Genomic DNA, 288,358 nt, shown 5'->3' on the forward strand with positions numbered 1-288,358 from the left:
TCAGGGAAGACCTTACATTTTCCAACATGACAATGCCAGATCACACCCTGCATAAATTACAACATCATGGCTGTGTAGAAGAAGGATCCGGGTACTGAAATGGCCGGCCTGCAGTCCAAATCTTTCACCCATAGAAAACATTTGGTGCATCATAAAGAGGAAGATGCGACAAAGAAGACCTAAGACAGTTGAGCAACTGAAAGCCTGTATTAGACAAGATGGGACAACATTCCTATTCCTAAACTTTAGCAACTTGTCTCCTCAGTCCCCAGACATTTGCAGACTGTTATAAAAAGAAGAGGGGATGCCACACAGTGGTAAACATGGGGTTGTCCCAACTTTTTTGAGATGTGTTGATGCCATTAAATTTAAAATCAACTTATTTTTCCCTTAAAATGCTACATTTTCCCAGTTTAAACATTTGATATGTCATCAGTGTTGTATTCTGAATAAAATATTGAAATTTGAAACTTCCACATGATTGCATTCTTTTTTATTCACAATTTGTACAGTGTCCCAACTTTTTTGGAATTGGGCTTGTATATTTTGTTGAAGTTATTGATTAGTTCACTGGATATATGAACTTTTGAGTCCAGTATTTTTGTTTTGTTTTGTGTTGCTCTTCGTTTTATAGCAAGTAATACACTGTCTCACCCTGCTCCGCACATGCTCATTGCTCTCCATTTTAAGGCACTGAAAAAATTGTAGAAGCTGATCTGCTGGCAGCTTTAAAGTGGAATTAAACCCTTTCTATCCTTTACAGCCAAGAAAGTGGCTTCTGTTTCACTTGCAACTGCCATGGTGCTGCACATAGTATCTGTTATGACACCAGCCATTTGATGGTTTGACAGTTTGGTTGAGGAAACAAATTTGACAGTTAACAATCCCAGCTTTCAAGGAATGTAACTTTTTTGAAACTGTTAAATCAATGGGTTTAGTTCTGCTTTATAATTTACTTTTGCTCAGGGGCTCTGGGCTTCAGCAAAATGGCAGCCTCCAGCAAGAAGAAGCAGGAACAATGCTGGAGGTGTTCTATCAGAATGCCACTACCCATCAGATTATGCAACAGAAGTGAAGTTCGGACAAAAAAACTCTTACTTTGCATGTGCCAGCCATTCCACAGCCCTATGCAATCCAAACACTTCATGATCGGATGGGTAGCGGTAATCTGATAGAACACCCATGCGGACATCTTACTACACCCAGCTAGGTCTTGAACTTCGGAGTATTTTTAGCAATAAAGTGAGCGTATATAAATAAATATAGTATATTAACATCTGTGCTTTGAGGTTACATTTCTAAAGAAGCTGGATGCCAACAGTAGGAAGGTGGCAGAGGCCGTGTTGGTTCACCGCCGCATTGCTCAGCACTAACACTTCATGTGTTCAAAATGAAATATCCAAACAGTATCACAAATATCAATATACTATATTTATTTATATATGCTCACTTTATTGCAAAAATTACTCTAAAATAAAAGACGTAGCTGAGTGTAGTAAAATGTCCACATGGGTGTTCTATCATATTACCGCTACCCATCATCGCGCATGCGCAGTAAGTGTTTTTTGGTCCAAACGTCACTTCCTTTGCACAATCTGATGGGTAGTTGAATTCTGATAGAACATTGACAATTTACAGCACACACTGAGGGGTTGTTTTACTAAAGGCAAACAGACTGCGCACTTTGCAAAGCACAGTTGCCTTCTGCAAGTGCAGTTGGTACAGAGTTTAATAAATGAGATAAAGCTTCACTTTGCAAAGAATACACAATCACATGCAAGGAAAATAAAAAAACAGTATTTTTGCTTGCACATGATTGGAGGATGGAAGTCAGCAGAGCTTCTGCTCATTTACTAAGCTCTGGAGCAACTGCACTTTGCAAAGTGCACAGTCTATTTGCTTTTAGTAAATTGACCCCTGAGTTTGGTAGCACAATTAATAATTTTAAATGTATGTTCCCTGCTAAAGAACTTTTTTTTATCAAGTTGTTATGGGTAAAGTTCCTCTTTTAAGTGGAACTTTAGTTAGAAATTCAAGTACTGCCAGATCACTTCAGGCTGGCCTCTTTTGCAGGTATAGCTATGTAAAACATTAAAGATAATTGCCTTTACTGTGTAAAATCCAGTAATACACTGTCTCACCCTGCTCTGCACATACTCAGTTGCTCGCCCTTTTTAGGCATTTTAGGCTGAATTTGTAGAGGCACAGCCTTAAAGTGGAATTAAACCCTTCTATCATGTACAGCCAAGGAAGCTTCTTCTGTTTGATCGGCAACTGCCATGGTGCTATGCATGGGATCAGTTATGACACTTGTCATATGATGGTTTGACAGTTCGGTTGAGGACACAAGCAAATGTGACAGTTAGCTATCCCAGCATTCCAGGAATGTAACTGTTTTCTGAAACTGGTAAAGCAGAAAGCTTTATGATTTACTGCTGTTCAGGGGTTCTGGGATTCAGTAAAATGGCAGCCTCCAACAAGGAGCAATGCTGGAGGCAATTTACAACACACAATAATGTTGGTAGCATAAATATTAATGTGAACATTAATAGTTTAATTCTAAAGAACAAAATTTTTATCAAGTTAATATGAGTGAAGTTCTGCTTTAAGTAGAACTGAGGACGGGTTCAGCATTACAAGTAAACCAGCCACTTGGTCTCCTTTCAGCATGCACATTGTAATCTTCACACACCAATATTGTAATGCCACAACGACACATTAAACCAGGGTCGGCATAAATCAACAACTTCACAGTAAATGAGAAGCATAATGTTACAGATTGTTTGGTAAATTACTCTGATTTCTCTGAAAGAATATTTAATGAGCAAAAAAAAAAAAATAACTAGTAGCAAAGTATGTAGACAACCTAAAAACACATATTATTAACCTGTGTTTTATGTGAAATGTGTTGGTTTTCAAGCTCAGTTAAGGGAAAAGAAAAAGAAGAAAAAAAAAACAAAGGAATTGTTACAGCAGGGTCAACCAAACGAGTCATAAGTTGTGATTTTATGGGAACACCAAGGCTTTAACAATCCTTTTGTGCCTTTGTTCTCTAAACAGAACAAGATTTAGAGGAGAGGGACATTGTAACTGTTCTAATCACTCAAGACAGTTCTGGTGCGTACAGAAAGTAATAAAAATAACCCTTGGCCGTACCACTAAATGTAAAAATAGACACTTTCAACGCACACACAGTTCGAATACTGATCAGATATACTGCCGCATTCTGTAAATGTATCATTTAAATGTATCTGTCAGCTGCATGCACCAAATAAAAAATATTTCTGAAAAACAAACGCAAGGGGGTTGATTTACTAAAACTGGAGAGTGCAAAATCTGGTGCAGCTGTGCATGGTAGCCAATAAGTTTTTAAATTCAGCTTGTTCAATTAAGCTTTGGCAATAAAACCTGGAAGCTGATTGGCTTCTATCCAGAGCTGCACCAGATTTTGCACTCTGCAGTTTTAGTAAATCAAACCCACGGTAATTAAACCTATTTTAGAAGTTTCCTAAATGTATATATGTTTTTATATTTCTGTTTGATTTTGCATTCCCCTCACTGGGCACCTTCTTAGTGTTGCCCATCATTGCTTCCAGCAGCACCCCTGAGGGACATATCAGTATGGATGTCTCACCACATCCTCAAACTCAATCTTTCTAAAACTGAGCTTGTAATATTTCCTAATCCCTGATCCCCTCCCCATGACTTTACCATTGAGATCAACAGCAAAACCATTGGTCCCTCCACACATGCCAGAGTGCTGGGTGTAGTCTTAGACTCTGACCTCTCCTTCAGCTCCCACATCCAATCACTGGCTAAATTATGCCGCCTAATCTCCGCAACATCTCCAGAATTTGCCTCTTTCTAATGACACCACAAAACAGTTTATTCACTCCTTGGCTATTTCCCGCCTCGACTACTGCAACTCTCTCCTCACTGACCCACCTTTACACAGGCTATCCTCCTTCAGTTTATCATTAATGCTGCTACCAGACTAATACACCTTACTAACCAATCCATGACTACTGCCCCTCTCTGCCAATCTCTCCAATGGCTTCCCCTACCCCATCTTATAAAATTCAAAATACTAACCACAACATACAAGCCCATCCACAACATCACCCTTAGCTACATCACCAGCCTCATCTGCAGATATCGCTCACATTGTCCTCTCCACTCCTCCCAGGACCTCCTGCTCTCTAGCTCCCCTGTTATCTTCTCGCATACTTGCCTACAGGACTTCTCCAGAGCCTCTCCCATCCTCTCGAACTCCTGTCCCCAGTATTTCTGGTCAGCTCCTACCCTGTCTGCCTTTAGGCGATCCTTGAAAACTCATTTATTTAGGGAAGCCTACCTCACCTCAACCTAAGAACTGTACTTAATTCCTCTCCATCAGATCATCCCCTGCAGCCATTACCCTTTGTACCATCTCCCCCTCCCTTTAGATTGTAAGCTCCACAAGCATAGTCCTTCTTTTCCTTCTGTATTGAACTGTATTGTAGTCGTACTGTCCCCCTTTTTATTGTAAAGTGCTGTATAAACTGTTGGCGCTATATAAATCCTGTATAAAAATATAACTAACTGCTCCTTCTAGGAAGGGTGCTGCATGGTATATCACTTGCTTTCTGCATGCACTCACTCTAGTGTCATGTTCCAAATCAGGTTCCTAATAGAAAACAGTAGGCCATGACTGGGCTTTCTGAGTTACCATGGCCATTTGCAGTCTCCAGTAGGGATGATCGAACTTTTCAAAAGTTCGGTTCGGCCAGAACATCCGAACTACCCGAAAGTTCGGCCCTGATTTCAGAACCCTATTGAAATCAATGGGACCCGAACTTCGGTAATCAAAAAACACCATTTTGAAGCCCTAAAACCCAATAAATGCCCCTAAAAAAGTGCCTAGGGTTCTGGGTCATACCCCAGGGACTATTAATCACACAAAAAAAGTTCTTAAAAATTGTCATTTTTGATAGAGAGCCAATTATTGGAAAAATTAAAAAAAAAAAAAAAATTCTTTGGATTTAGTATCTGGGGGGTCTAACAAGTGTACCTGTGAAGTTTCAGCTCTGTAGCATGTCCAGAACCAGAAAAAAAAGATAATTTTTCAGTAGAGCAGGGATGGTGGGACCCTCCTTTTTGCTGGATATGGGTCCCCCTGGGTTACCGCTACCAACAACAGCAAATTTAAGCATGTTCTCCAAGTGTGAGCACTGAGACAATGACCAGTTCAGTATCTGGGTTTTTTTGTATTTATTTGGATCCCTCTGACCTTCTGTAGTGGTCCCCTCTCTCAGACAGACCCCTGGGCAGTTTCCAGTACTCACAACACTGTTTTTCCAGGAAAATTATGCCCAGCACTCTGGATCCCTCCTGTAGCCCAGCTCAGCCTCCAGTCCTCTAGGCCGACCGCCCAGGACACCCTTACTTGCTCTGATAGGAGGAGAGACAGCCGCCAGCCTCCTCCTGGGACTCTGCTTCCCGCCAAAGACGCTCTGTCACGTGCTCCCCTCGGGCTTCTACCCAGTCCCAGGATGCACTCCGGCAAACTCTGCCCACTGAGACAGACATAAGCCCTGGTGTAATATTGTCCAGGTTTCATCCACTGTCCAACAAGAGCCCTCATTGGATACAGTGGGGAGACTCCCCAGACTCAAAAGACCACACCTGGGAACACATGACAGCCTAACTGACTGATCAGGCCCCCCTGATAAGCAGACAGGGCCACACATATGCTTTTCCTAGCACCTAACTAGGAGGGTGCTACATCTAAAATTGCGTCCACTCATGGAATGGCGACAAACTAGGGTATGTAAAAATCTCAATTGGCAACACTTTAAAAAATGTTACCAGTTACCAGTTTAGAGTTACAGAGGAGGTCTTTTTCTAGCATTATTTCTCTTGCTCTGACAATCGCGGCGATACCTCACATGTGTGATTTGAACACCGTTTACATTTGTGGGCACGGCTTACGCATGCATTTTCTTTGGTGTGCGAGCAAACGGGAAGGGGGGCGCTTTAAAAAAATGTTCCCTATTTATTTTATTTTATTTTTTGTTTTTTTCACTGTTTCTTTAAAAAATTAAAAACATCCTTGTGATAGTAATAGCCAGTGACAGGTAATCTTTATGGAGGGATCTAAAAGACCCCAAATCCCTCCTTAGCACTTAAATTATTAAAAACGATAAAATTGGTGTATTTTAATACTGTCATTTTTAAAAAAAAAATCAGCACCATTGGCAGCCGAGTAAACCGGAAGTGACGTTGTGACGTCGCTTTAGGGTCACTTCGTCGGGGACCCGATCGAAGCCGAAGCTTCATTCGGGAATCTGACCAGCTGGGGGATGTCGGTTTGCAAGAAGTGGTTAGATTTGACATTCTTTTTGACAACCATGCCCAGGGCAAATTAAAAACCAACTGCGCTCTACCTCTCTATCCAATGCAGAAATGAGGGATGCCTGTGCTCAGATTAGTGTTCCTGTTGACCATCCACTGACAAGTGAAAATTTGCAACACGGCAAGATTTTCAATACATAAGGCAATTTACTGGCACGTCTGATTAATCAGATCCAGCAAAACAGACATGCTAATGCGTATTTGCCATATGCGTGGCAATGGTAAGTGTATACATTTTGTGTTTTTGTAGTTACAAATAGCTATGAGTGTCTGAAACACATTAGCGTTTTGTTGGATCTTAATCAGATGTGCCAATAAATTGCCTTATGCGCTGAAGATCTTGCTGTGTTGCTGATTTTCTTGATGAGCTTACATTTAAATAGGCTTCCTTGACGTATATGTAAAGGCAAACCCTTTTTTTTTTGTTTAGGATTTAGTGGGGAAGAGTTAGGCTCTCTGTCTCTGTGTTTTCTCTAGGGAGATGAACCCCTCTATTTGTAAGGAGGGAGAATTCAGCATTTTGACAACATAGAGTTGTCACCAAAGCTAATAGTGTAATTCTTCTAATGGGGGCATATGTTCCAGTGACAACTGCCTATAATTGGAAATTCCCTCACCTTGGGAGGATTTCTTTTCATTTCTGGTTGGCCTTCAAGGTAGAAAATAAAGAAAAATCACCTTGACAGGATAAAGATAGCAAAAATTTATAATAATAAAAACTTAATTGGGCTTTACCCCTTCCCTACTCTATCCAAAACTGAAACACAAAAAATGGGCTATGCATACTTTGTAATGCAATGCATGTCAAATCATTAGAAAAGAGCACATTAACATGCATAGAGAGGTAGAAATGTTCCCTGTTTGACACAAAGGGGTTGACTGTGCACTTTGCAAAGTGCAGTTGCTCCAAAGCTGGGTAAATTAGGTAAAGCTTCACTTTGTAAAGAATACCCAATCATGTGCAAGGAAAATTAAAAAAAAAAACAGCAGTTTTGCTTGCACATGATTGGATGATGGAAGTCAGAAGCTCTTTTGCTCATTTAGGGCCCTTTCACACAGGCGCTCCGTATGTCCGCAAATCATCCTATTTTTTTGCGGATGATTTACGGACATAATGTAAGTCAGTGGCATTGAGGATGTCAGCGGAATACCATCCGCTGACATCCGATTTTCTTCCGGAAAGGAAGCAAAATCGGATGTCAGCAGTGTCATCCGCTGACATCCGCAATGCCCATAGACTTACATTATGTCCGTATATCATCCGCAAACGGATGGGATGATATGCGGACATACGGAGCGGATGACACGTGAAAAAAAAAAAAAAAAGTGCCGGAGCGGATTGCAATGCGGTCCGCTCCGTGTGAAAGAGCCCTTACTAAGCTCTGGGGCAACTGCTCTTGTAGAGTGCAACTGAACTTTGCAAAGTGCACAGTCTATTTCTCTTTAGTAAATCAACTCCAAAGGGTGCACACATGTTTTAATGGCAAAAATGGAACTCGGGAGATCCTTCTTTGAAGTCAGCTGTCTCAATAAAATTTGAAATCACTTTCCATAGCCCATATTCAGTATGGTTGTAGGTTACAAGTGTGTGTAGGTTACAAGTGTATGTTCTGGAAGAGCAAAAAAAAAAAAAATTTGCAGATTAGAATATTGTCCAGAATATGAGTATGATTAAATGTGATTTAACATCGGAGGTCATTAGCTACTATGATACAGTGTAATTGTGCCACAAAATGCAAACACACCCTAGTGATGACAACCATGGCTTACAACTTGAATGTGATTGGGTGGGTACAGTCTTAAAGTCTTACTTTACCAGTAAGTTAGGATGCTGTGCAGCTATCATCTTTCTCATTCTAAAATCACGCAATATGGCAATGCTAGCAGGCAATCAGGGCTGTAAGGTGACAAAAGCAGTTCATTCTCAATGTGGTAGAGAAGAAAATGTTAAACGTATAACTGCATGGAACTCAACATAAACATCACAGATCAGCATTTCCTATTTTACAGAAGCCAGCGCCTGTGAGACAATCTCAGGCTGTTATCAAAGCAAATTATCCATAATTATATAGCACGCTGAACATTCTTTCTGTTCCATGTAGGATCTCAGTCCCTGCTTGTTAAAGGGGGAAATGGCATGTGAAAAGTAAAGAATATTCTTCTGTGTTTCCATATAAATAGGCGATACACAAAGCTTTACTCATCTTTGAAGAATTTTAGGTCATCCAGCTAAACAGAAATGAATATCACCTTTGTCCAGCACTAGGGGGTTCATTCCTGTGTTTACCTGCACACTTAACAACAGCTTCAGAATTTCTATACAAGGAATGGAAAGGAAAAAAAATTCAGCAAAGGTGCACTGAAATCCTGAAAGAGAAGGGCTACAGTAAACAACACAATGGTAAGTGCTGGGTTTCATCATTATTGATCAAAAATAAAGACTACTGCAGAGCGCTGGGCAAGGGAGGTACCTGCGAGTGCAGACAGTTTAACTCATTGTCTTGTAGACAGTAATTAGGGAAAGCAGAACCTGCAATCTTTGCATAAAGGGGTAATAACTCTAGTTTTGTTGAGGAAAAAACAATCTTCTCTAAATGAGCCATGCAAGAATTGTACAAAACTTTTCTGCAATTTCATTGCTTTTTCTATTATGAATACATTGCTGTTTCTTTCTCCTTTTCCTTTTTCAAACAATTTTTTCTCTTACGTCCTCCGACAGTCGCCGCCTCTTCATATTCGTCACATATGGGGTATTAGACTTTGCTCCGAAGGAGTAGCTAGGCAACAGAATATGTTAACAATAAAGCTTTAACATATCCCACCCTCAAGGGGTGGTCCCCTCAGTCAATACCCTCCTACTTCCTGCAACCATATCTCAGTTTTAATGTCTAGCTTGTCAGGAGTGGCTGGCTCTCTCTGTGCTGGGACTTTTTGTCCCAGACTCTTTCTTCTTTTTGATATTTTGTTTGAGTTTTCTCTCTACCTTTACTTAGCTGTTATTTTTGTCAGCATTAGTTAGTTCTTCGGACGAAGAGGATCATGCGGACTGGGTCTCGGGCTGATCCCCCTGGTCGCAGGTCGTGGGTCAGTGGCTTCCCAGTCTGCCATCGAGCGTTCAGCCAGGTAACGCTCCTGGCACGGTGAACGACCCATCCCTGTTCGGTGCAGGGATGATTGGTGAGGTGGCTACCTCACCGGACGCTGTGCGGTTTCTGAACCGCCATTGTGTGCGTCTTGAATTGCGACTCTCCCTGCCTCATGTGCAGCGGCTTGTTCGCCTGTGCGGGTTCCCCACGCCATGTGAGGTAAGTGTATCTATGTGGGGACCTGTCTGTCTGGGGGGGGTCTCAGTCTGGGACTGTGTAACCTGCCTTTAATCACACTGCTTGTCTCCCTATCTCTCGGCTGCATGCTGTGGGCTGCAAGGGGGGGGGAGCTGTATGACACTGAGTATGTCAGGCTGGGCAGTGTGAGGAGCTGTGTGCTGTGGGGCATGTTTTTAATGGCATGTTGGGGCATATACAGCGATCGCTGCGGCGATCTAACATGTATCCATATAATGGGATAATATTGTGTGTGATTTTATGCACTGTGGAGCGGCGATTTCGGCGCCAAACGACGCCATTTTACCGGCGCCCGCTCCGGCCGCATGGTTTACATGCACGGCGGCCATTTTCTTGTAGCCTCCATAGGCTTACATAGAGCGCCCTGGCAGCATCATTTCCTCTCTCCTGGAAGCACCGATCGAGGCAGCAGCAGCAGCGGAGTCTCCTCAGGTTTTATCCTTCTATTCCTGTGTTCCATTGCCTGTATTCAGTCTGTATATTCCCTGTGGGGGTCTCATTGTGCCTGAGTGTGGTGCGGTGGGCTGCGCTTGCCGCGCTTGCTGTAAGGGGGCAGTTAACCCTTGGTTGTCTGGCATACAGGGGCAATGGATTCTCAGGAGGGCAAGTTTCCCACAGTATTGGTGGAAAGCCAGGGGACCGCTGTTTCCCCCCCAGGGGGGGATTTAGCCACTATTGTGGCTGGCCTTGCTGCACAGGTGCAAATGCTGGTGGCTGCTCAATCTACTAAACGGCCCAGAGTTGCTCTGTCCTCTGATTCTGAGGGTGAAGGTGATGGGGCTGTTCTGGCGGGGACCCCCCTATAGGGGTCCCGCTCCTCTCTTGATCTAGTGGGGTCTGAGGTAGAGGCTGAAGTTGAGGGGGTTGATAATTCTCCCCCTGGCTCGCCTGAAGAGCTTGCAATCATGGATGAGTTGATTGCTTCCATTAAGCAGACGCTACGTTTGCAGGACGAGGTGTGTCCCCCAGCTGCCTTGGCGGCTTATGGGACGCAGAGAAAACGCAGGACGCCGCAGGTTTTTCCCTGCAATGCTGATTTTCAGCGCGCTGTTAAGGACCAATGGCGCGATTTGCGCAAGCCTTTTGCGGTACCAAGTAAATTTAAGCTGCGTTATCCTTTCTCGCCTGCCACTGATGAACGGTGGTGTGTGCCTCCGCCAGTGGATCATGCTATTGCGGTTTTGAACAAAGCCACTGCGATCCCTGCAGAGGGATCCCCTGTTTTCCGTGATGCCACGGATAGGAGACTGGAGTCTCTTGCCCGTCATACTTATTCTGTTACGGGTTCTATGCTTAAGGCTCTGTTTGCTTCTCTCATGGCGGCCCAGGCGATCGCAAGTTGGACGCAGATGCTTAGGCGCGTCCTAGTGGCCGATTCGGCCTCGGCGGCGACCCTGGATATGGTGGATCAGATCCACCAGGGTGTCATGTATCTGTGTGATGCGGACCTGGACCTGATTCCGTTGGCCGCGCGTGTGCACAGCGTGGCGGTGTTGTCTCGCCGCCTGGTTTGGTTAAAATGTTGGTCGGTGGACCAATCTTCACGTAAAACCTTAGCCAATCTGCCTTATGATGGGTCTCGCCTTTTTGGGGAGTCCCTGGATGTGTTGATTAAGGGGATTACCGGGGGTAAGAGCACTCTCTTGCCCCATTTCCCCAAGGCTAAGGGGGCTTCTGGGAAGAAGCATGCTCATTTTCGGCCCCCTCAGGGGTCCTTTAGTGCCTTTCGGCCGCACTACAAGGGCAAACCGTTCAAGGGCCAGGGCTCTCAGAAGAAACCCTGGTCTGGGAAACAGAAGTCCGGCCAATCCGGACCTGCGGCCCATAACAGTTCGGCCTGAAGGGGCGCCCTCACCCAGTTTTGGGGTGGGGGGACGCTTGCTCGGTTTTCTTCAGCCCTGGTTGGCCCGTGTGCGGGACAGATGGGTTCTGGAAATCGTTCGATCTGGTTACAAGATCGAGTTTCTCTCTCGGCCAGAGAGCAGATTTTTTCCCTCAAATCTACAACTGTCTCCAGAGCGACTGCGGGATCTGCACCTGGCGGTGCGGGACCTGAGGGCTCAGGGAGTGGTGGTTCCGGTGCCTCATCGGGACAGATTTCGGGGGTTTTATTCCAATCTGTTCACCGTGCCCAGAAAGGAGGGCAAGGTTCGTCCAATTCTGGACTTGAAAGCTCTGAACCGCTCTGTGCGGGTTCGCAAGTTCCGCATGGAATCCCTGCGCTCGGTGGTGGCTTTGGGCCTCGCCTCGGCTCCGCGGGTCTTCACCAAGGTGCTTGCACCGGTTCTGGCATTATTGAGAGCCCAGGGCATTTCTGTCCTGGGGTATCTGGACGACATTCTGATTCGGTCTGCGACCAGTCAGGGTCTGGAGAAGGACCTGTCTGTCACGATGCAAACTCTGCAGGAGTTCGGTTGGACGATAAATGTTCCAAAGTCGACACTGAGTCCGTCGGTTCGTCTTCCCTATCTGGGAATGATTCTGGACTCGGTGCAGGCGAAGGTCTTCCTGCCGGAAGACAAACTCAGGACTCTTCAGGAGGAAGTCAGGTCCCTCAGGGACGTTCCGAACTCGTCTCTGCGGACGTGTATGAGATGTCTGGGATTGATGGTCTCGGCTTTCGAGGCGATTCCTTTCGCGCAGTTTCACACGCGGGGTCTCCAGGCGGAGATCTTGTCCAAGTGGGACGGGCGACCTCAATCTCTGGATCTTCAGATCTCGTTGAGTCATCGCACCAGGGAAAACCTTCTGTGGTGGCTCCAGTCCCCGTTGGTGTCCGGGGGCAAGTCGTTTCGTCCGATCTCGTGGACGATAATCACCACGGATGCCAGCCTGTCGGGCTGGGGTGGTGTTCTGGGCGTTCTGTCCGCCCAGGGGACCTGGTCGGAGGGGGAGTCTTCCCTCCCGATCAACATTCTGGAATTGCGTGCGATAAGGCTCTGTCTTCATCGCTGGACGGACCGGCTGCAGGGCTGCCCGGTTCGGGTGCAGACGGACAATGCCACGGCGGTGGCCTACATCAACCACCAAGGGGGCACCAGGAGTGCCCGAGCGGCTCGAGAAGTGGCCGACATTCTGTCTTGGGCCGAGACTCATGTCCCGGCGATAACGGCGGTTCACATTCCGGGAGTGGAGAACTGGCAGGCGGACTATCTGAGTCGCCAGACCCTGGATCAGGGGGAATGGTCTCTCCACCCGGCTGTCTTCCAGATGTTGTGCGCGAAGTGGGGTCTTCCAGATGTGGACCTGTTCGCGTCTCGCCTCAACTACAAGGTGAAGAGGTTCGTGGCAAGGACGCGCGACCCTCGGGCAGACGCGTCGGACGCGTTAGTGGCCCCGTGGCATCAGTACAGGCTGATGTACGCGTTTCCACCGATTCAGTTGCTGTCCCGGTTCCTTCGCAGGTTACACTCGGAACGCAGCACGGTGATTCTTGTGGCACCGGACTGGCCTCGCCGGTCCTGGTACGCAGACCTCGTGAATCTGGCGGTCGACGCCCCCTGGCGTCTGCCTCTTCGGGACGATCTACTGTCTCAAGGACCGATTTACCATCCTGCTTTACAGTCGCTGGCTTTGACGGCCTGGCTGTTGAGACCGAGGTCCTGAAGGAGAAGGGTCTCTCTCCAGAGGTTGTTCATACCTTGATCAACGCGAGGAAGTCTTCCTCGGGAAAGGTTTATTACCGTACTTGGAAGGCCTATTTTGCCTGGTGTGAGTCCAGGGGGTTTTCACCCCGCACGTACTCGGTTTCCCGTGTGCTGTCTTTCCTTCAGACGGGTGTCGATCAGCGTTTGGCGCTGGCTACGATAAAGGGTCAGGTGTCTGCGCTGGCCGTTCTGTTTCAACGTCCCGTGGCTTCCAACTCCTTGGTTGGCACTTTTATTCAGGGTGTGCGGCATCTGGTTCCTCCTAGGAGGGATCCTTTGCCCCCTTGGGACTTGAATCTAGTCCTGTCTGTGTTACAACGTGCTCCTTTTGAACAGATCAGGGAGATCTCGTTGTCTATGTTGTCCAAAAAGGTCGCCTTTTTGGTGGCGATCACTTCGGCTCGCAGAGTGTCGGAACTGGCGGCTTTGTCCTGCAAGTCTCCGTACCTGGTTGTTCATTTGGATAAGGTGGTCTTGCGACCTAATCCTTCTTTTCTGCCGAAACGAGTTTCGGAATTCCATCTTAACGAGGATATTGTTTTGCCTTCGTTGTGCACGAAGCCGAAACATCCAAAGGAGGTGAGATTGCATTCTCTGGATGTTGTTCGGGCGATTAGGGTTTACCTTAAATCGACTGAGTCTTTTCGAAAGACGGACTCCTTGTTTGTTCTTCCAGAGGGTCCTCGGAAGGGCATGGCGGCTTCCGCCTCTACCATTGCCAAATGGATCAGGCAGACCATTGAACAGGCCTATGCCTTGCAGGGGAAGGTTCCCCCTGTGCCTGTGAAGGCGCACTCTACTAGATCTCTGAGTACGTCTTGGGCCTGTCGTCATGGGGCTTCTGTAGCTCAGGTGTGCAAGGCGGCGACTTGGTCGACCGTACACACTTTCACAAAATTCTACAAAGTAGATGTTCAGGCATCGGCGGATGCTTCCTTTGGCCGCAAGGTTCTTAGTGCGGCTGTTCCCTAGGGTCCCTTGTTGGGGACTCCTGGCTGTTGGGGTAAGTTTTGTATCCCCTGGTTTTTTGTCTTTTCCTGGGTTGTTGCTCCTGTTGAGCACTTATTTTTGCTGTTGCCCAGCTGGTTTCCTTCCTTTGGTAAGGTTCCTTTCTTTGATGTGGAGACTGCGTTGCCTTTCGGCGCGGATGCGTTTCCCACCCCTCATGTTTGCACTGCTTTGGGACGTCCCCATATGTGACGAATATGAAGAGGCGGCGACTGTCGGAGGACGTAAGAGAAAACGGAATTTTTGTAAAATCTTACCTGTAAAATTCCTTTCTCTGAGTCCTCCGACAGTCGCCGCCCCCGCCCCTCTTTTGGGGTTTGAATGTATACTCTACTGCTATTCCACTAAAACTGAGATATGGTTGCAGGAAGTAGGAGGGTATTGACTGAGGGGACCACCCCTTGAGGGTGGGATATGTTAAAGCTTTATTGTTAACATATTCTGTTGCCTAGCTACTCCTTCGGAGCAAAGTCTAATACCCCATATGTGACGAATATGAAGAGGCGGCGACTGTCGGAGGACTCAGAGAAAGGAATTTTACAGGTAAGATTTTACAAAAATTCCGTTTTTCATGGGAGGTCTGCCCTCATTATAGACCCCAGTACAATCTCAGTGCTGTAATGAGACTGTAAAAAAAGACAAGCTATATTTAGGAGGACTTAAAAGGTAACTCCACTTTTGTGGGGAAAAGAATACGCTATTAAAGAAAAAAAACAATATAGCGTATACAATTGCTATACTAATCATATTGTAATTGAATGTTATTAAAAGTGACCTTTCCTTTTCAATCTGCAGCTGTTGTAATTTTCTGTAAATGCAATGCAATATGGCAACCTGGAGGTGTTCTGTACACAGAATGTACTGACCACACCCCAGAAACACAATTTCCTGCTTGTATGATTGGCTCACTAATTTTCCCAGAAGTCTGCCTAAGGCTGGCCATACATAATCCATTTTTTGTACAATTTTCTGTTTGATTTACCAAAAACCATATAATATGAGGTCAAAACTAAACAACACTTTCAATTGTATCCAGTTAGGCAGGCCTTTGTACTACATAGTTAAAGGTAAATCTAAAGAAAATTGTACAGAAAATTGTAAGAAAATGGTATAATGTATGGCCAGCCTTAGATACAAGTCAGATATCTGGCATACCCTGCAACAAAAATGCCATTTTTGGTGAGATACTCCCAATAGGAACATGTCTTAAGGGATGCAGGCCCAGCAGCTTTCCTCATGAGAGCCCTGCAGCTGCCACAGCTGATAGATATGTAGCAATATTTCCAGACATTGGGCCTGATGTGGGTCTGCCATGGTCACCGGTAACACCAACAGCACATTTAAACTGATTTCCCTAGTGTGAGATCTGAATCAAAGAACAGTCCGGCATATTTGGTTTGTTTTGTTTATTTTATATAGGGGATGGAAGGGAATGAATGGGATACTCCTCTGGCTCAACTAAGTACAAATTGGGACACTTAAGAGAAAAATGCCTTTCAGCGTTGACTTGACGCCGGCTGGATGCCGACCAACGCTTTCTGGCGCTTGAAATAACTGACTTGCTTGTACTGTACTGAAGACTGACTTCTGACACTCTGGTTAACTCAAAAGTCCTTGACACTGCTCCCTCCAGTCCCTCCTGACGGAGTTAGCCCTTTGTATCACTGCTGCAACTCTAAACACTGTAGACTGCACACTGCACACTTCCACTGTACACTGAATACTTCAGGGCCCAACCACTGGCACCCCCTTTACTCCTCAGGGTCAACACTGGCACCCCCTTTTACTCTTCCTGCACCGGCTAGCTAGCTCCCGGATCCCTCTGACCTTCTCCGGAGTGGTCCCCTCTCACTGGGCATACACCCAGGGGCAGTTTGCAGTACTCAGGACTGGGAATGCTTTCCTGAAACTCGACCCCTCTCAGCTCCGCTGGTCCTCAGCACACCAGATCCTCTCTGCAGCTCAGCTCACTCCGTCCCCTCAGGCAAGCCACCTGGGACACCCGATTTCTCTTGACAGGAGGAGAGACAGCCGTACTCTCCCTCCTGGGACTCTGCTTCCCACCAAAGACGCTGCGTCATGTGCTCCCCTCAAACATATACCCTCTCCCAGAATGCTGTGTGGCAAAATCTGTCTTTCTGGGGTAGATACAAGCCTGGGTGTGCCATTGGCCGGGGTTCCTCCACTGCCCAATGAGAGCCCTCATTGAGCACAGTGGGGAGACTCCCCAGTCTCAACAGGCACACCTGGGAACCATGGCAACCTAGCTGAAAATCATGGCCCTGCTGATAAGCAGACAAGGCCTACTACACTTTACCTAGCCCCTACCTTGTAGGGTACTACAGATAATTATGAAACCACTCCCATTTGACCCACTCAGCACAGAGGAACAAACAATGATTTTTTCAGAATAACAAAAGGTAGGAATTTGCAACAAAGTATGTTAAAACCCTTGTACTGTACAGAGATCACCCAGAAGGGAATGTTTTTTCTCAACAAAAGTGGAGTTACGCTTTAAATGAATCAAAAATCACTTCTTAAAACGAGTGTAAAGTATAATAGAAGGTTTATGAAACAAAAAGCCTCTGCATGTCTACCTTCATCACAATTCCAAAAAATAAAGTGTTTATTCTTTATTTTAAGATAGCGAGGGCAGTTGTGCAAACTCTCTGTTGTAGAGTCACACTGCATTCAGCTTCAAGCTAATTGGCCAATATCAGTGTATTGTACTGAAAACATGTTTCCAATGAAATAGGAGAAAGAAAAGTATAACCAGGCAGATTATGATGAGGATGAATACCAGAAGCCAAAAAGCCATCTACTGAAACTGTAGAGCCTCCTTGAAAAAGAAAATATTTTATTTATATTAAATTGATAAAAGCTGCAACGTCTGCAGCTGAGCAGCTCACAAAAAAACAAAAAAAAAAAAACTTCTATTGCAGGAGGTGCTATTTGACGCATTCTAACGGCGGCCATCAAGAAGCAACTACATTTTTAGAGGAAGAAACTTGAAAAGAGTTTCAACTCTAGTGCAGGTATGATAATTTGCCTTTTTTAGAGTCATGGGTTGACCCTTAGGAACATATAAATTACAGAATGATAATTGACCAGAACACAACAGAAAGCCTATTGATCTCATTTTTTGTACACAAAGGATCTTTAGTGAAGAAAGGATATTTTTCTTCTTTCTTTCTCTCTTTTTTTTTTTTGGGGGGGGGGGGGGGTTATTTTTGCACACCAAGTTTGCACCTGTAAATCTTTTCCTTCATCTTCTTTGTGTTAGTAGATGTGTATATTATTCCATTACAGACCAGTGTTGCAAATGGTTTGTTGTAATAGTACACTCTAGTCAAAAAAACTGAAAATGAAGCCTTGATATATCTACAGGAAGCACAGCCTTTATTCCCCAGTGTAGGATAATGGGTGCAGTTGTGCAATCTTTATGTTATAGAACCACATTGCATAAAGCTTCAGGCTAATTGACCAACTTTAGTGTAATGTATTGTAAACATGGATTGCAGGAGGTGCAATATGACACATACTACAGTGCAGATGTATGACAAAAGTAGTGAGCTAATTACACAAATAGGGAATTAAGTTTTCTCTACTCTAGGCTGCCATATTTCAAAGTATTTGTTGACATTTCTAAGAAAATGTCTGTTTATGCAAATTAAAATAAAATACTTTTATGTATGGCAAATATGTATATATATATATATATATATATATATATATATATATATATATATATATATATATATATATATATGTATATATATGTACAGTATCTCACAAAAGTGATTACACCCCTCACATTTTTTAAAAAAAAATGTTAAATATCTTTTCTTGTGACAACACTGAAGAAATGACACTTTGCTACAATGTAAAGTAGTGAATGTACAGTTTGTTTTAGAGTCGGTTCACACTAAGGTGACACGACTCTGCATGACTTCGGGGGCGACTTGTGCATTACCATGCACCACGACTTCGGAACGACTTGCATGGACTTCACATAATGGAAGTCTATGAAAGTCGCTCCGAGGTCGCCCCGAAGTAGTACAGGACCCTTTTTCTAAGTTGGAGCGACTTGTGTCGCTCCTATTAGAACGGGTCCTAAAGCGGTCAATGGACCGCGAGGGAGCGCGACTTGTCAGGCTGACAAGTCGCCTGACAAGTCGCGGCAGTGTGGACCGGCTCTTACGGTGTAAATTTGCTGTCACCTCAAAATAACTCAACACACAGCCATTAATGTCTAAACCGCTGGCAACAAAAGTGAGTACACCCCTAAGTTAAAATGTCCAAATTGGGCCCAAAGTGTCAATATATTTTGTGGTCACCATTCTTTTCCAGCACTGCCTTAACCATCTTGGGCACAGAGTTCACCAGAGCTTCTCAGGTTGCCACTGGAGTCCTCTTCCACTCCTTCCACTCCTCCATGAGGACATCAAGGAGCTGGTGGATGTTAAAGACTTTGTGCTCCTCCACTCTCCATTTGAGGATGCGCATGCGCAGAGATTTTCCAAACGCAATTTTTTGGGGAAAAAAACACTTTTTTTAAATTTAATGCACAAATACACTATATGCCCAATTATTTGGTACAATATAAAATATGATCTTATTCCGAGTACATAGATACCAAATATGACATTTTTTAAAAGTGAGCACGCCCGTGCAGCAGCAACAAACTACGTACATTTTTAAAAGCCTTTAAAAGCCTTTACAGGTTACCAATTTAGATTTACAGAGGAGGTCTACTGCAAGAATTACTGCCTTTGATCTGACGTTCGCAGCGATACCTCACATGCATTCTGCAATTGCTGTTTACATATGACACCAGACCAATTATTGTGTACGCCACAGGGGGACAGAAGTGCTTGAATTTTTTTTTTAAATATTATTATTATTTATTTTGCTTTTTTATTTTATTTTTACACCTTACCTTTCAGTTTTTTTTTATCATTTTTATTATTTATCACTGGGAATTTAAATATAACCTATATAGCAATAAGTAGTGACGGGTACTCTTTTTTATAAAAAATTGGGGTCTATTAGACGCTAGATCTCTCCTCTTCTCTTAAAGAATCTGACCACATCAAGATCGGTGTGATAAGATGCTTTCCCAATTTCCCAATGGTGCTATTTATATCCGGTGAAACTGAAGTCATGTAAGCTTCCGGTATCTAGGCCATAGAGATGAATGGAGCCATTCTGGTCTCCAATCAGCTCTATGGTCAGCTAACAGAACTACCGGCTGCAGTCTTGGGTTATCCGGTGGGGCAGGAGAGCCCCAGAAACCCGTGGAAGGCGGCAGGAGGGGGAGGGGGAGTGCACTCCCACTGCTTGTAAAAGCAATCTAGCGGCTAATTATCCACTAGGATTGCTTTTACATGAAATCTGACTGTAAAAATCAATACCAAGATAATGCTTAAATCTGAAGGCATCATTCTGGTATGACCACTCAAAGTCCAGCGACATACCAGTACGTTGCTGATCCTTGTTGGGCATATATTTTAAGGTTCTTTTTTTTTCATGCAGCCTGTGGGCTGAACGAAAAAAGAGAACCTAACAGATTCCTCCATTCACGTTGATTGATGTGGATGAAGAAATCACTGTCAGAAAGTGTGTTGTATGCCCACCATTAGACCTCCCAGCATCCACCCACTTCTAATGATTTGATTCAGCCCAATCTAGCAGATTCCTCCATTTGCATCGATCGACGTGGGTGAAGATATCTCTGCCAAGAAAAGTGTTAAAAAATATATGGCAAAGCATAGGGGAGAGCCGCCCTCTGTGCCCACCCCATCCCCTATGCTTCGCCATATATGCTCTTTTTTTTTTAACTGCGGTGGTGAAATCACCTTCTACAGCGCTGCAATCATTGATTTATGTATATGCTGAGAGCAAATCCTGTTGCTGTCAGAATAAACAAATCAGTGCTGCAGCTGATGGGCATACCTGCAAAGCAAATAATGGTTAACAATAAAACACAGCAACAATAAAACATTATATTATAATAGCATACAGTACAGTAGAATGGTCCTATCTGCAAAGCAAACTATGGTTAACAATGAAAACCAGTAACAATAAAACATTACAGTATAGCAGTATATTATAAAGTACAGTAAAAGAGTAAGAACAGAAAATTAACTCAATAAAACGACAACTGTTTTTGGCTTTTTATTTTTTTTTTTAATTCTTTTAATTCTTTTTTTCTTTTGTAACTTTTTTTGTAACTGTTAAAAAAACTTTAAACATTTCAGGCTAGGGTCTCTCAAAATGCGATAGCCATCTAACATCTTTCGAGACCCTGTGTGAAAGTGTGCCCTAGACTGTGCCGTGCTGTACCCTATATTAATACTCTACTAGTGTGTGGTAGAGGCGGAAACAGTCACTGATGCAGAGACCAGGTTGGCCAGGATAGGAGGGACAAAAATAGCGGGTGTCACGCCTAAATCCGCGTTTTCTACAGACACAACATCTTCTTTGGGTGCTCTTTGGGTAGGGGTACTAGAGAGGACATCCAGAAAATGCCTCTCATGCAGCTGGCTCACTGCATCTGGATTGTGAATTTGGGCCACAGCACCTTCTGGATACAGGAAGGCTGTGATGATCTCTTGCTGGAATTTTAGGAAGGATCTACTTCTTCTGATGCTTTGTATAGCACATAAGCGTTCTGCAGAGCCAATTTGAATAAGTATACAGACACTTTCTTGTACCAGCATCTGGCCATATGGGCAATTAAGTACGGCACCATCATCTGGTCATTGAAGTCCACCCATCCCATGTTAAGGTTGTACTCATGGACACAGAGGGGCATCTTAACAACACCTGTCGCTGTTGCAATTTGGACTGTCGTATATGCGTGAATAGAGGACAGAATGAAGACATTCCGGGTGTCCCTCCACTTCACTGCAAGCAATTTATTAAACTTCAAGCAGGCTCTCTCCCCCGTCTAAGTTGGGAATCTATAACCTGTTTGGGAAAGCCCCGGCGATTAGGTCGCACGATGCCACATGCGCCAATTCCAGAATCAAAAAGGTGACAAAAAAAGGACATGCTTGTGTAATAATTGTCCACATATAAATGGTACCCCTTTCCGAATAAGGGTGACACCAAGTCCCAAACAATCTCTCCTCTGCTCCCCATGTAGTTTGGGCAGTTGGGTCCACATTGCTCACTTTTCCCTCATAAATCCGGAAACTACATGTATAGCCTGTTGCCCTGTGTCAGGGTGCCAGGAAACCAGACCAAATGGGGATGCAAGTAAAAGAAAGCAATTTATTGGAGAAAACTGCAATAAACGCACAGCAAGAGTGGGTAAGTGAGAGCAGGACAAGCCTGGGTCAAGTCAAGAAGCAAGTAGTCATCCAACCAGGGTCAAGTCCAGAAGTGGGTAATTTACCGATGCGGGGTCGTCTGCCGATGTGGGGTCGTCTGCCGATGAAGGGTCGAGAGGCAGGAGAGCTGTCAGCAAAGCGAGGTCATACACGAAGAACAGAAGACTGCTAGCAGAGATGCACCTTGGAGCACAAACGCAAGGGCAAGAACTCCAACCCATCAGGTGATAGATATAGTCAGGTGTACAGCATCATCACTGTGCAACACCCAAGCAGCAGGCAAGTGATGATGCAATCAGAGTTTATAAGAGACAGCAGTCTGCACATGTCCAAAATGGCTGCCAACAGGAGGGCACGGTAAGACCTTGACACCCTGTCATAGAGCTTATACATCTTGACCGCTTGCTGGAAAGAAACTGTTTGAAAGCAAGGCGGACAGAAAATTTAATCAGGGACTCATCAACGCAAACAGCTTGTTGAGGTGTTTACAAGACTGCAAACTTTTTTGGTTGAAGTGATTTACGAGGGGGCCGAATTTTGTGGAAATATGCCGAATATCAAGGGTCACCCCGAGGATGACAGAGTTAATTGAAAGTGAAGTGCATGAACCACAAGATTTGCTCAAATCTTGTTCTGGCCATGGCAGCAGAGAACATGGGCAATGGCATATGATTAACTGGGTCAATGGACCAATATGACTGCAACTCAATCTTTTTAGTAATGTCTATGAGGAGGGATAAGCCCAGAAAGGTTTTAAATTCAGAAACAGTGACACAGTTCCATGCAAATTCTCTGGCAGGCGTCAAATTTGGATTAGCGGTGATGAATTGATCACCATATAAATTGCTTTGGTCCACAATAGATCTGTGCAGATCTTCCGTGAAAAATAGCTCAAAAAACCAAGGGGAGTAAAACCTGTTTTCACCTGAATTCCAGGTTGGCCAGTGAATGGGGGAAGCACGGCACTGCAGAAGTGGTGGGGTCCCAATCAGGATATGCAAGTGCATCAGGAAGGACACTATGGGTTCTACAGGCCTGTCTTCAAATTATTGGTGACTGCAGGACATTACTTGTGCTAACCCCAGCTTGAACTGCACTTATGGGACTCGCCACATCACCAAGTGATACTGCAGTGCTGGTTTGACTATGACTAGGATGTACTAGGCCGCTGGTGCTTGCCAGTTCACCAGAAGGTTGAGCAGCACTAGTACCAACACTCTGCTGCATACGAGAACCCTGCGACTGTTGCACCTCAGCAACAGAAGAACGGGGTCGGGTATGCCTGACCTTAGCAGGGACCACTACTCTGTCATCAGAGCTATCTGTCAGGGTGCTGCTGCTCTCTAAAGGTTCGAATACTGAGCCTGATTCTGACAGTGAGGCTTCCCTGTCGCTCTCTTCTGTCCTGCTCAGCATCATGTAGGCCTCTTCATTAGTGTACCTCTGTTTGGACATTTTGGCCAATACATTTTTAGGTACCTAGTGTGACTCACAGATAAAAAAGCACCTGGTTAGCAACAACTGTTTGAAACGTTCCAAAAAAATTTAACTGCTAGTGCTAGCAGAGTTTAGGCCTGACTCTGCTGACGCTGCGGTTTAGTGTGCTGTGTATTGGAAGTGACAGTTATTTGCTGATACTGCACTTATTGGGGGATGGGCAGAGGGGCTAAAGGCAGGTGCTGGCAGGTTTCAGGGTTGATCCTGCTAACGCTGCATTTTGGGAACACTATACTAAACTATTGATGACGCTAGTATAGTTCTGATCTGATCAAAGATATTTATCCGTTCAAACACTGTACTAGTAATGGAGGTGTTTAGTTTGTGTGTCACTGACAATCAAAGGGTTAAAATGTATTACTAAATATGCGGCGGGCAATCTGACGCTGTCCTGGATTGACACTAATGTTAATGCTAACTGATGTCACCTGTGACACTCATACAGTGATTAGAAAAAAGATCTGTACACTATAATAGTGACACTGAAAGTAAATAGTGACACTAAAGTAAATTATCTGTATACTGTATATAGTGACACTGTGATAGGGAGGGAAAGAGTTAACGGGGGGGAGGGTGATCAGGGGGTTAAATATGTGCCTATGTGTACTTGTGTCAGTGTAGTGCTTGTGTACTCACTTTCTGATGCTTTCTTCTCTCACGCTGGAACCAAAAAGGGCTCCAGAAGAGGAGATTGCATCATTTCCTGTGCCTGTGTTTACATTACACAGGTACAGGACACTATGCAATTGGTCAGAACTGATCACCAGGTCCAGGCCAAAAATAATTGGCCTGAACCTGTAGACCGATCGGTTCTGAACCAAATCAGCACATTGCAGAAACGGTGCGTGTGCGCGTGCACCCCCGCTTGACCGACATACAGTTACATTTTTCGTGCAGCCGAGCCACCTTGCCACAGTAAAACTTCAGAGGGTGGTCGGCAACTGGTTAAGTTTGTTTTTTTATCTAATTGGGGGCACTCTGATATTGGTTTGCCTACTTCAAACCACATTTTTATTTTAGCTTATACTCCGATGCTGTGTACTTTAAGTTGGAAGAAGGGGAAGCCCAAAATTGTTATCTTTACATAAAAAAACTTAAATTAAAAAAATGTAAGATCTTGTCTCTGGCAGAAAAATACCAGGATTAACAAGATCGCTAAAAAGACTACTCCTATGGCTTTTCTACTTTGCTGGCCAAAATTCAACAGAATCTTGCTCACTAGTGAGTTTCTGTCAGCGAAAGGATCACTAATGGGACATGGGTTTGCAACGCAATTCCAGACAAGAATAAAACGAATCAGCTAACTATTATTGCATTGCAGCATACTTCTGTTGGGCTAAAATAAGACGGTTTACTCAATTAACCTAAGGGTAAAACTGAAACCAATACAATTTTATTTTTATTAAAATTAGTGGGGAATGTGTGAAATCCCAGTCAATATTTTCGGCATTTCTTACTGACTCTAAAGATTTCTCTTTATGTTCTAACTGGTAGACCCAAAAATGGGTGAGAGGAAATCTCTCCAAAGTGAGTAAAATCCTATCACCAGAAACTTTTTGAAGATTTTTTATTCTTTCCCTGTTATGGTGCCAGTTTACCAGCACAAATAGAATGAGTGAGTCTCCCCAATGAGGACACAAAGAGCAGTCAAATCCTTACAATGTATCCAGTCCGTAATTACTCTATCTGTATCTAAAAGATTGCCTTCAGAAATTAAGTACTGAGCAGGTAGGCTGTGCCTACCTTAGGTTTATCAAGGCTTCATTTTACATTTTTGCTAGAGTACCTTTACAACAGCCTTCTGCGGCACTGTTTCTGTAATGGAATGGGATACCCATCTCATGACCCAAAGATAAAGGAAAGTCATTACAGGTTCATACCACAAACTTGGTGGGCGAAAAATACCCATCCAAAAAAAAAGGTAGAGAATAAAATATATCTTCATCACTGAAGATCCTTTGTACAGAAAATGAGACCAATAGGCTATTTGTTGTATCCTGGTCAATTATCGTTCTGTAATTTCTATGTTTCTAAGGGTCAGCAAGCACTAAATGCAGCCCATGACTTGAAATCTCAATAAAGTCATATTATTAAACCTGCATGATGATTAAAACCCTTTTCAAGTGTCTTTCTCTAAATACTTAGCTTTCTCTATATTTCTGCTGTTACATGAACCCTCCTTGTGTCAGCTACAGCCAGATTGTTTTGGTGTAAAGCAGTATTTCAAGGTATACGAGGTCATGCCCATATCAAGGCTCTGTAAACCTGTCTGTGTAAATCTCAGTAGTTTAGGGTAGATTGTAAGCCTCAAGGTCAAGCAGTCAAAGCATGGTGTGGATATTTACACAATGAGAGTACTGTCCCTGTGCTGTGTAAGTGAACACATTGATAAGGACATCTTATAGATATCAGGATGATCTAGTACAATTCACCCACATGCAGCTCTGACATGATATAGAATACCATACAGAAAAGAATTGTATTATTGTTGGCTGGACAGAAAAACGAAGGATTACAATTCCAACAACTTATTCCTGTTATCACCAGTCTCTGGAATGAGTTCTGTGTGGGGCTACACTATACTGCATAATTCATTACAAGATAGCGCTAATCCCTTTCCTTCTGCATTCCACTAGGAAAAATAATGCCCCCTCTATAAATCATTATATAACATCATATTAAACCTTATCGGGTAATATAAGAAATTCCATTATCATTGCTACCCTGCTGCTATTAAGCATTTGATTTATCAGAGCACACAGGACTGTGTTTACCAGCATGCCAACAGAAAGTGATAGTTACAGGCAGCTACAGCCCTACTAACAGATTATTTTATACAGTCTATTAAATCAAGATTAACTATGATATATATATATATATATATATATATATATATATATATATATATATATATATATATATATATATGTGTGTATGAAGCATACTAAAAGGAATAGAGTATTTGTTTATTTGTTATCAGTTCTGCGGAATTTTTGTGCTTAACCACTTGCCGACCGCCGCACGACTATTTACTGCGGCGGTCAGCCCCTCACAGGCAAAGCGACGTAGTACTACGTCACTCGCGATCATCGGGTGGAGAGGGAGAAAAGCAGGCTAATGTAAACAAGCCGCCTGTCATTCTCCCCTGTGTAGAAACAATGATCATACGGTTCTACTATGTAGGACCATTGATCACTGTTCCTACACCTCAAGCCACAGCCAATCACAGTTAGAATCACGCCCCTAGGGACACACATAACCCCTCCCTCTCAAAAAAGTTAACCCCTTCACTGCCAGTGTAATTTTACAGTAACAGTGCATATTTATAGCACTGATTACTGTAGTAATGTCACTGGTAACCCCAAAAGTATCAAAAATGTCAGTCAAGGGTCCGCAATGTCGCAGTACCGCAAAAATAATCGCAGATCGTCGCCATTACGCGTTAAAAAAAAACAACAAAAATGACAAAAATCTTTCCCTTTGTTAGTAAACGCGATAACTTTTGCGCAAACCAATCAAAATACGCTTTTTGCAATTTTTTTTACCAAACAGCATAGCGTAGCATAAAACAAATTGGCCGAAAATGTTAAAAAATTTAGATTTTTACATTTTTTTGGGGGGAATTTCATATAAAAAAATGTGAAAAATATTGTTATTTTTGAAAAATTGACACTCTTTTTTTGTTTATAGTGCATGATCAAAAAATCGGACAGGTGATCAAATACCACCAAAAGAAAGCTCTGTTTGTGGGAAAAAAAGGACGTCAAATTCGTTTAGGTACAGCGTCGCATGACCGCACAATTGCCCGTTAAAATCATGCAGTGCCGAATTGCAAAATAGGCCCTGGTCAGGAAGGGGGTAAAATCTTCCGGGGCTTAAGTGGTTAAAATCTTTAGTTGCATCTTATTGATTGAACAGCGACTTAGGGAACTGAGTGAGGCGAGTCTTCAGTTTTAAAACGTTGATAAAAACATTTGACAATGGACAGTATTCAGTCTCTGTGCTGACAAATATAACTGTGTCCAAATCATATGTAAGACACGTTTTAATAAGACCTGGATTTCCCATCCAATGAGGATTGTGTGTATGGTGACAAATGTGTGAGCAAATGTGGGTGGCGAATGTGTTTAACAGTATAAATGTGAGGTGAATGATGCAACACACATTTAATAGCAAAAAATCAGGTTTATACTGTATCTCTAGGACTTTTTTTCTACTTTTCTTCTTTTTTTTTTTTTATTTGGATACAGTAGAGCATTACTAAGACACCTGCGATCTGAGTTCCATTAGAGAGATCTCCCTTCACTTCCTATCCTGAAGAAACAACAGGAAGTGGGAGGAAATCTCTCCAAACTGAGGGGAATCCTGTTTTTGGCAGTTGTCACCAGGGCATTTTTACCCTTGGATGATTTATAATTTATTTTTTTATTCTGGTACTAACCAATGAATCTCAATGGGGTTTTAACCCTTTAACCTTTTCCTTTAACATTGATTTTATGAAAAAGTGAAACAATCATTCTGACATTTCCTTTGGTGATAAGTTTCTTCTCACCATTTGCAGGGCCAATTTAGATAACATGTTAGTAGAGCATATAGTAATGCATCAAGCACATTCAAGCCTCAGCGCTCATTTTGATGGTTAAGGTATTCCTAGCGATGCTGCTCTTCTTTAGCGGGGAAGCTCCAAAACACTATAAAGAAAAAAGAAGGGCACAAACGCCTTCAACACCAATGAAAATGTATTGAAATCGCCAAACTCATACTCACAAACATGAAAAGATAAAATGCACATTGAACACAAATCTCCAGTGACAGGGATATCACAGCTCTACGGTTGGAAAGCTGACACGTTTCAGTATACACGCTCCCTTCCTCAGAGCTGATCCAACAAATGGCACTTTTCCACTGCAAGTAACGTCTCGGCTCCACTCGGCCCTGCTTGGCCCTGCTTGGCTCTGTTTGGCTTTCCACTGCGTGGTACTGCATGGTACGGTGTTGGAACGGTTCGGTACGGTTTGGTACGGTTTGCTTTTCCACTAAAGTAAAGTGGGTGGGATAACAACGATTCTCTGACCAATCAGTGGCTAGTAGTGACAAACAGTCAAGGCTGCATGCAAAGGATTGTGGGATATGGTACTGGTACGGCCCTCTTGGAACCACAACTGAGGTGGTACTGTTTAAGGGAGCCTTACCGTTTCATGTAGTGGAAAAGTGCCGCCGTACCGAACTGTTCCAACACCGTACCATGCGGTACCATGCAGTGGAAAAGCGCAAAAGCGAGCCAAACCGTTTGGTTCCATGCAGTGGAAAAGCGCCTTAAGTGAGGCCACAAATTAAATAAGTTACAAATCCTGGATCCCTCCCCTCCAACAGCTGCACTGGGTGGGACCATACAAATTCAAAATCATGGGAGACTGATTAGCAACCACCCACAGATAGAGCTCTGTCCATCATACCACCTGATAATAGATCTAAAATAACACGCGCATTATCCACAAGAAATGTTCTGTGTATTAGCACTTGGGTATACTATAGCATACCTTGAGACTTCTTTTAGGTATTTTGTTTTTTTCATGTGCTGCTCACTTCCTCAATCCATGAGATGTAATGAATATCTATTAGGTTGTGGTAATGCATGATCCATTGTATGTTGCATTGCCATGCATTTAGCAAGGAGCCCTGATACACAGCTACAGTGGAAAGAAAAACATGCTTCAGTCGACCACAGAACAAATGTCACGCGTTGTGGTGTTCAACATTAAAAAGGGGTCAGGATCTTTTTGTGCATTAAGGTGTCAGACAATTTAAAATGCAGCATGCCAAGGAAATGATAAAGTGCTGTGTTCATGCACGTGAATTAATGCAATGCACAGTTTGAATGGGCCTACAGTGAATCAGCCTTTTTGAGTTATTGACACTGAAGTAGTATGCCCCACATCCAATCATTGTCAAAAACTTGCTGCTGTCAGACTTATCCACCTTACCAACCTCCCAATGCCCACTGTTTATCCATCCACCAGCTTCTGCTCACCCAACAAATAAATCCACAACTCTGCCCCAAGCAACATCACAAACCTCATCTCAAAATATCACCCAAACCATCCTCTCTGCTCCTCCCAAGACCTCCTTCTCTCCATCATCACCTCTTCCCTCTGAAGGAGTCCCGTATAGGATGTAGCACATATGGTAGAGCTACGCCAATGTCGTCATCATGCTACTAGGATGGCGTGCACTGTGAGTTACCATTGCAGAGTGATTTACACTCACAGTACTATGTAGAATATTTTTTTTTTCTCTTTGGAATATCGGTGGATCAATGTTTTATTTATTACGCTTTATGTGAGTACTTTTTATCTGTGGGGAGGCTGGTAATCAATATTACAGTGAACACTATGGCATTCTCTCTGTCTTTTTGAGCTGGTCTATGCATGTGAAGGAGCTGAAGTCCTTAGACAGACTGTAAAGGTAACATTTAAAAAAAAAAAGAGCAGTTGCGACCCTCCTCTTCTCCGGTCCTCTGCTGGCTCTCCTGGCCCCTTCTCTCTGTCCAGTGCCCCCACAGGAAGCCGCTTCCCATGGGGGCACTTGTGCATGCTTGCTCCTGAGCCCCTCTGCTGTGTCCATTGACACAGAGAACGTGATTCGGGCCTGCCTCTGCTTCCTCATCGTTTGATTGATAGTGGCTTCTGGTGCCCCAGAAAAGACAGTGAGAGAAGAGCTGAAGATGTGCACAGCACTGGATCCATTGAGGGCTCAAGTAAGTAGAAAGGGGGGTTGAGGGGGGATACTGATGCCTAAACATTTTTTACCTTAATACAAGGAATGCATTAAGGTAAAAATTGTTTGGGCTTTAGAGTAACTTTAACTGTTGTGTACCCATCTAGCACCTATGAGCTCCTTATAAGTGACGGGATCTATAGAAAAAGGTGAGCATATTCAGAGCACTGGGTGGAGAATAGATGTGGTCATTTTCTGTGGCTACAGTGAACACTTAGATTTTTTTCCTAATTTTTTCTGAGTTACACATATGAATCAGAGCTGTAAATTCCAATTTCTGTTGCCATCTTGTTAAGCACTGTCAGAGTTCCTATAATGTAAGAGGTCTTTTGTTAGGGTGAGCAGGATTGGAGCACGGGGTGTAAGAGTCCACACAGTGGAAGATTGTTATATTGAGAGTGGCTTTTCCTTTTTTATTAACATGGATTATATCTATCGTGTGTAGTCCTGTTATTCTTCTACTTTCTTTCAAAGTTTTATGGTCATTTTGGGACTGTTCACGGACACTGAATGTCATTTTAAATTATTAGCTTTATATTTGTGTTACCTTTATTATCATATCACTGTTTATGCGTGGTTTAATTAATTTATATTTTATTAGTATTAGTGGTTACACATACATAGTTATTTATGGTTCTTGAATTTTGATTAGTACTGAACTTTTTGTTAATTTTATACCTCTTCCCATGGTCACCTTCAGGACTCCTCCAGAGCCATTTCCCATCCCTTGGAATTCCCTACTCCAATTCTATCTTCAGCTCTGTCCACCTTTAACCACCTAAGGACTGGAAGGTTTTATTCCGTTAATGACCAGACCATTTTTTGCGATATGGCACTGCCTTACTTTAACTGAAAATTACTAGGTCGTGCAACGCTGTACCCAAAATAATTGATGTCCTTTTTTGTGCTATAAACAAAAAAAGAGTGACAATTCTGGGAAAAAAAACAACAAAAAAACAATATTTTTTACCTTCTGCTATAAAACATTCCCAATGAAAAAAGTTAAAAATCAAATTTTTTCATCATTTTAGGCCAATATGTATTCTGCTACATATTTTTGGTAAAAAAAATCCCAATAAGTGTATTTTGATTGGTTTGCGCAAAAGTTATTGCGTCTACAAACTAGGGAAAAGATTTATATCATTTTTATTTTCTTATTAGTAAGCGGCGATCAGCGATTTTTATCGGGACTGCGAAATTGCGGCAGACAGATCAGACGCCTAACTGACATTTTTGACAATTTTGGGGGGACCAGTGACATTACTACAGTAATCAGAGCTAAAAATAGGTACTGTTACTGTACTAATAACACTGGCAGGGAAGGGCTTAACACCAGGGGCGATCAAAGGGTTAAATGTTTGCCTAAGGGGTGCTTTCTAACTGTGTGGGGGATGGGCTCACTGGATGAACACAGAGACCTGTGTTCCTAAATAGGAGGAACACAGGATCCCTGTGTTCAGCCCTCACAGAACAGCGGTCTGCCGGGTTTACATCACCATTCTGTCTCCATGGGGAGCAATCGCGGGTGCCCGGCAGACATCACAGCCACCGGACCCGCTCATTTGGCTCCCCCTCTAGCCAATCGGCACACTAACTGCTAGTGCTGGGACAAGGCTTTCTAGTGCCCAGGGCGAAGATGCCAAACAGCGCCCCCCCCCCCCCCCCCAAAAGGTATGAGCTTTATGTGTCAGCAAAAATCCCCTCCAAAACAATTAGAGCACTGATCTTCACACCCTCTAAGCATCAATTTCCTTTGCAAGCCAAATCTCCCTCTTTCAGTACAAATCCCCCCCCCACTCCGGTTCAAATACTCTCCTTCCCCAAATCCCCCCTCCTAGCACAAATCCTCTACCTCTAAAAATTTCCCTCTGAACATAAATCCAAACCGATTTCTCCTCTCCCAGCACAAATCTTCCCCAAATCCCCTTTCCTAGAACTAACCCCCCCCCCAATTGGCTCTATTCCAAACACAAATCCTACAATCATCCCTACTAGCACAAATCTGCCCCCCCCCCCCATGTTCTCCTCCAAACACAAATCCCCCAATCCACCTTCCTAATACAAATCCCCCTCTCCAAATCACCCCTTCTAGCAAAATCCCCCAAATCTGCACTGCGCCCAGGGCATTCGTCCCTCCTGCCCACCCCTTTTCCCGTCCCTGCTAATTGCTACACGAAGTGACGTACATGTACGTCATTTCACATAACACAGCTGACCTGCCGCTGTAAAACTACGGAGGCTTGTCGGCAAGTGGGTAATTGATCCTGGAAAACAAATTTCTTTAGGAAAGCCTATCCGCCTAAAAATTAGACTTCTACTTCCTTCACATTTATTACCTTTTGTTTCACTTCCCTTGTAATGTCACAAGCAGGTTCTCCCAAACCCTCTTCTATTGGAGTGGGTTGTAACTGTACTGAAATGTCTCCCTTTATGTTTTAATTAAACCGTTTTCCTTTATTTTGTAAAGCACTGTGCATACTGTTGGTGTAAATCCTGCATAATAATATTTAGAAATGTCAAAAATCATGATCTGCATCCTTGTTTTGGGTCAGCAATTTAAAGTATTGAAGTCAGAAGGACTATACTGTAGTTTTCAAGTGGTCTTTTTTGTGAAAGATAAAATGGTTTTAATGTGCAATGATCTGACTTGCAGAGATGTCAGACGTGTGCCCATTAAAGTCATGCAGCCATATTATCTGTGGGGAAATAATGTAATGTGATTTGGCTGGTGCTATGAGGCATTAATTATAACACTGGGTCCCTGTTGCGGCTACTTGGCATATATGCAGCTCCTCTTTCCAAAGAGCAGATATTAAACTTCTATCTCCACATCCCCCCAGGTGCTGTGCACCATCCCTTCTCTTGGTGCAATGGTCAAAGGAAGCTCAGCTAAGCGTGCAGGGCTCTGAAACAGTCCGTAGCATTTTAATTAATCAACCTTGTCCTCAGTAGGTTAGGCTCAAAGGTCTCTTTGTAACAGAGGCAATTATTGCTCTTATCAGAAAACAATGGGATGTCACTCTGTTATTACAGGTATCCCTTTCAACTGGCCTATATAGTGATAGAGAATCGCTGATCCCTGGTGCCACCGTGAAGTGATATATAGAATGGAAAGTTCACCTGTTAAAGGGAACAGAAGGGGAGCTGATCAGGTTTACATCAGCCAGAAGCAGGGGGCTGGGGGAGGACACTTTGCCTTTGTAAGGTTTCCTTGTCTAAAGTCAGCCAATTAGAGCAGATTATGACGGAATGAAGTAAATTGCACTCTTAGATCTACGGAGGTTTTATTAAGCAGGATAACTATGTATTACCCCGCGCTATGAATATACTCTTTGCTTTGTTGGAAAACATGGCTATCTAAACTGTGAATACCGAGGTCCAATGAGATTAGTCATCTCATGTTTCTTTACCTGGCAGAGATCAACTGCACGGCTGAAAAACTCCATATACATATATACAAGGTGAACTTTTTTAATCCCCTGCAGAGAGTAGTAAAGGAACTGTTTACATAGGGTTACCCAGGCAGCTTTGTACACCTAGGAGAAATAAATCAGGTGACTTGTTTTAAGCCAATGTAAAACTCTAGACATGGGCAAATGCCAGCTGGTATATTTAATGTGACACTAGGTCCAACTGAAAAAATAAGTGAAGCATATAGGAAATTATTGCAATGCCAATTCTACTCTATAAGCATGTTTATGAATTCTTGACTTACGTTAAAAAAGTTTTTTTTTGTCCTTCTAATTCCTATCCTGTACACACATCTGGAAGTGAGAGGGAATTTGTCCAAAGTTAGGTAAATCCCCTCTTACATAGCTGCCATGGAACAAGTCAATTGGACTATTTTCCATCTATTGTACCTGTACATGTTATGTATGCTGGGTTTAATTATTATTATTATTATATAGGATTTATATAGCGCCAACAGATTACGCATCACTTTACAACTTGAGGGAAGACAGTACAAATACAATACACTTTAATACACAGTATTTAACCTCCCTGGCGGTTTTCCCGAGTGTGACTCGAGGTGGAATTTCAGTGCCATTAGCGGTAACCCCGAACCACCAGGGAGCATTGCTGGATCCTGGAAGAGAGGTTACTTACCTTGTCCCCGGGATCCTGCGATGTATTCCTGCAGAATACGGCGGCCGAATCTTCCACCTGATGCTCTGTGCCCCGGTATAACGTGAGAAAAGCATACCTCGTGAAAATTGCATACCCACGTCATTTCCTGTCAGAAACGTAATGGAACAGCTGAGCAGCGTAGCAGTGCGCTTGCTTGGAGGGTATGAAATTTTCACGGTAGTGTGTGTAACGTTACACCGACTCAGCGGTTACATTAAAACAGCTCGGCTGCACCATGAATCATCTCCGCTCCTACCCCTGTCACTTCCCTGATCTTGGCTAGTAAATGTAAAAGCGGCGGCGGGTGTATGGAATGTGAATGACGGAGATCTTGGTTCCTTGATCCGCTTTTACATTTAGTAGCCGACATCAGGGAAGTGACAGGGTTAGGAGCGGAGATGATTGATGTTGCAGCCGAGCTGTTTTAATGTAAGCGGCGCAACAGCAGATGGTGTGTAACGTTATAACACACATTCCATACATTCCATACCCTCCGAGCATGTGCACTAGTAAGCTCCTCAGCTGTTCGCTGACCGGAAGTGACGAGGGTATGAAATATTCATGGGAAGGTTTTTTTCACGGAACACCGGCTTCCGTCTCCTGCGCGCGTCACGTCGCAGGGGGGTGGAACTGGCGGCAAATTTGAAAAGTAAAACACATAAACACACTGATATATTGTAATCCTATTGGATTACATTACTAAATAAAATAAACTGACATTAGTTTGCTCCCAGTGCCCTTGTCTGCAGTTTTACTGTACTTGTATATATATATATATATATATATATATATATATATATACGTGCGTGTGTGTGTGCATATATATAATATATATATATATATATATATATACGTATACACATGTGTATGCATATATATGTTTATAAGTATATATATATATATATATATATATATATATATATATATATATACACATACACATGCGTGTATATATATATATATATATATATATATATATATATATATTATGTCGGCTACTAAATGTAAAAGCGGATCACGGAACCGAGATCTCCGTCATTCACATTCCATACACCCGCCGCCGCTTTTACATTTACTAGCCAAGATCAGGGAAGTGACAGGGGTAGGAGCGGAGATGATTCATGTTGCAGCCGAGCTGTTTTATATATATATATATATATATATATATATATATATACTTTAACTTTTTTATAGTTATTTATTATATTATAATTTATGATTTTGTGTTTCAAACTTTATCATACCTGAGATGTTATAAAGAAGAACGCACAGTAAAAAAAATCATATGTAAATAGTTGGTTTGGGCTGCTCGTCCTTAAGAATTACATGCAAAATAATGGTACCGCTTTCAGCACCTAAAATCGGAAACAATCATACCGCCAGGGAGGTTAATACACAGTAGGAATCAGAGGGCCCTGCTCGTTAAAGCTTACAAAGCTCCTAGTTCACCCCCTGGTCATCTCACGCCTCAACTACTGCAATTCCCTTCTCATTGGTTTACTTCTACATAGGCTACCCCCTCTTCAATCCATCATGAATGCTGCTGTCAGACTCATCCACCTTACCAATCGCTCAGTGTTCGCTACCTCTCTCTGTCAATCCCTCCACTGGCTTCTGCTCACCCAACAAATTAAATTCAAAATACTAACAACAACTTACAAGGCCATCTACAATTTAGCCCCCAGCTAAATCACTAGCCTAGTCTCAAAATACTAACCTAATCACTCTCTTCGTTCCTCTCAAAACCTCCTGCTCTCTAGCTCCCTCGTCACCTCCTCCCATACTCGCCTCCAGGACTTTTCCAGAGCCTCTCCAATCCTATGGAACTCCTTACCTCAATCTGTCCGATTATCTCCTACTCTATTAGCTAATTCTCAGTATCTCCTCTTATTTCTTCTATATGGATACTGCACAGTAAAGGTTCTCTTGCTTTATTTGCTGGGGGGAATTATTAGTATATGCGGTACTATCATGCTCAGCAGCTGCAACTAAAGGGGAGGGAGAGTGTACTGTACTTGCATGGATTTTGAATGAGGGAATGTGCTCAAATATGTGATGCTGCCTGTGAAAGCTCAACTGTATAGTGCCTCCTTCCTAAATGCAGGATGGGTCTGGTCATTTACAATTGAAGTTTTTCAGTCAGGCTTTGTAGGTGTCTCTCAAGGCCTAGATGTATGGCATTTATATAAAACAAACACTTTCTAAGCCGCACAGTGTTTTATTTAACCTACTGGAATCCCTTGACTGCATAGTCAGTTTTATTGAAAAGGTGAATTTTTACAAGCTATGGACAACTTTAAATGCACTATCCATATTCTATCATGCCCACTCTTTATCAGCTGTCTAAATATAGCCTATACTTTATATGAATCTGCATGCCCGAGGGAAAAGGCTTAGTCCTTTGGGATTTTCGGTACTGCTTTGCAAAAGCCATATACTGTATATTGGGAGACATAGTAGAATAAAGCTTACCTCCCAAACATGTGAGCTCACCTGGAAACATAGTTGAGTGTTGTGGTCAATGGTAAATTTTGCTGCATATGTGAATTGCAGAGCACCACTGGGAACAACTAAGGGCCTGAATCCCTTTCCAGACTGTTGACAGGCCTAATAGTATAAACTGCAGATTATCGGAATTTTAGGTAATTTGTTATAGTTAGAAAGCTGATGCAACTGGAGGAATCTAGTTAGTTGTAAATATTTAAAATGCACCTGTTCTTTAAGCTACGTGACACAATGTCACCTGCCAAGTGCCAACCAAAATAGCCTAATGTTTCCACAAATATTAAGGATGGGTTCACACATATATATATATATATATATATATATAGATATAGATCTATATCTATATATATATATATATCTATATATATAGATATATATATATATATAGATATATATATATATATATATAGATATAGATATACATATATGTATATAGATATATATATATATATATATATATATATATATGTTCAGTCTGGAGTCCGGTGTGTTTCCGTCCACCGGTTAAGTTGTGATTCAGGTGCAAGCTTTTGCCTGAATTCGCACCTGAACCAGACCCAAAAATGCACAGGACCCTCTTCAAAACCGTACCATGGCCCCCTGTGCATGTGCGAACCAGCTTCATTGAAAGCCGGTCACATTTACATGTCATGCGAATTGGATGCAGTTAAAAATGCATCCAATTCCCATATATATGAACCCAGCCTCAAAGCACAAGGTGAAACGATTGTTTTATTTTCTGTGAAAAAAAAGGAAACAATTAACTATTGTCAAAGAATTTTTCAAAAATGGCTGGAAAATCTGTGTGTGATATTCAATGTCCTGTGCTTGCCATGATGCCAGAACCAGACTGTATTAGAGTATTTAGTAATTATCACAATTTAGGACCTAAAATTGGAAATGTTTTCTTTACCAGTTTGATTACTAATGGTTCTTTAATGATATTTTACTCTTTTTATACTGATATAGGACAATTGTGTAAAGCTTTTTTCACTGAAATCAAATGTAAATTTCACTCCAAGAACTCATGCTGTCCAATCATCACCTAATGAAGCCTCACAGAAGGGAATAGTTATGACACCTGGTAGTTTTTTATTTTTTTAACTTTCTTTTTCCACCTGAAAACTACCCATTTTCTTCCTATCCCACAGTAGGAAGTTAAAAGATATAGCTCCAAAAATTAGAAAATATTGCTTCTTAGACAGTTGTCACCAAAGTAGGTATGCCCAATGGAAGATATTCCCTCACCTTCTGTTCCTGTGACATCTCAAAAATATTGGGTTTCTCATCGTAAAGAATATGGCTCTCTTCAGCAAGGTCACTGACAGCATTTAAAACATGAATTCTCCACATTCAACCCAAAAACGTAAAAAATATTTTTTGCTTTACACATCTTAGTATTTAACCCCTGACCCTTACATGCCCCAATTGATCCTTAAGTCTCTCTCTCTCTCACAATAGATATATATATATATATATATATATATATATATATATATATATATATATATACATACATACATATCACACTCACTCTGTATTTATTTTAATTAAATGGGAATATCCTATCATGTGCCCTAGTACTTCTTTGTATTTGATATTCAGCTCTCTATAATCCATTTGTCATCCAGTAAAATAATACTGTACATATTGTACAACTTTGCTTAAAAGGAACACATCACGTTTATAATTGGTTTGTCTTGCAGCGGAGTGAAGATAAGGAATGCCCATGAAAGCTGCCCTTGCATGGAATTAATTCTTTACACTCCATTCATATTAGTGTATTCCAGTGTCTATATCAAACAACCGTAATAAGTTTGTGAGGAAAAGCCTGATAGAGGACTGAATTATAGCACTTAATCCAAGAAAAAAAACCTCACACATTAATAACATGCAGCATTAGTAGTTGGCAGGTCGGGGTGATTAAGTTATTTAAAGCTAAATAATTAGATTGTTAAGTTGCTCTTATCATTATCTTGCCAGAATTATTGCTGCTTATTATACAAAGCGCATTACATATTTAATCTTATGGTAAAAGCCTTATATCATAATGGAATAAAAAAAATGGAAAAAGTGAAGTGCAATAGCATTTGGTGAGAAAGAGAAGGCTCAATAACATAGTATAAAGAGCAATGAAGATGTCCAATAGGCTTAACCTTAGGTAGAATGACTTGCATACGGCAAGTGGTATCATCCTTTCCTTTCTATGTAGAAAAGGGTACAGTCACTACCCTCACTCAGATCATTTAGTCCTAAACCATATGTGTATATGCTGTGGCATTAGTGCATTCATGGAGTAGGTGGAACAGCTCATAGTATTTATTTTTCACCCAAAATGCATGTGCAAATCTATTATAATCTACATACTGTTAGGCAAATTCACAATGACATATAATTTACTAAGCAGTATACACTCTAGTCTGGAAATGTACACAATGCTAATTGGCAGTTGGATGTTCTGTGGGGGTACAAAATGCTTACAATTAAAACTGCCATAGTCCATGCTGTACACAGAGTGCCACATGGAACATGCAAAAAAGTGAAAACATACACATTTTTTATTTCAACTGTCATTATTTGCTATCCAGAGTTCCTTGTGATAGATACTTGTACAGATATTGACTTAATTGCTTTGGTAACAAAGCATATGGGTCTTTGAAAGCTTACCTGCGCATTCCTTAGCATAGCTATTCGAATTATAAGGTACAAAGGCAGCATTATTGTGAAATGTTATACATACTACAGTCTCAGAGTGTAATGTATGCATTGAACACAAAGGTACATTTTAACAGATCAGGAAGGGGATCACAATTGCTAGGTACTCTTGCATTCATGTACTTCTGCAAACCTACACTGCAAGCATACTGTTTACCTTCATGTTGATTTTTTCCTGTTCTTGTTCTTTTCCATTTAGAAAATTAGACCTCATGAGCACATCTGATCTTCATAGGTGCTTTTTATATCGCTCTAGGAACTCCTTACATAGTCCTACATCTCTTGAATCTGTCATATCACTTTGGTAAAGTGATTATTTGGATTTGAAGACAGGGGGCGATCTAGAGCTAGTCCTGAAAAATTAAATGCTAGGACAAATGAAAAAAAAAAGTATCAAGTGTGAGAAAGGTGCAGCAAAGTGTGGTGGGCAGTGAACACAGAAAGTCCAATTTAGGCACAAGAGTTATATTGTAGAACGTTTCAACACAACTTATTCAGGCCCAGTGGGTAAGCACACCCATCCGCAGCCACTTGTGAGCTGTGACAGCGGTCTGAAGACTTGTAATGTCCTACAGCATCTCCAATGCTGAGCGGAATGCGTGCTGGCTAGTCCATACCCAAAGTGGAGGCTTCCTTTAAAGAGATGGACTTAGTCCCTGCATTGTCCCTACTCCTCAGGAGCCTTTCCCTACCACCAAGTACTGTCCCTGCTAGATGGGGAAACCTGTCCCTAAGCTAGCCACTAGCATAATGTGCACTAAACCCAGGAGCCGGAGTCTTAAAAAGACTCTGCCTGACCCAAGATGGCCGCTGGAGTCAAATGGGGCACCAGCGTCCAATCAGACAGCTGTCTCCTTGTGAATGCAAAAAGTCACAGAGGAACCAGTTCCTCTTTACTTCCTTCCTGTTCTGCATTGTTGCTTTAGTCGAGCACCACCTGCAATGGGGAGCACAGACTGCACCTGCCTACACACGTTCAGTACTTGAATGTATTGCATCACTTGCAAATTTTGGATAGTGTATGGCTTCCCTAGTCCGTGACAACCAGATACATCTTTAGTTTACTGTAGTTAGATCAAATAAACAGGACTTCAACTTAACAATAAATCAGATTTCAGTTTGTTTCCAGCAATGAAAAATTTTTCAGCAATGAAAAATAAATTATGATCTATTTGGCAAAGGCATGGGTTACTATACTTGTTGCATTACTTTAAAGGGGTTGTAAAGGCAATGCTTACAATCACTGCCATCTCTCTGCTAGGAAAAAATGTACTATACAGTGTTTGTGCTTTTTTAACCACTTTACCTCTAGAGCATTTTGCTGTCTTACGTCTGGGCCACTTTTTGCGATTCGGCGCTGTACAACTTTAACTGACAATTGCGCGGTCATGCGACGCCGTACCCAAACGAAATTTACGTCCTTTTTTTCCCACAAACAGAGCTTTCTTTTGGTGGTATTTGATCACCTGTGCGATTTTTACTTTTCGTGCTATAAACAAAAAAAGAGCGTTTATTTTGAAAAAATAACAATATTTTTAACATTTTTTTATATGAAATTCCCCCCCAAAAAATGTAAAAAACAATTTTTTTTTAAATTTTTGGCCAATTTGTTTTCTGCTACCCATGTTTGGTAAAAAAAAATCACAATAAGCGTATTTTGATTGGTTTGCGCAAAAGTTATTGCGTTTACTAACAAAGGGAAAGATTTTTGTCATTTTTGGTGATTTTTTTTTTAACGAGTAATGGCGACGATCTGCGATTTTTTTTGCGGGACTGCGACATTGCGGCGGACAGATCGGACCCTTGACTGACATTTTTGACACTTTTGGGGGTACCAAAGACATTATTGCAGTAATCAGTGCTATAAATATGCACTGTTACTGTAAAAATGACACTGGCAGGGAAGGGGTTAATTTTATTGGAGAGGGAGGGGTTAATGTATGCCTGGTGCTTACTGACGTGTGGGGGGGGGAGGTGACTGTGTGATACAGGGACAGATCGGATGTCCAGCTATGCTGAACAGTCCGATCTGTCACTCCCTGTCACTGAGGAGATCCGCCCGCTCTGTTTACACAGGCGGGCGGATCTCCAAACTGGATTCCCCGACGATCGGGACAGAGCAGCGGCTATCGCCGCTGCTCCTCCCCTGGCCCGACTCCCGCTGTGAATGAAAACAGTGGGAGCGTGCCTCCGGCGGCGCGCGAGCGCCGCCTACAGGGGAGGAGTCTGGCGACGTAGGTCTACGTCGTCAGACGGGATCGTGCCACTTTGCCGCAGTAGTACTACGGTACTCAGCGGTAAAGTGGTTAAAATTCTTCTTCTAAGTACCTTATTTCACCTCACCAATCAGCGTTCATATGACCACCAGTCGCTCTCTTCCTCCCGTGTATGCACTACAGAGGGAGGGGCTGAGATCTCCCTCTGACATCTGCCGGGCGGTCACATGACTGCTGGTGAAAAAAGATACTTTGAAGAAGAATTTTAAAAAAGCACATACATTGTATAGCACATTTTGTGCTAACAGAGGGGCTGGAAGTAATTGTGAGCAATGACTTTAATGTCACTCGAAATTATATATAGATGGGAAGGGGAGGGGAAGGGCGGCTCACAGGCAGGAGCTGACAGGGAGAGAGGGGAGATAGGAGTGCTGCAGACACATAGACACATAGACACATAAACTGACCATAGTAATCAGGGGTCAGCAGCCATGATTATCATGGACTAGGGATAGACCGATTATCGGCAAGGCCGATATGCATTTTCCCTGATATATATCAGTATCAGCCCCGGAACTGGCCAATATTTCCGATATTTTTGTGATGTCCTTCTGCCTTCTTAGGCCGCCTCCCTCACCTTGTACAGCCTTGTCTGGAGTCAGGACTAGTCTCGCGGGAGTGTATCACAGCCATACAGCCACCCACAGCAGCCCGTTGCCAGCCAGCCACCCACATCCACAGGCCCTGTACCAGCCAGCCAAAGGCACTGTACCAGCGAGCCAGCCAGCCACCCACAGGCCCTGTACCAGCCAGCCAGCCACCCACAGGCCCTGTACCTTCCAGCCACAGGCACTGTACCAGCCAGCCACCCACAGCCCCTGTGCCAGCCACAAACCCACCACAGGGTGCCAGTCAGCCAGCCACCCACCACAGGGTGCCAGACAGCCAGCCACCCATCACAGGGTGCCAGACAGCCAGCCACCCATCACAGGGTGCCAGACAGACAGCCACCCACATACAGGGTGCCTGCCAGCCAGCCAGCCACCCACAGGTGTTGTACCAGCCAGCCACAGGCACTGTACCAGCCAGCCGCCCACAGGCACTGTACCAGCCAGCCACCCACAGCCCCTGTGCCAGCCAGCCACCTACCACAGGGTGCCAGCCAGCCACCCACCACAGGGTGCCAGCCAGCCACCCACCACAGGGTGCCAGCCAGCCACCCACCACAGGGTGCCAGCCTGCCAGCCACCCACCACAGGGTGTCAGCCTGCCAGCCACCCACCACATGGTGCCAGCCAGCCAGCCACCAGCCCACCACAGGGTGCCAACAAGCCAACCATTAAGCATTAAACCAAAATTAACATGTTCAGTACCAGATTTGTTTCAAAAGTTGTCTTTATTTTTCAAAACTTTAAATGTACAAAATATCAGCCCATGTTGGCCGATACCGATACGTTGTGACCAAAATATCGTTATCAGTATCGGCCCTGAAAAAAAAACATATCGGTCTATCCCTACCGTGGACACACAGGACACAGGAACTGACATGATCAACCAGGTTTTTAACAGCTTAGAGAAGGAAAAATGACACCGCAGAAGAAATATGCAGTTTAACATGCTTTAAAGGAACATGATTTTTTTTTGGGGGGGGGGGGGGGGGGGGTTTATTGTAGCTTACCGATTTCTAGATGTGATTAGTGCATTTTTTTCTTTTTTTTAGCCTTTCTTTCCTTTATTTTTCTATGGATTGCCCACAGTTCACAACCATCAAATGCAAATAAAGAATTTCTATCATCTATATATATATCAGAGATTGTAAGTGATATACTTAAAGAAAACTGTGTTACCATCAACAAATCACAAACTGCCCAGTCCTGTAAAACAACGTTCCTTTACTAACAAGGAATAAAGCCACCAGAAAGTCTTTGCTGTGTCAGAGTAGATTGTAGATCCTTGTGCAATTTGAACTAATCACATCCATGTAAGCTACTGCGAGCCTTAATTGCAGAGAGCAGACCATTGCTGAAGGCAAAGGGCAATCACAGAGGTCAAAAGATATTATATTGTTGGAATTCTTCTGGTAATATTTTGAAAAAGAAGGAGGAAACTGTAATAAAATAGGAAATGTCTTGTCTTTGCAAGGTTTTGCTTGGGGTCATCGTAAGTAAGAATTGTCATTCCTATACAAGAATCAAAAATTCCTAAAATGGTTTCATAAAGGTAGTTCTGCCTGGTAGGCACACTCACCAATTTATATGCTAACAACTGCTGTTTAATGATATTAGTATGTTTCTACATGAGATGCACATGTTAAAACGCTAACAGCAGTTAAATAGACACAAATGCATTAGAGAAAAAAACCACAGTAAAACGAAGGGCAAAACATATATTTTTCTTATTTTGGATAGAGTGAGAGATGGTTATAACCTTTTTTAGTTTCTTTTTTTGCCACCCAGAGATGGCAAAATCTGGAGATTTCCATCTGGAGCATTCCCTTCACTTCCTGTTTCATAGCCAAAACAGGAAGTGAGAGTCAATCCCTACTAAGTGAGGGAATCCCTGGTTGTCACCAGAATTAGTGCATCCATTGGAAGATTTCCCCCTATATTCCTGTTTTGGTGACTACCAAAAATTTGGAATTTTCTTTCACTCTTGGTGATCAGGACGAATATTGGGGTACAGGGAGCAATAAAAATCCAGCAGTTGTTACAAACCCTCTCTTCTCTATGCAAAACTAAAATTAAGATTTGCCTTTAGTTATACATTAACTGGTATATATTTGGAATCTGTCAAGTATTTCCAATGTTACCTAAATTAAGCTTATCCACGCAATTCACAAGTTAATAGTAAATATTGTTTACGATAGGATTTAATTATTTGCTCACAATCAATATGCAGATGCGTATGCTTAAGTTTTAAAGTGTGTGTCTTGGTGAATTTATATAATAAAAAACACAATCATTATGTCTCTGCAACACATATACATTTTCCCCAAGTTATATTGCTACAAAGATACATGTTGATTTTTTTAAAGACAGGTGATCTCTTAAATTCCTGGTTTAGCTAAAACACAGTGCCTCTGATCCAATCAATTTCCAAGCATTATTTCAGCTCTGCTCAGTTTTCCTCTGACGGACTTAAGAACACCTCTCCTTCCTCTCATCTCCATAAAATAACAGGGAGAAGTTCTGATTTAGGTAGGGCAAACGACATTGCTTGGGATTTCAGTGCAGCAGAAGCAGTTAGTCAGCTTACTACAGAAAGTTAGAAGCTTGCTAGATTTCTGTCAGGATCAGGGCCACAGCATGCACGCAGCAAAATTAGAAAATATATATAACTGAATGTTTCAAATTTACTGGGAGGAGTGGTCACATAGGGCATTTGAGCAGATGTTTTTCATGGGACTCCCTGTCTTGATCATAGAAATGATCCTCTCCCTGGCTGATTTACAGCTCCACACCTCTAAGACTGGCTTCCTCACAGCCACAGGATCTCTCCCCTACAGCACCTTTTATTTCGCCTGCATAATGGCCAAAAAATTCAAGAAAGAAATGGCAGCCCATGAATCCCAACATGGTGCTGCCGCGGCACTCCCTCGGTGTGCACCCCCTGGTTGGGACAGCCTAAGGACACAACCTCTAGGCCCAGGGAAGGTCTCCCACCTGCCAGGTAAGGACTGTACTTGTGATATTCTTTAGTATAGGCAGAAAGTATCAGACTCACAGGGGCATGCTTTACCAAAGGAGAGGGACGATTCATGTGATATGCTCACAGACCATACACCTACTAAGTGCCCAGACTTAACAGGCAGATCCTGCAGATATGACAGAGGGGGAAGGTCCGCCCACACTGGGAGAGATCTTGTGGGCAGTGAATAGATGCAACAACGGTCAGTTAAAGACAAACTAGGGGGGTTATAGGGGTTTCATTATTGCTTCAAGATCAAAAACAGATAATAGAATGCAGCACAACAGTGGAAAGCCCCATTAGTCACCTGAAGGACAAGCTACTTCCACTGATCTTGGAATCCCGCTCCAGTGCCTGGCTAACTCTCACCACCAGTGAGAAGGCTGATGGCTATGGAGGAACAATGTCCCTATAGTTGGCCTACCAGAATTCCCTGAGGGTAAAGACCCCACTGAATATGTGGAGAAATGATTCCTGGAAATATTTGGTTTGGAGGCCTTTACCCCTCCCTTTGCCGTAGAATGTGCCCTCCATACACCTTCCCCCCGAGCAACCCACCCAGACCTATTCTAGCTCATCTCTTAAATTACAAGGACAGGGTAATCATTTTACATCTGGCTAGAGATCATCCTAACACCCAATATAATGGGGCCAATGTGTGTTTCCCACAGAAGTGCAACGTAGGTGAGCCAAGTTTATGGATGTTAAAAAGCGTTTGCAGAGGCTACGACTTCAGTATACAATACTCTACCCTGCCCGAATGAGAGTCACAGTTCAAGGCCAAATGCACATCTTTAATATAGCCAGGGAAGCGACGGATTGGCTGGATGTTAATGAGGCTTTCCTACTGGCTCTTCAGCATGATGAGGTGTATTCTTGAAGCTACTCCTCTATCTACTTGCAGTGGTGAGCTCAGGATATAGACTCTCCCATATGTTGCTATCCTGGCTAGGGAACTTTACTGAAGTTACTGGCAGATTTTATTTATATATTATAAATCTACTACACAAGCGGATTATCTCTAAAGATAATCAGTTACAATGTAAGCAAAGATGGAGCTATGCAAAATGCCTGCATAGAGGGCTACAGTTTGGCTAGTATACAGCTGGAATACCTGTTATTCTGGCTTGATTAGCATGACTGTGGCACCATTGGGCATTTCCGGCTTTTTTGTTCTTCTAAACTATCTGTTTTTCCAGAGTTGCATGCTCCAGAATGGTCTCAAGCTTTTTGATTCTTGGAGATGCTCTGTTCTGCTCCAAATGGATGGTGGACTAGTACATCTTTGAGCCAGTACTGAGGTGGATGATCTCACAAAGACCCCTCTCCCGGGGGACTTCTGTACTTCAATATGACTATTATTCCAAAAATATCCTGGAATGGCAGGGGCCTACATAGCCCTTTTAAATGGTCCATGGTCAACATGCCATTATTGGGCTCTAAGAGACACACCTTACCACAGAGACCCTGGAATGTATCAGATATTCATGGGTTGAACATTTCTGCCATTAAACCCACACTTCCTACTCTAGGAATGTAAGTATTTTGTCTTCGTAGACATTGGAGGCAAATATGTGTTCCTTTATTGAAGACTGCATTTGATTATACAGTCAGGTCCATAAATATTGGGACATCAACACAATTCTAATCTTTTTGGCTCTATCCACCACCACAATGGATTTGAAATGAAATGAACAAGATGTGCTTTAACTGCAGACTTTCAGCTTTAATTTGAGGGTATTTACTTCCAAATCAGGTGAAAGGTGTAGGAATTACAACAATTTGTATATGTGTCTCCCACTTTTTAAGGGACCAAAAGTAATTGGGACAATTGGCTGCTCAGCTGTTCCATGGCCAGGTGCGGTTTATTCCCTGATTATACCATTTACAAGGAGCAGATAAAAGGTCCAGAGTTCATTTCAAGTGTGTTATTTGCATTTGGAATCTGCTGCTGTCAACTCTTAATATGAGATCCAAAGAGCTGTCACTATCAGTGAAGCAAGCCATCATTAGGCTGAAAAAACAAAACAAACCCATCAGAGAGATAGCAAAAACATTAGGTGTGGCCAAATCAACTATTTGTAACATCCTTAAAAAGAAAGATTGCACCGGTGAGCTCAGCAACACCAAAAGACCCGGAAGACCATGGAAAACAACTGTGGTGGATGACCGAAGAATTCTTTCCCTGGTGAAGAAAACACCCTTCACAACAGTTGGCCAGATCAAGAACACTCTGCAGGAGGTAGGTGTATGTGTGTCAAAGCCAACAATCAAGAGAAGACTTCACCAGAGTGAATACAGAGGGTTCACCACAAAATGTAAACCATTGGTGAGCCTCAAAAACAGAAAGGCCAGATTAGAGTTTGCCAAGCAACATCTAAAAAAGCCTTCACAGTTCTGGAACAACATCTTATGGACAGATGAGATCAAGATCAACTTGTACCAGAGTGATGGGAAGAGAAGAGTATGGAGAAGGAAAGGAACTGCTCATGATCAAAGCATACCACCTCATCAGTGAAGCATGGTGGTGGTAGTGTTATGGCGTGGGCATGTATGGCTGCCAATGGAACTGGTTCTCTTGTATTTATTGATGATGTGACTGCTGACAAAAGCAGCAGGATGAATTCTGAATGCTTCAGAACTCATTGGATGGCGCTTCACAGTGCAGATGGAAAATGACCCGAAGCATACTGCGAAAGCAACCAAAGAGTTTTTTAAGGGAAAGAAGTGGAATGTTATGCAATGGCCAAGTCAATCACTTGACCTGAATCCGATTGAGCATGCATTTCACTTGCTGAAGACAAAACTGAAGGGAAAATGCCCCAAGAACAAGCAGGAACGGAAGACAGTTGCAGTAGAGGCCTGGCAGAGCATCAACAGGGATGAAACCCAGCGTCTGGTGATGTCTATGCATTCCAGACTTCAGACTGTAATTGACTGCAAAGGATTTGCAACCAAGTATTAAAAAGTGAAAGTTTGATTTATGATTGTTAATCTGTCCCATTACTTTTGGTCCCTTAAAAAGTGGGAAGCATATATACAAACTGTTGTAATTCCTATGGCGTGGGCATGTATAGCTGCCAATGGAACTGGTTCTCTTGTAGTTATTGATGATGTAACTGCTGACAAAAGCAGCAGGATGAATTCTGAATCACCTGATTTGGATGTAAATACCCTAAAATTAAAGCTGAAAGTCTGCCGTTAAAGAACATATTGTTTGTTTCATTTCAAATCCATTGTGGTGGTGTGTAGAGCCAAAAAGATTAGAATTGTGTTGATGTCCCAATATTTATGGACCTGACTGTATGTGTTTGGCTCTCTCCATGACCTTTTCATCGCTAACTCATTTAATCTACTCGCCATCACCGAAACCTGGCTGCACGAATCCGACACTGCGTCTTCTGCTGCCCTATCCCAAGGTGGTCTTCTATGGACTCACTCCCCTAGACCCAACGGACGCAAGGGAGGGGGTGTTGGGATCCTTCTAGCCCCACATAGCTCCTTTCAGGTACTTCAGCTGCCTCCCTCTCTGTCACTCTCCTCATTTGAGGTACACTGCATTCGTCTTTTCTCCCCTGTCTCTCTAAGGATAGCTGTGATCTGCCGCCCCCCTGGACCAGTATCAACCTTTCTTGATGACTTCTCCGCCTGGCTACCCTACTTTCTCTCTTCTGAAATCCCCACAATCATTCTCGGCGACTTCAACATCCCTGTTAATACTAACACTCCTACCACTTCCAAACTTCTCAATCTAACCTCCTCCTTTGACCTGAAGCAATGGATACACGCTTCTACTCACTCTGAAGGCAATATCCTTGACCTTGTTTTCTCCCACCTATGCACCCCGCACAACCTTTCCAACAATCCTTTCCCTCTCTCTGATCACTACCTTATTAGTTTCACTCTCTCCCTCTACTCCACCTCCTCTCCCTCCAGCTACCGTACAGTTACCCGCAGAAACCTACGCCATCTCAACCCTTCTCTTCTCTACTCTGCTACCGGCCACCTCTATGACAATATTGCACCCCTGTCCTGCACCAACCTAGCCACTTCTGTCTACAACACTTCACTCTTAGCCTCCCTGGACACATTGGCCCCCCTCACCACACACCGAATCAGGCCCCGACCCCTTCAACCTTGGCAAACCGATAACACTAGAAGTCTGAAAAAGCATAGCCGTGCTCTTGAGCGCCTATGGCGTAAGACTCGGTTTCAGAAGGATTTCAACCAATATAAATCCGCCCTCTAAAAATACAATTCCAGTCTCCACACTGCCAAACAGACCTATTTTATCACTCTCATTAACAGCCTGTCATCACGCCCCCGGCAACTCTTCGCTACCTTTAACTCTCTACTCCGTCCTCCACTACCCCCTCCCACTGACTCACTCACCGCCCAGGAGATTGCCAACCACTTCAAACAGAAGATTGACACAATTCGTAAGGAGATTGTTGCTGTTCAGATACCTTCCTCCATGCCTTATGCTTCACGCCCACAAGTGCGATCATTACTTCCCTCATTCAACCCCGCCACTACAGACGAGGTTGCTAAACTACTTGCTAACGTCCACTTAACAACCTGCCCTCTGAATCCTGTTCCCTCGCAAATGCTACGTTCACCTTCTGGCCCTATTCTACACTCTCTAACCCACATCTTCAATCTCTCCCTCTCTTCTGGCATCTTCCCCAACTCTCTAAAACATGCACTAGTCAGCCCCATACTTAAAAAGCCCTCACTGTACCCAACCGATCTGAACAACCTACGCCCTATTTCCTTGCTCCCCTTTTCATCCAAACTCCTCGAACGTCTAGTCTACAACCGACTGTGCGACCACCTTGCCGAGAATAGCCTCCTTGATCCTCTTCAGTCTGGATTTCGGCCTCAACACTCCACTGAAACTGCACTCCTAAAGCTGACAAACGATCTGCTAACGGCCAAAACCAATGGACACTATTCTGTACTCCTACTTCTGGACCTTTCTGCTGCCTTTGATACGGTTGACCATCCCCTCCTCCTCAAAAAACTCCATGCCTTTGGTCTCCGAGACTGTACTCTTCACTGGTTATCTTCTTACTTATCTAACCGCACCTTCAGCGTTACCTACAATTCTACTTCCTCCTCTCCTCTTCCCTTCTCTGTTGGAGTCCCCCAAGGCACTGTTCTTGGACCCCTCTTATTTTCAATCTACACCTCCTCTCTAGGTCAGTTGATAGCCTCCCACGGCTTCCAATACCACCTCTACGCTGACGATACCCAAATCTACCTATCCACTCCTCAGCTCTCTCCCTCAGTCTCCTCACGCATCACTAATTTACTATCAGATATATCGGTCTGGATGTCTCACCACTTCCTCAAACTAAATCCATCCAAAACCGAACTTATAATTTTTCCTCCACCGCGTGCCCCTTCCCCTGATTTCTCCGTCAATATCAATGGCATTACCATCAGCCCATCCCCACATGCCAAGGTCTTAGGTGTTGTCCTGGACTCTGAACTCTCCTTCAAACCCCACATCCAATCACTCTCCAAATCTTGCCGCCTCAGCCTCCGCAACATCTCCAAAATACGCCCCTTTCTAACCAAAGACACAACAAAACTCCTAGTCCACTCCCTGGTCATCTCGCGCCTCGACTACTGCAATTCCCTTCTCATTGGCTTACCTCTACACAGGCTATCCCCCCTTCAATCCATCATGAATGCTGCCGCCAGACTCATCCACCTCACCAATCGCTCAGTGTCCGCCGCTCCTCTCTGTCAAGCCCTCCACTGGCTTCCGCTCACCCAACGAATTAAATTCAAAATACTTACAACATCTTACAAAGCAATCCACAGCCTAGCCCCCAGCTACATCACCAGCCTCATCTCAAAATACCAACCTAATCGCTCTCTTCGATCTTCTCAAAACCTCCTGCTCTCTAGCTCACTCATCACCTCCTCCCATGCTCGCCTCCAGGACTTTTCCAGAGCCTCTCCAATCCTATGGAACTCCTTACCCTTATCTGTCCGATTATCCCCCACTCTATTAGCTTTTAGGCGATCTCTGAAAACCCTCCTCTTCAGAGAAGCCTATCCTACCAACCCCTAACAAATGTACCTCCTTTTCTCCATCAACCCATCCCCCACAGTTATTGCCTTTTGTTTCACTTGACCCTCCCTTCTAGATTGTAAGCTCTAACGAGCAGGGCCCTCTAGTTCCTCCTGTTTTGAACTGTATTGTAACTGTATTGTCTTCCTTCACATTGTAAAGCGCTGCGCAAACTGTTGGCGCTATATAAATCCTGTATAATAATAATATAATAATAATATATATTCCTCATACCTTCTCCACAGCAAGACAAAGACAGTTAAACAGTCTTTTTTGCTAAACAAATCCGATCTGTTTATACTGGGGGATTTTAATAGCAAATTGACTCCAGGCTTGACAAGCACCCTCCAACATCACTGGAAACTTTGCAAAGAGGTACTATACTACATGGTTCATTAAAGAACTAGGCTAGACGGATATGTGTAGAACTAAAAACCCTAAGGAGCTTTAGTTCTCATGTTACACTAAAACACACACTCTAGAATCAACCTTTGTTTGGGATCACCCATCCCTGCTCCACATATCAGTAACTGCAATATACCCCAAAGGGAATATCTGACCACTCCCCTCTGGTGCTATGGATAATTTCTAGGACACACACCATTGCATCCAGACTTCCCTGGCAGTTGAATGCATTTAGGCTCAACCTTCTCCATTCTCTTCTATAGAAAGCCAAATTGCACATTTTTCTTTACAGACTATTATTATTATTATATAGTATTTATATAGCGCCAACAGTTTACGCAGCGCTTTACAACTTGAGGGTAGACAGCACAAATACAATACACTTCAATACAGTAATAATCAGAGGACCCTGCTCGTTAGAGCTTACAATCTAAGAGACTATGCCCAACCCCAGGACTGCTTAGTGAGATGGGAGGCTTTCAAGTGTTTTCTTTGTGGCATATTTATTTCTGAGATAATAACAATCAAAAATGCAACTAGGGAGCATAAAAAACAAGTGTTTCAGAATGTGCATAAACTTAAGCATGAATATATATCTACCAATCTGACTCTACAAGGGTGGCTTGGCTTTCTGCACAGGATGTCCTTGTTCATTTGGCCATCTCTTCAGCAGAGAAGAAGCAGTTCTTTTCCAAGCTTGCTTTTTATGAAGAGGGAGTACAGACTGGTCGTCTCCTGGCCAAAATAGTCAATCTCCAACCAGTGGGAACCACAATATTGGGGTGTTGACCTCACCTGATGGCAAATTGATTAATTCTCCTGGCTTCAACCTAGGAGTTCCCCTTTCTAAAGTAGAATTGTTGAAAAGTATTTACTTTCTTCTTTTAGACAGAGACAATTGAGTACTGTCCGTGATACTTTTTTTATTTGCACTAACATACAATTTTTCAGGACAAGCTTTCGGGGTATGTCCCCTTCATCAAGATCCAAGCAGTACTGATACCGCTACAATGACCACAAGCTTTCTTCTTTTCAAAGAGAGCTTTAAAAGGAAAGCTCAGGTCCCCTAATTCAAGGAACAAAGGGGTTGATTTACTAAAATTGGAGACTGCAAAATCTGGTACAGCTGTGCATGGTACCCAGTCAGTCTCTAACTTCAGCTTGTTCAATTAAGCCTTGACAACAAAACTTGGAAGCTGATTTGTTTCTTTGCAGAGCTGCACTAGATTTTGCATGCTCCATTTTTAGGAAATCAATCCCATGTTGATAACCCAGTGGTGACATAGAAGCACATGAAAAGCTGCATAAAACAGAGTGTCGGACCACTTTTTGTTTGGTGTAGTCGATGGCATCAGCAATATACTAAGGATTGGGTTGCCTTTACCCATGATTTTTTTTGCATTGCTTTCACCTGGCCCATAGGCTTTGTATCTATGGATTCCTGAATTATATTCAAGTAGAAAACTGCTATATATGAAGCAATTTCTCTTGTAGATTTGTTTTGGTTAAAACATGGTTTTATTTATTAATAACCTAGATAATAAAGCCACATAAGCAAGGTATTTTCAGAGTTTGTATTTATAAAAAAAGATGTATCAGGTAATCAAACAGGAAATACTTGTTATCTAATTCAATAAAAGTAAAGTCTTCATAACCAGATCTCATCTAAGGTCACTTCAATTAGAAGAGATTACTGGGGAATATGGCGAGCGTCTCTCTCATCTTCTAAAGTATTATAGCCCTGTTATATTAGGTTACAGTTTAGGTTAAACCCAGATAAGCTGAGCAGAGTTCACAGTGAAAGTACCTCTTGGATATTTTACTTGCATTATCTTTAAAAGCACAGACTCTCTGGCATTATTAAAAAGGAAGGACATATTGTGCTGTGCTTAACAAGCTCTAGATACCTAAAGAAAACCTGCAGTGAGAATTGGTTTATCCAGATTACACAATCTTATGGTAACTGAACCCTAATGCAGCGGGTGCTAACGTGGAATCATGTGTGTGGCTATCCCTACAGAATATAAATAGATTATGTTACTAACACAACTTCATTCTTCCCTAGGAGTATTGTATTGAAGAGGTCAACATATATTGAGAGAATGTGTTTTAGGCTTACAGCTGGTTCCTTTCATAAAGTCCAACAATGACATGTGTCTTCAGTAAAGAAGAATAAATGTGTGCTGGTGATATGTTGATAGCCAAATCAGTGCAGCGCTATCACTTCTTAACCATATAATGAAAACTAATTTTGTGTAACCATAAACCAATTATCATATAGAATGCATGATTTGTGATAATAATTTACATGGAATTGTGCTAAAACCATACATAGTGTATAAATAAGCATTATCAAATTAATCAAAAATGTCATAAATCCCAAAAAAACTTAAAAGCTTGTACAATGTGCAAAGAAAAAGAAACATGATATAAATCACACAAGGGAAGAGTTCATAAGTGTTCAGATTTAATTCCCTAAGTGTGTAAAAGAAGTGTTCTAACTATGCAGTCTTTACTCCCGTGCAGTGCTACCTTCTTCCACCTTGTGACACACACAGCTGCTCTCCTTACACAATATAACCCCTAAGTACATATGATGTTGGGTAATTAAATAATTACACTAGCCAAAATATTGTCTCTTAATAAATGAATTTCTTTAATAAAAATTATATCTGTGCTTTTACTCTTTAGTACTTTTTGATATTTGTGAGCAAATAAAATAACTGGCTCACCATTTGACACTGATCATTGTTGCTTTACATATGCATATGTTATCTGGAGGCACCAAGCAAGATAATGCTATGAACTCACCAGAAACCTTCTGAATGAGGCTCAAGTATACAAGAAGGTGAATCCTTGCAGTTACATGGCTAAAAAGAAAGATCCTTATCCTTGTGTAAAGCTTCATGCCTTTAACCTTATATATTTTTCCAGTTTTTTGTGTATTTGCTTGTTATTTGTGTAAAGTAACTTTAAAGTTTTTATTTTACTTTTTTTCACAGTTTTTTCTTTCGTTGGAAAGAAAAAAAATAATAATGAGGGTAATAAGTGTCATTAGCACAAGAACAGGTGCAGATAATTGAAAGGGGGTTCTGTAACCCTTAAGCCTGGAACACGCTAACATTTTTTTCATTCAACCCAGCGGCTTAAACAAGAAAAAACTGACCGCTTCGGTCGGTACCACTGTACTAATAATTCAATGTTAGTACAGCGATCTCCCCCGCTGAGCTTTGAATGTGCAAAAGGGCAACTACTTATTGGGTAAAATCAAAAGTATTATATTATTAGTTTGTAAAATGAAAGTAATATATTATTAAATAGTAAATATTAAATGAATAAATGCATTAATAATACATGATAAGTAATTGTAACTGATAATACATACATTTTGTACACAGTGTATGATAAATAGTATATTGTTACAGTTAATTATTTTTTATTAATGTCTAGAATATTAAACATTCTAAGTAAGACTTTTTATTAGTTAAATAATTTGTCCTTTTTATATATTATATAGCCACAAAAACAAATTAATTAAAACTGTAAATTTAAATCCTGATTTCCCATTCCAGCAAATGTTTTCATTGTATTTGCATACAAAAAGGTCATATTCTCTGAATAGGGAAAGGTTAGTATATCCATGAGTAAATGTCCTCAGGAATTCCCTAAAGGAGGTGCGATTTTGCTCTTTATACATGCAAAATAAAATCCTACTGCAGAATAAAATCATACTTAATAAAAAAAATAAAAAAATAATGAGCTTTATAAAAACCACTAAATGGAGAAATAGTAAATAAATGGTGAACATGTGAAAACTTGTCAAAAATGATTCAACCCTTGATACATTTTTTTATACAAGATAATATCTTAATATGTTCTTTGTTACTTTCAACATTTCATTAGTTACTACTCTCATATTCATTCTAAATGCTAAATTATTTATATCACTAACACTAGCAGCATCACTACCAATGGGCCCAATCCCATCCCACTGTGATTTGCTTGAAAAGCACCTGTATTTAGTTCTCCTCCCTCTACAGAAGTTAAATGATAATTTGCAGACTGGATCATTCTTGTATTATTGCTATGCAATACAAACAATGCAGTGCGCCAGTGATGGGAAGAAAAACTAAAAAATATCCATAAAATCAAGAAATGAAGGAAACTATTACTTTCCCCAAGCGTGTAAATATAGTTGTACCTTCATAATCCATTCCTTCAGCAGTTTCAAATGCATACCCAATTCCCCTAAGACATGCAGCGAAGTAGGCTACAAAGAGCTGTTAATGATAAGAAAATGTTGACTTTATGTAAAAAACCAAGAGCTAAACCCTCATCTTCATCACTAACCACTGTTTAACAAAATACCAATTTAAACAAATGAATATTGAGAAGAAGCTAAAACAATTTTCATTAATTTATCCACAGAAAAAATAATAATAGCATAAATTTTAACTGCACAGCTTGTTGCGGTATAAGCATATTATGTTGACTTTCATTTGCTGGTGCTTTTGACTCTCTTGACATGAACTGTGACATCATTATCCAGCCAATAAGTGGAAAGCTCTTCCACTAGGTCTAATCCCGTGTTGTACACCAGAAAAAGAATAGAGTAATCTCATTTAATTTTCAGCAAGTCATTACGGATGAGATTGCATTAAAGTTTTATGCTAGATTTCTGAAAGGCAGCCAAATTCTCTATCAACATTGCCAATGCAAAAATGTTTGTGAACAGCAAGTGTATTTAATGAACTAGAGAAAAACATGTTGATACATTCTAGCCTGGAAACAACTGAGGCGTTTGTTACGAACACATCAGCTGTATAATGAACTGTTCAGGTGAATTTGGAAAGGGGCACATGTTCCATTGCAAGAATTGTATTTTAATGACAACATATTGACTTTCTAAAGCTTTCTTTGACAAAATTTAAATTATTATAATCCTACCATGAAAATTGTTTTAAAATAATTCTCCATGTGTATTTATAGATATAGATACAGATATATAAATAAATAAATAAATATATATATATATATATATATATACAGTATCCCACAAAAGTGAGTACACCCATACTATAGTTTATTATATCTTTTCATGTGACAACACTGAAGAAATGACACGTTGCTACAATCAATGTAAAGTAGTAAGTGTACAGCTTGTATAATAGTGTAAATTTGCTATCCCCTCAAAATAACTCAACACACAGCCATTAATGTTTAAACCGCTGGCAACAAAAGTGAGTACACCCCTAAGTGAAAATGTCCAAATTGGGCCCAATTAGCCATTTTCCCTCCCCGGTGTCATGTGACTCATTAGTCTTACAAGGTCTCAGGTGTGAATGGGGAGCAGGTGCGTTAAATTTGGTGTTATTGCTCTCACTCTCTCATACTGGTCACTGGAAGTTCAACATGGCACCTCTCTGAGGATCTGAAAAAAAGAATTGTTGCACTACATAAAGATGGCCTAGGCTAAAAGGAGAATACAGAGAGTCCCGAGACCCTAAAACTGAGCTTCAGCATGGTGGCCAAGACCATACAGCTGTTTAACAGGACAGGTTTCACTCAAAACAGACTTCCCCATTGTCAACCAAAGATGTAGATACAGAGACTGGTTTAGGCGCTCAGAGGTCAAAGGCCAAAGAGTTCATATAGATATAAGCTGAAACAATGGCAGATAAAAGTGTTGATGTACACAGGTGGGGCAAAAACAGTTTGCACAGGGGGGGATTAATAGTCCATGTGCAAATTTCTGACAGTTCTTAGAAGCAATCCAAGGGTGGTCTGCAGCTCAGGATAAGCTCATTCAAACAGAGTGAAGTCAACTCTAAACGGATAAAGGAGGAGGGAAGAGCGTCACTTGAGTGCAAGATTATGATTTATTATGACATAAATACGTAGTAACTTACATTAAAGTAAGGATAAAAGCATCTGTCAGGTCCAAATGGTTCCGCGATGGTGAGAGGGGTCCGCACAATCCAGGGTGCCTCAGGTACAGAGCGCCAGACCAGCTGGCTGTGTGCATCCGGGCAATCAGGCAGATCAGAAAGATGCGGCCGTGGAGGGAACCGGAAGGCGTCTGACGTCAGCGGCAGGAAACTGGCAGGATGGCTGAGGGAGCTTCAAGACGCGTTTCGGAGTCTGAGTGAGAGCCCGGGCAGGGCATGCGCACTCCTTCTTCAGTTGAAGTCTTCACCTGACTTCAACTGAAGTCAGAATTACAGTATATCTACAGTATATCTATATCAACCTCATAGTTGAGATCAATTGTACCTTACTTAACATACAACCTATGAAAGGAGTCATAAGTAAGATAATTTAGGGGAAATGGTATTCTGACTACTTGTTTTGAGTGACAAATCCTCTTGCTAACAGCTACCTAAATAGACACACACGGGTTTCAAATGAAGTAACTGCAACAAGTGGTTAAAATGCTTAATAACAAGAGAATTACATTTTCGTTTTTTTTATCTCTAAGCTAGGCTGAGGGAATATGTTGGTCAAAATGAAGTTAAATGTGTTGGTCAAAACTTTAGTCAGTAGCTTTTCAGGACACAAAAAACTAAATGTTTGGCTCCTTAATTTTAGTAGCTTTAGAGGGGTTAGTAGCTGGTTATCTTAGCAGAGTAGCTGGTGCTCCATGGGCTGGGGGGGGGGGGGCACACCATCCCCCATTCCCCCCGGACCACAGTGAGACAAGAGAGGAGAGGACAGGACAGGCAGGACCTCCCCTGCTCACTCACCCTGCCTGGATGCAGCAGCAGGAGGCAGCTTTGGCTTCTTCCCCGTCTTCTGCGTCTCCTCCCTCCTCCTCCATGCCCAATGGCATGGCTTCTCCTATCGGCCAATTGGGAAACGGGTCTCAAAACCAGCTTCCTGATTGGCCAGGAGGAGGATCCATGTGACAATAGCGAATTTTCACAAAAAAAGGCTGCTATGCTAATTTTTTTTAGCCTGTGAGAGCTTCACATGCTTAAAAAAAAAAAAAAGTCCCATAGAACTTCATGCGTCCAGCGCCCTGCATGTAGATTAGGGGGCCGCATGCATGGATAGGGGGGGTGGCGCCCCTGCTCCCCATATGAACAGCCACCACTGGTGGGAACCAGGGACACCTATTAGCAAAAGTATATAGGCATAGGACACACCCCCTGCCACATCCTCTAATGGAAAGTTATACAGAAAAAATGATTAGTTAAACCCACAAGTGCTTTTTTTTAACCACTAATATTCCTTTATACTAGCTCTTGAAATGTACAAATGCAGCAATGTAGAAATTGGATGAAAGGTTTAGTACTGGGAAAAACCTTTTGAAAGCTAAAAAAATTAATTTTATATATAACTATGTTGATCAGACCAAAATGAGGGACAAATGAGGAGGAAAGAGGGACAGAGGGACTTTGTTCCAAATCAGGAACAGTCCCTCGATATTAGGGACAGTTGGGAGCTCCACAGTACTGGTGTCTATTATACAAGCAGGACTTAAAGCGGAGTTCCAGCCATTTGACTCACCTGTCCAACGGTCCAGCGATGCGGCCGCCCGAAGCCTCGATCCTCTCCCTCGGCGCCGGCATCACTGCTGTGGGCACCCGGCTGGTACAGTTTGCGGTTTCACAGCCGGGTACCCACTGCGCATGCGCGAGTCGCGCTGCGCGCCGTGATTGGCCGGCAATCTTCTGGGACCTCTGACGTGTCCCAGAAGATTGCAGGAGGGGGAGAGGAGAACTTCCGCTCAGGGCGCCGCGGCGCTCCGAGCGGAAGTGGGAGCGGGTACCTGTCAAAACTAGGTACCTGCTCCCCCACCCAAAAAAATGACATGCCAAATGTGGCATGTCAGGGGGGTAGGAACACCTAAAGCGGAAGTTCCACTTTTGGGTGGAACTCCACTTTAAGTCAGGGGGCTGGAAGGATGTACAGCCCAGTTTTAATTTGTATATACTGTAGATAACAAACATTGAATTGCTACACGGCAGAGATAACCAACTACTTACCTCTCAAATGCTAGTACTATGAAGGTGCCTGGGGTTTATCTTTAAGAAAACCTATAGACATGAGATAGCTATCACCCAATCTGGCCATTGGGCGAAGATCTCATGTCTATAGTAGTAGGCAGAAGTCTGCTGTCAGGTTGTGCTAATAGGGAATACTGCTTTTGCTCCCTGCCAGGCTTCTCCTATCGCCCCCCCCCCCCCCCCCCAGGTTTCAAGCCTTTTCTCTTATTTTGCTTACAGGAGACCCTTCTTTGGGCATTTAGGTGTCACTGCCTGTGTAACCTGGACACCTTCTATTGGCTGTGCAGTGGCAGGGTCAAGAAAAAGTATCTCAGTAGTAATGTCAACATGTTGTTATTGTTGGGGACCAGCTAGCATGGGCACATCTGCAGCAGTGGATTAGCAGCTCAGAGATTGGCTTTAAAATAGCCTGTGTAGCTTAGAGATAAGCCAGGTTTAGCCAGCTTTGAAGTTTATAGGTGATTTACAGAATGATTTGCTGTCCTCAAGACAGTCCCATTGTGTCTGTATGCCTGCTCACCCTTCAAAGTGTATTGGCAGCATAACCTGCTGAGCCCAAATGATCACCTCTATTCATATATTCATATATTCTGCATATAAAAAAACAAATCGGATCAGAGTGTATAATTATGTATTACATGGTACTGTATATTACTTGGATTTCCATTTTATTTATTTATTTTATTTTATGTAATGAAAGTGGTAGTAAACTCCTTTAATGTTGACCTACAGATAAGCCTTTTTAAAATTTTACCTGTGCTATACATATCTCCTACACTTGCGCAGTTTAGAAGTGTGCTGTAATGGCAGAGAGCGCCCGCCATGCCACAATTGTGCTCCCATGCGCATGCATGGGAATGACATCATTATTGCCCGGCTGTTCAAACAGCCAGAGAGGGAGAACCTGGAAGGAAGACTGGGTGTAAATGAATGTACTGTCAGTGGTGACAACTCAGCACTGGAGGGCTGAGTTTTTTTTAAGAGTTTACTATATTTATATAACAGGTCATAGAGCACAACAGGTGTGCAAATCATCAAGGCATACTGGTATGTTTTGTTTCGTGGACCCATATAAGCTTAGCTAGGCTTGTACATGACCCCTACTCATCTCTAACTGCTCTGTGTAACTGATACTAGTCCACACCTTGAAAGAAAACACACAGAAAAATAATCCATGCAAGAAGTATTTAAAACAGTGTGCCCTATGTCCATTACTCACAACAACAAGTGATGTTCTTTTAAAGCATTTGCTGCCCATGTTGGGTACTGGTGATTTGAGACACATTTATTTTAACTGTCATAATAAACTGTATGCTTATCTACAAACAAGATGTATTGTAGATCAACAGAATGCTAGAATTGTACCCATTATAGTCTAATCATAAGGGGAATGTTGGGCAGTTCTAAACAGTGGCTCTGGAGAAAATGTATGGCATTTTTCATGTTTTTTTTTTTTTTTTTTTTGCTATTGCTAGTAAATGAGGTCTTAAGCAACCCTTGAAACCTGATGGAGTCTCTAGACAGACGGCTTTATACAAATATCGGAAACAGAGATGCGGTATGTTGTGGGTTTGACACACCAACATAATTCTGATGGATATTGTAGAGTTAATGAAACTGTGCCAAGGGAAAGTTGTGGTCAGGCAGGGTCATTGATGGTGGTAGACACGCACAAAGTTTATTTGTTTCCATTCACATAGAAGGAAAATGAAGAAGCAAAATATCACGTATTCTCCACTTCAGGCCCCTTTCTTTGTAGTTTTTAGTTCAACGTTCCAACCAAGTTTCCCTCAGGGAGTTTAAACATAGAATTCCCCCTAATCTGGAAATGTTGTTTTTCTAATTTTAGTTGGGATAAAGTCAGCCTGAAAATGTCTTTCCTCAATTTGTATCTCTCTCACTTGGGAAAAGCGTACAAAGTGTGAATACAGATTAAAGAAAAAAAAAAAGGAAGAATTCCAAGATATGGAAAATCAGCTACAGAAGTGGCTGGCCGAAATACAAGAACATAAAAGTAGAATCATTTTTGAAGATTTTATGTTATACATAATTATATTCATGCAGTTTTATTAAAATTAATATTTTATATAACGTATGTATGTAAAATGATAATTGGATATTATAAAAGCGAATACTGATTCTACTAGTTCTAGGGCAACACACTTTTGGCAGTGAAGCCACATAGGTTTCAGTGAACATCATTAGAAACTGGATAATAGAAAATGGCTGCTTCCATCATAGGTTTCTTATGGTCCAGCAAATTAGATTTCATTCAAGCTGTTGATATGAATTTTATTGTTTTCAAAAATGTTGTTTTTAGAAAATGGTGGTCCCCTAATGCAGTGATCTTTTTATAGAATATCATACAGACACCCAGTATGTAAATGTGACGCATGTATTTTTTTCTCTGTTGTTTAATCTTCTCGCATATAAAAGAAGTTTATGGAATCTGCCAAAAAAATCCAACACAATGCTACTTTTAGTGCATTGTTGATTTTGATGCCAAATGCATTCTGGATTTCAGCAAAGCTGAATGATGACACATCTGAGCTGTGGGGATATAGGTTATGACAGCAATTCATAAACCTGTATTGACATTACATAATGATACATATTATTTGAATTGATTCAATTAATTAAGGAATTATAAAAGTTTGAATAATTAAAAAAGCAATTCTACTTTTACGTGGTTTCATACCAATAGCCATAATATGTCAATATAAAGTAAGCCAATAGTATACACATATACACTAGTTAGCTATCTAGCAACACCAGAGGGATAAAGGAGCTCCCCAAATAACTCAAAGATAGAAAAAAAAATAGATGAAAATAGAATCCTCTCACATAGGCTGTAGTAGGTGCTTTGCCTATTTGTAGGGGAAAAAAAAACAGATTTTCATATGTAAGTGTACCACCCTCCTAGGTAGGTGCTAGGAAAAGTATATGTGTGGCCCTGTCTGCTTATCAGGGGGGCCCAATCAGTTAGTTATGCTGTCATGTGTTTCCAGGTGTGGTCTGTTGAGTCTGGGGAGTCTCCCCACTGTATCCAATGAGGGCTATTGTTGGGCAATGGAGGAAACCTGGCCAATAGCGCACCAGGGTTTATAGCTGTCCCAGTGAGCGGAGTTCGCCGCAATGCACCCTGGGATTGGGTATAAACCTGGCGGGAGCATATGACAGAGCATCTTTGGTGGGAAGCAGAGTCCCAGGAGGAGGCTGATGGCTGTCTCTCCTCCTGTCAGGGTGACTGAAAGTATCCTGGGCAGTTGGCCTGAAGGACCGGAGGTTGAGCTGGGCTGCATAAAGGGATCCAGAGTGTTGCTGACCAAGTGGAGCTTCTGGGCAGAAGTTTCCAGGAAAAACAATGTTTTGAGTACCCAAAATCAGGGGTCTGCCTAGGAGAGGGGGCCACTCCAGAAGGTCAAAGGGATCCAGGAGCCAGCTAACTGGTAGTTGTTGCATAGAAAGGGGGTGCCAAGTGTTACGCCCTGAAGATAAGGGAGTGAAAAGGGGGCGCCAGTGTGGGCCCTGAAGCGTTCAGCAGCGCAGCAAAAGTGTACAAGTAGCTACCTCAGGAAGGAGTACCTAAGGCAGCTAAGAGAGGATTTCTTTAGTTGAAGCTCAGTTACAAGAGTAGTTCAGCGTTAACTGGCATCCGGCCAGTGTTAACCAGCATCAAGTGAGTGTTGGCAGGCATTCAGCCAGCGTCAAGCCGGCATCAAACAGTACTTCTTAAGTGTCTCCACCAAATTGTGCATAGTTGAGTTAAAGGAGTATCCCACTCATCCTTTCTCCCATCCAAGTTCCTAAATAAATCAAAAAAACAAAAGATACTGGACTGGTCATTGTCTCAGTGCTCACACTTGGAGAAATATGCCTAAATGTGCTGTTGTTGTTAGCTGTAACCCAGGGGGACCCATATCCAGCAAAACGGCTGGGAATTTTGCTACATAAGTATTTGCATATAAACTCCAGCAAGCTCCAGCAGCAGCAGTCTAAGGAGCCCAGCTGCCACAATACAGATACACATGGTAGTTTACTCTTGAATTCCTCCAGATTGTTTGAATGTATAATATACTTATTGAAATACCACCTTTTTTAATTAAAGCCGAACTTCGGGCAAGAAAAACCTTTATTTAAAGATACTCCCCAATAGAGTTGAGCTTTGGATTTTGGTTGAACCAAACCCAAAGTGTTCGCAGTTTGCAAAAATAATAATAATAATAAACTTTATTTTATATAGCGCCTTTAAAGGTAGCTTCTCAAATCACTTAACAAGGAAAACACAAGAAATACACAGGATAACATAAAGGAAAAAGGGACAATAAAGTGAAAGCTTGTCTAAAGAAACAAGCTTTTAGATTTGATTTGAATGTCGCCATGTGCTGTTATAATACCAGTTACCAATAATGAATTTCCCATTCTCTGAGTTGTAGTCAGGTTGCTTAGATGAGTAAATAATAGGGGGTTCCTTATGCACCAGCCCTCTACCTATAAATGTTAGGGTTTCCAAGTAGCATTTTATCAATGTGTGTTAGAGAGATCTGGAATAGATAGGGGGATCGGACAAAGGTGTTTGGAAGGAGAGATAGTTGCTGCTATTCGATAAGTGATGCTGGAAAGTACTGTATACAGTGTATCCATCTCCAAGGTCCCTCATTGCTGCTCCTGGCCCTTCTCTCCTGTCAAGTGCCCCCACAGCAAGCAGCTTGCTATGTGGGGCACCCGAACCGAGCTGAAGCTCCATGTGTCCATTCAGACACAGAGCTGTAATTTTGCCCCGCCCCCTCTCTCTCCTGATTGGCTAACTGAGTTTTATTGAGAGCTGCGGGAGCCAATGGCGCCGTGACTGTGCCAATCAGGAGTCAGAGTCCCGGATGACAGAGGGACTCATGGACCTCACTAGACAGAGATGGAGCTCGGGTAAGTATTAGGGGGGCTGGGGAAGCTGCTACACACAGAAGGCATTTTATCTTAACCTCCCTGGCGGTATGATTCTTTTGGATTTTAGGTGCTGAAAGCGGTACCATTATTTTAGGTGCTGAAAGCATGTAATTCTTGTGAATGAGCAGCCCAAACCAACTGTACACATTTATTATACATATTATATATATAATGTATACAGTTGGTTTGGGCTGCTCATTCAAAAGAATTACGTGTATATATATATATATATATACGTGTATATATATATATATATATATATATATATATATATATACATATATATGTGTATATATATATATATATATATATATATATATAATATGTGTGTGTGTGTGTGTATATATATATATATATATATATATATGTATATGTGTATATATATACGTATATACGTATATATATATATATATATATATATACTGTATATATATGTATATATATATATACATATATTTACATAAAAAGTACAGTAAAACTGCAGGAAAGGGCACTGGGGGGTAATGTAATGTGATTTTATTTTATTTTGAACGATATCAGTGTGTTTGGTGCATTTTACATTCGAATTTGCCGCCGGTTCCACCCCCCGGCGGACGTCACGTCGCCGGAGACGGAAGCCGGGGCTCGCAGACGATCGGGAGAGAGCTCCGCCGCCGCACACTGCTTGCAGTCTTCGCTGGATCCCGGAGAAAAGGTAAGTAAAACCTCCTCCAGCATCCAGCGATCTTCCTAGCGCTACCCCGAGTGTGACTCGGGGTTACCGCTTTTGGCACTAAAATCTTACCCCGAGTCACACTCGGGAATACCGCTAGGAAGGTTAATGCATAGATTGCATTAAGATTTAAAACCTTCTGACTTTACAACTGCTTTAAGGGCCAGTTGATGTAAACACCTTGTATTTAATTTAGTAAATAAAAGGTGTTCTCTGATTGGAGATCATGATGTCACCACCCAATTGATCAATGTAAGTAGGCAATACAGATTATAATTGGGTTTCAGCTTTTAGTTCTTAAGGTTGCATATTTGTATACATGTTATTTTTAATATTTGTGTTCTGTCCCTTATTTTCAGTACAGCCATGATTTTGGGCACCAAATGGGTGGGATTTAGCATTCAGTGTGCCTTATTTTTTAAACTAGATCTTGCTAGGATAGCCGAGGATCAGGTATTGAAGTGACATCTTTTGTTGTAAGATCTTGGGAGGTATGTCTAAACACACTGACTGCTGGTCTTCACGCACAGCAGAAATGATTTAGGCTTTATTGCATGCATTAAAGTAGACAGATTTCTCCGAACATCTGGGCTGTCAGTGAACTTTGAGAAACTGAAAAGATTACATATTGATGTTTTCTCTCTATGAACTTAAAAATACACACTACATTTGACTTTTGCATAAAAGGTTAACTAGATTGTACAGTACTGTGAATGTTAGTGGAACTGCATAAAGAAGTAAGACATAACACCACTCATTTTTCAAACAACTGAAGACATTCTTGCTTAAGTTCATACATCTGCAAGCAGTTCAGGCCATTTCACATTGTTGATGAATTATCCCCTGTTTCCTTGGCCTAATCCTTTTCATTTATTTATATTTTATGAAGAGAACATGAAAGGCAGCTCGTAAAAACCCAACTGCTTTTGATAAATCCTGTCATGGGCGCTTAATGGAACCTTGCAGGGGCCCGGTTGAAAAAGAATACTTTGTCAGATTGAAGACGGCGATTCCAATAGCAAACAACTCGTTACCCTACTATTGTTTTTCAAACTCTGTAGAAATCAACTCGATTAACACATGAAGCTGAGTTGTTTTATAGTCAGGTGAACTCTAGAGTGTCTTTCAGCGTAGAAACAAACTCCTCCTCCTTATAATACAAAATAAAGTAGCAACAAACACTGGCAAATAAACAGAACAGTTGACCTGAGCTGCTTTATTACAGGTGATCCCATGACTGTCTTTTTCAGACCACATAAGACAGTTTTGTAGGCACTCTGTGTGGCCAAGGCCAAATTAAGGACAAAAGGTCATTTTAAGAGGGCATACCATAGCAGTGACACCTCCTTAAGACTTGCTAGTACTACAGCATTGAAGTACAGTTTGTCCCAAACTGATCATTAGGCAGCAGGCAAATGTTAGCTATTCACAAAACCACTAAAGTATATCTTAACCCAAAAACAAAAAGGTAATATCTTGTAGCTTACCAGTCCTTAGATATATAAAGATCAATTATAGACTATGGGCAAACTAGAGGGGGATTTTCGTGGTACTGTTCCTAGACAGATAATCAGACCATAAGACATATAAATATATATATATATATATATATATATATATATATATATATATATATATATATATATCAAAATTGTATTACATACAAGAGTAAAAATAAATTTCTACAAAAAACAAGACTTATGACAGGCACATCGTGAGAGTATAAAACTGCATGTACACAACCAGGAGGGAAATTGTATCCTCTAAAAAGGGGGTCCTTCCGATGTAAATAGATTATATATTCTCAAACTCCTTAAATATATTCTCAAGTCCTTGGATATAGTAGTGAATTGTTTCTTTTATCTAGGCTAAGTACAGTTTCTGCAAATACAGAAAAATAACTGTTGATGCTGTAAATCTGTGTATACACTGCAAGTATTTTTTTTCTTTTTTCAACCAGCAGGCTTTAAAAAAAATAACAAATTCCTGCATCCACACTCAAGAGATGTGGATGCAGGGATCTCCCCAGCTGTGCTATTGTTCTGAGAGCAGGGACTCCCCCATGTCAGAATACAATGATCAGAGCTGCAGCCATTGGCTGTAGTTGCTCATTGTATGCTGGTTTTTCAGCAGGACTGGTCTAATGATTAGCTTCATGTTGAACATAAATGGTTATACACAGTTGGAAATTCAGTTGGTTCCTGCTGAACTGACCAACTTTCAATACATGTGTACCCAGCTTTTGAATTCAAGTGTCCTTGTCACTTTTTGCACTGAATTGATATCCCAACCAATGGTATCAGCAATCTTCTGTGAAGAAACAATGGAGATGATTAAGGGAGTAGGTTTTTGTAGTCTCCATCAAGGGAGCAGCCAAGAATAAAAAGGCTGCAGTGCAGTTATGGAACTGACTGACTGTATAGGCAATCCCCCGGTTACAAACAAAAAAGGTTTTGTAGGTTTGTTCTTAACCACTTACCTACAGTGCACTTTCACCCCCTTCCTGCCCAGACCGATTTTCAGCTTTCAGCGCTCTCACACTTTGAATGACAATTACTCAGTCATGCTACACTGTACCCATAAAAAATGTGTGTCCTTTTCTTCACACAAATAGAGCTTTCTTTTGATGGTATTTAATCACTGCTGGGTTTTTTATTTTTTGTGCTATAAATAAAAAAAGACTGAAAATATTGTGAAAAAACACATTTTTCTTTGTTTCTGTCATAAAATTTTGCAAATTAGTAATTTTTCTTTACAAATTTTGGCCAAAATTTATATTGCTACTTATCTTTGGTAAAAATAACCCAAATAAGTGTATATTATTTGGTCTTTGTGAAAGTTATAGAGTCAACAAGTTATGGTGCTAATCATTGAAAATTGATCACACTTGACCACACCTGATGTACTGAAGGCCTATCTCATTTCTTGAGACACTAAAAAGTCAGGAAAATTCAAATACCCCCCAAATGACCCATTTTTGGAAAGTAGACATTCCAAGGTATTTAATAAGGGGCATGGTGAGTTTTTTGAAGTTGTAATTTTTTCAAAAAAATTCTTTGCAAAATGAAGATTTATTTATTTATTTTTTTACAAATTGACGTATTAACAGGTTATTTCTCTCACACAGCATATATATACTTGCAACTACACCGCAAAACACATTCTACTACTCCTCCTGAGTATAGCGATACCCCAAGTGTGAGACTTTTTCACAGCCTAGCCACATACAGAGGCCTAACATCCAAGTAGCACCGTCCGGCATTCTAGGAGCATACATTTCACATATAATTTCCTGACAACCTATCGCACTTTTGAAGGCCCTGGAGCACCAGGACAATGGAAACCCCCATAAAATGACCCCATTTTGGAAAGCAAACAGTCCAACGTATAATTTTTGAGGCATAATGAGTCTTTTGAATGTGTCTTTTTTTCCAACAAGTTTTTGGAAAATGTGGAAAGAAAATTAAAACACATTTTTTTTTACACAAAGCTGTCCATTTATGCAATATTTCTAACACATAGCATGTACATAGCAAAAATTGCACCCCAAAATACATTCTGCTATTACTCCTGAGTATGGCGATACCACATGTGTAACACTTTTACACAGCTTAGCCACATACAGAGGCCTAACATCCAAGTAGCACTTTACACAAAGTTGTCCATTTATCCACTTTAAGACTGGGCCTATTTTTGACACTTGGTGTTTACAAGCTAAAATAATTTTTTTTTGCTAGAAAACTACTTAGAACCCCCCAACATTATATATATATTTTTTTTAGCAGAGACCCTAGAGAATAAAATGGAGATCGTTGCAATATTTTTTATCACACCATATTTGCGCAGCAGTCTTCCAAATGCAATTTTTTAAAAAAAAATTCACATTTTTTAATTAAAAAATAAGAAAAGGGTAAATTTAGCCCAATTTTTTTTCCATAATGTGAAAGATAATGTTACGCCGAGTAAGTAGATACCCAACATGTCATGCTTCAAAATTGCGCACGCTCACGGAATGGCGCCAAACATTGGTACTTAAAAATCCCCATAGGCAACATTTTAAAAATTTCTACAGGTTACCAGCTTAGAGTTACAGAGAAGGTCTAGCACTAAAATTATTGCTCTCGCTCTAACGATCGCGGCGATACCTCACATGTGTGGTTTGAACACCGTTTACATATGTGGGCGGGACTTGCGTATGCGTTCGCTTCTGCGCGCGAGCTAACGGGGACAGGGCGCTTTCATTTTTTATTTTTTTCCTATTTATTTTATTTATAATTTTTTTATTTTTACACAGTTTTTTAAAAAAAAATGTTTTGATAATTTTTATTCCTATTACAAGAAATGTAAACATCCCTTGTAATAGAAATAGGCATGACAGGTCCTCTTTGTTGTGAGATCTGGGGTCAAAAAGACCTCACACCTCACAACTACACTAAAAAAGAAAGAAGAAAAAAAAATTCTTGAAAAAAAAAAAGAAAAAAAAAAAAGCGGCCATTAAAACCGGTTGCTAGGCAACGAATTTGACGTAGCTCTGGTCCTCCAAGACCATAGAGTCGAGTGAGGGCCATCTTGCCCTCACTCGACTTCCTGTCTCTGAGGATCCGGGACCGGATAGTTTTCCCCGCTGCCGGCGGGTCCGGTAAGCTGGGAAAACGTCTGGGACGCGGCGGGAGGGGGGGGGGGCACCTCTTCCCCTGCACCGTAAGGGTAATTCCGCGGTGAATCCGCCACTGGGACCACCCTTATCTGAAAGCCGACCGCCCGCCGTTTAAAAAAATACCGGGGTTATGGGGGCTATCTGCTGCCATAACCCCAGTATTTAGCTTTAAATGGCCGACGTATATAGTCGTTAGGCGGTCGGTAAGTGGTTGCATGTACTGTATATAGCAAAAATTGCACCCCAAAATACATTCTATAAAGGAAAGTGTACAGGAATAGTCCGAGTCCATCTCCGATCTGCTACTATTAGCCATTTCAAATTCCGAATTGGATTCGGATACTGATGAGAGCTCCCCGGTGCTCTCATCAGTCATGGAGAGGACCTGAAGGGCCTCCTCACTGCTGTACATCCTTTTTGACATGCTGGCTGTGATGGGCTGTGCGACGGGTGACGGTTGACTGCGGATGATCACTGATGGGTGGCAGGTGACTGATAGGTGGCAGGTGACTGATAGGTGGCAGGTGACGGTCACTGATGGGGTGACAGGTGACGATGACTGATGGGGTGACAGGTGACGGTCACTGATGTGATGACAGATGACGATGACTGATGGGGTGACAGATGACGATCACTGATGGGGTGACAGATGACGATGACTGATGGGGTGACAGGTGACGATGACTGATGGGTTGACAGGTGACGATGACTGATGGGTTGACAGGTGACGAGGACTGATGGGGTGACAGGTGACGATGACTGATGGGGTGACAGAGGACGATGACTGATGGGGTGACAGAGGATGATGACTGATAGGGTGACAAGTGACGATGATTGATGGGGTGACAGATGACGATCACTGATGGGGTGACAAGTGACGATGATTGATGGGGTGACAGATGATGACCACTGATGGGGTGACAAGTGACGATGATTGATGGGGTGACAGATGACGATCACTGATGGGGTGACAAGTGACGATGATTGATAGGGTGACAGGTGACGATGACTGATGGGGTGACAGGTGACGTTGATTGATGGGGTGACAGGTGACGGGCGATGGTCACTGATGGGTGACAGGTGACGGGCGATGGTGCACGGTGGTACTGATGGCAGTCTCTGGTGACCGGTGAACTTTAGGCTATGTTCACATGTGAGCGTAGCGATCGCGGGCAGAATCACTGCGATTCTGCCCGCGATCCGGAAATCATTGCAAATGGCGGGACGCCTGTGCGTTGCCCGTGATTTGCAATAGCACCCCAAACGCTGTGCGATTTTGCAGCGATTTCCGCCTGCCAAATTGCGGTAACATCGCGCAAACAACGCATGATGCCCCAAAGAAGCTCTTGTACCTTTTTTGGGCGTCATGCGATGTTTGCGCGATGTTACCGCGATTCGGCAGGCGGAAATGGCGGCAACATCGCACAGCTTTTGGGGTGCTATTGCAAATCACGGGCAACGCACAAGCGCCCCGCGATTTGCAATGATTTCCGGATCGCGGGCAGAATCGCAGTGATTCTGCCTGCGATCGCTACGCTCACATGTGAACGTTATGGTTGTCAATTTCTGGGCACTGATGAGGTGACTGTTGGGTGACAGGTGACATTGGGGGGGGGGCTGAGGACTGTGTGGGGACCTTTATCAGTGTGCTTTTACATTGACAGGTACACAGAGCAGTAACTCACTGTTTCTGGCTCTGCTCTCCTCACACTGGAAACTGTGTGAGGGGAGAAGAGCTAGTAACAGTGAGTTACTGCTCTGTGTTTACATTTTGTGATCGGCTGTGAATGGATTCACAGCCGATCACATAGTAAACAGTCACTGTCAGTGACTTTTTACTACTGCCGGTGACTAGCTGTGTTCCTAAGGAACACAGAGCCACCGACATGACCGTGCTGCGCGCTCCCGATCGCGCATGCGCGGTCTTCTCCTGTATTCCTCTATTGTGATCGGCTGTGTCATTGGAACACAGCCGATCACGTGGGAAACAGCCATGCCCATTGGCTGTTTCCCCCCTGCCGGTGACGGGCTGTGTCCCGGGGACACGCCGACACCGGCAGTGCAGGGCAGCGCGCACACGATCTCGCGCCTGCCCTGCCTGAATGGCCCGCCGTCATATGACGGCGGCCCAGAACAATGGTCGCACCGCTCCGCCGTAATATGACGGCGGGCGGGCGGCAAGTGGTTAAATTCAATTTGTATGTAAGTTGCAACAGGTACCTTTTTTAACCACTTAAGCCCCGGAAGATTTTACCCCCTTCCTGACCAGGGGGTATTTTGCGATTCGGCACTGCGTGACTTTAACGGACAATTGCGCAGTCGTGCGTCGCTGTACCTAAATGAATTTGACGTCCTACTTTTCCCACAAACAGAGCTTTCTTTTGGTGCTATTTGATCACCTGTGCGATTTTTTGATCAAACAAAAAAAGAGCGTCAATTTTGCAAAAATAACAATATTTTTCACATTTTTTTATATGAAATTCCCCCCCAAAAAAAAGTAAAAATCAAAATTTTTTAACATTTTCGGCCAATTTGTTTTATGCTACATATGTTTGGTAAAAAAAAATCGCAAAAAGCGTATTTTGATTGGTTTGCGCTAAAGTTATCGCGTTTACTAACAAAGGGAAAGATTTTTGTCATTTTTGTTGTTTTTTTTTTAACGCGTAATGGCGGCGATCTGCGATTTTTTTTGCGGTACTGCGACATTGCGGCGGACAGATCGGACCCTTGACTGATATTTTTGACACTTTTGGGGTTACCAGTGACATTTCTACAGTAATCAGTGCTATATATATGCACTGTTACTGTAAAAATACACTGGCAGTGAAGGGGTTAACATTATTTGAGAGGGAGGGGCTGTGTGTGTCCCTAGGGGCGTGATTCTAACTGTGATTGGCTGTGGCTTGAGGTGTAGTTACACTGATCTACGGTTCTACATAGTAGAACCGTATGATCAGTGTCTCTACACAGGGAGAACTGACAGGCAGCTTGTTTACACAAGCTGCCTGCCTTTCCCCCTCTCCCCCGACGATCGCAGAGTGACCGGCGGACATCGGGTCCGCTGGTCACACGCACAGAGGGGTGCGTGACCACGCGGGAGTGGGATCGCGCCGCCGGCGGCGCGCGCTCGCTCCCCAGACCCTCCCAGGCTAGTGACGTACCGATACGTCACTCTGCCTGTGAGGGGCTGACCGCCGCAGTATATAGTCGTGCGGCGTTCGGCAAGTGGTTAAGTTTAACTCCAGCCAACAAAATTATTTTTAAGTTTTTTGGATAGCATAGGGAAGGGTTAACATCCCTGCAATGTTTGTTTTGCTGTCTGTGCCCCTGTTCAGAAGATTTCATCTCACTTTCTGTCCCTTTGACAACTGGATTTTGAAAATTTTGGGTTGCCATGGAAACAAAGATTGGAGATACCTTTTTACTATAATGACTCTTACAGGAGTGAATTTCCTGTCCTAGAGGTAGATTTCCTCTCACTTCCTGTTGTCTCCCTCAATTGGTAAGTTTAAGTCATATGTAAGTTAGGTGTATATAGCTCAGGGACTGCCTGTATATGGTTTACACTTTTTTGCCCTGACACTAAATACTGCTCACTGCCTGTGCTGCCGCTACATATTGCTCACTGACTGCCCTGCAACTGCATACTGCTCACTGTCCACCCTGTGCTACATATTGCTCACTGACCACTCTGCCACTACATACTGCTCACTGTCCACCCTGTGCTACATATTGCTCACTGACCACTCTGCCACTGCATACTGCTCACTGTCCACCCTGTGCTACATATTGCTCACTTACTGCCGTACCACTGCATACTCCTCACTGATTGCCCTGCATTTTTCTACTGCTCTATACCTGTTCTGGAAATGTTATAGATATGCAACTCCTACCCTCATATTAATTAGTGGTTCCAAATTAATAATAACTACTGCAGTAGGGAACAGACACAAAAAGATACACTCAGCATCTTTCCAAAATAACTGTTCCTCTAGCTGGTAATCTCCATGATTCTTAGTCCCAGTGGACTTTGGTAACCCTGTTACCCATTGTGGATCCCTGACCAGTATAGGCAGAACCAGAATGGCAAAGGAGGGGGCTCTGTCAGGTGGGCTGCATGGGGCCCCATGAACTGTAAGGATGGCCCCTCTCTATATGACCTGCATGCACTGTATCTTGTGAACCATTACCACACTCCATATTTTACTATCTAAATAAAAGCATGCTCTAGGGAGCGAGCGAGCACCGCCGGAGGCGCGCTGACACTCGCTCACGGACCCCCCCGCACGTAAAATCTTCCGGGGCTTAAGTGGTTAAAGCACTCTGAAAACCAATCAAAGCAGTTATCACTAAATAAAATTGTCAGCTTACTCATTTGTACATGCAGGTGAATTTTCACTGCTTTGCTGTGCTTCAAAATGTATACCCCACATTGCTTTCATTATGCTTTGTCAGATCTCAGAGCTCCTATAGAAGTCTATGGCCTTGTTTAGTCATGTTTTGCAGTCTGAAGCCTGATCCACCTTTGGATCACTTTTCAGACAGCTGGGGAACTGCTGAAAGGTAGATCTAATGGTCTGGAGAGCTGCTGGGCAGCGGTACTAATAAGACAGGAAACTGATGAGCAAGGATACAACTGAACCATCAAAAACACCAAAATAAAAAAAAGGGAAAAAAAAAACCTACTAGATACCACACTAACCCCTAACCATGCCACATATCCAGCAGTTTCTTTATTAGCCCTTCATGTTTATACATTTTTAACAAATAGAACATTAACACACAGGGCATTTGCAAAGCTTCATTAATGCTTCAAAAAAAATACACAAAAGTGTAGCGCCCTACAGGTAGGTGCTAGGTAAAAGTTTAGTGGGAATTGGCTGCCTAATAGCAGGGCCATGATTTCAGCTGGCTGTCATGTCTCCCAGGTGTGTTTGCTGAGAGGGGAGTCTCCCCATGAGAGGGTTATCATTGGGCAGTGGAGGAAACACAATCAGAGACACACTCAGGCCTGTATCTACCCCAGAAGGCAGATTCTGCCGCAGAGGATTCTGGGAGGGACGCAGCATCTTTGGCAGGAAGCAGAGTCCCAAGAGGGAGAGTACTCCTCCTGTCAGAAGGATCGGGTGTTCCAGATGGCTGCCCGGGAATCCAGAGAATGCTGAGTTGAGCTGCAGAGGGGATCCGGTGTGTCAAGGACCAGTGGAGGAAGAGGGGTTCAGTTCCAGGAAAGTCTGCCAAGGTCGTGAGTACTGTGAACTGCCCTTAGGGGTCTGCCAAGTGTAGAGGGGACCACTCCAGAGAAGGTTCCAGGGATCCAGGAGTCAGCTAGCTGTAAAAGGGGTTCCTTGTTAGAGGACCCTGAAGTGTTAGAGGGAGTACCTAGTCAGAGGACCCTGAAGTGTTAGAGGGGATACCTAGTCAGAGGACCCTGAAGTGTAAAAGGGGGCACCAGTGGTTGGGCCCTGAAGAGTCAGTGTACAGTGTGCAGTGTACCGAGTTAAGAGTTGCAGCAGCACCAGCAGTGACAAGGAGCTACCTCAGTCAGTGAAGGGCTGGAGGGAGCTGCTCAGTGACTTTTGAGCTAAATCGAGTGTCAGGAGTCAAGTGTTCTACAGTCCTGAGTCTTCTGAGTTAACAAACAAGTTAAAGTCGAAGTTCTAGCACTATTCAGCAAGTCAGTATCCTTAATCGCCAGGAAGCTTTGGCCAGCCTTCAGCTGGCATTAAAACAGCGCTAACGGGCGCTAATTTTTCTGTACAGTGTCCCAGTTAAGCCTAGAAGAGCCAGAGGAGTATCCCACTCATTTCCTTCTCCCATCCCCAATATACAATAAACAAAACCAACCAAAGATGCCAGAATGGTCATTGTCTCAGTTCCCACATCTGGGTTCACAACTTAAATGTGTTGAAAGTGTTACCGGTACTGATGGCAGACCCACCTAAGGCCCAAGGCCTGGAAACATTGCTACAAAAGCATAATAAAACACATCCAGAATGCATATTTAATTGGTAGGAGCCTTTAAGTGAATTACTAAACAAGGCAAGTGTGAACGAACCCTATCTAGCTTAAAAAAATATATAAAATCTAGTTCCTCCAGTTTTGAATTGTATTGTAACTGTATTGTCTTCCCTCTCATTGTAAAGCGCTGTGCTATATAAATCCTGTATAATAATAAATAATAATAAAATTTATTTGGATACAGTGTTGAATGACAGAGTAATCAGTTAATAAAAACGCACTGGAAACTGAAAAATGGCCTGCAAATGAAGGGGTAATACAGGCTTTTATTCAAGTGGTTAAGGATGGGGAACACTTATTTATGTGTTTTGAAAAACAATAAAAAAAAAAGTTAAAACAAAGATAAGAGTAAGTAAATCATCAGATGCAGACCTGACAGCATACAGTACATCAGAAACACAAATACATGTGTATCTGAAAAATTGTAAGATTTAGGATCCTATCTGCTTCTTTAAGTACTTATACCACAACCCGATTTATTGTTCAGAGCAATTTATCATAAATATCATGCCCTGACATTGGAATCTTGGCTTCATAGACATGGGTGACAGAAAGGAGCACTAAGAGCACATTCTCAATTCTCTATGGGGTTTATTGCAGAACATTTGAACGGCCCTATGTACAAAAAAATGTGCAACACGTTGGCTGTATATAAACACAGACAATAAATATGTTTGTAATAGAAATACAATAGAATATAATGTAATAGAATAATAGAATGTAATAGAATAGAATGCAATAGAAATCCCTCTTAGATTGTAAGCTCTAACGAGCAGGTCCCTCTGATTCCTACTGTATTAAAGTGTACTGTATTTGTACTGTCTACCCCCAAGTTGTAAAGCGCTGCGTAAACAGTTGGCACTACATAAATCCTATATAATAATAATAATAAAATGCATGTCCAGTATGGAATTTGTTTCACATTTTCCCCCAGACCCTTACTCCTTCATAAGATGAGGTTTGCAGGATAGAATGAGTAGAAGGATAGAATACTTTCTATAAGTGAGAATGAAAAATACCTCCGCCCAAGAAGAGATCTGTCTGCAAACACTCCACTGAAAGCTCATTGATGAATCCTGAAGTCTTGGATTGACTGATAGCTGTGTGTATACTTCTCTGTGTAACTTTCCACTGACCTCTGGCTTGAAGTAGGCAATTAGAAAAAATTAAAGTCCAATATAATCAGTGGATGTAGTTGATTCTCCAATTAGGAGTTCGATTCTATTAGTGTAATAAGCGTAAATGAGACATTTATGATGGAAGCTAAGTGGACACACACTTAATGTTTGGATAGATTCCTGACAAATAATGCAATTTACTGAATTAACCCTTTCACCCCTGACATTCATAACAACAAGGGAAAAGCTAATTAAACTTATTTTACATCTAAGAATTAAACGGGAGTCATCCGATTGCAGGTCAACATACCAAAATAGTTTTGTCTTCAAAGTGTCACTTTTGTGACTGCCACTGTGGGATTGATTTGCTAAAAGGATATAGACTGTTCACTTAGCAATGGGAATGTTCACTTTCCAAAGTATATGTTCACTTAGTTCAGCTTAGTGAATACAGTGACGCTTTAATTATTCAATAGAGTACAAACAAAAATCTGTTTTTTAATTATTTTTCTTGCATATGATTGGGTATTTAAAAGTTAATTCACCTTTAGAACACAATATATGTTACCCCTGTATTTAGGGTGTAAAATGTAATATATTCCAGCAGCCCCATCTTCATTTCCTGAGCCCCAACCTGCTCCGACAGGTAAAGGGGGCCTCTTCCTCACAGCTGCTGTCACATTTAAAATTGGCTCAGCTGTGCTGGGCTCCATCCACACAGCAGCATCATTCATTCATTCGCAAGGATCTGTGAATAAATAAACTACAAGCCCTATCTTCCACTGTGACAGACAGACTGGTGGTTCTCAATGGACTATGAGCGCATTAATCAGCGCACTCCTTGTCCATTGACACTTCCTCCAACTTTCTAGCAGAAAGCCTGTACGGAGGTATTGGCAGAAAACTGGAGGATGTGTCTGCACTATTGTGACATTGCACCTGTGATCCACTCATCACAAATGCAATGCTTAACAGGCTCATGCAAGAAAAAATAATACAAATACAATAACAGTGTATGACGCCCTAAAATTTAGCGAAAAATGTGAATAAATATGTGGCTACCCCTTTGTAGGTGAGCTAAACCCCTCTAAATTTACAAATAACAATGTAAAGATAATTCTTACATGCATAAATAAATTATTAAAAACAACACTTAACTATAAACAAATAAAGAATGGTGCTCACATACAGTGGGGAAAATAATTATTTGATCCCCTGCAGATTTTGTAAGTTTGCCCACTTACAAAGAAATGAAGAGTCTTGCCTACAGTCAGGCATGGTGGTGGGAGTGTCATGGTCTGGGGCTGCATGATCGCTGCCGGCACTGGGGAGCTACAGTTCATTGAGGGAACCATAAGTGCCAACATGTACTGTGACATACTGCAGCAGAGCATGATTCCCCCTCCCTTCGGAGACTGGGCCGCAGTCCAGGGTGAACACTGCCTTGCTAAAGAAGCTGAGGGTAAAGGTGATGGACTGGCCAAGCATGTCTTCAGACCTAAACCCTATTGAGCATCTGTGAGGCATCCTCAAACAGAAGGTGGAGGAGCGCATGGTCTCTAACATACACCAGTTCCATGATGTCGTTATGGAGGAGTGGAAGAGGACTCCAGTGGCAACAGATGAAGCTCTGGTGAACTCCATGTACAAGAGGGTTAAGGCAGTGCTGGAAAATAATGGTGGGCAAACAAAATATTGACACTTTGGGCCCAATTTGGACATTTTAACTTAGGGTTGTACTCACTTTTGTTGCCAGCGGTTTACACATTAATGGCTGTGTGTTAAGTTTTTTTTTAAAGGGGAAAGCAAATGTACACTGTTACACAAGCTGTACACTCATTACTTTACATTGTAGCAAAGTGTCATTTCTTCAGTGTGATATAATAAAATATTTACAAAAATGTGAGGGGTGTACTCACTTTTGTGAGATACTGTAAGTATTTGATCCCCAAGTAAGTATTTGACCCAACATGACTTGGTACTTGGCGAAGAAACCCTTCCTAGAGGTAGGAAGTTTCTTGTAGTTGGTGAGCAGGTTTGCACACATCTCAGAAGAGATTTTGGTCCAATGTTCTTTACAGATCTTCTCCAAATCCTTAAGATTTTTGGGCTGTCTCTTGGCAACTCAAAGTTTCAGCTCCCTCCATCAATTTTCTCTAGGATCAAGCTCTGGAGACTGTCTAGGCCACTCCATTAAAGTTTAATGTGCTTCTTCTTGAGCCACTCCTCTGTTGCCTTGGTGGTATGTTTTGGGTCATTGTGATGCTGGAAGACCCATCCATGACCCATCTTCAGTGTTCTGGCTGAGAGCAGGTTCTCATCCAAAATGATAAAATATGTGGCCCTGTCCATTGGCCCCTAAATGCGGCAAAGTCGGCCTGCACCTTTAGCAGAGAAATAGCCCCAAAGCATAATGTTTCCAACTCCTTGCTTGATTGTAGGGATGGTGTTCTCAGGGTCATAGGTAGCATTTTTCTTCCTCCAAACATGGCAAGTCGAGTTAATGCCAAAGAGCTCATGTTTGCTCTCATCGGACCACAGCACTTTCTCCCAATCTTTCTCTGAATCATGTAGATGTTCCTTGGCATGACTGTACATGTGCCTTCTTGAGGAGGGGGACTCGCCCTGTTGGAGGAAGAACAATGCTGACTATGACCCTAAGAACACCATCCCTACAGCCAAGCACGGAGTTAGAAGGTTTATGCTTTGGGCTATTTCTCTGCTAAAGCGGCCAATGGATGAGGCCATGTACTGTAAAATCTTTGACGAGAAGCTTCTTTCATCGACAAGAACACTGAAGATGGGTCATGGATGGGTCTTAAGTATGACAATATCCCAAAAAACACCACCAAGGCAACAAAGGAGTGGTTCAAGAAAAAGCACGTAATGAAAATGAAGTGGCCTAACCAGTCTCCAGACCTTAATCCTATAAAAAAATGTATGAAGGGGGCTAAAACTTCGAGTTTTAAAGTGACAGCCAAGAAACTTTAATGTGATTGTAAAGCCTTTTTTTTTTGTAAATAACAAACATGTTATACTTACCTGCTCTATGCTCAGTTGGTTTTGCACAGAATGGCCCAGATCCTCCTCTTCTGGGGTCCCTCTTCAGCTCACCTGGCCCCTCCCTCCAATATGGTGCCCCCAAAGCAAGTAGCTTGCTATGGGGGCACCCAAGCTAAGTCCCAGCTCCATGTGTCCATTCAGGCATGGACCCTCTTTCTCTCTTGATTGGCAGAATGATTTTGATTGACAGCAGCGGGAGCCAATTCCAGTCTCAGTCAATGAGGAGGGGAGTCCCAGGCAGCTTAGACACTCCTGCACCATTTCTGGATAAAGACGGGCTTAAGTAAGCATTAGTGGGGCTGAAGGAGGCTGCTACATACAGAAGGGTTTTTCTTTCCTAATGCATTCTATGCATTAAGATGAAAAAAAAAACCTTCTGCCTGTACAATCCCTTGAAGGTTTTAGAGAAGATCTGTAAAAAAGAGTGGACTAACATCCCTCCTGAGATGTGTGCAAACCTGGTCACTAACTACAAGAAACATCTTACTTCTCTGCTTACCAACAAGGGTTTCTCCACCGAGTACTAAGTAATGTTTTGCTTTTGTTTTCAAATACTTATTTTACTCACTGAACTACAACTCAATTTTTAACATTTGTATAATGTGTTTTTACTGGATTTTTTTGTGATATTCAGTCTATATCATTTAAAATACACCTGAGACTCCCCTCCCCATTGGCTAAGACAGCAGCGGGGTGCAATTGGCCAATCGGTTAGCCAATCAGGAGAGAGAGGGGCGGGGCCAGGTTGTGGCTCAGTATCTGAATGGACACAGGGAGCTGTGACTTGGGGCTTGGGTGCCACCATAGCAAGCTGCTTGCTGTGGAGGAACTCAACAGGAGGGAGGGGCCAGGAGCACAGAAGAGGGACCCGAGAAGAGGAGGCTGCTCTTTGAAAAACCAACTGCACAGAGCAGTAAACCATGTTTGTTATTTATTTATTTATTTATTTTTTAAATGAGACTTTACAATCACTTTAACCAGTTCTGGACCGGAAGGATTTGCCCCCTTACTGACCAGGCCATTTCTTGCGATTCAGCACTGCGTTACTTTAACGGAAAATTGCGCGGTCGTGCAACGCTGTGTCAAAATAAAATTGATGTCCTTTTTTCCCCACAAATAGAGCTTTCTTTTGGTGGTATTTGATCACTTCTGCGATTTTTATTTTTTTTTTGTGCTATAAACAAAAAAAGAGCAACAATGCTGAAAAAAAAATATATGTATTTTTCACATTCTGCTATATAACATTCCCAAAAAAATAAAAAAATAAAAAAATAAAAATTTAAATTTTTCATCCTTTGAGGTCAAAGGTAAAAAAAAATCGTATTGAACACATTTTAATTGGTTTGCGCAAAAGTTATTGCGTCTACAAACTAGGGGAAAGATTTATGCCATTTTTATTTATTTATATATTTTTACTAGTAATGGCGGCGATCTGCAATTTTTAGTGGGACTGCGACATTGCGGCGGACAGATCGGACCCCTAACTGACATTTTTCTCACTTTTGGGGGGACCAGTGACATTACTACAGTAATCAGTGCTAAATATGTGCACTGTTACTGTAATAATGACACTGGCAGGGAAGGGTTAACCTATTGGGTGATCAAAGGGTTAAATGTGAGCCTAGGGGCGTGCTTACTAACTGTGGGGGCAGGGGCTTGTGAAATGACCATAGAGACTTGTAATCCTATATAGAAGGATCACAGGCGTTCTGTGATAATTTCAGAGAGAAGAACAGTCAGCTGTGTTTACAACAGCTGACCGTTCTTCTCTCTCAGCGAGGAGCGATCGTGGGTGGCCAGCGCCAATCGCGGCCACCGGCCCTGTGCATCGGCATCCCTGCACCCCAGCACCATGCGAGCGTTTGCGCAGCCGAGCCAGCCTGCCGCATTAAAACTGCGGGGGGGGCGGTAGGCAAGTGGTTAAAGTAAGGGACTAAATGTCATTATAGAACCTCTTCTTTTGGCAGGTATTGCTATTTGTTGTTTTGACCAAGTAGTGACAGGGTCACTATGACGCATATAAGGTTAAAAGTATGTACATTTTAGTAAAAAATGTTTATTCATTATTTCATGACATTTCTTTCTTATGGGCCCTTTCACACGGGCGCTCCGTATGTCCGCAAATCATCCTATTTTTTTGCAGATGATTTGCGGACATAATGTAAGTCTATGGCATTGCGGATGTCAGCGGAATACCATCCGCTGACATCCGATTTTCTTTCTGTCAGTTCTGTTCCGTTTTTTGGAACGGAACAGAACCCTATTTTTGTTCCGTTCAAAAAACGGAAAGGAAGGAAAATCGGATGTCAGCGGTGTCATCCGCTGACATCCGCAAACCCCCATAGACTTACATTATGTCCGCATATCATCCGCAAACGGATGGGATGATATGCGGGCATACGGAGCGGATGACAGAAATGTCATCCGCTCCGTGGAAAAAAAAAAGGACCGCAGCGGAGCTCTCACACGGAACGGCCGTGTGAAAGAGCCCTATGTCAGTATTTAAGTAAAAACAAGGAAATGTTTGTAGAATTATTTTATTTATATTTAATAAAGTGTTTAGTAGTTCGCTGCTGCCCTACATGTTGTTACATGCAGAACTTGATTTCAAATTTTGTACATCCCTTAGAAAGTAAGGGACTCCACTTAACCTCCCTGGCGGTATGATTCTGTCAGGAATTTTGTACCAAAAGCGGTACAATTTTTTTCATGGAAATTTGGCGTTATGTATTATAGGCCTACAATTCTTAGTAATTACTGACTTAAACCTGACCAAAACAAGAGTCTAGTAGACATCCCAGATGTGATAAATTTGAAACACAAACGCATGAATTATAATCGAATCAATAATATAATTTTATTATAGAATATATAATATATATAATAAAATTATATTATTGATTAGATTATAATTCATGCGTTATATATTATATATATATCTATGTGTGTATATATATATATATATGTGTGTGTGTGTGTGTATATACATATATATTATATATATATATATATAACGCATGAATTATAATCAAATCAATAATATAATTTTATATATATATATATATATATATATATGCATATATAAATATATATATATATTAATATATATATATATATATATGCATATATATGTATATATATATATATATATATATATATATATATATATATATATATATGCATATATATATATATATGCATATATATATATGCATATATATATATATATGCATATATATATATGCATATATATAATATAAAATGTGTTTGTGTTTTGTGCAACGTTTTTTTTTTTTTTAATTTCCCTCCCTAGTTCCGCTCCCATGCAGCATTGCTGCTGCAGGGAACGGAACTAGGAAGTCCTCCTACCGACAGACGAGCGGCGGAGATCTCGGCTGGCGGTCACAGCAATGAGAGCTCATCCCTGGATCGCCAGGATAAGGTAAGACACTCCGCTGCGCTGTCTGCACATCCACCCCGAGCGTGACTCGGGGATAACGATAATAGCAGGAAATTCCTACCCCGAGTCACGCTCGGGTTTACCGCTAGCCTGGTTAATACATAATATGGTACATTTTATTAGGAAACTGGTTGTGAGAGAAATATGTAGGATGCCATTGCTCAGCCTACCATCCGAAAACACAGAATAAGGCCCGCTTCACACCTATGCATTGTTTAGTGCGTTAACATCCATTAACATGGTTTCCTATGTATCATGTTAACATCTCTGCATTTTATGGAGAGGGTCAGGGACCAGCAGGTTGTGTTTTTGGTTCCATAGACTTCAATGTATCAAAAACGTGTACCAATGGTGGCTGGTGCTCAAAATTTTTGGGGGGGGGGCGCAAACAGAAAAATGTAATAGGCATTGCCTTGCGGCAAAAAACGCTGTAAAAAATTGCGTGACTTTGAGGTAACAAAAGTGTGAAAGGGGCCTTCAGTAATTAAGGCATAGCGTGCCCCCTTTCAATGCACAGAGACCAGCGTGCCCCCTTTCAATGCACAGGGACCAGCATGCCCCCTTTGAATGCACAGGGACCAGCGTGCCCCCTTTCAATGCACAGGGACCTGCGTGCCCCCTTTCAATGCACAGGGACCTGCGTGCCCCCTTTCAATGCACAGGGACCGCGTGCCCCCTTTCAATGCACCGGGACCTGCGTGCCCCCTTTCAATGCACAGGGACCAGCGTGCCCCGTTTCAATGCACAGGGACCAGCGTGCCCCCTTTCAATGCACAGAGACCAGCATGCCCCCTTTCAATGCACAGAGATCAGCGTGCCCCCTTTCAATGCAGTGACCAGCGTGTCCCCTTTCAATGCACAGAGATCAGCGTGCCCCCTTTAATGCAGAGATCACCGTGCCCCCTTTCAATGCAGAGATGCCAGCGTGCCCCCTTTCAATGCAGAGATCACCGTGCCCCCTTTCAATGCAGAGATGCCAGTGTGTCCCCTTTCAATGCAGAGATACCAGCGTGCCCTCTTCAATGCAGAGATCATCATGCCCCCTTCAATGCAGAGATGCCAGCGTGAAATGCCAACAGAAAAATGTAATAGGCATTGCCTTGCGGCAAAAAACGCTGTAAAAAATTGCGTGACTTTGAGGTAACAAAAGTGTGAAAGGGGCCTTCAGTAATTAAGGCATAGCGTGCCCCCTTTCAATGCACAGAGACCAGCGTGCCCCCTTTCAATGCACAGGGACCAGCATGCCCCCTTTGAATGCACAGGGACCAGCGTGCCCCCTTTCAATGCACAGGGACCTGCGTGCCCCCTTTCAATGCACAGGGACCTGCGTGCCCCCTTTCAATGCACAGGGACCGCGTGCCCCCTTTCAATGCACCGGGACCTGCGTGCCCCCTTTCAATGCACAGGGACCAGCGTGCCCCGTTTCAATGCACAGGGACCAGCGTGCCCCCTTTCAATGCACAGAGACCAGCATGCCCCCTTTCAATGCACAGAGATCAGCGTGCCCCCTTTCAATGCAGTGACCAGCGTGTCCCCTTTCAATGCACAGAGATCAGCGTGCCCCCTTTAATGCAGAGATCACCGTGCCCCCTTTCAATGCAGAGATGCCAGCGTGCCCCCTTTCAATGCAGAGATCACCGTGCCCCCTTTCAATGCAGAGATGCCAGTGTGTCCCCTTTCAATGCAGAGATACCAGCGTGCCCTCTTCAATGCAGAGATCATCATGCCCCCTTCAATGCAGAGATGCCAGCGTGCCCCCTTTCAATGCAGAGATACCAGCGTGCCCCCTTTCAATGCAGAGATACCAGCATGCCCCCTTTCAATGCAGAGATGCCAGCGTGCCCCCTTTCAATGCAGAGATCACCGTGCCCCCTTTCAATGCAGAGATGCCAGCGTGCCCCCTTTCAATGCAGAGATACCAGCGTGCCCCCTTTCAATGCAGAGATACCAGCATGCCCCCTTTCAATGCAGAGATGCCAGCGTGCCCCCTTTCAATGCAGAGATCACCGTGCCCCCTTTCAATGCAGAGATGCCAGCGTGCCCCATTTCAATGCAGAGATGCCAGCATGCCCCCTTTCAATGCAGAGATGCCATAGTGCCCCCTTTCAATGCAGAGATGCCAATGTGCCCCCTTTCAATGCAGAGATTCCATCGTGCCCCCTTTCAATGCAGAGATGCCATTGTGCCCCCTTTCAATGCAGAGATGCCAGCGTGCCCCCTTTCAATGCAGAGTGAACAGCATGCCAAGCTCCCTCCCCAGACCAGTGCAATTACCTTTAGCGGCGGCTTCTCTTCAGTCCCCAGGCGTCTCCTTGAGTCCTCCCGCCTCCTCCTCGGCCAATGACATGTTGTTTGCCTTTCGGCCAATCAGGAAGCGCTTATCGGATCCGCTGCCTGATTGGCCAGGAGGAGGATCCATGTGACAATAGCGTATTTATATTCGCTATTGTCACACAATGGGTGGGCTCGGGGCGCACTGCTCTGCGCCCCGGGTCCACTGTTTGCTGAAGCCTATTAGAGCCTCTGGCTCTAATCAGGTGACAAAAAAGAAAAGCCCCATTGAACTCCATGCGACCGGCGCCCCGCATGTATATTAGGGGGCCGGACGCATGGATAGGGGGGGCGGCACCCCTGCGCCCCAACGCACCGGCCACCACTGACGTGTACTGAAAAACTCAAATTGTACCTGGAATACGCATGAACTGCAACCTTCATAGGTGCGAACCAGGCCTACCTGATTGGCTACTTATCTTATGACTTCGTATTTTTTAAGTCACTGATTTGGAAGAAACATAGAGATAAGGAATTTCATTTACTGCACGCTTGTTTCTGAGTCAGTAACTCAGGAGTCCTGAGGCCAGACATAGCCAGATGGTACTGTTTTGAGAATATGAAGAAAAGGAAGAAGTGGTGACTCTTATCCTTTTTTATAGCCTGCTGTTGGCTGCACTTTAAATAAGGATTGTGAGCCATACGGTTTTTGTCCTCATTCTAGCAATCCTGTCGCTGGTGGGTTGTCATGTCAATAAGCATCACATAAGACAGTCTGCTGGACAGGCAGGATTTCTAGCTGCAGTCATGGCACAGTACACAGAGAATAGCAGGAATTTGAAGTTTCTACTATGACAGCAAACAGTTGCTGATAAAAAAAAAAACTACCCACAGAGCGATCAGCACCCAGTATTTCTTCCATGTTATAGTTGGACTCCAGGCAAACATCTAAATATACAGTTAAAATACATATGTTTAGGCTGGCCTCACACTGCAGACGGATGTGGCTGACAACAGGGGTCCAGTGCATCCCTGTTCTACGTTTTAGGGACATATCAGGCCCGAATGTTTGGCTGGATTCTGACCTGAAACTGAGCCAAAGACACACAGGACCCCGGTGAAATTCGCTCCGCAGCTGCTCCGGAGATGTGTGAACTTGCTCCATAGAGAGCCGGGCACATTTTCCTGTCATGCGGATTGGATGCGGGGAAACCTGCATCCAATTTGCACTAGTGTGAACCCAGCCTTACTGTTTTATACTGTGATTTATAATGATTTATAATTCTGTACAAATCTATGCCATACTGCACTGCCAGCTATATGACACCGCTATTTTCTTGTTTAACAGTTTGGTTTCCTATTTCCCCTCGCTACCTACAGTCTGCTTAATGAGTTAGTTCAATGCCTATGCTGATAAGGGGCACCTGAATATATAAACAAACTGTGCAGCTTTCACCAAAGTCGAATAATGCCCTTGCTATAGGTGTTGTTCATTTACTTTCCTCATTTAGGCACCTTTCACACGAGCTTTCTGATCAGGTCCACCTGTCAGTTTTGTCAGACAGACCTGATCGGATGCTCCATGCACCTCTGCTACAAATCATATAGTGAATATAAATTGTGCCAAAATCAATTGTGCAATATTGTGAAACTTCACTAAATAAGTGACCCGGCAGCACACACTGCCCACAGATATGCCCCCGATCAATGCAGAGTGCCCACAACATTGCCCCCAATCAATGCAGATTGCCCACAGCATTGCCCCTAATCAATGCAGAGTGCCAACAGCATTGACCCCAATCAATGCAGAGTGCCCACAGCATTGCCCCCAATCAATGCAGAGGGCCCACAGCATTTCCCCCAATCAATGCAGAGTGCCCACAGCATTGCCCCCAATCAATGCAGAGTGCCAGCGTTCCCCCCGCGAGACCCCCCCCCCCCCGCGAGACCAGTGCACTTACCTCACGGTCACGGCAGCTTGTCTTCAGTCCTCGGCTCCCCGCGTCTCCTCAGTCCTCCCGCCTCCTCCTCGGCCAATGGCATGGGGTCTGCCTTTCGTCCAATCAGGAAGTGCCTAATCAAAATTAAAATCCTTTGGTAGCTAAACCAGTATACATATACATATTCAGTGTTAAATTAGCTGTTTAAAGTGTTTGTTACCCCAACAGTTCATATTCCGGATATGTATCTGCTGTACCATGTGCTTGTACAAAAAAAATATCCTATTCACTTTGTATTACTTTCTTTGTGTGAAATCCCTGGTGTTCCTGCCAGTTCCTCTGTTTTCCTATTAAAAACCGACTACACTAAGCAGCAGAACACGCTGTGGTCAGTTCCCATCTCTAGCTATGCTGGGAAGTCAGACTATCCTCCAAGCTCAGTGTCATTTTGCCTCTCCTCCCCCAGCTCTAATGCAACTGAGAACAGAGGGAATATGATAATTTATAAAAAAAGGGGAAAATGGTATTTATATTGTTTTTTTTATATCTTTACCCAAATGTTTTGCCTTTCACTTCTATTTTAAACTTAATGGGTTGTTTTACAATGTGATCATTTACAATCATATTAACTGCAGTTGCAATAGAAATCTAAGCCATGCCCAAGTACAGTTTTCACTGCAACATGCTATGCCCACTGAAATGTTCTTCCTAGTACCCACCCATTAAAGTAGTACTCCAGGAATTCAACCACATTGTAAAATGGGCTGGCATACTCTGAGATAAGTCCAACAAGATGCATTCTACCTTGTGGACTTATCTCTTTAATTTACATCTGGCAGTTTTGTGGAGCTACGGGAGGATAGCTATCCCCACATTTCTTAAACTCTAATGCTTGACCTTCTGGTCTCAGTTCTTTCAGCTGCAGAGTCCCATGCAGCTGCTGTCCCCACCCCTCCCCATCTCCTACTCAATCACAGAGCACTTTGTAATATGTGAACTCATTCACAAAATAAAAAGTCGTCTGTGAATGGACAGCAGAGGGAAGGGGTAGGCAGGGCATCAGTCATCTCAGAGCCCCAGAGTGTAGCGATAGCTATCCTGCCACAGCTCCATAAAACTGTCAGATGTAAATAAAAGAGATAAGTCCGCGAGGTGGCAAGCACCTTATTGGACTTAACTGATGGTGTGCCAGCACATTTTACAAAGTGGCTGAATTCCTAGAGTTCAGCTTTAAGATTTTAATAACCTTCAGTCAGTGTCTAAGCCAGCATTGTCAATGGGTCAATGGATAATAAATCGATATACTTACCCACTGTTTCGCTATGAATCTGATGTGAAATAAATCTAGCATAGAGTTTTGCAAAAAAGGACAATAAGGTGAGTTCTTGAAACAAACAGCTCTCCCCTTTAGGGGACAGAGCAATTGACATAACAAAGAGACAGGTGCATCAACTGGCATATTAAAAAGCTAACTAGATCAGGTGACACAAAAGGCACGCATAGTGACTGATACATTCCTAGAATCCATGGTGGTCGCTTCTCCTAAACGTCTTAATGTACTATTTAAGGTTTGACCCTCTCAACCCAAAACAGACACTTTTAGGAGGAACTACTTTTGAATTACCTCAATGCTTAAAAGAGAAGTATGGTCTTTATTTTTATTTTAGATTCATGTAGACCTAGGTAGATGAAGCATTGGTCCGATGCTGCATCTGTACCCCGCCGGCTTTGACACTGAGAACCGGACGATCTAATACCGCAGATCGCTCGGTTCTCACAGCTCCCTGAGCAGAGAGATGCTGATCTGCTCTGCCCCCTCCTCACTCTCTGGAGCGCTGGGCTGTGGAGGGGACGGGATCGGCCAGCTCAAGCTCTCAGCGGCTTGCTAGCTTAGCCAGGTGCCGGTCCAAGCATGTGGGTGGATCCCGACTCCATGATCGCAATCTTGCTAGAGCCTGGACCGGCTCTGTGACATCAGCAGACAGCAGACTTCAGCACGCCTGTGTTTTAAAAATGGGTCACAGGAGTGTAAAACGAACTGCACTCCTGTAATCCACAGGAGAAGTACAGCCAAACGAGCTTTAGCTGTACTCCTTTAAAAAGAATCTCTGGAAGCATATCAAATTCAGCAGCAGTTTTGGGTGAAAACCTGTTTTTTTCATACAGATTAAGGACATTTGTCAGGCTAATTGTTGAATATAATAACTTCAAGTAAATTTGCAAGTCCACAACCCAGTAGTTAGTATGCAATATCTATAAAATAAATTGTTTTGGTTCTAGATTTTTATTTTTCTAAGAACATGCAAATTTCTATGAAAACAACTGGAATAATAGCCATATGGTTGGGTGCAAAAGTCTTTTTTTTTAAATAATGGAACATTTAAACATGAAAATAAACATTTTAAGTTTGTTCAAGATGCAGAGAATAAATCTGACACATTCCCTGACTGGCAAATGAAGTTGATGTGTTGCATGGCCACGAACGGCGGTATTAGTCGGAGTGACTGAAGACAGTGACTAGAGTCAAGACAAACCTCATTTTATACAGATTGGGAGAAAAGTCTGGTTCCTGGTTGTGTATTGAGAAAACAGCTGGGGCAGCAGTGTTTTAGCTCAGGAAGCCTAGGTCAAGCCCTAACGTGGAGCTTGTGTGGATTCATTTTAGTGCTCTTGTCCTCTGCCTGAAAAGAAAACAGGAGCAGGCAAAGTCAGGGCAATCCTGGCAGGTTGTGTTTTAACAGCTCAAATCAGGATGAGGAGTAACTCTTCATAATTTCTTGCCTAATGCTGTGTGCTATGAATACTTCTTTCATACATAAATTTCCATATCTACAGCTGGTCATATACTCCGGGGCGTTGCTAGATCCTGACAACCAGGGCATGTCACCTTGGTCTTCCATTGAGCACCCAGGTCTCTTTTGCAGTAATTGTTGCTGTCACCCCAAGAATGGTCCTCAATGCAACACATCAGTCTTTCAATAAGACTAAAAATAAGAAGAAGAATAGAAGAAGAATAAGACTTGGTCACAATAGAGGAAATTCCTACATTGTCCACAAAAACAGAAGTTAAAAAGAAAATCAATGGCCTAAGCAGAGCATGCAATGTTGTTTTCTGTTTAAAAAAATATATATTTTTAGTTAAGTGGCAAATGGTCATGTGGACGTTTAGTACAGGTGAGTCCTAACGCATATGCACCACAGCTCATCGAATAAGCCAATGATGAATGATAATAAATGAAATATATAATATAGCTAAGATAAAAAGGCAATTGCAAGCGTAATCCAAAAAAAAACAGTAAGAAGGGGTAGCCAATGAGCAAATTATAAAATAATATAATGTTTATGACTTATAAAATAAAAAAGTAAAATACATCTTATAAAAGTTACTTAAACGCCTACAAAATTTAGCACCTTCCATGTGGAAACAAATATAAAACTGAATGGTAAGCATGGCATATTTATGAAAGCATGATTCCTTGTGAATTTGGGGATTGGGGATTCCAAATTCTTTCTTTCTTTTTCTCTGGCAAGCTGCAAGCTGCACCACTGCCATGTGGCTAATTGCTTTGTAGTAAATAAGTAGTGCTTTACCGTTGAGTTTTTAATTTTGGTTTGCATTGGTGTTGTCATTAAGTGCTGGGTTTGAGGCACTTATGTAGGCATTCAATTAACTAGGATGCATATTACTTTTGCAATATAAATGATAAACATTATATTATTCTTCATATGCTGTGAGAGGGGGTGGGGAGAGTGGCGCTGTCTAATAATGAAGCATATGTAAAAACCTATATGCTAAAAGTGGCAATAAATAGTTAAAAATGATAATAAATGCCAAGAAGAAGGAGAGAGATATAAAAGGTGAAAATGTAGAAATATGAATGGTGTAACAATAAGAAGCGCAAATCAAAATAAAAATATAAATATAAAGTGCCTGGTGCATAAACAATTAATGTATATATATATAATCATCAACTATAATTGTGATAATAAAAAAGGTGCATAAGTGGTCACAAGTGATATATGATATGGATAACAATACAAGTATTCATAAATCAAAGTGACACGTGCATATAAACCAATGGGCAAAAAAACCCAATAAGCTCAAAGTGCCAATTTCCGTGAAAATGCAAGGTTGGAATAGGTGTATGCCAACTTATACTGGTGCCGTATGTAAATAAATATATAAATAGTGATAGAAAAAGAAGTCCAGTGTAAAATATATAAAGTGGCTAGAAACGTCCAGGTGATGAGAGATGAATAAATAAGTGACAATCTTTGTGTGGATAAAACACAATAAGTGACCCCATGGTGGGTAGTGAGGTGCTTGGTGACCCCTCTGATAAATGGCACACTCACCAGAAATACCCACACCACACAGGGGTATAGAGCGGGTATGTGTAGTAATCAGATGGATGGATCTTATTCTTCTTTACAGGTCCTGAATTGGACGTCTGTGGGAATATCCAGATGAAAGGATTCCTGGGGGAAGTTGGGGTCTGGTGGTGTCCCAGGGCTAAGTGCTATGTGCTCCAGATGTCCGTGGGGTATCGGTGAAACAGGTGTTCAAAGTACAGAGAAAAGGCACATAGTGTAATATTGCTAAATAGGGGTTTTTTATTATGCACAAAATAAGATCAAGGGTACTCACATGGATAAAGTACAATACGAGCGGTGAAAATCAGCGCGTGGAACATTATATTATTCTTCATATGCTCATTATTCTTCATGTGCTAGCCCATTCCCAATTTCTTTTACTGTTTTTTGGATTTTTGCATGCAAAGGTTATCATCCTAGGTGAGTCAGCACACGTACAATTCATTACAATTGAATAAACTTACAATTGTTTGTTGTATTTTATTAGAATTGCATGTGCAGTCTCTTTTTTTTTGACCAGCCTGAATATTGTGGTGACTTTTTTTGGTTATATTTTGATACAGAAAACCACAATTGCTCATTTCCAGGCCAATCCTTTTCACAAGCCTAAACCTATAATCCCTTGAATTTAAACACACACAGACTCTGGTGGTGAGTATTCCTGAAAAACCGCAGATAGCTGTTATGGTGGAAGTCAGAGAGCTTTTTGGCTAGTATTACTTGGCTGTTTGTATTTGCTGTAATATACTAAAATTACAAAAGATTGACCAGTGTTTGTTAAAATTCATTTTCACTTTTAGGCTCCATGCACACTAGCTTAACAGCAGCTTTTGAGCATTTTTATTCTGTTAAAAAAATAGTGTTATCCTATGTGTCATGCACACTATTTTAGTCTAGAAGTGTTTTTGAAGCTTCAGCTTCTAGGAGCAGAAAAAAAATCTTTTTTTTTTCCATTTTTGGGAGCAATTTGCTAGCAAAAAAAAAATTGATGAACGCTCCTTACTACTGCTAACTGCTGGTTTCGGTTATTTTTTTCTGAGAAGGAACTGCACAGAAAAAAAGGGGAGGGGTCACATTACAGGAGATGCCAATAAATGCTAAGGCTCCTAAACACTGCTGAAATGCTGCTACAGGCCAGCACAAAAACACTAATTATGAGCATTTTTCATCCAGGGTTGGTTTTTCTGTCATTTTTTTTTTTTTTTTAGCTTATACTGTGCATGAAGCCTCAACAGTCAGATAACTATACTTTTTTTTGTTAAGTAAACTCTTAACCCTTCAAGGTTAGGGGTCTTTAACCCCCCAATCACATGTTAGCGATGACAGACAGATGTGATTCGAAGCGCACTGCTCTGCAAATCACATGCGATGTCTGTGCAATGCAAATTCAGCCATACAGATTGTATGACAGTGATTCGCATCGGATTCCAACACATCATGCACAGGACCCTTTTTTGGGTCCGCAGCAGAATCAGATCGCATTGTGGTTTACACCTATGCAATCCGATTCATGTCCGAACTGACCGTTCGCACTGTGATATGGGAACTGATCTGGGGGTGTCGTTAAATTTGAATTAAATTAAATTAAAATAAATGAAATGAATTTAATTTGCCAGCCGGCGCGAGGATGAAAGGACTCCGCTGTAGTTCCGTAGCGGTGACATCAGCCGGACAGGCGCCACTTGCGGGGAAATACCAGGAACCAGGGTGGAACACAAGCTATATGGCTGCCATGACTGTCATCCTCGCGCCGGCTGGTTTCCGGCTTTGTGCACACACTGCTCAGCAGTCCTGGGAGACTGACTTCCTCGCACTCGTGTTGCTTACTGCCAGGTGCCCTTGTCCACTCCAGCCCAGGGGGATGTAAGCATTTTATGTACTTTGTTTTTCGGTTATCAATACCAATAAGCTGTTAACCCTTTCTATACTGGATGTTCACCTGACTTCCCTATCCATTGCATCCCGGTGTGGTTCATGCGCTGCCTTCCTCATGTACTTTTGTCCATATCAGCAACCTTCCTATGCTTGTTGGCTAGCAGCAGAAAAACCGCTGGGGAGCCTCACAGGCTTATTTCTATCCCTCCACCCTAAAGGCACCCCAGGAGCGCCAGATTTGTGATTATTGCTTTGACTTCTGGACTGGATTTTTTCCTATGGCTGCCCTGGGTGCGAATCTCTTTACTGAGCCATTGGTTGGCTAACAGCAGAACAACCGCTGGGGAGCCTCACAGGCTTACATCTATCCCTCCACCCTACAGGCATCCCAGGAGCGCCCTGGTTTGTGATTATTGCTTTAATAATTCAATCAACTACAATGTAATGGAGTAGAAGAGAGGTAGTCATGTTTGAAGTCCAGCCTGTGGGGCTGATTTACTAAAACTGGAGAGTGCAAAATCTAGTTCAGCTCTACATAAAAACCAATCAGCTTCTAGGTTTTATTGTCAAAACCTAAAGTTGAGTTCCAACCAAAAGTGGAAGCTCCACTTATCTGCTTCCTCCACCCCTCTGGTGCCACATATGGCACCTTTTAGGGGAAGGGGGGAGGGGGGAACGGGTACCTGTTTTTGACAGGTACCCGTCCCCAGTTTTGTGAGACTCCACGACGGCGAAGTCCCTCGAAAGTTTGTCCCCCATCTCATTCGTCCGCCGCTGCACCAGTTATAAAGCGCAGCGCGCTTTGTGCATGCACAGTAGGGAACTGACTGGGAAGCCTGGCAGCACCTGAGTCGATCCAAAAATCTTTAAAAAGAAAGGGGGCACTGGCTAGTGTTTGAAGAAGCAAAGTCCACTAGTTTCCTTCTGCAACAAAGAGACTTGCTTAACCACTTCTGGACGGGAAAGAATTTGCCCCCTTAATGACCAGGCCATATTTTGCAATTCGGCACTGCGTTACTTTAACGGACAATTGCGTGGTCATTTAACAATGTACCTAAATAAAATTGATGTCCTTTTTTCCCACAAATAGAGCTTTCTTTTGGTGGTATTTGATCAAATCTGCGATTTTTATTTTTTGCGCTATAAACAAAAAATAGCAACAATTCTGAAAAAAAAAAATAGTTTTCACATTCTGCTATATAACATTGCCAAAAAAAAAAAACATTTAAAAATCAAAATGTTTTAACATTGTAGGCCAATTTGATTTCTGCTACATATTTTTGGTAAAAAAAAAAAATCGCAATAAGCGTATTTTGATTGATTTGCGCAAAAGTTATCTCGTCTACTAACTACGGGAAAGATTTATGTAATTTTCATTGTTTTGTTTTTTTTAACTAGTAATGGCGGCAATCTGCAATTTTTTTGCGGGACTGCGACATTGTGGCGGACAGATCGGACCCCTGACTGACATTTTTGACACTTCTGGGGGGACCAGTGACATTACTACAGTAATCAGTGCTAAAATATATGCACTGTTACTGTAATAATGACACTGGCAGGGAAGGGGGTTACCATTGTGGGTGATCAAGGGGTTAAATGTGAGCCTAGGGGAGTGATTCTAACTGTGGGGGGGGGGGGGGCGTGGCTTGTGAAAAGATCATAGAGACCTGTGTTCCTATATGGAAGGATCACAGGGGCTCTGTGATCATTGGAGGGAGAAGAACGGTCAGCTGTGTTTACAGCGGGGAACTACTGCGGGTGTCAGGCGGCAATCGGAGCCTCCTGCCCCATGCATCGGCTTCCCTGCTGACGAAGAGCGCCCCCTAGCTCCCTGCGACCGACCTATACCTATGGTGGTTTGCGCAGTATATCTGCGGCGGGCGGTCATAAAGTGGTTAATTCTGTACAACCTGCTGCATGGTGCTACTCAAAGTCTGCTACATAGTTCTATTGAAGAAGTTGTCCTCACTTGTGAATAGTTAACTTAAAGTATCCTACTAATCCCTTCTCCTAATAAAACCAAAAAACACATCCCCTAGACTGGTTATTTGAGACAACGAGCAGAAGAGTGTGTGCGCCTGGCTGTGCAAAAATACCCTGTGACTGGCTGTGGAGTATTCAGTGAAAGACCAAAAGAACAATTATCCAAGTGGCTCCTGCGGGGGTAGCGCTACAGGCAATTTTTTTGAAAAGGTGAATTTAGCCTTTACTGTTTTACTGTAAAGCAAACTTCAAGTATGGGCCTAGAATATTACTTCAAGAAAAGATTATCAAACTTTTTTATACCATATGAAAATGTCTGCGTCTCTTACAACAACCAATCATATTCTCAAACTGAGTTTTCTAGTGCAAGTTAAAAGATGCCAGGTCATGACTGCAGCTAAAGTCAGAGCACACAGGAGACCAGGGCATGGCCAGAGGAAGACTGAGGCCACTGTTGTAAATAAAGAAGAAAAAAAGTTGAGTTTTTTTTTTTTTACAAGCAAATTTTGTTTAAGCAGCTCAATGAGCAAAACTGAACGTTTAACTTTTGTAATTATGCTGCAAAACGAATTTGCTGTAATCCATCTGCTTGTCTCTAATAATGTACGTAAAGAAATAAAGTACCAAAATGACACCTGTACCACACCTCTGTCTTCAAAACATATTTTGCAATAATAACGGTACAAGCAGGGTTGCAATTAAAATGTATCACAACAGTGAAATGTACTCTCAATAAACACCGAAGTGGTGGATATTACTTTCATATGAGACCCATTAAAGTAGCATAAACACATTTCTTGATAGTGTCCTATTCTTTTCCGTTCCCTGGCTTTTAGCTGCCTCTCTAATTGCTTTAAGGACAGCTAGGAATGTAAAACACCACTTCTCTCTAGCCCCGTATAAATACAATTAAAATATACATCGGCATATCAGACACATTTGAGAATCCGTTTTCCCTGATTACTTGCAAAGTGTTAAATAAGCAGGGAAATGGTTGATACAACCTAGACCGCTATTTATACAACACATTTCAAATGGTGTTATGACAAAAGAGTTACATCAAGCATTTTCCTGTTTACACAGCATGCTGTCATTAAAGAGGTCTTGGAGAGTATGGAATGGCTGTGTTTTATTCTAAAATGCGAGACTTCACATGTAACAAAGGGAGGTGAGGTTTGATCTAGCGTGTGATCTGTCGGGAGTCAGGCACTACAATAATAGGAAGGAAGATGTCACATTTCCCTGGAGATATTTAAACGGAAAGTATAATATACATTACATTGTTTATCCTTAAGTATGTTTTTTATGTATCCTCAATGTTTATATTTGCTCTTCCATGTTTTTGTTATTTTAATAATAAGAGAAATTTGTAGATGTCTACACTAGAGGGAGCTCTGTATTTTATTGTTATTACTCATATTATTTTCGTACTACATGGGCAGTGCATTGTTTTTAATGGATAAGCAGCCATAAGACCTGGTTCACACTACTGAGACTTGGGACGCAACTTGTGCGATCTCAAGTCGCCCCAAGTCACTTGTCATTACAAATTCAATGTAAATGAATGAGAGCCGTCTTAATATGCACTACTGAAGTCGCTCCGACTTCAGAAAAGGTTCCTGTACTACTTCAAGGCGACCTCTATCCGACTTGTGCACATAGACTTCAATGGGAGTCACCTCTAAGTCGGATCCTTATCTATTTTCAAGCGACTGTGATCAGACTTTCCAGGAAGAAGAAAAAGATTATCCAGGCATTCCCCACAGACAAAGTCGCCTATCATTTAAGTCTCTTCAAAGTCTCTTCAAAGTCTTTTTAAAGTCGCGCTAAAAAGTCGCTCCTTCATGGGGCGACTTTCTGGTCGCGGTAGTGTGAACCGGCTCTTAACCACTTAAGCCCCGGAAGATTTTACCCCCATTCCGACCAGGGGTTTTTTTGCGATTTTTTACTGCGTGACTTTAATGGACAATTGCGCGGTCATGCGACGCTGTACTTAAACGAATTTCACGTCCTTTTTTTCCCACAAACAGAGCTTTCTTTTGGTGGTATTTGATCACCTGTGCGATTTTTTGATCATGCGCTATAAACAAAAAAAGAGCGTCAATTTTGCAAAAATAACAATATTTTTCACATTTTTTATATGAAATTCCCTCCAAAAAAATGTAAAAATCTAAATTTTTTAACATTTTCGGCCAATTTGTTTTATGCTACATATGTTTGGTAAAAAAAAATCGCAAAAAGCGTATTTTGATTGGTTTGCGCAAAAGTTATCGCATTTACTAACAAAGGGAAAGATTTTTGTCATTTTTGGTGGGTTTTTTTTTAACGAGTAATGGCGGCGATCTGCGATTTTTTTTGCGGGACTGCGACATTGCGGCGGACAGATTGGACCCTTGACTGACATTTTTGACACTTTTGGGGTTACCAGTGACATTACTGCAGTAATCAGTGCTAAAAATATGCACTGTTACTGTAAAAATGACACTGGCAGGGAAGGGGTTAACTGTATTGGAGAGGGAGGGGTTAAGTGTGTCCTAGGGGCGTGTTTCTAACTGTGATTGGACATGTCTCCTATTGTAAAAACAGAGATCAACAGTTCTACATAGTAGAACCGTCTGATCTCCATTTTTACACAGGGGAGAATGACAGGCGGCTTGTTTACATAAGCCGCCCGCCTTTCTCCCGTTCTACCGACGATCGTAGTGTGACCGGCGGACATCGGGTACGCCGGTCACACGCGCGGACTCCTCCGTGAATGGGCCGCGGCGGGCGCGCGCCTCAGCGGGCGCGCGCTCGCCGCTATTGGCTCACAAACCGGTCACAGGCTAGTGACGTATATATACGTCACTTTGCCTGGCCGGGGCTGACCGCCGCAGTATATCTACTTGCGGCGGTCGGCAAGCGGTTAAGGGGCCTGTTTGTAAAGAGGTATTATGACCTTGCCATGGTCAAGAAAAATACCCCAGCACATTTATAAGTTACAATTTTGTGCTTAAAATTTTTGCTTTCTGCTTGACTTGCATTGGTACTCTACAGCAGTATTTCTCATTCTCATCTCCAGTCCTCAGGGCACACTAACAGGCCAGATTTTAAGTATTACCTTAGGTAGATGCAGACTCTAGAATACTGCAATCACATAGCAACAAATGATATCACCTGTGATGTATTTCAGTTTTCTTGCAAACCTGGCCTGTTAGTGCTTCCTGAGGATCAGAGTTGAGAAACACTGCACAGCAAGCAAAACCCTCTTCATTTAAATAAAGGGAATAAAAAATTGTTGCGAGAACTAGAGCTCAGTTAAATGACCTGTCAAAGGGAATACTTGGAGGACAGACACTGCAGACGCTAAGGGTTTCCCTTAGTTAAGATGCCAGTGTCTGGACCCTAAGCTGATTCTGCTCGAGTGAGGACAGCGCTGGATCCCTAGACAGGTAAGTGTCCTATTAAAGGTCAGCAGCTACTGTATTTGTAGCTGCTGTCTTAATTTTTTTCAGGGAGAGACTGATGCTCTTTTTTAAAGTGTATCCAAAACCAAGAAGAAAAATTAAATATAAAGTACAGTTTACCAGTTTTTAGATGTGGTTTCTGCATGACTAATTTTTAGGCTTTTTTCCTTTTATTTCAACCTTGTAATCCTGTGAGTAATACACCCGTGTCCTAGGTTGACCACACTCACTCTATCTACAGAAGAACAATTTTGTCACCATAAGACATGAAGTATGTTAGGGCTATAGAACACCTTCCCCTTTCCCTTTTGCCATATTGTATATGTGGGGTATTATGTAGTCCAAAGTGCTGAACTAGGTGGGGTAATAGCATTGTTTGAGATAGAACTGCACAGTGCTTGAGACACCGGACATCCCTGGATTTCTGGCAATATCAATGCTTTCAAATAGTACATTCAACAGAATGAAAGGGGCGAAATTAGAGACATTTTATTTTTAGGGTTTACGTAAACTTTGCTGGGAAGAACATAAAGAGTGTCTGTGACACCTTTCAGAATTCCTTTGTTTCTCCGCTCGGCAAATGTCAGTGCGGGTGACAAATTCATGTATCTGTTGGGGCAGGCAACACATGTGGAGGTGCACTGAGGACAGGTGGGTCCACTCTGCCGGATGGGTGGAGCCTGATGGGGATTCAGAGGCACTGTAATTGGCTAAACAATCTGTCCATTGCCTGTTTTAAATTACAAGAAGAGAGTGGACCTGATGGGAATCTAGTTCCTTAGATTTCCCATCAGGCTCTGCCCCCTGTTAACTTTACTGGTTGCTAGAAGTCTGTTGTTTGTGAAGTCATCAGCTTCCTTGAAAATCAGTGACAGGTGGACAGGAAGCAGTGGTTGCAAACATGCCACTCTGATACAAAGTAGTGTACAGAGACAGGTACCAGTGTTGCCATCCTCCTGCAGCATTTTTTTTACAGACAAAACATAGGAAATTAACTGATGGAGCACATTTTTTACTAACAACCTTATAAAATGCAGAATTCCTATTAAAAACTAAGACAATGGAAAAGTAAACACTAACAATACCCCTAACAAGTAAGGCCCCTTGCAGAAGGAGCAGACTCCGCAAAGTGGATCCACCTGCTCAGCGAGGAATCTGTCCGCTGATCCCCGTTGAGCAGGCAGATGACAGATCCGCGCCTGCTCGCTATGCAGAGCGGACATGGACACAGCCTTCTCTTCTCTATAGGGCAGTCGGAAGGAAATAGACTGCCTGCCTGTTTCCATCCAACTGTCATCACATCCTGGTGGAACAGATCCCCATCTGTCTGTTTTTAGGGGACCAGATCAGATCGGATGATGGTGGGTGTCAGCAGACACATGTCCACTGACATCCGCTGCTCCATAGAGAGCTACAGATGGTCTGATCGGGTCTGCCTGAAAAACTGACAGGCAGACCCGATAGGTTCGTCAGTGTAAAAGGGGCCTAATTTGCCTGGTTTATACTTAAAAGGTCAACCCAGCGTGACAAATGATCAGACCCTGAAATTTACAAACAGTACATTTTCTGACAGTTGGCAACTCTGACAGGTACTCCGCCTGTCTCTATACACCAAGTTTGAGCTGTTTCTAATTACATCCAGTTTTGTTATCTATAAACTTGTTCTTTTTACATTTAGTGCAGTCATAGCACCACTTTGTGAACGTGACACTATGAAAATAACTACCTGAATCTGCTGGATGTATTAGTTATTCTACTAGGGATTTTTTTGATCTGGCACAGGCCATTTTATATCAAACAGTCAGAAAAGTGTTGGTAGTGCTTTATTGAATTCCCCCTTTATGTCTTCCTATACAGCTTCTTTTTGGAAAAAAAAAGTCTTGAAAACATATAGCTACACTACATTAATCATGTTGAATTAGGTGAGGTAAGAAATAAGAGGGGATTCATAAGCAGATGTAATAATACGCCTTGTGATCTTTGAAAGCATGCAGTTTTATCCGTAGGTCATGTGGCTAAATGACTCAGACATACAATATTTATTAAAGGTAGATTGGTAATATGTTCTGCTTAAAGAGTTCTGATTTTGCATTCCATAAAAATTGCTACTATTTATTACAACTTGAAAGAAGTCATTGTTTTATCTAAGAATCAAATTGGGAATATCTCAGAGCCAGAAAAATCTGGTTGTTTAAATCACGACTTTATGGGCCGCTGTTAGTAGAAGATCATAAAGCACTGTTGTGTGGTTGTTTCTGTAAGCGCAGGTTCTTTGATATTCATTCAAAATAGCTTCCTTATCTTTTTTATAGATTAGAACACACTGGAATCTTGTATGTGTACAAAGGAAAACAGAACACATTTGTGATTTCATGAAGACTCCTTCACATGTGGACGAAGGTTAGACATACCAGCACCATCATTCATAGGATGCACAACTGACACTCCCACCATGGAATGTTTACAACAAGCTATAAATTACCCTCTCGCTTATCTGGATAAACCGTAAGACATCTAGTTTCCTGACAATACGCCTGTAAGGGAGGATAAGAATAGCTTGCAAAGCACCTCATAAAGCCATCCTTCAATAAAAAAAAGAATAAAATTGAAAAAGAATTCTCATCAGTATAGATATGACCATTACTTTAATCTGAGTTTCTCCATGTGTTTCAACCCAACTTTTTTTTCCTTTGCTTGTTAAAGCTCTCACTGTTTTCATATTTTCTGACATCATTGGACATTCATTTTAAAGTCATGAGGTTAAAAGAAAAACATAGGCCTGCATTTCTAAACCTAATACGCTGATGCAGTATGAATAGCCTTTAACCACATGCCGACCGCCGCAAGTACACAGCCCCGGCCAGGCAAAGTGACGTACCGGTACGTCACTAGCCTGTCACTGGCTTGTGAGCCAATACCCCGGCTCGTTCCCTAACAAGTCAGTGCGTGTGACCGGCGGACCTGATTTCCGCCGGTCACTCGCGATCGTTCGCCGGGAAGGGAGAAAGGCAGGCGGCTAATGTAAACAAGCCGCCTGTCATTCTCCCCTGTGTAAAAATGGAGATCAGACGGTTCCACTATGTAGGACCGTTGATCTCTGTTTTTACACTAGTAGCCATGTCCCATCACAGTTAGAAACACGCCCCTAGGACACACTTAACCCCTCCCTCTCCAATACAGTTAACCCTTTCCCTGCCAGTGTAATTTTTACAGTAACAGTGCATATGTATAGCAGTGTTTCTCAACTCCAGTCCTCAGGGCACACTAACAGGCCAGATTTTAAGTATTACCTTGGGGAGATGCAGACTAGAATACTGCAATCACTGAGCAGCAAACGATATCACCTATGATGTATTTCAGTTTTCTTGCAAACCTGGCCTGTTAGTGTGCCCTGAGGACCGGAGTTGAGAAACACTGATGTATAGCACTGATTACTGCAGTAATGTCACTGGTAACCCCAAAAGTGTCAAAAATGTCAAGGGTCCGATCTGTCCGCCGCAATGTCGCAGTCCCGCAAAAAAAATCGCAGATCGCCGCCATTACTCGTTAAAAGAAAAACACAAAAAATGACAAAAATCTTTCCCTTTGTTAGTAAACGCGATAACTTTTGTGCGAACCAATCAAAATACGCTTTTTGCTATTTTTTTTACCAAACATATGTAGCATAAAACAAATTGGCCGAAAATGTTAAAAAATTTTGATTTTTACATTTTTTTTTTTTGAATTTCATATAAAAAAATGTGAAAAATATTGTTATTTTTGCAAAATTTACGCTCTTTTTTGTTTATAGCGCATGATCAAAAAATCGCACAGGTGATAAAATACCACCAAAAGAAAGCTCTGTTTGTGGGAAAAAAAGAACGTCAAATTCGTTTAGGTACAGCGTCGCACGACCGCGCAATTGTCCGTTAAAGTCACGCAGTAAAAAATCACAAAAAAACCCTTGGTCAGGAAGGGGGTAAAATCTTCCGGGGCTTAAGTGGTTAAAGGACTTCATTTAAAGAGGTTCTCAAACTTCAGCAAGAAGTTTGGAATTCCATTCACTGGGAGAGTCCTCGTCACTCCCCAAACAGTCACCGATCATGTGATTGATGCTTACTGCAGTAGCGGGGAAACAGAGGTTTGTTAAGGCTCGTACACACTTGATGAAAATCGGACGAAATATCCTCCGATTTTTCTCTCTCATGCTCATCGTACGATTTTACCTCGGATGGGAATTTTCGGCAGATTTTCTACTAGTGTGTACCCCAGTTTATTTTCTTTTACATAAACTACTCTTGTAGGTTTCTCAGAACAAAGCTGAAAAAGGATAGAAAGTTATAAGGCACACATTTGTGTCACAGCACAGCAATGCCTAGTAAAGCATTTTAGGCACATAGATATGATACAGTGCCATTATTTTAAAAATCACATCAATGCACCTGGTTTATGAAAACAAGTGTCATGTGGCATTTTAACATGAATTTTGTTAAGGCAGACCATTTAAGGCAGATTAATTTTGAGTGCACTAAAGTCAAAAAACAAACAAAAGGGGCTCACTGGTCTAGCACATTATCCTCAATAATAGGCATTAATAATTGAAAGTGTATGTACTCGCAAACAAAGGTATAAAAAAGCACGTCCAATCTGAACATCTGGATCAATCTGTATCTGTGACCAATGTTATCAATAGATGATGACTGAGGCGTTTCGAGGCTTAGCGCTTCTTCAGAGCCGCTCTGAGTGGTTCTGAAGAAGAGGCTAAGCCTTGAAATGCGTTAGCCATCACCTATTGAGGACATTGATCACAGATACAGATTGTTCAAGATGTTCGGATTGGATGTGCTTTTTTATACCTTTGTTTGTGCGTATATACACTTTTAATTAACAAAGCCTATTATTGAGGCTAATGTGCTAGGTCGGTGCACCCCTTTTGTTTGTTTTTTGACTTTAGTGCCTTCAGACATCCCAGTCTTAAAGGGAAGCAAGGCCGTAGCCATTTGGGAAGCCAAGGATAAGTTCCCTTTATATATCTTTAAATAAGTCGGACAGGGGGCCCCGTCTCTGAGCGCAGAAGAAAGGTGCTACAGCATCGCATTTTCATCTTTGAGCATTCATTTTGAGTGGGCTGCCACTGCATCAGCATAGATAATAAACCTAAACTAATAGACAATAACAATAATAACAAACAGGCAATAAAATAAACTGCACTATTTTCCCAACACAGAGCACCACAATCCACATTAGGTGCATTGTTTTAGTTAGCTGTGGGCCCTTCACAATAAAAGGCCCTTCAATGTACTAATATGGGCATGGTGTGGTACTGTGCATTACTACAACACAATGCTTTGAGGCCAGACTAAAATGCAACTGTGACCAAGCTCTGGACATTCTAATATTTACATATTCTGAACAGTAAAATCAAGCAGTAGTGCTAAATGTGTGTAAGCCTCTACTGACCTGTGTAGCTGCAGGTCCTGTGAAGCAATTCATCCAAAGCAAGAGAAAAAGTGAAAAAAAAATGTAAACAATGTGCTCTGTCACTTGTTTGAAAACACTGGCAAAACATTTTTTTCTTTTTTAGATTGAATAAGGGAGGGCTAAACAATATCTCACAAAAGTGAGTACACCCCTCACATTTTGGTAAATACTTTATTATATCTTTTCATGTGAGAACACTGAAGAAATTACACTTTGCTACAATGTAAAGTAGTGAGTGTACAGCTTGTATAACAGTGCAAATTTGCTGTCCACTCAAAATAGCTCAGCCGTTAATGTTTAAACCACTGGCTATGAAAGTAAATACACCCCTAAGTGAAAATGTCCAAATTGGGCCCATGTAGCCATTTTCCGTCCCTGGGGTCATGTGACTCTTTAGTGTTACAAGGTCTCAAGTGTGAATGGGAAGCAGGTGTGTTAAATTTGGTGTTATCGCTCTCATTCTCTCATACTGGTCACTGGAAGTTCAACATGGCACCTCATGGCAAAGTAATAAGGATTATAGGCTAGCGCTGAGGATTACAATTACTCTGATAACACAGTATAGTAGGCTGCTGCTGGTATAAAAAGGTAGTGTACCTTTAAGAATTGTATAGTGAAAAAGTATACCTGCGTTGCTTACAAAGCAAACTAATAAATAAATCTCAATAAATATTGTGTATAAATAATATACAGTAAAACCTTGGTTTGAGAGTAACTTGGTTTGAGAGCGCTTTGCAAGACAAGCAAAATTTTCAAATAAATTTTGACTTGGTTTACAAGCGATGTCTTGATATACAAGTAGCCTCAAGTCACAGCTGAGTATAAAAGAGAAGAGAGGCGCCTCTAAGTGTAGCAATATGGTTACATTTAATGAAGGTACAACATTTAGCAACTCACATAGTTGATGATTGGAACAGGCACATCTAAGGATGCAGGCATCAGGGGTAAAGCTGTCCACATAGGACCATCCTCCGCATCGCCATCTACGTCATCCCTTCCATGTTGCCCCTCGCTTTCAGATCGCTTTACTGCAGGGTGGTCTTCCCGGTCAGGATTACAGACTGGCAGCCGGCGGTGCAGAAGATAGTCTATGTGGACAGCTTTACCCCGGATGCCTGCATACTTAGATGTGCCTGTTTTATTCATCAACCTTGTGAGTTGCTAAATATTGCACCTTCATTAAATGGAACCATATTGCTACACTTAGAGGTGCCACTCTTCTCTTTGATACTCTGTAGCTCCTGCTGGATTTTGCTTCTAATCCCGTTGTGGAAGCGGCTATTTGTGGATGGACATTTTATGGTTATATAACCTATCGCAATGCTATAATCTTTTTATATGGACTATAAATTGAAGGATTTATGAATGAATGGTTGTGGAACGAATCATCTGAGTTTCCATTATTTCTTATGGGGAAATTCGCTTTGATATAAGAGTGCTTTGGATTACAAGCATGCTTCCAGAACGAATTATGCTTGCAATCCAAGGTTTAACTGTATATAAAGTGCTAGTGCTCAACTTAAAATACACAATTCCTATGTCATAAATACCAATCAATATACATAAATATACTTAAATACATATATTATACACGTGAAGATAATAAATGTGAATAAAATCCTTCAATTAAACACGTGCTCAAATTGTGACAGTCTTTGTGCAAAACATAAGTCCAAAGTGCTGCGTGCTCGTATAACAAGTGTCAGTGCTCTCTGTACACGAGTAGGTGCTCCCCTCCTGGACCCCTACTCACCAGAAGCCAAATAATACACCGCTTTCAGAATATCCTTAGATAGGACAAGCCTTATTGGACCATCAACTCAACAGCTTTACACCATCCAGGTATTGCTCAAAAAAGAAAGAGATGCTGGCATCGTGAAGTATGTAACCACTTTATTCGATGCACACAATACAAGATACACTTACAATATGGCAAAGGTTCAAACGCCTAAAAACCATCCCACGGGTTGCCAATCAAAAGGGCTGTACTCACTCCCCGTATCCCCGTATGTCGGAAGGTGGATGCAGTCGGGCGTAGTACGTACTCGGACGACCGGTTTGACACGTTTCGCTCCGCACACAGAGCGTTATCAAAAGCAAAACTTGCTTTTGATTTTTGCTTTGTAAGTGTATCTTGTATTGTGTGCATCGAATAAAGTGGTTACATACTTCAAGATGCCAGCATCTCTTTCTTTTTTGAGCAATACCTGGATGGTGTGATCTACAGTAAAGCTGTTGCGTTGATGGTCCAATAAGGCTTGTCCTATCTAAGGATATTCTGAAAGCGGTGTATTATTTGGCTTCTGGTGAGTAGGGGTCCAGGAGGGGAGCACCTACTCGTGTACAGAGAGCACTGACACTTGTTATACGAGCACGCAGCACTTTGGACTTATGTTTTGCACAAAGACTGTCACAATTTGAGCACGTGTTTAATTGAAGGATTTTATTCACATTTATTATCTTCACGTGTATAATATATGTATTTAAGTATATTTATGTATATTGATTGGTATTTATGACATAGGAATTGTGTATTTTAAGTTGAGCACTAGCACTTTATATATATTATTTATACACAATATTTATTGAGATTTATTTATTAGTTTGCTTTGTAAGCAGCGCAGGTATACTTTTTCGCTATACACCTCATGTCAAAGAACTCTCTGAGGATCTGAAAAAATAATTGTTGTTTTACATAAAGACGGCCTATGCTATAAGAAGATTACCAAGACCCTGAAACTAAGCTGCAGCATGGTGGCCAAGACCATACAGTGGTTTAACAGGACAAGTTCCACGCAAAACAGACCTCGCATTGGTCGACCAAAGAAGTTGTGTGCACGTGCTCAGCGTCAAATCCAGAGTTTGTCTTTGGGAAATAGACGCATGAGTGCTGCAAGCATTTCTGCAGAGGTTGTCTTTGGGAAATAGACGTATGAGTGCTGCAGAGGTTGAATGGGTGGGGGGTCAGCCTGTCAGGGCTCAGACCATATGCCGCACACTGCAACAAATTGGTCTGTATGGCTGTCAACCCAGAAAGAAGCCTCTTCTAAAGATGATGCACCAGAAAGCCCACAAACAGTTTGCTAAAGACAAGCAGACGAAGGACATAGATTACTGGAACCATGTCCTGTGGTTTGATGAGACCAAGATAAACTTATGTGGTTCAGATGTGTCAAGTGTGTGTGGCGGCAACCAGGTGAGAAATACAAAGACAAGTGTGTCTTGCCTACAGTCTAGCATGGTGGTATGAGTGTCATGGTGTGGGGCTGCATGAGTGCTGCCAGCACTGGGGAGCTATAGTTCATTGAGAGAACCATGAATGCCAACATGTACTGTGACATACTGAAGCAGAGCATGATCCCCTTCCTTTGGAGACTGGGCCGCAGGGCAGTATTCCAACATGATAATGACCCCAAACAAACCTCCAAGAGGACCACTGCCTTGACCAGTCATGACCCTTGAGAACGACGGCCTGTATGCTGACGAAACCGGTCGGGAGCATTGGAATGCAATCACGCTGTTATTTCTGCCATTTCCGGGATCGACTGATACGGATCATACAACGCGGAAGCGGTGCCATCCTGTGTCAAATCCGGATCCTGAGTTGAATGCCCGTTTATCTGTCTTTGATGTAAGTGTGTCCACTTTATTTTTAATAAACTGCTTGAACGTACTTCACCATTCTGGCCATTCCTTTATTCACATATCGCTGAGGAGCGTGAGGTGGCGGAGGAGTGTGAAGTTTTTGATATACAGGCGTTTGTGGAGTGGATACTCTTGGAGGGCCCGGTCTTTCACTTCGGAGTCTGGTCATATTGAACCATTCTGCTTGCATTGACCCCCTGTAATTAAGGGGTCGGTGCTTTCTGGTAAGCATTCCCACACACTGGGTGCCTATGTGATGAAGGGAGTGAAGATCTGTTTTATGAGGAAGATTTATCCCTTGGAGATTGCACTATTTTTATCCATTTATTTATTTGCCGGTGCTTGCGACTATACCTATGAATCATTTATTCACTGATTTTTGATGCACTTTTTACTATATGCACTTTCAAAGGAACATTTGTTGTGATTTATATTTTTATCTGTTTTTAAGTTTGTGTACTATTTTTCACAAACATTGGCCTTGCCAATAGTTGATGAGTAATTATTCATGCACTTTATATGCAATTTGTTACTATTTATTGCACACCTGCACTTTTAGGTGAGCGCAGCTTAGTACACCTTAGGTGTATCATCTACCATATATCTCCCCTGACCTTCTTCTAGGAGTCCTGTAGTGGGGTGCATAAGGACTTGGAGACCTGGACAGAGTCCTCATATATGAGAAATAGTGGAACCCTAGGAACAACTGTGTCATCTGGGAGCGTGCCCAGCTGGGCAGAGCTATGGAAGGGACATTAGGAAGAGACTGAAAAACTAAAGGAAGCACCTTTTTATCCCTAATCCTAAACTGTGACTTGGTGATGAAAATGTATAGTTGTGGACTTAGTATACCTATTAAAGTGGTCCCAATTCAGTGGTGCTCCCAAGAAGAGGAATGGAGGTGTGAAGAGAAGATGGCTTAAAATATGTGTACTTGCGCTCTAACTGAAATGACTGCTACAGAATGCATAATCTCCTATGTGATGTCTTTTCATAGACACAAAAAAGGCCAATGAAGAAGATACAGGGCAGGTACAGATACAGATATATAGATATTTTAGAGCTTCCACATGTAAAGCCATAATGGAAATTGAAGACATTTAGAAGGTAGTTTGTGTACTCTGCATGGCCAAAGCACAGTTTTTCATCAACACCCCCCTTCCAAGAAGTTAATTTTAATCATTCCTTCCCTCCTCTGCTTTTGTAATTTTCAGCCCCTGTTAACAAGGAAAGGAAGCCCTGTGTATGCTGTGAGTCACTGTAGTTGGAGTCTACACAGGTTTGAGAACTCTCCTACCTACATTTTGTAGTGCTGGGTCAGGTCCATGTGCCATCAGTTATGGGAATGCTCGTCTTTAAGCCCCAGTTCACACCAAATGCAGCTTTGAAATTTCAAAGCCACCAGGTCAGTTCAATTTCATGTGCAGCTTGCTGACATCTGTGCAATTTCATGCACAGATGTCAATGCAAGTTGCTCATGAAATTACCAAAACTAGTGCAGGAAACTTTTTCAAATTTTGTGCAAGTTGGAGTTGCACCGATTTAAATGGTTTCCTAGGCACAAATAGGGTACTACTTGACATCCGATTTTGAACTGTCAAATTGCATGACAAGCCGCACTGGTGTGAACGGGGGCTAAAACATATACATGTAAAAAAATGTACTGCCCAAATTAAAGCAGGACTAAACAGTGTCTAAGCACCACAAACTAAAAATGCTATTTAACCACTTTACCACCGGAGGATTTTGCTGTCTTACGTCTGGGCCACTTTTTGCGATTCGGCACTGTGCGAATTTAACTGACAATTGCGCGGTTATGCAATGCCGTACCCAAACAAAATTTAGGTTCTTTTTTTTCCTACAAACAGAGCTTTCTTTTGGTGGTATTTGATCACCTGTGCGATTTTTACTTTTTGCGCTATAAACAAAAAAAAGAGCAACAATTTTGAAAAAATAACAATATTTTTCACATTTTTTTATATGAAATTCCCCCCCAAAAATTTTTAAAAATCAATATTTTTTTATCATTTTAGGCCAATTTGTTTTCTGCTACATATTTTTGGTAAAAAAAATCGCAATAAGCGTATTTTGATTGGTTTGCGCAAAAGTTATTGCGTTTACTAACTAAGGGAAAGATTGCTGTCATTTTTGGTGTTTTTTTTTAACTAGTAATGGCGGCGATCTGCGATTTTTTTTGCAGGACTGCGACATTGTGGCAGACAGATCGGACCCTTGACTGACATTTTTGACACTTTTGGGGGTACCAGTGACATTACTACAGTAATCAGTGCTATACATATGCACTTTTACTGTAAAAATGACACTGGCAGGGAAGGGGTTAATTTTTATTGGTGATCAAGGGGTTAATGTATGCCTGGTGCTTACTAACGTGTGTGGGGGGAGGTGACTGAGTGACACAAGGACAGATCGCAGGTTCAGCTATGCTAAATCCTGCAATCTGTCCCTGCTTGTCACTTAGGAGATCCGCCCGCTTTGTTTACACAAGCGGGCGGATCTCCACAGTCGAGCCCCCGACGATCGGGGAAGAATAAAAAAAGAAAAAATAACCGCGCTAAAGTGAATAATGTAAAGAGCAGCGACTTCAAGTGCGACCACACCCTCAAATAATGTATAGAAAAATAAGCCGCGCTGCGTGAAGTGGGTAAACAAAAATTAATGTCCAAACAAAAATCAATGTCCCATATAACAACTTGATTGACGCTGAAGGCATAGATCACACTCCACAGTCTCTGTAGGAAATGTGCTTACCGGATAGCCACTAAAAGTCTGCAAAATTCATATGCCGAGATATAGTCACAGATCCGGGAGATGGAGGTTGTCAGAGTCCTCAGCGAATATTGTGAATGATATGCAAAAGAAAAAAAACTTACATAGTGTGATACCGTAATATATAGTATCCACCACCAATAGGGAATCCCTATCAATCGTGCAGCAGCTCACCAAATGAATAATGAGTATAGCGTGAATAGCCCAGTGTAAAGAGAGAAATGTGGAACAAACCACCACCAATTGTGAAGCCTCTTACCAAAAATAGAGTCAAATGAGCAAAATAAGTAAATCCAGATCGCCAAGAAACCAGAAACGTCACTCAAAAGCCCTATTGGCCTCTTACCAGATGACAAATATTCCAAGCAGTAGATCTAATAACGCTTTCCCATCATACGTGAAGCTCCGGGACCAACAGCATCAATGGTGTTAACTATGAACTCAGTACCAAGATATAGCCCGAGTGAAAGAAAAACGCCAATAGTGTAATAAAATAATGACTGGTTTAATAATTAAAAGAAGAACACTCACAAGCATAGTAGATAAAATCGCAATCGCAATGGATGGGAGCCGCCGGCCCGACGGCAAGGCACATCCGCTCCTAGGATAACTTCCGGGATGACGTCAGCACGCTGCGACCTGACGGCGTTTCGTCCAAGAAGACGTTATCAAAGGTGATCACCGCCGCTCCTCCCCTGGCCCGACTCCCGCTGTGACTGAATACAGCGGGAGCGAGCCTCCGGCGGCGCGCATGCACCGCCGAGAGAGGGGAATGTCTGGCGACGTAGGTCTATGTCGTCAGACGTTATCAAGCCACTTTGCCGCAGTAGCAGCTCAGTGAGCAGCGGTAAAGTGGTTAATTCATTTTCAATAGTTTTTATTGATTTCAGTAACAACAAACAAGCAATAACAGCAGCAAAAACAATAGTTGAGTAATTCACATAAAGGTATACAATCAATAATAGGTGCGGTGACCAAGAGGAACAGACCAACATAAACATATGACTGCAATATAAGCATAGTTCCCTACTTAGGGTCGGGGGGGGACCGACCCGCCCCAGGCACCCCAGAGGGATCAAACTGTGCCCAGGGGGGAAGGCACCCCCACAGCATGAAAAAAACTTTAAGTAATCAATCAGTGTATGGTCTGCCCCTGGGGGCATAGCCCCAGATATTAAATCAGGTGAGAGAAGGGTGAAACACACACGAGGGTAGGGGACGACGACACATAGAGTGGGAGGAAAACAGAGGATATAGCAATTTTGGTAGCCCAACAAGTATATCCACCGTTAAGATCATTTAAGCAAATATTAATCAACATCAGGTGGTAACAGTGCAATTTGCGGTGCAGGAGCCAAGCGCCCCTTTAATTCATTTTTAATATTCAAAGCAAACTCACTCATCCACCCATCTCTCCATGCTTCATTTTGCCTAAAAGTCACTTTACTAACCTTTTGAGCTGCAGCCACCTTAAATGGTTCATGCAGCATTTACCTCCTGGAATCCATCTGTCCTTAGTTTAGGCTAGCAGGCAGGAGGGTGTGCTTAGCTTAGAAAGCCCCTGCTGCCCTCGTCCAGATGAAAGAAAAGATGCCCATGAAGACTCTTAGCAAGTATGATAGCATTTGGGCCTAGGCCAGAAACCAGGAAGCAACTGAAGAAATGTAAATAAAAAGTTTAAAAAAGTAAACATTGTATACCTTCTAATTTATTCACTAATGCTAGCATCATAAGAATTTAAAATAGGTATTGAAAGAGTATAGTTCTGCTTTAACAATGGTATAAAATATTTTCTATCCATTTATTTATTCTGTTAACCGGTTGCCGACCGCCGCACGACTATATACTGCGGCGGTCAGCCCCGGCCAGGCAGAGTGACGTATCGGTACGTCACTCGCCTGTCACTGACTTGCGAGCCTATCGCGGGCGGGCGCGCGCCCGCCGAGGCGCGCGCCCGCCGCGGCTCGTTCACAGGCAAGTCAGTGCGTGTGACCGGCGGACTCGATGTCCGCCGGCCACACTACGATCGCTCCTGTGAAGGGAGAAAGACAGAGCAGCTTGTGTAAACAAGCTGCCTGTCAGTTCTCCCTGTGTAAAAGTGAAGATCTGACCGTTCTACTATGTAGAACGGTTGATCTTTGCTTTTACACCAATAGCCATGTCCCTACACAGTAGAAAGCACGCCCCTAGGACACACTTAACCCCTCCCTGTCCAATAAAGTTAACCCCTTCCCTGCCAGTGTCATTTTTGCAGTAACAGTGCATATGTATAGCACTGATTACTGCAGTAATGTCACTGGTAACCCCAAAAGTGTCAAAAATGTCAGTCAAGGGTCCGATCTGTCCGCCGCAATGTCGCAGTACCGAAAAAAAATTCGCAGATCGCCGCCATTATGCGTTAAAAAAAAAAACACCAAAAATGACAAAAATCTTTCTCTTTGTTAGTAAACGCGATAACTTTTGCGCAAACCAATCAAAATACGCTTTTTGCGATTTTTTTTACCAAACATAGGTAGCATAAAACAAATTGGCCGAAAAATGTTAAAAAATTTTGATTTTTACTTTTTTTTTTGGGGAATTTCATATAAAAAAATGTGAAAAATATTGTTATTTTTGCAAAATTTACGCTCTTTTTTTGTTTATAGCGCGTGATCAAAAAATCGCACAGGTGATCAAATACCACCAAAAGAAAGCTCTGTTTGTGGGAAAAAAAGGACGTCAAATTCGTTTAGGTACAGCGTCGCACGACCGCGCAATTGTCCGTTAAAGTCACGCAGTAAAAAATCGCAAAAAAACCCCTGGTCCTTTAGCAGCCAAATCCTCCGGGGCTTAAGTGGTTAATAAAGCTTGATTCTGAGCTTAACCACTTCCCGACCACCCGCCGCAGTTTTACTGCGGCAGGGTGGCTCTCCTACGCAAACCAACTTAGACCTACGTCGGTCGTGCCTGGGAAGCTAGAGCAGCGGGGAAGCGGATGCACGGGTCAGGTGGCTCAGATTGCCGCCTGACACCAGCGATCGCTCCTCGCTGAGAGAGAAGGACGGTCGGCTGTTTTTCTTCTCACTTAAATGATCTCAGAGCTCATGTGATCCTTCTATATAAGATCATATGTCTCTATGGTCATTTCACAAGCCACCGCCCCCCCTGCAGTTAGAATCACTCCCCTAGGCTCACATTTAACCCACTGATCACACATAGGGTTAACACCTTCCCTGCCAATGTCATTATTACAGTAACAGAGCATATTTTTAGCACTGATTACTGTAGTAATGTCACTGGTTCCCCCAAAAGTGTCAAAAACGTCAGTTAGGGATCCGATCTGTCTGCCGCAATGTCGCAGTCCCGCAAAAAATTGCAGATCACCACCATTACTAGTAAAAAAAATAAAATAAAAAAATATATAAATGACATAAATCTTTCCTGTAGTTAGTAGACGCGATAACTTTTGCGCAAACCAATCAAAATACGCTTATTGCAATTTTTTTTACCAAAAATATGTAGCAGAAAACAAATTAGCCTAAAATGTTAAAAACATTTTGATTTTTAAATTTTTTTGAGAGTGTCATATAGCAGAATGTGAAAAATATATATATTTTTTTTTTTTCAAAATTGTCGCTTTTTTGTTGTTTATAGCGCAAAAAATAAAAATCGCACAGGTGATCAAATACCATCAAAAGAAATCTCTATTTGTGGGAAAAAAGACATCAATTTTATTTGGGTATAGTGTCGCACGATCACGCAATTGTCTGTTAAAGTAATGCAGTGCAGAATCGCAAAATAGGGCCTGGTCCTTAAGGGGGCAAATCCTTCCAGTCTTAAAGTGGTTAAAGGGTGTGTGACCCCCCCTTCTTCAAGTGGTTAAAGGGTGTGTGACCCACCCCGGCCTTAAAAAGAAAAAAATATATATATATTCCTTTTGCTCCTCTCTCTGCATTATTCACCTGTGGGACAAGGGCAGGTGTGGAAGCTTGAACCCTTGGAGTGACAATAGAGCAGGGGTCTTCAGACTATGGCCCTACAGTTGTTCAGGAACTACAATTCCCATCATGCCTAGTCATGTCTGTGAATGTCAGAGTTTTCCAATGCCTCATGGGATGTAGGTCAACAGCTGGAGGGCCGTAGTTTGAGGATCCCTGTAATAGAGGGTTAAATGGTGCTGTGTGCTGGATCAGTAAGTAGGTGAGTGTGCACTGAAAAATGCTAAATATGGGGTAAGTATACATATCTGGGGTTCCTTTTTTATTTGCTGGAGATTCATATGTTTTTATAAGGCCATAGTTGGAATTAGGCTTTAAATCACTTAAGCAGAGTGAAAAAAAGATGACTAACCATCTCAAGCCTTGCTGAGGCCGCAGGTTTTTTTTAACACAACACATCATAGGGGAAAGTTTAAGTCATCTGTGGGACCAATGGTGATAAAAGAAAAAGTCACTTTTGATAAGAAAGGTGAGGTGGATTGAGGCTATGTGAAATTACCACAGTTAAAGTTAGCAAGACCCATCTGGAAAAAGACATTATTAACAGACATCAGCACTGTGAGGTAATATACAGGCAAATAAAATAACTATTAAAGCAAAAAGCAGATGGCACAAATGTTGACACCTATTGGAAAAATGATATTGTGACCAATCACACTAAAACACCAGCAAACTGCAATTACATTTCCAATAAATCGTTATTACAATTAGAAAGATTTAAGAAGAAAATGCAATTGTTTTTTCCCCATATACTGTATTTTACTTAATAATTTATTATGTTTAATGGTAAAAAAAAATATTTTAATTATTTTTATTCAAGTAAATATGAAATATTTTATCTGATTATTTGTTATTCACCACATTCAGGCAGCAGGGGGCGAGCGCCAAAGAAGAGCATCTACTTTTTGCATGGTCTCCCCATGATTTTTCATTGATGTAAATGCTTTGCAAACTTGCTGTCATAAACTAATAAAAAAATGATTATTTACACAGTAAAGATTTGATACAGTAGTTTATAAACGTTTTATTTAAAAAAAAAAACAAAAAAAACAGTTTAAACAAATGTATTAAAAATCGGTACTCTTTTTTTAAAGCTCTGCTTCAGGCAAACACAGATAAATAACACAGGTAAATACACAGATAGCCCCTGTCCAAGAGACCCTGCGTTTTTGTGCAGATGGGAGGCGCAAACTGCCCAAAATGTTAATAAAAAAGGTTTATCTCTGCGCTGTGGTGGGGCAGCATCGAACACAGATAAGTAATATACCCAACTTATAAAAAATCTTAAGGAAAAATGTGTAGCACCAAAAGTAAATAAATAGCTATGAAATGTGAATACTGTGTTATAAATGAAAAGCACATTGAAATAAAGTCCAAAAAAGTGGTAATGTGAAAAAAATATATATAAGTCAATTGAGAATGAAAATCAACAATAAAATATATAATGAACCAATATAATGAAAAATATAGATTTAAATGCACAGTCTCACGATAGGATCAGCAATATAAACAATTTGGTGAAAGCACAAAATTCAGTGCAAAGATGTGCACAAAAATTGGTGGTGATTTGAAAAGTAAAGAAGTGATCCAGTACAGTGCTCCAGAATTATCCACCGCACTCCTATGAAATGGATACTCACCAGAAAAGCTTGCTTTCATTATAGCAGCAAAAATAAACTCAGTGTAGATCCGCCATCTGTTGTGGGGAAGGCTGTTCAGCAACTCGCACCATCCAGATGTGACTGTGGTAAATAAAGCTCACCAGGATTCAGGTAAAGTTCTAATAGTTTAGTATGTATTGGAGTTGTATGTTAAAAGCAAAAATAAAATGAATCATAAAAACATATGACAATGTGTGCCACTGGCGACCCAGTATCGGACAGTGGCCTGATGTCAGCACTAGTGTCTCCTTCCCGATGCGTTTCGTCCAATAGGACGTTATCAAGGGGTCCTCTAGTGTCAGACATCACAAACATTAGTAACACTTGGTGCACTATCCATCTGTAGCAGCTTTAAGCCTCATATAGAGTTTCACATGTTGCTGGCTGTGGGGCTGGACTGGGTGCTGTACCTTCCATCCGTCCTCTGCTTTACACAGCTATACTACATTGCAAAGCCTTATGTGGCAGGTAAAGAGACCTGAACTTTCTCTACTATGGGTTGGCAAAGTATCTGAAGACAGACACAAAAGCTGCAGTGTATAAATGGTAAATTTACTAACTAGTCTAGTTTGCTGACCATAGATAGATTGAACACAGATGAACCATAATTTGGCAGGTCCCTGCTAAACTGGCCTAATTTCGATTTATCTAGCCATTTCCTTTCTAATGATTGACTGCTCTTGAATGGGCTTGTTGGAAATTATTAGTTCAATCGGTGCTGCAGCCAATTCACTGCAATGCTGATTTGTGTATTCTAACATTGAAGGGGTCCCCACTCTCAGAATACAATAACTCAACATAGAGGATTCCTCCATCCACTTTTCTTGTATGGATAAGGGACTTTGTTCATTTTTTTAAGCAACCGGCTGGCTGATTGAAAAAACTGACCCATGTAAGGCCAACTTTAGAAATTTTCCATGTGCATCTCATGTAGGAACAATACTGCATTAAGTACCTACTGGTATCATGTAAGGCAACTATAAAAAGTACCTTATAGTAAAGAGCCATCATGCACACTGTGCTTGGGATATTAGAGTGCCCATATGCAGAATTGATCTGACTAATATGGCCATGGACAACATTCGTACCTGATAACATATGCTTCTACTTTAAATTGAGGTTCCAATGATAAATATCCATACTTACCCTGCTTTTTTTCTTAGACAGCATGGCAATGGGGTAATTTCATTCCAGTAAGCAGTTGTGGTGCTTACTATATATATATTTTTTTTTTTCGGTAAAATGTGTACACATGCATTCCTTATTGATAAAGCACCTTATTAAAGTAAAAGGCACACAAGCAGCATTATTTAGATGTCTCCAGCACATGGCCATCTAGAGCCACCCAGTACACACTAAACATCAGTTTAACAACTGTCTACCCAACTGTTGTAAAGTGCTGTGTAAACTGTTGGTGGTATATAAATCCTGTATAAAATAATAACAGTAATAATAATAATAATAATTAAAAGATAGAAACTCCACTTTTTGTCACTTTTTTTCTCCTAGTCATTTTATATATCTTAAAAAAAAATCAACCGACTGTCTTTGTGCACAGCGATTCTCTATACCATGTTGCTTTTCTGAAATCATACTGGTGCTGGGTTATCCCCAATGATGTTCAAAAAGTGCTCCAGCTTTTTTTTTTTAAAGTTTTGAATAGAGTGGATAAGGCTTAGAACCATTGTAAGTTTTTTTTTTTTATTAATTGAAACATATTTAAAATGATATAGATAGTCCTCCTAACCTGTGAATATCTGCTTTGACTATGCAGGTCAAAGAAAGAGGTTTAATGTACCTTTACACAACGCTTATACTTACCTTCATTTGCTCCACTACTGCTTTGGGTAGTCACAAAATGCAAAAGGAAAGTCCTGTGTAAGCTCTGTGCCACCGATGTCATGGTTCACACAGTACTATAGACTCCTCATGTGACATTGCTGATTGGCCCAGCACCATCACATGGGTGAGTGACATGCTACTCCATACCAAAAGAAGAGGTAAGTATATACTGCTGGGGAAAAGGCACATTTTGGGCAAAGTTTTAGGTTTTCTTTAGGCCCCTTTCACACATGCAGACCGTTCATTTCATCACATCAAAATGGATGAAGTATTCATCAGTTTTTCATCAGGGATCATCAGTTTTTCCTCCATTTTTTATCAGTGATTGTCCGTTTTTCGTCCGTTTTTTTGGCATCCACTACCAATGCAAAAACAGAGGAAAAACAGACCATTTGTCAGTTTACATCAGTTTTTCATCCAATCCGTTTTTTTAACGGAAGAAAAATAAGGCTTTTATCCATTCAAAAAAAAACGGATATTGACGGAAGCAGATAAAAAGGGATGATCATACATTGTCATCTGTTTTTCCATAGGAATGCATTGATGTCCGTTTTTCATTCATCAACAGATAGATGAAAAACAGACAAACAGTTCATATGTGTGAAAGGGGCCTTAAGATGCAATAATTAAGTAAAGCAGGTGCATTTAACAACATTTAACTATTGGGTCAAACACTGCTGAACACCTTAAACTGTTTTCTTGCCACCACCTTATAATGTTGGGATGTATTACATTTGACAAATGACAAGGCCACAGCAGTTCAAATAATTTAACAATACTCAGAATTTCACACAAGCTTGTGGAAAGTTCTGCTAAGTCCCTGCTTGGATTTGTCTTCACAAATCTCCATTATACACTTAAAAGCATTGTGGGAATATATATATGTAGAATAGTCTCAAACCTCGTTGCAATTTAAAAAAAAAAAAATATATATATATATATATGCCTTGTCTGATACTGTCTGCGTATAATGTGCACACTCCTCTTCTGCCTCTCTAGTCATCCACCTCTTCAGAATGGGAGCTCTCTTCCATTTTAGCTTCACAGGAAGATAAAGAGACATACGTCTGTGCACAGACTGATTAATGCGGTGAAGGGACTCATCTTTTTAATAATATGTATAGCCTAGACTCACCACATTATTTTCCAGCCACATAATTTAGCAGTACTTTCATCTATCGCCATGGTGTTACCATGTCACCACAGGGCTATTTGTATAAATTCTAACAATTGTTCTTTAAAGGTAAGGCTTCATGGCTACATTCACTGTAAAGTGGTTGTAAAGGTGGAAAGTTTTTTTATTTTAATTCATTCTATGCATTAAGATAAAAAAACCTTCTGTGTGCAGCACCCCTTCAATACTTACCTCAAGTCCATCTAGATCCAGTGATGTTGCATGAGAGACTCGGCTGTCCGGGACTCCCCTCCTCATTAGCTGAGACAGCAGTGTGACGCCATTGGCTCCCACTACTGTCATTCAAAGTCAGTGAGCCAATGAGGAGAGAAAAGGGGCCGGGCCGGGCCGGGCCACGACTCCATGTATTCAAAAAATATCCCACATAGAACATGGGAAAAAAGGGGTTATATAGTTGGTTTTGAATAGGCAGAGAGACAAAATAAATAGTGTTTCTTTGACTTTATTATTCCTTTAAGGGCTTATATATATATATATATATATATATATATATATATATATATATATATATATATATATATATACAGTGGGTACGGAAAGTATTCAGACCCCCTTAAATTTTTCACTCTTTGTTATATTGCAGCCATTTGCTAAAATCATTTAAGTTCATCCTTCTTCCTCATGAATGTACACATAGCACCCCATACTGACAGAAAAACACAGAATTGTTGACATTGTTGCAGATTTATTAAAAAAGAAAAACTGAAATATCACATGGTCCTAAGTATTCAGACCCTTTGCTCAGTATTTAGTAGAAGCCCCCTTTTGATCTAATACAGCCAGGAGTCTTTTTGGGAAAGATGCAACAAGTCTTTCACACCTGGATTTTTGATGATCCTCTGCCATTCCTCCTTGCAGATCCTCTCTAGTTCTGTCAGGTTGGATGGTAAACGTTGGTGGACAGCCATTTTTAGGTTTCTCCAGAGATGCTCAATTGGGTTTAAGTCAGGGCTCTGGCTGGGCCATTCAAGAACAGTCACGGAGTTGTTGTGAAGTCACTCCTTCGTTATTTTAGCTGTGTGCTTAGGGTCATTGTCTTGTTGGAAAGTAAACCTTCGGCCCAGTCTGAGGTCCAGAGCACTCTGGAGAAGGTTTTTGTCCAGGATATCCCTGTACTTGGCCGCATTCATCTTTCCCTCAATTGCAACCAGTCGTCCTGTCCCTGCAGCTGAAAAACACCCCCACAGCATGATGCTGCCACCACCATGCTTCACTGTTGGGACTGTATTGGACAGGTGATGAGCAGTGCCTGGTTTTCTCCACACATACCGCTTAGAATTAAGGCCAAAAAGTTCTATTTTGGTCTCATCAGACCAGAGAATCTTATTTCTCACCATCTTGGAGTCCTTCAGGTGTTTTTTAGCAAACTCCATGCGGGCTTTCATGTGTCTTACACTGAGGAGAGGCTTCCGTCGGGCCACTGTGCCATAAAGCCCCGATTGGTGGAGGGCTGCAGTGATGGTTGACTTTCTACAACTTTCTCCCATCTCCTGACTGCATCTCTGGAGCTCAGCCACAGTGATCTTTGGGTTCTTCTTTACCTCTCTCACCAAGGCTCTTCTCCCCCGATAGCTCAGTTTGGCTGGACGACCAGCTCTAGGAAGGGTTCTGGTCGTCCCAAACGTCTTCCATTTGAGGATTATGGAGGCCACTGTGCTCTTAGGAACCTTAAGTGCAGCAGAAATCTTTTTGTAACCTTGGCCTGATCTGTGCCTTGCCACAATTCTGTCTCTGAGCTCTTCAGGCAGTTCCTTTGACCTCATGATTCTCATTTGCTCTGACATGCATTGTGATCTTGAAGGTCTTATATAGACAGGTGTGTGGCTTTCCTAATCAAGTGCAATCAGTATAATCAAACACAGCTGGACTCAAATGAAGGTGTAGAACCATCTCAAGGATGATCAGAAGAAATGGAAAGCACCTGAGTTAAATATATGAGTGTCACAGCAAAGGGTCTGAATACTTAGGACCATGTGATATTTCAGTTTTTCTTTTTTAATAAATCTGCAACAATGTCAACAATTCTGTGTTTTTCCGTCAATATGGGGAGCTGTGTGTACATTCATGAGGAAGAAGAATGAACTTAAATGAATTTAGCAAATGGCTGCAATATAACAAAGAGTGAAAAATTTAAGGGGGTCTGAATACTTTCCGTACCCACTGTATATATATATATATATATATATATATATATATATATATATATATATATATATAAAAATAAATTTGCTATACAAAAACACTAATCAATGTGGTGCTGTGACATGAAACAGAAGACAAGACAAAACATGTAAACATGAATAGCAACAACTGTCCGGTACACTGATGCCTATTGCTTAGGATGGGGTGTTCACAGCTGCTGTATGATCGCCTATATAGGGGAACCCCCCCCCCCCTCTCCTAGAAACAAGTCTCTTAGTAGCTCGGACAACGTAAAAGCTCAATTGAGTCCATCTGATTATTGAAGTGTTGCAGTGAAACAGGATACTATAAAGGGATATTCCTGAGCGAATATAACTCTTTATTCAATCTTGTATTGGCAATGTATTTCCCGTGATGTCCAGGGTGTATCCCTCAAAGGATTGATTCATCAAAGGAAATCATGTGTCCACTCTCTGCCCAAATGTGCAACTATGTTGCCATTGCTGATTGGGGTAAAAAGCAGTTTTAAATGATAGTGGCGCTTGCCGACAAGTATGCAAAAGTCATGTAAAGTGTATACATTTAGAACTGTATAGTTCTCATATGATCCACAATCATGCTGAATCATATGAATACCTCTTGCCGGTCATCAAAGCTGCTTGTTTTTCCCCCGATTTCAGTTTTAGTTTCTTAATGCAGAGATGAGTCCCTGAGGGGTATGTCTATTTATTTTGATTTGTTTAAGTATTCATTACTCCGAGTAAGTTGTCAGAACTCTAATCACGGTCCGTGGAATTGCGTAGCTTCGTCTTTGACTCCGTGTATAAATGGACATACGAAGCTGCAGCTTGGCTCAGGTGGCCGCATGGCAAGCTGCTTGCTGTAGGGGCACTCAACAGGAGGGAGGAGCCAGGAGCATCAAAGAGGGACCCAAGACCAGGAGCACCGAAGAAGGACCCAAGAAGGGACAGAGCTGGGCTGCTCTGTGCAAAACCAGAGCAGGTAAGTATAACATGTTTGTTAACAAAAAAAAAAAGAGACTCATGCACACTGGGTGTAAAAAGGGAGTTTGACTTTTTTTTTTTTAACCTCTAAACACCCCTCTGTGTTAACCTAAGTGGCCATGCACACATAGGCATTTACAGGCATATTAGAAGAGGAGTGTTTAAGTGGGCTAAAAAAACCCACATGCACATTCAGGAGAGGAGCATTTATGCAGAAAAACCATGTGACGTGCCCAAATTAGCCTAAATGCACCTAGAGGGGTGTTAAGCACTTGAGCATTCATTCATTTCAATAACCAGAATTAATAAATATTCTGCCCAATAGAATGATTGAACGTCCAAATTCTTAAAGCACCTAAATGCGCCTACAGGTGTGTGCAAACCCCGGCTTTAGGCACATTTTTTATGTTTTTTTTCTTCCTAGGCCCCCTTCACATCTGCACATTTTAGAAACATTGTGGGTGCAGTACCTTAAAAAAACATCTCGCTAAGGCATTAGTTCCAATGCACCGCACCCAAAAATTTACTGATATGAATGATGCCTTAACCACCTCACGCCTGCCGTATTGGTAAATGACAGCGGTGGGGTGGTTCCATTGTTTAGGATGATGTTGTCCCACTCTCGCCGGGCGTGCAGAGTGGCTATCGGTGGTACACTGTGTCCCCGGGACATGCCACATTCCCCATCCCAGTAAAGAACCCATGACACAGCTCTTTACCCATGTGATCAGCTGTGTCTAATCACAGATGATCACATGTAAACAAGGAAATGCTGGTTATCGGCTTTCCTCTCCTTACACTGTACAGGTCTCCACACAGGGGAGACCTGTACAGATAATCAGGGCACTGATTATCAGTGCCCTGATTATTAGTGCAGCCCCAACAGTGCCCATCAGTGATGGCAGTCAGTGCCCATCAGTGATGGCAGTCAGTACCCAGAAGTGTTGTCAATCAGTGCTCAGTAGTGATGCCAATCAGTGGCCATCATTCATGCCAATTAGTGCTGCCTATCAGTGCCCATCAGTGCCTATCAGTGCCCCCTATCCGTGCTGCCTATGAGTGCCCATAAGTGCAGCCTATTAGTGCCTATCAGTGCCACCTATCAGTGCTCATTAGTGCTGCATATCAGTGCACCTATTAGTGCCCATCAGTGCTGCATATTAGTGCCTCCTCATCAGTGCCACCTCATCAATGCCCATCATTAAACTAGAAAAATTACTTACTAGTATTTACAAAATTTTCTAACAGAAAAACATTTTTTTTCCTCAAAGTTTTGGGTATTTTTTTGTTTTTTAAGCAAAAAATTAAAACCTAGTGGTGATTGAATACCACCAAAAGAAAGCTTTATCTGTCAAAAAAATGATAAACATTTCATTTGTTTACAGCATTGCATGACATGTGCATTTGTCATTCAAAGTGCAACAGCACTGAAATGTGAAAGTTGGCCTGGGCAGGAAGGAGGTAAAAGTGGCCATTAGGCAAGTGGTAAACAACCACAGCACCGTGACATTAACTTCATGCTACAATACAAAAATAAATATAAGTGACATATGAAAAGTATACTCAAAAAGTTAATGGTGTATTGTTTGCCAGGTCCTCCAGCCCTAAAATGTAATGTCTTTGCACAGACCTAGTGCAGAACAATTTTACCATAAAACTGTACTAAAATCAGCAATACATACCCTTATAAGTCTGGGGAGAGATGGTGCCTGACCTGGGTGGCCAGCATGGAGGAAGATGTCATTTGTAGAGGGCAGACCTGATAGTGAACTGCAGTAGGTGTTCTAACTGGGATGCCAAGCACAATCTCCACACTCCCAGTTTGAGGTTTGTGAATGTGTATATCACTAATTTTATTGTGATGTTACTAAAGAATTTAGCCCTATTTTGCCTTAGCTTCAGTTTCCTAATGTGATGGACTGTTCAACCAGATGTTTAATCCAGACTCCTCTGCCAGACACTATACCTAGGATCTCTCCATTTACTTGTCAGTACAGTACAGATTGGTCAAGCTTGGGATTGGATAGTGAATGTGCAATATCCCACTAATGATGAGGTCCATCATGCAATACAATAAAACCTGGTAATCCTAGGGCAGCCATACATGGATTGAAATTCAGCAGGTTCAGCAGGGATGAATTTCGATCAATACATGGGCAGGCTATTAATCGACTTGTGTACAACCAACCTGTGGGGTCTTTCCTGAACAACAAGTGCCACCAGCTATACCTGGCAACACTGGTCATCGTATTCTGATGGAGAGGAAGTCTGCCCAATATCAGAACACAATACCACAGCAGGATTGATTCCCCTGCCCACCCTAAAATGTGTGGACGGGGGAATTGTATATATATATATATATATATATATATATATATATATATATATATATATTTTTTTTTTTAACCAAAAAAAAAAAGATTAATTTATGGCCAGCCATATGGTGCTCTCTTTCCCAGCCTGGATGCTGCTATTTAGATGATTGCATGCTAGGTAAATAAATGAGAGACTGAGGTATTATTTAAAAATTTAAATTAGAATATATACGTATAGCCCAACTTTTTTTCATTATTTGGGTAAAGTAGGACATACCTAAAACCCCTGTTGTTTTTTTCTGCTGTCCTCATTAGGGAAATTTAATCCTAGAGATGTAACTGGAAGTTTAAGGAAATCTCCCAAAGTGAGGGGAATTCTCCTCTTTAACATTTGTCCCTGGAACAGATGTCCTTGTTGGAAAATCCCTCTCTTACCTCTTGACAACTTGGGTTCTCCATGCTTTCTTTCTCAATCACAATAGCCAGCAGGACAAATAGAATCTCCTCAATATGGACACAGACAGCAATAAAAAGCTGACAGTGTCTAATTCTTTCCCATGCTTTCCCAAACCAAAAAAGGTTTTAACTAGAGATACACTTTAATTATTACTTAATATACAACTAGATAAAATGGGGGTCCTTTACACCTGCTTATAGTCACTTACAATAATGTGTTAATTAGAGTTTCAGTGATTTGAATTGATGGTTTTGGTCAAAAATCTTTCACAATGCTGGAAATGTTCTCTTTGGTAGGTGAGAAAATTGAACTATCCTTTCACTGTGCAGGTGCTCTTCCATAAAATAAAACATTATTTTTCAGCTGAAAGGAAGAGATTGCATCTACTACATTTCCCAGGTGATCATTTAGAGAAGTGGCAATTACTGGAGCTTTTATTGGTGTTTATAGAGAGGGAGAGAGTAAAGATAGGTATGCATCGCTGCTGATCTGTTATCATGAAATTACAGAAGTGAATTAAATTTTGCAGATGTACTTGTTTATGTGCATGCATGATATGCAAACTGTGACCCTTTGGCGCAGGTTGGAGGCATAAATACGAAGCTCAGTCTATTGCAGTTTACACATACCCCTGTGATTATCTCACTGATTTGCTTATTTTTTAATGTGCTCAGGCATGCTTATTGTGGTCAGTTTGAAAAAGGAAAGCAGGCGAACTGGCAAGAATCCTAGGAATTTTAAATAAAGGAATAAATACAAAGAGAAAAGGATACTTTTTTTATACAAGTACATGATACAACGGAAACATACCAGGAATATAAAATGTTTGGGTAACGTACTCTGTAATTGCTAGAGATACACTATATTTTCAAAAGTATTGGGACACCTGCCTTTACACGCACATGAACTTTAATGGCATCCTAGTCTTAGTCCATGGGGTTCAATATTGAGTTGGCCCACCCTTTGCAGCTATAACAGCTTCAACTCTTCTGGGAAGGCTGTCCACAAGGATTAGGAGTGTGTCTATGGGAATGTTTGACCACTCTTTTAGAAGCACATTTCTGAGGTTAGGCACTCATGTTGGACAAGAAGGCCTGGCTTGCAGTCCCCGCTCCAATTTATTCCAAAGGTGTTCTATCAGGTTGAGTTCAGGACTCTGTGAAGGCCAGTCAAGTTCCTTCACCCCAAACTCGCTCATCAATGTCTTTATGGACCTTGTTTTGTGCACTGGTGCGCAATCATGTTGGAACAGGAAGGGGCCATCCCCAAACTGTTCCCACAAAGTTGGGAGCATGAAATTGTCCAAGAGTCGACACTTGTACCGCCAAGTGAAACAAATGTTTTCGAGACAGCTTTCTAAAATAGGAATATCCCTTACAGAGATTTCCCCACACTTTCTGTTGTGTCTCCAAAATAGGAAGTGAATTATAATCTCCCCAGCAGGACAGGAACAGCAATAAAAATAACATGATAGGTGTTCTAATCCTTTCCAAGTCTTCAAAAAATGTTTTGGCTTTACACACATTTTAATGAGTATAAAAGCAACAGCGAAAAGATATACCGTGTAAAGAAATGAAGGAAAGAGAGAGAGAGTGAGCAGCAGTGTAGAGAAGGGAAGGGAAATGAACACTGTTTTCTTTTCAAGGATATAGAGCCACCTCCCAATGCATACATGGACTGGAGAAAGATCTGGGGCAGGTAATTGGTTGTAGTTGTGAATGCAAGCTGGTTAGAGTTCATGTTTAAATAGTTAAATAGGTACTGCGCATAGTAATAATATGTACAATGCATCTGGAAAGTATTCACAGCACTTCACTACATTTTGGTATATTACAGCCTTATTCCAAAATGGAATAAATTCATTGTTTTCCTCAAAATTCTACAAACAATACCCCATAATGACAAAGTGAAAGAAGTTAGTTTAAAATCTTTGCAAATTTATATTAAAAAAAATCACACGTACATAAGTATTCACAGCCCTGCTCAATACTTTGTTGAAGCACCTTTGGCACCAATTAAAGTCTTTGTTGAGTATGATGCTACAAGCTTTGCGCACCTATTTTTGGTCAGATTCTCCCATTCTTCTTTGCAGGACCTCTCAAGCTCCATCAGGTCAGATGGGGAGTGTCATTGCACAGCCATTTTTAGATCTCTCTAGAGATGTTCAATCGGGTTCAAGTCTGGGCTCTGGCTGGGTCACTCAAGTCACAAATTTGTCCCATAGCTTTGTTATTTTGGCTGTGTGCTTAGGGTCATTGTCCTGTTGGAAGATAATCCTTTACCCCAGTCTGAGGGTCAGAGTGCTCCAGAGCAGGTTTTCATCAAGGATATGTCTCTATTTTGCTGCATTCATCTTTCCTTGGATCCTGGTTAGTCTCCTAGTTCCTGCCACTGAAAAACATCCCCAAAGCATGATGCTGCCACCATCACTGTAGGGATGGAATTGGCCAAGTGATGAGCGGTGCCTGGTTTCCTCCAGACATGACACTTGCCACTCAGGCCAAAGAGTTCAATCTTTGTTTCATTAGACCAGAGAATTTTGTTTCTCATGGTCTGAGAGTCCTTCAGGTACATTTTGGCAAACTCCTAGTGGCCTGTCATGTGCCTTTTACTGAGGAGTGGCTTCAGTCTGTTCACTCTACCATACAGGCCTGATTGGTGGAGTCCTGCAGAGATGGTTTTTCTTCTGGAAGTTTCTCCTCTCTCCATAGAGAAATGCTGGAGCTCTGTCAGAGTGACCATCAGGTTTTTGGTCACCTCCCTGACTAAGGCCTTCTCCCCCGATCGCTCAGTTTGGCTGGGCGGCCCACTCTAGGAAGAATCTTAATGGTTCTGAATTTCTTCCATTTACGGATGATGGGTTTTTCTGTACCCTTTCCCAGATCTGTGCCTCTATACAATCCTGTCTTGGAGGTCTACAAACAATTCCTTGGACTTCATGGCTTGGTTTGTGCTCTGACATGTGCTGTTAACTGTGGGACCTTATATAGTGTAGACAGGTGTGTGCCTTTCCAAATCATGTCCAATCAACTGAATTTACCACAGGTGGACTCAAATCAAGTTGTAGAAACATCTCAAGTATGATCAGGGGAAACATAATGCACCTGAGCTCAATTTTGAGTGTCATAGCAAAGGCTGTGAATACTTATGTACATGTGATTTTTTTGTTTTTTATTTTTTTTAATATTTTTAAAGGTTTCAAACAAACTTCTTTCACGTTGTCATTATGGGGTATTGTTTTTATATATATTTTTTTTGTTTAATACTTAGCAGCTAACTGTTTTATAACAAGAACATTACATTTATACAGTTTTGCCCTCCCTCTGGGCATTTTCAAAGACCCTTTTCTTTGAAAACGCCCAGAGGGAGGGTGAAACGCGTTGACGCAACTTCCGGCACGGACTAGACGTATCGTCACTTCCGGTTAAGCACTTCCTGGTCACACTGTGGAACGCACGCCAATTGCGGCGACCACAAGTTTGTGATGAATGCGATACCTTTATAATTTGTTTGTGAGTATGTTTTTGTAACCTTTTATTTGGCAATAAATCGGAAAGACATACTTCATTATGTGCGGTCCTTTTATATTTTAATGGTGGATATCGAGGCGCATCATACCCACTTCTATCCGAGGACACACGAATACATCGAATGATTAGTCCCTGAAAGGAGGCTCTGTGTGATATATGCTTCAAGCGCTAAAAATTTGGCATTGTGGTGAGTGGGGAACCAAGAGGGGTCACCATCACCTTGGAGCACCTATAAGTTATCTCTGCACCTGAGCACTTTATTTGGATTTCTTCACAGATATCATAAGGACTAATTACTTATCTATTTATTCCACAAATATCACAAAATTTGTCATTACGCTATTTTTATATGCTAGCGCTGCTTAAATTTGGTTTTATATATTTTATCTAAGGATTAATTAGAGTTGCAGCAGCTGCTTACTTTGCATTTATATTTTATGTATTTTTATATATTCATGTCCACATATTTATTTCCTTAAAGAGAGTATTTATTCACTATTTTATATCAAGTTTTGGTTTATTTGTATTGTTTCATCATCTTATTAGCGCGGGAATTAATATACCGTATATACTCGAGTATAAGCCGACCCGAGTATAAGCGGAGGCCCCTACTTTTACCACAAAAAGATGGGAAAAATGATTGACTCGAGTATAAGCCTAGGGTGAGAATGCAGGGCGGCGGGCATGGTGCAGGAGAATGCAGGGCGGCGGGCATGGTACAGGAGAATGCAGGGTACTGGCATGGTACAGGAGAATGCAGGGTGAATGGCATGGTACAAGAGAATGCAGGGTGACTGGCATGGTGCAGGAGAATGCAGGGTGGCTGGCATGGTGCAGGAGAATGCAGGGTGGCTGGCATGGTGCAGGAGAATGCAGGTTGGCTGGCATGGTGCAGGAGAATGCAGGGCGGCGGGCATGGTACAGGAGAATGCAGGGTACTGGCATGGTACAGGAGAATGCAGGGTGACTGGCATGGTACAAGAGAATGCAGGGTGACTGGCATGGTACAGGAGAATGCAGGGTGACTGGGATGGTGCAGGAGAATGCAGGGTGGCTGGCAGGGTACAGGAGAATGCAGGGTACTGGCATGGTGCAGGAGAATGCAGGGTACTGGCATGGTGCAGGTGAATGCAGGGTACTGGCATGGTACAGGAGAATGCAGGGTACTAGCATGGTACAGTAGAATGCAGGGTACTGGCATGGTGCAGGATAATGCAGGGTGACTGGCATGGTACAAGAGGATCCGGGGTTGTGGGCATACTACAGGAGATGCAGTGCTGTGGGCATGGTACAGGTGGACCATGCCCGCAGCACTGCATCCCTTGTAGTATACCCGCAGCCCTGCAGAATGGCAGGTAGTGCAGCAGTTTCCCTTACCTGTTCCAGAGGCGCCTTCGTTTTAAAAATGGCGCCGCCCGGCCCCGACATGTCATTGCGCACGCGCCGCCGCCGCTCGTATACTTTCGGCTATTCCCGGCCTCTCCCGAGCGGCGCCGGGAATAGCCGAAATTACACGAGCGGCGGCAGCGCGTGCGCAATGACATGTATGCGCCGGGCGGCGCCATTTTTAAAACTCAAGCACGTCGGAGCGGCCGGGAACTTTTTTTTTTTTCTTGACTCGAGTATAAGCCGAGGGGGACGTTTTCAGCACAAAAAAATGTGCTGAAAAACTCGGCTTATACTCGAGTATATACGGTAAATATTTCACAAGATAGATAGATAGTATCATCAAACACAATGAACATGAAGTTAAGCAAACTCTGGGAGGCAGTGGAGGACAGACAAGCCCGGTGCAACATTGTCCATGCCATCACAAAGAGTCAGACATGGCTTTCCCTTCTCCCCCCAGTCATTCTGAGTGGGACGGGGAGGTGAATATGACATTACTTTGTGAACATCTTACATATAAACATAGGGGTAGTTCTGGGAAATTTGAACGTATTTGGGGGCAATGGCCAGCTGTTCCGGGGTTGGCCCCCGGCACAGCTGGCCGCTATTAGAATTTTTAGAGGTAAAATGTAGACATATCTAACATGTTAGGAGAAAACTATATTGATCCCGAGAATACCGGTCATGGCAGAGAAAGAGGTGGTTAGCCACTTAAGCCCCAGCCCTATTTCGGACACTTTTTGTTTACAAGTTAAAACCAGTACTTTTTCCTAGAAAACTACTTAGAACCCCCAAACATTATATATATTTTTTTAGCAAAGACTCTGGAGAATAAAATGTCGGTCATTGCAAAATTTTTTGTCACGCGGTATTTGCGCAGCGGTCTTTAAAAGCCATTTTTTTGGAAAAAATTTGAAAAATCACATTTCACTGCATTTAAAAAATACTAAACAGTAAAGTTAGCCCATTTTTTTTGTATATTGTGAAAGATGATGTCACGCCGAGTAAATAGATACCCAACATGTTACGGTTTAAAATTGCACCCCCCCCCCCCCCCCCCGTGGGATGGCGACAAACTAAGGTCAATAGAGATCTCAATCTGCGACGCTTTAAATTTATTTAACGGTTACCAGTTTAGAGGTAGAGTGTAGCTCTTTTTTTTAAATTATTGATCATGCTCTGGTGATCGCGGCAATACCTCACATGTGGGGTTTGAACAGCGATTTCATTTGCGGCTCGACTTGCGTATACGTTTTTTTTTGTGCGCGAGCTAACGGTGACGGGGGCAGCTAATTTTTTTTTTTTTCTTATTTATTTTTTATTTTTTTTAAACTTTATTACAGGTTTTTTAAAAAAAAAAAAATCTGATCACTTTTATTGCTGTCACAAGCAATGTAAACATCCCTTGTGACACCAATATGTAGTGACAGGTACACTTTATGGAGGGATCGAGGGTCTAAAAGACCCTAGACCCCTCCACTACACTTCCCTGTATGCAAAAACGCAGAAAACTGCATTTTTGCATACAGCCGTTTTTCAAATTTGCCGTCTTTTGCAGCACAGTAACCCGGAAGTGACGTCATGGACGCCGCCTCCGGGTTACGTCATCGGAGACCCGATCAATGCTGTTTCCGGCATTCATCGGGACTCCATCCAGCCGGCGGACGTGCCGGCTGGGTGCTCGGGCTCCTGGTGGGACTGCGGTAAGTGGTTAATATAGAGGCAAAGAGAGAGGGGGGGCTTTTCCCCCTTTTTTTGGGGGGGGGGGGGTTGTGTTTAGAATGTAGTTGGTTAGGGATGACAAATGAAAAAATAGTTATATACTAGAGTATCTGCTTGTAACGAGATGAAGGTTTTTTTGAATAAGGATAAATAATGACCACATTTATATGTATTGATGTATATACCTAGATCGGTTGTTATACCAGTCTATAGATATATATGTCTGAGTTTTTGTACCTATCTCGTACTGTTAATTTTTCTTCAATAAAAAAAATTATCTGATTTAAAAAAAAAAAAGACATGACTGAACAACAACAGCAACAAACCAATAATAAACTTACCTATAGGTAGTGTAAACATCTCCTAAACATGCACCGTTGACATCACTGGAGCATTTGCTATAAAGGAATGGCCGCCCATGCCGTCCCTTCCGAGCCCTGTGCCGTGAACGGCAGCTCCCGTGCGCACCTTCATCACAGAGCCTGACCACGCGAACCTGGAAGCAAGACGGGTGAAGATGGAAGCGGCGGCAGGGCTGACATCTCGGCACTGGAACAGCTTTGTTTAAGGGAAGTTTCACATAATGTGCTAGTATGCACATTATGCACATCAGGCAAAAAGCAGGCAAGCCAGGTTATAGTGACTGCAATTCACCAAGCAATTTTTTTTCTAGTCTGTGCTGCAGTAGACATATCAGCTGTACATCTTAAAGCAAAAGTAGGAAAATATTACTAGCCAGTGTAAAATAAAAAAAAAAATTGTTGTTTAAGATGTAAAGTGTGAGCTGCAAAGCTTGGTCACTTGTTTATGTTTTGGTAAGCTAAATGCTTCATCCTAAGCTTTAGATTGTGAATAAACATTTACCCTGCAGCGCAAAATAATAAATGCCATGGCAGCAATATAAGGCGAAGGCTCAGAAATGAAGCAGCACTATGTGCGCCGTATGAGCTGGGAATTCCATAGAGTCTACAATTGCTTCCAGATGTGTGCTGCTAGAATACTTATTGCTATAGAAAAATAATGTGCTTGATTAACAGGGCAGTTGTCAGAAAGGATCTGGGGCACCAGAGGAGTCCTATGCTTGTACATTAACTGATTCAGAGCTAGCAGAGCAATATGTATAAATAAAAACATCAGCACTGTGGGGTATAAAGCATAGCAAATGTTCCCACCTCTCCAAGTACCTGGTTACAATTAATAGAAAAAGCAATAGTGCAGCTTTACCCCATCAGTGATCTGTGTAATTAAGCTTAGCTGAGCTACAGAGTATTTTCTGCATAAATTAGCCCTCCACATGTGCTGCGGTTGGGGCCTGTTGTCTGCCAAGTTAGATTAAGGGAGAGGGTTCTCTTCTAGTCACCCCTAGGTGATTGATGTCTCGGCTACTCAAATGTAGCACCTTATTATTTAATGTATGATTTAACAATTAGTGTGCAAGCATTCCTTAGCAAAGGCAAAGGTTTTAATTTCCACTTGTGTTTGACATCACATTTGACATTACTGGATAGCCTGTGGATTCTGCCTGTCATTGAATCATATCTTCGTATGATACAGTGTCTGTTAATGCACAGACATTCCTACTTTTTTTTTTGCAGAGAATAATAATATCACTGGATGCTAGGTTTGATTTTTCTTATAGGAGCATCGTTGCATGGCATTTTTATATTCTCCCAGTCAGGGCCGGCCCTACCATGGGTCCATTGGACCCAGGCAGCACTTTGAGAGGGGCAGCAAATTGACGCCAAAGATTTTTCTTCCAGCAGTTTTGTGTGTCATCAGTTTGCGGCGCGTTAAAGGCGGCATTTCCCCATCTCATACTGCTGGCCATAGTGCAAACTGATGAATATGATGAGATGGAGTGTCCCCTCGCGTGATCGTGGTGTACGCAATCAAGTCAGACATCAGTGCACTACATCTTACGTAGGGCAGGCTGGATTTTCAAGAGTGGTGGCCGCAGCAGACACAGCAGTGACAGGAGGACTGAGGACAGACAGTGGGTGTTTGCTGGACTGGTCCAGTGGTGAGTTATGGAAGAAAATAACAGTATATATACAATTTTCTAAATGTTATATTTATATAAAATAATGGATGTGTGGGCAGATTACTAGATGTGGTGGCTGCATTGGTATTCTTTTTACAGGATAAGTATGTAGTGCCCACTCTCTAAAGGGCCCACTGATTTGGTCCCAAGGTTCTTTCCCCAATAGGTGATCAGACAGTCAGACACAGTCTAATGGCACTTTTCCACTGCAAGTACCGGCTAGTACCGGCTCGGCTCTACTCGGCCCTGCTTGGCCTGGTTTGCTTTTCCACTGCTGGTACCGCATGGTATAGGGTCGGAACGGTTCGGTACGGTACGGTATAGGTTTGCTTTTCCACTAAAGTAGTACTAAGTTAAGTGGGTGGGATAACAACGGGGTGGGTGGGATTCTCTGACCAATCAGTGGCTAGTAGTGACTGCATGCAAAGGATTGTGGGATATGGTACCAGTTTGGTACCTGTTGGAACCACAATCGAGTAGGTACTGTTTTTTCAGAGCCGTACCATTCGGTTCCATGCAGTGGAAAAGCAAACCTATACCGTACCGTACCGAACCGTTCCGACCCTATACCATGCGGTACCAGCAGTGGAAAAGCACAAAAGGGTGCCGAACCGGTACGGTTCCATGCAGTGGAAAAGCGCCTTAAGTCATTTTACCTGCTCAGAGATCAATTTAAGAGTATTCTTTTTCTTGCTTTATTGATAAAAAACTTGAACTTGGATGGGTGCAGGGTAACTGTTGGATACTCCAGCTACATTAAGTAGTAACTTGAGGACACTTATCTTCTTCTAGAGATTCTGAGCACAGTCCTTGCAACAGCAAATGATGGGCTGAGCTACATTGGAACACAATGAATATTGTCCATTTTAAATAAGGCTGACTGATGGAAGGGGGACAGCAGCATCACACAGTCACTGGGATCTCACACAACAGTCTGTTCTTCCTAATGTTCTTGGATAATTGGATGATTCCTTCCAATATCTTCCAGATGCCTCTCCTGTGTGGGGCAAGAAGAAGAAGGCAGAGGCAGAAGTATGTTGGATGCTGAAGATTATTTTTACCAACAGTAACTCAAGAACAGAGATTGGCAATTGGGGCAATGGGATAATGAAAGTATAACCAAAAGCAAACATATTTTTCATTTTAAACAGAGAGTTATACCCCCAGTCAGTTTTTTTTTTGCCATCCCTTTTTCTACTCCATAGTCAAATTGAGAAGTAAGAGGAATTTCTTCCAAAGTGAAGGAATCCTTGGTTGTCGTGAGGGTAACCAGACCAGAACTGGTGCCATTGGAGGATTTCTCCTCTATTCCTGTTCTGGTGACCATTCAGAATTTGGTGTTTTCTTTCACTTTTAGTGATAATAATCATTAGGACAAGGAGTGGGTAAATCTCCATAATGAGGGCACAGGCAGAAATAAAAAACTAATGGAGGGTTCTAGTCCCTCCCAATTCAAAAATTAGCAAAAAAAGTGCTACTTTTAGTTACAGTTAAAACATTTTTTTAAGCATTCTTTTCCATGTAGCATTTTCTATTTGATCTCGGTAGTGACAGAGTCAATTCATGTAAGTGCAGAGGACTGCATCATAGCCGGAATAGCCACTTTAACAAAGTAATATCACATATTGTACACTTGCAGGAAAAGTCCCCTGTATTCTGATATGCATAGAGGGTCACATTTCTATACCCTATAGCTGAGGTATGTTTGCAACTGTCATGGTGACAAAGGGTAAGGATGCCATCTTTGAAGTGTACTAACTGGTTGCTCTAAATGCTGCAGTATGGATACATATGTATAAAACTGTACAGAATTCCTCTGGCTGTGAATGAATTGATATCAATAGCATAGAAAATAAAGAGCGTGTTATCGTTTCATTGGCTTGTTGTATTAGCATGCCGAATGACACAAACAAATCTCCAAGGCAATTAAAGCAATCAGTATCCACAGTTCAGGCTTCTTTTAATTAGCTAAAACATGAGCAACTCAGTTGTATTATCCCCATGTTTCACAGTCATCACCACTTCACTGACATACATAATGCAACAACCACAGGCACAGACCACGTACTACTTACATACAGTGCTAATTGTTTTATCCCCTCTTAATTGTTTCCTTAGCATAACATTTAGAAGAATTCCTCTTAAAAACATCATATAATTGAGAAACAAAGGATATCATTGCTAACGGTCCTTGATTGATGGGGACTAAAGACTAAATTTTCTGACACTAATTTTTACTGCATTTCATTACTTTAGAGAAGAAAATGCATGTGGTGTGAGAAAATATGGTTTACTAATATATGGTTACTCATAGAGCCTACTCTATCTACCTATAAACCACTTTCCTCCATCTTGTTTATGCCTTTATGCAAGGTTTTGTTGTTCTGTCCTACTTTGGTTTCCCACTTTTACACATAAGCATCACACCTCCTTAATTACCCTAATGTGCCACATTACCTTGGCTCACACTTGTACACTCTTGCAAATTATTCAGGTAAATGAATCAAAATTGAACATTTATTTAATTAGTAACTAACTAAATATTAATGTTTCAGTGCCGGTTCACACTAATACGACTTGTCAGGCGACTTGGTCAGCCTGGAAAGTCGTGCACGGTCGCGGTCATTGAGTAGTACAGGACCGGTTCTAATAGGAGCAACACAAGTCGCTCCGACTTAGAAAAAGGGTCCTGTACTACTTTGGGGCGGCCTGGAGGCGACTTGCATGGACTTCCATTATGTGAAGTCCATGCAAGTCGCGCCAAAGTCACGCTGCACGCGACTTCACAGGTCGCCCCCTAAGTCGGAGCGACCTAATGTGAACGGAGGCTAAGGATATATATTTTAAAAAGTAGAATAAATAACGACTCTGTTTAATAGGAAACTGTTTTAGAATGTTCAGTGGTTCAAAAGATGAACAACTATGTCAACACGAGTGTAGTAATTTGAATAAACTGTTGTGCATATGTTATATGCATGTACAGTATATACAAGGGGTTCTTCAAAAAATATCTGCACTTTTTTTAAACTTTTCGCTGCCATCTTCAACACAGTGTGACAACTCATACTAATCTGCTAGGTCAGCTGGCTTGCCAGACAGACTAGTCTCATGGCACTCTCAGACACGACCAATTACTACTCCCCCCACCCTTACCATTTTCAAATAAAACTTTTTGAAGCATCAGTGAGCATGCAAAGTGATGTGCACCCACCACTAAAATGCCTACATGTGGTCAGGAAGTGACTGAAAAGAGGCTTGAGGATATCAACAATGGTATGATTCAACAAAGGTGAAAAAACTGGCAATTGTTGGATTTAGAGTGCTTTGACAAGCTAAATGTTTTTCGCTTAAGAGTTACATTTACTTGAAATAGCATTGAATATATTTACTGTATATTTACCCACATCCAGGTTCTTGTTAAGACCTCTCATTCTCAGTAACTAAGGCCAGTGCATTGTTGGCACACTCACGTTTAGAAGCGCTTGATTTATTCTCCCTGCCCCTGGAGAAGAGACGCCTGAGAGGGGACATGATAGCGATTTACAAATACCTCAACGGTGATCTCAGCATAGAAAAAAAACTATTCAGTCACAGGGAAAGCATGAGGACACAAGGCCATGCAATGCATTTAGAGGAGAAGAGATTTAACCTCAGTCTACGCAGGGGGTTCTTTACTGTTAGTGATACAAGACTGTGGAATTCTCTGCCACAAATGGTAGTAACTGCAGGGATTATGGATACTTTTAAAAGACTCTTGGACGTACATCTCAAGAATCAAAACATTTAGGGGAATGGGAAATTATTCACACCTACACAGGTTGAACTGGATGGACTGTTGTCTTTATTCAACCTCAACTACTATGTAACTATGTTTAATAGCTCTTTTAAACATCTGTCCTAATTTTACGTATATCAGTGACGGCACTCTTTTTTGTTTTTCTTGCTTGGTTCCAGAGTATATTTTCTAGAGCCAACCTTTATTCCATTTGAAATAGAATCATTAACACAGTTAAAGGTAGTCTAATTCTCAAGGTCCAGTTTTTGCTGTTAAAACACACATACACTTGCACTGTTAAGCTGGATACACACTATACAACTTTCTTCAGATGTTTTCCTTTAGATTTACCAAAACCATATAATATAAGGACAAACCTAAACATTTTCAATTCGAATGCAATCAGGCAGACCCTTGCAAAACATAGTTGAAGGTAAATCTAAAGGAAATTGAACAACAAAAGTTGTATAGTGTGTATCCAGCTTAAGGCAACAAAATTATTGTTCTTTGCAAAAATTAAGACTTGGATACAGATCCATACTTGCAAGTCTTCTTCACTTTTTTCTTTGAAAATGATAAACTGCTGACAGAAGCTCTTGCTTTAGACAAAAGGGTCCATCATTTTGAAAAAAAAAAAATAAAATTATATTCAAGGTGCCCAGACACTATACATTCAAAATCAGTCAAATCCTTGTATGATCTAGAAGTGTAAAAATTAGATTGGAATGAAATGCTCAGATCAACAGACTGAGAATCATTTTGGTGCGTAAGTTGTCTTGCTCCGTTGTACTCTGTAAACAGATCTTCTTGTTGCTACTCGTCTCTTCCAGTCTGTCATCTCACACTCATGGAATGCTGGTGTAATGGATCATGAACACAATACACTAGAGATGTTTAGAAAAGCCATTTTAACCGTAGCCTCCACAATTATTAACCCGATAAACTTGCATATTAGACTTGGTCCAAAGATTATGAGACAGTATGAGTTCTTCTAGGCCAGTACTTCTCAGGTATGTAGCTAGGAATGCAAACAGATTGTATACGTACAGGTTAATAAACTGCCTCCTGCTAGGTGCTGAAAGCTGCAGTAATTATATTGATTTGCCCAGTGCTTCCCAGGCATTCCTTACATGCTTCCCTAAATCCTCCTTATAAACCTCATTGTTTAAAGGGATACAATGTTATAAGGTATAGAACATAAAGTACATAATATGTACATTCTTATAATGAAACATAACTATATCTACCTTTGGTACATGCTACTTTCAGCCTCAGTATCTTTCATACGTGCCTAATGTTTAGTTCATACTGGTTTATTGTGCATTATGGCCAGAATATAATGCAGTACCACAGCTTAAGTAATAGCTATTTTATAATTTATGTAAAACAACCAGCACCTTATTCATTAGCGCTCTAAAATCTATAAGGAGAGGAGTCCTAGGTATTTAAGGTTGCCGAAGCTTCAGGGGGAACTTGGTAGCTCTAACAATCTACAGGAGCCTGTCTCTGCAGAAAGCCCATGCAGAAAATTATAATCATAGGAGAGTGATGGTAGAAAAAGGTCCAAGTATTCCATTGAATCTGCTGTTTTTTAAGGAGGGAGTTTAAACCTTTTGTCTAAGTATAGACCTATGTTAATCAAAAGCATATGTATTGGGTTTTGGTATTTTAAGGGTTCAGCAGCACCAATACTCCAAAATGTTGTTGCCTTTGTCCAGAAATCCATGCTGCTCAGAGTAAGCAGGAATAGGCAAAGAGGTTATGACTTTCAGCATGCTGCATTGTATGAAGGTGGGATAAGTATCTTCTACATTTGTAAATGCACTAAAACTACCATAGATTCATCATCAGTCGCTATACTTGTATGGGGTATTTGATTCCTCAGAAGACAAACATTCTAAATAATACTTAAACGATAACTGTATTTCAGTAGGGTCATCCTTAAATTCTAAGTCTAACTTTTCCCAAAAAATGACCACGTGACCAATCAGAAATTTTGGTTATAAGGTACATTTTTACTTTAATGCCTGCGTTAGCAATAGTGACAGTATTTACAATAAATGCAAGGTGTTCTTTGTGCTGTTTACTGCTATCTTAGTTAAAATATGACCCCCCTCATCCCTGCAGCTGTAATCTGTTGGTGCTGCGAAAGTGAAAAGTAGCTGAGGGAGCGGTCACAGGAACTCATCAAGAATGCCAACCATGCCCACCCTTTCAGCACACCTCCTCCATTCATAAAAGCTGAACTAAAGCTTCCATCAATAGAAAGCAATCATGAATGAAGGATGGACAAATGAAAGGTGCACCTCCTCCATTCATATATCGCTTTTCATTTCCAGCTATGGAACAGAACGAATAGACGAGAAAGCTGAAAGAGTGTGCAAAGTTGGCAGTCTTGATGAGTGTCTATGACAGGTCTCTTGGCACAATTTAATCCCTGCAGATTATGACTTGGAGGTGGGGGAATCAGAGGACTTTGGATTTCAGGGAAAACTCCATCCAGCAGCACAAGGGACATTTCACATTGAATTTCAGTACTGCCCCTTGTGATGATTTTTTTAAACAGTAATAACCACTTCTGGACCAGAAAGTTTTTTCCCCCTTAATGACCAGGCCATTTTTTGCGATACGGCACTGCATTACTATAACTGACAATTGTGCGGTTGTGCAATGCTGTACCCAAATAAAATTGATGTTTTTTTTTCCCCACAGATAGAGCTTTCTTTTGGTGGTATTTGATCACCTCAGCAATTTTTATTTTTTGCGCTATAAACAAAAAAAGAGTGACAATTCTGGAAAAAAAAATATATATATATATATATTTTTTACTTTCTGCTATATAACATTCCCAAAAAATAAAAAATTAAAAACAACACTTTTTCATCATTTTAGGCCAACATGTATTCTGCTACATATTTTTGGTAAAAAAAAAAATCCAAATAAGTGCATATTGATTGGTTTGCGCAAACGTTATTGCGTCTACAAACTAGGGGAAAGATTTATGTCATTTTTATTTATTTATTTTTTTACTAGTTTATGGCGGCGATCAGCAATTTTTAGTGGCACTGCGACATTGCGGCAGACAGATCAGACACCTAACTGGCACTTTTGGGGGGGGGGGGGACCACTGACATTACTACAAATATTAACAGTGCTAAAAATATGCACTGCTAGTGTACTAATGACACTGACAGGGAAGGGGTTAACACCAGGGGTGATCAAAGGGTTAACTTTGTCCCTAGGGGATGCTTTCTAGCTGTGTGGGGGATGGACTTGCTGGAGAAACACAGAGACCTGTGTTCCTAAATAGGAGGAACACAGGATCCCCGAATTTATCACTGACAGAACAGCGGTCTGCCGTGTTTACATCGGCAGACTGCCCCTCTGTCTCCATAGGGAGCAACCGCGTCCGCCGGACCTGCTGATTGGCTCCCCCTGCGGCCAATTGGCGTTTATGCACGTGTGATTCCCCCCACTAGCTGTCTCACAAAGCGACGTACAGATACATCGTTTTCCGGGACAGAGCCGACCTGCTGCAGTAAAAGTATGGCGGCTGGTAGGCAAAAGATTAAACACAAAGCAAACATTTACCAATTCATATATGTGATGACTGTATCCGTTTTCTTTTTAGGCTTTCTTTCTTCTATTTTCATCTGGTGATCCAGCCAGCAAGTCTGCTGTTTTTCACAACACAAGCTCTCCAGCAAATTGTATCGGTTTACGTGGACGAGACAAACCACTTAACACTGGCATGGGTGTTTAAAATGATCAGCTTTTATTTCTTTATGCAAAACCTTTTTACGAAAAGGGAAAAAATAAACTGTTTGCTTTACCTGCTTACAAAGTGTGAGTTGGAGTTTGACTTCAATTTGCTAATACATTTAACTCTACCCTCCCTCCAGACTGACAATGCTACTATATAATACATTTTTGATTTTGGGTTTAATACCACTTTAATTTGACTAAAATTAGACTTTAGGACTAGACTCGCTATCCATTGAAATGAAAAGAGATTGTAGCACAAACGCACAAGAGGAGCAAAGCCTTGGTGGGTAACATTCTGATGGCGCTCAAAGCAAAGATTATGGAAGAGCTGGTACAGGCACATGTAACACTGTGTAGGGGTGCTAGAGAAGATTTCTGGCCCTAATAGGAAAAAACTTTATGTAAAGCACAATTATTCTTTAACAAGGCAGGACAACTGACTCAGAGTTCACATTTATTCATGTATTACTATTCATATTTTTCTTCAAAACTGACACAAAGTTCTGTGCCTTTGTAACTATGTGAATAGTTTTATTCAAGCATTTTTCTGGCTATGTTCAGAAATAATAATAAAGAAAAGATAAACCACACAAAAGCCCTCATATTGATATTCAATGAGAGGTTCTACACTTGTACAGTCTCAGCTGAGAATACAGAATCCTGTCCCTTAATCCCACAGTTGTCAAAAGCTTCTCTAATGCATTTTATCAAGTGACCCAGTTTTTAGTGAGCACTTCAAATGAATAGATCAAGGTTGACCATGACTTGCCTACACAATGCTAAATATTAAAAATAACCCTCCTCTGCACATTTAAATGAAGTACTCTTATGTAAAAATTGCCTTGCTACAAAAACACATATTCGGGGGGTCCCTCAAAAGGAATACATGATTTTTCAGTGGCAACGCAGTGGTTAAGAAGAATACATGTTACATATATGCAAATCCAATAAATCAAATAGCGTTGCCCCAGATACTTTTTTTTTTTATTATTAAACATCAGATGAACCATGAAATGGGGCAGGTCCCATCAGGACTGCTTGCAAGGGAGCACTATGTTATCGCTACTACTCACACAAAGAGGCCTTTCAACACCTGCCTATTTTTAGGAACAGCTTCAAAGCACAGGCTTGCCAAAAACGTGTAATTTAGATCTAGGATTCACCAGCCGTGTCCTATTGATCTTATTTACAATACTACAATTATTATTAACATATTTACTTCAGCAGGTGGTGATAATGCATGAAACTACGTAAGCTTGGTAACAGACTTTTCTGGAATGTTGAAAGTTTAAAAGAATCAATAAGAAAAATTAAACTTCTGCTACATACTGATGATCAAAGGTATTCCTTCTGAACCTGTGTCTGAAATAATTTGGAGATAAGTAAAAGTATAAATGTGCACTGGTAGTATGTATGTTTTAGGTCAGTGGCTGTTTAGTAGTGTAGGAAAAAAAGTTTGCAGAAGCAGAAAAATGTTATTGGTGTATCGCTAGCCCCATAGGAGTTGCTGGATGGAATGAGCCCTCTGTTCTTTGCCTCAATCTTCTCAAAAACTCAGCCCCTCTGACATACCAGGTCGCACAAACATACAATATCACAGGAATTCACTGAAAGTAATACTTAGTACCCAATAGTAGTGCTATATCAAAGAAAACAGGCACCAAGCAAAGCAAACGTAATATGCTGTCACCCTATATGTTTAGTAAGCAAGCATAAAATATATTAACAATGGTAATAAAACCATTTAGCATACATAGTGATTACTAGTAGGGACTAGGTATAAGAGGTCATTGGGCATCCAGATCAGCATAAACAGTAGCAAGGCCACCTCAAGCACAGCAGTAGTAAAGTTAAATCTACCAAGTGTTGGAACAATACTACCAGAGCATTTATGGTGGCGATGCTAGTCCTAGACCAACTAGGTATGCACTGTCCAAATTAAAAGGAGGATGTTAGCAGAGACAGCAGGGGGACAAAGGGGACTTGCAGAATAATTATTACAGGAGGAGGTTGGAGATGTTCTTCTGCCGGCTAATGTTGGGGCCCTTTAAGAGCATCGGAGTACTTAACAACAGTCCCAGTCAACCTGCATGCAGTATAGGTACAATATAGGTTTGACATAGTCTTGATTCAGGTGCAAGGCAGATGTGGTTCAGATGCTGTAAAGGTTCTGTATATAGGGGTATAGGGTTGGTATAGGTACAGTCTAGGTTTGGAACAAATGTGAAATAGAGTGCAGTATATTTCACATTTGTTCCAAACCTAGACTGTGGTGTCCTGCTGTCAGTGGCTCATTCCCTGCTTTCAGTTTCAGTAATAGGTGAACAGCCTTCTCACCAGTCCCCAGGATGCTGCAGTGACCTCTCGCTGTAGAAGGGGGGCCTCCTTGGTCTCTCCTCAAAAGCCTCTGGTGATAAGAATTGGGAAACAGAGGGTAAGTGGGTGTTCCAGTTCTCCTGCAGTGACAGTACAGATACTGTGATGTGGATGGTGCTGTGCTGACCACCGGTGTCCTTGCTCCCAGTCTCAGACTAAGATCTCCGCTGGTATGGTCTTCCACTGGCAGGCGAATCTCCAGAGAAAGGTGCCCTCTCTTTAACTTTCTTGGTGCCAAGAGGAAGAACTTTCCTGAGCAGTTTAATAAATATAATTTCTCCACTCCTCCCACTGCACAGTGCCTATTAGGATCTGTAGTGTAAGGAGTCTATTACTCCCATTATATTTCTGCCATCTCAAACTACAACTCCCCTTATTCTCAGCGCTCTTTTTAGGCTATGGGCTTGCTTGGCTTTAGCTATCCCTCTGTTGGCTGAAAGAGAATGGTGCAGCAAAAGATTAGTATCTCAGTGGAGGGAGAGAAGAATAAAAGGCAATGTCTCTTTCTCCATATTGCTGCAGCCCAACACCTGGCTACATAGTTTGCATAATGGATTTTGGCAGATGGTCCTCAAACCTAAATCGATTGAAGCAAATATTCAGACAGATAAAATTTGTGCTAGCAGCCTCCATTTTTATAGTCTTGCCTCAACTGTGCTGTTACAAACATTACACAGAGTGTCTGAATATGCCTGTGCAATCTAAAAGGTACCAGAGATCTGACCTAGTGCAGTCTGTAATATAACAATCCTGGTCAGCCATACCCCATCTCTTTTTCAGCACTACAATCTCTGTAAGGACATCTGTGCTAAGGGATGTGGCTGGTACTTATCTCTGCTAGTATAGAGTACCGCAGACTGAGGACTAGGGATGAGCCAAACATACCTCAGTTTGGTTCAAGCCGGGTTCCCCGAATGTTCTCCCATACTAGACCTAGGGTCTGCACCTCTTTGTTTGCAGTATATTCACCTGTCAACTGGGAATCCACAGCTTACAGCTGAATTGTCAAAAAATAAGAAGGACAAGGTAGACTTTGGAGCGGCGAACAGAAAAAACACTCTGTATAAAATCACTAAACATTTATTAATACAAGATGCATAAAATCACTTGCCATGTACTGTATATAAAAGATACCTCCCTCAGAAACCTCCCATAAAATTACAGGCACCAAATTCCACGAAAACAACAAGTTTGCAACTTGAAACAATATAATGGATAGAGTGTCTTCCATGGGTATACAGTCGCTCTGTATTTCAATACATTTCGCAGGAACACCCCACTTCTTTAGGAGGTAAGGGGGGGGGGGGCTAGAAAGGTAAAATCTATCAATACAAAGTACAAAATTATGAAACACAAAATGTAATTATATAATCACAAAAATCAAAATTACGCTCATCAAGCCAGGACAGTCCAGCACCAGACAGGGGGGGGGGGGGGGCATGTTTATAGTCAAAAGGTGTGCGTTATCTCACCCTGGGGCATTTGCGAGAGACAATGTAGGGCGGCCAGTCAATTTTCCTGCTACAAAAAGTTTATAGATCAACATTAGCCTATTAATCAAAGAAGTCCCAAGATAGCACAGTATTATACAGCACACACCTGGCGGTTGTGTTGCATGTGTCTTTTAAGGTTTGTGGTATAAGCCAAGGAAGCTATTAAAATTCAGTAGTGTATTAATGCTTTTACTAAACATAAAAGCTGCACATACAACTGCAGGATACACAATGCATAGCATACAAAGTATAACAAAATATGCCTACAAACTATCTATCCTTCCTAACAAATAAGCATGTACAATGCATGGGATAGGCATATGTATACTAATCAGCTACTTAAATTGGGTTTTTCTGTTGATAGAATCTTCTCATGACTTGCTCGCTTAGAGTCCAGAACAAAACATCTATTGCTTCTGTTTAATCTCCAGAACAACTTGGTCTCCTACATGGCCTTTTTTTAAATTCCTAATCCCCTTTCCCATTTCCTGTAACATCATATCCTGTAGCCTGACTTCACAGAAACTAGCCAAATGGGTTTATTAACATAACAACAGGGTAGGCTTAGCTTCTAAAACAGCACATGGTCTTAAAAATCTAACTATTCACATATAACTATGCTCTAAATCAGTGGTCCTCAACCCTGGCCTACAGGGCCCACTACCAGGCCAGATTTTCAAGATAACTTAAATACATCCCAGGTGATATCATTTGCTGCTCGGTGATTGCAGTACTCTAGTCTGCATCTCCCCAAGGTAATACCTAAAATCTGGCCTGTTAGTGGGCCCTGTAGGCCAGGGTTGAGGACCACTGCTCTAAACCACCCAACAATATCCATAGCAACACATTCCAACTCTTGATTTTATAGCTTGATGTTTGAAACTTTTCAACTTAACAAATTTAAAATTTTCAGCAGTTTTACAACCTTTGTCCAGGAAAGGGCAAAATAAACCCCCTGTATTGTAAATGGGAGGAAAAAAGTCCCTTTTTACCCCTGTATGTTCTGGGCAATCAGAATTTGTCCCCAGAAAGCTGCAAGGTACCTTTCAGTAAAATTAGCAATGTTCTTGGCAGTCTGTGTAACATAGATAGAAGAAAAAGTTTCAGATGAAAGGGCCTTGTCCTCATGGTCATAAGGAAATGCTTAGATGAAAGTCCACTCCAATTCAGCCACCATCAGGAAATCATCCACATCTTCCTCAGGCACTCATCTCTTCTGGTCTGCCTCATCCCATCTGGCCTGCTCATCTTCTGTGCCTGCTTCACCTCTCAATGCTCATTACCTTAAAAAAGTAAGAGACAAAGCAGATAATATGTTCCTTCCAACTGAGCCAAAAACATAGCTCACTGCTTATATTTCTCTATCTGCCCATTTTTAACTGCAAAATGATCGTAGGGTGCCCACTTTTGCCTCGTAACACTTTCACAAAAAGGCTTAGATTTCCAGTGGAAAGAATAAACCTGCATCTCTCTCTATGCTGTCCTGAGAACACTGGCTTTCTGTTGTCCTGTCTCCACAGCATGACACTCTCTAGCAATGTGCCCCAGTCTATGACAACAAAAACACCTAATGTGACTGAATCTACCATTCCCAACCATTTGCTTCCAACTCCTAACTACTTGACTAGTGGACACTTTCACCCCCTTCCTGACAGGCCAGTTTTAGGCTTTCAGTGCTATTGCACTTTCAATGACAATTGCGCAGTCATGCAACGCTGTACCTAAATAGAAATTTTATCATTTTTGTAGACAGATAGAGTTTTCTTTTGGTGGTATTCAATCGCCACTGAGTTTTTTATTTTTTGCTAAGTGTCTGTTTGAAAATTTTGTAAATAAGTAATATTTCTCCTTCGCTAATGTGCGCTGATGAGGCTGCATTGATGTGCACTGAAAGGCTGCACTGATGGGCACTGGGGAGGTGGCACTAATAGGTACTGGTGAGGCGGCACTGATGAGACGGCACTGAAGGGCACTGATGAGGTGACACTGATGAGGCACAAATATACAGCACTGATGGGCACTGAGAGGCAGTACTGATATTCAGCAAATGTTGCTTCTTCTTTGTCTCCAGAACAACTCTGTCCTTTGTTTTACCACATGACCTGTTCAAAAACTCCTCACCTCCCCTAACTTCCTGTACATCATATCCTGTGAGCTGACTTCCGTTAGTCAGACTGGTTCATTTGCATATCAATAGGGGAGGCTTAGCTTAAAAAACAAACAAACACATGGTCTTAAATTTTAACAATTCGCATATGTCTATGCTATAAAATCCCACAAAAATATCCATAGCAACATAATGGATAACACATGTCCATTCATGGCATTAGTCCAGAAATGGATTCAGAGCTTCCCAACAAGCTTCCCAACATTCTATCTAATGGGATTGAAGAAGTGGTAGTAAAGTATGCAGTTACTTGGAAAAGTAAATTGCTAAATGTCTCAATACTCCAACTGCATCTCAATAAGAGATAACTAGCAAAGCATATTCAAGCAAACAAACTCACCAATACAATTACAGGTCCCAGCCTTAAAAAGGCCAAAAATCGACTCAGTAGTAGAAAATCCTTAACAGCAAAAAGATGTAAGTAAAATTAGACTATGCCCATTATGTTTACAGGTATAGAACAGGAAAATGGTGGTCCCAATTCTGTGGGGTTTAAATACAGCCAACACTCCAAACAAATTTGTAAAATTGGTCAAAAAAACTTTATTTATACATATCTAAAAGACAATCAAACAAATCACAATTGATAAAATACACACATTTGTATACCACAAACGGTCAGACCTCTGTGCTAGAGCATGGTTTTACCAAATATGCTAAACCAGCATGGGGAGAAGCCACGAGGATAGCATTACAGTACCACAGGACCCAACATGTTTCGTAAAGTACGTTTCCTTCTTCAGGGGATGTAGCACAGGGTATGTATGTCTATTAGAAAATGAGATATACAAAAATCAAAACATGTACATAGTATATTTAAAGGAGTATGTATCATCATATTGATCCAATCCAACATTATAGTAACAAAGAAAGATAAAACATTTTTAAAAAGAGAAAATTTTAAATAGTAACAGTAACACAAGTCGGTGTATTTAGGTTAACAATTCCCAAGGGTGTCTTTGCACAGTTGTACAGAATAGTACTACAAGGGAGAAGAACTATTACAAAAAAGTTTATATAAATGTTTAATATGCTTACCCAGGATATGTCTGTACAAGTTAAAAAAGGCACATCAAAGAGGTAATAAATCTCAGGTCAGAGAGAAAGATTCTCGCTTTTGATCTCTTCTGGTTTTTCATGGAGGTATTGCCCGCAGGTTATGGGTAGTGGAAATAGTGGGAAATGTTGTTAGTCTTAAGGGGGGGGTCACAGAAGACATACTCACAGTCCCATTTTTGAAGGGCTGGGAGAGGTTTTCCAGTCAGAGCCATTAAGCATGAAACATAGAGTGTGTTCAAGGTAGGTCCTGAGAGTTCCCTCTAGAAAAAAGTCCAGGCACCGTCCCACAAGGATCACCAATAGGGAGAGACCAGTCCAGTGGTTCCCCAGTGGAGCTAAAGGGGCATTAAATTAAAAAATATATATGAGAGAAAAACATCTTATTTCAAATGCTTATCCATATTTTGGATAGCAGAAGAAAAGAGGGGGGTATAGAGTTTAATCAAAGCAGTCACTTACCCTCTCTTTCGCTAATGATAGCTCTCTTAGCTCCTTGGAGGTCAGATAGTAAGCCTAAACTGACACACCAAAGGGGCTGCTATATATGTTGTTATAACGGGGATAGAGTTCACCTGTGTATGTGGGAGTGATCTGTAATTATAGGCACTCCCCCCCAGAGACAACACCCTTTCCTCTCCTTAGGGCAGGTTTCCTGTGTTGATAATATGCTATATAATCATCCACCCTTACCTGTATTGCAGGTGGGGAGTTTGGTGAGAAGAACCAAAGGGCGGGGGATCCATGTTTGATAATGTCTTGCCAGGGGACACAGGACGGCCTCACTGTGATCCCCCGGCTCAACAGCGTCCGGCGCAGCCGGACATTTGTATGATTTTTTAATGTATTAAAAGTATATTATATATTATAATATATTTAAAGTATTCGATTTTTTTAACACAAGTCTCTCTGTTTACCCGGGTATATTATAATATCAAGTTCACAAGCCATCGTAGACTGCAACTGCGCAGAGCTCACAAATACGGTTATTTTACAATGATGTTCATATCCGTGTAATCCATTTGTAGTGGAGATATATAACATAAACCAGGGAATAAAAAAGTTTCAAGGCGACATTTAATGTATGCCCTTCAAACAATAAGCATGCTTGTTGTTTTCACATATGTGGGAGACCATTCATGGTATTACAGGCCTACCGATGGAGGGTGTAGGATGGAATAAGGGTGAGAAGAGGAGGAATAAGTGGTGAGACAATTATTGATATCTCTTGTATATCTATGTAACAGAGTAACATGTAAAAAAATGATGGTTTCTTAAAATTTTGGGAGAAAGGACGTGGGGGGTGAGTGTGCTGTACATAGCTTCCCCAAAACATCACAGCAGCCTGCCTTATACTTCTCTCAAGAGACTTCAGCCTAGTGGGCTGGCTCTTGGGGGGGAGTTATGCAAATATCAAAATGTCTCAACAGGTAGATGTCAGTCTGAAGGAGTGGGCTTTCTTAAGCAGGCTGAATTTGCATGCAGACTGCCTTAGGTAACACACACATGTCTTGCTGATCCTACATAAACTGAAGTCCAACGAATAGGGGCTGACCCAGCAAAGTCAGGCTGGGGTTGGGCATTTTTTATTTATTTATTTTAAAAAAATGGAATGTGCCCATGGTGGATGTGCAAAAATTAAACACTGTAAATGAACAAAAAAAGAGCATGTGAACACATAAAAAGTGCACGTAGGGTGTGTCTCTTCCAAATAAATAGGACCCCTCTCTGACCCCCTCAGGCCACAAGGCTCCTGACGGTAGTAAGGTGCACTCAAGTCCACCCAACCAAATGATTTGGCAGACCCGCTTCCTCGTGATTAACCGAAGAGAACCACTAAGTACTGGGTGAGGAGCTCTTCCGAAGAGAGACTCCCCAAGGCAAGGGAGGAAGAAACCTAATGGCCACACATCCTCCCCCTAGACTTCAGAGTGGGCCTGAGGACTACAACCCTCCATCCTTAGTGAAGGCACTCACAAAGCTAAGTGCAGGTCACACACATGGATAGAAACTAAATATGCAGATAAATAGTTGACAATGCAGTGCAATGGCTAGATCTTGCGGCCTGGTAATAAAAATTGCCTCTGTCTCAGTCAAAGGGCCTAGCCCAAGAGGCAAAGTGCAGAAAAAAAGGTAGGGTATAGTGGCTTAGTGCTTGTTTTCACAGTGATTTTGCAAACCCATAGTGATACTAAGAGCACCACCAGGGCGGCACCCCCAGGGGGTGCTTGACGCCACCGGTTCTCTGTCTTTCCAGTCCATGGCCAGACCAGGTAGCATCATTCAAATCAGGAGGAACTGGGCCTCTTGCAACTTTCCCCCTTTAAAAAATCATATTTTGTTGCTTTGCAGCCTGAAAAAGAAGACAGACACAGTTTTTGTTTTACCCAGCTGTATTTACTTAATGCAACTTTTAATTCAATGTGAAAGATATAACATCAATATGTCAGAGAAAAATAAAACAGATTCAAAAACAGAATCACTGAGTTGAAAAAAGGATCACACTTCTCCTAAAAATGACTTATAAACGCAATCAAGTGTAGGTAATCTCCTTCTCAATAGCACACAAAGCCATTTTACTTTCAACTGTTATCAGCTGTGTTCCATGTGATTAGGTCAGCATGAAAAGAGCTTTCCTGAAGCATTTCAATCCCTGGTACTGCAACAATCAACTATGGGTGGCAAGGCACTGTCAAAAGATCTCCCGGGCAAAGTTCTGGACAGGCACAAGTCAAGAGACGGATACAAAAAAAAAAATTAAAGGCTTTATCAATACCTAGAAGCTCAGTGAAGTATATTATTAGGAAGTGGAAGGTATTTGGTACAACACAGACCCTCCCTGGATCAGAACATTGCTCCAAACTGGATGAAAAAGCTAGAACGGGGATCCTCAAACTACGGCCCTCCAGCTGTTGTGGAACTACACATCCCATAAGGCATTGTAAACTCTGACATTCACAGACATGACTAGGCATGATGGGAATTGTAGTTCCTGAACAACTGGAGGGCCATAGTTTGAAGACCCCTGAGCTAGAAGGAAATGGTTAGAGAGGCTACCAAGAAGCCTACAGCAACTCTGAAGCAGTTGCAGGAATGTATGATAGAGAGTGGTCATTGTGTGCATGTGACAATAATATCACAAATTCTCCACAAATGTAGCTTGTATAGGAGGGTTGCAAGAAAAAAAGACACTCCTCAAGAAAGGCCACATGAAGTCAGGACTGAACTTTGCCAAAACCCATCTTAAAGATTCTGAGGCAGCATAGAAAAAGGTGTTATGGCCAGATGAGACTAACACTGAATTATTTGGCCTCAACACCAAACAATATGTCTGGTGGACATCCAATACAACTCACTATTCAAATCACTCAATTTTCTGCAGTAAAGCATGGAGGTGGTAATATCCTGTTATGGGGGTGTTTCTCTGCAGCAGAGACTGGGGAACTTATCAGGACAGAAGGGAAATGGATGGGACAAAATACTGTCAGATTTTTAAGGAAAATCTGCTATCCTCTGCCAGAAAGTTGTCAATGGGACGGAGATTTACCTACCAGCATGACAATGACCCAAAGCACACAGCAGTTGAAGGAGAAAAGGTAAATATCCTTACATTGCCTAGTCAGAGCCCAGACTTAAATCCCATTACAAATCTGTAGAATGACTTGAAGACTGCAGTCCACAAATGGTCACCATCCAATTTAGCTGAACTTGAGCAGTTCTGCAAATATTGCAAAGTCTAGATGTGCATATCTCGACAGACTAAAGGCTGTAATTAAAGCCAGAGGTATTTCAACAAACAAGGGGTGATCCTTTTTCAACTCAGTGATTCTGTTTTTGAATTTTTCCTTTTTCTAACATGTTAGTGTTATATCTTTCACTTGGATGTTATAAGTTGCACTGAGTAAATACAGCTGGATAAAACAAAAACAGTCTCTGTCTTTATTTCAGGCTTCAAAGCAACATAATGTGATGTGATTATTTTAAAGAGGGGGGGGGGGTTATTTTCTTTACCCACTATATGTGGTTCATGCTCAATTCAGTTTCCTCAACTCACCGGGAAGGCCCCTCAGGCCCCCCATCATGCCAGCAGGAGTGCTGTACATCAGCCATCCTGTCCCTAAGGACGGGGCAAACTGTGGAGCGCCCCCACTGGAAACTGATAAGAACTAATATTACATTTGATCTTAGCCAAAAGTTTGTGAGGGCTACATAATGCTGGACGTCTTCCAGCCTGGAAATGGGGCAAGCTCTATATGACGTGCCGCAGCTTCTAATGTACACTGTAAGGAGCTCACAGCGTGCAGTGAAAATAGCGCAAGCAATGCAGTGCATTTCAGAGCAGGAGAGGAGTCTGGACATCTGTGAATGTAGGGCTGGAGTCCAGCCTTAAAGATTAAAAATGAAAATGAGACTGACAGATAGAACTTAAATCTTCTCATTACTTCAGACTAGTGTATTTGAAAAAATGCTAGCAGAATGAATCTAAAGATGCCTTATCTCTAGGAAACTCTAGGTATCTTAATACATAGTATTACATACAATGTATACACTTGGTAAATTAATATTTTTTATATTTCATCTTAAAATAAATTAAAAAAATACATATATGTGTGTATATATATATATATATATATATATATATATATATATATATGTGTGTGTATATATATATGTATATATATATTCCTCTTCATTATATGTTTCATTTAAATACGTAGATGGTCTATAGAGAAATTTAATTTTTTAAGTTTCACAAAGACTTCTCACATGCTATTTGGAAGCTGGAGAGTGTTGAAATGTGGCAGAGCAAAGGGGCCAATTACACACAACCATGTGCCTGCAGGGCACTGTTTGAACAGGCCCCTTACAATTCTCTGGCAAGGGTCCCCCTAGTTGAACCCAATCATTTCTACTGATCTACTTCACACAGTTCCAGCCCCAAGTTTAACAGGGCACCCTTTTAATAATGTTATAATCTCTCTCATGTGCAGAGGTGACTGAAGAGGTGCCTCCTGAGATGTTAAATTAATGTTTTTAGCACGTTGTGACCTATGCTATTTTCTGGGAGGTTGTCAGATCTTTGAATTAAAGTGAGGTTGATGTGTGTCTGCACTCTGCAATGCGGACATTAATGTGGATCTGCAAAATACCAAAAGACCCCTGGCTTGTATATGTAGACTTTAATTAAAGGCAGAGCACGGAGGCGGCACCTTTTTGTGGTATGATACAGCTTATTCGTTGAAAAGAAGCAGTATACATCACAGGAGAGCTATGCGTAGTTCATGCCTGTAACATATTCCACTTCCATTCTATTGTTAACTTTCTCATGCAAGGCACAGTACCAGGTAACTGCTATTTAGCCTTGGTTTACACTGATGCGATTTGTCATGCACTTTGACATTTCCAAATCGCAGGACAAGTCGCATCCCATTGTCGACCATTCAAATTGCTGTGACTCAGGACTTTTAAAAAGGTTCGTGCACTATATTTTTTATGATTTCATTGCCACTTGCATTGACTTATGTTAAATGAAGTCGCAAGCGGCTGTGAAATTGGAGGTACAACTTGCACTGATCTGCAGCTTTGAAATTGCGATGAAGTAGCACAATTTCAAAGCCGCACTGCTGTTTAAATTGCCGGTAAATGACAGTTACTTGCTGCTTCCTTCTGTTTGTAAGAAAAGGAGCTGGGGATTCTTTTAATCTATACCAGACCTGTATTCTAGATGAGGGTTTGGTATAGATGTTAATGGAGCCTTTGAAAAAAATTAAAGTGTGTGTGGCATTGCCCTGCTTGATATTCACTCTGTAGGTTCCTCCGGTTACCAGCACCCAGCCATAAGTAAAGACAGGTCCTAATTTCCCTTGGCTCACACTCCAATAATCAATCCAGGGGTATTTGGTTGTTTTTGATGTTTATTGTAAAATGGGGATAGGAGAAGGAAATAGTGGGATACTCCGACTTTAACTATTCACAGTGATTGAGGACTCCTATCTTCTCTGCTTCTCTATAGGTGTTAAGCAGCCAGGCTGTTGATTCATCCTGCCACTTCAGACGAATGTGGATTAAGTCACTTATCCTTAAGATGACTTGCTGAACAACTAATTGTCTTCAGGACACTCTCCCTAGTATCCTCTCTCTCTCTCTCGGCCTCTGCTGACACCCACCCACTGACTGTCTTACTAGCAGGGGTGACCCCCCTCAGGTCAGGCCCCTTGACACAAGTCCCTGTTCTCACGATACTGCAGTCCCAGGGTCTCCAGTGTCTCCCCTCTCAGTCAGCTTCCTTGGACCTCTAGGTTCAGCTCCTCTCAACCGTTCCTCTGGCCCTCGGAACAACCTCCTGCCACCGCATGACACCTCTACAGAAGAGGAGGCAGCCGCCCCCTCCCTCCAGGACTCTGCTCTCCAGCCAAAAATCCAGCAGCACATGTGCTCCTGGCTTTTATACAGTATCCCAGAATGCAGTGAGGCGACCTGCCCTCTGCCAATCATCAGGACTGTATCAAAAGCCTATGCACCCATTTGTCAGGTTTCCTCGCACTGTCCAACATGCCTCCCTATTGGACCAGCGTGAAACACTCTTCAGACTGAATGAATCGCATACTGAGCACAATGAGCAGACCTCACTAATAGATCTTGCTCCCTGGTAGGAACAGAGCAATATAGATTTACCTGCAGCTCCTCTGGTAAGCAGAGCTCAAAACTATACTCTCTCGATAGCACCCACCTAGGAGCGTACTACCATCACCCCCCCCCCCCACCACCAAAAATGAGCCATCTCCTCACTGGCTTTAAGCAGTGGCCCCTACAAAAATTCTTTGCACCAAAGATTTTACAGAGTATCCCATAAAATTTGAAAAGGGAAAAAGGGAAGAAACATATGTACAGGGCCATGAGACATACCCCATATGTGCCCAGTAGACACAATAAATTATGTGGAAAAATATATATCTCTGCTGTACAAATAGTCACACATTTATGTACATATACAAAGTGCATTTAAACCAATGCACCCCTCACCAAAAAAAATCTGCTTGACAGGTCAAAGGCATGAACATATCTAGCAAACTAAAACAATATCTACATTGTATATAAATTTGCATTGAACAGTGGAGGGCCTATCCAGACCTGGAAGTCCTAAGCAAGCCTGCAAAGGAAAGAAAAGTTAAGCACAAATTTGTACATTGCTACCTACTCACAGTGAGACTGCCCTCCCCTCAAAGACGACCTTCTCACCACCATTATCTCTAACTGTGACATTCTCGTAGAGATCTTTATAACATCAGGCCCCCTAAGGGAACGCTTGACTCGACATTCTGTTGTATACCTGAATTAGACAATAAACAGATCCTGCCAAATTGACTATCTAATGCTTTCACCATTGGTTCCTACTGAGGAACCATGTTGTTGACTAAATAATAAGCATAGTCCTTCTCAGACACTAGGGCACTGATGCTCTTTCTCCTATTATAGTCAGACCCACAAGTTCAGAATGAAGAAATTCAGAGTCCACCCGACTGGTGTACACAGTGTCCTCTCCTTCTGTAACACTGAGGCTGTATCTATATCTTCTTGTGTGACAAGCTATTTTGCTGGAGCCTGAGCATCTTGTCCAACTTGTGAGTTTCGCAAATCTCTTTGAGGGGACTTTCACTCTAACACCCCCTCCTCAAAAGAGACAATGAGCCTCTATCTCCTTTGCCCAAGGTAGCAACTCACACAAAGTTCTTTCACTTGGCCCACTAGCCTGACAAGATCTTCACAAAACGTCCTTTGAGCAAAGTATCTTTGCAAAGCGCCCTCTTCTTCTGTACTTCCACCATCCTGGCCTGTTGGCCCAAACTCTTCACAAAGTGTCCTTTAAGCAACTAGTGATCCTGGCCCATTGGTCCAAAAGGAATATTGAGTGTATATGGCTTCTTGTAGCAGCTGGGGCACAAAGCTAAGTGCCTACTAAAGTTCTCTGAACAGGAAGTCTTTATGGGTTAGAGGGTCAGCCCTCCTCCATATGAGAACCAACACAGTGATAGTTGTTCTGTTGATTCCCAATTTCTCTTACAAGGATAGAAGGGGAAGGGAAATAGGGCTTCTGGCCCTAACAACAAAATTTTTTATTTTTTTTTGCTGGCGAACTTTCTTCGAGTTCTCTAGTCCCTTTTCAATGAACATCCAGGCCAACCAGCCCTGTAACACAATGACTCTCCAGCAGGGTGGGAACTCTTCATCCTCAACAGTAGTAATCAGGATTAGGTATCCAACGGTCTTCCCCGCAGAGTCCTGAACCCAAACTGCCCAAGCCTGGCCTGTTCCATTTGGGCGATGGACTTCCATCCGATAAATATGAATGGACCGCCCTAGGTTCCAATTAGCCTTAACAGATAAGAAAGTGTCAGACAACTCAGGCCTCTTCCAATTGCGATATGGCTAGGGAACATACAGGAAATCCCAAACCGCCTCTCTCCCAAACCATCCCTCTCTCGGGCCTCGATCTCCTCCATAAACTCCCGAGGAGCATAGGGGTAGTAATACCCATATTCCAGGGCCACCTTATTCTGTATTAGGCGTTGACATGTAGAGAACCTGGGAAGCTTTTGTCTGTCTCCTCTCCCAGGTGGGGTGTATAGGGTCTCCTCCCTTTTGATGAGACTGGCGTAGGCCTCATTCTGATCCTGAGCCCAGGTGTAGGTGCGAGGTGGGGATAGATCTTGGACACTCATGGCATAGGCCTCACAGAAACACCCTGGCACATTGCATACGCACCACAGCCCCCTCAGTCTCATCATCGAGTGACCTGGGACTTACAGAGTTGCTCCTCTTCTCTGTTCCCCAGTCCCATTCAGTTTCCAATTCGGATTAACACACATTGAAACCCTCTTCCAGGGACCCAAATTGACACTGGAAACGGGGTGACCCTATATCAATGGCTCCAGCCTCTTCCTCACTGGACACACTAGAGGCCTTCCTCTCAGGAGCCCATTGATCCCCCTCTGCCACTTCTGGCCCTTCTTGTGGCCTTGACTCGACCTGCACAATCTGGGTGCATCTAACCTCCGAGATGCGGGTCTCCCTGGCCTGGCATACGGTGGTGTAGGTCTGCACCACTGGTCCCGGCCCCAGCAGTGCTCTCAACACTTCTCCGCCCACAGGGATCCCCATCATAGGCGCCAGCAACTCTCGAGTGACTCCTGTCTCCCAACTCACACTCAATCTTCCGGGCCGACAATCATTCCGCACCGCCTGCATTAGCATGTCACCGCAATGCCCACATCGACTCCAAGCATCTATCTTCTCTGCTTCTTTAATAGGTGTGGAACAGACAGGCTGTTGATTCATCCTACCACTTCAGATGAATGTGGATTAAGTCACTTATCCTTAAAATTACTTAGTGAACAACTAATTGTCTTCAGGACACTCTCCCTAGTATCCTCTCTCTAGTCCTCTGCTGACACACATCCACTGACTGTCTTACTAGCAGGGGGTGGCCCCCCTCAGGCCAGGCCCCTTGGCACAAGTCCCTGTACTCATGATACTGCAGTCCCAGGGTCTCCAGTGTCTCCCCTCTCAGTCAGCTTCCTTGGACCTCTGGGTTCAGCTTCTCTCAACTGCTCAGGACGAACTCCTGCCACCGCATGACACCGCTACAGTGGAGGAGGCAGCCACCCCGACCCTCAGGGACTCTGCTCTCCAGCCTGACTTTTATACATTATCCCAGAATGCACCGAGGCGACCTGCCCTCTGCCAATCATCAGGACTATATCAAAAGCCTATGCACCCATTCGCCAGGTTTCCTCCCAATGTCCAACATGCCTCCCTATTGGACCAGCGTGAAACACTCTTTAGACTGAATGAATCGCATACTGCGCACAATGAGCAGACTCCACTAATAGATCCTGCTCCCTGGTAGGCAGAGAGCAATATAGATTTACCTGCAGCTCATCTGATAAGAAGACAGAGCTCAACTATACTCTCTCACTAGCACCTACCTAGGAGGGTGCTACATGTGGTTCCCATTAAACATACATACCTGACCTTAATCATTGATGAGGGTCTGTTATAGCTGTCAAGAGGGAGCTCATGCACAAAAACAAAAAAAAAAATAAAAGTGCAAGGTCATCTTTGAATTTGGCTCTGGCACAAAGTTTAAGGGGGTGCAAAAAAAGCAAAAAAAAAAAAAGTATTAACAACTCTACTCTTCTTTTATAAAAGACAATGAAAACATAGGCAAGCCCTTTCCAAAATGGCCATCATGGCACTTCCAGTGTGTGTCTGATGTCACTGTCTGACGAGATTAGTTGGGAATGATTTCATCATAGGATCCTATGTTCTGACCCATTTAGTTGGAATCAGCTTTCTCATAGGACCCTATGTCTTTTATGTAAGCGCAGTTGAGTGTCTAATAAATGTGGTTTAATACTTTTATATGCTGCAATAAGGTCCTTATTGTTTTATATTTTACATGGTCCATTGCTATATATATATATATTTGTTTGTTGACTGGCAGAATACCGGGATAAGCGGAGATTGGAGCATATGAATTGTGCATTCAAAGCCCTGAAATGTCAATTAACCTGATGGTTTGGTAAGGTTAATTGTCTGAAGGGAGTGGTGTGGTGCACATGGTGGATGACACTCACTAATTTGCTTTAATTAATGTGAATGCATACATTTTATTGATTTCTTAAAGTTGAGTTCCACCCTGGAATTTTTTTTTTTTTAAAAATACCCCCGGGACAGTCAGGGCTAGTGCATTCCACAATGGCTAGCCTCTGATCTGTCCCGGGTTGCACTTACCTGTTAGGACAAATACTTACCTTGAAAAAGTCTTGTCCAGCGCTGCCATCTCAGATGTGGGCAGCTTGAAGCCAGCGCGATCCTCTTCGGCATCCTCTTCCGCCTTCTTCGGTCCCACGATGCCCTGCGCCGGCCCCGCCGTCACTTCCGGTGCGCGCGCGTCATCCCTCCACAGCTTCTGGGCATGCCCAGAAGCTGTTTAGAAGGGGATGATGCGCGCGGCCCGGAACTGACGTCGGGGCCGGTGCAGGCGCAATGATTCCTGGGAGCGATGACGTTCAGCTCCCAGGAATCATTGCAGAGCCAGGAAGTGACGACGGGCCGCGGCCGAGGAAGGAGGAAGAAGGAAGTAAGGTAAGTATATTTTCTTCGCTACGAGGTAAGTAAAAAAAATGTGATTATCCATTTGTTTTTCAGGTGACCCGGAGCGAGAAGATGGAGGTAAGTATAAAATTAGGGTGGAACTCCACTTTAAGGCGATATCACACTATTTTGGTGTTTTTTCTTTTTTTTTTTGGTCATTATCCATTGATCATGAATTCATGATAAGAGGAAGAGTTTGGATGACAATTACAGTATTTGATTTATGTAACATTCACTCATAGTGAGATATTTGCAGCAAGAGGTGGTTTTGTGAAGATAAACCACAAGGGGGTAATGCATGGTTTTTATTTGAAGCAACACTCAGCACTGGTCTAAATGTGAGCACAATACAATTGTTGGGTATGTAGTTCAACTTTCTAATCTTACCAGAGGTGGGGGATTTGAGTCACATGACTTGACTTAAGTCAGACTTAAGTCACCATTTTGAGGACTTGAGACTTGCTTGACTAAAATTAATAAAAGACTCGACTTGACTTTGACTTGGTATTCATGACTTGAGACTTGACTTTGACTTGAGACATATGACTCAAAATGACTTTACTTTTTTAAGTTATTAATTATTTGCATTTTCTCAAGATGTGTTAAAGCAAAATTAATGTGCCTGTTATGTTTCTGACACCACAAACCCTTAAAACACCTCAGTGTGTTCTGATTTTTAGAACACTGGTTGTTTAACAATGGAAATACTTAACATGTTTATAATGTTTATAGTGACTGTGGTTTTGAAACATCACCTGACGGAGGATTTTGAGCTGTTTGCGCATTCAAATCATTTCTTTAATATGCCAAGAAAAAAGCACTAAGCAGTTTTGTTAATGTTGAAAATAAAACAAAACCTTTCCTGACCACTGACTTTTAACTGATTTAAATGTGAAAATTGGGGTAGATCAGTATTTTGACTTGATTTGTGACTTGACCAAAATAAATGACTTGACTTGACTTGCTTGACTCCTAGCAGGGACTTGAATTGAATTGATTTGCTTGCTTTTTGCCACAGTAACTTGGGACTTGCTTGAGACTTGAAGGTTAAGACTTGAGACTTGCTTGTGACTTGCACATGTGTGACTTACTCCCATGTCTGAATCTTACTACACAATACAGTATATTATCCTATTTTTGATCCGTTTTCATGGGATGAGAGAAACACACACTGAAGAGGCTGTTTGCATGGAATGAAGAAAGGACATACAATTTTATGACAACACGTTTTATTCCTTCTTTCCATCTGGTGAGAACATAAGAAGAACATAACATCTTATATGGACTTTTGATAGAGATTTTAATAGCACTGGCTGTTTATTGTAAATTCAAAACTTACCTGTCCAGCCGATCAAAGGGTGTCTTGCAACAATTCATTGTTCAGCCTTCTGTGCCTGTTTTCTACACCATCATTTAGGTCCACTTCCACCTGTTGGTTCAGGCAGCCTGATTCTAAAAATGCAGCAACTCCACTCTCCGGTTGTTCTCTGCCTGGTCTCCTGCAACCTCTTAGGATATGTGATGTGGCTGGCTGGTGGTTTATTGTAAATTCCAACTTCACCTCTCCAGCTGATCAAGGGGTGCCCTGCAACAATCCATCGTTCAGCCATCTTTGCCTGTTTCCTACACCATTATTATGGTCCACTTCCACCAGTTAGTTCAGGCAGCCTGATCCTAAAGATGCAGCAGCTCCATCCCTGGCTGTTCTGTGATCAGGCTCCTGAAACCTCCTGGGATATGTGATGTGGGTTCCCCAGCCCCCCAGTGCCCCCCCCCCCAACAAACAAAACCTGCTTTTATTATTGATGGTGTGGGTGTAGTTATGGAGGCAGGGTGTTCAGCTCTAACAACCACTGACAGCAGAAGTGTATGTATATATATATATATATATATATATATATATATATATATATATATATATAGTAGCAGTAGAAAAATGCTAATGTATGGTTTATACAGAGCTATATTAATTAATATATTTTATATTTGCCTGGAGTTCCACTGTGAATAGTTTTAGTATATTCATGAGCATTTCTATTGGAATGATGCTCAGGAATCTATTTTCTGTTTTAAATTATAATTATTGTCTTATTAATTATATGCTAGCTTTTCTGCCTTACAGATGAGGAGACATCAAGCTCTGTACTTGAATGGAAACAATTACTTTTACTGTCTGTGTGTTTGATTATTTTTTTTACGCCCCTTTTTATTAGTCTTTGCTTGAATTTGCTGACATTTTGTTAATTATTTTCTTCTTTGGTCCCAGTACGGTATTCATTTACTTATTTGGATCTACATAGTAACATTTTTTAGTAAATGTGCTCTAAAGTATAACTGCCCTTTTATTCATATGTACATGCCCCAACAGCTTCTGAAAAATGCCAATGTGTTGTGTTATCGTTACTAAAGAGAAGTTCTGTTTCTGGAGATATTGCCTTCAACCTCCTGGATCTGAGAATATACGGCTTAGCTCCAATGAAATCTATTTCTGGAGATGGATTGTTTAGTCCAATGCATAGCAGGTCTTCAAACATCATCATCTATTGGTGGCTAGGGACAATTTGTTCACAGATGGATGTAAATACCTGGCCAGACCAGGCCGTTGGAAACACAATTTATCTTCAGCAAATATAACAAACATAACCCATCATACTGACATTTTTCTTAGGCTGAGGGGACAAATATTAATCCTAAGTGTTCAGTGAAGGTACAGTTTTACCTTAAAGTATATCTAAAGGAAAAACTTTTTTTAATTTTGGTCCAAATAAACTATTTAATTCACTAGTACATGTAGCAGCTGTGTGTGTGTGTTTCATGAGCAATATGTAGCTACCTACAGTATACAGTGCTGTGTTCTGGCAATGGGACGAGAACTTCCCATCCCGCTCATTGAACAAAAGTCCAGCTGAGCACTGCTCAGCCTTTCACAGGGAGCTTTGTATTGTATGAATAAATACAAAGTTGCCTCTAATTGGCTGAGGCAGAGAGGTGGGCTGATAACATCACAAATCCTGGCTCAGCTAATCGAGGAAGTGGAAAAGACAAGTGAAATATATAATAGAAGCATGTTGAAGAATTAAACAGTATAGGCGTCTCCCCAAGAACAACAATAGGTATCTGGGGGACAAAACTGACAACACACTACTTTCTCCAATGCAGGTGGCACTCTTCCGCAGCAGCACTATTTTTGGAGAGAAAGTTATACGGAACAGAGTTCCTCTATGTTTTCCTTGGGTCACTGGGGAAGCTATCCTATTGGATGCTGCCACCCTACGTGACTCTATCAGCTATCTTGGGTCAGGCAGAGCCTATTTAAGGCCCTTGCTTCCAGGTTTTGTGTGCATTTTGCGAGTTGGTAGACTAGGGACAGTTACCCTCCCTATTAGGGACAGTGCTAGCATCAAGGAAAGGTTCCTGATGAGAAGGGAAAACTAAGGGTCGCAACTCTTTTGAGCACCTTCCCAATTCGGCACTAGGTGGCCAGACCGCATTCTGCTCCTCCCAACATATGCTGTCAGTCCATCTGGAATCTGCTCCTTTCACATTACTGGAATCCATTAATGCACCCTGCTGGGTAGACTGCCCACCAGTTTATTGTAGGTTCTAACCAAACAATAAAAAGTATGCTGTCCTTGTGCTAGGTGTAAGTTGATAAATCACATAAGAGACACAATAAAAGTGCATTAAGCATAGAAGAACTTACCCTAAATTGACATATCTGTGCAAACAAAACTCATATAAAATGTGCAAACACTGTGCAAAAAACAGTATATATATATATATATATATATATATATATATATATATATATATATATTGCAAAAAGGTGCTCAGATTTTCTAAACTTCAATTGTCCCTCTTTCTTTGCCAAGGAGGAATGATGACAATGTGCACCACCGAAGAAAGAGTGCTCCCAAAAGTATTCACCACAAGCGATTAAATTAGCTCCTTACCAGCTGCTCTGATCCCACAAGGAGACCATCAGATGCCTTGCTGCATAACAGCCATATATATCACGATTTTGCATGCAAAGGTTCCACAATCTCCTAAGCCAAGGTAGACTCCATGGAGGAAGTTAAAATACAGAGGAAAACCAACATAATGTAGTATTTCACCAAAATGTTACTAAAATTATAAAACACTTACAATTTTGAAGGAATTACACAGCATGTGGTAAAAACAGCGGTCATGCCAAATCGTAGAATAAGGTCACGTGTGAGGCCCCTCCCAATGCGCATGTTTCTCTGCAACCAGCGTCATCTGGGGATATGAGGCATTTGTTTCACTTAGTTTTTTGTTACTATGGTTTACAGTTTTCTTGCAAGAGCACGGATAGTGAAATAACTGAATTATTTTCATAAAAGTTCTGCCCTGCACCTGTCTGTGTGAATTATTGCCGCCACACATGCTGCACCCCACTTACATACTGCATTCATTTTTGTTTTCAGGCTAAGGACCTTTCTGTTATTACAAAAAAATACCTGCTGATCCTGCAAGAAATTCAGTATTCTTGTAACTTCTTGGACCGGATTCAAATTTTAAAACAAAATGTTATCGCCTTTCCAAATGACTTTAGTGAACTGCAACATCCTTCCTTCCTCATAGAGTAAATAGATGAGAAGAAGGGGGAGGCAAATCAGGAAAGCAGCTTTGGTGACATCACTACTTTTTCTTAGATACAGTACAGTTACTGAGCATTGTCACCCTAGGACAGGAAGTAGGGTACTTGTGGTAGATAAAACAAAATTGTCAAATAAGGAAACAAATACAGTCACCACATCTAAGGACTAATAAGCAGTAATTTATTTCATCCATCTATTACTGCGTTGTGATCTTTGGTGCACTTTGAACTAATTTGTCTGTGGATGCATGCTTGAGTTGAGTACCAGAGCTGCATTAGGCCCTTGATGGAGCATTACCAGGTTCTGCAGTTCAATTTTAAGGATACCTCTGATTCTTCTCATTTAAGTTTGGAAAAACAGAAGAGGAAGAGAATTTTTTTCCCGGACCTGTTTACATCTGCTAGCTCATAAACTTGCGTGGCGCTTCTGATCATCTCCACCTGAAAAACGTACAGGCGGACCTCATTGGAAAGCCTGTGTGGAAAGGGCCTTAAGCATGTGCACAGATATACTAGGGACGGTTTAAACAGAAGGCAATTACCTATAATTTTGGCTTTAGGGGTGACCCCACACAAGCACAGGAAGACCTGCAAACTCCATGCAGATAATCAATGACCCTAGCACTACAAGGCATAAATGCTAACCACTAAGCCATTGTGCTGCCCTTGCAATATATTACAATTTTGTTTTTTTGCATTTAGCACGTGCAGAGGTGTCAACAAGCATTGAGACTAATGTTTCCTAGAGATGTACTGTGTCTCTCAGCCTATATCTGGCAGCCCTAGAAGCATAGATACATAATACACACACTTATGATTACTTAGTGATACTTGGTGCTCTATGCTGAAAGTCGCTACACTGCAGTATTCTATTGTAAACAGAAGTTACCATCACCCTAGTTGGATCAGTTTGTTGAAGATGATATAGTAAGGTCAGAATGAACTCAGAGTGGATGACATCACCATGCACAGAGTGTAAAGGTTGCACAGACATACCTTCCGATCATTATATATCTGCGTTCATTTGAAGTATAATGTAAAACAGGTAAGCATTTGCAGATCAGTTCTCTCTGCAAGCAGAAATTTTAATCAAAAACACGCAAACCACTACTATATGGAAATTGTTAATTTAGGAAACTTGTTTTCGACCCTTATTTGTTCAGGTGTTTCCACTTTTGTCCAGTACCTCTGTCTAGGATTAATTACATAAACTGAAATTCTGAAAACAAAGCTAAGAAATGCTTACAGATTAGAACAATACCCATAAAACTTTTTAATTAACCTTGAATAATATGGAATTTGTCAATGCATGACGCATTATTTTTCCAAGGCTATGCACAAACATATGTAGTGCTACACCTGCCTACACACATTTGATAAATATGTTTAGAGAACGTATTTGATATGAATCAGATACATTGCTTGAGAGTTACAATGGCTTCCTACTATTTGTATGTCTCACTTGAAAGGCAGACAGTACAGCTGATTTTTTTTTGTATTCAAAAAATACTTGAAAGAGTAATGATAATGATATACTGTACTGATACCTAGTACCTGAAATCTAGGAACAAGAGAGGCCAAGTTAAAGTGTGTTCTGTTTCAAGCACCCCCTCACCTTATACATTGACATATCTCTGTTAGGCCTTGGTCAGTTCAGCCAGTATGATCACCCATTCAATCAGTGCTTTTCACAGACACCTCAACTCCCCAATAAGGTATGGCAGTTTAATGAAACATAGTTTTACTTGTAAAAAGTAATATATAAATGGCAATTTATAACTGGACAATGATCTTCTACACCCTGCCCACTATGAACTATGTGGAATGAACTATGTGGAACATGTAGGTAGATTAGATTACACCATTTTACAAACATGACAACAGCAAATTGCAGTTACAGTATATTGATACTAGATGTCACCACAGAGATATTATACATAAAATAACCAAGTCCAATGTACGGTGATAGATACACAATATGTGTTCCAGAACAAAATGTTCCACATTTAACTCCCACCAAAAGCACACTCTGTGGTCCTGGACACAGCTGACGGGAAGCATCTCCTTAACTTGATGGACGAGTAGCACTACCCACCATCAATCTCTCTGTTGGTAATGGATTAATCTATGAAAATATCAATAGCAAGTAATACCATCCAACATCTTTATCAGGGCTTTTTTTCAGCAGGAATGTGGGGAACGCAGTTCCGGCACCTCCAGCACTTAATGTATGTAATAGAAAGGGGTGCTGGAGCGTGCTGGAGGGTCTATTGTCGTTGGAGGGGGATCTATTTTTGCAGGGGGTCTATTGTTGAAGGAGGAGTCTAGTGCTACTGGCTACTGGAGGGTATATTGTTACTGGTGGGGGTCTATTGATTTTGGGGTCAATCTATTGTTGCTGGGGGTCTTTTGTTTTAGGGAGGGGGTATATTGTTGCTAGGGGGGTCTATTGTTGCTGGGGGGGGATCTTTTGTTGCTGGAGGGGGGTTTTACTGTATTTCTTGTTATTTTTACCAAATTCCATACAAATTCTTAGCATCTAAAAATGATACTTAGTTCTGTATTCTGTAAATGGGGCTGTACTGGGAGGTGGGTAGGAGGTGGACCCTAGGGGTGGTGCTCAGAGGTTGGTAGGGGGCGGAGACAAGGTTTGACTAATAAGGTGGGAGAACCTGCACCTATCCTCTGAGAAAAAAAGCCCTGGTCTTGACTATTCAGGTTTTCTGAGTAAATAGTGTAGGGGTCCACTTAAAGCCAGAGTTGGGGACACTCTACAGTGGGAGGGATGTAAAGGAGTAAGGTGTATTAACACTTGAACCTACTTTGCTCTGGGTCAAGAGTTCAGGTCCATGTGTGCACTGCAGGTCACCATCACAAGAAAGGGGAAAATGGCAAATGATCCACCTCCACATCCTTACCTCCTGCAACAAAGCCTGCACAAGCCAAGAGGAAAGGAACTGGGAAGACCACGTGGCTTCAGCATGTGACATCATCAAAAACCCCCAGACCCAGCTGGGGGCAGACACATACCTCTCTCCTCCTGCTCAATCACAGAAACGTTGATAAGATGGATTACCCTGCAGCCATCTGGGTCGAAGTCACCAATATTAAAGCTGGAAATAATTTGGGGAGATATTCTTTTAAACAGCAACAAAAGTCTGGACATTTTTTCTCTGGGGACTGCCTCCTGAAATCAAGGACTGTCTGTGATAACCGAGAACTTCTAGTCACCCTAAACTGTTGACACCTGTGTCTATATTCAGAAAGAAAATTGTAGGTTTAAAAGTGTGTGAGCAGACCTTTAACTGTTCCATTTTACTTAGTACAGTACTAATTCCAAAATATGTACACCAGTTCCTAGGGCATTTACTGAATTGTATGAGTATTGTAACAATCAGTGGCACCTGATATACAGAGCGGCACCCACTGTCATAGATTATATGGAGCAGCAACTAATCCACAGAGTGGAACCAACAGAATGTCAGTTAAGCCTTGCAGCTCTACAGATAACACAGATGAGGGTCTAACTGTCAAAATAACAGTTAATACCCTTAGATTACACATTCCCTGGAGTGCTGGTAAACCTTGCAGATTACATTGGGAGAAAAGCTGGCCTCACACATAAATACAGCTCCACAGAGGTTGGCTTTAATGCATGGCTACCACATATATGGTATCAGGACAATATCCCCCCAGAAAATATCCCCCCGGGACAATATCCCCCCTGGAAAACATCCCCTGGACATAACCCCCCCCCCAGGAAAACATCCCCCTGGATAATATCCCCCCGGGACAACATCCCCCGGGCAATATCCCCTGGGACAATATCCCCCCGGAAAACATCCCCCTGGACATAGGGTTAGGGTTAGAGGGTTAGGGTTAGGTTTAGGGTTAGAGGGGGGATATTGTCCAGGGGGGATATTGTCCGGGGGAAATGTTGTCCGGGGGGGATATTGTCCGGGGGGAATGTTGTCCGGGGGGAATGTTGTCCGGGGGGGATATTGTCCAGGGGGAATGTTGTCCGGGGGGATATTGTCCGGGGGGAATGTTGTCCGGGGGGAATGTTGTCCGGGGGGATATTGTCCAGGGGGATATTGTCCGGGGGATATTGTCCTAGAATACATCCTCATGTTCACTTGTTGCTCCCAGCACAGTACCATTGACAGCTCCCGTTCCCCATTTCCAGTCATGAGCCAGGGATGGTCTCCAGATCATACGATCACTTTAATAGCCAGGTCAGGATCCTAGCATTACATACCAGTTAAAAGCCTGCTGGAAAGTTGGTTAATAAAGGAAACCTGTAATTGTGAAAAAAAGGCAAATACATTTTCCTTTCTTAATTTTTTTCCTTTAATTTCACCTGGTGATCCTACCATTAATACACTGCTGGTCATGGGGTGATACTTCTCACTTGCTGTGCTGTATCTTTGAAGGAGCAGTATTGTTGCTCTAGGCTGCTTTGGTGTGGACTAGAAACATCTCCCTCACTTGATCGCTGTTACATAGTAAGGGGTTGTTTTGTAATTTACAAAAGACACCTGGAAAAGGTGAGAAACTTGTGTGAGATTTCAGGTCAGTGCACAGAAAGTTATAAGGACTAAAAAAAAAAAAAAAACAACAAATCCAGTACTTTTTCCTTTTAAAGTGCTGGAAGGCATGTGCAAGAGATATTTAGAGGAGTCCAAAGCAGAGTATACACACATAGATTATCTCAATTAACCTGTGTGCTATACAGAGCAGATTGAGGGAACTATCCACAAAGAAAGACTGCCACATCCGAATACCCAAACAATGCCTGAATCTGATTGGATGCAACCTTTGTTTGTCCGACAATTTTTTGCCTGGCTTCTTAACTTTGTGTCTGGAGGGAGGTAGCCAACAGGGCCACCTCTCCCAATAAATGTAAATCTCCCCAATGGGACAATATTACTTTAATATGTTCCTTTAATATGTTCCCTGCCATGTCCTGGTTTCACAGGTTCCTCATCCAATGAACTGGCTAAAATTCATATATTTTGTACCTAGCTTAAAGGTTGTTAAACGGTTAGGAACAATAAAATCATCTTTCTGTTTGCTTGTTTTGTGATCTGTACAGTTAGAAAGTATAACTACAGGCAAAACTTTATTTTTTGGATAGGGAAAGATGGATTAGAACACCTGTCAGTTTTAATGCTATCTGTGTCCTGTCCCCATAGATAGATAGATAGATAGATAGATAGATAGATAGATAGATAGATAGATAGATAGATAGATAGATAGATAGATAGATAGATAGATAGATAGATAGATAGATGGATGGATGGATGGATGGATGGATGGATGGATGGATGGATGGATGGATGGATGGATAGATAGATAGATAGATAGATAGATAGATAGATAGATAGATAGATAGATAGATAGATAGATAGATAGATAGATAGATAGATAGATAGATAGATAGATAGATAGACCCTCTCTTTTTGTCAAATTGACTATTATCATTGAAAGTAAAAGTAAAAGAAAATCCCATATTTTAGGTTGTCCCCAGAAAAGTTATGAAGGGGAAAAATTCCAAGGGGGACACTAGTTCTGGTGACCTGGGGGGCCCCAAGAGATTCCCTTCCTCTCACTTTCTGTTTGGAAGTAAAGGTAAATCTTCCCAATGGGACAACAATGGCAAAAATAAACCTTACAGGGGTTATAGCCTTATCTTACTCTATCCAAAATAAAAAAAATAAAAAAAGTTTTGCCTATAGTTCTACTTTATTTCTGCAAAAAATCACACAGCATGGTAGTAGTAGTAGATGCAAGGCTTGTAAAAATTTGATGTATTGTTAAGGTATACTTAGGACAGCATGATGTCACCTCCCCAACCCCTGCCCATTTGAGCAGCGGTGTCTACTTCCGTGATTTCCAGCTTCCAGGGGGATATACCAGATATAGTATATACAAAGTTTCTTTATAACAAGCTGGGCCCATGTAATTGTTGAAAAAAACACCCATGCTTGGACTTACTCTTTAAAAAAGAATCAGCACAAGGCATATTACTTACCTTCAATGTGTTCCTTGTGCTGCTGTGTCCTGGTTTCACAGAAATCTTCCTCCTCCTGTGCCAAGGATCTATCAGTGGAGGAGAAGTGGATGATTGAAAGGTTCACCCCTCCATTTATAGATCACATTTAATTCCTGAATGCTATCGTATAGCTTCTCTGAATGGAGGAGCTGGGCAGAAAGGGAGCACAAAGTCAAGTACTTCTGATGAGTGACATAGCTCCCTTAACCCTAATTGTTTTACCCCCCCCCCCCAAACACAGAAATATTGTGGAGGCTGGGGGTGGGGGGCATCAGAGGAGAAAGATTTATGATAAACCAGGACACAGCAGCAGAAGGAACAAATCACATTGAAGGTAAATAAACTTAAAGAAGAACTCTGGGAAATGTTTCCGTTTTCATCTAGGGGATACTTACCTAATCCGCTGATCAGCCGACTGCAAGACCGGTCCCTGCCACTCCTGCCCCCCCTCCCAGCATGCTAGTGGTCTTGTGAATGCACTGTTCTTGATGTAATCACGCCCATAGATTCATTTTTAATGGTAAAATGTACAGATTTTTGGAAAACATATACTGCTATGTATGGAATGCATTCATACAGACTTGCAAAATTACTACTAAGTACACTTTAAGTCATTAAGGTTTTTGTATAACAATTTCTTACCTGGATAAAACAGAAATGTAATTTTCAGTAAGATCTCAACCTGCAGCATATTATTTAGTTTTACGGTTGTTTCTATACAGATAAAATCATAATGCTACAAATGCTACAAATACAATTACTGTATTACTGATACCAAGGCAATTTCTATAGATGGTAAAATGCAATTACATTTCATTTTGCAAAACATAATAAAGACTGAAGTGAAATGATACTCCCACTGTAGCACAGAATCTAAGCCCAAGGTGAGATTTCCCTATTTCAAATTGATTTTACTGGCAGAGATTTGGGCAGCCGGTAGTCACACAAACAGAGCATTAAATTGCCACCTTTTCTGGAAAGAAATTCTTAGCATCCTAGTTATTGCATACTATTATTATTGGCCTCAAGTACAACTTTTACTGGGAAGCATCAATCCTGAAGTAATTAAAATGTATTTATTATGGCTGTGTGCATTTATATTCCCAGATTCACATTAAAGGGGCATTATACCAAAGGAAAAAATATATAATTTATATATGTTTCTGCCATGAGGCATCTGAAAAATGAGAACTTCAGCTCACCTCCTGACTCATTATTGCCCTGCTGCCTTTATCCCCCCCAAACTGTATGCACACCCTTTCCTTTAGTGCTTAATATGGACAAATAGGGGGAGAAATATCTTTGACAAATGATGGGAGAGGGGGGGAAAGAATGGAAAATAAAGTTGTTGGGATGAATATTTACAGCTGTTTACAGAATATTGGCTTAGACATAGCATGCCATGTATGGAAATTGGCAAATTCAAACCAGAGATTAACAAGTAATGTTGTATAGTATATTGGTTATATAGAGGTTTTACACCATTTGGAGCTGATTCTAGACCCAAAAGTGCAATATCAAAATCATTTTCAGTCCACTGAATCTATGCCTAAAGTCTGGAATTTATGTTCTAAGTTCGGAGTTTAAGTGATAAAATTTATTGGCTAGCCTAAAATGACACTAAACGATATCCTTAGGCCCCAAAAATGTCTTATTGGGTTTTCTTGCCTTCATGTAACATCCTCTGTAAGTTCTCATACCTCTTACCCCCCCCCCTCCTCTTTGCACATGAACACAGAAAAAAACATGCATTCACAGGTATGCCAAAGTGGAAACCAATAAGATGGGAAAGGGTTTCTGTGGGGTGCTGCTTAGCTTTAGAAAGAGGCTTGGGTAGCCTTGAAATGCTCCGCCCCCCTGACACACCAATGACATCACTTCCAGTCTGTTCTGCCTCCCACAGAAGCCCTCCGCCATCTTGTTGGTTTCCACTGCCTTATCTAAGCTGTCATTCAGCCTGACTTTTACACTTCCCAGGCTGCAAGTTTTAGAAAGAGCTTTTCCATCCCAGATTCATGCTCAGGGGATTACACACAAAAAGTGCCTTTTCTTTTTCCCATGTGAGTTGCAAATTTACTAGTAGTATATGGCCTGCAGTGTCCTTGCGGGTTGATCTATATTGGTCGGACAAAGAGAACCCTGGGTAAAAGGATCTCAGAACACATAGGGAACATTCGAAAGGGCTATAAATACCATAGTGTTCCCCTGCATTTTAAGTACCATCACAATAAGGACCCTTTGGGGTTACTTTTTTGGGGAATTGAGAAGGTGGAACAGGTACGGAGGGGCTCCAATAGAGTCAGGGAGCTCTCAAAAAGAGAAACTTTCTGGATCTATCAAACCAACGCATTAGCCCCCAATGGTATGAACGTGGAGCTGGATATAAACTGCTTCATTAGCGATTACTAGCCCAGAGGTATCAATACTAGGCGCTTTGCAATTGTAATCTTGTCCCTACTGGTAGTAATATATATGTGTGTAATTTTTCTATAAAACTACCAACCCCCCCCCCCTTTCTACTTTTCTTCTGACCTACCAGTACTGTATGTCCAATAGCTCATGGGCACCCTGTGGGTAGTTCCCATTTGAGCTTCTTTTTTATACAATTGGAGGATAGATGCCCTCTTTTAGTGACTCTATGTGGTTATCCTTTTTATCCAGTTATTACGTTTTTTTGTTAGTTGGCCACGAGGATGGCTGTAATATTTCCTGGATCTATAGTGCTCCACCTTGGTGTGGAGTCCGGTATATTGAGAATGACGGGTGACAGCAGGCCTATTTGGTCTGATATATTAATAATTTATTAATTATTTTAATTTTGTAACTTTAGCCCTGTTCTGGATATTAGCACATGCTTTTTGATTGATGCACCAATTTAGGGCGTCATTTGTGGCGATATCCCCAGTATATGGGGTACAGTATTTAATATCGTCTCATGTAGCGATTATGTCTTAGGAAACTATTGAGATAACTAACAAAGGGAACTTAGGATTGGTTCCATCTATAGACTTTTCCTTTATAGAGATATATATAATACCCATGTGGTAAAGTCTGATAGGCATTATCAGGCTTTGGTAGAAATAGTCCAAGTACCCCCTTTGTTCAATTGTACAGTTGATATGGGATATCTGATATGTGTAACATAAGCATGTGTTAAAAATACTCACATCTTCTGTGTTTTATACTTGTATCTGTTATGGAATAACAGATGCATGTAATCTGAGCATGTGTCACTTGCATGTAATGTTGGGGATTGAATGAGTCAATTGTACACAGGTGATGTCCCCACTGTCCGCAGGTATGGCCATGTATCCATCCTTATTGAGGGATTGGGTTGCGGCGGGGGCGGGACCCTAATGTAGTCTAATTCAATTAGATTTTTGCTCTGTGTACTTGTGGGTGTGCGAGGTCGGACGTGGCAGCCGTGAGCTCCACTTCCGGCTTCCAGTCTCGGCAACAGGGTGGCTGCAAGCTCCACTTCCTGTTTCCTGCCTTGAGGGCCTGCCGAGATGCGTGACGTCATTTCTGCTCTCCCTGACGTCCGGATTGGTAGACGCAGGGAAGGGCGGGGTTTGTTGCGTCACTTCCGGTGTCTCCAATGTCCGGATGAGCGGACTTGGAGACCAGCGGCGTAGTAGCTTCCGGCCGCCAACGTTAGTGTCATGCTTAGTGGTGGCGGATTAGTTTCCGGCCGCCCACGTGGAGGTCTCCGCCCAGCATCAAGCACACACACCCCCCTCCCCAAAAAGGTATAAATATGAGGAGAAGAGGCCGCGTGCTCACGCCCTCAGTAGAAGTCCAGTGCCGACGAAACGCGTCAGGACGTGAGCAGCGGCCATTCAGTTGCATACCAAGGACACCCCAGAGGATCCCCAGTTATAACGCCCATTGAGTCCGAGCAACGTCGCAATCAGGTGGCTGGATCACCTGTACCGTGTGGCTCAGTGGGGACAACGTTTGCATCGGGAGGACCGGGTTTTGTGCCTTGGACATTTGTTTCGCTTGACCATATCCGATTTCATGTGAGTGTGATTTTAACCTTTTTAATAAAGCCTTGTTTGTACATATTACGCTATGGGTCCCTATTTGTCCCCCTTTATGTGAGAGGAGAGGAGGAGGTGCTGTTCATATCTCTACCGGTTGGAGTGGAGTCCTGAGGGGATCGCCATCTGGGAGTGGAGGATCATCTGTTGAACAAAGCGCTAGACCCTAGCATTAAGGGTACATGTCCACTCTCAAGGGGGGGAGCACAGTGGTGAGGTGAAGGATATGGTAGTCGCAGAGTGACCAGCAAAGAAGTCTTGTTCAACACTATATAACAAGTTTCCTATGCACCCTATCTTTCATGTGACTTCACCCTGAGAACACCAAGGACTTATGAACTTTGGCTTTATTATAACCACCATTTTGCCATACACCCTCAACCCGGTTAGAGGTTGTTTTCTAGCGCTGCTAGTGTTTATGTGGGCTGTGGCTCCTATACGCACCTTTTTACAAATTTACTAGTATTTTTCAGTACATTTAATGCTGCACTTAGTTTTGTGCCCTCTGGTGTGTTCTCTTTGTTCTGCAGGTGTATCCATCCATCCATCCATCCATCCATCCACCCAGTGTTCTATCCTTGTCTGAGGTTCCCTGTTGTTTGAGACTCTCCACCGGAGGTCCTTACTATGTAATGAGCCTGAATTTAACAATGTTGCCATTGTCTTTTCACCACAATAAATACGTTAAAATACTACACTCAGTTTGAGCCACGCTATTCTTCTTATCTGTTTTCGCCTAGAGATACTTTAGTCTCTTCAGAGGTGCTGCATCTGGTGCATTGAGATCAGCGGGAAGTTATCCTGAAAGCTCCGGGTGTACGCTATGAACTTTTAGTAGTTCCGCATAGACATTTATATACACACGATACTTATTGTGCCATATACCCAATTACTACTGAGAATGGAGGAAGTGTTGCAGCAAAAAAAGTAAGAAGCGAATTTTAAAAAAATTAATATCCAATTGTGTGAGAAAAAATGCAAGCTTTCTAGATTCTTTAGATCCCTTTCAGGCTTTATGACCCCTTTGCAGGCTTTAGAACATATATCAAGCTAGACAAAGGGATCTTAAGCATCCCAGAAGCTTGCATCATTTATAATTTAACTGATATTAGCTAGTAATGTGAAATAAAAGATCATGTTTTTTGCAACTCTTTCCCTATATGAACTAAACGTATTTTCTTACACACACTTGAACAATGTAAGCTGCTGGATCCCCTTCCCTTGCCCCTCAATGTCTGAAAGTCTATGCTGCTGGATTTCTTTTTTAAATACAGCCCTCAACAAAATTGGGGCCAGTTTACCCAACCTCGTCCCCTCCATGCCCTTCACACTTCATAGATTTCCCACAACACTCATCTAAGATTAGTTGGGAACCTTCTCCACTGCCCACGGCCTATGCTGGTTTTGGTGTCTTTTCACTGATCTGTCAGATCAATGCATTGCACATGGGTAACCCTTTCTCCATAGGCCCTAATGTAAAAGCAATTTTCCTACAGGCTTTCCAGTAATGGCTTCTCAAATAGACCATTAATGTGCCCTATGTCAAAGCCCACCTGCTCACTGAAGAGGAGTTGCACTACCGGGTCAGCATAGGCCTTGGCTATTAGGGTTGCACTTGTTGAAAGTGGAGATGTACTTTAAAAGAAAAATAACAATGCCTTGAATAAGTACTGACTTTATTGTTTAATAGCAATTACTTTTAATTATTTTCCTGTGCATGGTAATTAGAAATAATTGTAATCACTAAGTTTAAGTACAACTACATGAATTGTGTTGCATATTTCTGTTCTCCAACAATTCCCTTACTTCTGGAAATAGTGCAGGCACTTTTGCAATTAGTAGATGATGAGCCATATTGCTACGTTAGGCTGACGTTGGCAGTTTTTTTATCTATATGATCTTGGTCTGGTTCCTGACACATTCCTGAACTCTGTGAGCTTCCATACACAGAATAAATAGAGGTTTTGTACTGTGCATTTTCTTTAATATATAACACTGCCATTTTTTTGTAGAAATTCCTCCTCTGAATGAAAAGGTGTTCTGTTTAACCTAGACCTGTCAGTCATTTCAGAGGTTTGCCTTCCGTTGTAAGGGAGCTTGTACATTTGCTCCTGTCATTTCTAGGGCTTCACACCATAAAATAGATTGTCAGATGAAAATTAAAGAAAGAGAAAATATTAGAAAATGGTTTCACTCAAGATTGAGCTGTCAAGTGAAATATAATGCATGTCACACACCCAGAACCACATAGTACCTTGACTTCAACAGGGGACTGACGGCAGTGTCATTCTAGAGCCCCCGAACTCTCTGACCGTTCTTCAATACATCATACTGCTCTGGGACATCTCATTGATTTCTATCAGCGGTCCTTCAGATTTCAATCTAGCTTCACAGGCTGGTCAGAACATTTCAATTAAAAAACAATTTGTTGCAAGGTTTAAAGATCTAGAAGAGTATATCTTTAAAGTAAAACATCAAAATTATTGCTTATTACTGTAGTATAAAATATAATTAATTCAAATTGGTATAAATTAATGTGGGTGGGGTATTGGCCATACAAAATAATTTCCTTTGATCATTTTTTCTATTAAAAATTTTAGCACATTTATCAGACACACCTTCAAGGCTATTGCAACTTTATAAGTTACGGCCTTTACAAGTTAACTGCACAACATTATTTAACATTTTGACAAAAGGTAACAACAAATAGCATATAAAGAATTTATATAATATAAACATACTGTTTTTTAACACAATTACTTGTTTTAAACATAGACAGTATGGGGTTGATTTACTAAAGGCAAATACATTGTGCACTTTGCAAAGTGCAGTTGCACTCTGAAAGAGCAGTTGCTCCAGACTTTAGTAAATGAGCAGAAGCTCTGTTGACTTCTATCATCCAAACACGTGCAAACAAAAATGCATTCTTTTTTTTTTCAGTGCACGTGATGGAGTTTTCTTTGCAAAGTAAAGATTTATGTAATTTACTAAGCTCTGGAGCAACTGCACTTACAGAATGCAACTGCAAAGGCAACTGCAACTTTGAAAAGTGCACAGTTTATTTGCTTTTAGCAAATCAACCCCTATATTTTCTGGCAGAAATTCTGGTTAAAAACATCAAATTAGATAATATCTATGATGCACCTTGGGGGTCTATTTTATTTTTTTCACACAAGATTCAACCTATCTAAGAGTCTTTCTTTTTTCCAATAGACTCCAGTTAGAAAATGTAAGAATCTTGGGATCCAGAACTAGCAATATCTCTGAGACCTAGAGTGGGTCCTTCTTTAAAACTTTTCTCTTCTGCCAAAATTGTTTTCAGTAATTCTCATGAAACAAAATTAATGATAATGGTCAGAAAAAGGCATACTGTGCAGCTGTCAGGAGAATGTATTGTTCAGAAAAGCATAAAGTATGTCTTGGGTATTAACTGCACCCAGAGGTCATTGTAGGGCCCCCCACATTAGTGACCAGGGGAGAAGTGCCTCCTTGAATTAATGGTAGACAGTGAACTGCGCTTTTACATTGATGCTCAATGGTGAAGTGCTCCCTTTAATGTGTGGTCTGTGGAGAAATACCTCCTTATGTTTTTGGTCTATAGAAAAGTGCCTCCTTTCATTGGTGGCCTGTAGAGGCGTGGTTCCTTCCCTCAGTGATCTGTGGAGAAGTGTCCCTTTATATTGGTGGTCTATAGAAATTTTCCCCCTTACATTGGGTGACTGTAGAAAGGTGCCTCCTCACATTGCTGATCAGTGGAGAATTGATGGTATATTGTAAAGTACCCTCTTACAGTGGAGAAGTGCCTCCTTACACTAGTGGTCAGTGTAGCCCCCCCCCCGGCCCCCCTACAGTCGTGGTTAGTGGAGCAGTATCCCCTTACACTGGAGGTCAGTGTAGTACCCTCTTGCATTGGTGGTTAGAGTAATGCCACATAAATCAATGGGCAGTAGAAAAGTGCCCCCTTACAATATCTTATTGGGTTTTCTTGCCTTCATGTAACATCCTCTGTAAGTTCTCATACCGCTTACCCCCCTCCTCTTTGCACATGAACACAGAAAAACCCATGCATGCACAGGTATGCCAAAGTGGAAAACAATAAGATGGGAAAGGGCTTCTGTGGGGTGCTGCTTAGCTTTAGAAAGAGGTTTGGGTAGCCTTGAAATGTATACCTCCGCCCCCTGAAACACCACTGACATCACTTCCAGTCTGTTCTGCCTCCCACAGAAGCCCTCTGCCATCTTGTTGGTTTCCACTGCCTTATCTAAGCTGTCATTCAGCCTGACTTTCACACTTCCCAGGCTGCAAGTGTTAGAAGAGCTTTTCCATCCCAGATGCATGCTCAGGGATTACATGCAAAAAGTGCCTTTTCTTTTTCCCATGTGAGTTGCAAATTTACTAGTATTTTTCAGTACATTTAATGCTGCACCTAGTTTTGTGTCCCCTGGTGTGCTCTCTTTGTTCTGCACGTGTATCCATTCATCCATCTACCCAGTGCCCTATCCTGGTCCGAGGTTCCCTGTTGTTTGAGACTGTCCACCGGAGGTCCTTACTATGTGATGTGCCTGAATTTAACAATCTTGCCATTAATTTGCCCCCCTACATTAGGTGACTGTAGAAAGGTGCCTCCTCACATTGCTGATCAGTGGAGAAATGATGGTATATTGTAAAGTACCCTCTTACAGTGGAGAAGTGCCTCCTTACACTAGTGGTCAGTGTAGCCCCCCCTTACAGTCGTGGTTAGTGGAGCAGTATCCCCTTACACTGGAGGTCAGTGTAGTACCCTCTTGCATTGGTGGTTAGAGTAGTGCCACATAAATCAATGGGCAGTAGAAAAGTGCCCCCCTTACATTGTTCTTACAGGGTCAGCGTTGAAGCAGTCCTTTCCATTCCTGGTCTAAAACAGGTCATTGGAGTCAGCTTTTCCTTACTTGAGAATTACTTCTGCTGTTCAAATGCCACAGGCACTGGCTCATCAGTGTCAAAACTTTGTAGGTACATCTGCTCAATAAGTGCAAAAATGCCTGTTGAGTTTACCGTATGTCAGGTTGATTTTACCTGACCTGATGCCTGATAATAATTTCCTAGGCTCTCTTCTTAGGCAGCAGTCTTATCAGTTACAAAGTTCTCAGCTATCTCTAATGATGTCATCACACACGCTGCATGTGGCACGCTGCAGCCTCCACTGATACTTTGCAAAAAAGGGGGGGAGGAATAAATGGACTTTGAAGGCACCGTAATAAAAAACAACACTTTATTTTAGATACGCATTAAGACCACAAAAGTGTGTATCGACCGATCAACATGGACAATTTCATTGATCAGAGGATACAAATGATAGGTGAGTGGGGAGGACCTCACACCTAAAACATACAATGCAACGGACAATACAAGATTGCATTTGAATGATGTACAAAGGAGAAATAGGGCGCTATACGCTGCACACAAGCCGCACCACGGTGCAGGCAACGCAGAGCGTCCTGTACAATAAGATAACAGCTTCCACAAGGAAATAAACCAATATATCCAATTGCTCTACATGTTTCGCCTGGTGTTCAGACTTCATCCGGAGCGGTTTGGAATATAGATTCCATAGGAAGATGTTGCTGGAGCCAACCAGTAGGCGCCAGAAGCATAATAAACCAATCTTGTAATTAGTAATCACGAGGGGTGACCTGTTGAGGTAGCTGGAGGAGCACGCACTGCTTATGGTCAGATTAAAAGAGAATCAGGTAGTCACAATATAGAGTAAGCCTGTCCCATATATAGCCGGACATAAGGCATAAGGTAAAATAGCAGGCAGTTCCTCCAAAGCGAAGAGAGCATGCAGCGCGTCCTCCAAATGCTCCTCAAAGATACAGATCAGTGACCCCCGGATGGGGAATGACCGCCATGACGGTGGCGGTCATTCCCCATCCGGGGGTCACTGATCTGTATCTTTGAGGAGCATTTGGAGGACGCGCTGCATGCTCTCTTCGCTTTGGAGGAACTGCCTGCTATTTTACCTTATGCCTTATGTCCGGCTATATATGGGACAGGCTTACTCTATATTGTGACTACCTGATTCTCTTTTAATCTGACCATAAGCAGTGCGTGCTCCTCCAGCTACCTCAACAGGTCACCCCTCGTGATTACTAATTACAAGATTGGTTTATTATGCTTCTGGCGCCTACTGGTTGGCTCCAGCAACATCTTCCTATGGAATCTATATTCCAAACCGCTCCGGATGAAGTCTGAACACCAGGCGAAACATGTAGAGCAATTGGATATATTGGTTTATTTCCTTGTGGAAGCTGTTATCTTATTGTACAGGACGCTCTGCGTTGCCTGCACCGTGGTGCGGCTTGTGTGCAGCGTATAGCGCCCTATTTCTCCTTTGTACATCATTCAAATGCAATCTTGTATTGTCCGTTGCATTGTATGTTTTAGGTGTGAGGTCCTCCCCACTCACCTATCATTTGTATCCTCTGATCAATGAAATTGTCCATGTTGATCGGTCGATACACACTTTTGTGGTCTTAATGCGTATCTAAAATAAAGTGTTGTTTTTTATTACGGTGCCTTCAAAGTCCATTTATTCCTCCCCCCCTTTTTTGCATTCTGATATTCAGGACGTGGCACATGTTTTTGTATTTTATTACGCCCCTGTTCTTTGCTGCACCAGGGATAGGCGTAGATATTCTATTTAGTTTCCACTGATACTTTGCTAACTAGTTGAAGGATAAGGGATATACATTGCCCTGTGGCTTGTGGTCAATAAGCAGGCTTTATGACAACTGATATTTGCTAATTTTTCCCAGCCTAACCTACCATTTCTTCCTTTATTCATACTATTTTTATAACAGTTTGTAATAAATAGGGTAAGGAAAAACAATTAGAAGAAAGCCAGTAACATCAGGCAGACAATTTAATATCACCATATCACATTTTCAAATAGTGTATGAAATCAGCTGCAGCCTGAATTAGACATAGTAACGATTTAATAAAGCAACTGGAAGGTGTGATTGGAGATATTTCCACAGTCTAGTCAGCTCCTGGTCACAACAAGATTTTCTAACATATTGAAAATCTTTCTGTCTGATGACAAGAGCTTTTCACACTTACTGTTAAACACTTGTTATTATGCTTAAGATATCTTTTGCACATACTAATGGTTTCACAATTGCCACAATTGATGCTTAATGGGGAAGTAAGTCCTATTGTTTTCAGCCAAGGAAGCCTGCCATCTTGGCCTTTGTTTGATTCTCAAACTGCAATGATGCTGCACATGTGATCAGTTATGACATCAACCATTTGATAGTTTGAGAGTTTGTTTGAGAGCACAACCAATGGGACAGTGCCGGGAATGAAATTGTTTTTTCAAACTTTTAAATTGATGGTTTTACTTCCAATTTAGGCTGTTGCATTTCTTGTAATCATTGGACATACACTATGTTACAAAATCGGTGAAAAGAAGGGTAAAAGTGAAACCAATCAGGGAACTGCTAAAGCCAGTCAGACAATACTGTAACTGTGTTAAAGTAAATAATGTACTAAAAATCTCTACTGTCCTGCTCACTGTTTTTTTTTGTTGGAGGCTCTGGCATGAGAAAGCAAAACCCTGCCTCTACCAAGATGGCTGCCTCCATATAGAGACACAGTGCAGAACATGGCAGGGAAAGTCAGTAATGAGGGAAGGATCAGCTGCAGGGAGACCACAGACAATATTGATGATTGAAGTCCTTTTCCTTCTGCCTGCCTTTTTTACACTAATACACTATTGTATTTATATTGTATTTTGAAAACTCAGTATGTTCATTCCTATTTATACTGCACTTGTTTTTATTCACATTTCTCTCCACATTTCTATAGAGACCAAGCTTTCCTCCAAAAGCTGCAAACTATAACTCAGCCAGAAATGCATACAAAGTTGCCTTTCATTCACATAGTCTGCTTTAGATTGTCGCAAACCCTGTTACTCTTGATGTTTGCGAAAAGCTTGGTCTCCATGAAAGGCCTCCGTTCACACATGGCAGTTTCTGTGTCAAATTTTGCTGCATTAAGGTAGCCCACAAACAACACAACACACAAAAAATACATGTCCTTTTTTTCAGTGCATCACTCAACATTGCACAGATGGTTCTCATCTGTGTCCTCTCTGCAATTCACGTGCTTTGGGTGCATTTTCAAAATGTGTTGGGGTGCAAATCAACAGCACACAGCACCAATGGTCTTGAGTTACCATGCATTGTGGAGAGAATTTTAAGGCATATTGCTATCATGTGGTACCCACATATATTAACCACTTAAGCCCCGGAAGATTTTACCCCCTTCCTGACCAGGGGGTATTTTGAGATTTGGCACTGTGTGACTTTAACGGACAATTGCGCGGTCATGCGACGCTGTACCTAAACGAATTTGACGTCCTTTTTTTCCCACAAACAGAGCTTTCTATTGGTGGTATTTGATCACCTGTGCGATTTTTTGATCATGCGCTATAAACAAAAAAACAGCGTCAATTTTGCAAAAATAACAATATTTTTCACATTTTTTTATATGAAATTCCCCAAAAAAAAATAATGTAAAAATCTAAATTTTTTAACATTTTCGGCCGATTTGTTTTATGCTACATATGTTTGGTAAAAAAAAAAATCGCAAAAAGCGTATTTTGATTGGTTTGCGCAAAAGTTATCGCGTTTATTAACAAAGGGAAAGATTTTTGTCATTTTTGTTGTTTTTTTTTTTAACGAATAATGGCGGCGATCTGCGATTTTTTTTGCGGGACTGCGACATTGCGGCGGACAGATCGGACCCTTGACTGACATTTTTGACACTTTTGGGGTTACCAGTGACATTACTACAGTAATCAGTGCTATACATATGCACTGTTACTGTAAAATGACACTGGTAGTGAAGGGGTTAACTTTATTTGAGAGGGAGGGGTGGTGTGTGTCCCTAGGGGCTTGATTATTACTGTGATTGGCTGTGGCTTGAAGTGTAGGAACAGTGATCAACGGTCCTACATAGTAGAACCGTAGGATCACTGTTCATACACAGGGGAGAATGACAGGCGGCTTGTTTACATCAGCCGCCTGCCTTTCTCCCGCTGTCACGGACGATTGCGAGTGCCCGGCGGGGGGGTCCATGGCCGCGCGGGAGCGGGAGCACGCCTCCGGCGGCGCACGCTCGCTCCCCAGAGCCTCACAGGCTAGTGACGTACCAGTATATGTACTTGCGGTGGTCGGCAAGTGGTTAAATACAATATTTTTTAGGATAATAAGACTTTAGGCTACATTTACATGTGCAGAAATTTGCTCTCTGAAAAGTATTCAATTTCACTTTTCAGAAACATTTGACAGACAGTGAGGAGGCAATATGACACAATTTTAACCTTGGAATTGCTACACCAATGCGCTACAACCACGTGACTGGGTTTCCTGTGGCAGTAGGGAAGCCCACCAAAAGTGAAGGGGGGAGGGGATCATTTTTGCCATGGGCACAAAGCAAAGCATGAGCACATCTCCTTCCACTGCCTTTTGCAACTTAAAGGGGACTGCTAAAAATGCAGCTCAGATGTGTGTTTTTAACACCCCAACCCAATTTAATGTCTGTCCACAAACCCCCCAAAAAATCCCTGATCTCACTAGAAGAGCTGTTATACCAGATTTCATCAGCAGCTGGAGCCACCGGTAGAGCCCTGAAATGGCATTCCAAGTGCCATGTAAACTATCAGGGAGTGGAGCACCCATATGTGACTGCTATCATTGGTCTCTAGGCCTGGATCGCACTATGCAGCACAGGGGTAAGTCTAATTAATGGTGCAAAATGAGGCTTATCAGCAACGGCCAGGCTTCCTACCAATGGATGAGCAACATAATTAAGAGGAAGCCTCTGGTTGTACATGTATACAAAGGAAACGTGTTCTATGAATGATAATGAATTAGAAGTTGCAGTAAAAGAACATATTTTCACATATAGTGACGGCAAAAAAAATTCTACCTGTTGCTACATCCCCTATTTTCTGCCACCCCATTTTAATCTATCACTTTCATCTGAATTTCCCTTTCGTTAAAGACACTTTTACCTGCACTGTATATGTTATATGTTACAAAGTGCTTTTTAATGTAAGAGTAACTGGCTGACATTTCCTTTATAGTATCCTCACCTTTAAGCCCTGGATTTTTCTGTATAAACAGTGTGGGAGTTAATTGAATATTTATTGCTGGCTGTCTGCCGTCAAATCTGTATCTGGCTTCTTATAAACCATGCACCATCCATTACTGTGTGTTCAGCATTGTGTAAATGGATCCAGGTCCAGCCCTTAATCTAAACATAAACTCCTATTTAATACATGTAATAGAGTGGGAAGTCAGTAGTTTATGTTCCAACGTGGGTTGAATGGTGCCAATTATTTATTTTACATGCGTACACGCCTTCAATCCTTCAGATACAGCCAAAGACAATCATGTACTCCAGGCAATAAATCAGCACTTTCTTTCACCACAGATGATCTACCGATTGCAGTAGCTTGATCTTTATGCCTCAAGACAAAGCTGAAATGTTTTGTATCAATAAAGACCTCTAGGGTAGATATTGTCTATGAATACTTCCTTGCACAATCACATTTATACAATGCTTTTTTTTTTACTAACAGACATACAACACTTCAACATGCAAAATTGCACATAAAAATACCTGTTAGTAAGGCATGCTGTGCCTAAAGTAGTCATGAGCACAAACGTTTGTTTAAAAAAATTCTGGAGGTACTTGAAAGAGTACATGGGTATTAGAATACACATAAAATGAACTGCCCAATTCCAGTACTACAGTTTCCCCATGTTGCCTCATTTAATGACTGGATGAACCATATACCCCGTGCCAAGCAAAAATTGATTCACTGCATGTTTTTAGCTGCAAAGCGTACCCTAGCTCGCTCCTGGAAGACACCTTCTGTTTCTGTTTCTTTGTTCAGATGCAAGGTTTCTTGGATAATGCTTAACATCTTGCTAGCATATTACATCGCTAAATGTTTGAGAAGGTGTGGGAGCCATGGGACAACTATGTCCATATAAAGTTTTAGGAAGGTGCTTGTTAGCAGGGCCATAGATGAGGGGGTACCATCAATCCTCCTATATTGGGGCCCCAGGAAGCAGTGGGGCCCAGGCAGCAGGGTTAATCAGATGTGTGCCGGGAGGGTAATTGGCGCGGCAGGGTTGCAATTACTGCAGCCAATCCTCCGTATGGCTCTCTCTGCAACAGTTGAAATCTGGCTTCTCCTCTACCTCTCATTGGCTTTCAGCTGCTGCAGAGAGAGCCATACAAAGGATCAGTTCCAGTAATTGTGCCCTCACCGCACTGATCACTCTCCCTGTGCACCATACATTTCCCCTTGCTGCCCAGGCCCCCTGTGTGCCCCCTACCTTTCCAGTGCTGCTGGTTTCCCTCCTCTTCCTACTGCCGGCAGCTGCAAGCACACAATAGGATCTTTCAAGATTGAGAATGGGGGGAAGGGTTAGGTAAAAATGTCATGTTTACCAGCCACTTCCTTTCCTAAATGATCACAATGAGTGATCAGTTCCAATCCCTCACTGTGTTCATTCATAACTGAAGCATTGGCTGTATGGGGCCCTGTGTCAGGTTGTCTATACGGGGGCCCCATGTCAGGTTGTCTGTTTGGGAGCCCGTATTAGGTTGTCTGTATGGGGCCCCATGGTTTCTAACAGCAGTCCTGCTTGTTTGCAAGTGGTTTTCCATTCAGTTCTTTTTTTGGGCTTCCTCTCTGGGTTTCTTTTCTCTGTTCTTTTGCTCCTGCTCTCTTTCCCCTCTTCCTTCTTTCTTTTATCTCTCGGCTGGCGTAATCCCTTTCCCTTTTTAAGGGTCTTATTTTGTGCCCTATGTGGAGGGCCAGAATGTTTTTTCCTAGTTTGTATCCTTTCTTATTAGGCCCCACCTGCCTCCCTGGTCTCTGGGAATGTTTGGGTTCTCCCTCAATAGTTTATCAATTGTAAGCACTGTTCCGAGTACTATATGGCACAAACTTTGCCAGTGAGGCTATGTGTAGCTAGATTTCTTATCTTTTATACCGTTTATTATATTATGCTCATGTTCTTACGCTGTGGCTGGGGCTCTGGCCTTTGTTCTTTTTGATACTCTTTATTCTTTAGTATTCTCAATAAAAAAAGACTGACGTAAAAAATGATCTGCCCACAGAACAAAAAGATTTCATGGCACTCTGACTCCAGGTCATAAAGTATTGTTCTGTCCTCAGGTCAAAGACTTAAAAGTAATATAGAATCTGCTGACAGAATCTAATGCAAAGCCAATTCAAAGCAGCTGTAGGCCTTGTGATCCAATATAAGATTAAGGATGCATGACCCAGAACCAGAGCATCGCAGGATCTCCTTGTTAATGTGTACAGGTATGTTTCTAATAATTCTTTTACGACCTACCAACAATAAAGGATGAGCCACCGCTCTATTTATTTCATTGTGAGGGTGAATTTCAGCTTTAGCTCTTGAGCTCTGTGAATAGCAAGATTTTGCAAAAGGAAAACAAAGATGACAGAGAAAAGTTTGTGCTTAAAATTCATATCAGATTTGTGTGCTGTTTTTTTTTTTTGGAAACAAAAAAGCTGGCAATGACAGCTGTCCAAGTCATTTCCAATCACTTTTATGCTGGATTTACACTACAACAGACAGCTGCCGGAGTGCTTTCAACAGTGTTTGGAGTGTTTGGGTTTGGTATCTGACCTTCTTGGGTTCAGCAACCAAACCAAGGGCTGTTCAGCTAATCACAATTCTGTACCACTGACCAATCGAAACAATGGTTCATTCCTCCTTAAAAGTGATGGATGTATAAGCAATCATCCAATGTATACATGCATACATTTGGTGTGTCATAGAGTAAAGCAAATAAAGTGTGGATAGAGATAAATTATTGCTTTCATACAAAGATACTCTAAAATGTCCTGGACTTGTTTGTTGGTACCCCTAGAAAATATTATAAATAATTTGATCATAGTGATATTTCAAACTGAATAGTATGACGTATGATGCATGTCTTCAATCTTGTAATCAGTCAGCCTATTTATCTGGAGAAAAATAGCCAATTTGCTGTTTGATATCATTGTGTGCACCACACAGAACAACGCAGAGAAAGCAAAGGTGATATTTTTCCTTGGAGAGGTAAAGGAATATTGAAGATGTCAAAAGAAAAAGCCATATGACCATCTCCTAATAGCTTGATTATCCTGTAGATACAGTTGCAAATTGAACAGTAGAAAACTCTTCCAAGGAGATTCAAGTTGAACTCCAAATTCAAGCTACATCAATGCATTATTGCATCATCCTTTGCTTTTTGAGTGACAGCAAGCTCTAATGAAGTACTCCATTTTTGAAAAATCCAGACTGGAATTTGTTTAAATGCATATTGACCAGACTTGTATAAAGTACTCAAAATTTCTACTTGAGTAAAAGTACAAGTGCTCGATCAAAAAGTGACTTGAGTAGAAGTGGAAGTGCTCGCAGAAAAAGTTACTTAAGTAGAAGTACTAAAGTATTCAACATTTTTTTTACTTAAGTATTGCAAGTAGTTTTTTCAAAAAATTTGCTACTTAAGTACTAAAAGTAAAAAGTACCAGTAGTTTTGAAAAAAAAATTCTACTCAAGTACTGAAAGTAAAAGTACAAGTACTGTGTTATGTAGTTATTAAAGAAAGAAGTCAAAAGTTTGAACATCATATTGTTTTTTATTATTTCAAATGATTTATTCAAATGATTAACCTGTGTTTGTTAGTAGTTTCTTGATGCACTTTAAGCGCTGTAGCACCATTTATTTGTTTGTTTCATATTTTCTTTTTATTGGAAAGATTTGGTATAGCAGCTTTTATTATACACAGCCTTTATTTTCGTATGCGCTGATTTACAAATGACATTATACACATTTTTTTGAGCTTTATGCAACCTGCCATCTACTGTTCCGGCAGTGGTAATTTTTTTAAAAGTAACGAGTAACTATGCAGCACAAAAAAAAAATTATCGGAGTAGAAGTATCGAAATCATCGAAAAAATGTAGTGAAGTAAAAGTAGAAGTAGGAGAAAAAAATTCTACTCTAGGAAAGTACAGATACCGCATTTCGGTACTTAAGTACAGTACTTAAGTAGTTCTACTTCGTTACTATACATCTCTGATATTGACAAGCAACATTGCTTCTAAGAATGTCCTTTGAACAGATTGAATAGATCTGGTGCAAGTCATATCAGCTCTGTGTTCACAGATAGAAAATTACGTTTTTAAAGTAAAGAACCTGACCTACTGTTAAACATGGAGGAGGCTTGATTATGTTTTGGGGCTGTATTACTGTATTTGGCAAGGAGCATCTTTAACCTGTGAAAGGCACATTAAAACAGTGTTTTTCAACCACTGTGCCGCGGCACACTAGTGTGCCGTGAGATATTGCCTGGTGTGCCGTGTGAAAAATTCCAATTTCATCCGAAGCGCATGTTAAGCAGTGGTGGGATTCAGCCGGTTCTCACCGGTTCTACAGAACCGGTTACTAAACATTTGGCAGTTCGCAGAACCGCCTTACTGACCATCTATCATCCGCTCGTGTCCTGTGGCTGCGGCGGCGGCGCTGCTCTCTCTGCCTCTGTCCTGTGTCCTGTGGCTGCGGCGGCGGTGCTCTCTGCGGGGAGCACTGGTTGCTAGGCTAGAGGCCGCTTAGCATCTAGCAACCAGCGACGTCACCCGTTCTGAGCCTCTTCTCCTCCAGGCCGCCGCCGCTCCGCCGCCTCCCAGTCCCCGCCTTTTACAATTTGGCTCCGCCTCCACCCACTTTCAGCGCGCACTGCACTGTCTGCAGGTGCGCAGCGTGGGACTCACTGTCACAGAACCTGGAGAAGAAGAAGACTGTGTCAGACAGCACGTCGTGGTGGTGACAGGCAGCCTGGGCAACATTATCAGGTAGGAGGACATTGTGGTGTGGTGCTTCAGTGCTTGAGTCTTCAGGATTGAGGCTGGCTCTACATTGTTGCCTGCCCTGATGTTGGAAATTGATGATGAATTTACTGTACAGCAGGTGACATTGTTTTTTATTTATGGAATTTTTAGCAAAATAGTTTTTCATGATTTGTGTGTGTTTATTCAATTTTGGAGGTTATTGGGGATCAGATACTTGGGGGCACCTTTACTATAAAGGGGCTTCCACTCTAATAGGCCCCCGGCACATGCACGTGAGTCACATGATCCCTTCTGGGAGCAAGATGTAGAAATTACATCTTTGTCTCCTCAACCTGGGAACAAGTTGCCTTACACGAGGGGGGCTTCATTTTGAAAGGTACCCTCGCAGTGTTAAAAGGGATGTGGCCTGGTATGGTTCATGATTGCTATAAAAACTAAAGACAGAGAGAGACTGAGAGCTGTTGACGAAGAGCTACGTGTGTGTCTTTCTTCGATTCCAGACAGAATATCAGCTTTGTGTTCAGCCAAACAGGCCCAGGTTTCGCACTGAGTAAGTAAACAGAAATATGAAAAATTATAAAATACTTTATTTCATAATAAAGTAATTATAAAATAATTTCTTTGTGTTTATTTGATTCATATTCAAGAGAATTACTTTATATATAGTCAATATAGGCACAGAGTTAAATTTTTTTAACATTTTCTAATGGTGGTGTGCCTCGTGATTTTTTTCATGAAAAAAGTCTGCCTTTGCACAAAAAAGGTTGAAAAACACTGCATTAAAATCTCAAGAACTATCAAAGAATTTTGGACTGAAAGGCACTGCCCAATGTCAGAAATCTCTGTTTCAGTTGTAGTACATAGGTCCTCTATCAGGACGGTGATCCAAAACACACAGCTTAAAGCACCCAAGAGGGGCTAAGAACAAAACTATTCTGCAGTGACCAGCTATGAGCCCTGATCCGAACCCTCTCAAAAAATCTTCAGGAATTGCTAAATATGCACTCTGGAGACGGTACCATTCAAACCTGAGATAGATGGGGCAATTTGCTCAAGAAGTATAGGACAAACTACCTCAGTGAGAGCTCCAGAAATTGCTTATTTGCAGTGTTTGACTCTAAAGGTTGTGAAATAAAATTAAGGGTTACGGAAACCATCATTTTTGTCCATGCCATTTCCATTTGTTTTATTATTAAAAATATTTTGTTTAATCAGAAATCAAAAGCACAGTCTGTTTTTTATTAAGTTTGGAATAAACAATCACAGAAGCCAATTACTTTGGTTTCAAGTTATTTCAGAGAAAATTGTGGGTTCTTTTTTCATGGAAGGGTATTAACAAATTTGTCCTGTGTATATTAAGCAAAGAAGGCTGCTGTACATATGAAATTGAAAACTTTAAACAGAAAGACGTAAAAAGCTAAAAGGAAAATTTCTTCTATTTAATGCGGTTATGTATAAAGCATAATATTGCTCCATGAATGTGAAAAATGTATTGAATTCTCTATTGACAGCGACAGTTTGCACATACTGTTTTGGGGATAGAAAAGGTGAGGCCACATGTGACATTATTGTGTTCTCACTTTCCCAGGCTGTGTTTGGAAATGAAATGTTCCACCATAGGAGAGCTGTTTAGAAATGTCCAAGGAAATGCAATTACTGAGCAGTACTGTGGTGAACCAGGAAATTAGTTGGAAACTACTCAGGCAGAATCGTTTAAAGTAGACCCTGGAAGAATATAAAAGTACATCTGGGAGTAGAAGACCTTTCTTTTTCTAATGGTATTAATTTGGAGTCACATACAATACAGCTCTCTAGAGGGACAATTGTACAGACTACAGAACAGACTGAGGCTCTTCATTATCATTACTATCTCCGTAATAAGATGAGCTCACAGCATCTTCAAGGAATCAATTGCTCACATTACCTCTTTATACAGAAGCACTGTGAAAACACATCCACCACTATACAAATAGCACTGTGCGAACTTGTTATGGGCAGATCCATGTCACCAGCAACAATGAAAGCAACCTTTTCTGAACTGAGATCTACCAGTGCCAGGATCTCGGCGCCAAAAGAAACTGATTTGCTTTTTGTGCTTTTTGAATAATCCGGTTAGGTCACATTGTGTGCGTTCAGTTAATATTAAAATGGTTTCAAAGCCAAAAAGTTTTTTTATCTTAATGTGTTCCCTGCATTAACCACTTAAGCCCCTGAAGATTTTACCCCCTTCCTGACCAGGGGGTATTTTGCGATTCGGCACTGCGTGACTTTAACGGACAATTGCCCAGTCGTGCGATGCTGTACCTAAACTAATTTGACGTCCTTTTTTTCCCACAAACAGAGCTTTCTTTTGGTGGTATTTGATCACCTGTGCGATTTTTTGATCATGCGCTATAAACAAAAAAAGAGCGTCAATTTTGCAAAAATAACAATATTTTTCAAATTTTTTTATATGAAATTCCCCCCCAAAAAAATGTAAAAATCAAAATTTTTTAACATTTTCAGCCAATTTGTTTTATGCTACATATGTTTGGTAAAAAAAATCACAAAAAGCGTATTTTGATTGGTTTGCGCAAAAGTTATTGCGTTTACTAACTAAGGGAAAGATTTTTGTCATTTTTGTTGTTTTTTTTTAACGCGTAATGGCGGCGATCTGAGATTTTTTTTGCGGTACTGCGACATTGCGGCGGACAGATCGCACCCTTGACTGACATTTTTGACACTTTTGGGGTTACCAGTGACATTTCTACAGTAATCAGTGCTATACATATGCACTGTTACTGTAAAATTACACTGGCAGTGAAGGGGTTAACTTTATTTGAGAGGGAGGGGTGGTGTGTGTCCCTAGGGGCGTGATTCTAACTGTGATTGGCTGTGGCTTGAGCTGTAGAAACAGTGATCAACGGTCCTACATAGTAGAACCGTATGATCACTGTTTCTACACAGGGGAGAATGACAGGCGGCTTGTTTACATCAGCCGCCTGCCTTTCTCCCTCTGCACCGACGATCGCCGAGTGACCGGCGGACACCGGGTCCGCCGGTTACACGCACGGGGGGGCTATGACCGCGCGGGAGCGCGCCTCCGGCGGCGTGTGCTCGCTCCCAAGAGCCTCACAGGCTAGTGACGTATATATACGTCACTTTGCCTGTGAGGGGCTGACCGCCGCAGTATATGTACTTGCGGCGGTCGGCAAGTGGTTAAGGTAAAAAAAAAAAAAAATGACAACTTGCTGTCCTTCCTTACCTCCCTCACCTCCTTAAATACCTATCTGAGTGCTCAATCACAGGATAGCCGCATCTCTTCTTTCCTTTCTCTTTCTCTTCACACATTGACTCAGGCAACAGCAGGAGCCAAAGGCAATTAAATGCTGTGAGGTTGGGCCAAACCGTGCTGTGTGTGTGCCTATGGAGCATGTCTCCATAGACATACACAGCTTGGGAGCGAGCACGCACATGTACCACCATAACTAACGGCTTGTTAAGGGGGCACACGGAGAAGAGACAGAGCCAAGATTGCCAGTGGGGGACTACAGAAGAGGAGGTATGGGGCCACTCTGTGCAATACCATTGCACAGAACAGATGTGTATAACATGTATGGTCTTTGGTGACCCTATAAACCCTAATTGTAGTCAAAATTTAAAAACAATGTCAGTACTTACATTCAGTAAGAAGTGTGCCTTGTGGTGTTGTCGGCTGTTTTAAGTCCTCTGCCCCCCCCCCCCACCCCATACCTCCACAGCTGGATCTTCTTGTGCTGCAGAGGTTAAAGTGATTGTAAAGTCTTGTGTTTGTTCTTTGTTTTTTTTTTAAATCAAGAAAAAGCTTTATTGAGAAAAGTTCACACCATGACATTCAATAAAAGAAACATCATCGGATGACAACAGCAAACCATAAACAATGCCTAGGCCACAATGCCACCCCCCCCCCCTAAGTTTATCGTATATAAATACAATTCAATCCATATAAAAGAAAAACAGAGTATACAGAAATGCAAGAAACTCTCCCAACCCCATCAAGTGCCACCTCCAGGAATTATAATAACAAACGGTCCAGAACTAGATCATCAGGGGCCATGCCCGGACTATTTAACCATGCACCCCATACCTTAGAGAATTTCTGGGGCACCCCCCTATGTTGGTATACAACCTTCTCCATACGTAAGGTGGAAGCCATCTGTTCCAGCCACATCCTATACGTAGGTGCTTCATGCGCTATCCAATGTCTTAGGATAAGTAAACGGGCCTAAAAGAGCGCCCGAGTGGCAGCCTCTCTCAGAAACCTATCCTCCACTATCGACTCCAACATCCCAAGAATAAAGTGTCTGGGATCTCTAGGGATATCCACCCCCAGAGCCCCGTTAATGGCAGATATCACCGTGGACCAGTACCTGTGTAACTTTGGACATCTCCACACCAAGTGAATCAAATCCCCTGTTTCTCTCCGGCATCGTCCACAGAGATCATTATCGCGAAGACCCATGGCATAGCTTCAGGGGGGTGTGATGCACTCTAAGTAGGATGTAAAGCTGCGACACCTGATGAGAGACATTGAGAGAGCAGCTACGAACCACCTCCAAGGCCTCCTCCCACAGCTCTCCCGGGATCTCTCCCACATCCTCGCTCCAACGGTTACAAGCCGAACTCGGGTATTTTTCCAAGAACATCCCCAGAAGAGAGGCGTAGCAGCCATAAATGAAACCCTTGGTGTCTGAATACTGTTGCATAAGGAAGAAGACAGGGGTCGGGGATAGGAAAAGCTGTCCCTGGGCCGCCTGCGCCCGCATTGCTTGCCGCAATTGAAAGTAATAAAACCGCATACTGTCCGGCAACGAGAAGCGCTCTTTAAGCTGCTCAAAAGTCAGTAGTGACCCTCCCGCAGAAAATGTGTAAGATGAGTCACCCCATAAGCTCGCCATCTGTCTGCTTGGTCCAATTTAGTTCTTTGTTTTTTTAATAACAAACATATTATACTTACCTCCTCTGTGCAGTTAGTTTTGCACAGAGTGCCTCTGATCCTATTATTCTCGGCTCCCTCTTCTGCGTCCTGGCCCCTCTCTCTTGTTGGGTGCCCCCACTGCAAGCAGCTTGCTATGGGGGCACCGAGCCGAGCTGCAGCTCCATGTATTCATTCAGACACTGAGCTGCCATTCGCCCCTTTCCTCTCTCTCCTGATTGGCTAACTGACTTTTATTGACAGCAGCGGGAGCCAAAGATGCCACTGACGTGTCTCAGCCCATCAGGAGGGAGAGTCCTGGATGGCCGAGGGACTTGTGGAAATCGCTGAGTAGAGATGGGGCTCAGGTAAGTATTAGGGGGGCTGGAGCGGCTGCTACACACAGAAGACTTTTTATCCTAATGCATAGAATGAATTAAGATAGAAAAAACCTTTTGCCTTTACAACCCCTTCAATAGAGATGAGGGGCCTGTCATAGGTACTTGTCAAGAGTGCCAGCTATGCCCACCCTTTTCTCCCACCTCCTTCATTCATAGAAACCGTACTATATCTTTCATTCATCCACCCATCCTACATTCATAAATCACTTTTCATACTTTTCGTACTTGAGAATGCTGATTCATTCATATTCTCTATTATATACTGTCTACAGTATACCTTAAAGTATATGGGGGAGTAATGTGTTATTTGATTTGTACCCCTACATTACCTAATCATTATAAGCATATGCATCTGATATCTGATACAACATTCAGTGATCGGGTCTTAGGACAGGTTGTATTATGATGATAATGTTAATGTATTTAGCCATTGTTGTCCCCATTGGATCCCAAAGTCTGACTCTGCACCGGGCACCTAACGACATTTATTAATCCCCACCCTTGAGTTAAAGTGTATGTAAACCTTAATTATGAACTTTAATAATTTAACAAAGAGAAAGATAACATTCTCTTAGTATGTTAAATATACAGCTTTAATCATTTTGCTATATCTGATTGATACGTGTAAAAAATACCTCTTGATCCTGACAGAACTCTTTTAGCAGATGACTTACTTAACCCTTAGCCTCTGTGCATTCTTATCAGATACATTTTTTCCAGTTACTTCTGTGGACTACTGTATAGGGCAAACAACTCACCTTTCTGTTATGGAAAAAAGGAGAAAAGGAGAAGGGGGGGGGGGGGTATTTGGTGATCCTGTCCTAGAATGACATTGCTGCTCCTATGACAGGTATTGTGGTAATGGCAGGATCAAATGGGGGAAATAAAGGGTTAAAAGCCTGATAAAAGAAAACAAATGCAGCCACCACATCTAAGGACCAGTAAGCTGTAAGCAGCTTCTGTACATTAAATAGAATATTGGGGAACAACTATATCTAAATGCAATCTACATTAGGAGTGGCTTTTTGTTTTTAAGCATTTTCAGCAAAGGATCCAGGCAATCTAAGCAACGTCATGATATTTGCTTTGGAAGTAAGAAAATATTTTAAGTGCACCAGTCTTGGATACTGGGTAATGAGTGATTTATAGTCCACTAGGGAGGATTTTAGTTTTATTTTCTGCCAAAGAGCCTTTGCCCATAGTTTAGAGTTGCAACTAAAGAATGTTTGCTGCTGGAGGTGAGCAAATGGTTTAAAATCCACTTTGCCTGCAACCCACCCAAGAATCTGGCACAGTCCATTATGCCAGGTCCAATATTTGTGGCTCAGCCTGTTTTTTTTTTCATTTTTTTACTTTTAGTGAAGCTTCTCCTCCTTGGGGCCTTTCTTATTACAATTTTACAGCTCCTACATTATAAGACCTCACAGTCAGGAGCACGGACTCCCCATTTTCCCACTCTGACTAAACTATAAAGTAAGTGGCCCATATAAATGGATGATAGTGCAAGAATTACAAGATGTCCATGCTGCCACTGCACATTACATCAAATGATTAGAAATAAAAAAATCCTATTGATAAGGTGATACAAATGATGAATTATAGCACTTACCTCCTGCCTTAAAACTACCACACAGTATTTCCTGGATTAAAATGACAAATAGAAATCTTCCACTATTATTCTGTAGGTTATTATTCAATTACACAAGGCAGTCCTACTAGTTTACTCACTCCCTTATGAGCAGTGCAGGGACAAGGGCATCCAGCTTCCAGGGCAAGGATGCCAAACTGCGCCCCCCCCTTCCCTTAGGTTTGGGGTCAAGGCGCCCCCCCATCTCTGCAATAAGCCATTGAGCCCAGGGCAACCGGCCCTCCTGCCCACCCCTTGTCCCGACCCTGCTTATGAGTGATGTCATCCTGCTCCAGCCAATGATGAAGACAGCCACAGTTTGGCACCCAGAAGAAGATGCCACTGCCAAAGGACATTGGACCATTGGAGAAGATAAGTATTGTGGAGTTTAGCTTCACTTTAAAATGGTTCTAAAGTCTAAGATTTTATTTTTTACCTTTTTAGATTCCCTGCATTAGGGTACAAAAATCTCCACTAACTGTTCCCCCCATACCCCCTAAACACTTCTCTGAGTCCTGTCAGTGATCTAGCTCTGTGCTTGGCTGCAGGTCTTCTCCTTTCACTTCCTGGTCTCACAGGAGACTCAGGCAGCAGAGGGAATCATTGGCTCCTGCTTCCGTCAGTCAAATCCTGTGAAAAGGGAGTAGGGGTTGGGGCCGAACCAAGCCGATCAGTGTGTGTCTATTGACACATACAGGAACATACCCAAACCCATGGCTCCGCTTCAAACTTGCTCCTTTTATCCCAAACGGAAGACTGGGGTTATGACTACCACAGCCTGTCTTCACTCTCAGTCAAAAGTAAAAAAGTATAGGCCATATTTCAAAGCTTAGCTCTTCTTTCTGTGTATAATTTGTAAAAAAAAGACTGCATACATTAATGTATGCACCCAAAACCAACCTACCTTGATGCATTTCACCACTGCTAGTTTGCTGACAAGGATCAGGGAAGTCCAAGCTTTGGCTCGGGACTGCACCCACATGGACGCCCCCATAGCACACAGCTTGCTATATGGCACCTAAAGGAAAGAAGGAGTGGAAAGCGCTGGTGGGGGACTCAAAGGGGAGGAAAGGGAGGTAAGGGATCACTTTGTCCAATACCATTGCACAGAGCAGGTAAATATACTATATTTTTTATTTTAATTTAAAAAAAAAAAAAGGCTTTACAATCACTTTCCGACCTCCCGCTGCATATATACTGTGACAGGCTGGCTTGGCTGCGCGAATCACCGTACCTGTACGGCGGTTTGTGGGAGCACTCCTGGGGGGCGCCGGACACCTGCGATCGCTCCCTGCTGAGAGAGAACAACGGTCTGCTGTTGTAAACACAGCCGAACGTTGTTCTCTCTGAAATGATCACAGAGCGCCTGTGATCCTTCTATATAGGATCACAGGTCTATATGATCATTTCACAAGTCCCTCCCCCATACAGTTAGAAAACACTCCCCTAGGCTCACACTTAACCCCCTTGATCACCTCTAAGTTAACCCCTTCCCTGCCAGTTTCATTATTACAGTAACAGTGCATATTTTTAGCACTGATTACTGTAGTAATGTCACTGGTCCCCCCCAAAAGTGTCAAAAATGTCAGGGGTCTGATCTGTCTGCTGCAATGTCGCAGTCTCACTAAAAATCGCAGATCGCCGCCATTACTAGTAAAAAAAAAATACAAAATAAAAATGACATAAATCTTTCCCCTAGTTTGTAGACACAATCACTTTTGCGAAAGCCAATAAAAATGTGCTTATTGGGATTTTTTTTTTTACCAAAAATATGAAGCAGAATACAAATTGGCCTAAAAGACTAAAACAATTGATTTTTAATTGATTTTTTTTGGGGAATGTTATACAACAGAAAGTGAAAAATATTGTTTTTTTTTTCCAGAATTTTTGCTATTTTTTTGTTTACGGCGCAAAAAATAGAAATCGCACAGGTGATCAAATACCACCAAAAGAAAGCTCTATTTGTGGGGAAAAAAATTACATTGGTTTATTTAGGTACAGCGTCGCATGACTACGCAATTGTCCATTAAATAATGCAGTGCCGAAGCACAAAAAATGGCTTGTCATTAAGGGGGCAAATCCTTCCTTGGTTAAACACACTTCAGTTGATTCAGGAGTACATTTAGAAAGGGGGTCCATTGGACTCCCCGGGTCAGTACTTTGTGATAGATGTGATGATCAATTACAGCAATAACAAATGTGAGCGCTATGGTGATTATATCTAAGAGGAAGAAGGATTATCTGTTGAATAAATTAAGGAGTCAATCCTGAGAAGCAGAAGGGGGGCAGCAGCAGATCCAGGTGCTTTTTACCAACATGATTATGGGATTGTTTTTAACCATTTCACCTACTCTCCTCAGTGACCTGTATTTTAACTCCCTTGCCTTGCCTACATTTCACATCTGTATTTTAACCCCATCCCCTCCATCTGTTTGTGAACTGTACAGTAAAATGTACTGTATGTAGTGCATCATTACTAAGCTCCTGTTTTAACCCCTATTCCAGCATAGTTAAGATCATCTTGGGGTATTTATTTCCAAAATGCATCCTGGAATTTTTATTTATTATGTTATGTTATGAATTTTGTATTTATAATGTTTTTTTAACAAATTATAAAAACAAAAGTGTTTACTCAAACCTATCTTAAAAAAAAAATGAAAATTGAAAAATGAATTTGTCAAATAAATAAATAGTGTTGCGCAAATAATTTAAATAATTTAAGACTAGTAAAAAATGTAAATAACTATGCCATAAAATTAAATCCTCACATAAATCTGAGAAATGTCAGATCAAAAACGTGCAATGATGCTCAACATATAAAGTGCAAATGCAATAATAGTGCAAACATATTATATACGTAATAAATGTGCAAAGCTGTATAAATGTGCAAATATTGCAAAGAAAGTCCAATAATAAATCCGTGTGAGTAAAAGTGCTGGAAAACGTATAGTTCAAAACAGTGAATCAGCCAACTGTAGGTGGCTAGTGCTCCCAGTGATGAGTGACCAGAGTGTCACAGTGAACAGCAACCGTGCACCCCCTTGTGAATGGGTGCTCACCTTAAAATATATACTTTGAAGCATGTTGAGATCCTAGTGACCATCCATCCGGATCCTTATGGCTCCTCTCATCCAGGATAACCCAGGTTGATCTAACGTATCACTCAATGCTGTTCCTTCATGTATGTATTAGAGTGCACGGTTGCTGTTCACTGTGACACTCTGGTCACTCATCGATGGGAGCACTAGCCACCTACAGTTGGCTGATCCACTGTTTTGAACTATACGTTTTCCAGCACTTTTACTCACACGGATTTATTATTAGACTTTCTTTGCAATATTTGCACATTTATACAGCGTTGCACATTTATTACGTATATAATATGTTTGCACTATTATTGCATTTGCACTTTATATGTTGAGCATCATTGCACATTTTTTATCTGACATTTATCAGATTTATGTGAGGATTTATTTTCATGGTATAGTTATTTACATTTTTTACTAGTCTTAAATTATTTAAATTATTTGCGCAACACTTATTTATTTTTTTGATTTGTTCACACTGTTATGAGAAGTGGAGTGTCTGCAGCAAATTGCTTATACATCTAATATTTAGAGGTAGCTCGCAGGATCCCTTCTTTTATTTTGAAAAATGAATTAGGCTGTTGTATTGCAATATAGTAGTTGTCATTCAAACGATTACAGCACTAAAAACTGAAAAATTGCCTGGATATGAATATGTATCTTCAGGTTGGTACTAAAGTGGCTAAACTAAATGACTTCTAATATATTTACTCCACACATGACATTGTACAAATCTGCTTGTTGTTTTAAAAGTCTAAACAATACACAGGAATACAGGAAGATGAATATATTACATGTCTGCTGAAAGGTAATGTAACCTCTAGTAACTCTTAACCACTGCCAAGTTTGGTTTAGTTTGAGATAAGAGATTTGGTTTTGTTCATAGTCATGGGTATTTTGTATCGCTGTGACTGATAGAATTATGGTATATCCTTTGGACCACATTCATAAAATATTTTGGCAGAGAATATAACAGTTTTATCATTGCATGTTAATCATTGCTTCCCCTAAATTTCCCTTTGTTGTATAGGAAAGAGAAGATGATGTGATTATAAGTACAATGGGTAATCTTGTTGTATTTTGCTGTAGAGCTTGTAATATGATGCATACAGTGTTAATGCATTCAATATTTTGTTTAGTTAAAGAACAGGCTGCTGTTCCACGGTGCCATGTTATAAAACACATTCTGAATCTCTGAAAAGGTCTGGTTTTTTTTTCCCTGCAAACCAGGCAAATCCAGAGAAAAAATAAAAAGTGAGTCATCAATAAATGAATTATATTATTTGCATAAATATTTTAAAGAATATACACTAGATTTTTTTTTCTTAAAACCTTAATAGTTTTTACTTTATATATTATATATTTTACATACAGTTTGCAAAAATTGTATAGCAAAGACCCTGAACGGGCCTTGCAGATTTATCCCAGGCTCTATTCCCATGTGAATGCACAGCAGCCAGTCACACAGCAGCTCCCACAGTCTTGCAACACAATGACCAGGCAACGAGTGTTTTTTTTAATGTTAAATACTTGGATGGGGTGTAGGGAAGCCTTAGGATACTCTGGAATTTAGTGCATAAAGTACTCAAAGGACTGTCTCTCCCTTCTGCCAGCTTTTTTCAGGGGCACCGACCCCCCATGTGCAGATACTACAGACACAACACTCCTGGAAAACTCAGCAGGGTGAATGCCATTAGCTTAGTAGCACAAGGGGGTAAACAGCAAGCAGTCACTAGGATCCCACTTCCAGGCCTTTTCTCACTATAGCTCCAGATACTTGAGTTGAGCCTGTGCAATATTGGCTAATTCCTGGCCAGATCCTCAGTGCACCCCCTTACTTGGCTCTGAATTGCTTCCAGAAAATTAGGCTCCCCAGTCCCAGCATGGCTGGGACCTCAGTGAATTCTCTACCAGGCTTCCAGCTGGTTTGCCCAGAAGGACAGCAGCCAGGGATCTCCAGGATAAGATGCTCTAGGCCTCAGACTATTTAAGGCCCCTCTCTCTACCTTGTGAACACACCTTCCCAGGGATTGGCTGGAGTCCTCTAAATATTCATCTCAGGATCTGCCTCTTCCAGCCCACTACATACATACTAGAACCTACTAGAAGGCAGGGAGAAGTAGCAGAACCTTCAGCCTGTAAAACCCAGAACAGACAGAAATAATCATGCTCTGCTCCACTGGTTACAGATGAGCAAGAAAACCTAAATTTACCTTAACCCCACTAGCAACCTAACCTATGGTGGTGCTACAACTGTATAAATATTTGTACATGTTCCTAAAGTAGAACTATAGGCAAAACTGTATTTTTTGTTATTTTATTTTGCATAGCTTAAGAGAGGGTTATAGCTCCTGTCAGTTTTTTCCATCTGTCTCCCATTGTGGAGTTTAACCTTCACCTCCATTCCCATAGCCATAACATGAAGTGAGAGGAAATCCCTACAATATAAGGGAATCCTTTAAGGCCCTTCAAGTAACCAGAACTAGTGTCCCCTCCCTATGTTTCCGGGGACAACCCAAAATTTGGGATTTTCTTTTATTTTCACTTTGAATACTAATGGTAAACATGAGGGTGAATCTCCCTGATGGGGGCAGCGATAGCAGTAAAAACCTGTGTTCAGGTGTTCCAATTCCTCTCCACTCTTTCCAAAACTAAAATAAAAAAGTTATACTTTAATACTTAATACACATTTTGTAAAGATATTTTTTTATTACAGATATTAATAGGCGATAAGTAATAGGATGTTAAAGAGGATCTGCTCTAGAGCTTCTTCTGCTAGCCTTAGATGATAAATATGAAGTTTTTTTTATGCAAATTTAATATTTATCGTACTAAAAGGAAGTTTAAATATTTGGGTTTTTAATCCTGAGCAAAGACAATATGCACAAAAACACTATGCATCCTCTTTAACATTTCATAATAAAAGAGTGTGCGGTGGAGTTCCTTCCATCTTGCCAGTTATACTGGAATGGCAAGAGGTATGGTGGTTTTTGTTAAACCTTTTCGTTACATCTTTACAAAGTCAGTGTTTTCCTCTGTTAAATCTATGATATCACAGCATTTTTGAAACCAGCAGTAACCTTGTGCCTTTATATCATTCCCATTTAAATAGTGTGGCTGAAATCAACACAATATTAATATTTGTTTTTTAGCTTGCAATTTTTATAGCTATTGTAGTTTAGTAAAAACATTTTTTGTTATGAACTCATGATAGAATTCATTAACCATGTCAATCTTTAGTAAAAGGACACGTAAATGGGCATCGCATAAACCCTTTACTATTTCTCACTCATAAGATGTAAACATGCTCAAGTCTATAAGGTATTTTTTGGTATTATAACTCTTTACATTATAATAATAACCCTTTACGACCTTCATATTAGGACATTTTTGTTTTACATCTATTAAAAGCATTTCTATTATTTAGAGCTTATGTAAAGGCATTTTTTAAATTGCAATAGCATACATAAAGTCTTTGGTTATTTAGCTATATAGTTTAAAAAATATTATATGGCTATTTCATGCTTTATGGTAGCATACAGCCTAATAATCCTTCAGAAGACAAACAAGCATTCACATAACTGAGGGTCAATTCAAGGATCAATTGGCAAACACTTCAAGATTTTAAATGCTGGGTGAGAGAGCAAACAATGAGATGAAACCCTTACAAACAGTGATAATCTATAAACTCTATGGAGACAGCAACCTGCTAGTATGTGAACCAAGGATGGTAAAGGTGCAATACATTTATTTTTAAATTGCCCTGATAGAATTATGTTATTGTGTTTCATACTTCCAAAGTCAATTTTTTTTTCTAACATATCTAGAAAAAAAATTACCAATTTGAAGACAGAGTGTGCATACTATAGGAATTATTAGAATCTGTTTTTGTCTGAAGGTCTAGATCCATATGTTCCTTTAATACTGAACTTTGACAGCTGCAATTCAGATACAGACCTTTCTGATGGTTTCCTTTCTGAGTCTTTATCTCACATCAAACCAATGTGTATAGAGCACTTAAACTCCGACAGACCCAGCCTCAGGAGCAGAAAAACATGGACCATATGTCGTTCTGCAATTGTAAACAAAAAGCAACACTTTTTAACATCTTCTTTGCATGGGCTCATCCCCAAGTGGCCTTGTGGAAGCAATTTCAGTTTCCTCATAACTTAATAATTAGCTTCATTGCTAATGTCCCCTCCTTTCTCATTGACAGTTTTGCATCTGTGAGGACTTAAACATTTTTTTTTCCGAAAGGTAATTATTTTCTGCTGCCTCTACAATATGAAATAATTGAGCTGAGATTTAAAACCCCAAAGTGGAGGCATATCCAGGATACATTTCAGGCTACCATTTGTGAGCTAAACTCGTATTAGAGAGGTTATGACAGGGTAAATACATATTTTAAAATATGACTTCATCTAACAATGAGTGTCAGTAAAAAGTAAGTACGTATTTTAAAGTTTTCTATACAAGGTAGTCACAAAAGTCTTGCAGTAGTTATCCAAGGAAGTGTCAGTTCTTTGGTAGTGAGTATTATAGCAACTGAAAAGATTGTAGGATTATGTAATTCACCTGTTTTACTTTTTTTTTTAGATTATGGAACTACAAAATAACTTTCTATGAATCACTGGTGCAAAACATTTGTGACCCTTTGTATTGAATATTAATAAAGCTATAGTATAAGCACTATGGAGAGACGAGACATTTTTAAAAGCTTTGCTATTTTGCTGGTTGAAATAGAAAATGATCCATGCCACCATGAAGCAAATCTACTTGGTATACTTACCTAATCTAGTGCCTAAATCCATGTTATCTACTTACTCACTTAGTGTTTTTACTCCAGATGCCCAGAATACCTAAATGTTCTGAAATACACTTGCTTACTGGTTTGCCTAGGTAGGCAACCTTGCCCTACTCCTCCCAATCCCCCATGCTTCTCTAATGGCATGTAGAGATGCTCTTCCTAGTAAACAGTTAAAAGGTGAAGGCTAAGGAGTTGGGAAAAGGTAGGTCCAAGCTCTTGACTCGATCAGCACAGGGTTTAATTGTATTACATAAAACCTAGACATTCTGGGCACCCTGGATGCTTTTGCTTGGGAAGGACCTGATGGGCAGGCACCTGGAGGTACCTTCTGTGTGCTAATCGCTAGCGCTAGTGCTGAGTACTAGATTATATAACACACATCAGGGTTGTTTTAAAAAGAAACTATATTGGTTTGGATTTGGGGTCATTTAAACATACAAGAGACGTCCCAAAAGTTCATGACCTGACACTGAAAGAGTGACCACACAGGCATGAAACTTATCATCACACTAACTCATACTTCTAGATGTTCAGCGCTGAAAATGGTGCATGTGCACTTTACGGTTTTCTTGCACTCCATGTAAACAGTTGGCACCCCATGCAGTGCAGTTGAAAAAGTAGAAGAAGAAGGCTTTAAGTGTTCCCCCAGTGATCAAAGTGATGGCAACAGTCTTCTGGAATTCCAAGAGTGTGCTGCTGCAAGGAGCGCATACAAAACCTTATAGTGCACATGCGCCATTGTCAGCGCAGGACATCTGGAAGAGTGGCTTGGTGCGGTGATACAATTTCATGTTTGTGTGGTCACTCCATCGAATTTGGGCCGTGAACTTTGGGAAGCCCCTTGTATAAAAAGTAGAGTGGGTATTGGCTCTGCTCTGTACTACCTCACAGTATTAGACTGAATGTATATACATCATGTCTCATTAGATGGATATGCAATACATCATATCTTATTAGTTGAACATATACCTATACAAATACCAAAGCTGCATATATTGTATTAATGGTGAAAAGTGTGCAAACTTTGTGCAAAAAAGCAAGTGCCCAGTGAAAGAAATGAATATTGTTAAAATGAGTTAATCTAAGCAAGTGTCCAGTAAAAATGATCAGCATTAATATAACTACAAAGTATCAATTGTGCTTGTGGGATATAAAGTGTCCAGTGCTATTAGTCGCATGTTCTTCCACACAGATTTGTATGTATAGTCCACTGCTCCACCCTTCACATATTAATATAGTGAATCCTCATCTGCGGGCATAGACTGGGGATGTTGCGGTAGGTCAGGATATCTCAGAAGCGTGCACAATGCCCGGTGTCTCCACACATGCCCCCCCTCCTGTTGCCTCACTTACCCAAGATATTCCACAACTCCACCTGGTTGTATAGAGATATCCAGGGCCACCCCCAGGATGTTCTTCTTTAAAGCCTCTTACTCTCCTCACTGGTTGCAAACGTACATGCAAATGTCAAGATACAAGTTCCATAGTGTTATACCATAAAATAAAGTTTCTGTTTTAAAAAGAAGGTCAATCAAATATTCAGCTCTCTGCGTTGTGAACCAGGAAGTCCGGTACGCGATGCACTCCACAGATCGGAACCCAGAAGTGACGCAATTACGCTGTAGCTCCTCCATACGCATTTCGTCACACTGACGTCATCAGGAGCCTCTCTCTCCTGATGATGTTAGTGTGACGAAACGCGTAGGACAGAGCTACAGCCTCATTGCGTCACTTCTTATTTCGGTCCGTGGAGTGCATTGCATATTGGACTTTCTAATTCACAACGCTGAGAGCTGAATATTTGATTCACAACGCTGAATGTGGTTTTACTAAGTGTAAGTGTTATTCTTTTTAAAATAAAAACTTTATTTTACAGTATAACGCTATGGAACGTGCATCTTGACATTTGCATGTACTTTTGCATCTGGTGAGGAGAGTAAGAGGCAAAAAGGAGGAACACTCTGGGGGTGGCCCTGGATATCTCTAAACAACCAGGTGGAGTTTTGGAGGCTGGATACCCCCTTGAGGGGAGATATCTCTGGTAAGTGAAGCAACAGGAGGGGGGCCTGGGTGGAGAAACCAGGCACTGTGCATGCTTCTGAGATATCCTGACCTACTGCAACATCACCAGTCTATGCCCGCAGATAAGGATTCACTATATTAATATGTGAAGGGCGGAGCAGTGGACTATACATACAATTCTGTGTGGAAGAACATGTGATTGATAGCACTGGACACTTTTGTGGGTCCCGTACACAGCTAGGCTCCCAAAAAGTCTCACACATGTGGTATCCCTGTACTCAGGAGAATCAACAGAATGTATTTTGGGGTGTCATTTCACATATTCCCATGGCATGCATGAGCAATATATCATTTAGTGACAACTTTCTGTAAAAAAAAAACATAAGAAAAAACAAATTGTCACCTTCCTGAAACTTAGGGCAAAATATACAATACTCCATGGACTCAATATTCCTTTCATCAAATAGCTTTGGGTGTCTACTTTTCAAAAAGGGGTCATTTAGGGGGTGTTTGAACTGTCCTGGCATTTTATGCTCAATCTTAGCCACACATCACCCACTCTTCTAACCACTTTGAAAACCAAGCCTTTTCTGTGACTTTTTGTTTACATGAAAAAATATATATTTTTTTTACTAGAAAATTACTTTGAACCCCCAAACATTATATATTTCTTTAAAGCAGAGGGCCTATAGAACAAAATGGTGGATGTTGCAAATTTTTTTGTCACACGGTATTTGCGCACAGATTTTCCAAATGCATTTTCTGCGAAAAAAAAATACGTTTTTTTAAAAATTCAATGCACAAATACACTATATAATTCCAAATTGTTTGGTAAAATTTAAAAGATGATCTTATGCCAAGTACATAGATACCAAACATGACATGCTTTAAAAATTGCGCACGCCTGTGCAGCGGCAACAAACTATGTACATTTTTAAAAGCCTTTAAAAGTCTTTACAGGTTACCACTTTAGACTTACAGAGGAGGTCTACTGCAAGAATTACTGCCCTCGACCTGGCGTTCGCGGCAATACCTCACATGCATGCTGCAATTGTGATTTACATATGACACGAGACCATCGCTTGGGTGCACCTTTGCGCGCAAGCACGGGGGGACAGGAGGGGCTTGATTTTTTTTTATTTTTTTTTTATTTTGCTTTTTTATATTATTTTGACACCTTTCCTTAATTTTTTTTTTATCATTTTCAATGTTATCACAGTGAATTTAAATATCCACTATGATAGCAATCTGTAGTGACAGGTACTCTTTTTTTAAAAAAAATTGGGGTCTTTTAGACTCTAGATCTCTCCTCTGACCTTAACGTATCTGACCACACCAAAATTGGTGTGATAAAATACTTTCCCAATTTCCCAATGGCGCTGTTTATTTCTGGAGAAACAGAAGTCATAAAATGCTCGTAGCTTCCGGTATCTTAGGCCATAGAGATGATTGGAGCTATTCTCATCTCCACTCAGCTCTATGGTTAGATAATTGAACCACCGGCTGCACTCTCGGGTTAACCAATGGGACAGAAGAGCCCGAGAAAAGAGAAAAACCACGAAAGGCGGCGGAAGGTGGCAGGAGGGGGGGGAGTCCCCTCCCACTGCATGTAAAAGCAGTCTAGAGGCGAATTATCCACTAGGATTGCTTTTACATGTAAGCCGACCGCTGGCTGTAAAAAACGATACCAAGATGATGCCTAAATCTGCAGGCATCATCCTGGTATAACCACTCAAAGTCCAGCAACGTACCAGTACATTGCTGATCCTTGTTTGGCATATAGTGTAGGTTTTTTTTTTTTTTTCATGCAGCCTGTGGGCTGAACGAAAAAAAAGAGAACCTAACAGAAATCCCCAAAGGAATATTGTGTAGTATTACACACCATTAACCGCCCAACAGCCAAATCCACTGATTTAATGGTGGGTATACATGACAATATTCCACGTATACCTAAAGGTATTTTAACTGCAGTTGTGAAATAAGCCTACCACAGCTGCTGCCATCAGAGGTATCCATATATGCTGTGCGAAAACGCTGTTTGTGTCAGAATATATAAAATCAATGTGGCAGCCGACGGGTACCTGCAAGAGAAACAGGTTAACAAAAGAATGAAAAACAAACAAAGTACAGTAAAAGTACAGTAGGAAGAGTAGAAGAACATAAAAATTACTGACACGACAACTGTTTTTGGATTTTTAAATTTTTTTTGTAACACTGTTTTTTCTGTGAAATGCGATTTTCTAGCTTGGGTCTCTCAAAATGTCGATAGCCATCGAACATCTTTCGAGACCCTGTGTTTGTGTGTCCTACACTGTGTCGTGCTGTACCCTACACTAAAACTCTACTAGTGTATGGTAGCGACGGAAACAGTCCCCGATGCAGAGACCAGGTTGGTCAGGACAGGTGGGACAATAATAGTGGGTGTCACGCCTAAATCCGCGCCTGCTACAGACACGACATCTTCCTTGGGGATGAGTTTGGGTACGGGTACACGGGAGGACATTTGTTAAATGCCTCTCATGCAGCCGGCTCACTGCATCTGGAAGGGGAAGTTGGGCAGGCATACCTCCTGGGTACAGGTAGGCTTTGATGATCGCTTCCTGGAATTCTCAGAAGGATCCAGTTCGTCCTGACGCCCTGTATAGGACAAAGGCATTCAGCATAGCCAATTGGAATAAATAAACAGACACTTTTTTCACCAGCGTCTGGCTTTACGGGCAACTAAATACGGCTCCAAAAGCTGGTCGTTAAGGTCCACCCCTCCCATATTAAGGTTGTAGTCGTGGACACAGAGGGGTTTCTCCATAACGCCAGTTGCCGTAGAAATTTGGACTGTCGTGTCTGGGTAAATGGAGGACAGAACAAAAACATCCTGTGTATCCCTCCATTTCACTGCAAGCAATTTGTCCGTTTTCAAGCAGGCTCTCGCCCCCCGAGTAAGACGGGAATTTACAAGCCGTTGGGGGAAGCCCCGGCGATTAGGTCGCACGGTGCCACATGCGCCAATTTGTAAATTGAGAAGGTGACTAAATAGTGGCACGCTTGTGTAAAAGTTGTCAACGTACAAATGGTACCCCTTTCCGGATAAGGGTGACACCAAGTCCCAAACTATCTTGCCGCTGCTCCCTATGTAGTCTGGGCAGTTAGGGGGCTCCGCAGTGCTATCTTTTACCTCATGGACCCGGAAACTAACTGTATAGCCTGTGGCCCTGTCACAGAGCTTGTAAGGCTTGACCCCATACTTGGCACGCTTGCTTGGGAGGTACTGTTTCATAGCAAGGCGGCCAGTAAATTTAATCAGGGACTCGTCAATGCAGACAACTTGTTTGGGCGTAAACAAGGCTGCAAACTGCTGATTGAAGTGGTCTATGAGGGGCCGAATTTTGTGGAGACGATCATATGCAGGGTCTCCCTGAGGACGACAGATTTCATTTTTGCTGAAATGCATGAATCGCAGAATTTGTTCGTATATCGCCCTGGATATGGAGGGAGAGTACAAGCGCATATGGTGAAGTGGGCTAGTGGACCAATATAGCCGCAATTCACTCTTTTTGGTTATGCCCATGTTCAGGGAAAGGCCCATAAAGATTTTAAAATTGGGAACCGTTATAGGTTTCCAGGCGAATTGTCTGGCAAGGGGCGAATTTCGGTTGGCGGCGATGAATTGTTGTGCATATAAATTTGATTGATCCACAATAGATCCGAAAAGATGTTCCGTGAAGAACAGCTCAAAAAAGTTCAGGGGTGTAAAACCAGCTGTCTCCATGTGGATTCCAGGTTGGGCAGTGAATGGGGGAAGTACTGGCGCTGTAGAATCAGTAGGTTGCCAATTGGGATTTGCCAGCGCATCAGGGAGGGCACTCGCCACATCACCAAGTGTTACTGCAGTGCTGGTTGTACTAGGTCCAGGGTGTACTAGGCCGCTGGCACTTGCCAGGCCGCCAGAAGGATGAGCGGCACTAGTACCGACACTCTGCTCCATATGAGCACCCTGTGATTCCTGCATCTCAACAACTCCAGAATGGGGTCAGGTACACCTGGGTCTAACAGGGACCCATCTGTCGTTGGAGCTATCTGTCAGGGAGCCGCTGCTGTCATCAGGTTCATATACTGACCCTGATTCTGCCAGTGAGGCTTCCCCATCGCTCTCATCTGACATGGTCAGTATACTGTAAGCCTCTGCACTACTGTACCAAGGTACCTTGACAACTGCACCTGGTTGTCAAGGATTATTTCAACCACTACCAAAAAAAACTGCTAATGCTAGCAGGGATCAGGCCTGACTCTGCTAACACAGCGGTTTTGTGTGTTGTGTTTTTTGTAAGTGACAGTAATCTATTGATTACTACACTTGCCTGGGTGGGGTGGGCTGGGCAGAGGGGTTAAACGCAGGTGCTGGCAGGAATCAGTGCTGATCGTGCAAACACCGCGTTTTGGGAACCCTAAACTATGGGGACGCTAGTATAGTTCTGATCAGATCAGATATTGATCTGTTCAAACACAATACTAGTAATGGAAGTGTGTGTGTGTGTGTGTGGTAATCAAGGGGTTATTTCTAACTATGCACCGGGGATCTGCACTATTTTAGACTGACGCTAACACTAGCTAATGTCACCTGTGTCACTAATAATAGTGATCAGAAAAAAACTGTACACTATAAAAGTGACAATGTGACAGGGCAATGAAGGAGTTAACTGGGGGTGATCAGGGGGGGATCAGGGGGTTAAATCTTTATTGGGGGGGGGTGGCGGGGACCCTAAACCTCCTTGGGACAGAAACAAACTCGCTAGCGCTAACTCAAGTCACAATCACACTAATAAAAAATACAGTAAAACAGTATATTACATGTGTATTAGTGTGCAATGTGACAGGGGGGAAGGGGTTAACTGGATGTGATCAGGGGGGATCAGGGGGTTAAATCTTTATTGGGAGGGGTTGGCGGGTATCCTAAGTATAAAAGGAACGGCGGCAAGTGCTAAACCTGGTCACAAGTCACACTTATATGGGTATATAGAAAATGCTATATACTGTATACAGTGTGTGTTGTGACAGGAGGTGTAGGGGTGATCACGGGGTTAAATCTTTATTGGGGGTGGGTGGCGGGGACCCTAAATCTCCTTGGGACAGAAACTAAGTCGCTAGCGCTAACTCAAGTCACAATCACACTAATAGAAAATACAGTAAAACACTATATTACTTGTTTATTAGCATGCAATGTGACAGGGGGGAAGGGGTTAAGTGGGGGTGATCAGGGGGGAATCAGGAGGTATCAGGGGGTCACAGGAAAATGCTATATACAATATACAGTGTGTGTTGTGACAGGGGGTGCAGGGGTTAACTGGGAGGGCAATCGGGGGTGAAATGTGCCTATCTAAGTGTGTGTATGTGTGCTTGGTGCAGTACTCACAGTTAGATGTGCTCTCTCCTCTCGATGAATCCAAAAAGGATCATGGAAGGGGAGAGCAGGTCTTTTCTGAGCCTGTGTTTACATTACACAGGCTCAGCATAGAATCTGATTGGACAGGACCGATCAACAGGTCCAGACCAAAAACCATTGGTCTGGACCTAATGACTGATCGGTTCTGAACCCAATCAAGCCATCAGCGGTGGCAGGGGCACGCGGGAGCGTGCCTCAGAGCGGCGGGAATGAGTGACATAGCCCTAGGTCGGTTTGCCTGTAGGGGGCTGACTGCCGCAATAAATAGTCGTGCGGCGGTCGGCAAGTGGTTAAATAGCAAGCTTTTTCCATTGGAAAAGTTAAGGAGTCCCTAAAAATCATGGAAAGAAGCATAAAGCTTCTTTTGCTGGCTGCATAATATTCATGTTCAATATATTATACTTACCTGCCTAAACAAGAAAAATATTTTAATTTTTCAGACTTGGCCATAGTAAATAAAGAAATAAATTATGCACAAAACCACCACAAACACTCTATCACAATTTAAATGATAACTAATCAGTCATGCAACACTGTATCCATATTAATTGTATATATATTTTTTGAGACAGATAGAGCTTTCTTTTGGTGGTATTTATTTACAACTTTTTTTTTTATTGTGTGATATATAAAGAAAAAAATGGTAAAAACTTTGAAGAAAAAACCCAATTTTTTTTAGTTTTGTTATGAAATGTTGCAAATAAATTATCTTTATTCATACATTTAGGCCAAAGAGTATTCCGCTACATTTCTTTGGTAAAAATAACCCAAATCAGTTTTTTTATTATTTAGTCTGTTTGAAACTATGGTGTATATATTTGAAAATTGAACAGTCCTGATGTAATGACTGCCTATCTCATTTCATGAGGTCCTAAAATGCCAAAAAAGTACAAATATCCCCCAAATTACCCATTTTTGGATAGCAGACAGCCCAAGGTATTTACTAAGAGACATGGTGAGTTTTTTTAAGTTATAAATGTTTGTCACAATTTTTTGGAAAAGTAAGAAATTAAATAACATTTTTTTTCATAAAGTTGACATTTTAACAATTTATTTCTTGCATGCAGCATAGGCATATTTACAATTACACCTATATAGTATGTGTGAGACTTTTTCTAGATACATAGAAGGTTTCAAAATCCAAGGAGCACCTTTGAGATTCTACATTTTTTGGACAATGCAGAAAAGAAAATGTATTTTTTTTTATGCAAAGTTCCCAGTTAAGATATTTCTAATACACACCATAGGCATACTTAAAATTACACCATAAAACAATTTTTTCTTTGCCTCTCAAGTATGGCAATTCAGCATGTCTGAGACTTTTACTGTCCATCACTTTACCTTTTTAGCAAAAATATGCACCCCTCCCCCTCAAAATAAATAAATAAATAAATAAATCCAGCATTAATCTAGTCTTTACACAGGAAAAGGAGGGGTACACTGACCATGACTGTATTGTTAGTAGTAATACACAGGACTTGCCGCTATGGCTAACAGAGGGTGAAATCAGGGAAAGGCTGGATAAAATTAACACAAATAAATCACCAGGCCCGGATGGCGTACATCTGAGAGTACTCAAAGAACTTAGTAAGACTATATCTAGACCACTGTTCCTGATCTTTGCTAACAGTATTATGACAGGAAATGTACCAGGGGATTGGAGGAAAGCTAACGTGATACCGATATTCAAAAAAGGGCAGAGGCATTTCCTGGGAAATTATAGGCCTGTCAGTCTGACATCGATAGTATGTAAACTTCTGAAGGGGATGATAAGGGACTATATCGTAGAGTTTGCTAAAGACAACATCATCATCAGCAGTAATCAGCACGGGTTTACAAATGGGCGTTCTTGCCAAGCCAATCTCTTAACATTCTACGAGGAGGTGAGCTGTGAGCTAAATAAGGGAGACCAGTGGATGTGGTGTACCTGGATTTCGCTAAGGCGTTTGATTCAGTTCCCCACAAGCGCTTAATTTATAAAATAAGGTCTGCAGGCATCGACCGCAAGGTTTGCTCTTGGATACGGAACTGGCTAAAAGGGCGTTTCCAAAGGGTGGTAATAAATAGCGCATTTTCAGACTGGTCTGAGGTGGTAAGTGGGGTCCCGCAAGGCTCATTCCTGAGACCAACCGTGTTCAATTTATTCATAAACAGCATTGAGGATGGGGTCAGTAGTTCTATATCAGTTTTTGCAGATGAAATAAAATTGGGCAGGGCAATAACTGCACAGCATGAAGCAGATATGCTACAGAATGACCTGGACAAAATAACAGATTGGGCAACGACATGGCAAATGAGGTTTATTGTGGACAAGTGTAAGGTTTTGCACTTGGGGACTAAAAACATAAAAGCACAATACACTTTAGGGGGGGGAACTTTGAGGGAATCAAAAATGGAGAAAGATCTGGGAGTCTTGGTAGAGGATAGACTAAGCAATAGCATGCAATGTCAATTGGCAGCTGCCAAATCCGGCAGAACATTAGCATGTATAAAGAAAGGGATGTATTCCAGAGATAAAACTATAATCCTACCACTTTAAAAAACTCTGGTTCGACCGCATCTGGAGTATTCTGTCCAGTTCTGGTCTCCAGTAGGGTTGAGCGAACCTGGACTGTATCGTTCGGCTTTGTACCGGACTTTTGGGTATTCGTTACCCGGACCCGAACCAGAATATTTCACTGTATGTTCGGGTACTGTCCGTTGTTCAGTAACGTTATTTGATGTTTTGGCGCGGTTTCAACAGGTGCAAGGCAGCCAATCAGCAAACGTTTTTAACCAGTGTCCCTTGGAAGTCATGACACCCAGGCCTACTAATGGCATGGCTGTGATTGGCCAATGCAGCATGTGACCCAGACTCTATATAAGCTGGAGTCACACAGCGCCGTGCATCACTCTGCTATAACTATACTAGGGAGAGGTTCCTGACTGCTGCCGCTGAGGGAGAGATAGGAGATTACTGAAGGGTCAGGCTGGAGATTGCTTTTAGGGAAAGCATAGATAGGAACAATCTGCTTTAATCATACAGCGATCTACATTGATTTGATTGTGTGGGGGTGCAGTGCACAATCTTTTTGCCCGGAGGGAGAGATAGGAGATTACTGTAGGGTCAGGCTGGAGATTGTTTTGAGGGAAAGCATAGACAGCGATCTACATTGATTGTATTGTGTGGGGGTGCAGTGCATGATCTTAATGCCCTGACCTGAGCCCAGTGAGGAGGAGAAAGGAGAAAAAAAAAACTTTTATCAGTATGTTAGGCGTGCGGTGCTGCACATTTAATGCAAGCTCAGTGCATATGTGTATTAAGCATATATTAAGCATTTAAAAAAGAAAAAAAAATGTTCCTTCATATTTAACTTTGACATACAGTCTTTAGACAGACACTGCTTTTCTAACCTGCTCTTCAAAAAGCACCAATGTAAGGGGAAAATAATTATTTTTCAGTATTTAGGGAAAAAAAATATTTTTCAGTTTTTCATTCAAATGGGGTTTTTTTTATTCAATAGCGGAATAGAACAACAACAGTATCCAACCTGTTAGGCATGCGGTGTGTAGCGGCCATTTACTGCAAGCTGAGTGCATATGTGTCTGCTTAATCTGCCTTTAAAAAAGTAAAAAACTTTTTTCCTTCATATTTTACTGTGAGCGTTTAGACAGACACTGCATTTCAAATCTGCTATTCAACAAGCACCAATTAAGGGGACAATTATTTATCAGCTTTTTATTCATACATTACAGTGAGATACACCCATTGCATACTGTTGTATTGCGCATTGCAATAAAAAAAACCCATTTAGGGGCAATAAAAGTTGTGTGCAGCCCTGTCCACATATGTTACAGTGAGATACACCCATTGCATACTGTTGTATTGCGCTTTGCAATAAAAAAACCCATTTTGGGGCAAAAAAAGTTGATTGCGGCCCTGTCCGCATATGTTACAGTGAGATACACCCATTGCATACTGTTGTATTGCGCATTGCAATAAAAAAAAACATTTAGGGGCAAAAAAAAGTTGATTGCGGCCCTGTCCGCATATGTTACAGTGAGATACACCCATTGCATACTGTTGTATTGCGCATTGCAATAAAAAAAAACATTTAGGGGCAAAAAAAGTTGTTTGCGGCCCTGTCCGCATATGTTACAGTGAGATACACCCATTGCATACTGTTGTATTGTGCATTGCAATAAAAAAAACCCATTTAGGGGTAAAAAAGTTGTTTGGGGCCCTGTCCGCATATGTTACAGTGACATACACCCATTGCATACTGTTGTATTGCGCTTTGCAATAAAAAAAAACCATTTTGGGGCAAAAAAAGTTGATTGCGGCCCCGTCCGCATATGTTACAGTGAGATACACCCATTGCATACTGTTGTATTGCACATTGCAATAAAAAAACCCATTTAGGGGCAAAAAAAGTTGATTGTGGCCCTGTCCGCATATGTTACAGTGAGATACACCCATTGCATACTGTTGTATTGCGCTTTGCAAAAAAAAACACATTTAGGGGCAAAAAAAGTTGATTGCGGCCCTGTCCGCATATGTTACAGTGAGATACACCCATTGCATACTGTTGTTTTGCGCATTGCAATAAAAACCCATTTAGGGGAAAAAATAAATTGCGGGCTAGTCTGCATATTTTACTGTGAGATACACCCTTTCTATACTGTTGTTCTATTCCGCTATTCAATAAATACCCAGTTAGGGGAAAAATATTAAATTGCGGCCTAGTCTGTATCTGTACGTGTGAGATACACCCTTTGGATACTGTTGTTGTAGTCTGCTATTCAATAAACACCCATGTAGGGGACAGAAAGTTATTAAATTGCGGCCTAGTCTGTATCTGTACGTTCCGAGATACATCCTTTGGATACTGTTGTTGTATTCTGCTATTCAATAAACAACCATTTAGGGGACAGAAAGATATTAAATTGCGGCCTAGTCTGTATCTGTACGTGTGAGATACACCCTTTGGATACTGTTGTTGTATTCTGCTATTCAATAAACACCCATGTAGGGGACAGAAAGATATTAAATTGCGACCTAGTCTGTATCTGTACATGAGAGATACACCCTTTGGATACTGTTGTTCTATTCTGCTATTCAATAAACAGCCATTTAGGGGACAGAAAGATATTAAATTGCAGCATAGTCTGTATCTGTACGTGTGAGATACACCCTTTGGATACTGTTGTTCTATTCTGCTATTCAATAAACACCCATGTAGGGGACAGAAAGATATCAAATTGCGGCTTAGTCTGTATCTGTACATGTGAGATACACCCTTTGGATACTGTTGTTCTATTCTGCTATTCAATAAACACCCATTTAGGGGAACGTTAATAATTTTTCAGCATTTGCTGACTATGTTACTGTGAGATACACCCTTTAAATTATTTTGGTGCATCTCCTTTCACCACCGAGGATTGCAGGGTGCTTCAGTTTGCCTCCTGTTGCTAACTCCTCCTACTCCGCTTCCTCATCCTCTACCGCCTCCGCATCCGGAGCAGTGATCATTTCCAAGGCTTTCAGGGCAGTCATTCACAAGTGGCTCCGAGGGTGGGTTCCTGCACCCACAAACGCCAGGTACACAATTGTCAAGCAAGGGCACAGTTCTGGAGGATGACGAGGTGGAGGATAAGGAGGAGCAGGAGATGGAGGAGGAGGAACCATGTCCACAGCAGGGTGACACCCAGACAACTGATAACAACAGATACTACACTTGATCTTAGGCAAAAGGTCGAGACTCGAGAAGTGATGCTGGTGGCATTCCCACCTGACAGCGGGGGCACAGTGGAAGCACAAGGCGAAGGCAGAGGAGGAGGAGAAGATGGAGGAGGAGGAACCATGTTCACAGCAGGGTGGCACCCAGATAACTGATAACAACAGATACTTCACTTGATCTTAGGTAAAAGGTCGAGACTTGAGAAGCGATGCTGGTGGCATTCCCACCTGACAGCGGGGGCACAGTGGAAGCACAAGGTGAAGGCAGAGGAGGAGGAGGTCGCCAACGCAGCCAGGGCACTGCCAGCACCTCAGAAGGCAGGGTTAGCATGTATGAAATGTGGAAAAGCTTTGTCGGAACACCACAACAACCACGACCACCAACTGTTTTTTTTTTAAGCCCCTGTTGTGTGAACGCACTCAGACTATCACCCGGTGGGTGCATAAAAAGTGCACACCAAAAAAGTAAAATACAAAAAGTGTACAGGGTGTACACATGGTCCTTGACCCTGATCCCCCGGGGCGCAAGGCTCCTGACAGGGACTGGGGTACTTACACTGGCTAACCTGGCCGAAACCAGGCAGCCCCGTTCTTTAGGAGGTCTGCTGAAACAGACCACCTCAAGTACTAGGTGGGGCTCTCCCGAAGAGAGACCCCATGAGAGAGGGCGAACCAAGCCAGAAGGCCATATCTACCCCCTCCCAAGACTTTCAGGGACAGGCCCAAGGACCTACACCCTACTAATCACGTTGTGCAAAATAAAGTGTACCGCCACAATAAAATACACAAAACGTGAGACAGACAACACATAAAAGTGTGGAAAGGGATAGTGGAGAAATGCAAGGTTAGTGCCACATTGCAATATTATGGCAGGCCCTTCGGCCAGGAATAAAAAATTCCTCTGGTCCTGACTCCTGACCAAAAGGCCTGGCCCTAGAGGCAGGTGTGAAAAATGTGTGTAGGAAGTGCAGTGTCCTTGGTGCCATACTCATAGTGTTGCCATCCATCGTGAATTATGGCACCCCTGAACTGCCACTCCAGGGGCACATACATCACAGACTTTTCTGAATCCCAGTCCCTGGCAAGACCAGTGCAGCCCCATCCCTACCAGAAGGCCTCAGAACTTAGACAGCTTTGGGAGAGCCTGGCCCACAACCAGGGACACATACCTTTTTCCAAGGCCAGACTCAACCCAGAAGGGAGAAAAAAGCCCCCCCCCGCCGCCATCAACGTTCCTTACCATATACCATATACCATTTACAGTTCCTTACCGTTCCTTATGTACTATACACGTACTGAATGACGGGTCTGACCCCTTCAACTTCTGGGTCTCCAAATTGGGCACATGGGCTGAGCTTGCCCTTTACGCCTTGTAGGTGCTGGCCTGCCCTGCAGCCAGTGTATTATCGGAACGTGTATTTAGCACGGCTGGGGGCGTTATCACAGACAAGCACAGCCTCCTGTCCAGAGCCAATAGAGATGTATACCGGCCTTACCCAGCCATTATTGTATTTGATCTTTCTATCTCTTTTGGGGTGTACCATAATTTAAAAAGAAATAAAATTAAAAACCAGTGTTGGCTACCTTGTCCTCCTCCACCACCGCTTCCACCTACACTGCCACATCCACCGCCACCTCAACCTCCTACTCCATACGGGCCTTGTCCTCCTCCTCCACTGCCGCCGCCGCTTCCACCTACACAGCCATATCCACCGCTACCTCAACTTCTTACTCCATACGTGCCTCGTCCTCCTCCTACATCATTCAAGATGATTCTTTTTCATTTTTCTGTTTTTTATGTTATTTTAAGTTATTTCCCTATCCACATTTGTTTGCAGAGCACTTGCTATGCTCTTAAGATGATGTTGCTGCCATTTGCAGCCCTCTAGCCCTTTCCATGTTTGTTTTAGAGGCATTTTAGTGCTCAAAAGTTCGGGTCTCCATTGACTTCAATGGGGTTCGGGATCGGGGCAAAGTTCGGGTTAAGTCTGGTTCACGAACCCGGACTTTTTTTTCAAGTTCGATTGAACCCGCCGAACCCGAACATCCAGGTGTTCGCTCAACTCTAGTCGCCAGTTTTCAGGAGGGATGTGTTGGAGCTGGAGAGAGTCCAGAGAAGGGCAACTAAACTAATTAGGGGATTGGAGGACTTTAATTATGAGGAGCGTCTGCAATCACTTGATTTATTCTCCCTTGAGAAGAGACGCCTGAGAGGGGACATGATAGCAATTTATAAATACCTCAATGGTGATCTCAGCATAGAAAAAAAGCTATTCAGTCGAAAGGATTGCATGAGGACTCGAGGGCATACAATGCGATTAGAGGAGAAGCATTTTAACCTCAGGCAACGCAGGGGGTTCTTTACTGTTAGGGCTACAGGATTGTGGAATTCTCTACCACCAGAGGTGGTTTCTGCGGGAAGTATGGTTGCTTTCAAAAGACTCTTGGACGTACATCTCAATGATCAAAACATTCATGGGTATGAGACATGATTACGGCCACACACACCTACACAGGTTGAACTGGATGGACTATTGTCTTTATTCAACCTCAACTACTATATGTAATCTGCACATTCACCCTTCCCAGCAAAAATCCTCTCCCCCCTTTCAGCATGGATCTTTTCTGTCCCAAATCCCCCTCCCAACACAATTCCCCCATCCAAATCCTCTTCTACTCCTCCAAATTCCTCATTCCTCTTCAACCCCCCCAGCACAAATCCCCCCCAAATCCACTCCCCCAGCACAAATCCCCCTTCTCCTACATATCCTCCTCCCAGCACAAATCTTCCCCCATCAAATTCCTCCTCCCAATGCAAGTCCTCTCCCCCTTCTAGTACAAATACCCTTCCTCACCAAATGCCCCAATCAACCCTCCCAGCAAAAATCCCCCCCCCCCCGGAATGAATCCTCCTCCACCAAATCCCTCCTTCTAGAAAAAATCCTCTTACCCTTTAAATCCCCCCTCCTTCTTACACTGGAGGCAGGATTGTGTAGCTGGAATCAGGGGGGGGGCACAGAGCTGGAAGGTCCTGCATTGGTTTGCAGGGACATTGTTTCCTCCTGATGTAGGCACCAGCAAAGAGTGTCATCAGTTCCTAGCAACCAATGACTACAAAGAAGATTGAAGTGAGGAGGAGGGGGGGGGCAGAGAGCACAAGCATGCCTTGCTGACAGGAATCCTTACTGGATGCAGTGTATGAGAGCACATATTGCACCCATTATGGATACCGCCACTAAATGGAGCCCACTGCCAGAACTTCTGCCCCGATCTGTGGGACCAGGAATTTACTAGAAATCTTGGGACGGTCCCATTGAATCCTAGACGGTTTAAAGGTATGATATAGTGAGGAGGTGGCTGACCAAGAAAGCAGTAAAGCTGACCCAAAAACAGTAAATCTGACCCAGGAGGCAGTAAAAATTGGTCCCACCAATAGTAATGATGAACCACAAAGTATCAAACAAGGTGTTTGTACCTCAACAATGAGTGGCCGAACTTATAAATCCTTTGGCAAGTTCACAAGTAAACATTTACTGTATGTATTTCAGCTGTGTGTTTACCTCTTTGTCTGGAGTTCAACTTTATCTTATTACAAAAATTGGCACAATATAAGATATAACATTTGTATTTTTAAATGAATGAATTTGCATTTGTAAAGCAACACTGATGGGGAAGATGGAGACAACTAGGAGATCTCGCTTACTCACAAACAATGCCATATTGATCAGCCTTTTTGGATTATTTAAGGTTTTTTTTTTTTTTTTTTTTTTTTTTTTGGAAATTCAGGCTTGGCCAAAGAACATAGGGCAGGCCAATGACAAGAACAATGAAGCCCCTGCTTCTACAAAACTGGTAATGTCCCAAATACCTAAAAACTTTTACAGAATTGGGGGAACATTTGCTAGTGAGCTACATTGTGGTGAATAAAGCAATCAACCTTATGTTTATGAAAGCATTCAACAGGTTTATTGTAAAGGGAACCTGTCATGGAGAAAATTGCCTTATGTGAAATCTCTGATGGATGTAGCCAGTATATGTCTCATGAGCCTCATACTTGTTTTGAGACTGTAAAGCTAAATCAATTATTTGCCTTGGGAATGAATACAATCTGTTAGTAAGGAAAAGGGTGCTTCCAATAGAGGCATTCCTCACAGGTGTTATTTTGGGGACAAAATCCCTCAAAGCCAAGTATTTTCCCTGAGGGAACAAGAGAAAGTACAGATATTACCTTAAAGTCAATAGTTTCCTCATTGCCAGAATAAAATAGAATGGAAATGCCCGGGGCAGATTTGGATCCAGGCAGAATTCCACAATGCACACAGATGAGGTCTATCATTTAACTCTTTTTCCCCATTCTGTTCTAAGGAAAGATAATGAAAGTCATATGCCAGTGTTAAAACAATGTTTCCATGGTAACATTATACTTTGTCTATTTCCTATTGCAGTGTCATGAAATATTTCGGCATTTGTCTTGGTAATTACAAGCTACAACTACACCGATCAGTCTAAGTGGATCATTTGTGAAGTCATACTAAATGTAACAGGTGCAAAGTGTAAAAGAGGTAAATACGGCTATTACTACTCATTCAGATTTAAGCAAAGAGGCAGTTTATAAAAGAATGCTGACATGCAGAGCGGGACATATTCATAGCAATACCGGTGGATTGGCATATACCAGACCACAAGATTGCGGCAGTGGAGTTACAGTAGAACTGTGGGTGGAGCATATTTTTAGTCTTCCTATTTTTAAAAGATACATTTAGCTTTACACTTAAAGTATAACTAAAAGCACATCTGTTTAGTTTTGGATAGAGTGGAGATAGATTTACCCTCTCTGTTGTCCCATTTACTATTATCATTGAGAGTGAAAGTAAAAGAAAATCCTACATTTAGGGTTGTCCTTTAGAAAAAAAACCAGAGGGGACATCTTCCAATGAGGACACTAGTTCAGGTGACCTCGGGGTCCCCAAGGAATTACCTTCATTTGCAGGAATTTCATCTCACTTCCTGTTTGGCTATGGGTCAGGAAGTGAAGTGAAATCTCTGCAATGGGACTCAGATGGTGAAAAAAAAATCTGACAGGGGTTATAACCCTCCTTTGCTCTATCTAAAAGAAAAAAAAAAAAAGTTTTGCCTATATTTCTACTATCTCGTCCAACTCCAGGTTCAACCTTCCCTGGACCTATCCCCAAACTGAACTTTAAAACATTTCAAGTATACAGAACATACAGTAATTTAATTGCAAGTGTTTTCAATACAATCCTGACCAGTGTTGGATAAGCTTCAATGCCACATACATTGGCACTCAAACATTGCAATATTTTGACATAATTTGATGCAGCATTACACTGTGGGGCCAGGCTGCCTGATGATGCTAAGAACCCGGGGTGTGTCACTAACTGATGGATCATTCAACTTAAATATGGCTGTGGGGGTTCAGAGCAAGAAGAAAGGAGAGAGCAGCACTTGAGCATGGAGAAGATAAGAAAAAGAGAGGAAAAGAGAAAGAGTAGCATAGCAAACAATTTACAGTAAATAATGCAAATATTCTTCATCGCCTTAAAAGTATGATAGACAATCAACATATCAGTAGTACCCATGGTTATGACATATATTATTATATTATTATACAAGATTTATGTAGCATGGACAGTTTACACAGTACTTTACAACAGTGGTCCTCAACTCTGGTCCTCGGGGCCCACTAACAGGCCAGATTTTAAGTATTACCTTGGGGAGATGCAGACTAGAATACTGCAATCACTGAGCAGCAAATAAGATCACCTATGATGTAATTTAGTTATCTTGCAAACCTGGCCTGTTAGTGGGCCCTGAGGATTGGAGTTGAGGACCACTGCTTTACAACATATAGAAAGAAGTTTGGATTACCTTGTTGCTGCCAAGAACAATTATGTCATTATTGCAATGTTTTACCACTGTCCCAACTCTGCTACCACATAGGCCAATGTGATGGTATTTATTTATTTTTGTAAGTAGGTTTGTGGGTCTAAGGGAACTAGGGGGGTTTACCTCTGTTTAATTTGCTGCAATAATCTATTAAGTGTTTACACAGGGGGCAAGTGTAGCGGAATCTAACCATCGTGCCCATAACTTGTAGAAATTTTTTTTCTGTGCTGGTATGTTTTTCCCTCTCCAACTCTTCAAAAGGAAATTGATGGAATCTTTACACTAAGTAATGGTGGAAGGGGTAGGAGCCATTTTTGCACAATCAATTTTGGTGCTAAGTAGAGTAATCTTGTAATAGGTAATTTCAAGGATTCAGAAACAATTGATTCAGGGAGGATACCCTAAATAGTTTATGACTGGGTTCACACTGGTGCCAATTAGATGCGTGTTTCTCCGCATCCAATTAGCATGTCAGGAGACTGTGACCGGCTCTCAAATGAGCCGGTTCATACAGCTCCAGGACAGCTGTGGAGTGGTTTGCAGAAGGGTCCTGTGCGTCTTCTGGTCCCTTTCAGCTGTGAATTTTGCCAAAAATTTTGACCGAATTCAGACCTGAAATATGACCTTCACTCAATCCAAGGCTGTGCCTACCTGTAATGTCTCTCCCTGCTTTAACAGGCTTTTCTGAGGCAGCAGGAATTATTAGCTTTCAATACTGTCGGTTGAACCCTGTGACAAAGGAGGAGGATCAGGAGCAGGAGCGCGGGGCGGGGGGGATGCCAAGCTGCACTGTCTGTATCTTGCTTTGAATCGAGCCTGCAGGTGTGCCACCATTGGTAGCGGCTTCCTATGGTGGTACACCAAGAAGAGGAAGAGCCAGAAATGCCAAAATTGGACCCCAGAAAAGAAGGATCGGGGCTGCTCTGTGCAATTCTATTAAACAGAGTAGGTAAATATAACATGTTTGTTATAAAAAAAATTCTTTACAAGCATTTTATATTTACAAATGCTTATTTGGGGAGTTGGGAAAGGAATAAGTACCAAAAGTTACCTTATTGCTTGCTTTCCTTGTGCCAACTGGTGCTCGCTCTCATTATCCAACACTCTAGAATGTGGGAAGGATCTTGTCGACCTCCTATACAATGCAGGATCACTGGTCCTGCAACAAATGTGATGATGTCAGCGGTGCAGTGCAGGGAAGTAGATTTGGGTCACAAATAGAGGAGGAAGGCTGCAGAAACATGAAATAAATTAGGTACTTGTACTGACCCCCCCCCCCCCCCCCCCACAGCCAAACAAGTATTTAATCCATGCAGTGTGGGGAGTAGTGGGTACCCCACTGCATGATAACATTTAGCAGCAGCTCAGAGTGGGGTTTTACATTTATGTTTAGTGTTGACTTTTACCTGGTATACAGGATACAGGGAACAGACACAGTTTTAAAATATACAGCTTTATATAGAATCTTTCCTTAGATTCAAAGATAACCTACCTGCCACCTATAAAAAAAACACCTGGACATTTGGCAATTCATTAATTAGACAAAGTGACTTTTTTTTTCTTCTGCTGAGTCTGGCAGTGTCTGAACCAGTGTTACAGCAGAATAATAAATTCACTCTGATTGGTGCCATATTGAATAATACTCTGCAATGTCCAGACACAGATCATTGACAGGAGAAGCGACACTATGCAAGTTCAATGAAACCAAAAGGCTGCTCTCTGCCAAAGTGTCAAAAATATAAATATAAATTCCAAAAGATGATTTGCTGATTACATGGAAATGTGTTTAAAATGAAAAGCTATTTTTGCAGTGTCTCCCACTTCTGTAAAACTCTGTGATCTTGCCTCACATGTGACAGTGGTAACTCTATGCAGGTCACAAGCATACTGGTGTAATAATGAAGACATTTTTTCATGAACAGTGAATACGATTATTAGCCTGCTTTTAAGAACAGATGTTGAAAACTGTAATGCATTAGCAAAGTGTTGCTGTCTACACTGCCTAATCCACATTTGGCTTTGTCGCTAACCCTCCTGTGTAATGGTAAATAATTAGACATTTTTTAAGCACTATGTTTAATAAATTACTAATTGTGAAAATTCATACATTGGCGCTAAAAGCAACTCAAACAACTCTAAAACTGAATAGTATTGTAAGAAATATCTAAAAATGTTAATTTTGCCTAAGCCGTACCCTAAAAAAATAGATTTTTTTTGTCTGGAATGCCTCCTTTTGTATGTAAGCGTGCCTAGGCACTCCTGTGCATACAACCTCATAGCTGTATACCTTCAGTATGACATGTAAGGCACTATTGCATTTGACTGCTAGTCAAGGAGAGGTGATTTTGCTACAGGGCTTCTCACCATTCTTCTTGCTGGAGACATTAACATTAGAAAGCAAAGTCCTACCTTTACAAAGAAGGCCGCTTCTGCATGGAGATTGTGCAGAACAAGGTATGGTAAGTCAGTAATGGGGAAAATATTAGCTGCAGTAAGATCACAGGCAATATTGATAACTAGTCCTTCTCATTCTTCATACTCTGCCTGCCCTCCGTTTGGCCACAGTTTCCTCTTAAAATAAAAAGTAAAAAAAAAAAAAAATATATATATATATATATATACTGTGTACATACCCACCAAATATTGAGTTAGTCCCCTTTTGGCACTAAAACAACCCAGACCCTTCTCAGCATAGACTCCACTAGACCTCTAAAGGTATGCTGTGGTAAGTGGCACCAAGCCATTGGTAACAGATTCTTTAAAGTGGAACTTCACCCAAAAAGAGTGGGGTTACCTAGTGTTGACAGGTACCCACTTCCACTTCCATTTGAATTGCCTAGGTGATCTTAGTGGACGTTTTCCTCCTCTGCCTCTCTGCTCACAACCTTCTGGGACACGTCACAGGTCCCAGAAGGCTGTGGGACAAATTACAAAGTGCAGCGTGGCTTGCTCATGCATAGCTGGCAGTCGGCTGCAAAGCTGCAAGGAGTCACAGCTGACTGCCCACAGTTAACATGTTGATGCTAGGGATAAAAGAACTGTGAAGAATGATGGCACTAGATCCTTGAGCAGGAAGGTGACTGTTTATTGAAAGTCAGCAGCTACAGTTTTCTCACATCTGACTGAAGCTTCTCTTTAAATCCTGTAAGTTGCGAGGTCGGGTCTCCATGGATTGGATTTATTTTTCCAGCACATCCCACAGATGCTCAATGGGTTGAGATCTGGAAAATTTGGAGCCCAAGCCAACATCTCAAACTCATTTTTGTGTTTCTCAAATTTTTGTAGTGTGGCAGGTCCCATTATCCTGCCAACATATTGCCATCAGGAAATACTGTTTCCACGAAGGGGTGTACTTGGTCTTCAACAATGATTAGGTAGGTGGTACGTGTCAAAGTAACATTCACATGAGTGGCAGGAAGACTTTCCAACAGAACATTGCCCAAAGCATCACAATGCCTTCATTGGCTTGCCTTCTTCCCATACTGATCTTGGTGCCATTTTTACCCCAGGTAAGTGATGCACACGCACCTGGCCATCCACATGATGTAAAAAATAAACATGATTCAGCAGACCAGACCACCTTATTTAGTTGCTTCGTGGTCCAGTTTTGATGCTAACATGGCGTTTGTAGGAGCTTTTTGCTGTGGACACAGGTCAGCATGGGCACCCTGCGTGGTCTGCGGCTGCACAGCCCCTTACATAATAAGCTGCAATGGCAATTTAATCTCCTTTCATCCCATCAGTTCTAGGAACAACATGTTTACATGATATATAAACAGTCTCAGGTATAAAATGTCTCAGGTATGAATGGGGAGAAGGTGTGTTAAATTTGGTGTTATTGCTCTCACTCTCTCATACTGGTCACTGGAAGTTCAACATGGCACCTCATGGCAAAGAACTCTCTGAGGACCTGAAAAAAAGAATTGCTGCTCTACATAAAGATGAGCTAGGCTATAGGAAAATTGACAGGACCCTGAAACTGAGCTGCAGCACGGTGGCCATAATTATACAGCGGTTTAACAGGACAGTTTCCAATCAGAACAGGCCTAGCCATGGTCGACCAAAGAAGCTGAGTGAATGTGCTCAGCATCATATCCAGAGGTTGTCTTTGGGAAATAGACGTATGAGTGCTGCCAGCATTGCTGCAGAGGTTGAAGGGGTGGGTGGTCAGCCTGTCAGTGCTCAGACCATACACCGCACACTGCATCAAGCTGGTCTGCATGGCTGTCATCCCAGAAGGAAGCCTCTTCTAAAGATGATGCACAAGAAAGCCCGCAAACAGTTTGCAGAAAACAAGCAGACTAAGGATATGGATTACTGGAACTATGTCCTGTGGTCTGATGAGAACAAGATAAACTTTTTTGGTTTAGATGGTGTCAAGCATGTGTGGTGGCAACCAGGGAAGGAGTACAAGGACAAATGTATCTTGCCTACGGTCAAGCATGGAGGTGGGAGTGTTATGGTCTGGGGCCACATGAGTGTTGACAGCACTGGGGAGCTTCAGTTTATTGAGGGAACCATGAATGCCAACGTGTACTATGACATACTGAAGCAGAGCATGATCCATTCTGCACCACAGGGCAGTATTCCAACATGATAACCACCCCAAACACACCTCCAAGGTGACCACTGCCTTGCTAAAGAAGCTGAGGGTAAAGGTGATGAACTGGCCAAGCATCTCTCTAGACCTAAACCCTATTGAGCATCTGTGAGACATACTCAAATGGAACATGGAGGAGCGCAAGGTCTCTAACATCCACCAGCTCTGTGATGTCATCATGGAGGAGTGGAAGAGCACTCCTGTGGCAACCTGTAAAGCCCTGGTAAACTCCATGCCCAAGAGGGTTAAGGCAGTGCTGGAAAATAATGGTGGCCACACAAAATAATTACACTTTGGGCCCAATTTGGACAGTTTACCTTAGGGGTGTACTCACTTTTGTTGCCAGCAGTTTAGACATTAATGGCTGTGTGTTGAGTTATTTTGAGGGGACAGCAAATTTACACTGTTATACAAGCTATATGGCAATTTTCTTAAAGCCTAGGCCATCTTTATGTAGAGCAACAATTATTTTTTAAGATCCTTAGAGAGTTCTTTGCCATGAGGTGCCATGTTGAATATACAGGCCAATTGATTTTGAGTCATTTATATATTCCCTTTATTTAATCAGAACTACAACTACATGCAAGAGATTTTTTTTTTTTTTTCAAATTGCAGTATACTAACTGAAACACTGCACATTTTATTACTGACACAAATGTCTTTAGGCACAAATGTGCGGAAATGTCCATATAAATATTTGGTGAACAAGAATGCAAGAAAAAGCAAAAGCATTTGCGTGGAAATACGCGCAAATACATTAAAAAAAAAAAGTCTGGAAAGAGTAGATGCTCAAACAGGAGTATCATGTGCAAGAGGCCTAAAAAGAATTTATTAGCTGACATTTATATAATTTATTAGTAGCTCTCATTTTATTATCTTTTATTTATTTATTTATTTATTTATTTATTTTCAGCAGCCTTGTTTTGCCCATAAAAAGAAATGATCAGTTTAATTTAGTTCCACTGCTTGTTGTTGGCCTTGAAATGGTCTTATAGTATCATCACTGTGGAAAGTTCTTGTGTAAATTCTTTATTTACTCTGATCATACAAAATAAAGATGACCATATGTCTCTGTGATGCTACGACTATGTCAACATCATAAAGCTGTGTTCATCTGCATCTGCTCTTTTTCTTAAGTTACGTTTTAATGACCAGTGACTTAATCCTAAGGGGTCATATAGGGCTATATTGGTATTGAGTTTACTTATGAATATCTTTCCCACACAACTAGGCTGTGTAACCAACATAATTAAATTTGACCTGCTCTAATCCATAAAATGGGGAACCCTAACATAAGGTTTACTGACTCCGATCTGAATACTCCAGGTTATAGGGCACAGGAACAGATCTTCTTTAAATAGGCATCTGGCATTTTATGTAGAAATCACATATTCTTCATTTACTCTCACTTGGAAGGAAACATTGGGGATTTGGACCAAGATTTGGACATACAATGAGCTAGACAATGAACGCCAAGCTGTGACTTGGGCTTTGTTTAATAAGAAGCTTTCCTTGAGTCTAATGTATGCCTCGATCTTCCTCCTAATCCTCTGACATTGCTTAGAGGCAAAACACATTATCTCCTTTCATATTGCTCATTTTCATTACATAAACTTTGCTTCACCAAATTACTTTAGGCCCAAAACAACTCTACTCACACTATGAATGTGTTTATCATATGAATTATAAAAAAAAAAAGCACCCAACAGGAATGTTCCTGAATTTTACTGAGCCTTCATTGTCCGTCACTTAATGAGGGCTTCTCACCTTACTCTTTTAATGAGAGGTTCTCACCCTACAGATAACAGTTATAATGAGAAAAATAACTTTGAAAAACTTCTGAAATGTTTTTGCCAGAAGAAAAATTTCTGGATGTTATAATTAATCCTTCTATCACTCGAGTGGATAATTCCTATTTACTGGATCCAAGATAGCCTTTTAAACCGGATTTAGCACTTCTTCTGAATCCTAAAACAGGCTTTGTGGTCATTGTTTGCACTTTGTATAGTTCTTACATTGCAGGAACTGATCTTTCTCTAACTGAAAATGCTGTATCTGAAACAAAGTGCATTAAAGGCAAACACAGATGAAAAACATAGGGGAGCTGCTTTACGTTTTCTGTTATTATTATTATACAGGATTTATACAGTATATCCGTTTAAGACATATTGCACTAGTGGAGGCTATTTTTGTCCCTACATGCTTTGGTGATCCGGTGGAGGATTTATGGTGGAGTGGACAGCGAGTCAAACCAATTGGTCCATACATTTTTCATGTTTTCCAGCTGGTCCAAGTAATGAATGCGATTCCTGCTCATTTATGAGAATAGATGAGCACCGGGGTCTAGTGAGTTGCCATTCCTTCCATTATCCCCGACACTTGGTGGTGGAAACAGAGGTGATCCCTATAGATTGCACGATCAATTGGCCATCTATTGGACTATTTATTTACATGCTATATGCACTTTTGCCTGGAAGTACTGTGGGACATTTTTAGTGATTTTAGTGATTTTATATACTGCATTTATTATGTGTACACTATTCACTGGTGATCTCTACCTTTAAGCTTTTTTGAGACAATTTGACATTGTACTTGCGCTACTATTATTTATTTACATATGATTTATATATCGCCAACAGTTTACTCAGCGTTTTATAACATGAGGGCAGACAGTACAGTTACTATACAGTATATTACTGTAGGAATCAGAGAGCCCTGCTCATTAAAGCTTACAATCTAAGAGGGAGGGTCAACAGATAAAAAAGTCAATAACTGTGTGGGGGGTGGGCTGATGGAGAAAATAAATGTACAGTTGTTAGTTTGGGGCCAGATAGGCCTCTCTGAAGAGATGAGATTTCAGGGGCCATCTGAAAGTGTACAGAGTAGGACATAGTTGGACAAACAAACTATATCTGGTGCAAAGGCTATTTGCTAAAACAGCAGGAAATGATATCCATATACATAAGTCCATATATAGGTAGTCCATCAGTTGGCAAGATGAATAAGTCAAAAAATCAATGTACAGGCAGCACCTGTCCTCAGAGTCTAGCACGCTCTTTATCTGGTATTGAAGAAGAAGAAAGACAGGAAGCGCCACCTAAGTGTAGTAATACAGACAATTTATTGTCGCACAAGTGATTAAAAACTCCCAAGATGCAAGTAGGTAATAGGCTCATCAATTTGGGTAGACAAGGGGGACGGGGGGGGGGGGCCTTCCAATCTATCCCTTTTCTCTTTATCCACGCCGTCCATGGAGCTACATGTTGGTCAGTCCAGCTCCAGCGGTTGTCCAGTGCATCAGGAAGCAAACCAGCATGGACTGAAAGCGGAAGTGACATCACCGGAAGACGAAGAACCGTAACAGTCGGGTGGGCTGGGGATAACAGAGAATAGCAGTCTACGTGCTCGGAGCAACAGTTCCTTCTACAGGCCAAGCTTTGGACAATTGAGATGCTGGCATACTATATATATATCAATGGGAATCAATTACAGCCATCACGTGGGAAATAACGGAATGAGAGATAAAATATATAAGAGAAATGGGTAAAAGCATATGAATCAATATATAAACATTCTTAGAAGCATGAATGGAGAATTATAAAGAAATATTAAAGTAACGAATGTAATAAAATAAAATAAAATAAGAAAGAAAATAAACATAAAAATAAGAATAAAAAAATAAAAATAAACATGAAAATAAAAAAATAAAAATAGAAATAAAATGAAAACTGAAAATAAAAAAAATAAAAAAAAATAAAAAATTATATTGATAACAATAACAGTAAAATTAAAATAAGAATGAAAATAAAGATGAAAATAATAATAAGGGTGAAAATAACAATAACAATAAAAATAAGAACAAAATGACGGTAAAATTATATATAAAAAAATATATTTACTATATTATATAGTTATTACATGGCATATGCCTAGTAAGGAAATGTGTTAAAATGGATTCCTAATATGTTGTGTATATGTGAGCAAGGAGGTTTAAATGAGGAGATGATTGAAACCCACACTCTACTATAATGTAGACCCACCAATTGCTTTTCTTCCTGCCCCCTCCCCCCCCCCCTCCTTTTTGCTCACATATACATGACATATTAGGAATCCATTTTAACACATTTCCTTACTAGGCATGTGCCATATACTAACTTGTATATATAATCTTTTATATATAATTTTACCGTTATTTTGTACTTATTTTTATTGTTATTGTTATTTTCACTCTTATTATTATTTTATTATTAGTAAGGGTAAGCCAATGAGGAGGGAGTTGCAGTAGTAGAGGCAGAAAATGAGGCAGAGTATGACCAGGGAGTGTATTAGAAACTTTGTGGTGTCACTGGTTAGGAAGGGGCATGTCTTGGAGATGTTGCAGAGGTTAAGGTGGCAAGCTTTGGACAATGAATAGATGCAGGGCCAATTTAGGATAATTCAGGTCCAGGATTAAACCTTGAACCTTGGCATGCGGCAACATGTTGATAGTTGACTTTGACAGAGAAATTAGGGGAAGAGGCACATGGCGGAAGAAATGTTATGAGCTCAGTTTTGGATAGATTGAGTTTGAGGAAGTGATGTGTGACATCCAGGCTGATATGTCTGTTAGTAAATTAGTGGTGCCTGAGGAGACTGATGGAGTGAGCTGTGGGGTAGAGAGATAGATTTGGGTGTCTTCGGTGAAGAAATGGTATTGAAAGCCATGGGTGGCAATCCACTGACCCAGGGAGGAGGTGTAGATTGAGACTAGGAGAGGTCCAAGAACAACTTTGGGGAACTCCGACAGAGAAAGGAAGAGGAGGAGAGGGAGTAGAATTATAAGTGAAAGGTGAAACACACTAAAGGTGCGTTGGGTTCGGTAGGATGAGAACCAGTGAAGAGTACAGTCATGGAGACCAAAGGAGGGGAGTTTTTTGAGGAGGAGGGGGTGGTCCACTGTGTCAAAGGCAGCAGAGAGGTTCAGGAGTACAGAATAGTGTCCATTGGTTTTAGACGTTAGCACAACGTTTGTGAGTTTAAGGAGAACAGCTTTAATTTTCATGGAGTGTTGGGTGCGAAATACGGACTAAAGGGGATCAAGAATTTTGTTCCAGATGGTTGTAGACCAGATGTTCAAGGAGTTTGGAGAAAAAAGAGAGTAAGAAGATGGGGCATAGGTTGTTCTGATTGAAGGGGTCCAGTGAGGACTTTTTAAGGATGGGGGTGACTAGTGCATGTTTTAGAGTGTTGGGGAAGGTGCCAGAAGGGAGGGAGAGATTGAAGATGTGAGTTAGAGAGTGTAGCATTTGCGAGGGAGCAGGGTTTATGGGCAGGTGGTTAGGTTGGTGTTAGAAAGAAGTTTAGCAACATTGTCAATAGTAGCAGGGTTGAATGAGGGAAGTAATAATTGTACCTGTGGACATGGAGTGTTAAGAAGAGGTATCTGTACATTGGAGATCTCCTCACAAATTGTATCAATCTTATTTTTTAAGTGATTGGCGATCTCTTGGGCAGTGAGTAAGTTTGAGGGGGGAGGCAGTGGAGTATGAAGTGAGTTGAAGGTAGAGAAGAGTTGACAGGGACATGATGAGAAGGTGTTAATGAGAGTGATAAAATAGGTCTGCTTGGCAGTGAGGAGGCAGGAATAGTATTTTTGGAGGACAGATTTATATTGGGACCCCAGGAGCTCAAGAGCACGGCAACATTTTTTGAGACTTCTGGTGTTATCTGTTTGCCAAGGTTGTAGGGGTGTGATTGTGTGTGTAGTAATGGGGGCAAGCTTGTCTAGGTGGGATGACAGTAAGCTGTTGTAGACAGAAATGGCTAGGTTGGGGCAGGACAGGAGTGAAATTTTGTCATAGAGGTGGTCAGTATTAGAGTAGAAAAGAGAAGGGTTGAGGTGTCAAAGTTTTCTAAGGGTAACTGTTAGGCGGTTGGAGGGAGAGAAGGTGGAAGACAGGAAGAGAGCGAAACTAATAAAGTGGTGATCAGAGAGTGGGAAGAAATTGTTGGAGAGGTTGCACGGAGTGCATAGATCGGAGAATACAAAGGTGTTGGCATCGCAGTGAGAAAGAGCCTGTATCCATTCCTTTAGGTCAAAAGAAGAGGTTAGACTAAGACGTTTAAAAGTAGCAGTAGTATTAGCATTAAGAGGGAAGTTGAAGTCAATGAGAAAGATTGTGGGGATTTCAGAAGAGAGAAAGTAGGGTAGCCAGGCAGAGAAGTCATCAAGGAAGTTTGATACCTGTCCAGGGGGGGCAGTACATGACAGCAATACCTGCCATAACATTTGCTTTTTAGTCCATTCAGTTGTGAGATTTCCACAGCCCTGCCACCGAGCACAACCAAATAAATGATACCACTTTCTTTTCTTAGAAAGTAGAAATACACTGCTAACAACACCCTGCCTTACAGAACATAAAGGATCCACAGCAGTCTAAGAAGGTAATTTCTCTGCTATTTTGCTCTCTTCTTCTAACAGAATGCTTTTTGTAAACACAAATGCATGAAGCTTACCTGATTGGCTCTCGATACTTCACCTTCTTTTTACTGTCTCTGTGCTGCTCTATATGAGAATAAAAGAGGCTGAAATCAAGTCTAATTAAAGTAGGCAAAACTTTTTTCTTTTTTTTTTTGGATAGAGTAAGGGAGGGTTATAACCCCTGTAAGGTTTATTTTTGCCATCTTTGTCCCATTGGGGAGATATACTTTCACTTTCTCCCACAGCCCAACAGGAGATGAGAGTAAATCCCTGCAAATGAAGGGAATCTTTTGGGGATCCCCAGGTCACCAGGACTAGTATGTCCATTGGAAAAATGCCCTTCTATTACTTTTCTAGGAATAACCCAAAACTTGTGATTTACTTTTACTTTGATTTTCAATGATGGCAAACGGGACAAATAGAGAGTGTGAATCTCCCTAACGGGGGCAGAGACAGCAATAAAAACTGACAGGTGAACTATTTCTCGCCACTCTATCCAAAACTAAAAAAAAGTTTTGTCTTTAGTTATACTTTAAGGTACTTGGACTAGTTACCTTAGGCACATTTAATGAATACATAGCCACAATAATTTTTTTATGGATATATATATATATATTTATATACTGTATATATATACAGTATATAAAGACATAATACACAGTGGGCATAGAAAAGAATCACCCCCTTTAAAATAATCACATTTTGTTGCTTTGCAGCCTGAAATGAAGACAGACACAGTTTTTGTTTTATCCATATGCATTTACTAATGCAACTTATAATATCCAAGTAAAAGATATAACACCAACATGTCAGAAAAAAAATAAATTCAAAAACAGAATCACTGAGTTGGAAAAAGAATCACCCCCCCCCTTATGTCAGTATTTTGTTGGACAGCCATTTTCTTTAACTAAAGCCTTTAGTCGGTTGGGATATGTCTCTACTAACTATGCACATCTAGACTTTGCAATATTTGCCCACTCTTTTTTGAAGAACTGCTCAAGTTCAGTTAAATTTGATGGTGACCTTATGTGGACTGCATTCTTCAAGTCATTCCACAGATTTTCAATGGGCTTTACGTCTGGGCTCTGACTAGGTCATGCAAGGCCATTTATCGTTTTCTCCTTCAACCAATGTGTGGTCATTTTTGCTGTGTTCTTTGGGTCATTGTCATGTTGGAAGGTAAACCTTCTTCCTATTGACAACTTAGAGGGCAGCAGAGTTTCCTAAAGAATTTGACAGTATTTTTCCCCATCCATTTTCCTTCAATCCTGACATGTGCTCCAGTCCCTGCTGCAGAGAAACACCCCCATAACAAGATATTACCACCTCCATGCTTTACTGTAGGAATGGTGTTATTTAGATGATGAGCTGCATTGGATTTCCGCCAGACATATCGTTCGTTGTTGAGGCCAAATAATTTAATGTTAGTCTCATCTGACCATAACACCTTTTTTCATGCGGCCTCAGAATCTTCAAGGTGCGTTTAGGTGGTCAAATGAGACTAAAAGATTATTTGACCTCAACACCAAACTATATGTCTGGTGGAAATCCAATACAGCTCACCATCCAAATAAAACCACTGTGTGTGTCTTCATTTCAAGCTGCAAAGCAAAAAAATGTGATTTACTTAACCACTTGCTGACCGTATACTGTATATATATATATATATATATATATATATATATATATATATATATATATATATATATATGTATATCTATATAGATAGATCTATCTATCTATCTATCTATCTATCTATCTATCTATCTATCTATCTATCTATATGGCAGCAGGGCGGCTCTGCTGCACTGGATTACGTACCTGGTATGTGATCCTGCATTTTCAGGGCTCGGGGCGCACACACGATCCTGTGTCTCTGCTAAGCAGAGGCACCAATCCATGCCTTTCCCTAGTACAAGCATCGAATCCACAGTAGTAAAGCACTGGCTAGGTACACATTTAACCCTTTAATTGCCCCTGATGTTTAACCCCTTCCCAGCCAGTGTCATTAGTACAGTGACAGTGCATATTTTTATTACTGATCACTGTATTAGTGTCACTGGTCCCCAAAAAGTGTCAGTTAGTGTCCCCACTGTCTGCCACAATATCGTAGTATTAGTTTGTAGACACTATAACTTTTGCACAAACCAATCAATATACGCTTATTGTGATTTTTTTTTTTTACCAAAATTATGTGGCAGAATACACATTGACCTGAATTGATGAAGAAATTAGATTTTTTTCTTTTTCTTATTGGATATGTCTTATAGCAGAAAGTAAAAGTTTGCTTGTTTTTTGTTTTTTAAATTGTCAGCCTTTTTTTGTTTATAGCGCAAAAAATACAAACCACAGAGGTGATCAAATACCACCCAAAGAAAGCTCTATTTGTGGGAAAATACCCAATATATATATATATATATATATATATACTGTATATATCTGGAGTCCAACTTTAAAGGAGTTGTAAAGTCTATGCATTAGGATAAAAAGCCTTCTTTGTGCAGCAGCCCCCCCAGCACCCCCTAATACTGACCTGAGCCCCATCTCTGTCTAGCAATGTCCATGAGTCCTCCGGCCGTCCAGGACTGAAGCCCCGTACACACGTAGCGATTGTCGGCCGTAAATATTCGGCCGCCGAACGATCGGCCGATTGTCGGCTTGTTAGTATGATGCTTCTGACAACCGACAGCGACTTTTCGGCCGAACAGAATCTGTTGTGCAGGCATTAAAATTTTTGTTGGCCAACACCAGAACAGCCGATTGTTCGCCAGTCAGTACAGAATTCGGCCGACAAACAGCCGATTAGCAAGACTGGGCATGCTCAGAAAAGAAAAAACACATGGAAAGTTAACCATCACATGACATCACTTCTGCAGTCGGCTGTTGTTGGCCGACAAAATTCATGTGCAGTCTTTTGCAGTTTTCAGCCGACAGGACAGCACCGGACAAAAGACGGCCGATCGTTCGGCCGACATTCGGTACGTGTGTACGGGGCTTTACCCTTCTCATTTGCTAAGACAATCAAGAGTGAGAGGGGATAGGGCTGAACCTCAGCTCTGTGTCTGAATGGACACATGGAGCTGCAGTTCGACTAGGGTGCCCCCATAGCAAGCTGCTTGCTGTGGGGCACTTGACTGGAGGGAGGGGCTAGGAGTAGCAACGAGGGACCCGAGAAGAGGAGGATCCAGGCTGCCGTGTGCAAAACCAATTGCACAGAGGAGTTAAGTATAACATGTTAGTTATTGGGGAAAAAAAAAACGAGACTTTACAATCACTAGTACATTTTAATGAGAATGTATAGGGTTTTTTTTTTTTTTTTCGTTTTTTGTTTTTTTGCATTTTTTTTTTTATTATTATCTTCAAGGCTAAAACAAAGTAATACATGTTAAATGTAGTCAGGTAAATATAAATTAGCAGTGAATACATTTATAGTGTATAGATAGTATTCTTCTATTCAGCCAGCAGGGGCAACTTTAGTTTCTTTTTCACATGTTCTTTTCTTTAGATCGTTTATTGTAAAGGGACAGGGACACCTGGATCATAAGACTAGTTAAACAGACACATAAACCTTTGACAACTAAGTGTTTTTTATATTTTATACTTCACATTAGAATAGCTATATTTAGTATAGTTTGCTGAACAAAGCAGTCACAAAGGGCAAAGTAAGAGAAGTAGACAAGGCAGACCTATCAAGGACAGGACTGTGGATTACTACGTACGTTCATAACAGTTATACAGTTAGACCTTTTCATCCCTATTATGAACTGGCCACTGTGAATGCAACACTTAAGATACTCATTTTATGTGGCTATTTAGCCCCCCTGTGGGCCAGAAAACATGTTATTGTGAATGCATGCTATATAAATCACCATGCTCTGCCTTTATTATCATGTGTGCCTTCTTTCTTCTTTATATTCACCTCTTGGTTGCCTCAGTAGGAAAGCACAGTTGTTGCAGCTGTTTTACCTACCAGTCTCTATAAAAGTAAGCCACTAGACATATTTTTTTAATTATTCCTGCCTACATGAAATATATATGGTGCCATAAAACACTTATTTGCCAGATAGGCCAAGCAGTAATGTAAGAACTCTGGTAGAGTCGAGGAGCTAGAGAATAACTGCTCGCTAGACAAAATACCTTTCTATACAGCTGTGCTGAGGTGTTCTCTATTCAGCACGTCTAACAGTGGGAGACCTTTTTATCCCTTCCTCTGGAATTCATATTGATGATAAGGTGACACGTCCTTTGTCTGTGAACCTACATTATTAGGAACTCATTTGCCTGGTGAGTTAATGTTGCAAATGTTCTCGTGCGTTAATACAGTTGTTTGTTAGTCAAGCATTTATTTAGCAGTAACAGTGGGCGATGAGTTTTTTCTACCCACAGCTGCATTTTGGGAATTTGGAATCAGAATACCTTCTGAATATGTTTAAAGAGGAATTTTAATCAAATGCAAAAAAAAAAAAAAACACTCAAAAAAAACCACTCCTTTCTATTTTGAAGGATATGTATAAACTACTACTGTAGATTGTTGATAGTCTAAACCACAGGTGTCAAACACAAGGCCCGCGGGCCGAATGCGGCCCCCCAGGCCATTTCATGTGGCCCTCGCACCTCTCCTGCAGCTTCGGCACCCACCTTGTCTCTGCCCCCCCCTTGTCTCTGTAGTCAACAGCAGAGAGGACAGAACTACTTTGCCAGATCCTGCACTCCTCTGTGCAGCTGTAGAAAGGATCCTCTTTGCGCCCCCCCCCCCATGGGGTGCTCTGGACATCTAATCCTACAGATATAACCGGCCCTTTAAAGGGCAACCATAATGCTGATGCGGCCCGCGATGAAATGGAGTTTGACATCCCTGGACAAACAACTGTAATTTCTAACTTACAGACTGAACGCCCACAATGTATTGTGGACAGGGGGTCCTTACAGGCAAATCGACGTACTATACACAACGTTAGTCTGTCAGCAGGCAAAGCTACTCAGGTTCAAGCCAGTTACGGCAGACTGTGGCAGTCCAAAAGTAGTCGAATTGAGCAAGTCCTATGCAGTAGCAAACAGTTGGACAATCTCTTTAGAACACTAGCCAGTGTTCCCTTTGTTCAGACCCTCAGCTGGAAATACAGCACATCAGAAAGGGGTTAAAAGCACAAGTCTACAGATCCTTTAGGTTATGTGTACTCACAAAATGTCCACAGACAGCTGGTAGTCTCCTTCCAACTTCCAAGGGACACTCTATACCAGTGAAACCAGACCAGATCTTGAATAGACAGCCCCATCCGCCAGCTCTCTGCAGAACCAGGGTCAGTCTCATTAACTTCTGGCCCTCAAGACTTCTACCTAAAGGTGCATGACAGCATCTTCTCTTGATTGAGGCCCTCAGGTCACCCACCTGAGGCCACATGGCATCACCTCTTCCCCAGCTGGTGCAATCCTCTGCTACGAAAGACCAATAGCCCATGTGCTCCTAGAATATAAATACAGACACCCAGCATGCATAGGGGCACCTGTGCACTGCTGTATGAATATGAATGTCCCCATCTGCAATGTTTCTGCCTATTACCCAAAACTTTTCTTAGTTGCTTGGATACAGGGAAGCTTCAAGACAGCATGAGTAGCACCAGAGCACACTAAGAAGACTAAACTAGCTAGTCACACCTCTCTGTTAAGCAGACAGCAATTAATCCTACCTAGCTTTTCCTCTGTTATGCAGAGCAACCAAAAACTATATTACCCTAATCCTAGCACCTATAATAAATGAAAAGTCAGGCGCTAGTAGACAATTTCAACTTCTCAAACAAATAAAGTATAAGAAAACAATTTTGTGAACAAACCACATGGTGGTTGGAGGATTGAAAAATGACTATTTACACCTTCTTTTGGATCTTCAATATTCACAATTTTTCACGAATTGATGTTTATGGACTTATGGTCACAATATTGTTTTCTTATACTTTTTGTATTTAAGAAGCTGAAGTTGTCTAGTAGTGTCTGGCTTTTCATTTCTTATACTTTAAAAGTAGGCCACCCACTTAAAGGGGTAGCTACACATGTTTCTTCACATTTACCCATATAAAATAATTTCTAATTCAACAGGTTGTGCCATACGTTATATATATCTAATCCTAACACCTACCTAAAAAAAGATACAAAAAAAAAAAAAAAATTACGGGTTCTTACCTTTTTCCTACTCAATCAAAAACTAGAAAAAGTTGTGACCTTACTTTTACTTTAAGATAAATGATAGGTATAATGCAAGGGTTTTTGCAAACTTTTCGGCTGATTTATACCCCATTTTAGCCTTTTCATGTCTTTTCCTATAACAATTTCTGAATGCAAGGTTTAACTTTGTGAAATCCACATGAGCAGTCTCAGTGTTGTAATAAAAATTTAAACTTCTGGTGTTTCTGCTTTTCTAGATGAGGAATACTTTTAGCATGTATTCCAGAAAAATTAAACTCATTTTCTACATGACTTCCATATAATTGCAGACTTCTGGAATGGGCAGCGAGCCAAACACACAAGAAAGAATCTGAGTATCAACAGAGCAATAAGTATTATTTTTTTTTTTTATACGGCCATTATAGTCAGGGTCTATGTTCATTTGTTTTTGGATAAAGAGAAATATCTATAAATACCCATAATCCTTGTTAAGTTCCACTTCTACACTCCTACACACCATCTGAAATTAGAAGAATGAGAGATATAGCAAACAGGAGGTGTTAGGAGTACACCAGCCCTGACAGATTGATGTATCAGGGTTAGTTGGGAAGAAACACAGGCAGCCATACACTCATGTCTCGAGAGGTAGGGGCGAAATATCTACTAAAATAGCTTAGCTAAGGGGTCATCATAATAATAGTCGTTGTTTCTCTGCAGTGGGGTATGTTTAGTAAGTAGGGTTCCTCACTTTGCTCTACAACAAGTGATATGGTTTTCCTGATTCCTATATGGAATATCCTGTCTTGAGGTACAATTGTTCTGCTACCTCTTGTTTGAGACCATAGTAGGCTTATCAATTTTACTAAAATAAGTAGAAACCCAAGTTTACTAAAATGATCTATCCAGTGATGGAACAGGACAGTTGTAGCTGTATAAATAAAAATAGCAGAGGGCATGATCTGAGTATAGTAAATAAGGTACATTTGTGAATAAAAACATCAAATTAGCAACTCACATATTAGCCAATAAAGGTTCACTTATAATCAAAGTAAGGCTTGGATGGTTTAAATCTCAGCATAGTAGTAAGCCTTATTCCATGATAAGGTGTTCTGGGCTGTCTGGGCTGGGTATAACTATAAGGACACCAGAGGGGGCCAATCTAAGTGCAGTATATAAAGGCATGATAAACACACATTTAGTAGCCAACTCACAGATATGTGGAAGAATCAGTGTGTATCAAAGAGTCCTGGTCTACAGTACCATAGAATCCACATTAGGTGTGCCCTGTCCCAAAATTTCCAGTTAAAATCAATTTTGTTATTAAAATACAGATGCTGGTGGAATAAGGAATCAGGAATCAGGACATAGCTGATGATGTTTGGCTTGAGAAAGAGACTGGGCGGCCTCAAAACATTTAGCTAAACTCCCCCTTTAGTGATGTTTCAGGAAGTGACGTCACTTCCAGTCTGCTGTGCACACCCCAACCTCACCAGCTACTTTCTGATTCCACCAGAATCTGTATTTTACCAACAAAATTGCTGCCAAACTGGGAATTTTGGGGCAGGGCACACCTGATGCAGATACTATTGAGCTGTTGACCTGGATTCTTTGATGCACACTGATTCTTGCACATATCGGTGAGTTGCTGTGTGTGCGTGTACTTGTCATTATATGCTGCACTTAGTCTGGTGTTCTCTTTGCCTTATAGGACTATACCCAGCTAACAGCCTTGAACACTATCCTGGACTGGAATCTGGCTCACTACTGTGCTGAGATCTACCCAAGCCTTAGGCTGGCCATACACTATACAATTTTCTTATTCAATTTCCTTTAGATTTACCTTAAACTATGTAGTGCAAGGGCCTGCCTGACTGCAAACAAATTGAAAGTGTTTAGGTTTGACCCTATATTACATGGTTTTGGTAAATCTAAAGGAAAGTTGAACAAGAAAATTGTATAGTGTATGGCCAGCCTTACTGTGATTATGAGTAAACCTTTACTATATGATGTGAGTCACCAATTTGCTGTGTTTCCAAATAAATGTACCTTACTTAGTACACTCAGATTGCATCCTCTGCCACTTTTATTTGTTCTCCTAGAGATCCTTCAGTCTCATAGAGGTGCTGCACAGAGTGTTTGAGGTTAACAAGAATTTACCCTGAAGTTTCCATTTGAGGACTTTACTCTTTTCCTGCTGAACTTTATACACAAACGCTTTATACATACGGGCATTGATTGACTCTATACTAGTGCACGATACCCAGTTATCTATTACTGTTCATTTATGAAGATTGCTGTATGACTGAATATGATTTGATTGTAATTGTCGCTTTTAGGTGTTTTGCATATTTTTGTATCTATGAGTTAGTTTGATAAAAGCTAAAGGAATTTAATAGGAGAAGGCCTGTTTTTGTAGAAGCATTCTTATGAGTACAGGCAGGTTTGATACTTATAGGTTTTTTTCCATGGTGAAATTGCTACTGTTGTCCTGTGCACTGTCCTAAGCCCTAGCCTGAGAAAGGTATGGGACAAACTACTGGTGATGCTAGCTAGGCCAGGGGGCTCCTGGGGATGCTCAAGTGCTGGAAGGATCCTATGCCCAAAGTAGCCTAGAAGGAATAAAGGGACCAACCTATGTTGGGTAAAATAGAGTGGGTACTCCCGCAATCCACCTGGATGTTAGTGCACGTGAAGGACATGCAGCTCAGCATGCCACTAGGCCACTTACAACACTATTATGTGGACACATATTTACTACAGGCAAATAGACTGTGCACTTTGCAAAGTGTATGTTGCACAGTTGCCTCAGAGCTTAGTATTTGAGGTAAAGCTTCACTTTGCAAAGAATACCCAATCACGTGCAAGGAAAAAAAAAAACAGCATTTTTGCTTACACTTGATTGGATGATGGAAGTCAGCAGAGCTTCTGCTCCTTTTCTAAGCTCTGGAGCAACTGCTCTTTAGAGTACAACTGCACTTTGCAAAGTGCACAATCTATTTGTCTTTAGTAAGCCAACCCCAAACTTTAATCACTGAAGGATCCAGAAACTGGATGAATAAAAAAAGAAATTCAGTTACCATTTTTAAAATACATATATTTGATTTTTGTAGTTATAATAGAACATAAAGGCACTTCTGAATCCGTACCAAATGTATTCATATCTTCTTCTCAATGACTCATTTTAATATAAAGCAGGAGTCGCTGTTCTCTAGGGGGAATTAGATGGCACTCTAGTGTTCCTATGTTTTCTGCAAAATAGCTGTCAGTTCCAAATTTCCAAACATGACTTAACAAAGACAATGGCATGGAAAAGACAGAGAGAAGTGTGCCATGCACAGAGGAGAATGCAATGAAACAATCCCATGCACAGCCTACTGAGCAGCTGTTTATGTTGTAACAAATAAAAAAAAATAAAAATAACAGGAATTTCATTTGCTTTTTTCCAGATACAAAACCTTTGTAGAAAATTGATCAAAACCACCTTTGCAAGTGCTCCAAGTTTAATAGAAGCAGGTCTAGTGTTTTAGCACAATCATATGTACAAGTCCAAGATTAAATCCAGAAATTAAATACTATGTATTTCATTATTCCTAACATAAATAAATGCAATAAAGTAGGCCTTTATATGTTGCCAGCAATAAATAGTACTTTTATTATACACACACCAGATGCTGTGCATGTGCCTGTTCACCATTGTCTTTTCATAAGGCTACAGAATATTATGTCCATATTGTCTGATTGTTATATTGCCTCAAGATGTGCTACTACTACCTGGCTGCAGGCAGTGGTGAATTTTGTTTTTTTGCTGCCCTAGGCAAGACTAAAATTGGATGCTCCCCCCATCTACATTTATCCCACCCCTTCCTGTTTAATATCCACCCCTTCATCCCTTCCTCTTTTGTCTCCACCTTTTCCTATTAGAGCCCCACCTCTAGGGGAGAGAGAAAGGGGGATGGGAGAGAAAGGTAGGAGGAAGAGGCAGGAGAAAGAGAGGCGGGGGTGATAGAGAGGGGGTGAGAGAGAGAGGGGGGTTGAGAGGTGGGGGAAAGAGAGAGGGGGTGAGAGAGAGGGGGGTGGTAGAGAGAGGGAGGGGGGAAGAGGTGGAGAGAGAGGGGGTGTGAGAGAGAGAGGGTGTTAGTAAGAGGGGGGTGAAAGAGAGAGATGGGGGTGAGAGAGAGAGGTAAGAGGGAAAGAGGTGGGGAGGAGAGAACGAGGGGAGGTGAGAGAGAGGGGTTAAGAGAGAGAGAGGGGTGAGAGAGAAAGGGGTGAGAGAGAGAGAGAGAGAGAGAGGTAGGGGGAAAGAGGTGGTGAAAGAGAGGGGAATGAAAGAGAGAGGGAGTGGGAAAAGAGGTGGGGAGAGGGGGGTGAGAGGGGGAGGGCGTAAGAGAGGTAAGAGGGAAAGAGGTGGGGAGGAGAGAACGAGGGGAGGTGAGAGAGAGGGGTTAAGAGAGAGAGAAAAAGGGGTGAGAGAGAGAGAGAGGGGTGAGAGAGAGAGGGAGTGGGAAAAGAGGTGGGGAGAGGGGGATGAGAGGGGGAGGGCGTGAGAGAGAGAGAGAGAGAGAGGTAAGAGGTGGGGGAGATAGAGATGGAGGTTAGGAGAGAGGGGGGAGAGAGGGGGTGAGAAATATCCCCCCCAACTACACAAGAAAATTTTCCCATCCCCCCAAAAAAAAAAACAACATCATTTTTGGATAATTTGCTAATTCGTGTTTTGTATGCACTTTGTACATGTTACAGAACAACTGTATATCACTTTTACTATAGTGAATGCATGGCATGTATACCAAGTTACATTCTACAGTATAGCTTGACTTTAACTATCTCACTGGTAATTGTAAACCCAAGGGTCGAGCTATGCTTAGAATGTGTTTTAGTACGGTCTTATTGTACTGTCTAATGGTTTGCCAGTTTTTGGAGTGCTGACTAATATGGAACCCATAGAGCAGGAAATTAATTGATGTTCTTGTGGTGTAAAAACAGACAGAGAGCTGGAGATATGGTTATGACTTGCCAGTGACTGAAAAGTCCAACACAACCTGTGCAGCGCTTACCCCCAAAGGAGCTGCTGGACGTATTGGGTTGCCTGTTCCTGTGCCCACAAATCTGCAAATAGCACCACACATTCTGACAAACCTGGCTGGGTGGGGAATATTTATTGCAAATGTATATGCAGTACCCCAGTAGAAAAGGTGCTTATGATGATACTGACTCTGATCCCTTTAAGATCAGATACAGCCACTGGCTCTGTGTTATTTGCATGCAGCACTATCCCTCTTTTGTCAAAGTGCAATGTTGATTTGGCTAGTGGCCTTTCACCAACTTCTTGTGTTAGGTGTCCCCTCTGTATACTAGGTGAAACACAGCCAGCCTGTGACTGCAGCTTCCTCCCGCATTGATCAGGCAGCAAGCCTAATCAGCATCTGTGGCTCTCTCTAAAGTCTCAGAATGTCTGTCACTGTACCTCTCTCCCTGTCAGGTGCAGGGGTGAGTGGTCTGTTAGTAGTCTGATGTGCACTCAGGACAGGCTTTAAGTGTAGCCTCCATATTTCTCCTCAGCTCAAGAAAACAGCAGGGAACCACCTCCCCTCTTTCCCTCCCTTTGTGGGATTTGCAGTTTACGCCATTCTGCTCACCCAGCTACCTCAGTCTCAGGACCCTACCTCCCGTAATCCTTGCAGTTCAAATCCTGTATAACAATCCCCTTCTGTAGCTGTGCCTGTGTAAATGTTCCCTCTGCTGCATAGACAGAGACATTTTTCTTCAAGAGCTGCAGACTGGGCTACACCTAAATTTCATCTATCTATCTATCTATCTATCTATCTATCTATCTATCTATCTATCTATCTATCTATCTATCTATCTATCTATCTATCTATCTATCTATCTATCTATCTATCTATCTATCTATCTATCTATCTATCTATCTATCTATCTATCTATCTATCTATCTATCTATCTATCTATCTATCTATCTATCATTAGGCTGAGTGAGTAAAATGCAATACTGGCTACACTGCTATTTAGACTTCCCACTTGCAGAGATCTAAGGAAGTTTCTTCTGACCCTTCAAGGAAGGTATCTATTGGATCTTGGTTGGCCAAAAGAATATTTGAGATTTGATTTCTCAGACACATAACCCTTTCCACTGTAGTCACATGTATAGTAAGAGGGGGACCTCTGGTAAAAACTTTATATTAGAGAGTATGATGGTACCATCATCCTTACAATAGCAATTAGAGGGAGGCTGGAGACAATTCCCCCATATGTCAATGATTGATTCAATGGGCCAGATATTGTGAATCAAACATGAACAAGTTACACTGGTGCTTGGTACCTTCAGTGATTGAGAATCCTCAGTGAACAGTAAATCCTCTACATGTTTCGTAGATACCTCTGCTTCTTCAGGAGGATAAGTCTTAAATAATATCTGTAAAAAGAGACATAGTAACATGGTAACAGACCAATGAAAGTACATGACAACAATTATACAGAGGACAGTAGTGTGTGTGTGTGTGTGGGGGGGGGGGGGGGGCAAAATGACAGTGTCACTTACAAAGAGGATCTGCACTTTGAGGCAACCAAGACAGCAGCACCATCAAGTCTTCCCCACGGTGACCACGGGGGGGGGGGGGGGGGGGCATACAGCAAACATATAGACCAGTACAATAACCAATAACTAGATTTAAAAATAAAGGGATAATATTGTATGGAAAAACCATTATACCCTACTGGAAGAAAAATGTAATAAACGCAAAAAAGTATGGTGTGAGGAGGAGCGGTGAAGGGGGGAAGGAAAGAGGGTAAGGAGGGGAAGGAAGGAGAGATGGGGGAAGAAAGACAGGAGGAAAGAAGGAAAGGAAAGGAAAGGAAAAGGAAAAGCAAAAGGAAAAAGAAAAAGGAAAGGGTAAGGGAAAGGAAGAGGAAGAATTAAAGAAATGGTAGTCACATGTATGTTTTCAGTTGGAGGGGTTGTTGTTTAAAAATATAGTATTTATTTATTAAAGTATTTATATAGTACCAACAATTTGCATAGCGCTTTACATATACAGTATATATTGTACATTCCCATCAGTCACTGCCCTCAAGGAGCTTACAATCAAAGTTTTCTAGCTCACATTCATACATATACATACTAGAGACAATTTAGACAGGAGCCAATTTACCTACTTTGGAGTATGGGAAGAAACCGGAGTACTCTGGGGAAACCCACACAAGCAAATGGAGAACATACATGCAGGTAGTGCAATGGTTGGGATTCGAACTGACAACTCAAGTGCTGTCAATTTTTTCTATGAATTGTTGATTTGTTTGCAGATTCTAAAAATCTGTATGCATACAGATTTTCCCCACAATTGCCTGATTTTGAATACCAATATATATATATTATATATTACCATATATCAGAAAATATATGGCCTGAACCAACTGGTAGAAGTTGCCCAAGATAATGGTGTAGGAAACAGGTACAGATGGCTGAACAATGGATTGTTGCAGGGCACCTCTCGATTAGCTGAAGAGGTAAACTTTGAATTTACAATAAACCAGCCAGCAGCCACATCACATATCCCTACACCAGCAACCAGAGGCATGGTGTGATTACTGGGATGATCGAACTTTTGAAAAGTTTGGTTCGACCAGAACACCCGAACTTCCCGAAAGTTCGGGTCCGGATTCCAGAACCCCATTGAATTCAATGGTACCCGAACTTCGGTAATCAAAAAACACCATTTTGAAGCCCTGAAACCCAATAAATGCCCCTAAAAAGTGCCTAGGGTTCTGGGTCATGCCCCAGGGACTATTAATCACACAAAATAGTTCTTAAAAATTGTCGTTTTTGATAGAGAGCCAATTATTGAAAAAATTATTGAAAAAAAAAAAAAAGAGATTTCTTTGGATTTAGTGTCTGGGGGGGGGGGGGGGTCTAAAAAGTGTACCTGTGAAGTTTCAGCTCTGTAGCATGTCCAGAACCAGAAAAAAGATTGTTTGTCTTAGAATTGCAGTAGAGCAGGGATATGGCTCCGCTATTTTCACACCTGTGTGTATTTGTATATATACATATATGTCTGTGTGTATATATACCCCTACACAGAAGTTCAGATGTCATGCCTGCCTCCAAAGACGTCCACAAAAAAGCCCAATAAACGCCTGCAACAAAACCGGCCAGGTGTGAAAGTAGCTGAGCCACTACCCTGCTCTACTGCAATTCTAATACAAACAATCTTTTTTCTATGGCGGTCACCCTGACATGAAAGGGTTTGGTCACCCTGCCATAGCAGTCAGAGTCAGTTCACCCTACACTACACTACGGTCACCCTGACACTTAACACTTTCCCTACAGAAACTAGATTATTGAATCCAACTATAGTGGAAAATAGTACCCTAACTACACTAGATATCCCTTTCCTCACACTAATAATTGCTAAATGACACTTTTGAAGCAGGAGGAACAGAACTGCTTCCCCTCTCTTCCACAGCCCCTGTATTACAATGCTAGAGATTTGGCGGGGCTATCTTATATACTGGGGGGCGTATTCACTACTGATTGGCCTCTGGACCCCCTAGTCACTCCAATCACATTCCTAGCATCCTCCTGCCCCCTTAATTGGCTTTTACTGATGGTTCTGTTCCAATCACGGGCTTTTAAAGCCCAGTTCCTGTCCCATTGCATTTTGGTCGGTTCTGGTTGCCGAATTCCGAACTTTTTCAGCAAAAAGTTCGGAATTCGTCCAAATTTCGAACAGTCAATGTTCGGGTCGAACCGATGGTCAACCCGAACCGTTCGATCATCCCTAGTGATTAGCAAAATGATTGCTTGACTCTTTTTGTACTAGGGGTACAGAAGTACAGCTAAATAACAGTAGCACAACATGATATAGGTAGGAATATGGCAGACACGTTAGTGCATAAGAGCCCAATGTCCATCATGAGCTTTTACACTTGCTGCACACATAGCACACCTATGTGTATTGTCATTGGTTCTGCAAGAGCTATACTGTTGCAAGGGAATGCACCCGTCAAAAGCGTACTTTTGCTTTGGACCATGCAACTGCTATGAAAGTGGTAAATGCATCGTTCCTACTCTTTGTGGTAGTTTAACAACTGCAGTTAGGACTGCGAAAAAAGTATAGTTTAAGCTAGTGCAATATATGAGTATTAGGAAACTCCAGGTAGGGTCACAGTTTTTTGTTGTTTTCATATTTTGATTACCAGGGAGGGAGTTGATGACTTGGAATAAGTGCTTGCTATAGAAGCAGTGGAAAAAGTAACTGGGGATTTAAAGCATCATTGAGTTTGTTAATGCTTTGCAGACACCTTGCCATATTAGTTTAATTTTGCATCATTTTGAAGGCACAAGTGGTAAATTCTTAAAAATTTAATACTTTGGCTAAATGAGTTCTTTCCTCATTTGAAAGTTAAAAATAAAATAAAAACAGGTTGCAGCCCAGCTGTAAGGGAGCTGTGACTTCCTGATTGTTTTTTTTCAGAGGATTAGTCTTCTGAAGGAAGACTAACATTAGAAGAAGTGTTTTATTAAATGTAATCATAAAAGCACAGTTTGAGTTTAAGAAAAGGTGTTAATGGGGAGTTTATACATTTTCACTCTATGCTTCTGTAACCACAAAAATGTAGCACTTGGGAACCCCACAGATCTAAAATTCAAACTTTCTTTTGTAGATGTCAAAGAACAAATGACATGGACTTTTCACAATTAACATGGTACATAAAAGTAACAGTGACAGTAGAAGGTTTGATGTACTGTACATGTCATATGACCTCAAAATGTTAACACGCTGCCGTTAGAACAACTTGTTCTGGAGCAGTTACAGTAACTGATGCCTTTTCCTTTTCTGTAGCGCCATTTCGGCTAGTGTTTTCTGCATTCAGCCTAGAATACTTCCCTTCTCCAAAGTCAGGACTGTGCCTGGCCATTCTGCTACTTCAGTCTTGTATATGTATTAGCACAATCTACAAAGACAATATTTATATAAAAAAAAACAATAGAATGTCAAATATGTGCATATACTCTACAGTATGTGTTGCAGAACATAAAATATAAATATATATATATATATATATATATATATATATATATATATCAGAATGTCAGATATGTACAGTACATATATGCATTATGTGTATAAATGTATTATGCACATACACACATGGACAAAATATTATGAACACCAGTATCATAAGGCATTTTATTTGTGTAGGCTACGTTGAAAAAAGTTGTGATTATCATTTGTTTTTCATTTTTTGTCTATGCCAGGAGTCTCCAAACTTTCTAAACAAGGGACCAAATTACTGTCCTCCAGACTTTATGGGGGCTGGACTGTGGGAGTAGAAAATGTCCTGGAGTCAGTGGGAGTAAACAATGCCACAACTTTAGTTGGAAAATAATGCTCCATCATTGGTGTCAATGGAAGAAATAATGCCCCATTTTTAGAGTAAGTAGGAGGAATATGCACCAGAGTTGGTTTCAGTAGGAGGAATAGTGCCCATTAATAGTGTCAGTGCAAGGAATAGCGCCCCATTGTTGGTGTAAGTAGGAGGAATAGTGCCCCATCATTGATGTCACTTGGAGAAATAGTGCCCCATTGTTGGTGTAAGTGTGGGGAAAAGTGCCCCATTCTTAATGTTAGTGGAAGAAATAGTACCCCATTACTGATGTAAATGGGAGAAATAGTGGTGTCAGTGGGAGAAATAGTGCCCCATCATTGGTGTCAGTGGACGGAAGGGTGCCCATCAATGGTATAAGTGGGAGGAATAATGCCCAATTTTTGGTGTCAGTGGCAAGAATTATGCCCCCTTAGTTGGTTTCAGTAGAAGGAATAGTGCCCTAAGGGCCTGAAAAAAGGTAAGCAAAGGGCCACATCCAGCCCTATCATTGGTGTCAGTGGAAGAAATAATGCCCCATTGTTAGAGTAAATGCGAGGAATATGCACCATAGTTGGTGTCAGTGGGAAGAATAGTGCCCATGGATGGTGTTAGTGTGAGGAATATAGAATGGGATTGGTGCAGCGCTAACACAATAGAATCCACAGTCCATACAAATGTTCAAATGGATCAAATATAAAAATGCAGTAAAAAAAAGTTCATCAGAGAGTGCTCCAATAAAGAAGGGAAACTGTCCACCACTTCAAACTTGGAAAAAGCCCCGAGTGCAGGAACCGCCACCAAGATAATGAATGGCCTCTTACCAAATTGCAGTGACCCCCATTACAAGGATCAAAGACAGCCTGTGTGATCAAATCAATGCCCAGATCGACATGTATCGATTCCCAGTGTTCCCTCAGCAGCTCCGACCGGAACAAGTGAACATAAGGAAAAGAGGGACAGCTCCAATAGTGAAGTACGTTCACAGGTTTATTCAGTAAAAGCAGAGTGGCAACTCACGTTTGCATGAAGAAATCACAGCATGTCTCGGAGCTATACTCTCAGAACCTTTGTTTCCAACCGATAAGATGGCCGCCGTGTCTCCTTGCTGGCCTCAGCACGACGTACCGCAGGCTCCTCCTCCAGCTTTTTTACTGAATAAACCTGTGAACGTACTTCACTATTGGAGTTGTCCCTCTTTTCCTTATGTTCACTTGTTCCGGTCGGAGCTGCTGAGGGAACACTGGGAATCGATACATGTCGATCTGGGCATTGATTTGATCACACAGGCTGTCTTTGATCCTTGTAATGGGGGTCACTGCAATTTGGTAAGAGGCCATTCATTATCTTGGTGGCGGTTCCTGCACTCGGGGCTTTTTCCAAGTTTGAAGTGGTGGACAGTTTCCCTTCTTTATTGGAGCACTCTCTGATGAACTTTTGTTTACTGCATTTTTATATTTGATCCATTTGAACATTTGTATGGACTGTGGATTCTATTGTGTTAGCGCTGCACCAATCCCATTCTATATTGCTATTTAGATCTGGTATTTCTGATTCTAGATCAGGTGCTGGCTGCTTTCATTTGGTTGGTTCACTTTTTATTCATGTATGTTTTTATCTTTACATTTTAGCGCAGCAATATCCCCATTTTTATAGTGTGAGGAATAGCGCCCCATTGTTGGTGTAAGTAGGAGGAATAGTGCCCCATCATTGATGTCAGTAGGAGGAATTGTGCACCATTGTTAGTATAAGTGTGGTGAATAGTGCACCATTCTTAATGTTAGTGGAAGGAATAGTACCCCTTTGTTGGTATAAATGGGAGGAATAGTGGTGTCAGTGGGAGAAATAGTGCCCCATCATTGGTGTCGGTGGGCGGAAGGGTGCCTATCAATGGCATAAGTGGGAGGAATAATGCCTCATTGTTGATGTCAGTGGCAAGAATTACGTCCCCATAGTTGGTTTCAGTAGAAGTAATAGTGCCGTAAGGGCCTGAAAAAGGTAAGCAAAGGGTAACATCCAGCCCCTGGGCTACAGTTTTGGAGACCCCTGGTCTATGCTATCCAGCTTGCATGCCAGGGTATTACATATTGTGTTCAGCAGTGGGTAGTACAAGCGGCCAGTAAACAAAGTGACTTTTCAGCCTTGCAAAGAAGACAAATCATTGGAATCTCTTTAGCTGGAGCATCTGTAACCATAACAGCCTCATTGTTTGATTTTTCAAAAGCAACAGTTTCCATCATTATAATTGCATACATAAAGAATAGCAGAATTCCATCAGCAAAGAAAAATGTGTCCAAAAACTGAAAATGTATTTTAGCAATGATTTGCCATTTCCATGATCTTGGCTTTGTGAAGTTCTCAGCAGGTTGTTTTTGTAGAAACAGGATCTTTAGGATAGATATTCTGCTAGTAGTTCTACTTTGTTTGGGCACAAACATTTTTAATGTTTAATTGTCTTTATTAACAAATATTAATAGTAGCTAAAAACTACACTGAATGATAAAGTCTTGCCATGCTTGATATGTGTACTCATAACCATGAAGGCTGTTCCAATGATTTGTCCTTTTTGAAACTCTGACAACTCAGTTTTACTGGCCACTGTTACTTACAACTGCTGAACACAACATGCAATAAACTTGCATAAAACATAGAAAGCATAAACCAAGAAAACATAAACAAAAGCTATTCACAGTTACAGCTAAGGCAGCAATCACCCTCTGGACATCGTGTGGTGCCGATAGTCACATGCCTCCTGTTGGCTAAATATATAGAAGTAAATCTAGATTTATTCTATACTATAGGTACTCATGTTTATTAAAAAAAATAAATCAATCAACCTGAGCCTTTCTCAGGAGAGTACATACATACATTCTATTAAGAAAGTGAAACTTCATGAAAAACCAGATTGGATGCACCAAAAAAAGAAACATGAAAATGTATGTTTTAATAAAAATTCAAAATCATTGTCAACAACCAGGACAATTTTTAATTTACTTACATAGCTGGTACACTCACTTTTCCAAGTGTTGACACACCCTGATAATATACTAAGACATCCAGAATTATTTAAATGGTCTTGAGTTGTCAATACAACCCATAGAAATATAGTCAAAATGTACCGTTGGAAATACAATTTCTATATGTTTGGTAAAGAGATGTTACTATATGTTTTTGCATTCTTTGTAGACCATATTGCAGACTGAATCATAGAGGGATATGGGTTGTAATTTATATAATCTAATCTAATATATATATAATCTAATCTTATATAATCTAATATATTCCTATTTATTAACGTCTCTATTTATAGGTCTTCGAAAACACGTCAACGGCATCGTATGTCCATCATACCTAGGTTGCAATACCTGGATAATTGCTACATCTGTAGTTACCATATTATGCTCAGCTTCTAAGTATGACAATGGCTATTAGACTGAATGTGGTTTTAATATGTATTATACTGTATTTTGAATATTGATTCTATATGTAATTAAATAAATACATTTTATATATTATTTATAATATATATATAATTACTTTTTATAATACTTTTTTAAAATATATTTCTGTGGGTTGTGTTGACAAATTTAATCTGAAGAAAGGGGCCACGCCCTCCGAAACTCATCTTCCTGGCAACCCAGAGCGTCCTGCATCAGCTGGTCACCAGAGTCACCTGGCCAGCCCTTGGAGAGCGTGTGTGAGCGGTTTGCATGTAGCTTGTCAGTGGCTGCATGTTGACATTAGGATCCAGATCCTGAGTGAGAGAGTCACCACCATGCCCGGAGACTTACTATCAAGGGAGCCATACTGATGATACTGATGCTTGTTTAAACTACACTTTTGTAAGTGCAGTGATTTTTTTATTAATTTTACCTTAAATAAAACGGTATTGCACCAGGAGCCTGTGCGCTCTGCTTCCTCTTATGTCTTCACAGCTTTCAGTGGCCAGCTGATTTACAGAGCTGCAAGGTGGTGTGCATGCCCACTTACTTAGCCCTTTATGTGGAGGACCATTTAGTGAGACTTTTCTGTTTATATTGAAACTATTTTGGACTTAAGCGCAAATACTGTAGTATATTATATACAGGGCTTTTTTTCAGAAAATAGGTGCAGGAACTCAATCATGGTACCCCCCCCCCACCCACACACACCCTCAAAGCCGAATCAAATAGTGGCTGCGGTCTAATTGCACTAACAGTTGAAGGGTCTTAAAGGGGTATTAAATACCAGGAGCGCATTACATACAGAGTGCAGAGTTCAGGGGTGTGCTATGTGCAGAGTTCAAGAAGGCATTATATACAAAGTGCAGAGTTCAGTTGTTCGCTGCATACAGATTGCAGAGTTCAGCCTTCTTCCATAGCTGCTTACTTCTGCATTCCCTAACCACATCTCACTTTCACCCCTCTTCAGTTATGACCTCTGCATGCAACCCCCCCCCCCTCCACTGCCCCAATATTTCCTCCCCCCTCCTTAAAAGCTCCACGATCGTCCATTTTACTTTTGTTGCATTAAGCTGAAGCACCCAGCCAGCTCTAGTACCTCCCCGCACACTGTATGTGGCTCCACCTCTCTCACTTGCAGGGAGATCATCCAGTGGGGGTGTTGGCATCCACGCTGCACCACAGGCACCTGCATCTCCCTTGTCCCCATCCTGCAATTAGTGGGAGCCACTCAGGGGATTAGATCTATGGGATCCATTTGGGGGACAAGCTGTCACTTGTAAACATAAAAGCTGGATTTCTGTATTTACAAGTGATAGGCGTGAGCAGGGAGTGGAGGGCCTGAGCCAGAGGTGGTGAAACTGAGTTCCACCAAGTTCCCTCTGAAAAAAACGCCCTGATTATACATTTATTGTATGACAATGGCTATTAGACTGAATGTGGTTTAAATATGTATTATACTGTATTTTGAATACTGATTCTATATGTAATTAAATAAATACATTTTATATATTATTTATAATATATATATAATTACTTTTTATAATACTTTTTTAAAAATATATTTCTGTGGGTTGTGTTGACAAATTTAATCTGAAGAAAGGGGCCACGCCCTCCGAAACTCATCTTCCTGGCAACCCAGAGCGTCCTGCATCAGCTGGTCACCAGAGTCACCTGGCCAGCCCTTGGAGAGCGTGTGTGAGCGGTTTGCATGTAGCTTGTCAGTGGCCGCATATTGACATTAGGATCCAGATCCTGAGTGAGAGAGTCACCATCATGCCCGGAGACTTACTATCAAGGGAGCCATACTGATGATGCTGATGCTTGTTTAAACTACACTTTTGTAAGTGCATTGATTTTTTTATTAATTTTACCTTAAATAAAATGGTATTGCACCAGGAGCCTGTGCACTCTGCTTCCTCTTATGTCTTCACAGCTTTCAGTGGCCAGCTGATTTACAGAGCTGCAAGGTGGTGTGTATGCCCACTTACTTAGCCCTTTATGTGGAGGACCATTTAGTGAGACTTTTCTGTTTATATTGAAACTATTTTGGACTTAAGCGCAAATATTGTAGTATATTATATACAGGGCTTTTTTTCAGAAAATAGGTGCAGGAACTCAATCACGGTACCCCCCCCCCCCCACACACACACACACACACCCTCAAAGCCGAATCAAATAGTGGCTGCGGTCAAATTGCACTAACAGTTGAAGGGTCTTAAAGGGGTATTAAATACCAGGAGTGCATTACATACAGAGTGCAGAGTTCAGGGGTGTGCTATGTGCAGAGTTCGAGAAGGCATTATATACAAAGTGCAGAGTTCAGTTGTTCGCTGCATACAGATTGCAGAGTTCAGGGGTGTGCAATGCACAGAGTGCAGAGTTCAGCCTTCTTCCATAGCTGCTTACTTCTGCATTCCCTAACCACATCTCACTTTCACCCCTCTTCAGTTATGACCTCTGCATGCAACCCCCCCCCCCCTCCACTGCCCCAATATTTCCTCCCCCCTCCTTAAAAGCTCCACGATCGTCCATTTTACTTTTGTTGCATTAAGCTGAAGCACCCAGCCAGCTCTAGTACCTCCCCGCACACTGTATAGGGCTCCACCTCTCTCACTTGCAGGGAGATCATCCAGTGGGGGTGTTGGCATCCACACTGCACCACAGGCACCTGCATCTCCCTTGTTCCCATCCTGCAATTAGTGGGAGCCACTCAGGGGATTAGATCTATGGGATCCATTTGGGGGACAAGCTGTCACTTGTAAACAGAAAAGCTGGATTTCTGTATTTACAAGTGATAGTGGTGAGCAGGGAGTGGAGGGCCTGAGCCAGAGGTGGTGGAACTGAGTTCCACCAAGTTCCCACTGAAAAAAACGCCCTGATTATACATTTATTGTTGACAATTTAAAACCCTGTGAATTACGGTAGTTTTGGCTGTCCTTAAAATAATGGCTATGGAGTAAGAATTCTATTTACAATGTCAACCTTGCACACTCATTATCTTCTGCTGGTGATTATGGAGTCAAAATGCATGTTATCCAGATTCTCCATTCCAAGAGGAAGAAATATTGAGTAGATTGGTTTAACACTAAGTTAATCATACAATATTCTACTGTCTTTTCCTCACTTGCACTTTTGTTTTAGGTGTACTGTGTAATAGAGTTATTAGTAAGTGATTAGTAGAGCAAACTGATAAATAAGCCTCATAATGAGAGTGTCCTTTAGTTTCTGCGAACTGACCATGTGCTAGGAGTGCTACAGTGAAAATACCAGCCTTAGCAAATGTCACAAAAATGCTATATAGGTTAAAGTGTATTATTTTTGAGTTCAAGATCTAAAGCCACAAAAATTAGAAATATTTTTTGAGCAGAGCATTTGTTCATTATTATTCTCACATTTCTTTTTTCTCTTTGCCGTAACCGCACACTATAATGCATTTGAAATTTGCAACCATACCATAATCTACCATTTTAATACACCCAAGTTGTGAAGGGAAATACTGAAGGCATGCCAGAGACTCTACCCAAAAAAGAGAAAAATAGAAACATTTTATGATTGTGTTATAAATTATATCCATAAATGCCAGCTCCCTAATGGACAATTGGGTTTTCATCTGAAATAAAGTAAACTCTTTCAGCAGTGGTTATTTGAACTCTCATCTGTCTTCACATGGTAAACCAGAGTTCTTATACTGCAGTCAATAAAATATAAGTTGCACATTCTCTTGTTCTTTAAAGTAGCAGGGGCATTTACAGACCTATATCTACATTAGCACACAGCTTAAAAGGAAACACAGCAAAAAACAGTAAAAGTACATGATGTGCCATCAGAAGAAGAAAAGCATGTGTGTTTCACCTAAGCTACTGTAAATAAAACCTTTGAAAGAGCTATTTGGCAAGAACACATTTCATTTTTTAGAGCTGTAGACAGAACTCTGGTACCTGCATCCTGGCACAAAGTTTTTATCAATGCAGCTGTATTTTAAATAATAACATTATTTTTGTTATTTGCATTAGATAGCTGGCACAAGATATGAACATCACACACTGATGTAAAATTGGTAACTTATACGCAGCATGTGAGTCTTCATAAAGTTCTCTGCTTATTCGTTTTGCTCTGCATGCTGTTAAATATTACCAATTTAGTAAAAGTGGAAGATTGTTTAAAGCATAACTAAAGTAAAAAAATTCTCAGTTATTTCCTCCAGATTCTTTAAAATTGTGTGTGAATTTAGTCCCCATAAATACTTTAAAATCATTTTAGAGAACCTCCTCTGCATTCATTTCCCTTATGCCTGTGGTTAAAAATGATCCTGTCTACTTTAAGCTGAACTCTAATTTTTTGTTACACTTTACATAGTTTTTTTGGGCCATGCTGGCCCAAATTAACTATATCACTATGTTGCCTAAGTTATGTGTAAATGTGCATCCACCCCAATCATTGTAGTAGCATGCACCTGTACACATCTAGATCCTATGAGATCTTAAACAAAAGAGGTAGTTCAATCCGCAATACACATTTATTGAAAAGGGTTACATAATATATACAAATTACACACTAAACAGTATTTACAACACATTATTAGTATAAATCCCCTGGCTTATACGATATTTACAAATTACCCACAATAGCCATATTTACAATACAAGGTATGTATAAGCAGGGAGTCAGTTTACCTTTCCACTTCAGGTTGGGGTATGGTGCCTGCCGTGTGTTCAAACACAAAAGAGAGAGATATAGTTTGGTGACCAAGCTTTCTATCCCCCCTCCTTTCTGTTACTGTGGCTCATATAACCCTCCCTAATTGGTCACTGTACCTAGCAAATGGATATTGGGCACAGCCTGATTGGATGAATCAAAGAAGGCTGCTGTTTACTACATGTAGTGATCAGGGTAAACAAAAGGCCAACCTTTCAACTGGTACTAATTACAATAACACCAACCTAACCAAATTCTGAGATCACCATTGAGGTATTTGTAAATTGCTATCATGTTGCCTCTCAGGCGTCTCTTCTCCAGGGAGAATAAATCAAGCGCTTGTAAACGCTCTTCATAATTAAGGTCTTCCAATCCCCTAATTAGTTTAGTTGCCCTTCTCTGGACTCTCTCCAGTTCCAACACATCCTTTCTGAGGATTGGCAACCAGAACTGGACAGAGTACTCCAGATGTGGTTGGACCATGGTTTTATAAAGTGGTAGGATTATAGTTTTATCAGTGCTTGCAGACAAAGGCTGCGAGTGCTGATCAGTTTGTTCTGGCTGGTGAGTCCCCCTGTCAGAACACAATAGCACATTGCTTATGCTGGTACGGCAAGCTGTCCGTTTTTTTTCGTTCAGCCCCGTGGGTTAAATGAGAAAAACTGTGCAAACACATGCTTGTATCTTTGAAAGTTCAAAGTTTGAAACTCGAAGGTTCGAATGTAGGGGACTTACTGCAGTTTGTTTGGGCCAGCTTGACCCAAATAAACTATGTAAAGTGTAACAAAAGCTGGAGTTCAGCTCTAATATCTCTCTTTGTAGCCACCCATTCAGATGCACTGAGAGCAGAAACTACAAGTTTATGTGATTACTTCAATCACAATCCAAAACTGATAAAGGCACACACTCAAAAAAAAAAAAAAAAATGATTGAAAGTTTGCCAATTTCTAAACTTTTACCTGTATTTAGAATATATTCTGAGACCACGGATTGTGAAAATAAAACAAGGGACATGCAGGAGAGATTACCCTGAATAGGTGTTCTTCCCAGAGCACAGGAAATAAAGAAATTAGAACCTAGGAATAAAACCTTATGGGACATTATTCCAATTGTACAAACTTTTAAGCATTTGCTTGTGCATGACAAGCCACTCAATCTCAACATTTTAGAAGCTGATCGTAAGTTTCACCCAGTTAAACAGGCCCTACGTCTTGTTTATAAAACTAGTAAAATGGTCAGATCAGCTTTTGCTCAGGCAGATCCAATCCAGAAATATGCCCAGTCAACATTCAGGTTCACCCGAATGATGGGGAATTACAGATGCTCAGCTTCACAAGCCACACAAATTCTATGTTTCCATCCACATCAATTACCATTATGTAAGATATAAACAAAATATCTTTAAAAAATGCTGCACTATCCCATTAAATAATTAAATAACTGTGATTAGTACTGTGTGAAAAATGTATCTAAAAATAAAAAAAATATATATTTTATACTATCTAAAAATATGAAAACACATCATATACAATCATTGTGCATAATTAATACATAATAACCATAATTTATGATTCAATAATATAGTCCAAACATCCCATAATTAAAAGTGAACTATCGAACGATCTCCGGTCCTGGTCCAAGCTCCAGCTGTCCTGGTTTGGCAGGGCAGCTGTCCTAAAGATGAATGTCCTACCCCGCCTTCTCTATGTCTTTCAAACGGTCCCCATACTGCTCCCCCCATCCCTTTTCAAAACTTACCGTCGTATTAGCACTGCCTTTTTGTGGGGGGACAAACAACCCCGCATCTCTTACAAAATTCTCACAAGGCCAAAATCTAAAGGAGGTATAGGCCTTCCTGACCTGCACAATTACTACACCGCCTGCCACCTCACTAGAATAGCGGATTGGAACATACATGCGCTTCAAAAGGATTGGGTTTCCATAGAGAAGGGCTTTACTTCTCTGGATCTCCACTCTACACCGTGGCTCCAAGACGCACACATCCCCACCGCTCTTAAACTCCATCCCCTTATTAGTTCCTCTCTTAAAATCTTCCGGTCAGCTAACGCGTCTCGCTCTATCTCCGCGGTTCCAGGTCCCATGACCCCCGTCCGATTGAATCCCGACTTCCCTCCTGGCATGCACCGTACTTACCTAACCTTGAACTGGGCCCAAGACCAATTAAGAGTCCACTATCTTTGGGACAACGACGCACCTCTCTCAATATCCTCTATCTCCGAAAAGTCCGGCATGCCCCCCTTACTTCCCTGGTCACACTTGCTCCTGAGGCAGTACCTCAAATCTCTCTCTCGCATATGCCCCTCCTTGTCCTCCTTGACCCCGTTCGACTCCCTGTGCCAGCAGGAAGGTCCGGTCCGCAGGCTCCTATCCACCACCCACTCCCTTTTGCTAGACGAGCCCGAACAAAGGAAGCTCAAGCGCTGCGAGGACTGAGAAGCGGAGCTGGCAGTCACTTTCACTCCAGAAGACTGGGATCTTATCCATATAAACAACCACAAATGTTCCCTTAATGTCACCACTCAGGAAAGTGGTTACAAACTCGTCAGCCGCTGGTACTATACCCCCACGAGACTACATAAGCTTTTCCCATCCACCTCACAGATTTGCTGGAGGTGTCACACTGAACCTGGTACGCTCCTCCACATCTTCTGGACCTGCCCTCGCCTCACCGCCTTTTGGAAGGAAGTTCATAGGATCGTGACGCAAGTTACCACAGCAGACATCGCCTTCACTCCTGCCCAATACCTCCTGCACCACTCCCCTACTTCTAGTAGGACTTACTCTAAATCTCTTACAATACTCATGGTGAACGCCGCCAGGCAGTGCATCCCGGGACTTTGGAAGACAACGCACGTGCCTACCGTCAAGCAGTGGTTCCAGCGCCTCTCTAAGGTCGCGGAGATGGAAGAGCTCATTTCCGTCGCAAGAGATACTCCTTCCAAACACCACAAGAAATGGGCGTGCTGGATTTACTACACCTCTACACCTGAATACTCCCAACTCTGTCAGTAAAGACCCCTTGGTACTATTTTCGCTGGCCCTTCGGATACACCGCTCTCTGTGCTCATCACTCTTTCCGCCCCCCCCCCCTTTTTTTTTTTTCTTCTCCCCCCCTTCCTCAGTCGCTTCCTCCTCCACTCCTCCCCCCCTTCCGCCCCCCCCCCTTTTTCCTTCCCTATCCCTCTCCTCCTCCTCATCCTGCGCTGGAAGCTTAGTTGTCACTGGGCGGGCCCGGTCAACTAGCTCCCCCCCTTTTCTGCACAACTTAGTGGCTTTTTCGTCGTTCCCCCTCCCGGACGACTCCCCTGTCTCCCGTCCCTGAGTTTTAATCACCCAGGCTATGGGCTTCAACACGGACCTGCCCGACTCGACTGCTATGATCTTTTGATGGCTCGCTTCCTCTTTTGTGTGTCGTTCTCTTAAACAGGCAAAAAATTTGGGGGAGCATACCCATGTATTTCTAAAGCTGCTGCAGCTATGAACCAAAAGACATGTATATTAAAAAAGAATAGCGCGCAAATGCAAAAGAAATAACTACCAAATCTGAAGACAATCCATAAATAAAAATGGGGGTTTGGTCCCACCATATGGCCATATCGTGCTCAAGCCCACTACTGCGTCAAAGTACCCCATTATCAGTGGGTCCTACACTATCCATGAAAAAGAGATGAATCCAGCCTAACCCTTGGAGATAATACTCCTTGCTGGGAAGGATGTGCAAATGCACTACAGGGGACTCCTACTATATCCACTAGATGGTGGACACTGATTGAGTACAGGTGTGTGTGTGGGGGGGTGGGGAGGGTTGCTCAACCTCGATAGTCTGGTCAGACCGAATACATAATAAACAGGCAAAAAATTTTTTGGGGGAGCATACCCATGTATTTCTAAAGCTGCTGCAGCTATGAACCAAAAGACATGTATATTAAAAAAGAATAGCGCGCAAATGCAAAAGAAATAACTACCAAATCTGAAGACAATCCATAAATAAAAATGGGGGTTTGGTCCCACCATATGGCCATATCGTGCTCAAGCCCACTACTGCGTCAAAGTACCCCATTATCAGTGGGTCCTACACTACTCCTACTATATCCACTAGATGGTGGACACTGATTGAGTACAGGTGTGTGTGTGGGGGGGTGGGGAGGGTTGCTCAACCTCGATAGTCTGGTCAGACCGAATACATAATAAACAGGCAAAAAATTTGGGGGAGCATACCCATGTATTTCTAAAGCTAAGTCCCCTGTAGTGCATTTGCACATCCTTCCCAGCAAGGAGTATTATCTCCAAGGGTTAGGCTGGATTCATCTCTTTTTCATGGATAGTGTAGGACCCACTGATAATGGGGTACTTTGACGCAGTAGTGGGCTTGAGCACGATATGGCCATATGGTGGGACCAAACCCCCATTTTTATTTATGGATTGTCTTCAGATTTGGTAGTTATTTCTTTTGCATTTGCGCGCTATTCTTTTTTAATATACATGTCTTTTGGTTCATAGCTGCAGCAGCTTTAGAAATACATGGGTATGCTCCCCCAAATTTTTTGCCTGTTTATCATGTATTCGGTCTGACCAGACTATCGAGGTTGAGCAACCCTCCCCACCCCCCCACACACACACCTGTACTCAATCAGTGTCCACCATCTAGTGGATATAGTAGGAGTCCCCTGTAGTGCATTTGCACATCCTCCCCAGCAAGGAGTATTATCTCCAAGGGTTAGGCTGGATTCATCTCTTTTTCATGGATAGTGTAGGACCCACTGATAATGGGGTACTTTGACGCAGTAGTGGGCTTGAGCACGATATGGCCATATGGTGGGACCAAACCCCCATTTTTATTTATGGATTGTCTTCAGATTTGGTAGTTATTTCTTTTGCATTTGCGCGCTATTCTTTTTTAATATGTGTGTCGTTCTCTTACCTCTACTTTCACCACCCATTTCTTTACGCCTCAGGTCCCTACTTGACTGTATGCGCTTCACAGGGTGAAGTTGTCCTAGGTCCCCTTGGTTACCAATGATGTTTGTTATATGCAACTCTGTACTGTTACTTTTGCCAACTTTGGCTGTTTGTATGTTTGTAACTTTGCATTTTTATAATCCAATAAAGTATTTAAAAAAAAAAAAAAAGTGAACTATGAAAGTAAGAAACGGTCCTCCGCCAGTTTTCATTTCCATTACTTAAATCCCACCTCTGTGAAAAATGTGAACTTGTACACATGGGTGGAATGGCTGGCGACACCGGCCGGTTCAATAAAAACCGGACAACATTTGGCCCATGTGTATGCCAGCCAGTATGACAGAGGCCAGCCTCTGTTGGACGAGCATACTGGAAAACCAGTGGCCGACCAGCTCGAGATCAGCACTCTCAGCCAATGGCAGAGCGAGCTGAGCAGAGTGTTCTGGTGGGGCGGTGTCCCCTGTCAGAACACAACAGCTCAGTGGGAGAGATCGTGTCAGTTTTTTTTTTTTTTAATTAAACACGCTGGGTTTACCGTAGGAAGGGCATCCCAAAATAAATGAGGTCACTTTGGCACCTTAACTACTTGCTGCCCGCATCTCGTTCTGGGAGGACGCCATATGACGGCACCCCAGAACGGCCGCTGTCGCATGCCCACGGGGGCACACAGCGCAGAAATTGTGGCCCCATCGTGTTGACAATGATGTGGCCCTTTACCTATGTGATTGGTCATGTCAAATCACAGCCGGTCACATGAAAATGGGGAAGTGCTGTTTATCGACACTCCTCGCCTCACACTGTCAGAGTGTGTGGTGAGGAGAGCCGATCAGTGGCTCCTCTTTAAAGGGGAGTCCAGGACAGGTTATCAGTGCCCTAATTACAGTAAATAAAAAAACAGTGCACATCAGTGACACCAATCAATGCCTATCGGTGACACCAATTAATGCCCATCAGTGACCCCAATCAGTGCTCACCAGTGACCTCAATCAGTGCCCATTGGTGATACCAGTCAGTGCCCATCAGTGCCTGCTCATCTGTGCCACCCATCAGTGCCAATCAGTGAAGCCCATTAGTGCTTCCCATCAGTGCCACCTATCAGTGCCACCTATTGGTGCCCATCAGTGTCACCTATCAGTGCCCATCAATGACGCCTCTCAGTGCCGCCTATCAGGGCCCATCAGTGTTGCATTCTAGTGCCTCCTCATCAGTGCCCATAAGTGCCACCTCATCAGTGCCCATAAGTGCCACCTCATCAGTGCCCATCAGTGCAGCCTATCAGTGCCGCCTCATCAGTGCACATCAGTGATGGAGAAAAATAGCTTAAAAACAAAGAGCAAGGTTTGTGGGACTTCTAAAGTCCCACAAACCTTGCTCTTTGTTTTTATGTATACCAGGGATGGAGGTTCAGTTATTTAGTTATACCTCAGATCATGTTCCCCTTTCCCTTTTCTAGGAGAAAAATAGCTTATTTACAAAATTTACTGACAGAAATGAAGAAAAACATTTTTTTCTCAAAATTTTCTATATTTTTTCTTTTTTTTGTAAAAAATAAAAAACCCAGTGGTGAATAAATACCACAAAAAAAAGCTCTATTTGTGTGAAAAAAATGATAAAAATTTAATTTGGGTACAGCATTCCATGTCCACGCCATTGTCATTCAAAATGTAACAGTGCTGAATGCTGAAAATTGGCCTGAGCAGGAAGGGGGTAAAAGTGCCCTGTATTGAAATGGTTAAATGAATAAACCATCACATGAGTGATAGAGGGCATCAGTAAGCTGAATATTACTGCTACAAACGTAAGCAAATACAAACACAAGTAATTATATCCTCATTGCCCAGTTCATCGTGATGTGATGACTGCTCTTTCTACGCATTTTATTATCATTGTCCAGATACTATTGTTCCCCCATATATAGGGAAGACTGCTGGAAAAGGTTCCAAAAGGTTACGAAAACACTCCCATCATTCCCATCCTATCGGGTTCATGAGCTGAGCTGTCAGGTGAAAGAACAGGTTTATCAAATGAGGAAACAACAACATTTATAATAAAGGTATAATGGACAGCCACTGAAATATCTAGTAAATATTTTAAAAAGGGACAGACACACCAAGAGCAGTTTTAATAAAAAGCATAAAACAAAACTTTACTGGACATCAAAATACATAAAGCTTCTTACACATAAAAGTTACCATAAACATTGACAATACTCAAACATACACTCCTATTCCCAATTACCCAAAGAAATGTCAAATAATACTTAAGGGCTCTTTCACACGGGCGGTCCGATCAGATCCGCCTGTCAGTTTTTTAGGCGGATCTGATCGGATCCTCCATGCAGCTCTATGGGGCAGCGGGTGTCAGCGGAGACACCTCCGCTGACACCCGCTGCCATCCGCATCCGATCCTGTGCTGAAATCTGGACGGATGGAAACCCTATTTTTCCATCCGTTCAGTAATCGGAGCGGAGCGGATCTGATGAGAGCGGACAAGCGGTCCGCTCTCATCCGATCCCCCATAGAGGGCAGCGGGTGCTGAGACACCTCCCTCTCCGCTCTGCAAGCGGAGACGGAGCTGTCATCTGCCCGGCTCAGCGGGGATCGCGGATCGTTCCCCGCTGAGCAACACGGATCCGCCTGCGGAGGCGGACCGTGTGAAAGAGCCCTAACTCTGGCAACAGCTTGTACTCAATATCTGGAACAGGACAGCAAGGTCCTGGCTGCATCTTTCTACTGCTCCAAGCAGTGAACCTCCTCTTCCCTCATACTAGAGACTCTATTTATAGTCCTGTAGATCAGAGATCACCCACAGGATGTAATCAGTCTTCTTGACCACTCATAGGTTGTTTTGTGAGTGATATCAGCAAGACATAGCTGCACTTCCCCCCAAAACCATATGGTCAATTGGATATGCCGCAGCCATCTTTACACACAACGTTAAAGCTCACCAAACCACCTGTGGGTGAGAGATATTACACATTACACATGCATGGGAACATCTGTCATGAATCAGTTAAAAATATCCACAACTGATACAATCCACCTGTTGATCCCATACATAGGCAATAACTATAATTCATTTCTACGTCTCGTAGGGGCCTAGCTTTTCTTAATGCTTTTTTCCCTATATACATCACGCACATCACACAATTCATAGTTGCAAAAATATGCCTACAACATGCACAAGCTAATTATTTTCAAAAGGTAAATGTACAATGTGTATGAAGCTGCTTTCTCTAAATTCCTCAGATCAAGTCTAAAGCAGACATGTTGTTCCTTCGTGATTCAAAAACAACTTTAAAGTGGAGTTCCACCCATTTTAGTAACTTTAGATGTATGTAATCCCCTTTAAAACTACTTTTACCAATGGAAACTTTTTTTTTTTTGCTTGGAAATACCTTATTTTTTTCTTTATTCATCCTCTCCTCACTTCCAGGTCTGGCCGCCGATCGGCGACTACATCATTCGGCGATTCGCAGGGGGTGCTGGGTTGTATCTCATAGGATGAAATCTGGCATTATTACACAGGTGTCCTGAGATGTACTGTATGTGTTGGATTGAGGCTGTGCTCTGCCCCGCCTCTGCTCTGCCTCCGCTCTGCCTCCGCACCGCCTCCTCTCAGTGAGCGAGGACTGAAAGCATTATATCCTCACTGAGCTCACTGAGAGGAGGCGGGGCAGAGCACGGCCTCAATCCAATGCATACAGTACAGCTCAGGACTCCTGTGTAATAATGCGAGATTTCATCCCATGAGATACATCCTAGCACCCCCTGCGAATCGCCAAATGACGTAATCGCCGATTGGCGGCCGACCCGGAAGTGAGAAGAGGATGAATAAAGAAGAAAATATGGTATTTCCTAGCAAAAAAAAAAAGTTTCCATTGGTAAAAGAAGTTTTAAAGGGGATTACATACATCTATGTAATCCAAGTTATTAAAAATGGGTGGAACTCCACTTTAACTCCTAAACCAATCGGGCTGGTTTATTTACAAATCAATGGGGGGAACCTAGCTTCTTAACACAGAATCTAACTAACAAATACATTTGCTAAAAAATCATCAAATATTCATAGCAACACCTCTTGATTTTATAGAATTCTCAATAGCTCAATAGCTCAATAGATCTTAAAACCTTTCTTCAGAAAAGGGTGAAATAACCCCTCATATTGTAAATAGGAGGAAAGAATTTCCTTTCGACTCCCATATGTTCTGGGCAATCAGACAAAGTTCCTGCAAACTGCAATCTTACTTTGAGCAAAGTTTGGGATGTCCTTGGCAGTCTGTGAAAAGAAAATCCAGATGATGAAAGTTCCGTGTCCTCCTCCTGGTCATAAGGAAATACTCAGATGAAAGTCCACTCCAATTCAGCCACCATCAGGAAATCATCTGCATCTTCCTCAGGCACTCATCTCTTCTGGTCTGCCTCATCCCACCTGCCTTGGTCATCTGCTCTGCCTACTCCACCTCTCCATGCTCAATACCTTAAAAGTAAGAGAAAAAGCAGATTATATGTTCCTTCCACCTGTGCCAAAATACATTGTTCACATTTCTCAATCTGCCCATTTTTAACTTCAAAGCTGTTGTAGGGTGCCCACTGTTGCCTTGTAACACTTTCACGGAAAGGCATTGACTTCCAAAGAAAAGAATAAGCTTGCATGTCTCTCCGTGCTGTCCTAGGAAAACAGACCAGCTGTTGTCCAGTCTTTACAGCATGGCACTCTCTAGCAATGTGTCCCTTTCTTTGACAACAAAAACATTTAATGTAACTGAATCTACCATTCCCAACCACTTGCTTCCACTTTTTAAGCAATGCTGGTGTAGGAATCCCATCAATTACCTCTCTAGGTACCCCCGGCCTCAGGGCCGTCTTTAACCACTTCAATACCGGGCACTTTCACCCCCTTCCTGCCCAGGCCAATATTCCACTTTTAGCGCTGCTGAATTTTGAATGACAATTGCGCGGTCATGCAACACTATACCTACACCAAATTTATGTCATTTTCCCCCCACAAATAGAGCTTTCTTTTGGTGGTATTTAATCACCTCTGGGTTTTTTCCTTTTTGCTAAACAAATAAAAAAAGACCGAAAAGTTTGAAAAAAAAAAGTTTTTGTAAATAAATATGTTTTTTCCTGCACTGATGAGCACTGATGAGACTGCACTGACAGGCACTGATGAGGAGGCACTGATGGGGTGGCACTGATGGGGTGGCGCTGATAGGCGGCACTGATAGGCTGCACTGATATGTGGCACTGATAGGTAGCACTGATATGCAGCATTGGTGGGCACTGATAGGTGGCACTGATGGGCACTAATGGGCACTGATAGGCGGCACTGGTGGGCACTGATGGACACTGATAGGCGGCACTTATCGGCACTGACGGGCGGCACTGATGGGCACTAATGGGCACTGATAGGCGGCACTGGTGGGCAATAATGGGCACTGGTGGGCGACACTGATAGATGGCATTGATGGGCACTGGTGGGCAGCACTGATAGGGAGGGCACTGGTGGGCAGCACTGATGGGGAGGGCAATGGGGGGCTCCCTGAGCCCTGATTGCCATTCCTGGTGGCCATAGTGGGCATCCCTGGGGTCATGGTGGGCATCCCTGGGGTCATGGGTGGGCATCCCTGGTGGTTCTAGTGGCACCCCCCGAAGGGTCTGCACTGGTAATCAATGATCTGATTACCAGTGCCGACCCCCCCCCCCCATCAGGGGAGTCGCCGATCGGCGCTCCTTTACTCGTGCCTGTTAGGCACGAACTAAGGAAAGCCGATCAACGGCTCTTCCTGTTTGCTATGTGACCAGCCGTGATTGGACACGGCTGGTCACATGGTAAAGAGCCTACGTCAGGCCTACGTCGGAGATGCAGGGTGTCAGGCTGACACCTCGCATCACAGATCACCACTCTGCGCGCCCCCGGGGAGCTGTATTATCCTGCCGCCGTCATATGACGTCCGGTCAGGATAATACAACCACAATCCCGCCGTCAATCTGCTATAGGGCAGGCGGGATGTGGTTAATATTGTTTGGGCCCTCGGCAAGCATTTTCTTGCCCCCCCCACATGCAATTTCGCTCCCCACCCCAACATCCCAAAAAAAAACCCACACTCTGTACCCCCCTATCCACAGCCACCTCTGTAACCTCCCATCCACAGTCACCTCTGTACAACACCGCCGTCAACAGCCACCTCTGTACCCCCCCCGTCCATAGCCACCTCTGTATGCCCCCTGTCCACAGCCACCTCTATACCCCCTCCCTGTCCACAGCCACCTCTGTATCCCCACCCTGTTCACAGCCACCTCTGTACCCCCACCCTTTACCACAGTCACCTCTGTACCCCCACCCTGTCAACAGCCACCTCTGTACCCTCACCCTATCCACAGCCACCTCTGTACCTCCTACCCTGTCCACAGCCACCTCTGTACCCCCCACCCTGTCCACAGCCAACTCTGTACCCCCACCTCTGTCCACAGCCAACTCTGTACCCCCCACCCTGTCCACAGCCAACTCTGAACCCCCACCCTCTCCACAGCCACCTCTGTACCCCCCACCCTGTCCACAGCCACCACTGTACCCCCACCCTGTCCACAGCCAACTCTGTACCCCCACCTCTGTCCACAGCCACCTCTGTACCCCCCACCCTGTCCACAGCCAACTCTGTACCCCCACCTCTGTCCACAGCCAACTCTGTACCCCCCACCCTGTCCACAGCCACCTCTGTATCCCCACCCTGTTCACAGCCACCTCTGTACCCCCACCCTCTCCACAGCCACCTCTGTACCCTCACCCTGTCCACAGCCACCACTGTACCCCCACCCTGTCCACAGCCACCTCTGTACCCCCATCCTTTCCACAGCCGCCTCTGTACCCCCCACCTCTGTCCACAGCCACCTCTGTACCCCCCACCTCTGTCCACAGCCACCTCTGTACCCCCCACCTCTGCCTGCCCACCCTGTCTACAGCCACCTCTGTACCCCCCCACCCTGTCCACAGACACCTCTGTACCCCCCACCTCTGCCTGCCCACCCTGTCTACAGCCACCTCTGTACCCCCCACCCTGTCCACAGTCACCTCTGTACCCCCCAGCTCTGTCCACAGCCACCTCTGTACCCCCCATCCTGTCCACAGCCACCTCTGTACCCCCAGCCTGTTTACAGCCACCTATGTACCCCCAGCCTGTTCACAGCCACCTCTGTACCCCCATCTCTGTCCACAGCCACCTCTGCACCCCCCACCCTGTCCACAGCCACCTCTGTATCCCCACCCTGTTCACAGCCACCTCTGTACCCCCACCCTCTCCACAGCCATCTCTGTACCCCCACCCTGTCCACAGCCACCACTGTACCCCCACCCTGTCCACAGCCACCTCTGTACCCCCCATCCTTTCCACAGCCGCCTCTGTACCCCCCACCTCTGTCCACAGCCACCTCTGTACCCCCCACCCTGTCCACAGCCACCTCTGTACCCCCCACCTCTGCCTGCCCACCCTGTCTACAGCCACCTCTGTACCCCCCACCCTGTCCACAGACACCTCTGTACCCCCCACCTCTGCCTGTCCACCCTGTCTACAGCCACCTCTGTACCCCCCCACCCTGTCCACAGTCATCTCTGTACCCCCCAGCTCTGTCCACAGCCACCTCTGTACCCCCCATCCTGTCCACAGCCACCTCTGTATCCCCAGCCTGTTTACAGCCACCTATGTACCCCCAGCCTGTTCACAGCCACCTCTGTACCCCCCATCTCTGTCCACAGCCACCTCTGCACCCCCCACCCTGTCCACAGCCACCTCTGTACCCCCACCCTGTCCACAGCCACCTCTGTACCCCCACCCTGTCCACAGCCAACTCTGTACCCCCACCCTGTCCATAGCCACCTCTGTACCCCTACCCTGTCCACAGTGACTTCTGTACCCCCGACCCTGTCCACAGCCACCTCTGTACCCCCACCCTGTCCACAGCCACCTCTGTACCTGTCCACAGCCACCTCTGTACGCCCCACCCTGTCCACAGCCACCTCTGTACCCCCCACCCTGTCCATAGCCACCTCTGTACCCCCCACCCTGTCTACAGCAACCTCTGTACACCCACTCTGTCCACAGCCACCTCTGTACCCCCACCCTGTCCACAGCCACCTCTGTCCCCCCACCCTGTCCACAGCCATCTCTGTACCCCCCACCCTGTCCACAGCCACCTCTGTACCCCCAACTCTGTACCACAGCCACCTCTGTATTCCCCTTTTGTAGTTCTCACCTCTTTTAAACAAACTCAAACCCCTCCTTCTCGTCCTCATAGCGATGCTGCACAATTCTGTTATGTGTGTGCGCACTCTTTTTCCAGAACACACAGAGCAATCTCCGCCTATCAGATCTGTAGCATACAGCCAGAACACTTCATTCTGTTCTGTGATATAGAAGTCTGAGAGGCAGGATAGGGGGCGGGGGAGCACTGAGAGCCGCTCTGACTTAGTCCCTGTCAGGACGAGCTACACATACAGCCCACAGCTGTGCTTCTCCCCTGTTAGTGTGTCCGCTTGTGTTAACCTGCCTGGAAGAGAAAACAGGGGAGGACCGGACAGCTGTATTTATGACTGCTAAACCAGAAGAGCTATTTGAGGGGAGCACGGGCTCCAGGAGCAGCTGCTTTGGGGCCCCCCAACAATACCAGGGCTCTGGGCAGATGCCCCTTTTGCCCTGTGTTAAAGACGGCCCTGCCCGGCCTAAGTAAATCAGTCCACATGTGTCTCCTGGAGACCATAGTCCTAGCCTTCCTTGTATCTGACTTAATTTAGCTGCATTTTTCTACTGCTCCAAACAGTGAACCTCCTCTTCGTCCATGTTAGAAACTCTATTTATAGTCCTGTAGACCAGAGACCACCCACAGGATGTAATCATTCTTCTTGACCACTCATAGGTTGTTTTGTGAGTGATATCAGCAAGACATGGTTTCACCTCCCCCCAAAACCATATGGTCAATTGGATATGCGGCAGCCATCTTTACACAGGACGTCAAAGCTCACCAAGCCACCTGTGGGTGACAGATATTATTACATATGTATGGGAAAATTTGTCATGAATCAGTAAAAGATATCCACAACTGATACAATAGATCACTGGGCATGGTTATTAATATGTAGAGAACCCTTTTATTTTCATTCAGTTAACACTATTACTCCCATAGGATTTAACATGGCTCAAATGCTGACCTGCTTCTTCAGTCTTCACAAAGGAATCGGGGGGCTACACGAACCCAGCTTGTAAGGCCGAACTAAATAATACACCTCAGGAAGTGCCGCCATGGCTAACAGAGGATAGACTTAGAGCTAAACTAGAGAAACTTAACATAAATAAATCCCCGGGACCGGATGGCTTGCACCCAAGGGTTCTTAATGAGCTCAGCCAGGTGATTGCCAGACCATTATTCTTGATCTTTAAGGATAGTTTACAGACAGGTATGGTGCCAGCTGATTGGAAAAAAGCCAACGTGGTACCAATATTTAAAAAGGGGCCGAGATATATCCCGGGTAACTATAGGCCGGTCAGCCTAACATCAGTAGTCTGCAAAATTTTGGAGGGGATGATAAGGGACCACATACAAGACTTTAGTAATGAAAACGGTATTATAAGTAGTAATCAGCATGGATTCATGAAAAATCGTTCATGCCAAACCAATCTATTAACCTTCTACGATGAAGTGAGCTGCCACTTAGATAAAGGTAAGCCTGTGGATGTGGTGTATCTGGACTTTGCAAAGGCCTTTGACACCGTTCCCCACAAACGCTTACTGTACAAACTAAGGAAGGTAGGTATGGACCATAAGGTGAGTACCTGGATAGAGAACTGGCTCCAGGGGAGAGTCCAGAGGGTGGTGATTAATGGGGAGTACTCTGAGTGGGCGGGTGTGGAAAGTGGGGTCCCCCAGGGTTCTGTCCTGGGACCAATCCTGTTTAATTTATTCATAAATTATCTAGAGGAGGGGATATCTAGTACAATCTCAGTATTTGCAGATGATACTAAATTAGGCATGCCAATATCTTCTATGCAGGATGTGGAAATCTTGCAAGCAGACCTGAACAAAATAACGGGGTGGGCAACTACATGGCAGATGAGGTTTAATGTAGAAAAATGTAAAGTAATGCACTTGGGGGCCAGTAACCAGAAAGCAAGCTACTCACTAGGGGGGGAACCTCTGGGTGAGTCTAGGATGGAAAGGGACCTGGGGGTACTGGTAGACAACAGGCTTGGAAGTGGCATGCAATGCCAAGCCGCTGCAAGCAAAGCCAACAGAATACTGGGTTGTATAAAAAAGGGGATTCACTCCAGAAATAAAGAGATTATTCTTCCACTCTACAAAACTCTGGTCCGGCCACATCTGGAGTATGCTGTCCAGTTCTGGGCACCGGTCCTCAGGAAGGATGTGCTGGAACTGGAGAAAGTCCAGAGAAGGGCAACAAAAATAATTAGGGGAATGGAGGACATCAGCTATGAGGAAAGACTACAAGCACTGAACTTATTCTCTCTGGAGAAGAGACGATTGAGGGGGGATATGATATCAATGTACAAATACTGTACTGGCGACCCTAGCATAAGGAACAAACTATTCAGAGTAAGGGAATACAATAAGACACGTGGCCACTCACTAAAACTTGAGGAAAGGCGGTTTAACCTTAAAGTGCGTAAGGGGTTCTTCACTGTAAGAGTAGTAAGGATGTGGAATTCTCTTCCGCAAGCAGTCGTATCAGCGGGGAGCCTTGATAGTTTCAAAAAACTATTGGATGGACACCTTAAAGACCACAACATACAGGGGTATACAATGTACGGTTAGCAAACACACACACACATCATAGGTTGAACTGGATGGACTTGTGTCTTTTTTCAGCCTCACTAACTATGTAACCGCTTGCCGACCGCCGTAAGTACATATACTGCGGCGGTCAGCCCCTTGCAGGCAAAGTGACGTTTGGGTACGTCACTCGCCTGTGAGTCAATAGGGGGCAAGTGTGCGCCGCCGGAGGCGCGCTCCCGCCCCCCGCTCGATCACGGACACCTCCGAGCGTGTGACCGGTGGACCCAATGTCCGCCGGTCACTCGCGATCGTCAACTACAGAGGGAGAAAGGCAGGCGCCTAATGTAAACAAAGCCGCCTGTCATTCTCCCTTGTGTAACAGCAGAGATCATATGGTCCTGCTATGTAGGATCGTAGATCTCTGCTGTTACATGAAAAGCCACATCCCTGCACAGTAAGAAGCACGCCCCTAGGGACACACTTAGCCACTGCATCACTAATAAAGTTAACCCCTTCCCTGCCAGTGTAATTTTTACAGTAACAGTGCATATTTATAGCACTGATTACTGTAGTAATGTCACTGGTACCCCCAAAAGTGTCAAAAATGTCAGTCAAGGGTCCGATCTGTCTGCCGCAATGTCGCAGTTCCGCAAAAAAAATTGCAGATCGCCGCCATTACTCGTTAAAAAAAAATGACAAAAATCTTTCCCTTAGTTAGTAAACACAATAACTTTTGCGCAAACCAATCAAAATACGCTTATTGCGATTTCTTTTTACCAAACATATGTAGCAGAAAACAAGTTGGCCAAATATGTTAAAAATTTTTGATTTTTAAATTTTTTTGGGGGGGGAATTTCATATAAAAAATTGTGAAAAATATTGCTATTTTTGCAAAATTGTCACTCTTTTTTTGTTTATAGCGCATGATCAAAAAATTGCACAGGTTATCAAATACCACCAAAAGAAAGCTCTGTTTGTGGGAAAAAAAGGACGTCAAATTCGTTTAGGTACAGCGTTGCACGACCGTACAATTGTCCGTTAAAGTCACGCAGTGCCGAATCGCAAAATAGGGCCTGGTCAGGAAGGGGGTAAAATCGTCCGGGCCTTAAGTGGTTAAACAGTGTTGCCAACTTTTTGCAGCGTTTTCTACTGAAAAAACATGGAAAATATACTGACAGAGCACATTTTTTTACTGACAGCACAAAAAAATTACAGAACTCATATTAAAAACTAGGACAATCAATATTTAAACAGTTTAAACAAAATATGGAAACACTGACAATACCCATAACAAGTAATTTGCCTGGTTTACACAGCATGACAAATTATCAGCCCCTGATATTTACAGACAGTTGTAAACATCACAAATTTTTACAAACTGTTGGTAAATTTACTGACGGATGACAACCCTGTTCTTGGATGAAAGTGAAAAATAGGATTTGTACCAGGACATATTACTATCTCTTACCTTAGGAAAGTGCTGATGTCTGGTGCAGAAAAGCTCTATTTTTTTTCCTTAACAGAAGTCAATACAAGTCCTGTTAAAGTCGCCCCAAAGTAGTGCAGGGACCTTTTCCTAAGTCAAAGCCACTTAATTGGCACCAATTAGAACGGATCCATTGCCATTAATGGGACGCCAATGGGTAATGCGACTTTGAGCTTTCATGTCACATGACAAGTTGTGGCAATATTTGAGGTAACTTTTATTATTTTTGTTTCCCCTATTAAAGGCATGGTAACCTTTACCTGCTTCTTTTTTAATGTCATTTTTGTTTTTCCTTTATTCCACATTGATTGCAGCCTCCTGCTCATACACCTTAGTTACGTTTAGTAATATTGTATACTTTTAAGTCTCCCTGTTGAATGCTGAACTCTTTTCCTCTTCTCCTAGCATGGTGGGAGTTGGGCAACTTTCACTTTACCGTAATTGGTTGGCTGCAATCAGGGCTGCTGTTAGAAATCATGGGGCCCCATACAGCCTACCTGACTGCCCCACACCAAAAAATAAATAAATAACAAAACGATAGTTTTGCTAAAAATGCGCTAAAATCATTATTAAAAGACGCAAACACAACATAACTTACACATTTTCTGCTAAATCCAAAAGGTAAAACTGAGCTAATAAATGAAGCTTTGTGTGTGACAGGTGTCCTGGGGCTCATTCACAGGGTGTTGTGGACTGTACAATGTAAATCAGCATTTGCTTTATGTGTCTGTGTGCAGGCAGCCTATGTTACGCTATGGGGATGTAGTGGCTGTACAAATTGACAGGTGTGTGGTAGCAGGTGCATGGGCCCAAAAAATACAGTGTACCTTCTGGGCCACTCACCTATACCTCCACACCTGTCAAAAATGAACCTGTATCTGTGTTTGTACAGCCGCTGCATCCCCATAAAGTAAGAGTTTGTACCACATCTGCTCATTCACACTGTGGGGTCCACAGAATCCACGTGAAGGAGCCCTTATTTTTTAATACATTTTTTTACAAATTTTTTATTATCGTTTTATTATTTTTTAAATTGCATTTAACACTGTTGGGGGGTGCTTTGGTAAAATATCAGTGGTATAAACAACATGATATCTCACTTTTGAAACAAAGACAGGGACCGGTGACATAGATCCCTAACCCTTTCTCTGCAGCTTCGGCTGTACTACAGATGAATAAACAGTAGATTACTTTTCATTCATAAACTGAAGCATTTACTATGCTTCAGCTATTAATGAACACAGCAAGTGATCGGTACTGATCACTCACTGTGTTCTTTCAGAAAAAAAGAGGCCAGTAAATATGACATACTACATCTTGAGCTCATCCCACTTTGTGCCTGCAGCCAATGGGAAGGAGAGGAGGGAAAGGCACTCTGAGGGGGGGCACATAGAGGCCCCAGACAGCAGAGGGTAGAGGATCAAAGACAGGAGGGGGTGATTGGTGCAGCGGGGGGACAATTACTGAACCAACCCCCCTGTTGCAGCTGAAAGCCAACTCCTCCTCCTCTTCCTCCCGCCAGCTTGCAGCTGCTGCAGAGAGGCTAGTGGTACCCACTTATTAGCGGCCCTGGCTGCAATACTGCTTTGGACATGTGTAGGTTGTGTCTAACCTTAAACCCACTGATTAGTAGGGATGATCGAACGGTTCGGGTCGACCATCGGTTTGGCCCGAACATTGGGTGTTCGAGGTTCGGCCGAATTTAGAACTTTTTGCCCAAAAAGTTTGGAATTCTGCAACCAGAACCGACCAAAATGCAATGCTTCAGGAAATGGGCTTTAAAAGCCCGTGATTGGACCAGAACCATTAGCAAAAGCCAATTGAGGGGGCAGGAGAATGCTAGGAATGTGATTGGAGTGACTAGGGGGTCCGCCAGACCAATCATTAGTGAATACGCCCCCCAGTATATAAGATAGCCCCCGCCATATTCCTAGCATTGTTATACAGGACATGGAAGAGAATGGAAGCAGTTCTGTTAATTTTACTTTAAAAGTGTCATTTAGCATTTATTAGTGTGAGGAAAGGGATATCTAGTGTAGTTAGAGTGCTCCTTTACACTTTAGTTAGCTTCAATTTATTCAGTTTCTGTAGGGAAAGTATGAAGTGTCAGGGTGACCGTAATGTAGTGTAGGGTGAACTGACAGTGACTGCTATGGCAGGGTGACCAAACCCTTCCATAGCAGGGTGACCGCAATAGAGAAAAGCTAGTTTCTCTGAAGTCACTTTCGTTTCTGTAATATGGCTTCGCCGCCGCCAGCATTTTTGGCTGCAGGCGTTGCTAGTGCTTTTTTGAGCACATGTTTGGAGTCAGAAATGACATCTGAATATGACATGTGTATAGGGGGTATATATACACACCAATGTCTGTATATATACACCTGCACATATACAGGTGTGAAAGGAGCAGAAAAAACTACTTGCGCTAATGAAATAATTAACACCAATATATTTCTGCTCCTATCACACCTATATATGTCTAGGTGTGTATATACATATAACTATGTGTGTATATACACCACTATACACAAGTTCAGATGTTTTGCCTGCCTCCAAAGAACCCCCAAAAATTCCCCAAAAAAACGCTAGCGTCAAAAAAAAAAAACGCCCAGGTGTGTTGTTGCAGGCATTGTTTTGTAGGTTTTTGGAGGCAGGCAAAACATCTGAACTTGTGTATAGTGTACCTGTGAAGTTTCAGCTCTGTAGCATGTCCAGAACAAGAAAAAAAGATAATTTTTCAGTAGAGCAGGGATTGTGGGACCCTCCTTTTACACCTATATGATCTTTTTTTTATGGTTCTGGACATGCTACAGAGCTGAAACTTCACAGGTACACCTTTTAGACCCCCCAGACACAAAATCACACAAAAAAAAGTTCTTAAAAATTGTAATTTTTGATAGATTTTTGATAGAGAGCCAATTATTGAAAAAATAAAAAATAATTAAAAAATTAAAAAATAAATAAAATTCTTTGGATTTAGTGTCTGGGGGGTCTAAAAAGTGTACCTGTGAAGTTTCAGCTCCATAGCATGTCCAGAACCATTAAAAAAAAGATTGTTTGTATTAGAACACTTTCAGCACAGGAGGTTGGCTTCTCGCTTTTCACACCTTGCCGGTTTAATCGCAGATGTTTTTTGGGGCATTTTTTGGGGTTCTTTTGAGGCAGGAAAAACATCTGAACTTGTGTATAGTGGTACTATACACGAATTCAGATGTTTTGCCTGCCTCCAAAAACCCCCCAAAAATGCCTGCAACAACACACCTGGGCGTTTTTTTTTTTGGCGCTAGCGTTTTTTTTTTTTGCCATTTTTTTTTGGTTCTTTGGAGGCAGGCAAAACATATGAACTTGTGTATAGTGGTATATTTTTTTTTTATTTTTTCAATAATTGGCTTTTTTTTCAAAAATGACAATTTTTAAGAACTTTTTTTTGGGTGATTAAGAGTCCCTGGGGCAGGACCCAGAACCCTAGGCACTTTTTAGGGGCATTTATTGGGTTTTATGGCTTTAAAATTGTGTTTTTGGATTACCGAAGTTCGGGTCCATTGATTTCAATGGGGTTCTGAAATCCAGGCCGAACTTTCGGGTAGTTCGGATGTTCTGGCCGAACCGAACTTTTCAAAAGTTCGATCATCCCTACTGATTAGCACATGCTGCTGCACCCCGGGTTGTAAAAGGGGTGCTAGGTTGCTATGGTGACTGAATCAACATCCAGGTTTTGTTTCCTATGATGAAAACCAAAGTTTGAACATATTTTTATTTTTTTTTATTCCAAAAAGTGAACATATTTTTATGTTGCTTTTGTTATGTTGTATATTAGCGATTATTTTTTTGCCACTGGAACTTTGGAATGATAAAATGATCACATTAAACACCCTACTTCCTGGGTAAAGTCAAACACTGCATATGGTCACTTTTTTGTTTATGGGTAGTTGCTTGGTTATAGGGGAGAGGTCTGTATGTGATTGGTGGAGTGTACTATGTAAGGTGCACAGATCTTTGCTATAATTGTCACTTGTGCAGGGTGAAGGTGCTGTATGAGAAGCTCCAAAAAGTTGCTGTATTTTTCATGACTTATAAAGAAGCTTGCAGTAGTGCATAATGTGCTGATCATCCACAATCTTCTCTATGACTTTGCAACAGCGCCATCCGAGGCTGATCACTGCAACACTCAGCACTAAAGGTTCAATATAATTTGAAGTGCACTACATCCTTGTATACACTGGGAGAAGCAGTCAACCACTTAGCAGATTAACGATGTTGGAGATTTTCACAACTGTAGTTTTACTATTGTAATTATTGATATATTCACTATAACATTTACATTGGGGTTGTTTTTAGTAAGTAGCTCTGATTTTCTGCTAATAAACCCTGGTAAGTGGTGGGAAATTGGTAGCTGTCTCTGTTAAAATGTCTTCCTCTCTTGCAGGGTATTGGGACTGACACCCTGCAATAGTAAGTCTGTGTGTTTCATACTGTGAGTTCTATATTGAATGTCTGCAAAAAACTCGGGCCATATGACACAATGTGTGTTTAAGAACAAGGGCATGGGAGGTTAGCTCACTGACAAAGGATGAAAGTAAATCACTCAAGATTTTTTTTTTTCTTAGGGGCACCATGCCAGAATTTTGCACAGATCACCATATTTTCTAATGAGCAACCTAAAAATTTCTCAGCGTTCAATCCCTCCAGCCAGAAGAAAGAGCCTGACTATAATGAGTTTCTAAAAGATTGATTAAAAACACAGCTCTTCAATTTATGCATTTGTAAATACATGTGAAGACACAGTGTCATGGCGCCTTTGTAAAGTGTGATTTGGGGAGCTAATTCCTAGTTCATATGTTGTGAATTGGTCAACCCACATGTAGCTTTATTTTTATAGCTATAATTGATCTAATTACCATTGTTTGGTGGTAAAACCACAATTTATGTGTCATAATACATATAACAGGCCTGGAATAAAACATGTTCTTTGTATCTACAGTTGTTTTATAGATAACACTAGTGAAAATGTAAAATTGTATTTTCCTATTTTGTACAGCTTAATACCCCTGCCCAATTCCCCAAAAAAAAATATAGGTATTCCTAAAGGATTCTAAGAAATGGCAAATGCCAAATCAATAGGACCCTATCTGAAATAAAAAAAAATTGTATAATTAATTATTAATTTAGAGTTCTCCTTTGGGCAATGGGATTGCATAAAAGCCAAATGTTTTCTGTTTTAGTAGAAGTGCTTCTGAAATTACAATTCAATCATTAAAAATATTATTCCAGGACTTTTCCAGAGCCTCTCCAATCCTATGGAACTCCTTACCCCAATCTGTCCGATTATCTACTACTCTGTTAGCTCTTAGACAATCCCTGAAAACCCTCCTCTTCAGAGAAGCCTATCCTATCCCCACCTAACAACCATACTTCCATTTTCTTTATCAGCTAATCCCCACAGCTATTGCCTTCTGTTTCACTTCACCCCCCATTCTAGATTGTAAGCTCTAACGAGCAGAGCCCTCTAATTCCACCTGTATTGAATTGTATTGTAACTGTATTGTCCTCCCTCATATTGTAAAGCGCTGCACAAACTGTTGGCACTTTATAAATCCTGTATAATAATAATAATAATAATAATAATAATGATGTAATGCGGTTTTCTATTCAATTAATGGCTAGATAAGTCTTATCAAAAACATCAGACTCTTTCAAAAAATGTGCTACATTTTCAAGCAAATAAACAGAAGTGTTTATTTACTTTTGGAAGAAAGGATTAACACTTTACAGTGTTTTCTAAATAAGTGTAAATCTTTAAATCTGGTGTTGCTTTTGAATTGCATTAAGTGCGCTTTATTACATAAGTCAGTATTTGCCTTGTGGCCACAAGTGTGAACATGGGAAGTGGTGTCCAGAGGGAGGCCAAGCTTTCTATGTGTCAAAAAGAAATTTCCTTTGTTCGCTGGGGAAAACTGCAATGTGTTGAGAAGGTCTCTTGGCATTACGACTGGTGTGCTGGCTTTCCAAGAAAAACAAGCATGACATCTGTTGTTATGTTAATGGAAAAAACACAGTAAATTATAACTTTAGGACCGCTCACCTTTCCTATTGACTTGCTCCGTAATGAAAGAGGTTAAACCTGACGTGATCCCCTGCAAAACAGTCACTATATTCATTCTTCTTATAACACTGGATGTGTGCATATTGTTTTCCTGCGCTTGGATTTAAATCGGCCTCATATGTTCACTGTCTGTCAATCTTTATTGGAGATTCTCGGAGGAAATTAGCACATCTTTCACAAAAATCTAAAACACATGTCCCTTGTTGCCGATCCTTATTAGTTTTGGACGCCGAAGAATCATAACAGAATGTGAATATAATACATCCAGAGAATTTGTGCTGCAACATCACTGGACCTGCTTGATGCGGTGAAAAGTAGGGAGAGAAAGTTTAATGGGGCATGAAAACCTTTAATACAGAGGGAATCAGAATGAATCTCACTGCACATTATTTACTACTTAGAAAAACTAGTCATTTGTTAAACCTAGCACTGCAAAATATACCAGGGCAGTCAAAAAATAGCTACAGTTATTTTCTTAGAGGAAACTCGTTATTACAGAAACATAGAGGCTGAAGCCTTTGACCTCTGCTGAAAATGCTAGTTTCCTGACTTTTATGCTCAGTTATTGATCTAGAACAGTGTTTCTTAACTCCGGTCCTCAGGGCACACTTACAGGCCAGATTTTTAGTATTACCTTGGGAAGATGCAGACTAGAATACTGCAATCACTGAGCAGCAAATGTTATCACCTGTGTTGTATTTCAATCTTCTTGCAAACCTGGCCTGTTAGTGTACTTTGAGGACCGGAGTTGAGAAACACTGATCTAGAAAGCATGAAGAAAAGGAGTTCTAACTTTTCCCCAAACGTTGTGCTCTGTTTACTTGTTCTGCGTGTGAGACTTAGAAATTATGGAAAACAGTAGATCATCATAACAGTCAAGCCACCATTTTCAGATGGAGGTCAGAAATGGCCTTCTCCAAACTTCATTCATGATACATTTTTCTTTAAGGAACAACTCTGTTTAAATAAATAAAAAACATTTCTTTGTTTCCTATATGTATTTCTAAAGCAAAATATAGTTTTCTAAGTCAGTTAATGCAGGTGTTCAAAATTTGCCATTAAAGTGTAACTTAAAGAATAGGTTCATCTTTTAAAAAAAAAAATAACGGGAGTGCGCATGCGCGGCAGCTCCGTGATGGCGCCTTAGCCCGGAGCTCCGCGCCTCCTCGGCCATCGGAGAGCCCCGACGCCGGCATTCCTGTGCACTGTGCCCTACGATCGGCACACTCCGCTGCCCCTTCCTCCCGCGGACCTCCGGTGGATGTCGGCGGACCGCCGCCCGGAAGTCTCCCGCCGTCTACTCTTTCTCTCCCCAGAGCGGGATACAAATAAAATGGCGACCGCGCCTTCCTTCACCTCAGGGAACCGCGGCCCGCCGGAGGTAGGAGACGCTGAGGCACTCCAAATGGACTCCCAATCTCCCTCTCCAGACCCCTGGCCATCACCTTCTACCCCCGCATACCTCCATCAGCCCCCACTAGCCTCCCCAGCGTCCACGGAATCCCTGCTAAGCAGGACCGTGGAGCAGGCCCCAGGGAATCCAGGGCTGCTATCACCTGAGGCCCCTGCTTTGCCTCTTCAACTAGGCCTCAATTTGCCTGGTCACTGCCCGGACCTGTCAGTACTTATGGCACGTTTCTCGGAAATGCTAGCCACTGGTCTAGCTCACAATGCCGCACAAATCACTGGGTCTATTAAAGCAGAACTCCAGAATCTTGGTACCAGGATAGAAGCGATTGAGAGCACCTTGGACCACACAGTAGCACGGGCCAATCAGAATACAGCTTGCATCCAGACTATGCAGGATCAGTTGGACACTGCGCTCAGTAAACTGGATGATCTGGAAAACCGGAGCAGACGCTTGAATTTCAGAGTCAGGGGGATCCCTGAAACCATCACAGATATCCCCGTCACTATTAAAGCTTTTATTAAGGACCTTATACCGGACATTTCTGAACATCGCCTGGAACTTGACCGAGCTCATAGGGCCCTGCAATTGCCCCGCAAAGATGGCCTGCCCAGAGACGTTATCGTCAAAACGCACTTTTACGGGGTTAAGGAGGAGCTCATGAGAAAGAGCAGGGGTAGGGAGGATTTGAGCATCCAAGGCCACAAGATTCAACTGTTTGCTGACCTCTCCCCCTTTACCATTCAACGCCGTAGATCCTTTAAGCCGCTTACATTGGCGTTATCTGCTAGGGCGCTGAAATATTGGTGGTCCTTCCCCTTCCGCCTGAATTTTCTATTTCAAAACAAGACTTACAGCTTTGCCAACTTCCAGGAAGGCGAACACCTGCTCCTACAGATGGGAATTCTCACCAGGGACCCAGTCCCCACTTCATCTACCAACAGGAGAGAATCTGCCAAGCGGCCTCCACCGATCAGCCCTGTGTCCTCGGTATGGAACGCACAACATACGAAACGCCACCGTGATGTCAAGCCACCCTGATGACCGCGTGGATTCTCCTTCAACACTTCCTCTAGGCTGTTAGAGTTTACTCTACTTAGCCTGATTTGGGGTCCCCGTTGATCCTGGCCTTCGCTTTTTGAACCCCCTTTTTTTGGCCCGTGTTTGGACTGCTCACTGTGATTTTTTTTTTTTTTTTCTCTCCTCAGCGAACTGGCTCTCCCATACTTTAGGCCATTTCTGGTATTGACTTTTTACAACTGAACTGGTTGCTGTTTTTATTTTTTCTATTATTTCCTTTTTCTTTTTTATTTATTATTATTATTATTTATTTATTTATTTATTTTTTCCTTCTCCTTTGAATGTTTTTGGGCTAATTTGTTCCTGGTCCCTTTCCCCTCCCTCATACTTCCTCTTTGTCTTACCCCTCCTCGTCCTCCCTCCCTTCCCACCGTCTATCTATCCCTTCCCCCCCTCCCGATTCCCTTCTCTCCCCAGACCTTTTTTCCCCTCATTTCATCTACTCCCATGCTCCTCACAGTATATGCTGGGTTGTTGATCCCGCTCTGTAACTAGAGGGATCGTGGTGCCTTGAAGTTGTTTTGTATTAATGTTTTATGGGGGTGCTGGGTTGGGGCTCTTTGACCGGGGAGGTTTCATTGCGCCTCCTCCTGTCGGACGTAAGTTGTTTACTTCTTGCTTCCCACAGGAATGTGTCCTGACTGGATCAGGGCACATCCGTACGTTTGATGGGGGGCTGTGGGCTTTGCCTGCGGTCACCTCATCCATGCGCAAGGGCTTGCTCTTGCGCCCTTTTTCTCCTTTTACTGTCCTCTTCTTTTTCTTTTTTCTCCCTTCACGGGGTTCTTGTTCTTTTCAGGGGGTTCCTGCGGTCCGACTGGTCTATTTATGTCCTTTCTTCCCTTGCGTTACAGATCCTGACCTCTCCCATGGGATACATTGGGAATCCACTACTGAGCTCACTCCAGCGCACTCTATGATGGCACACCATGACGTCTAACGTGAGTACGGTATCTTCTTTGCAGGTGGCATCACACAACACCCAGGGCTTAAATTCCCCGGTTAAACATAGGAAGGCATTCCAACATTACCATTCCCAGGGACTAGGGGTTCTCCTGCTTCAGGAGACTCACTTCCCAGATTCTTACCAACCCTCCTATGTCCACCACAAATACCCCTTGTTTTATCTGGCCAACGCCCCCTCCAAGCAGAGAGGGGTGGCCATATTTTTCGCTAAATCCCTTCCCTTTTCCCATCTACAAACGGTTCGGGACCCCCACGGTCGCTTCATCTTAGTCAAGGGCCACATACAAGGGGAGTTATACACGTTTGTATCCTATTACGCTCCCAATCGGGGTCAGGCAAAATTCTTCTCGGACATGTTCCTCATACTCTCTCCCCACTTCGAGGGGCGAGTTCTCATAGGGGGGGATTCCAATTTGGCTCTTGATTGCTCCCTAGATAAATCTAACTCCTCTGGTGGTCGGCTTCGACGTCCCTCCAAGCAGAGTCTGCGAGTAGCTCGAACACTTCACTCGCTAGGTCTGATTGATATCTGGCGGGAACTTAACCCCTCTTCCCGTGACTATACACATTTCTCGGCACCCCATCATACGTTTGCGCGTATAGATCACATTTTCATCCCCACAACTGATGTTCCATCTGCGCAGAAGTCTAAAATTAAGGATGTTCCTTGGTCGGACCACTCCATAGTCTCGCTTCAGCTCTCCTGCTCCTTGCCTCCCCGAGGCCCTTCGCCTTGGAGAATTAACGAGTCCATCCTGAGTGACCCCGCTAGATGTTCTCAGGTAGAGGCTGCACTCCGTGACTATTTCAAGCTCAACGATCTTCCTGACGTGTCCCCCTCCACCCTTTGGGGGGCTCATAAGGCGGTTATTCGGGGCTACCTCATTCAACTGGGGGCAAAAATTAAAAAGGAAAGACTGATCGACATTGCCCGTTTGGAGACTGAATACTATCGTCTCCGCAGAGTCCATAGGAGATCCCCAAACCCTACCTCGCTGGCAGAACTGGATGCTGTCAAGCTGTCGTTGAACTTAGCCCTGACTTCCAGGGCGGAGAAGGCCTTGAGGTGGCAATCTGCTCGCTCTTACGCTTCTCGGGACAAATTGAGCACGAAATTAGCGCGGAAACTCTCCCCCAAATTTCGGGCGATCTCCATGCCTAAGATTAAATCTCCCTCTGGCGTTCTCTCGAGCAATCCCGTCTCCATTATGGATTCCTTTCACTCCTTCTATTCACATCTCTATGCGGCCCCTGCCCCCCACAAGGGGGATGATCCTGATTCGTTCTTGAACAAAGTACCTATCCCCCGCCTATCGGCTACACATAGATCCCTTCTTGAAGCCCCTATTGATGAACAGGAAGTGCTTGATGTCATTAAGAATCTCCGATCCAATTCCGCCCCAGGCCCTGATGGTTTTTCAAACTCGTATTACAAGACTTTCATGTCGGTCCTATCTCCTTATTTGGTCAGGTTCTTTAATGCCCTCAGGGGAGGTGCTAGTCTTGAGGAAGCATCTAATACAGCTTACATATCGGTTGTCCCCAAGCCTGGGAAGGATCCCTCTGAGGTGGGCAATTACAGACCAATTTCGCTTATTAATAACGATCTCAAGATCCTGACAAAAATCTTCGCTAATCGTTTATCTAGCTTTATTA

The sequence above is a fragment of the Pelophylax lessonae genome, assembly GCF_965119305.1.
Source record: "Pelophylax lessonae genome assembly, chromosome: 3".
NCBI lineage: Eukaryota > Metazoa > Chordata > Amphibia > Anura > Ranidae > Pelophylax > Pelophylax lessonae.